Raw genomic sequence first — 280,745 nt, 5'->3', positions numbered from 1 at the left:
CATCATCTTGACCTCCATGCGAGCTAAAATAATCTCATTTGAAAACCTAACACAAAGAAATGAACAAACTTTAATACATTTTTTATCGCCAAAAGGAACACAAATGTGTGCCAAATAAAGTGTGTTGATGATAATGCAGACAAATATTCCATCTGTTTGAGTTAAAAGAAACCCTGTGAAAGTGCATATTTAGCAGTAGAGTTTATTCATTTCATTAATTTGAATTTTGAAGTAAAATTATTGACAAACCCTCTGTCTACGCCTCCAACGTAGTATGGTGTTAACACGTTCGCGTAAGCAACGTCTTACAACGTCGTATTGATATAAGTATGAAAAGGCCCAACGTCGTACGACGGCCTCTAGATTGTCATATTTATTTTGACGGACCATGTCAAACCTATGTGGTGGCGACAACGTTTATAGACGTCGGACGTGAAATAACGTTGCGCCACATAACACAGATTATAAGACTACGTATAACGGCGGCGTCTTAAGACTTGGTTTAATTTTGTGTGCGAAAAAGGTGCGCCACAGTACCAACATTTAAAAATGAGATTGCTCACGCGAACGTGTTAATCTTACTTGTATTTTCATTTTACTATAGAAAAATAAGAATATTAACTTCGATATCATGTTACAGTTATAACGGATAAAGATATCCTATATAAAAGAAGTGGGCTGACGGATGGGCAACGCGTTGAAGTGACAATAATAGGTTTAATAATAGATACATTGGCTTCATATTGACAGTCTTGTCCACCTACGTTTTAATGGTAACCATTTTTAGGTACACGCTAGTAAAATGAGTCATCATAATATCATACATTATTTTGAAAAGGAAATCTGGGAAAAGGTTTTCAAATATTTCTCAAATGAAGTATTGAAAAGAAATCTCTGAATTCTACTTCTTTTAATATGTAATATCTGTACCTAAATGTCTTTGTTTCTGACAGCGCAGACTTTCTGAGCCCTAATCTAATGATTGAATTTATGTTCACAATTTATTTTCATGAAAGTTATTACTGAAATTATACTCCATACTTTATGACGCCACTATATTACATCACATAAACAAGTCATTTTTCTACTAACCCACGCGACACTGTAAGCTGCGACAAAACATCGCAATTATACAACTAAAAATAAATTAAACCTTTTTTCTTTCATTCTGTGCCAAACCACTAATAATATTTGTATACGTTCACGTATAATTTTACGCAAAGTTTTCAATGAAAAATACTTTTAAAGTACGTTACAACCAAATTAACATTGATTACAGATACGATACACAGAAAGTAGCATTTGCTAATTTTTTTACAAATCACAGGATCTGTTAGTTTTCTAATAACCGGATAAGCCTTCACAAAAGTCTTATCGCTAAGCATATAAGTTATAGTCCATCTGACATTTTCGTATATAAGCTATAAAATAGGTTCGTATGTGAGCGAAAAATATTGCGTACTGTAAATCTGTACAAAAGGGCTCCATCCAGAAGGAAGAGAAAATTTGAGTTAACTCAGCAAAATTCTGGCACTCCCCCTGCCCAGACAGCAATTGACCTTCTAATATTTTCTCGTGTCCAAAACACACATTTTTATAATTATGTACGTTATGTTATTGCAACTATTGAAACGCTCATATTCACTTGCTAATTAGCGGATAACCCTGCCAATTAAACGTGGTATCACCAGACGGCTAGCCTTGGCAGTATGCCCGGGAAACGCAAAAATTTCAAGCGCCCTCGAAGTATGGTATCAATTTCACAGGCGAATATTTTCTTCACATTATTGGAAAAATATTGATGAGAGGAGTATCATATAATTATAACACAAGGTTATATATATCTTCTTAGCGATAGAAATATATTTCTTTTACGCAAATTCTTCGGATTTAATGATGAAGTATATTTAAATCATTTATATTTCATATTTATGAATACTACTGTTTACGCGAGCCATAAACTAGTTGTTCATTTGTTAAGAATTTCTTTCGATTAATACAGAAAGAAAGATGATTATGAAATATCGCTTAAAAGTTAGAAAGTATCACATTCATAACTTAGTAACTAAAACGAACTGTCAATTAAGCTAAGCGCTTTTATAGAACTTGAGTTTTTCGACTGAAAGTTCTGACAGTGTGACAAATCGTAATTACTTGCGGCAACGTATATTCGCAAATGTTGCGTTACTCCTAATGACTCGTACGCCCACATATCATATCAAAGATTAGGCAAAAACAAAAAGATCACGCGATCCATTCATAAAACTATTATTATAAAGACCTTACAAACTAAAGCTTTATTTCTGTTCATCAAAAACTTTTGCCAACTTGCATTATTTTTAATCCTCTCATATACTTTGTACAAACTCGTTTTAATAAAAAGTTTGATCTACTTAAAATTAACCGTGTTCTTTGACTGAACAAAGAATGGAGCATTTAAAACCAAATCCCATGGGTTATAAATCAGCTAGATATTTATAACTAGCAATCTCCAGCGATTCAGTCTGACTAATATTACGACGCAAATTGGATAGTAACGTGATTTTTTCGTAAACAATCTGATCGGTATTAAGTAGATCATCGATATCATGAAAATCGTCTATCTAGTAAATGGATTTTGAGATAATCTGGGCAATCTTTCGTACTGTTGCCGAGAGATAGGATAAATAACATAGATTCAAACATGGAGTGTGTAGGAATATCAACAATCTTCAGATTTGAATTGATGATATCAAATATTAGTCTGAATATTACTGTAGGTCTGCAAATCAGCAACCAAACTCGCGAAAACTTCAGACTGACATCGAATATACTGTACACGCACACACAAAAAAAATCCTTCCAAGATACCACAAAATGCTTTTCCTCATAAAGCCAGATTTAAAATCATTATTCACGTGGCTCATTCTTAGAATCATTACTGAATTTATAAGACAATAAACGCGCTTTCACTGTGCAATGTACATTCCGCACCCTTGCTACGAGCTACGAGGCTACGCTTACTACGACCCCCGCCTACGAAACAACGCCTACGAATAATAATATCGCGCTTTATTAAGCTTAAAATAATTATGCAGGGGTTGATAACTACATGTCTATGCAATTTCTATTTTAGGCAAACTGACCGCTTCTGCGTATAAAGATAACAAGTTATAATAGTTATTAAAATGAACTGTTGTGCTCTAATTTTAGCATCAAATAGCTAAACTGTTTTGATTATAATAGAACATTAAATATAACGAGCTTTGGCTCTCTCATCGTGGGGTATTTTGTTCAATTTTATTTATAACTTATTTGTTTTTCAATTTATAATGCGGTTTTGCCGGGTCCCGAAGGAACTAAGAAAGAAGGAAGAAATAAGATCCAACACTATAGCCCCTAAATTTTATAAATTCATTTATTTATTGTTTTAGATATAGGTACTTACAATTTAAATAAATTTGATTTACAATTGAAACACATATGAGATACTGAATTGCTTCAGATGGGTACAATTATGACATTTAACAATCATCAAATTATCTGAAAAGTTCTGTAAGTAAAGCCAATGTTTCCATCCAATTTTTATAAAAAATCAATCACCATTATACCAAGTAATTCCTGTACACACTTATAATAACAACAAAAAAGAAGGCCGCAGTCTCATAAGTGCACTTATTTGCCTATATGATTAAAGTAAACAAGTATGTGCCAATAGGGACACATAATGCGGAAAAGCCAAGAACACGAGAACACGGTATTCCGCACCAGGTATGTACGTAAGAGATTGTTTGCGTTATAAGTCGGTTCTGTAGCGGAGTGGAATATTTTTGCGGTCGAAAAAAGTGGCTGGTCTGTTTGTAGGAATAGATTTTTTTGCAAACAATGCATAGATCCAGTTCAAAGTTCTCTCTCACTCACTCTCACTCAGCTACTTCAAATACTTCTTGAAGGTGCAGGTAATATTATGAATTGTATGTTCTGTTTTTGGTCTACAAAAGTAGAACAAATAAAAAAAGGAAAAATAAACTCTTTTGCAAAAAAAACGGGCACCTATGCGAAATCTTAGTTTTAAGGACTTTACGTGCATTTCAAAGGGTTTTATTGATTGTAGTATGTTTCTAGCATCAAAAGAGTTAGTCGAGCATGCGTGAGAGTGTATTCTAAATTTGAATTTTGTACAATTGCTAAGAAATTGGTTAAACCTTGTTTTGGCCTAATTGTTAGAAGAAAGTTCGTCGGTGTTTTGAAAAGTTTTTGAAGTGATTTTCAGGAAAATGATAATGCAGTTTTAATTAATGATTAATGTACTTTTTTGTTAGATCAAAACATTTTTGAGAAAATATGCGTATTTGATAAAATTTTCACCTGCTGTAAATGGGCTATGCTGATGATTGATGACAATGTTAAGAGTTTCGGTATTTTAGTGTAAAGCGTTCTATTGTTTAGATATTGTACCCACGTGTTTTAAAATATCGCTTTTTCATAAATAAACACTATTTAGAAGAGTATCAGTACCTTTGGCTGCGACAAAACCAATTTTAAGTAAGCGGTGCCGATCACAACTCGTTTCCTATCGGACTTTGACATTTAAAAAATACCAAATTTTGTCGTAAATGTTAAAATTAACCATACGAAAAATGACGAGGGTTAAAGTTATCGAAAAAGTCAAATTATTGCCGCGTTGAAGCTCTCGATAACTCCATAGGTATCGGGTTACTAAACGGCGATTTAGCTGAAAGGGAGTCAAGAATTCAAAATTATTGGCCAAACGAAATTCTTAAGAAATGAGCAGATAGCCAATTATTGTTATGATTTAAGCAGGAAAGGGCTGTAGATGCCAGAAAATCTCATTGTAGGTAAGTTTATTTAATAAAATGTCCGTGGGATGAACACACGCTATTTGAACGCTCAGACTCATAGATCTTCAGAGGTCTACGGAGTTTCCCAAGAGACGAGGTTGTTTAAAAATCATTGATTATGAGACCTTAAGACCTCGTGATTACAGTCTATGCGCTAATTTCTGTATTTTGTAGAATTTCAAGACTTTTAAAAATGTCAAAGTCCGATAGGAGACGAGTTGTGATCGGCACCGCTTACTTTAAATTGGTTTTGTCGCAGCCCAAAGTACTGATACTCTTCTAAATAGTGTTTATTTATGAAAAAGCGATATTTTAAAACATGTGGGTACAATATCTAAACAATAGAACGCTTTACACTAAAATACCGAAACTCTTAACATTGTCATCAATCATCAGCATAGCCCATTTAGAGCAGGTGAAAATTTTATCAAATACGCGTATGTTCTCAAAAATGTTTTGATCTAACAAAGAAGTACATTAATCATTAATTAAAACTGCATTATCATTTTCCTGAAAATCACTTCAAAAACTTTTGAAAACACCGACGAACTTTCTGCTAGCAATTAGTCCAAACAAGGTTTAACCAATTTCTTAGCAATTGTACAAAATTCAAATTTAGAATACACTCTCACGCATGCTCGACTAACTCTTTTGATGCTAGAAACATACTACAATCAATAAAACCCTTTGAAATACACGTAAAGTCCTTAAAAGTAAGATTTCGCATAGGTGCCCGTTTTTTTTGCAAAAGAGTGTATATTTTTAGGAGCAACAAACCTCTCCATTATCATATCTATAGCAAACATTTACATATGAACATTGGCTGATAATAAATACATGTATTTAAAACCATGATCAACTACACAGAGAATGCTCGATGTACTAGAATAATAAAATATAAAGGTATTTCTAGATAACCACTACAAAGGAGCGACGACCGAGCGAGTGTTGGCTGAGGTTCATTTTCGCCTAACCGATAGTAAATATAATTTCATCACTGAAACCTGGGATGGTACGAGTACCTATCTATGGAAATACTCTATGTAGGTAAATGGATACCTAGATTGTATGAGACAGGACTAAGTACACTGAACACGGCCCAAATATACCTAAATCAAAAAGGATAACCTCTTTTTTACCATTATCGTTTCCGTAGCTACCGTAATTTACCTACGATTAAAGCTAAGATACATATAATAAAAGAAAATGTGTATAGATAAAATGAAAGGCAGATTTGACGAACAGCATAAAATAAATTGGTTTCTGTTTGTTACGTTTGGTTTATACGATTCCTACGAAATAAATAACTGAAATGTGTACAATTTTGTTTTATATTGTTTGTAAATTAACGATACAAAATGTACCATTGAGTTTATATAAATTTTTTCGCAAGTATTGCAATCAGGCAACGCCGCAGGCTAACAACAAAAAAGAACATGATTTTGGTTCTCTCCTGTTTTCCTTAATACAAAAGCCATTCAGTTGCCTCCTACATAGTGTTGGCCAAAGTTCATTGGCACTACTGTTTAGTATCAAGAGTCAAACTAATGCATACTCTTACCCTTTTACGTTATTAATGTCAAGAGAGACCGCGGCCATTTATATTGGCTCGATTATATTTAGCAATGATTGATACATTACTTTAGAAATTCGTGTGAAACTATTAGTGATTGATACCAATAAAAGCGAATTATGCCCATCGTGCGCATCATACAATTTATAAGATCAAATTCATACAGTTTATGTCTGTATGTGACGAGAGGCGAACACGTGACAAGGCTTTTAAATATATTTTTTATATTCAGTATTTGATTGGGTATATTGAATTTTCGTTTCAAATTCGAAAGTTCGAACTTTAAAATTGTTACCTACGTTTTACACTATGATTTTTATTTTATATTCTATGAAAAAACATTTAGCTACATACAAAAAAAACAGTTATAAAAAAATACCACGGCATTAGAAACAGCACTAGAAAATAAAATATACCTACCATCCCACCCATCGAACACAGCTATCGGTATACACATATATAAAGTATCCAAAATACTTCACTTTTGACATCTACTTAATAAAATTAAAGCAATTGAACTACATAAAATAGTGCGTAAATCACTCATCACGCAACATTTCCAAAGTAGAATTTATTGCTTGATCTATTGAAAGTGGTATCAAATCGGAGACGCCATATATTTATTGCTTATGAATGATGACGGCTAAAATAAAAGTATATCTGAACACATAAATATCACACACTTCATAAAATCAAACTGGGTGTCAGGTCGGTTATAGAACAGAAAAATCTAGAGCTTTCAGATAAAACTGGAAGGATTTATAGCCCAATGTTTTTCTTTTCCACTAGATTTTTGCTATAAGTACAATATTTTATCATCAAGCCAGATTTCGTTCGCGCATCGTTGAATTGTAAATAGAGTACGTACCCGCTTTTTCTACCCTGATTTCCATTTGTTTTCCTTTTCTTCGAAGAGCCTTTATAAACAAAAAACAGATTGTTACAATAATAGGTACTGTAATTGAGGAATTCAATACAACGATAACTTTTTGTTCTCAGAAAAGAAGAATTATAAAAGCTAGGCCACCTGAATCGCCTGCACAACTGACTCGGTAGATCATGTATTAAATAGTAGGAGCGGTACTAAGAGGGATCCCACACTGGCACGTGTTGAACTCTACGAAAGTTAGTTGAACGGAAATTGAATGTAAAGAAACATTAAACTATAATATATCTACGAACTACATACCAAAGTGTGGAGCATAGTAGTATGGGATCCGCCTAAGCTAGTTGCACAAACCTATTACAGTTTATCTGTATCAGACAACCTGTAGACACATCGCATGATAAGCGTATACCCACATAATGTTAATTGGTTTGGCGGTAACTACTAATTCAATGACGACATACGCATTGATAAGCGTAAATGTACGGCCCATTGGAGGGGGCAATCGTTCGAGACATTACGTACGTACCGACAGAGGCCTAACGTTTAGAAGACGTGTACATATCTTCATGGGTCGGAACCCATCTCAAAGTTTATGAACTATAATTTCCTGGGAATTAACCGAATTGTCTTGGCAAAATAATTTATGTTGTTATATAATTTCCCAATAAACTTTTGCAGCCATCTAAATGGTTTATTTGCGAACCATAAACTGCAGCCATTTCTCTACAAAAATCTTTACCACACTTTTGCAAAAATACTATCAAATATTTCGCTAAAGTTCCTATAAATAGGCGAGGACCTCGAATGCCTAAAAACGTGTCTGACACGAAAGAAAATCCATTTTAATATAGTGTGAACGTTATAAGTGACTAGAGTATTGCTGAAACATTCGGCTGACATTTATTCGGGCGTGTGAAACGACACAAAAACATTTTATTATATTGCTATTGTGGGACGTCGGCCGACCGCATGCCTACGTATTCGAAGTGCCGCGCCTTCGTATCTTGACCGAAATACCTATATTGCGTAGAGGTGTGCTCTTTACAAATGTCATTTGTCAATTAATCATCTTTTTCAGACTGTGTTACTGTTGCGGTAAAAAAAAAATGTGGACACAAATGATTTTTCTGTAATGTTGCTGTTGACAATTGAAATTGTAATAACAGTGCTTATGAATGGTAATGGTTTGATGAAAAAGCACTTATTTACATTTGTAAAAGTGGTCGTTGCTCACGCAGCTTGTGTTGGTCGGGTAAATAACCTATCGAATAGGTAAGCTAAATGATGGTATCTGTTGGCCACACAGCTTTAACCTCAGTATTTTATTTTTGAGTAATAGGAATATAAAGCTTACCGGATACAGAACTAAACTACAATTTCCTCTTTTTAAATCGAATAAAGCAGTGATTGTATCTGCTCAAATAAATAGCGACAACATTGTTCAATTTCGATACAAAATGCTTTGGATAATAGGTTTTACTTTACCCCGGTTATATAGCAATTTAAACAGGCAGGTACCGAAATATTATTATTGCCTATATAGAGGTACTATCTAGAGTATTATACAGTCATGGACACATAATTAAAGACACCCCCCGCCTCGAAGTGAAATAAATAGTTATGGTACTGACATGAGCTTAAGCACGGTATAAACTGTAGTGTAATAATTATTAAAACAAACATTACATTGTGTTCTTTAAATTAAGGACAAAAAATATTTTCTTTCTTTAATACTTTAGATATAAAGCTCTATGGGAAATGAACACTAACTTTTGTAGCTGATACTTGGCTGGTCAGCTAATTAAAGACAGTTAAAGTCCAGTTAAGAAAAAAAAACTAAAGATACAAATAGTTGCCATACTTTTTTTTAGAAGTGAGTAAAATACTTATGAAAACTCGAATTAGGTAATAATTTAGGTTTATTTCATTAAAAAATTTCATTTTAGTCCTATCAATAAGACTAGAACAAAAATTCTGGTAAGTAAAATGTTTTAGGCTTTTTAATATTATATTTTGACATACGGATTTATTCATACCACTTGATCTATAGTAAGGACATGGTAATAAATTTATTATTAAAGATTTCTTATCGATGGCACTAAAAAAGGCATGGTTTGAGAACAACTCAAAACCGACCCCAAGGAAAACTTGTCCGCAAACAGACTTTAAGGCGGTGCTATAGGCAAATAGTGAACCATTTACATGATTCGGTACTGGTTTTTTTGGGAGTCATCTGATGCTAGAAGGACGACAGTTGTGTCTGCAGAACTTTTAGACTACAACCGGGTCTGGAAAAGCTGTAAGGCATGGGTATCAGAAGATGTTACTTTTGGAAAAGCACCGCGTGTCCATACTGTAGTTGGCTATTTCTATCAAATGTGAAAAGTGCTGTTAACAAGTGTTCAAAAATGTATTTTTTTCTCATTAAACAAAGGGATACGAATAATTCTAAAATAATGTATCGAAATTAGTCGCCTCAAAAACATGAGATGGAACCAAAATACACTAAGAAAGTTCTCAAACATAGGAGGCGAAAAAGTAATAGTGTGGGGCTTCTCTCCACTACTTGGTGTGGTGATCTTTTAGAAAGATATTATTAAAAATTGGCGAATTCAAGTAATATAATATTTTAGAAATAGCATTTTGTTATATGCTAAGCATAATTTACCGGTCTTTAGCGCTTTCCAAATTAGAAAAGTTCTGAAAAACACTGTAAGAGTAGTAAAAAGGACTCTTTGATCGAGCAACTTATGACGGTTTTGGTTTGTCCCATCGCAAATTTAATAGAAAAAAAACTGGTGATCGGCCAGAAAACACAATGGCGATAAGTCATACATGAAACATTGATCAATTTTACACAAATTTTTATGAAGCATGGAAGAAAATTCCCGTAGCGACTTAAAACAAAACTGACCGCTTGCACGCTTAGGGATGTCGTGCTGTCATTGAGGTAAAAGGAAATAAACCAAATATTAGTACTCATTAGTATGCTTAGTTACAGTGTAGGGAATGTTGTTATAGAAAAGTACCATCAATAATATTAAAAATTTGCATTTCTTCCTCTGAGCAAATGGAGTGTCTTTAATTATATGGCCAGGCCACGTTATGGTTCATACCGCTCGAGATTCGGATAAAGCGAAAAAAAACTTGTCGCGAAGGATCACTGAAGATAGTCTTTAGTTTTAATATTTCACAATGCCCTCTTAAATATTTTAAAATAGAAAATAAAGTTCCAGTAGCAATCAGAAAAAAGAAATACAGATGAAATGCGGCAGCAATTTAAGATTCCAACAGTGTCTTTAATTATGTGTCCATGACTGTATATCTGTACGTATAAAGTTAGTTACATAACATGTGTGCGATTGGATCTGCGTGGGTGAATTTGGTACCACGAGCCTCGCACGAGGGCTGCTAAGCTATGAGATCATTAAAATATTGCTGTAAATAACTACTCCTTATTATATCTTATAGACATCAATATATGAACGTTAACACATGTTTGATCATTATTAAGAAACTATGACATTTTATTGTGGTTTTAAGCTATTTTTACAATATTGTTTTTATCGAAACATTCAATAAATTTGAACAGTATTAGTCAACGCATACAAACTTAATGTACCATGTAAGTAGATAATGTTTCAGTGTTGAACAAATTCTTGTGCAATATATCATAATTTTCTGGCTATATACTCCCGTTACAGGGCAAAGGCCTCTTCTTATATAGACAAACATGATACGGAAACCATTCAGGGTTCCTCTGTATGTTTTCTTTCTTCGTTAGAGAAACGCCTGTGGCGTCCAAGACAAACAATAATAAAAAAGTATTTGTATATGGAATTTTAGATACGAATATATTTCCACTTAGGAGCTTCATTTACAACTTCATGATTTTTGTTGTTATCTATACTTCTATACTAATATTATAAAGAGGAAAACTTTGTTTGTTTGTTTGTAATGGATAAACTCAAAAACTTCTGGACCGATTTTGAATATTCTTTCACCGTTAGAAAGCTTTATTATCTGCGAGTAACATAGGCTACATTTTATCCCGGTGCGGGCAGTAGCTCCCACGGGACGCGGGTGAAAACGCGGGAAAACGGCTGGTAATAGTAATATAGTGTAAATAATTTAATTTGATTACCGAATACCAAAACATGTCTTATCCTAAAACCTATATTGGCGTTAAAATAAAGCTCTGTATGCACGTCCACGTATTCTTTGTAAATTGGAGACAATTTGCATAGTTACGGGTGCAGTTTAATGCGGGCGAATTTTGGAACTATGCCAAGAACACAGAAATAAATTGCTTCATTTTTGCAAGTGAACAAGTTAGTGCTCATGAATTCCCTTAAAAAAATATTTATTTTTCAAAATTATTGTTACTGCAACACTTTACTCTGAAGCAGGCCCGCCGCTAGCTGTTTGTTCGCCCGCGTGCAAAACTGATTATGCGGCCCTACGACTACATACGTTTTGACAAAAAATATATAAGGTAGATCCAGGGGGTCCGGACCCTCCCCGCCCATTCATATCCATCTTGCTTGTCCAACAGAAAAAAATATGTACATGCACCGCTCTGATTCAGTGGCGTAGCGTGGGGGGGGGCAGGGGGGGCAAATTCCCCGGGCGGCAGCTTTTAGGGGGCGGCAAAATTTACCCAATAAAAAAAAATTGTTCGCAACTAGTATCTGCGCCGCTACATAAAACTATCTAACAATAACAAAACATTAAACAAGAAAGTTGAAACATATTAAACTTAAAAATAATTCTTGTTAAAATTTAGTACTTAAAACACATGTGACACTACATTTTACGTAATTTTGGTTTTGAGTCTTAAATAAAAAATAATTAAAATTTCGCGCTCGCTTCGCTCGCGTAATCAGAAACTGTATGAGCTTAATTTTGCATTTGTCAACAAACAAAAAGTTAAGTACGTTTGGGCTAAATTTTACGTAATTTTTGTTTTAAGTGCGATAGAAATTTCGCGCTCGCTTCGCTCGCGTTTTCTGACACTATATTATGGCCCTTATTTTTGCATCTATCAACAAACAAAAAGTTAAGTACCTTGGGCTAAATTTTACGTAATTTTTGTTTTAAGTCCGATAAAAATTTCGCGCTCGCTTCGCTCGCGTATTCAAAAACGATATGCCCTTATTTTTGCATCTGTCAACAAACAAAAAGTTAAGTACGTTTGGGCTAAATTTTACGTAATATTTGGTTTAAGTCCGATACAAATTTCCCACTCGCTCCGCTCGCGCATTTGGAATTTTAAACCCTTCAAGAAATCAAGTAACAAAGATATAAAAGAATAGTCTACTTGAGAACCTCCCCCTTCTGCCGGGGCTGCGGGATTGTTCGAAAGAGTTACCGCGGCTCTGGAACATAAAAGGCCTTCGACGGAACACAACGTTTTTTAGTCAGTAAGAGTCTGACACTCCCTCACCGCTGCTAACCCACAGCGGGAAGGGTATTTTTCGAAGTCGGTTAAAATGACAAACGGCCAGTAACACTTGTTAAAAAAAATACACGGGAAGGGGCGGCAAAATTGACAACTTCCCCGGGCGGCAGATACCCACGCTACGCCACTGCTCTGATTGCAGAAAACCCACCTACTTCTGGATAAATAACTATTGCAATATAACATACATATGTACATTACACATAACTTTTTATTATAACTTAATAATAAATATATATACAACATACAACTAACTTATTACCTAATATATACACTTACTATAAATAAAAATATTTAAAAAATTGCATCAAAAAACTCCTCATCGCTGCCCACCGGGAGTGTACCCAAGAGGCTGGCAGCATTGCCACGTTGTATGGCAATGCTTACTTTTTGGCCAAAATAAAAACCAGCCCTTGGGTCACCTGAAGTGTCAGCAAGTCGCTTAGCGATATCCTTATATAGGAGATGAGCACTTGGACCCCACGGCCCGAGGGTTTCAACCCCAAACGGCTCAAAGGTATAGTTACCCACCAGGGTACTATATTTGCGCCGTTTGAGGTCCTCTGCAGCCGCAGCAGCGGAACCAGCACATCGCGCCGAGCTAGGAAGGTGAGATGGTGCAAGAGTATCGACACAGGTCGCGTCCCATACTAAAGACCTACCCATCTTCCACGGGAACAACGACATACCGTCTGGTCTCTTGCCATCGTCGCGTACCAGACCACTGGGTTCTAATATGGCTGGAACGCCGACGGCAACAAGAGCGCGACGGATTATGTCATTGATATTCGCATGCCGTGCAAAACGGCCGGCGCTGCGGCTACATGACAAGCCGTGGTGTCCAAGGCTGCTGACAGCTTCACCACATGGGCAGCGGTGAGGAGAGCAGCACGGAGCACCCAAACGCAAGCAAATAGCTAGCCGGAAAGTGGTGTCATCAAACAAGGTGCCTATGTTTGACGACGGAAGTGCCAGAAGCCATAAACCCGACTCCCATTCGCCCACAGCCAGAAGGCGCGCTCGCTCTGCAGAAGAAATTGACGTATTAATCAGATTATTCCGTGTAGCTCTGCAGAGCGGCTCATCCCACTGTCTCTGAGAGGATGGGTTGACGGGTAGATCAATATTCGGGCAGGTGATTTTCCAAGCCTCTACAGCCTCAGCCAGGCATGGTACCTCGCAATTGACCAGTGTGGAAGGGAGAATTTTCCTGGTCAATTTCTCAGTACCACGGACGGAGGATATAAAGGCCGGTAAACTTATACTAGAAATTTTGCGGACGCCAAGCCCTCCCATGCGAATGGGAAGAGTAGCCTGAACCCAGGCTCGGTCGTCTAGGGCCACATTTAAAATTGATGATAATGTGTGTCTGATAATTTTGTCAAGTTGTTCCAAAAGGTTTGTGTGCTTCCATAGAGTGGAAACGCGCAAATAGTATGTTAATTTTGGGCCAAAACAACAATATCTAATGATTGTAATGGCTGAGTGCATGTTAATTTGGAGCAGCCTTTCCGAAATATGATTGAAATTTTGTATTTTGTCCTGTATAAAATTCGAAAATGAATTTTCATATATTGGGGAACCAAGGAGACAAAGAGAGTCCTTATCAATTAATTTAATATCCGGGGCTATTGCATTGAATTTTGAAAGTGTGTCTTGTCTGTCAGTATTGTCCGGTACAAAAAGTTCGCATTTGGAGTAATTTAGATTTAGACCTATTTCTTGAAATTTGTTTTGGAGAAAAGAAAAATCACCAAGTACTGTATCTACTTTGCCCCCCAAGGTTCCGTCATCAAGGTACCAAACGTTGAATTCGAATTTAGCTGCCGAATTATTGGGTTTATGGCTAAACTGAAAATCACGGGCCCGAGTGGGTCACCCTGCTGACAGCCAACAGAAGATTCCAGAAGGTTGTCCTGATATAGTAATTTAGATGGATGTCTGTAGCATTGCCAAATAAAACTGTAAATTTGGGGTAACTCTTTTTTCGTTTCTGCCAGCAAGGTGTCCCTATTGACTGAATTAAAGGCATTCTTTATGTCAACCTTCATTATGACCTCTCCTTTGCCACAATTTAAATAGGTCGATAACGCGTGCACGGCAGCCTCGCAGCCCCCTCTTGAGCCGTAACCCAGCTGAAGGGGCTGAAATTTTTCCGAAACACCCTCACTACAAAATTTACAGCAAATCTTGGCTACCGTGCGACGGTAAGTAGTCCCTACGGCAATTGGACGAATGCCGCCATCCCTCTTGCGTAGGGCGCAGAGGTTCGCTCCATACAAGACGTCGATGACGGCCTCGTCCACCTTGCCGGCGAGCATAAGGTTGACCAGGGCTGTAAGCTCCTTCAAGAGCGACTCACCAGCTTCCCCGGCGCTTGGGCAGGTAAGGTCCTTAAGGTGTTGCGGACTCAAGCCGTCGAGGCCGCCTGCGGAACCGCTCCTGAAGGAGCCTATTGCCGTGCTCAATTGTCGACCTGTAATAATGAGGGTATGGGTATCCGGATCAGGGGGGTCGGGAAAAGAAAGGTCATCGGATGGGGCAGGGTGTTTGCTCTCCAAAGCGGAAAGTGTTTCTGGAGAACAAGGTGCCACCACATCACTATTACACATCACATTAATATTATTATTACTTTTTATTTACTTGAAATGTTCAGAGTAACCTAAGCAGTTCTGGGTTAGCCCATAAGCAAACTAAGCAATTGCTTAGGGCATCAATGCAGTGCAATCATTACCCAAGTGGCCCCTATGTATTGAAAGATTGTGATTAACTTAAACTAACGCACTTAAATATCTCTAACAATGTTTAAAGTCAGTAAAATTATTTGGTGGGTTTCCCGTTGAAAACTTATAAGGCACATTTCGTATGTAAGGAAGCGCGAGCGGAGCGAGCGCGAAAAGTTTTTTGTCTAAGGACACAAAACAAATAAAAACCAATGTAAATTAACAAAGCAAAGTCAAAAAGTAAGATATGCACAGAAGTGAAGTGTAAAAGCCGCGAGCGAAGCGAGCGCGATTTTTTCCTTAGAGTTTTCATGAAGTAAACATATTATCATAAAAAGCCTCAACAATTAAACAAAGATAAAATGCGATATCTAACATGGAGCCGCGAGCGCAGCGAGCGCGATTTTTTTTGGGGATGCAATGGGTGAAATAGTCAAAATTGATAGGAGACATCCAAAGCTAGGGCGGCTTTTTCTGAAAATTTTTTGGTTTAATTTTGCCGCCCCCTAAATAGCATTTGCCCCACGCTACGCCACTGGTTGATCTTAAATCGATTTTAAGAATCTTTAATTTTGAAAATGTCCTTTCAACAGATGTACCTAACTGAAACCGGCAGTGTAAGTAATATTCTTAGCGCTGTTGCTGTGTTCGGAAATATTGAAATCAAATCATTGGTAAAAATATATTGTATTTTTTAAATATTACGTGATAACTCGCTAGATTTGCTGCCCCCTAGGACGTGCCGCCCGCGTGCGGTGCACGCGCTGCACGCCCGCTTACGGCGGGCCTGCTCTCAAAAAAATCTATGAATCAAGGTGCATGAAATCATAATGCCCTAATAGTGCGGTATTCGAATTGTTAATAAGCATTTTAAGTTAATCATAATATAATTTGTGGAAAATTCGTACCACAAATTAAATGCCAATTGGAAATGTTTACCACACTTCACAACCACACGTTTCATTAAATAAGCAGCATTAAATGAGCAGAATTTGAAGTCCCCTTTTTCCTTCCGTCTGCTTCCATGCTGAGGGACTGACTCACCACGCTTTGCTAGTGTACCTAACCCTGATTTTCAAACGTAATACCAACACAGGTACAATTACGTTTAAATAAATTGCGTGATACACAGCAGTCTAAACGCACCTTTATAAAGTGACAGTCGACAACAGAATGATACAATGTTTACTGCTTCCTCACTATTGCAGCTTTATCCATCTCGATAGCCATTTAAAGTATTTTATGGCGTAGCAAAGGCCAATGGGAACGAATTCCAAATATCGGTTCCATTGAACGCGAATCTTTTATTGAATACCATCAAAAATTCACAAACAACAAATCCCATTTTCACGATGACATGGGTATCAAAGAAAATACCGTTGTATGAATATCGTACCTACCAATGTACGTACCTAATTCATTTTTATTTTTTATTATATCCGTTCTCTTTGTAAAAGCTTCTAGTAAAATTGGCCGTTTAATGGAGTACCCTGGAGGTACAGCCAAAAAGGTACGTATAATATTATGTGATTAGGTACCTACTACAAATTTAAATTGTGCGGGCTTTGCTTTTAGTACGATATAGTAACTGGAACATTTCCAACAATAAACAGTCAATTTATATTTTGTCCATCGGACAGATAGATAAATACGATACGACCTTATTAGACTCTGATATTGACAAAAGCTTTGGATTACAATCAGGAAAATATGCTACAAGTTTGACCTTGAGCATACCTATAAGTATATAGATATTGTTAGATATGAATCCTCCTTGCTACCAACCTGGACTGACCAGGCTGGTATAGTAGAAGAAGTTATGACGGATAGAAGCATGACGGACGTTGAAGATGTCACATCGTGATCTTATAATTAATTATCGATATTGTATTTGCTATTCAAAGTTGGCTTCTGCTAAATCCTTTGTAAGAAATAAACCTTACCAGGTTAAATGTTTATAGACGTGTGTTATTCATTTTCAAGTACCACTTCTGATCTGACCTCTAAGATCAGAAGTGGGATCGCCACGCGTACTTTACCCTCTGCCATCTGAATCCAATAATGATTTATTTTATTCATGAAATTTCACGTCAACTGTAAGTAAGTCTTATTTCTTACATTCGAGGGCATTCTCGTGAAAAACGACGAAACAGTTATAATCTCACGAATCGCGCCGCGACAATATGAATGCTCCTCATGCGCTGGGTACAATATCCTACAACATACTAGTACTCAGAAGCCCAGGATATGCGGATGAATTGGTCACGCAATAAGTCTTGGATAAAAATTGCGAGAAGAAAAGTGACAGCCACTGTAGCTTGTTTGTAAAACAAAAAGCGATCGGATCCTGGAAACACTGAAGACTGTCCACCAGCTGGAACTCTAGCAGAGCGATATTACGGAGATTCCTTACAATAGCAGATTAGTGCTTTAGTGTTAACATTTCGATTTCTTACACAGAATCAGCCCCGGATCTTCAATTTTTTTTAGGCGGGGCAAAAACTGAAAAATGCCGCCCCGCCTACCTACTTATGTTTATTTTCACCAACGAAAGTCACTTTTTTGGTAGGTAAAGGACTTAAAAAAATGTGTCCAAATCATTGTAGGCTCAAACAGTTGGCCAGGTTAAAGTTATGAAAGTCGAGGCAGATTAATGTACACAAAAAGTTAATAAGTTTTAAAAAGCGCTGTGAAGTAACAAGCAGTCGGAAGCGCAAACTTTTTTTGATTTTGAGGACCCCATAATTTATTTTTTATGCTACATTGGACATTACAAAAGGTATAATAAGACAGCGTGGATTTGTAAAATTGCGCGAGCGAAGCGAGCGCGAAATTTTTTGAGTCTACGACACAAAAGTACCCGATTAAGGAAGTACATTGTCAAGCAACAAGCAGCCGCGAGCGTAGCGAGCGCGAAATTTTTTAAGTTATTTTTTGGAAGACTCACAAATTAAACTGGGAATTACATACATACAAATAAAAAGAAACCGTGATAAGAGCGATGCCATTTGTGATCGTTGATTCGGTGCGTCAATAAAAACAATAAACCATCAGAAAAACAGCATTTAAATTGTGATTAAGCCACGAGCGTAGCGAGCGAGAATTTTTTCACTTGGAGGATGTTAAAAGTGAAAAATAATCAAAATGATCAATTAAACAAAGCGAAGGCGACTTTTTTAGAACCTTTGCTTGTCAGTATCGTGATACAATGGAACTTCCTTATCAAACGGGTGTAATTTCATCGAAATTTCCTGATGGTGGGGCGTCCCGCGGCGCCCCGGAGACCGAGGCGCCCGGGTTATTCGCACACCCTGTACCATAGGTTAAGACGGTCCTGTAGGTAACTATTATGGTAATCTGTGATATAGGATTTAAAATTAGGCAGCCGCATGATTTTGCCGCCCCCTGAATTTGCCGCCCGGGGCATGGGCCCCGGCTTGCCCCCCCCTAGATCCGGGGCTGCACAGAATATCGAATATCGAAGGAAGTGACCATGAACAGCCATGTTGAAGTCACAAGTTACACATTTATGACCATCTATCCGATGTTTAGATTATGAATGGTGCGCATAGTGCATCTACCTCTAAAACTCAGGAATAGATCTTGTTGTAGTATGATGTATAAATAAGCCTAGCGTTGAGAAAGAAGTGCTGTACATCATGACGCTACTTTTCATCACGTCGGCAGACAACTATATAAAAGTGAAGCCTTAGATTACCAATTGTTAAAACTATTTGAATGTTCAGGGTGATATTTGATTTGTTACACTAAAAATAATTTTGAAGAGTAATTGCACAATGAAGATTTTGTGTTCAGTTAGCTGAAAGAATAGTATCGACGTGGAGTTCTTCATTCTTCGATAAATCATAAAGAAATAGTGGAAATTGACATACATTTTAAAATAACAAGTCTTGAGCGGTTGCTATGGTGACATGTCATGTTGTATTTACATGATTGCATTATAATTAATTGACTTATTATTCTGTTTCATGTGATAATTCGTTTTGTGGCGAGAATAATACTACATGCTGGGAACACGCATCCTGTTTTTCGAATAAAACAGCTCTTCAAGCTATCGCGAGGCCGCTCATATGCTTCGTGTGGAAGGAGCAGTAGGGCCGACCACGGTCCTAGCAAATATCCACCTCATTCTCTTCGTGTCCACGAGCACTGCCAGCCGATAGCTAGCACATAGTGTGACTCCTTGATGTTATTATACGCGCAAAGGCTCAGCGCCACCAAACATGAGTCATGCATGATGTTTGTTTGCACAGATATTAACAAGAAGCATGGAGTGATAATGCCTGGTGAGATCAATCCAGTTCTTATGTATCCCATCATGACCTTTTACCATTATTTTATAAAAGATGATTAAAACTGCATACGTGTCAATTTTAACCGTTGATCACTTATGTTTGTTGGCACTTGATTAACGATGAGTAATGATGATGATGTCAAAGTTATAATTAAGTCATGGATTTATTTCTTTGAAAACTTAGATCCTTCAAATGAATGGTCAGCAGTGGCCGAGCGAAATGTGACCTCCTTGGCTTTCTTTGAGAGCTGCAAGGCAATTTGACAATGACAAGGACTTTGAGGACGTTCGAATGTACATGAGTCTTTGTGTGCGTGCCATGAAAGGGTGCATGAATATTGATGTGTTGATCTAATTGACCTACTTTCAATGACTGATTTTGACCTTGACTGTAATTTTAGCTTGGAAATGGTCTTTTCCTTGATTTTGACTTTGACATACTGATGGTGCTAGTTGTCTAGACCACTTTGAGAGAACATACGACGGTATGGGTCTCTGTTCCACGTCTTCATAGTATGCTACCTATAGCTTAAATGCGTGCCTATGCTATGAGCGTGTGTAATGACAAGCAAACTGGGAGCCTCTGTCATCGAGAACATGCGACGGCATGGGTCTCTGTTTCTGAGTGGGACTATTGTTTAGACCACTGGGAGAACATACGACGGTATGTGTCTCTGTTTCACGTCGTCATAGTATGCTACCTATAGCTTAAATGCGTGCCTATGCTATGAGCGTGTGTAATGACATGCAAACTGGGAGCCTCTGTCTCTGTTTCACGTCGTCATAGTAAGCAACCTATAGCTTAAATGCGTGCCTATGCTATGAATGCGTAAAATGACATGCAAACTGGGAGCCTCTGTCCCCTGGCGGTGTATGGCGAGTGATGGAAGTCCGGATTCTGTCATTCACGATGCACTTTTTTTTATTCGTGTTTAGTCTGAAGCTGGTTACTACCATAACACCTTTCAATATGTCTTTGCCTGTGGGCGCTTGAGTGCACACTTGCGCCCATAGTATGATTTACATACAAGTAGAAGTAAATATGGAAACTTTTTTTTGTTACCCTCCCTTTTCTCAACATATTACATGCTTCAGACTTATACACAAAAACGACTACTACGAGTAAATTACTTATACCTTGCTTAACATGTTTCAGATCATGAGCAACATGTCGGTGACTAGCTTATGGGGAGTTGACCTGATGCTGAAGAGGCGAATAATACTGCTGGCGAGGACGCCGCAGGGTCAGGAACGGCCGTGTTAGATATGAATCCTCCTTGCTACCAACCTGGACTGACCAGGCTGGTATAGTAGAAGAAGTTATGACGGATAGAAGCATGACGGACGTTGAAGATGTCACATCGTGATCTTATAATTAATTATCGATATTGTATTTGCTATTCAAAGTTGGCTTCTGCTAAATCCTTTGTAAGAAATAAACCTTACCAGGTTAAATGTTTATAGACGTGTGTTATTCATTTTCAAGTACCACTTCTGATCTGACCTCTAAGAATATAGATATGCTGATTAATTAATATCGTGATTGACAGTTATACATAATATACAATTTTGGACCAAATTAGTAACCAATAACAAACCTTCAATTCAAAACCACATTAATCCAGCTTCGGAATTATAAGCTTATATTAACGTCTGTGCCTACAATATTCCGTTGCTAATGAAGAGCTTCAAACGGTGAGTACTATTTTATATTACTAACTAGGTATTTACTAACGAAATAGATCACGTCCGTCAAACGCCAAATAAACTGTGAAGCAGTGTTGCATAGATAGCCAAGGGAACTCTGCCTGAAATTGAGATTGACAACCGACTGAACCCAAAACTTTATCTAAATATCTAACGGGCCATTTTCCAGTGCATAATACCCATGGAGAACAAAATGAACAGTGGAGGTGCTATAGTGAGGAATCTAAATGCAGGGGACCAGGAACGTTATTGTCTTCGCCCTTATACGCTTTCTTGGGTCTCGACCATTTCTTGTAATACCATAAATCGTTCACAGATATCCCAATCAAATCTTCCGCCAAAAAACCGAACGCCTCGTTAATTCACTCGTAACTGATCGTTTTGGTCACGAAGAAGGCGCTTGACCTACCTGCGTTATGGCATCTCCGGTCATCTTTCCTTCCTTACTCCGTGACAATACCTGACCAAGTCTCTGAGATTGCAACTGCAATATTGCTTAGGTAGTAATAGACTCATGTTTCCCCTTGAGAACACACCGTAAGAAGCTTTTCAACTTCACAGGGTGAATTAACTCTCTCATTACTATTGTAAAGACTCGTTCGTCTTGTGGTCTACCTTTGTGGCTTTTCATTTTTTTTTTTTTCTTAGCCCGTACTGTCCCACTGCTGGGCAAAGGCCTCCCCATTTTGCCTCCACACCTCTCGATCTTTTGAGAACTCCCACCAATCAGGGTTCATTTTATTAAACTTAGAAAAAAAGATGGATGTAACTTTTGTCTTTGTTACATTCGTAGATGTTCCAAATTCGAAAATAGTGACCATACATATACTCGCGTATATCGTTTCATTGTTTAAAACGCATCCGGATAATTGCTCACAAGTGTATGCAAAACAATGCGAAGAATTTCTCCGTCGTAATTCCATGCCAATATTCTCAGCTCGTTGATAAGACAATTAACATCCGAGAAACAGTTTACTATTGAAATTTAGTCAGCCTATTCGCATTGTTAATTCGAACATGCCAACTGGAGTGTTGTTTGTGAAAATATGTCCCATCTTGCGTCCCAGTTTGGGGCCCCCTATATTTACTGTCGTATTTCGGTCTCGCCCGTATCCATACAAATAGATCGATAAAATATTGGTCAAGTGCGCGTTCGACTAGATAAAGGCCGTGAAATTTTATTCGAGTAATTGATTTTTATTAAGCCATCCGTTGACAATAGTTGCTCGTATTTAGGTATGTACGATGTGCTTATAGTAGATAGGTACATCAAATACAACTGTGTTTTTTCACAAAAAAAATTCCGCACAGTTGGTTTTAGTTTTAAAAAAAAACAATCCATAATAACGTCTCATATCAATATGGTGATTCAGAGCTAATGTAGAATACATAAATCATAATTCAGTCTGGAGATGCCTGCCACTCGAAAGTGACTTCACAAAACTCTATGTCGGCCCATACATTCAATACTAATACGTAAAATCATACACATAAGTTTAAGGTTACATCAACATAAGTTTAAGGTCGATCCGGTCTGTCTTGACCCAGTACAACGAACCATATCTCCAAGAATTTGCTAAAGCCTTTTCACGTCAATCACGTGGTAAAAAATGTGTTTCGCTCCATCAATCAATTACCTACTTGAGGCTGCTTTTTATGTATTCAACATTACATTGTTTAAGTAAAATCATTTCAGTTCGTAATGTTATCTAGCCATACATAATATATAGAGAAAAGGAACTATATACTTGACTTATACAGAACTATAAAATAAAAAGTGTCCATATCTTACTCCGTAGGTATATTACGAAGCTACTCAATAATAGTTTATGCTGTCGTAAAAGGACTTTCGGTCAGCTGATCGCTATTGAAGATGAATACCCGAGATGCGACGGATGTTCAAATAGCTTTGCTCGTTTGGAGTTTTCATGTTATTTATACCACTCACTCATCATTTTCTATTCATTCCTTTACAGTATTGGCTGGGCGTCTAGACTTTCTTTTTTTCCATTCATCCACTCCGTTTTCGCTAAAAAGGATAGTCTGCGTCTATACGTAGCTTTATACCGATTACGAGGATAATCTGCCGTGCAGACGCATTGTCATAAAATCCAACTATTTAATTTAACTAAATAGAGAACGGCTGAAAGGATGAAAGCGAGTTTGATAATGAAAGAGTTGTTATTTTAGTATTATTTTCTCAAAGGAGTCTTTTCGTCTATGGGAACATAGATAATTAATTTAAAGTTTTGATCAGACGAGTCCGAAACATAGTCGTGTTATGCAATAGATTAGTCTGCTGAGAGCTTTTTCCATTTTAATGGGTTTTAACGGGCTCTCTCAGCAACTAAGCCCTTAAAAGGTCGTAGGAATGTTGACAATTTAGAACGAACTGCAACACGTGTCTGCGCTCTTGAAATTAATTGCATTTCCAGTGAAGCACTTGATTTTTAACTAAGTTTATAAGAAAATATGGTTACGTTATACGGTAACGTTTTCCTTATTGAGGTCGGTGCTAAAATAATAACCTATTTACAAGAAATTTTATATTTCACTGTGATAGTGTTCTAGAGTACGATACTTTTAAAATGCTTGGATATTTGTTTATCATCTATTTTTTAACGCTTGGTAATAAAATAACAATTATATCTTACCTCGAATTAATCCTCAAATCTCTACGTGGATGATAAATTGCTTAGAATAATAATAAAATAATAGTTGTAGTCTACGAAAGACACGAGGGTCATTAGAGATTAAGAAAAACTAAGAGCATGAACTAAATGTCTAACGAAATACTTTGATTAATTAAAATTACAGAAATAAATATCATTTAATGAAGAAACTTCAAGAGAAGTCTAGTGATAGTTGTCTGCTATGGATTTACGAAGAACTAAAGTATATTTGATTCACTAATGGATAGCCCAACTTAAACGGCAAAGTCACAATTAATAGAGGTCACCGTGATTGGATTCAATTAATAGTTACAACTAATTTATAACTAGGTAAATCCTATATCCAGTTTGGTTGTAATTAGAAGGCTCTACAACTTACAAAGAATATCTTTAAGAAAGTCATTATCTGTTCACTCTACTTTCACAGGGTAAAAAATAACTTAATATATTTCAGAAGTTTCGAACTCGGTCAGAACGAAGTTTTTTTTTCAACTTTGTTTTATTTTGTATTTTCAATATTGAATCCAATTACCTCATATTGTACTTCTGACGGAGGTGAATTGGAAACTATGAAAACTGTTTGCACTGAATGGCACTGTTCACTGGAAATACGCTAATTTAATAAAATTCTTTATCATGGCAAGTGATTAAAAGTTCTACCTGGTGTTGCCCGGGTAACTGGGTTGTGGAGGTGACATAAGTAGGCAGTCGCTCCTTGTAAAACACTGATACTCAGCGGCATCTGGTTATACTGGAAGTCGACCCCGACACACTCGGGAAAAGGCTAAGCCAAATGATAATGTCAAGTGATGAAAGTGTTCATTAGGAATATCGGCAAGAGTAAATTACTGTCAATATTTTTCGCAAATCTTGTTTACAGTCAGACGCACAGACTGATGAGCAAACAAGCAGAAGCCACTCGAGTCTATCGATTATACTGTTATATTGTGATATGCTAATGGTGCAACTGTCATTAGCAGCCGAAACTGGAGATAAGTTGCCGCAACTCAAGCACCATTGAGCATAGACTACAGACACCAGGAACCGTCATAAACAATACCCTTAAGTATGATTTAGGTATTGAAGCTTTGATCTTAGACTGTAGTATAGTTATCGGCACGGATAATGAGCTCTCAGCGGAAGAGTGGGGATCGCTTTGCGCACTTAAGGCAATAAACCAATAAATCACTTCTGCGCAGGTGAAGGTCAGGGCTCAATATCCTTGCCGATGATTATAGCTGAGTTTCACCAGTTTCAAATAAAAAAGAGAGTTCCTAAAAATATGAGAAAGCTACCAGTCAAATGATACCATAAAAATGATGTAACAATCCTTAGTTTATGTGTCGGAGAGGCCCAATTCCTCGGTGCTCTTTATTGTAAGAACGTGATATTTGTTAAGAATTTTCCGAAAGTATGTCATCACGCAAGTACCTACGTGTTCCATGGTAGACAGCTGGTAAAACACATTAGTTAATGTTACATTAATTAATGTGTTAAGTCCTATAATTGGCAAGTACGAGCCCCTCACTAGTATACGGAAATTCAAAATGTCGGTGTTGCCAACCAACTGTGTGTTGCCAGCCTTCAATAATATTGTTGGTTATATACTTATCAGCCCGTACAGTCCCATTAACAAAAGCTATTGTTTCCGAGAAGCCTATGAATGAATTTGTTATTTGTAACTAATGGCGTGCTTCCCACGGGCCCCCTCCTGTGTTGTTTCAACGCCTCGTTTGCTAAATTCTCTTCACCCCGTTGACGGCGCTGTCAATCGATCTTTCAGATATTCAGCGGGAACGCGTAAATGATGTTTATTTATACCCAACAAAATGTACACATTATATTATAGTAAGTACGTTTATATTGAACGCCTTAAGGTGACCGAGTGACCGGTAGTTATTTGGCCGTTATTTCTAATGTTGGGGTGACTTTTCGGAATGTTTGTATTTGTTTATTTCAAATAATTGACAGGCAAAAAACTTACCAGAAACCAAGCTACATAGCAAACTGAAGCACACGATTAGAATAGAAATGAAATAAATTCTATTGTTCAAAGTTCCATTTCACGATTTTACGTAGCACAACAGAACAAAATATAATATTTTTCTATTAAGTAAGATTCACATAACAACAATATCGTAGTCGCTATCACACAGCAAAGTACTAAAGATAACTGCTAGGTACAATAAAAAAACTCACGCGACCAAAAACAAGCTACACTTATTTTTCTATTGTGTAATTGAGATAACAGAGTTATTAACCAAGGCCGGTGTTATTTGATAATTGTTTGAGAGTACTTTGTCCGCCGCCATATGGGAGGTCTGCTCGTAGATAATAAAATCAACGAGTTATTATGGAAAGCCTTTTCCATTAAGTTCGTAAAAAAATTGCCATGTAGGCATACAGATTGGTAATGAAAGAAAATTCTCGTTGAAAATCATGAAGGATCGTGAAAAATATTTTAACACAATAACAACTAGCCTAAGTAACTACTGGTGGAAACTTACAGCGTTTGAGTGCTCTAGTTTTTCAAGCGAAGATTAAAACTGCAAAATTTTACAGCTTAGTTAAGTTAGAATTTAATATTTTTTTATTGAATGTAAAAAAGAATACGTATCAGAAAGAATCCTCAAGCATCGAGGTTACTTTTATAACACAGTGCCCTGCAAATTATTATAGGTCTCACTATATTTTTCATGTCTAGGTGCACTCTGCTATTTCTGTTATCATAAAACTTGTGCTATGTACTAAACTTGTAATATATGACACAGTTATCAAACAGAGCTAAATACTCAAAGTTAATAGCCGTCAGACACAAAAGGCTTTCAAACCATTTTTTACCCGACAGACAAAAGGAGCCTAATGCTTTTCGAGAGTATCTCTGTATGTTTTAGGTTTGAAATGAGAGGCTTTGTGAAGTAATGAGTATTAGAGCCATAGAGGGTTTCCACTGAGGTCGTAAATTATCTGATGTAACTAGAAGCCTTTTCCATGATTCCATGGCAAGAGAACATAACATGTAATAACAAATTGTGGTTAGTGTACTATTTATGACCATCACACAGAGTAATTACAGTTGTAATCTTCCCTAAAGCCTTTTTCTCAACTCGGTACCTTACTATATCAACTTTAGTAGGCACTGCGAGTAACTAAAATAACATCTTTACAGTGTCATAATATCAGAAAACCATATTCCGAGGTCCTCATCATATCTTTCATACTATAACTATTTATTATATGTACAAGTGCGTATTCAAATAGGTACCTAAAGTAAAACAGTCTTAAAAATGTGACGGTTTCTCGAAATGTAGGTCTCTCAAGCCCAGAAATATAATGTTTTATGAACATAGTATAAACTTGATGGTATACTTTTTATTTTAATAGATCTCGTTTCATAAGAAAGTACGCATTAAGTCTGTAAGTAAACTCGAACAGAGATATAACTCTTACGGTCTGTAGTTACCCTCCCTGTTTATTCATAGTTTATAGGTACTCCAGAATAAAATCCCTTTGTTATAAAGAGGTAGGTACTAATGTTTCTGCGAAATTAAGTATCCGGTTTGGTACCCACCTATTTATTCAGCTATAAAAGCATTAGAACAATAACGATATTACTGCCTATTATTTGCTTTTGTCAATTTCTAGAACTGCCTATTTTCGGCTAAGCCTTAATGTGACCTTTGTTGTGAATTTTAACGCAAAAATTAACAAGCTACAACACAGGGTCTTTAAGAATTAATTACATACTACCAAAACCAAACCGCATTTCCTTTATGCAACTTGTAAGCATGCAAGTATGACGTCACTTCCACACAATAATTCAATGTCAGGTATATCAGCTAAAACCTGTGTAAAATATTGCCCCTATTCTGCAAGCTCGCGTGCTACCCATGTACCTAACTATTCGCCTAAGTACATAAAAATGAAAGCAGAAATATTATCTAGCGAAATATTTTCCGCGATAGTACACAACGCTCCCGGGTTGTCCCAACTTTTAAAAAGCCTTTTTATGTTCTACAGCCACTAGTGACGGAACATTAAGCTTTATTAAAAGCTCTGATGGCAGCAGATTCACAGCGTAGGTATGGAGGTAGGAACTAGGTATAAAATCCACATTCAAGCAGCACATTTGCATATTAGGAAAGCGAAATTTTGCACCTGTGAAAACAGCTTACGTGAGTTTGGTCCTCGAACACATTGAACACACAAATTAAATGTGTGTTAAATATCTACACCGTAGGTACAGGTAACTGAGTTGGTATGATATAGGTATGCTAGTACATAAATGTGCCAGATCATTCCCGAAGCTAAAAATTTAAATTAAAATGAAACAATTCCGAACACGTAACGAGTTCCTTCACAAACGATCGTAGATGCGTATCAATCCTACTAAAGTGGACAGCAGCTAGAGGTCACTTCTACCAACCGACAGTAAATTGAGCATCCAAATTATATTACATAATACTTAAACGCGTCGTGGACCGCGGTTTCACCTGCCTTTGGCCCCTGACCCGCCGCATCATGTCGCGTACTTGAGATTGAAAAGGTTTTTGAAATGTTAAAGAGTCTGTAAAAAGGTTCGATGTGACAAATACAAAAACAAACAATCTCTTCATATTTCACTAGGTACTTTATATATTCATGTAGACACATGATCAAGAGATTTTCTTAATGGCATGTAAAACAGAATGCTCTTGTCTACTACAATGTGTAATGTGACGACTAATCTGCTCACAAACATGGCAAATCCCGGATTAATTGTAATGGCTGACAATAGCTATTCAAGATACAATGTTCTGTTAATAAATTAATACCAAATGAGCTACCATTTGATTCTAATTCATTTGTCCAAACAAAACACAGAAATAAAAACGCATGAACAAAGGTTCGCTTATTTTATTTGGTGAGTTCGAATTTAATGTAGATTTTGGTGAAGAGTGTAAATACTCGTAGTACCCCAGACTATAATTATTAAAATCAAAATAAATATTTGAGAAACAGATTCGATTTAATTAACGAACAAAACTTCAAACATACTTCAATATTAAATATCAAAAATAGGAATCCAATTTTCCCCAAAGAAAATCATTTACGTTTCACTTGAAAAAATGGTTTCCCCGGCAATTGGTTCCATTTCCGCCATTGTACTAATAGATAAAAAGCAGATCAATAAGCCGAAGCTGGAAGTGGTCCAGGAAACGACTATGTTCTGGATCGAGTAACAAATTAATGATCTTTGACGGTCATTATTTTAGATTTTTTATCGTAAGCAACGAAAAAAATTGCTAAATGAACAACAAACATTTGGTACAGAAATATCAGGTTAATCATGTGAATCCTGGTTATACTGCGTTGAGAGTTGCTATGAGTTACCACAATTTTGTATTGCAAATACATTTTGAATAATAAAGAAGCAAATCTACACCACATTCTATGTAAAGCAAACCAAGGTAAACCTATCTAGTTATGGCACACGTCATTAACTTTTCAATGAGTTTCTAGTTGTCTATTCCCAAACCGCCATCCGAAATGCCGCGCGAGCCGCGACAAGATATTAATATTTCATTGCAGTTGCACTGCATATGGGTTAGCGGCATGTTAGATTAATGCGTTTCTGTATTTCGAATACATATGATAAAGTGGCTAGCTTCATATGGAAGAATGTCTACGAAGAAAAATGAACACTGAGTCTCCTTGGCAATAGAACACTATCTTCAGGTTCCCACAGGGTTATTTTGCTTATGCAAGAATGAGCATCCATGCATTAGGTGTACACATGAGTATAAGATTAAAGTTAAAAGCACAAAATAAACTCTGCCAACCAAGAAATATGCGAAATTACTCTTTAATTCTCTGTTAATTGAAATTAGTTTAGTTTCAGAATATTTTAATTAAGTTTCAGTAACAAAGTTACAACAGGTATCTCATTTTATGAGGACCTTTCAAGTCTACAATATCCTTTGACAATAAATATCTAGGTATTTAAAATTAACTTAAAATGCTTATCTTAAAAGGTACTTTAGTATAATAAGGTATGTGATGGTCCAAAGCGTAGATATTACTTAACTTGTACAACATTCAATCTTGCTTTCAAATATTGAAGGTTTATTTTAAAGATTAAGCAGTATATGAATACTAATACTAACGATGGAATTTATCTCAATGGAATACAAAATAGGAAACTTCGACAATAATACCAAAAGAGCAAAATAGCGCCGATGTTCAGATTATCCTAAATCACATCAATGGGCGATGTATGAAAAGCCTACCCATTTGGCGAAATCGGTGTAATATGGAAGTAATCCCGGTGCGAAGTAGTGGCCTACCCCACGTCATGTCGCCACAGCTGTCGAACCTGACACTTTCCGAGGATTGTAATAGGTGTTAACGACCCGGGTATATCGGACCTATGTAAATCTTGCATCACACACGGTGCAAAAAGGGTCAACATTAGGTGAAATGTGTTGAGCATTTGTGTCATTGTATCCATTGGAGCGAAGTGTTGCCATTTGCCAGTATATTGCCTAATTTTAAGGGGATCGTGACCCATTTAACAGTCGCAGCCTTTTTAAATTAACTTTTAAATTCATAATGATTTCCGGCATTACTTTAATTTAGTCTATTAATGCTAGTGATGCCATTATCTCCTATACAATGTACAAATAGGTACCTACTTATGACACAAAAAATGTGACGACAAAATCCTGCTATGAATACCGTAATGTTCCAGAAAACTCAAACCCATTTTTGTGGATATCCAAAATTTCTTTATGTATATTCTGACCTCTATTTTCGGGGCTTTTTCCTTCGAAATTCAATCAACTCGGTCCCATATGGTAGTCGTAGAAACTGAAAAGTAGACATGCCTAGAACTTACGCTAGTATATCTATGATTAATTTATTTTCTTTATAGTATTTTGTCTAAAAGCCTTGTTGTTAAAACAAGAGAAAACAATGGAGGTCAACCAACTAATTACTTAGGTAGGTACCTAAATGAAAACATCTCTTAATGAAATTGTCACAAAGCTTTACAGGTGTTTACCTCCCGATCTCTATAATTTAGTTTTATTTTGTTTTGGTTTAATTAATTAAGACCCTTGTCATCTACATTATTGCGTGTGCAATATACCTCTAGACCTCCACTCTAGACTTTTAATGTTATTAACTTTAACTTATCTTCTAATTCATTTGACGTCCAATTCGCAACTTTTTATTTTGTTATTATTTTCCAACTGTTTCTTCAAGAGCGTTTCATATTAAATTCGAATTATTTTATTGCAAGTGTTTAGGACCAATAATATAATAGAATGATATTGAATTATCAATCCAAGGTTGCATGAAGATTATGAAAGTTCAAGTGGCTCAATAATTACTGCGACATTAAGTGGGGCGTGGTCATGTCGACACAAAGATGAATGAGAAATCAATAGACTTGATAATAATTGTTTGATTTTGCAATCTATCTTTCTTAATCATCACCAAAATCATTCAATCCCTACTTCGAGAGAGTTCATTAAAAAAACCATAAAAGAAAATACACATGAATAATTACCCCGTAAACGTTAGGTGGTCATAAAAAGAAACTAAACGACAGAGGTCGATTACGTTGCGCGACAAGACCCGTAATTATGTAAACAAGAACAAAAATGTTTGCGTCAATGTACCAGAACAGTTTGTTTCCGCTGAAGGCATTTAAATACTGGTGTATCCGAGGGAAGTCGTTTTTATCCCGAGTGCGCCAGCCAGGGCTATTTCCTTTGGAATTTCAAAGTACCAACAGTTTTCAATCTGCTTAACTGAGCTTTAAAGTATTTCGCTTAACCTCTTAGCCTTTACTTCATACTTTCCTTCACGGTTTAATACTTCTTAAGTTGGCAGCACACTTTACCTATACCCATTTTGTGCAGTGATTTACTATGAACTATTCAATCATGTTTAGGTAGAGTAATAATGTCTAGAGGACCTCGTGCATTCTAGTATGCTAGACCTTGAAATAAACCTTAAAGGAAAAAAGCTTACCCCCTATGTGTTCCGAATTTGTTTCTTAACGATTATATACACGAACTATAGAATTCTATTGGGAATTATATCCAGTAAAAGGTTAAATGTAGGCCCTAATTTCAGTGAACCCACAGTTCGTATTCTATAGGTACATACGCAGTTTGTCTGTAGATGTATCGCAGCACATTTCGTCCTAACTCGGGTTATCCGCAGAGATATTATGGTCGCCGGGGGCTAAACAAAATTTACATAATTTTGTTGTAATCGTTAGCATTGCTGATCCTTCTGAAGAAAGCGTTTTAGATAACCAGATTACAGTTACGAACGTGCTGGGACCGAAAAGTTGTTACGAGTTTACGCTCGTACTTTATTGTAGGTATCTGACTAAACATCCCCGGTATTAAAACAACAGCCATTTTATTTTTGCTGATAACAAACAAATAAATGTATATTTTTCATTTTAATATTTGCAAAATATGAGCCATTATTTGTTCAACAAATATTTGTATACATTTCCCCGTGATTGATGAGCAGTTGAAAAATAAAACGCATATGATACATACAATATTTATTTTTGGACGAGAAAATTCAGAGGAACCAATATACGTGCGCTTATGCTACGTATAGGTCATCAAAACACTTCCAAATTATTTGATGTTTCGTAATATACACATTAAAAAAAAATTAAGTAGGTTCAGAGCCTATTGATGCACACAAACAATTAAATCCGATCCGTATGCCATTTGTTACTCAGAAAAGAAATGTACATAACTATTTGTTTAGTCCACGTTCAAAAAGGAACGTATTAAAAAATGGGTTTTAAAACTGTGTCTATTTATCTTCACAAACTTTATCAGTCTGCAGGTACTTTAAAATGGCTTTTAATTAAATCAATAAGTATCGTAAAATACTTTTTACTGGCGTCTGATAGACTTTTTATATCTTTTTAAAATGTTCAATGATAAGCTATAATCTGGGCCTTTATATTTTGACACAGGCTCGAAAAGTTTCAAATTGCTTGTGGCTTCAATGAACAATAACTTTTGAAGAAGGTGGTTAGTAAAGAATACAGACCTATTTATCGATTACTAAGTAAGTTTCGGAAAAAGTAAGAATACACAGCAGTTGTATAATAGTATGGTTAGTGGTTCTTAAATAATTAGGCATGTTTTTGACATATTTTTCCACTATAGACAGCAACATTTTCCCAAGCTTTTGAGAGCAAGCTTGGAACCCATTTTTTGGTAGATGTATCAGACATTGTGTTTTACAATACTACGTTTTACGTTACGTTTACGTTACGTTCATTATATGAATGGCTTTGTTTGCCTATAGGTTTTTGAAAAATATATTGTACGGTAGCGGATGATAATTTCGGAAGCATTAGGTTGCTTGCTGCGTCACTGAATTTTGATTTTTCAGAATGTCTGACACACATGAGCAGACCATCAAATGAAATATGTACAAAAAGTATATTTGCAGTAGTTAAAAGGAACCAACAAATGTAAAATATTTCTGTTCATTTTTATAAAATTTTTAGAACAAACATTGCTTGCCCATATTGACTTGGAACTATTGTTGCTTATTGATTTAATTTCATGCTTTTAAATGTAATATTATGACAACACAAGTCAATTTAAAGTTGTAGTGAGTGCTATCACATTGCAAGATTCCGTCACATTCTGATATCTCTCAAATGTGCTTAACTTGTCGTTTTAAAGCAAATCTTAGAATACTTCATTAGGTTCTTATAACATAAAATAATCATTTGATTTACTTACAGACATTCACTAGGATATAGGATATATGCTCAATCATTGCATATACACTATTCTTTATACTTAAGTACATTTTAAGCAAATTAATCTATTATATTATCAACTGAAAAACAAATAAATGAGGAACTAGGTACATATACATTTAGATACGAATATGAATATAAACGTCCCCTATATCCGATGTTATAAAACGTATTTTTTTTCAAAATACTTTGTCAATCTTCCTTAAGCCTCGCGACATTGACAAAATTAAAAAGTGAAGACCATTTATAAAACATGGTTCGAGATTTATGACTTTCCATTTTTTTCCTTAATCTGAAGGCCCGAGAATTTGTCTCACCGGATATTTTTACAGAGATTGCCTATTAGTTTGAGATAACAAACTGTTATTGAATCTTTTCAGTCTGGAATTCCTGATATTCTTTGTACTTATGTATGTATCGTCACCGTCATCTTATCAGCCAATTGCCGTCGACTTATAAACGTAGGGCTCCCCCATGGAACGCAAACCATCCCTGTCATGGACTGCCATCCATCTACTGCCTATGTATTTTAGAAATTATTATATATCAATCAATCTGTCATTGAAACAAGTTAATGAAATCCAATTTTAAAATCCATCCATATTTTTTAGTATTAAAATTTCGCTTTATTTAGTTTTTTCCATCGGTCATTAACCAATTTACATAAATTATAAAGTTTTTGTACAAAATTATTCTGTTTCAAACTACGTAGACATAGTTACTGAACATTGATATTCGACGCTTCATTAAATAATGAATTAAATGACATTCAATTAATCATGGCAGAAGTTAATCGAAAAATTGTTAAGCTGGGTACATAATGCCACAAATTAATTTGAAACCCATTTATGTATTTTTATACAAGTTTGTGACCGCGAGGTTATTTCACTACTACTAGTTATGTACCTACGTATTCTTTTCTTACCACGTGTTGCGATCTACTATTGCCTACACCATATGACATAATGCCTACAAAATATACAATATGAAATCAATTTTGAATATCTCTAATTTACGGCCAATAGGCCAAAACATTTTATGTTACATAAGCTTCAATTGATGCTTCACTCGGGACGAAAATTTAGAACCACCGCTATAATCTCATAAATTACTCTTTTTATAAACAAATTGCTATTAACCCATTCATCACTTTTTTCCAATTACGTAAAGGGGCTGGGTGTTGCCATTACGAGTTATTGAAACGTCCCCTAGCATAAATATATAGGTACAGCATGGAGCAAGCCGTTGAAAGGGAAATACAGCGTCATGCTTGTTGCTGGCAAGCTAATAAATGTTAATGGGCCGTAAAATAAAGCTATTACCTAACAAAATGGCGATGGCACTAGATGGCACAGATTAGCGTTTTGTTCACACGTATGACACCCCAATACTTTGAAAAGCTCCATGGCAATTTCGTCCTAAAAATGTTTAATTGTTACATAGACCAATATTTTTTACGGGTTCTTACTACGAATAGCTACGGGCTACGATTGTAACGTAGCAGTAGGTACCTTTTGCTTATTTCTATGCGCTACGAAACGTCTCTTACGTAGCTGAAACCACCTTTTGTTACCTCCTTCCTTTCATAAGCTTTGTTCAACATTCCATTCCAACATTAAAGTCTTGATATTCAAAATGCACACAAAGTCTTTGCATTTGCGGTTCTAGGATTTTTTTCTTTTTTCTTTATCGCAATAGATTTAAACGCAACTATGGTAAGAAGGCATCATTTATTTTTGTATAATTTATTCCATTAATAGCCGTTTTGCGTAACTTGCTATATTGCCGAAAAGTAATTAACTTCACCGTTATTAATCTTCACAGTTTGTTGGGAACGCGTCACTTCAACTTTCTGACTCGACCAACTTTAGGCAGATGATTTACATTCAACAATAATTATATGCGTGTTTTCCGTGCAATTACAAGCATTTAATATTAGTTTAAATAAAATTTTATAAAATGCGAGAACCTCCACAAAGCGTGTCAATTTAAAGAGGTAGGTATAATGTCAAGGTGTGTAAACCTTCGAAGGCAATTCAACGCAGACAAAACTATTATGTAGTGTATTGTGTTATTACCTATAGATAGAGCACTTCATATTTACCACATAACATATGAAACAAACGGTTGATAATATAGACCAACATTGAGTACAATTTGCATATTCTGTAACATCTTACGTACCATTATTAAGTAAAAGATATTTCGTTTTGCAACATTATCAAAGCATCTCTGATTTGGTTGGCTGTCGTCTCGCCAAAGCTCAACGTGGCATATTCTACCTAGCCGACCGACGTGTGAGTGACAGCGATCCGACATTTTACATTCTTGCTCCTTACTTGATATTCTGAAGACGGCCCGTGAAATACAACCTGCTAATTATTTTAGAAGCCTAGGTTGAATATCTAGACATGCGTGAAAGTTTTGGTTTTGACATGAATTAGATACCCATATTACGTGCTTCACGGCGCATAAGCTGATTTCAATTTATCTCCTTTGAGTGCAGCGTATGCCATTACCTATATGAATATGTTTATGGGTATAAACAGCAAGCAAGTACCTACGGTTTCATATACCACGGCTTTATGAACTAAAATCAATCGTAGTAGCTTTGTTAATATATATTTAAAGGCACTACTTTACACATTGTAACAACCGAAAAAGTCTACCTTTGAGGAAAGGAAACACACGTCTTAGAGAGTAGAACCATCTCATTATGTTTTATACCCCTATTATATAAACTTTATTCTGTTTGAGATAAGCCAAACGCCATCGTTTATGGTACGCATAAGTTATATTTATTACACCATAAAACGATTATAAGTTATGGGAAAGTAGTAAGAGTTGATTCCTTGTGGTGAAACTGATGATTCTTTGAAACCACCACCTCGTGCCACTTTCCCCTAGCGCATACTGTAGATGGGATAACAAAGATGAATATGTAATTAAGTTTATCGTCCTATTCATATATTTTATTGATATAACGACCGAGCTATGCCCACATAACTGGTTCTAAATACTAAAGTACACTCAAACCTATATTTAGTAATAAATAAAAGGGTCCCAGCAGAAATATGAAAACGTGAATCTTTGAAGTGCCCTTATTTACAAAACATCTCAACAATACACAAAAGAGGAAGGAAACTGTCTTGTTTATTAAGTGCTTGCTTTTTATTTGTTTTATTTTACATGAATCTTTCATTCATAGCTTCATATATTGTTGCTTGGGGGAATAATGGAGAAAGCATCTATATTTATTTATCTACTCATTTTTACGATACGAAAAATGTATACTTACCTACATGTTACAATCATTTTTCTTGAAGTGACATAAATAGAGGTATAAGATCTGATTGCAAGCAAAAAATTTTGTTTTTTTAAAAAGCTACTATTTTAGTTTGTCACCAATAATTATTATTTAAGTTAACGAGGTCCATATTGATGTGAAAACTAGTAGACAATGGCGTCTCTTTTTATGAATAATTTCCCACATAATATCTACGTTAAAGCACAGGGGCCCGATTCTCCTAATTTTACTTAAGCGACATACGATTCACGTTCGACTCGGTTCGACTGAGATCCAATCCCGACTCGATTACGATTGAAGGGTATGTGGCATTCCGCTATTTATTCTTTGAAATAAACGTTTTTATCCTTTTCTGACATTCAAAAATGAATCATTTTGTCTGCAAAGGATTTAAGATTGCAAAATGATTGTACAGCAAACTACCGTATAGACCAAAATCACCACAATAGCAGACCAATCGCAAACCAATCGAATGTCATTGGAATACGATTGGTCTTATATTAGTAGCAGAATTCCCGATAAGGTTAAAACTGCTATTGCGATTCAATTTCTATTCGATTTTGACAATATTAACTTCCCCCAGATCACAAACAATCTGACCTCCGTTAAATATCGTAATTTAAATAAGTTGTCTGTATGTACAAAAATCATATAGTTATTGGTCAACATATATACCGTAGAACATACGTACAACCTCGAAATATCGTAATAACCCTGCAGATTTCATAGGGCTATGAAGATAGCACGGCAATCTCACGTATCTGCAATGAAACGAAAACACATAAAAATCGATAACCATAGGAGAAGTGGATATTGCTCGTTTGAATTAATTTAGTGCCGATTTCAAACATGAGCCGATTTCTATTATTGAACTTCATATTATTATCTCTGCCATGGGTTTGTTATAGCTTGTAAGCACTTACATACACTACAAAGCGAATATGGATATAAGCTTGTTCTATTATGAAGTTACTGAACTGGAACATAGAGAAAAAAGGAAATTAAACCTGCACTAAAAATTGTCAAAAAAAATATTGTCTCATGTTAGTTAGTATTAAAGGATAAAATGCATCTAATCTAAGTACTACCCAAAATATTCCTTTACCAGTAAAATAACTATAGAGTAAAGTAAGTATGTACTTACCAAACTATCTACATACACAAGGATTGCACCGCGTGGGTGGGAACGTGGTTATTAAAGGGTCGTTAGTGTGTTTATTTTGAGACTAGTCTACAAATAGTAGTCCTCTCAAAGGAATATAAACAGAAACATTTTTACGCTTACGTCTAGTGTAATTTAATAAGTGAGGATAATGTAGCATTTTTCTCGTAAGAGTTTATTTTGATACAGGGCTTTTATTTTTTAAGCATTTCGTATAAAAATATATTCATAAAATACATTGTTGTTGATACTTAAAATATCGATGATGTATTTAAAGAATGAATTTAAGGTTTGTTTTCAACGTATTTTACACAAACATCGAAGAGTAAAAGTTTTAAGCGAGATTACAGACAATGATTTCTGAACTTTTGTTTTATTGTCCAGTTCAAGTTTAAAATGATTTGATTGTACTTTCCCTTCACAAAAACACACTTTCCCATAAACGAGGAAAGTAAAAGTTTCGAAGCGAATATTGTCAAAGGTTTCCATTTCAGTTCGGAATAAACAAAGTTCGGATTAAAAATACTCGTAGGTACTAAAAAAGTTTTGAATTGTAAATGTTTTTGTATGTAATACTTTTATTTTTCTCTTTTATGGATTAATAAGAAAACACTGTCGTTACTTTTACTTAATTATGACACAGCTTTATATGAAGTGTCCATTATACCGCCAGAAACCAATAACTATTATAGTAATCTCTGCCAAAACCTAGAAATACAGAGCACCGCTTTTTGAAATGCAAGCCATATTTTCATGGCTACAAAACACATAAATAACAAAAGCTGCACACATTGAAGCATGGCTTTAAAATGACTGACGTTTTAGTATGCGAGCATTATCCACATGTCGAAAGTGGGTGTTATGATTACCGAGATGTAACTGAATAGCTGTGCCCTCGTCTATTCTCTGACCTTTTCAGGGCACGTGCAAGTTACACATGCTTATGCCTTTGATCCCATAAGAAACGACACATTATAAGTAGCAAGTAGGTAGGTACAATCGTAGGATAAAGGGTTTAACAGATAGAAGGAATCTGTTCAACTAAAACAGTGAGTTCAAACAATAGGAGACGGTCAGCTTTGGAACGAAGGTGTTCCTTTACAGTTTAATTCGTATTACAATTGTCTGTGTTATTGTTGTTCACTGGTCTACTTGGGTTAATACTGAAAATTAATATGTAGCATATCTCATTCGCAGAAGAATCTGTTCCTAGATGTTTTTATAAAGAATTTATCATTAAAAGCTTGGAGTTTGTGCCGATAAGATACCACATTTGTTGCCGTTTATAGTTGTTTACCTTCGAAGAAATCATGTTATCTATCTCGTGTATAGGTGGACAAAAATAACTTAGTAGATACTGTTGCCTACGATTTTCCGATTTGCTCTAATGACAGTCTGATATTTTGACGGCATGTGCTATTCTAGTACTTTATAACAACACAGAAATAGAAGTCTTTGTCTTACAAATGACCTGTTTTGCGTTGAAAGTTGTTTTACAAATCTACGAAGAAGATAGGTAGATAGGTACTTATATACTTATTAGAAATTCAATTTCCAAGCGTTCCTTTCAGAGATTTGAAGTTTGCCTTCGAATGGAATCGCACGCAAAGCAGACTGCTATTCTTTGCACACAATTCCATATTCCGATATAACTATGTATTTGTCCCCAGTTCCATTGCAATTGGAGCAACAACATGTTTATTTGAGTTACTCACCAAGTTTGTATAAGAATTGATTTGTAAACCATTTGTAAACCATTGATTACTTATTGCGTGCAGTTTGTCGAGTAGGTAATAAAATCGTTCAGTTAAAATAAATATGAATATTTTCTCACTGGATAAAATTTTCATTAACAACGCTTTTTTAAGATATAAATACACTTGGTACGTAAGTATAGCAATAATGTAATTCTCTTTGTGGTCAACAGGAATAAAGTCTTTATAATACATCATACGCGATTTTTTTTGTAATAGGTACTCTTCAGACTTTCGTCATAAGACAATGCAATACATTGTCAGTCTTATCAACTCTTTCATGTTCAATGAAATTCCTGAGAGTCGACCTCATCTTGCTATTCCCTACTTCCCAAGATTCGAATATGCCAACGACGTTCCCAAACAGTTTTATGCCGTCAATCTCTCCTGTCTCCATTTGCATGCTGCAGCATAGAGTTTGCATTTTTCAACAGTAACATGAATAACATCGAACATGAGTTATGCAACGTTTGATCAGACGGAATAGCGTGGCTGGATTGATGGAAATCTCGTAGGCACACGGGAAAAGCATTTATAAATGCAAACATTTATTGTAGATGAAAGATTTATGATAAGCTATTTTATTTCATTTTTCTAATAGGCATTTTTAGATCTTGTTGTTGACCTGCCTTTATAGAAGTTCAGTGCACAAAATCTCTGGTAATACCTACAATACCCAAATTCAAACGTTAATTTCATTTTAAGCCTCTGCTATTAAGTGCAAAGAAACAAAAGGATTTTTTATAGCAGAAAGATAAGTTGTGAAAGCGTTTTTATAAAATTGAAATGGGGAACGTCGGAGTGTTTCGTACAAAAAAGGCCGGGGGCGGCATAGTGCAGACGGCAACTACAACGATTAAAATGTTTCAACTTCCTTTCAATTTATTTTTATTGAAGAGACAGTCATATTTCGAATAAATGGAATTTTTATGAAAACGGTGGCTTTTTGTAAGTTGCTTTCCGGCCTCATATTGTATACTATAAGTAGAAGTACTGTAAAAAGAGTACCGATTATCATCAAATACTCGCATTTAAAACACCTTTTACACAACGATTTTCATCCGTTCTATAGCTCTATGATGCCAGAGACAGACTAACAGACAGACAGACACGTCAAACTTAAAACTCCCCTTTTTCCGTTGCGTCGGGGGTAAACAATTTATGATAGTACTTCTCGAAGTAAGCGACCATTTTGGTGCAGTCCCGTGCAAATAAATCAATCTACGTCTACTGAGTCATCTCAACTTTGTGTTTAAATTATAAATTAATGCATAAGTGAATCCGCTTACTCCGATTATGCAGTGAAAGGTACTGAAAACACATTAGGGACTTACAAAACTTTAGTGCAGGTCTGGCTCACATGTCACGCACACCATCCTAAGTTAGTTGGTAAGAAAGACTTAAATCTTAGTTTAAAGATTACTTGATGAATTTACAATCGTCGTGAGTGCCCGTGTATGTAGGTACAGGTATCTGTGGTAGTTGAGAAGAGAAGGGTACTTCAGAATTAAAAGTTTAAATGTGTAAGGTACCTACTTTTAATTCTGAAGTGAGATAAATCGGTATCAAGGAGTTATTGAAATCAAAGAGTAGGTTACTCAATTAGGGTTAATCAGCTCACAAACCTACTGGTTAAAATACACGTAAAAGTAAGCAGGGCCAACTATGCGGAGAGTAAACAAAGTAGTAAGTAACCTTTAGATTTATGAATATATTTGAAACTTATTTTTACCTAAACACTACCATTTATAACATTACCATTTTGCACCTGGATATTTTCGGTAGGTATCTCGGACATGAATAGACAGTGAAAATAAGACTTTTGAAGTTGATTAACTAGCAAGAATAACATTGAAACAAATAATGGCCATAAGCAATTGCAATCAAAATGGTTATGGTGGTCATCCTGAGTGCTCTACTTTCTTTGCATAATTCACATCTCCCACGTGGTAATCTTATAACTTTAGAAGTCTACACATGGCGACATCTAGTTGTCCGTAAGAGAAGATGTGAATTGAAGTTTGCGCCATCTATCGGCTATGTAGGATACTATAGTAATCGGTTAGACACTACGCTTGCATCTGAAGTGGTAATTTACTACATAATGGCACCACTTGTTGGTTTCTAGCGCTTACCTCTAGATCAAAGATATCCAAAGTTTCAAGAAAAGATAAAATATGCTGTCGACTAACTTAGTAAGTGAATAGGTGTCTGGCAGTAAGAGTTTAATAAGTTAGCAATTGGCGGATGGTATAAGTAGTGACAAAAAAAGCTATATTACCGATCAATAATGGTATAAACCTACCTGTTAGACGATGACAATAAATCTATTTATAGTCAGCTATACACCCCTAACTATTTGTTGTTGTTACGACGGACACCTGAAGAGGTTCTCGTTAGCTGCCTCGGCGTATCCAAGTCAAGAGCTTGATAAAATGTCTTCTTCTGGATAAGACAGGCACACATTGTTTGTAGCTTCCTCCTCCTAATTGCACGAGAAGACATGTTCATTGTTTACGATATGTAGGCAAAATTCAGATAAAAAGATTGGATTGTATAGTACATGCTACAAACCGTAATCAGCTTAAAGTTAATGATTTACCAAATGTCACAATTTGACGGCTGGTTTTGATTTGGTCTATGGTATATGGTGCACCCACCCTGAGCAACGATTTTTACATGCGTAAACATAAATATCCGGAAAGGTTTTTCATGCAAAGTCATAAAATGTCGTTGACTAGGCCGAAGCCGAAACATGTTCGTCGAGTTTTTACCAACTGACGACTGTGGCCATTTCGGTTTTTGTCATCGAAATAGTTCCTGCTATGCGTGCGCCAGAGGGAATAGGGGAAAACTTTCCCAGTTAGAGACTAGTTCACCAAACAAATGTTTATTTTACGACACTTTTAATGACAACTTCGCATGTTTATTCGGGATATAAAAGGTTAACAACTGCATTTACCATGCCTAAAGTTTGCTACACTAATTGAATTATCACAATCAATAAACAATCCAACATTCTAGAACTTAAAAATGGCCTTTCTCTTTGATCTTCATTATATTATAGAATTGATTTCTTTTCCAAAACAATTCTGGACATAATAATTCTAATACAGAAGACACTCAATGTTAAAATTAGAGAACTCGTTGATTAAAATAATTATTATTTTATTAAAAAAAATAGTGTGTATATCCTGTTAAATATAGCGCTGATGAAAAATAAATATAATATTAGAGGGCTTTTGTTTAATTACTCTAAATGCTGGTAGCCAGTGTAAATTGCATTTTAATTATAAACGGACATATCAACGTGTAATTATAAGTCCCTAATTTTGTTTGTAAGTCCCTACTTACTTAATCTTTTGGGACTATAATTAGCTTGACGTGCCCAAAATAACAACATACAACCTCATACGAAATACTTGTATAATTCCTTCAAGCTGGTTATTACCTATTATCAAAATTAGATGCATCACCTACGCGAGGTGGACTTAGTTACTTTAATTCCCTGTATTAATAGTATAAAGCCAAGTGAAGAGGAAAATTGTTACATGAGCCCTTGCCTTACCTCACCATATGTTTCACGTTGCCTATCTACTTCATGTATGATACGAATTATGGGAAGCCCGCTATTAATACCGCCATCCTGACTTCGTATTTATACAATAAGTACTAGCTTTCCGCTCGCGGTTTCACCCGCATCCCGAGATAACTGCATCCCGTAGCCGGATGGTGACAAAAACTATCTATGTCCTTTTCCCGGGTCTAAGCTATCTCCCCTCTAATTTTCAGCTTAAATGGTTAAGCCATTTTTGAGTTGTAAAATGTGTAACTTTCTTTTATATAAAGATTAGGTATATTTTGAAGGTTTTTTGAGCAAACAGTAAATCATTCGGAAAATAAAACTCTGTTTCCATCACGACTAGAAATCAGAGTAGGTACCTACTTTTATTGAAGACTCAATAAAAATGTTATGATTAAAATATAGGTCTAAACCTATTGCATACCTACTGAAATCGCTTTGTTCACGCTTTGTACATAAAAGTAAAAATGATGGTGGTCGTAACTTATTTTATCTTTGCATTTACAGATTATTACACACAGGGGTGTAATCTGTCCTGTCAAAAGTGATTGCTTACCCACACACTCATTACAGCTTATTATCATGCATCCTACAACCTTGTTGCGACGAAATAACCGCCTGAATTTAATCAGGGAAAGAACAAACGAACATTCTCTTTTATATTCAACCTGAAAATTTTATAATCCAGTCCAGACATATCGGTTGATCTATTTTATCGGATACATAAATTACGAACTTGAAAGATACATAAAATTGCCACATTACCGTCGTTGTCAAATGACACGAAATTAGTCCATGATTTGTATGATTTGTAGGCTTATTAGTTATTCAATAGATAGGTACTTACACGTTACGAGGATAGATTGGAAGGGGGCCGTGATTTAACATGTCAACGGGGTACCCACGTCAAATCAAACTTTAATACTGCATGATGACGTCACAATTGCTCTATTGGTAATTACTACAGAAACCCATTGAAGGTACACGCTTCAATTTCTGACACTCTATGTTAATTCCAGACGACATAAAACGATATAAAGGACATAAAAGAGAATTTCAATAAATGGAACTGCGAGTAACATGATTGTTACGACGCACGCTCTCATGTGCAAATGTAAGTATTAAGCAGTAACAGCAGTGTATACGAATGTTCGACGCGTAATCTCAATCTAGATAGAACTTTACTAAAGGTTCACTTAGGTGTATAAGCCTTGAGATAACATCGACCTCTGTTGAAATAAGAAAGGGTATTTCTGCTAACCCTTTTTGTATTCACAATAGCAAATCTCCAAGAGTCTCTGGCTTACAACGACACGTATTGTGATTTTGTAGTTTTACTTTAATTCTCTAACTTCACACTTTCTTTCGAATTTTTATTATGGACTGCTGGTATATGTCTGTACTGTAGAAATTCATTAATATCAATAGGTATTACAGTAATGCCTATAACTCAATACGTTAATGCGTCTACTCCATTAGTCGTACAATTTGCCATTTTAATTTCCGCTCTAAACAAATACGCAACAAAAACTCACTTCATTATGTAATACATTCACAGAGTTAATTTCACAAAGTGCTTTGCTTCAATCAACGCTTACATATACAGATATATTTGTGAAATTTACAAATGAGAACATTCATATAATTAATTAATAATAATCATTACTCACAATGATCGAAGTATACCTCTGTTTCAAAAGAAAAACTCGATTTAACAAAAAAAAGGTTTACAATAAACATTTTAATAGTGAGACTAAATAAATTAACCGAGCTTTAACTTTAAGTTCATCAATTGATTAAAGTAGTATTTTACTTAGAGTAAATTCACAATTCTGTAACCGTTCGCTTTTCTCTCAATTTGTAGCACTATCGCTGCTAATTGGATACAATTAATTTTCGAGTAATTTGGCAATTGTTTATTTAGTGTTCGGTACAACATAAGTAATAGGTTGGCAAACAGACCAACGCCTAGCGCCTGATTGAAATCGGTTACTGCGGGCTGGCAGACACCTGCAACACTAATGGAATCTGTCTTGCCGACATCATTAAGAAAAAATATAATTATATAGGGTATTCGTACCTGTAACGACATAAATCGAACCTAAGCGTAAACAAATAAAATAAAAACAATACTTATATATTGCAACTAGCCGTTTTCCCGCGGTTTTACCCGCATCCCGTGGTAGCTACTGCCCGTACCGGGATAAAATATAGCCTATGTTACTCGTGGATAATGTAGCTTTCGAATGGTGAAAGAATTTAAAAAAACGGTCCAGTAGTTTTTGAGCCTATTCATTACAACCAAACAAACAAAGTTTTCCCGTGTAACAAAAAGTGTAGCCCGTCAAACAAAGTGATATTCGTTTTTTTATTAACTTATGCTATACATAGGTATTCGGTTTCTTCTAGAAAATTACTCAATGGTAGATATATAGGTTAGGTAGATACTATAGGAAAAATAACAGTTGCATATATCTATGGGTGAAAAGAGTAATTATTCCATTTATTAAATCCCGTAGTAGGAGGTAGTATTACTATCAAACCCTTGAGGTTCACCAAAACATGGAGTAACTAATCACGTAGATTATCCTTTAACATTTTCTAAAAAGGGAAATTCAAGCTGTTTTCGTGGCAAAAATGTAAATGCATTTTATAAGAGACGCTTAACATTTACTTCAGAAAATATTGTTCTAGATTCAGCGTAAATAGGACATCTATTTTTATTGTGTCACTAAAGTAACTGATTTAATCTCGTCCTTCCACAATTTTTATCTTAAAAATTTCCACCCAAGGGTATCTCTACATCTCACCTTTTTATTTTAGCTAAATTAAAAAGTAAATTAAATATTCTGAACTTGTACGGTATATTCGACGGATTGTATAACGTTATCCCTTTGATTACAGATTGCTATTTATTACCCTCGGACCAATTGAAGCACCGTTGAGAAATTAATTTGGCACGATAAACAAAAGAGGGAAGGGACACAAAAATGTAATTTAACATCGATATTGTTAATTAATGGCCCAATGGTGTAAGGGGCACGAGACAAATGTTATTTCGTAATTCGCAATAAACTGCTGGTAGGTATTCGGGCACGAGGTCGGTCAGCCACAGATTATAAATAAGGGTGGGTTTTTACACGATTAAGCTGCCCTACCTTCCCCAAGGGGAATGAAAAACGGCAAACCTATGGCTTTCCTTGTTTTAGGAACCTTTATAAGTAGTTTAGTGTGCAAACCTGGGTTATTTTCTTGCCTACATACAATCGTGCCTGAAATGAAGATTTTCTTATGACGGAACTCACATGAGACTTTCACTCGTCATTCGGTATGCCAAAGCTTCACTTGACACGGACATATACAGATTCCCACCGCATGTCAGCTGAAACGTTGCTTGTTTCGTGAAAAAATATGTGGGCGAGGTTCTACGTTTGTGTCCTAATTCTAGTGAGTGTTATTTATTTCTGCGCCATAAGGGGCCAATTCCTCCCTGCTTTCATTTACATCTCGACCATATTCGTGAAAAATTCTGATACCTTTATCTGTTTTATCAGTCGTATATTTATTGAGCTCCATAATCCTGTCATGTCCAGTGTTTCTGTATATTTTATTCAACATTCCTCGCATAAAAAGTTGCAAAAAATTCAAGCCCTAATTGCCTAGGTATTTGTTATTTTATACGCAAACTTAAACTTTTCGGGAACACAGCTGTCGTTGTGAGGCTTCGGTTTCGCGTTCGAAGGGTCGAGTTTATAGATAAATCAGTTTAATAGAAATTGTCTTGATTTATAAGCTGGTGTTACTATGACGGATCGTGACTATACATCATGGGGTAAGGTGGCCCCGATTATTTCTATTTGTGGTCGCCTTGCGAACATGGATCGATAAAACGTGATTCAATTGTTTTGTCGAATTGAACTTGTTTTTTAGCATGCGAATAAAAGTTTTTCCATAACTTGGGTGTGGTGGTGATAGTAAAGAGTTGTGAGCTGGAGCATAGTACCTACAAGTACGGAATTGCAATATGACAACTGCTAATAAATCATAATTAGAAAATATTCTTCCAGTTTAATTTTTAAACATTCGTGTTTTCTTGTATTCCATAGTTGCCCTAACATTTACCGAAGATCAAGTTCCGATCTATTATGCTTGCATTCACCTAACCTGATCTGCATAAATTCGACATGTAGTAAGGTTTTCGATCACCACCTAAATCCGTTGCTCCCATCTGTAGATACCTGCGCTCGAAACACGCCAAATCTGTAATGGATCTCAGTCTAAACCCTTTTAACTCATTAATAATAAAATGAAAAGGAACCGAAAAGAGAAAATTAGGATAAAGTTATGTTAATGATTTATGAAAGGAACTGAAATAAAGGGTATTTTAATGAAGCATGCCAAATTACGCCTAAAAACCTTTTAAGTATACAATTAGGGAAGGAGTACGAAATATCAGCCTATTTGTAAATAGCCCACAGTTTTTTTTTCTTTTGTTAAAGCAAGTCAGACACTAATAGCGTCGTTAGAAGGACGAGGCCGTTTTCAATATTCGATTACGTACTTACTTTCTTTATCAACAAAAAATGGAACAGAAAGTACAATCAAGTGTTTCGACCCAAAATATATGGGTGTGTATAGAACGTCGTCTCGGTAATGTAACATTATAAGTGTCATATCATGAGCATGTTAGGTACCTATATTTTATCAGTATCAATATTATAGTGGAAACACAAGTCACGCCTAAAGGAAGCTGTAATTCGGATAGAATGTTTACCACTTACAGCTTAAAGAGTTTCTCAAGTCACATCATCAGAAGAAACATTTGATACCGTGGTATTCATATCGATTTTAAGGCTCTTACAGCAATATAAACATCAAATGGAACTCTACATGTAAGAAGAGAATTATTCGCCAACCTAAGCTATAAAATTCACAAAAAAGCTTTTATTGTACACAGAAAAAGGCTGATTCATATATGGGTTAAGTTTTACAGGGACTATTTCGGTATTCAGTAACATGAAACACATGTAAAACTAGATTGATTTATAGCGATATAACAAAGACTATCTTATACAATAAATCAACCCTAACTTTTACATGTAGTAATTCTACGACGAAAACGACAAGTCATCCCGCGCGGGCCCAATATTGGCGCCCAGTGCTGCCCATAAAATGTATCCGTATAATGTAAGTTTAGGAGCCATAAGATAGATCTTGGGGCATTTATTCCCAGTCCGGAATCCGACCACACTGACTATGTAGTTGCGGTGGTCGTCGCAACATTAACGGACACTACGTAACTACACATTAAGCTGACGTAAACGACTGCTCCCTGAAAAGACTCCTTTATTAAATTTGCTTATCAAATCAAATAAATGAAGGGTGGATATGTAGCACTGTATGTACATATAATTATGTAGATACATGCAGTAAAATTAAATCAACCTCAAAACCAAAATGCCAGGTGTCTTCAAAAAGAATTTGAGCTACTTAAATTAACCCGTCAGACAAAACAAGTACGTATAATTGATATTTTCAATATATTATGTTTATGAAAAGAACAAGTTGAGTTAGTTTAAAAATAAAAATCATTTATTTTTGAGGATTATTAAAAATAGCGGGCTTAAGTTGAATGTTAAATACTCGACGGTAGGATCCAACAAAGCTCAGTTACTGAGAATATTAATAATTCTTTGAATGCATGAAAATATCATAAAATTTTCATGAGAAAATAAACTGTATAATTTTATGGAGATGTAATATATCTACATTTACATAAGTGCACGACCACAGCAAGGGTTAACATTAAACCTCAGTATTAAGTAGGTCCAAACGTTGTCAACGTCTGCCACAAAAAAGTTAATCTGGCAACCCTTAATAAGTCCTTTAACCTTTCATAATGGACCGGATTTCAAGGGTTTGATCAACTGGAAAAGGGACCGTGCAGTTTATAAATATTTAGAACTTGTTAGGACTTTAAAAGATTCGATCATCTATTTCATTGAATGCTTGTTAAATAGATTCAGGTCCAATCACGCTCCATGTTAAGAGGAATAACAAAAATAGGAACAAAATCTTAATAGAAGTACTTATTAAGGTTTATTTTAATACTAGCTGTTGCCCGCAACTTCGTCTGCGTGGGCAATGTAGAATCGTCAAAATACTACTTATCCCATAGGTGCATTCTTTCACGTGACAGTATAATTAGGATTAGCACTTAGCAGTCGCATAGATTCAATGATCAAGGTTGTGTTGTGGATGCGACCATTTATCTAAACAAAAGAAGTAAAGTTTGTGACGTTGTGAATATCTCTGGATCTAGTCAGCCAATTTGGAAAATTATTACGTATAGTGCGTAAGTAATTTTCACTGGAAACAGCTATAATCTATGTCTATATGCTTTGAGTCTGACAAAGCTGTCATTTGTACATTTTCTGCAGCTGCTGTGACTAATCAGAAGCCAGAAAGTCTGTCAGTCTTACCATGGATAATGTCTTGTAATGTGACTGGATTGAAGAGATCAGATAGGTAGTCGCTCCAAGCAAAATATTGGTACTCGAACAGATTCGGCGACTGGAAGCCAACACCAACATAGTTGGGGAATAGCTGGATGGATGATGAAATGAGTCATCATCATCAGCAGGCGCATAGGGTAGGATAGTTTCACTTACTCACTATGGTAAGGCTGACCCCACATTAGGCGTGCGCGATCCTCGGGCGTGTGAGTAGCGCGGGCGTCGCGAGCGCGCTGCGTGAACATCGCGGCGCTCGAGTTGCGTTCTTACCCCTTCGCCCGCTATCCCCGCCGCCCGCTAAACGCCTTAGCAGTTAAACGTCAAGGAGAGCTGCGCGTGCGCGCCGCGAGCGCGCTACAAATGCCGCAGGGCAGCAAAACGCGACGCTCACGCAACGCGCTCGCGACGCACGCGCGGCGCCCGCGCTACTCACACGCCCGAGGATCGCGCACGCCTAATGTGGTGGCCTAAGCCGGGACTCCACCGAAATGTTTGCATTAGTTCACGAATAGGCAAAATGTACGTATCTGAAAGAGTCCACTTCATGTGTTCGTACTTGAAACCTGCAGTTTTGCCAAGATTTTCAAAATGTACGCTCGCAATTTGTCATTTCTTGGGGTGGAGCCAGCAAATCAAAAGAAACATAAGTGTTGTATACTGTGCGTCACTACCGCACACCGGGAAAATTTCGCTCTTGCGGAGGACGTTTATATACCATATTTTGTGTCACACGTAAACAGGACGACAGTAAGTATCCACCGAAACACTTTCAAAGATCTGATGAACGAACAAATCAGACCTGACTTGGTCACCTGGGGCCAATCAGAGCTCTATGAAGCGATAATACGCTTTGGCTCCTACTGTTATTGTGGTTTCTGAAAATTAATTCACCTCATTCAACGATGAATGTAATTCTGATGGTACTATTAAGAACACTTGCTTAGCGCAGAAGCTGACGTTGGCAGGTCAACTCTTTTGACTTCTTGAATAGGATACCATTGGTTTTTGTGCAATGCACACCTGCAATGCATTCTGGATTAGGATAGGATATAGGTGGATAGGATTTGCAACAGAGAACAATTCTGTCTTTGTAATTGAATGATATCAAACGTAGTTTTATATAAAAGGTGTTTTTTTAGACTTGGCTCGGGTCTAACTGAGACTGTTCGTAATCGTGAACAGTGTATTAATTGCGATCGGAAGTTGAAAGTAAGCATGTCTCTGGTATGCGACGCGTATTTTGTACGTTTTCAGACGCGATAAGGCAGCTCCCATTTCTTATCTGCACTTTGTATCTGGGCTGGTTTTTAAAGCTACAGAAGCCTACATTATCTCACGCTTAGCAGCGCTTGCGAGAGATAGATCCTGATTTCTTCTAGGATTAAGTTTTCATATTTTGCATCAGAAAAAATACTACTCACTCAAAGTAATTTGTTTAAGGCCACCACATTAGTGGAAGATAAGCTAAACTATGTTTATGAAAAAATCCTGATATGAACTCCATCTGTAACTTTAAATTATAATTAATTGTTCCACTAAAGTCATCATTTTTGACATAATGTTCAAAAAATAATTTAGATGGCACCGTTTTAAATTTGGCTGAGATCTATTAATTTTCCTTTCATCAAGGTAATAATTATAATTGGATTTTGATGTGGCGCGGCAAACTGACAAACACTATTGAAATGTCTATCGAAAAATTACACTACGTGTTAAAATATGGTGAATTACGGAAAATACACAACTCCATCTATTGAAATAATAGTATATAAAGAATGTAAATGGTATATTCATTGTTATTTACCACCTCGCTTCTTGATGTATTTTATTTACCACAGATGGAGCTACTTTAACCTGTACTGTTTTGTCAAACAGATTGCGTGTCGTAATATTTTACATCTTGAATTCACTAAATTAATCATATCTTTTGATAGAGTGAACCGATTTCGATGAAACAAAGCCTAAGTAATACCCCAAGTTACGTAGAACTTTTGCATATAAGCATTGTCTGCATTAAATTCGTAGATTTTACGTGAATCCCGAACAAACAATCACTTTCTACAGATTTATTATATGTATAGATTATTTTCTTGATGCCTACTACACCCACGACACCTAAAAGCAAGTTATACATCTGATGGGCGATAATGAGAATATATTTAAACGATGACATTTAAATACGTACTGTATTAAATTTATTTTTAGTGTAATAAATATCACCGAATTTCTTCATTTAATTCGGAGTAAGTGGCTTGAAATCGTGATGTACTATTTGTATATCTTATGTACATAAGATAGGTCACATTTGATATTTTGAGTTAGACGTATAAATCACCTTTTCTTTTAAAATACGTGTTTAACTTATCATAACATGAACGTACTTCAAATACATAATGGTTTCATAACCGTTTGTTCATAATTCTAATTTTACACAATCTATTTTTATTCGTAGGTCGATCTATTTTAATTAAAAAGGATAACGTTAATTTATTTTTATCAAATATAAAAAAAATCGGCTGATCCGCAAGGAGACATGGGCTTTCTAAAATAACCCTTTCAGTAAAAAAAATATTTTTTTCATTAACATCACAAGACAAGGAAAATACCCAACATTCTTTGACTGAAAAATAAGAATCCACTTCGTAGGTACTTGCTAACGATTGCTACAACATTTATATTTTTTTAATAAAATCAATACCTATAGTTGGAGAACCTTTTATGTTTGCAAAGATTTTTCCTGGAAAACTACTTAACTTCAATTATATTTTCATCAGGAAATCAGTAACAAAGAGCACTTAGTCTGAAGTCTGAAGAAAGAAACCTTGTATCATATCTAATCACTTTTTCATTATTCAATACTTCGAGCAGTCATCTCAGCTTAATTACAACGGCTTTGTGTTTGATTAATCGCTTACAACGTTATCACGTGAGCTGTAAAATCAACAAAGTAAATTATTAACTTGAGATATGATGTTAAGTCGGGGATTAACGCCTTGGATTTCGCTTCCTTTAATCTGAGTAAATATACATATCTCGGCTTGGTATGTACTGAAAGGTACATATTTACAAATAAATACGATATCAATATAGGTACGCGAATATGAATAATGATTTGGTGGCCAAAAGCCTCTTCTCGTACTGACTAGGCACGATTATAGAATAACCACAAACCTTGCTCATGATAAATGGTGAAGAAATGGTCAGAATGTATCAACATTGGCATTGGCAATGGCAATGTAGAACACATGGCAATCAGAATTTATTAAAGTGTAAATATTATTTCGCCTTCTGCACCGTTCTCAGCTAAATGTAATTTGACTGTGTGCTAGTGACATAGGTACCTTGCACACTAATAAAAATAAAACCAATTCTAAAATAATACTTAATGGCAATCTATTTTAGAATAATATATACCGACAAGGAGTTCCTAACTGATATTCCGTGTGTACCTAATTTACCCTGTATTCTAAGTAATTTGTCGTTTTGTCATTTAGTTTTTAATATTTTTTGCTATGTTTTGTAAACAATACACAAATGTAATTGTTTTGAATGACTCGACTGTCTGTTTTGTTTTCATTTGTTTCTAGTTTTAGTACATAAGCCATGCATAGAGGGAGGTACACAAGCGGCTGTGTACTGACACAAAGGTCGTGACAAAACATACAAACATGTTAAATTACGCAATATTACGCAACTGAACAAATAGCAAACAAACAAAGCTTTTATTCCAATTTCACTCTAATCTGAACTAATATTATGAAGAGGATTTTTTTGTTTATTTGTGTGCACCCTAGAGGTTCCGAAACTTCTAAACCGATTTGAAAACTTCATTCATTGTTGGAAAGCCACACCATCCCCGAGTAACATAGGGTATATTATATCCAGGTAAGGGAAGAAGTCCCCCCGGGATGCGGGCGAAACCTACACACAGGAAATTTTTGTTCGTACCCTAAAGGTTCCGAAACTCCTGAACTGAATAAAAAAACACTATTGAATCTACCCTGGTAAAAATCCCCACGTGACAAAGGCGGCTAATTTAATCTGGAAACGGGAAGTAGTTTCCACAGGACGCGGGTGCAACCGCCGAAAAGAGCTAGTTACATACAGGTATGTACCAAAATTGTTCAGTGGGTGGAAATTCCGACCACAATCCGATGTGACAAGCAAAAATAGCGTTTTGATGGCATGGCCGGTCCTACTGATTACTTAACACGGCACAGTTCATTTAATGAACGGACTATAGCTGTTGCTACCTTAGCCGCCTACTTTTCGTCCACACCTATGTCACTCCCTAAGAGATTGTAACCTCATTGACAAAGTGACGCGAATAAACAGCGGCCAACGAAATTTTAAAGGTGCAGATTTTAACTTCTATGAATAAGTTTATGAATTATACGCTTCTTTTGTTAAATGTAATAAGGGAGAGAAAGTTTCATTTTAATGTCAAAGATTTTAGCTTTAAGATTTATTGCCGCGAATATTGTCTGCACAAAAAGATCGTACTACATCGCCAGCTTGCGAAAAGTATCAAAAAACTACTTATCGCGCGCATTTTTCATGAAAAATCACATCATGTTATCATAAAGGAATTCTATAAGTTTGCTGTTGATCGAGGACCGCCCAATACACGCAATAGAAAATTGCCAAACACGATAGTTATGGCCACAAAAAAGGAAATATTCCCATTTGAATTCCGCTCGGCATTCTGTAATTCTTTAATTCAATCAATTTTGGATATTAGGACCCAATTCTGCTTGGACAGACCAATTTTGGTGACATGTTCCGAAATCGTTTCGGTTTTATTTTATTTCACTTCTAACATTTTATTTATCGGTGTTGTGGGTACATTTTATATACCAAAACGAGAGTACCAATGAACTAACTATTTCCATTTTCCAGTTTGCTATTCGCACTCTATCGAATAAAAGCGCTCTACCGGCAATCAATGAACTAAACCACATGGGTTTTATGCCGATTTTGGATTCACAGACTTATAAATAACATACTATAATAGATAGCGTCGATTTTGGTAGTTCTAAAGCTCGTCGGGTAGTAAATTACTCATAGTACATTTACTCCACAAAAAATAGAGGTAGGAATGTATTATCAGATTGTAATGTCGCACCTTCGGAAATAGCTGTCGAACCCGATATAATTGAGGAAAGCAATGTAGGAAGGAAAATATATCGAAGATAAAAATCTTTTCGATTCTCTTTCTACACACATCCTGTATCCTGTCAAAGATTTCTCAACTTGATATGTTATCGAAGGGTTTGAATTCGCTGTTAATACTCCACACATAGGTAAAACTCTTTTTATAATTCGGAGGTAAAATGTTTGAGTGTTGTATGTCTGGAAAAGCAAATAATAACATTTACTTTCCAAATGAAATTTAAAAATTTCGTCGTTGCTGTACATAAGGTCTCTGTATATGAACAACATTGTAAGCAGAAACTTATTGAGTAAGTAATACAATGCTTTCAAAGTTAATCTCAACGAAATCACTTTTCTTTCAGATTTAAAACATTGCATGAAATAGAATTGTAACGTTATTTCACATACTGCGAAAATGTGTTTAAATTGAAAATAAACGTAATACGTTCTTATTTACTTTAAGCTTCTTTTCATGTGAAAAAAATAATGCAGTATACGTTTTATTTAAGCGCTATAATAATATGGGAAATGTGGCCTTATGACGAGTATGTAACGTTAAAATGAGCCGTGTCAGGAGACGTGGTTCTTTATTGTGACGATATAGTATGACAAAATGGCGCGCCTGAATGAGGCGGTCTCACACTTCAGCTGTAAGGACACTCCACTCCAACACTTGCTGGCTTCTACACCTATATTTTCTCTAAGAAAAGATTTGGTTTTTCCATTACGATATATTTTGCAGCCACTTCAACTTGGAGTTGGACCTAAATATCGCCAATTAATATGTAGTTTTATTGAAATTGGACATGATTATTTAAAAAACATTTATCTGACCTATTTACATAGGTACGTTACATATGCAAATATTACACAAATAATTCTGATATTAAGGCTTAAATAAAACCACTTCATGCTAATTGTGGCGGCAATTTCATCGCAGTTACGATTGTTTCCATCTAAATTGGGTTAAATAAATCCCTATTTTACAAGTAAACCAGATCGCTGATACAAAAAAAAAACGAATTAATCAAATAGAACCTTTGCAGTAATTCCGTTGCTTTTTTAGGTAATGGGACGGCTTAGGAGTGCCTTTAGTTAAAGTATCGAATCAACTCAAAAACGATCGCAAATCAAATTTACGTCTTTCAGTCGGAGTAATAGGTGTAACTAGGGGCTTTATTTGAGTCAGCGATTTTTTAAATGTTAGGTTTACTTTTAATGGTGTCTTGTCAAATCTTCTCGATAAAAGATAGATACTGAACTGACACTCAAATATCGTATACATATGATATGTATCTATTGAATATTATATAAGCATATGTAGCTCACAAAGGCGTTATGATCCTCAGCGGAGTCAAAGCGTGAACTAATGCTCCCATCGCGTTTGATGAACGGTAGAAGCATTACCTGCCTTCATAGCCCATCCAAGCATTTACTAGGTTGAATCCATGCTGAACACAAACACGTTTCCTTGTATATCTATGTATTTTTGTCCTTCAGTATAATATGTAAACAACTAATAGCAATGATAGTGTCAATACAATATCTCTATCTAGGTCTTTGATTCCGTAATAAAATGTTAACATTGACAAGGTTTTTACAAATTCTCAGTAAATAAAATAGGCCTTCATAATGTCTCGCTCATTCAATAAACGAATCAGGTAACTGACTTACAATTAGAGTCGGTCCGAAACAATCTCCCTACTCTTTGTCAACGCATTTTCTCTTAACAAAGAAATAAAGAATAGCTTATTACATTTACAAACAGTGTCGAATTCAGAGAAAATAAACTGATAGGCAGTCATTTCATTTGCATTTAAAAGGTTTCATCAATTTTAAAGTGCACATTTCTGTTTATAGTTTCTATTTCCGAAGCACTGCAATATTATTATTTCTGCACTGCTGTTTGGAGAACCAAATACGAAAAGCAGTCCTGAATTATATATTAAAATGAATAAATAACGAAACGTGATTGCCTGAGCATACTCGTTAAATACCTGCATAAGCTTTAAAAATACCAAGTAAGTTTCAATTTTTTTAAACCTCTTCAAAATTAAAAAAAAATATATTGAAAATAATAAGTGTCAGTCGGTTTTTACACCCCGATTGTCACTTCCACAAACAAGTATTGTGTCACAGGCGAGGCTCAAGCAAATTCCGCGATGTAAAACAAGCATAATGTAAAAAGGCATTTACGAGCCGGCAATTTAAAACCCGGGCCTACGTAAAACAAAATCTAATGACAAGCTTTGACGCCGTTTGCGAAGGCCACCTGAATCTGATATACAAAATTATGCCTATTAAACGTAACAACTTTTCTTTTAAAATACTTATTTACGTACCTAATCTTAGTATTGTATGGGCATTATTCGCTGATGGATTGTCGTCATCAATTCTTGGTATATTAGGCTGTGTAGGTACGTAACCGCAATGTAAGCGTAGGTATGATAAGCTCAGTTGCGTCCAATTAAGTGAACACTACAGTGTAGGTGATTGATAAGCTTGTTAGTGCTTAGTAGCCGCCTGACCCTCGCCGTCGGCCGTGTATGGCAATCACGGTAATGTAGGTTAGAGGTGTATGCTCTTATTGATATCACCGCTCGTGTTCAGTGTCATCTCTGCACGACATCGGCATAATCTTTTTATATCTTACTTTTGTAGTGTCCTTATTCTTTGCTGTTGTGACTTTTCATAGGTAGTAGAATCAATTTATGATGCGCATCCGCGTCAGTCTTCATTTTTATTGCGATTGATTGCGTACAAAATACCTATGTATTATTTACTTCCAGTAAAATATTAATGATGTTTTGCCTTTGTAGCTGGATACATTTCACGTTTTAAAAGCCACAATGGTTCACGAAAAACAGCAACCACATCGCGATCCAAAGAAACTCATAAAAATTCTCTTTTGATACAAATATTTTTATGCTAAACAGTGACCGCCCCTGCCACTTGAAATTAACCAAATGCGAAAATAAAGCATTTTCATGGCGCTAATAAAAATATTCGTATTGCTTTTTTACTGTAGAATCGTCAAAATGGGAAAGTACCTATTGTTCATTATTTATTTACATTGATGCGTCTATTTACTGGCTGCTGTGAAATGGAGGCTAGATTCTTGAGACTAATGTATAATTGCAATCTTCACTCCATTTAAGCACTTGCTCGATCTATAAGACCTTATTTAGCTTCAGTGACTATATTAATGAAAACAAATAAAGCGACCCGAATATCTGAATGTTACATTACACATTTTATTACACTTCAAGCAATAAATGGTAGGTATAGAAGTATACAATAAAAAATTAAGTGTAACCTGAACGTCTCGTGAGTGCTCGGTTTTATTAATACTATTCGCAAACGGAGTTTATATAGCTATATACATACTAATAATATTTTTCTAGAACTGAATTACTTGAAGCATAACTTATTTAGCTTAATTATAACTTAGTCCTGTAATTAAACGTAGTTACCCTGAGACCGGCTACTACTTAATAATCGCAGTAATTACAACGTTTACGTGAACTTTATTTAGCCATCAAGCTATTAGTGAAAAGTGTATTCTTAACAAGAATTTTAATAAAATCATCAGAATTTATTCTCGTTAATAATTTCGCTCATTCTCAGCATATGTTCGAGACAGCCGACCGTTCTGGGAAAATATGAAAGAAGTTATACATACGTAATCCATCACCATTTCACACACTATTTTGTGCAATGTAGCTTCTGTGTAAAAACATGCAATTCAGTACTGCATGTTACCAAGCTGTCTTTTGTTGTTCTACTCTTTTGTCAGTTTTGTTTATTATTTCGCGACTGCTGTAGTCAGTATTTTTCGTTTCACAGTTGTCGTCGCTCTCTAATACGTCGTGACTTCCTCCAAAAACTTTCCGCCATAATAATCCTAAAGATTGTGGAACCAATCAATATAAAACACACCAATTAATAAAGTAATATTGAGCCGACACCTACGCGCTCGCGTTTGCCATCGCAAATATTCCCAGAACGCATAATAAACATCGTTATTTCCTAGTAATGTCAATTTAAGCTCGTAAATAATAAAGCCTTACATCAAAAATCCTATTGACCAGAAGCTTTTAAATTTCTATTTAATTTCCTTCGTAGCTTTTACTCGACTGCGCTTCAAAAGGTCGGGATTTGCGTCGCTACTGCTAAGTACTCATCATTCTATTAATAAGCAGTTCATTATAATACAGCATTTATTATTAACATTGCTAAAGGGTTGATTAAAAACAAGGCTTTGTTGAAATGTTGATTGCTTTTGTAAGTAATACGAGGTACGAGTTGGAACTGAGTTGTTTATTGGTTCAATGTTACCTTCCACAAACTTTATATTTCTTGTGAACATTTTAAGGTATGTGGTTTTATTGCTATGGTTGCCAATCTGTTTGCGGAAGACATAAAATATGCATAAATGGTAATATTTTATGAATGATTCATTTTCAATAATTGCCAACATTGCATCTGGAATTTCGCCCGAGAATAGAAATAAATATGGTCGCATTCGATTACTTTGTTATTTGGTCTGAGTTCTTGGAAAGCTTTATACACAACTAGAAAAACATGGGTAACAACATAGTACAAAATACAGGTGTTACATATCTCTGACCCTAATGTTGATGTTACAAAAGTTATTTGAAACACAATTAAAATTAAACAAATTCTATCTGCCCTTGGGTTAATTTTGTCCGGTATTTTCATCGAAGCTACAATTAAACATGTTTCAATATATTTATAGTTTTTCTTAGTGATATAAATAAACATTAGAATGCGAACCAACATCCCTTTGACGTCCACACGTTGCCCGCATAGATAAATATCGACATCGCACTTTTAACGATGGAAAAATATACAAACGCACTATTATGGTGAAGGTTCGTAGAGTACCTATATGTTTGATACATTTCAATCATTAGTTTATCAATGTACTATTCTTTTCAGGTACAATAACTGAATTTAAAAATGGGTATACATTGAAGGGATAAGTAATTGAATAGAAAATAAAGGAACCTTAGGCTGGAAATAGACGAAAAAAAATAAGAGAGACCTCGTTAGACGATTTATTTGGTTCAAAATGATAGGTACTTTAGTAGGGAAACTTTCCAATTAAGGATGTGAACATTTAATTACATAGAGTAAAAAGAAAATTAATCTTGTTCAAGAACAACGTTTTGCATGCAATTTAATTTACATTATATGTGGCGTCGATGTTGCTGTGGTGAAAAAATAAAAGCACGTTTTCCACGGCACTTAATTAAATGTGGAATTTTAATTATCGGCTTTTCCATGCCGTATACGTGGTTTTGCAATATCGAGTTGTCTCTTTATATTCACTTGTATTGTGTTGATTGTCGCATATTTGTCTCTAAATTTAATCCAATATGTTGCTATGGCATTTCGTGAACAATAACAAAAGAATAAGGACAATAAAGAAACAATTGTTTACAAATAATCTATTTTAGCAACAATCTTCCTTTCAGCAAGTTTGTTTTGAATTTCCCTAATATAACAAGCCTAATATGACAAGACATTAAACAGACGAAGAAAAATACACAATAATTTATTCCAACGAACTTCGGAAAGGTCCATTCTGTTTTCATTTGATTGAAACTTCCGCTGAATATTGTAAATGATTTAGCCTCAGTGCGGAAACCAATATCCCTGAAATAAATGAATGAAGATTTATATTTCTTCCAAATTGTGAAACAATCACTGTTATTTTTTTTAACTCCGATAGTGACATCTGTATTCCTGAGTTTTATGTGAGTAAGAAAGAGCCATAAATAAAAGGTCGCTCTGTCTCTTACAGCGCTTTCTCACTGGCGGATTTTATCGTATGTAACCAGTTTATGCGCACACGCGACACACTGACGCGGACGGCACCAAGAACCGAGTGTTGTCGCGCGAAAAAAAACTGAGCAGAAAATACGCAAGTATGAAAGCGCCCTTAGTAGTTCCAGTAAAACGATGGAGGGTGGTCTATTAGTATGGTTTCTCCGGCTTAGGCTAAACTAAACTTATGGAGCTTTCATTGGCAATTTCTGCATTCATCAGAGGGCTATTCTGTGCAATCGAATATGCAAGCTCAATCTAACTAACTACGAACTCAAACTAAGTTACCAATGCAACATGAACAGAGAAATTGATCGATATAAGCCGGTGACGAGTGATTGTTTTAAAATTACTCTCTTGTTTATTAAAGCACGCTCGACAAGCATCTGTTTTCAATTACATTTGCTACTCGATTCATCAGTTTTTGGATACGCTGCACGTCATAAATGCAGTTAAGTTGAGCTTCACGATTCGTTAAAAATAAATTGAAAACGTAAAATGAGAATACATTAAACACATAAATTATTATCCGAAAAACGTAAGATCAATGACCTGCGCACTACACCCTGAAAATGAATGAAGCGTAATTTAACCAACTTCATAATGAAAACCGTTTAACAGTAAACTAGCAGAATATAAATTTCGATCCATCAAAACACATGACTGTATACTTTTGCCTTTGTAAATAAGTTTAAACAAAATAAAGCAACAACGAAAAACATTAGCATTTCCCTTAGAACCGCGAGCCAACTTTCCGTTGAGTAGATTGATCGGGTCGAACTCGTGCGGCGGACACTTACAATATTGAAAACGAAATCTATCAAGTGATCTGAAGCCTTTATGAAATGTCACTCCGTAGAGTAACTTGCCGTAAACCTTATTCTTATGGAATTTGACGTAAGGCTTTCCACACTTTTCACTAATAGATATGTGAGAAAAGAAAGTTCAGTTTTATATTTGTGTAACGGGCAAATAGAATTGAATTTTAGGCAATATAACTTCCACCACAACTATGTAGGAACTTCAATTTCTCGGGTTTACTTTTACATTTTTACACACCTATATCAAGGTACAATAGAAGCGACATACCTACTTCATAAATCAAAAAGTTCGTTCGTTGTCATAGCTACTGTTAATATTTTGCCATTTAATAAATACGCCACCACTATTTGCACTTACAGTAATCAGTAGGTACCTATCTGTCTGTATGGGTGTCGTAAATATACTGATCTTTTGCTATGAACATACCATTCAAAGGAATGACAATATTTTCTTTCAGAAATGTTCCACTTTGGCAATAAATTGATTGTCACTTACGGTTTTTTTACGTTTACGTTATTATATCTTTCCATAAAACTTTAGTAATTGTATCTCACTACAATATGATAGACATTTGTTAGATCTTGAACAGCAAAATTCGGGGACCGTGGAAAAATCTCGTGAATTGAGCGCTCGGTGACCTTTAAACTGAACAATAATAGTGGACTTTACAGAGCAACGAAACATTCTGAGTTAAGACCAGCTTAACAGTCGAAAACCTCTGTGTAACAGATTTATTTAGTAGCGAAAGCTCCGAATTAGACGGGATCACTGGTGCAAGAAAAAGATTACAATTTCTGAGCGAAATTATTTATTTTGTACAACTCATACGAAATTGTGGACGTTTAGAAAACTATTAAAGACATTTTTGCCGAATTTAAGAACATTTATACCTCTAGAAAGTTTTTATAAATCAACAAAAGATAATAGACATTCTTAATAAGATTACGTTAGCTTTTTCTCTGTACTATTATAGCTTTAACTGTGAGACCTATCTATTAAAAGTTACTGGTCATTAGTAAGTTATCTATGTATTACATAAAGAGAAAGTTTATAAATAATTTATTTTAATATACATATATGAAGCAGACCCATTAATCATAATATTGTTTGTTGATATGATAAAATAAGATAAATGGAGTAGGATTAAAAGTGTTGCCAGTAATTCTAAATTGTTTGTATTGTGGGTATTAACATCGCACATTTTGAAACGAAGATGGACATTGGCAAAGCCTGTGGTAATCTGCAGAAATGCTCACAATTTTCATATTTTTGTGTTATGGCGAACCCCACTGGGTAATCTCTCTACTCAAGGGTAATTTGAAGCTTAATTAACTCAACGCCATAAAATGTCATTTTCTGTAAAACTTCCATGGCAGTATTTAGGTATGTAAGGACCTTTATAAATGGTACTGATGGGCGCAGACAGACAGGGTAGGAAAACTGATATTCCCCCAAAAATATCAATTATGTTTTGGTATATTTTCGGAATAATAACATAAATATTATTCAAGAAGCATTTAATGAGTTCATTTATGTCGGTGGGATATATTTCTCGTGAAAATATCTAAAAATACATTCGTTAGTTCTTATATTTGTCTCATATAACATTCAATATTACATGTATTGAATGTTTTCCTCTTTATACATATACAAGACATTTTTCTAATTTATTTCTAGAATTTTATTTTGTCTTTATGCGATGTCTGAGTTTCCAACCGGGCTAGATTTTACTCGGCCGGAATAGGTTTGAAATGTGAAATTTTCTATAACATGCAAATATTAATGTTCAGTGAAGGCAAAGAAACTGACATGCGCAACTCAAAGATAGGAAAAGATTGGATTTGGGACGAGCGTGCGTGCGGTACATTCCAATCTTCAGGTTACACTTCCGAGCTGGATTTTAAAAATTTTCTCGCTTTAGGAATTTCAGATTTTCAACTTATATTACCTACGAAATGATTTATCACGCCGTTATATTTATAATAAGTTGTAAATATGTTTTTAATATAACCTATATACTATGGTGTAAGACTGCAAGTATGTCCAAGTTTTCACTCATTTTATAATCTTTTCTTAGTCATGTTATTTGTTATATTTATAGTATGTTTAAGTTTTTATAGATATATAGTATTGTGTATATTTATATGGGCCATAATGGATAAATAAAATTATGCTTTATAATTTGTTGATTGGCATTTCAGTCACTACTGCGCTGTAGTCGATATAGATAGATTATTCTTTATTGTACACCAAGACACAACACAGGACATCACGACATTCAAAAACACAGTACAATCGGCGGTCTTATTGCTAAATAGCAATTTCTTCCAGACAACCTTTGGATGGAGTTTATCTGTAGGATACAGTGAAAAACGGGCAGTTTGGGGTGTACAGTGTACATACATATAGATTATATATAATTGACAAATACCAAAGATATATATATAAAAAAAGAAAGAATAAAAAATAAAAAATAATAGTCAATAAACGGAAAGTAAGATAGAAGAATAAAAGAAAAAAGAATAACAATACAGCGATAGTAGTCAAAGAGCCAAGTAGTGATCCTTGACCATTTTTTTAAAAACTGCAATCGACTGCGCTCGCCTTATTGCCACTGGCAGTGCATTCCACAGACGAGTGGCCTGTACAACAAACGATTTGTCATAAAATGACGTGGAATGCACTGGCATCTTAAGTTTTAGGTTTTCTGATGACCTGAGTGATCTTGAATGCGTATCACAAACAAACTGAAAACGACTCTTGAGATAAGAAGGGGACGTGGGGTGAAAAAGAATACTATATAGCAAGGAGAGAATGTGAGCGTTCCGGCGAAGTCGTATTGGAAGCCACTTGAGCTTAACACGAAATTCTGACACATGATCATATTTGCGTAAACCAAATATGAATCTTATACAAACATTCTGAAGACGCTCAAGTTTATTCAGCTGGTCCTCTCTGAGATCAAGATAGCTGGCATCGGCATAGTCAAGAATAGGAAGAAGAAGAGACTGTGCAAGCGCAATTTTTGTGGCAATGGGTAAGAAATTTCGCAGCCGTCTTAAGGATCCTGCAGAGGCAAATAATCGTCGACTGGTTTCCTGAATCTGCGGCTCCCAGGACATTCGACTATCAAAGTATACACCCAAGTTCTTGACCTTAGTACTAAAGGGTATTTGGACACCGTCATACATGACTTGAGGGAGATGAAACCAATCAATTTTGGAAACCATCCGAGAGCTACCGATGATAATCAGCTGAGTTTTTAACGGGTTGATTTGAAGCCCGTAGCACCTGCTCCACTCAGCTATTTGGGAAAGGTCATTATTAATTTTTTCGATAGCTTCGGATAGTTCCCCTAATTGGGCTTGCGAGTAAATTTGAAGGTCATCTGCATACAGGTGGTAGGAAGAAAGCAGTTTATTTGAGATGGAATTAATAAAAATAGAGAACAGTAACGGAGATAAAACGCTCGATATGTATGTGTTCAACACGTTCGTCTCGTAATTCAGTGACTATCAATTCTCAAAACTGTTCTTTGTTCTGACAACCCTATTCGTAACTAGAATGGGATTTGGTATTCTCCAAAATCTACAGCACGTTTGAAATCTAATTGCAAATTAAAACCACAAGGATATCATTGGAACTATTTGGAGCGAGTCCAATCGAAATCTTTGCCTTCAAATAGCCGCGTGGGGTAATTGCCAATATCCGAAGGAATGGAAAGTCGGTACAGTCCTCCGAACCTACTTCCAGATCTAATCTAAAAGTTTGTTGAACACCTGTTTGAAAAGGTAACCAAAAAGGTTTCCTAAAATGAGTGGTCTTTCCTGTAATACGACGAAACGGCCTATGAATATAGTGCTAACACAATTAAAAGTCTTGGAATTCTTTGTTTGCGTGCAATCACTTTTCATTAACAGAAAAACTAGCACATCAATTTCCAACAAATTCTAGTATAATTAGATTACATGTAATACGTGTAGGCAGCTACCTTATGATTCTCCCATTGTAGTAAAATTTTACGAGCAGTAAACGTCAAATATAAAGTAAGGTACAGCTCAGTCGTAATATATTAAGTTCATGTCTGACACAGCACAATAAAACGGTACATATGTTGACTGCCACGGAAGTGCGCCCTAGGGCACCGACAAAGGGCCGCCGCAAAAAGGAGAACGACCCAAATCGCACTTTTTATAAATACCTAAACTAACGGTCGATATTTTTGGAGTGGACTAGACTGTGAAAAAGTTCGAACGCTTAAAAAATATTTTTTATTTCAATTGAAGTTACGCAGAAACGTATTTTTTTTTTTGGTAATGTTCTCTCTTATTTTCTTGCTCAAGTCTCATAGGTACTTACATATTCTCGGTTTTCCATATAGGTACCTACCTACGCTTCATCTAGGACCATCAATTTCAATTCTGTGAATACAAGTGCACTCGTACATACTCGTAACGTACTCGTACTCGTAATACAGGTGCATGATGTCTTAAGTTGCCTATACATATAACTGGTGAAGATAATTAATTAGAAGAGTCTTGGCAAGATTCTAAGCTTCCGGGAATTAACAGGTACACCAGATACTTACTGGAAAAGAGCAAAGAAGCAATGACTAGACAATATATAGTTAATATAGAAAAGCTGGATACTTGCATTATAAGTACAGATTAGTTTAGAACTGTAATAGGCTAGACTCCAAAACCTTGTTAAACACATAAGACATTAGTAAGAAAGTCCCAGTAACAGAGTTATAACTTGCTAAGTTGTGAAGTATCTAATATTAAAGTCTCTCAACTTATATTAAGGTTCCTCCCACTCTCGAAAATTCTAAGCAATTTAAAGCAATATTATTATATCAATAACACATGTCTGTTTGAAATGCCTTACATCTTCAGTCCTTAAAATAAAAAAATATGAGTCAGTTTTGCATTTGGTAAATACTATTGTATTCTTAGATCATTTTTGTCCTCAATGACTGCAAAGTAAACCATGAAATAAACCGCAGTATATGCATATACATACATACATACATACATGCCTTAATCAGCGTAATAGATTGATAAATAGTGGTGATGTTGCCTGATAGACTTTTAATTGAACCTCTTCTTTTACACGTGTGAGCTTACAGTACCCACCTTAAAACGTATTTAATGGATCTACCCACGTAGGCTTAGCGTGGGCCGATGGATTATCTAAAATAGCAGAAAATAAAACTTTTACACCTATATGTTGTATCACTTATGTTAAAATACCTAGCAATTTTGCTAGGACATGACACACGAAGTATTTTGTTTACATTTCAATTCAAAAAATATCATTACGCTCAATAAAGTGTACCTACCTAAGTATATCTAGCGATTCGACGCAATCATAATAATGTCGACATATGCACATTCGCACAAACCTCAGTCTCCTGATCTCCCATAAATGTGAAGAGATTTGGCATTAATCCAAGCCCTCATCATTATCCAAGATATCTCGAGCTCTTAGCCGTCAATATGCAACGAACGTCGACCAGTGTAAGAGGCTGTTATTTCCCGCTTAGCTTCATCTCTGAGCCGTGGCGTGTCTCTGTAGCAAAGCTTAACGGACGTGCCGCAGAGCCCACGCAAGTGCTTCAGCAATGATTGATTGGTCTCCCACAGCTATAGGTATCTATCACGACCGTGTAACCGTCAGCATGAAACAGATCCGCCAGTAAACATATTTGAAACTCGACGTACTTCAATGTAACTAAAAGTATGTAATGAAAGTAGAGCTCGAAATAATATGTTCTCCGCACCGCCGCGGAATCAAAACACCGAAACTTTTTATAAAACTTTAACAGCGACAGCACTCAAAATTTAAATAAGAATCTAGTTGAGTGAAAGCTTTGTTTAAAATGGAAAATTTGTGTATTTTCCAAGCGCTATTGTACTCCAGCAAACAATGTCAACTTAAGCAATTAGTCAGAAACTAAGTGTGAACGTAATTTGATCCAAAATTGTTTACATCCAAAGTTTTGGCATCACATGGCCTCTCTCCGAACACTTTCTCAATCAATATTTTGTTTTATAAACCCAATCAGTCTGCTAATTGAAAAATTATTTTTTCTTTGTTAACTTTCCTTCTTTACCTTTGAAATGCAATTTCTGGTAAATAATAAAAACGTCATTACCTGCTTACGTAAAGACAAACTGTTGCGTACTTATAGTACATACGTAGAAAGGAACACAGGTATAAAATAGGAGTGCAACGATGACTGGAATAGAGCGTCGAGAATTCATTATAGATTGACAAGCGAATATTTTCCTCGCAGCAGTCGCCAGGCAATTTCCAGCAACACGTAGGAAATTTTAGAGACTGTAATTTAAAATCTAAAACTAAATCTCATCCAGTTTCGTATAGAAAATAGTTACCTTCGAACTTTCACGGTTGGTCTTTTAATCGAGTGAATGTAAAAATTCATAAATATATTCTGCTGCAGAAGCGATATAATAATTCTAGAAAAGTCGAACAACCTTTCGGTGAGGCGAAATTTTATGAGCTCTCGAGATATCCGACCTTTCTAAAGATTATGTTACACATCTGCTCCACAACACCTGTAAGGTAGGATTTGCCTATTGAAAATATACAAACCAATTTTTATTATAAACCAGTATCGCTGGGATTATGTTTATTTTTAAATAAGTATATACAGACAAAAATGTTAGGTAGTCTTCGAAAGGTTTTGATATTCGCCGAATCTGATTATACTTTTTAATTTTACGACAAAAACGTCACACGCCAAATTGAATTCCGTAATTAAAGCCTACGTCAGAGGCAGAGCATGAATTTGGACGCGATGTCTGGACCCTTAATAATCCAATATTATACAATGTAATTTTTCATTTTGTTACATAATATTTCTACCACTTACAAAAAATAAATTTTCCTACGTGAAAATATTAAAAGAAACACTAAAATCTGTTCTCATATAAAAATGAAATGTATGAATGTGTTCCAGGCAAAATAATATTTCGTGATCGTTACAGATGATTTTCTAATTTCAGCTTAATCGTGAAAATACGTAGACTGTGGGACCTGATAATTTAACACCTGGAAAGTAATTATTAAAATATTTACTCAATACTTTTTCATACCAAATTCTTAATAACACAAAAACGCTGCGAAGAAATTGTTATATCAACGCCATGTTTCTGCATATGTAGTAGGTACATATTTTAATAATTCCGTCGATTTTTTTTTAAGTCAAATCGAAAATAGAAGCTTTTAATATTATTATTATGAATGTGCAAGTGAGTATATTTATAAAACTTTTGGGCAAAAGCGGATTCACTAAACGTCTACCTAAATGAGTATCATCTAATGAGAAAATTCACTATAATATAACCCGAGTAGATTATTATTTTTTCATACCTATGTTCCAATTATTCAGAATTAAATAAAAGTAGAAAAAATACTATGCTTTCGCAGAACATTAATGAAGCAGAGGCCTGACAATAACATTGTTGTGCTCGAAGTCAGCTGTCGTAGAAGTCATAAGATTGAACGAAGATTGAAAGTCTGTGTTAAAAATGGTGCAAGGAACAACGTGACGGGGAAGAAAAGGCGACAAAAGGTGATGTCAAACGCGTCAATCATGTGTTTGGTAGAAATGACATTGACCAGTAGACAGGTGCAATTTAGTACATTGCATTCTACGAATCTTGATGAGGCTTTATGATTTGCACCTGTCGAGCGTATGAAAAAGGCGTTCCATTGAATCAATAAAATAGACTGCCATATCGATATGACATTTTTTGCTTAATAGATTTAAAGAATGGAGGTAAAATTCGAGAAAAACTAAGTAGCTATTTACAACATCTGATCTAAAAATACTAAAAGCTGACATTTCTACTAAAAGTATAAAAAGCCCCAAACTGTAGGGATGAAATGAATTGAGTCATTTGAAACGGAAAAGACAAATAGGGCAACTGATTTTGAAAGCCGCAAATGTTTCGTATCGGAAATATGTATTTGGATTGGGAGAATCACTCTTTACGGACTGAATACCCCTTTTGCGATTCAAATCCAAAATTCTTCAACTTTAGAACAATATCCGGTGTAACATTTCTGTACAAGTACAAAGCAGGCTATTTGACATATTTATTCCAAACTTCCGTTCTTATAAATATGTATTATCTGTGCCGTTTTGAATACATTCTTTGTTTTTAGTAGTGTATTGTGGTTACTTAGGAAGTATTTCGGTTAAGCGGAGCCCGAAGAGAATCACAACATTACTATCTCAATTGTATTTCCAATAAAACCTTATCTTTAGCATTACCGGCTACGATTCCGCCGTAATCTCCGGATTGTTATACCTTATTTTCAAACTTACCTATGTTCCTCTTATTGATTCCAATTCCAATACTCTTGCTAACAAAATAAACTCATGGAAATCTTTTCCAAAATATAACTGTTATAAGTGTGTTTAGTAGCTGTCTGTGAAGTAATAAATTGAGTATTCCAAATCAGTGGACTGCAATAATTCCAATATTTTCCTCACCACTTGGATAAATCAGCGAGAAACATTATTAGACGGCTTTTCACCAATGTTTCACCTTGTAATTTCAGAGTTTATTCACAGTTCTGAAAAGTTATGTATATTTTCATAAATAAATTAATACAATGTGTAGGCCTACGAATCTAGCCTGAGAACGTCAAGCTGTCGAATGAATTATTTTCAACGGCATAATTTTTGCTTGCATCAAGTGTATGCTTTGCTTTTTGCTGGGCTCTAGATAACTCTATTTAACCTCTTTATTGGACCTATGATCCGCTATGATCAATAAAATTTTGACAGATGTATTAATAATTTTGACAATATAACCTCTTGGAAAATAATTGCAAAATTGTAAAATTTATGTGAAATAAGTGGTAAAAATAATCTAGGCCACATGACGCAGTTTCTCTGGAGCATTGGCAAACTAGTTAATGACCCTTCAGCAGCTATATTTCATGAATTACGACAACGTTTATTCAGAACATCTCAGGAAGAAATTACTCACGCTGAAGAGGTGCCAACATCAACTTCAGTTGTCTGCAGCAACGTGAGATGTATCGAACTGGCTGATACTTCAAATTCTCCATTTTCCAGAAAACCCAAGCAACCAGATTGTTCGTCTGTAAACGTTCAAGTAGGAAGTGGAATATTCACAAACCGACACGCATCAATTCAGTGTCGAGGGACATTTTACGGTAAACAAAACAAGTACACCAGCATCTCGTCCACGCGTCGCGCTGATCGTGGCACTGGCGGTAGTTTGATGGCGGTTAAAAAGGATGCTACTACTAGGACAATGAAGTTAAAAATATGCAAACAACATCGCGATGTAATTGCAGCTCTCCAACACTGGAAGTTTCGGGAAAAAAATTATTACGACCAACCAACATGTAGCAAATTTAGTCAGTTGAGGTCTTCGTTCACACAGCTGATTAGCTCTTTGAAAGTGGAAAAAATACAGAGTGTCCCCCATTATATACCACCAGAGCAGGAAATGATAAGATTATACAAATCCGCAAGTTTAGACCTCAACGTTGACTACGAGGTAAGGTGCAGACGGAAACGTGTACCACGAATGTCGCAAACAAAGTTAAAACCATTGAAAATTGACTCTAAAGTGTGATGACATTAATTATATTCAGAAACAAGAATAACACGGCAAGTAATTGAATTTCCCCATGTCGCGTGACAATTACCGCAGCGCAAGTACACATGTTATTTAATAAAGATATAAGCCGTCATTCAGTAATGAACACGATATATTATATTCGATAAATAATGTTATAACTGCTGTGCTACATCTTATGTGCTAGAAATTTTAAAAAAATGTGTTAAGTACACATAATTTGTTTGACTATGAGTAAAGGAACTATAAACCTTCAATATTAAAAATATTGAAGCTTATTGTTATGTTAGAATCAGGGACAGGGAACTGCCGTGGATCTTATGTGCTAAAAAATATTATAAAAGAAATGTATTAAGTATGTACCAATATACAATTGTTTGATTATGAGTAGAAACTTCAGTATTGAAAATATTGAAGCTTGTGGTGTTAGGATTATGTAACTGATGTGCTAGATCGTATGTGATAGAAATTAATAAAAAATGAATTAAGTTCCTATACGTTATTGTTTGATTATGAGTAGAAAATAGAAACCTTCACTAAAATGTAGACATATAGATACCTACATATGTACATTCTTAACATCATCTAGATGGACTTAGCATTCCAGTTAATATCAAAACATTATTTATTGTTTAATCTGCTGTCTTAACTTTGATACGTACTAATTATTACAACTTTCGATGGTAAGGATATTGCAAAAGCTAGACTTTTCAAATAAGCTGCAGACAAATCTATCTACTTTATTAATATCTCGTTTGAAAATTTAAATAGTATTTTAAAGCAAAACCAAACAAAAATTTAAATCACAGTAATTTTTAAAAAAATCTTTCAGGTGACCTCTGTCGAATTAAATGCTATGATATTTTCATGATTACGTATTTGCAATTTACAACAAAGTTTAAAGTTGATGCTAGAATTTGGGTCCAACATTTTATTTTGTCTGAAACTCGTTTAATAAACGATAGATAATAAATCGCAAAGGTTTCTTTGTAATTGATATTCCTTCAATTTTATTCTCTGAAACTTGAAAGAGTTGTGCTTCATTGCTTCAAATAATTACGAAAATATTATTTGAAAATCAAAATCGTACCAACATTAATTTTACTTACGCTTAAAATGTAAGCTTCATCTAACTAAAACTTCTGACTATCATAACAAAAACTATAAAGTATGTTAATAACTAGCGGGATGGCCGCCGTAACAAAATTGAACTGAGAGTGATTTATCATGGAATCCAACTTCTCTTTGAAGTTACGCAGCAGTTTCATACAATGCGTATAGAAAGTCGTACTATTGAAGTGCTGACGTCAACACTGGCGTTGATATATCGAATATGGTGTAATAAAAACATGCTTTTTTCGAATTACTTACAGCTTCAGTGCCCTCCGACCTCCGCCGTTGGACAGCTACAAATGACCGGCGGCTCTCCCCTACCAGTGTCAGTGAAATTCAAGCTAAATTAATTTCTCTTCATTTGATCCTCCAAACTTTTATTTATTTTCAGAGTTTGAAGATTTTTCTCTCTTGTTTGATTCGAGCATGTAATAATTGGGTCAAGATAAAACGATATTGCATATACTAATATTATTTTAAATTTTACTCGATCGCAATAAAGATTTTGATCACAAAGCTTAAGTAGAATGAGGTAAGAGTGATAGACCACTTAAAGTGTACCGGTCCACTTAATTATACATAAGCTGACCTGATTGAAGTTGGAAGTTGGTCGTCCATCTTAATTTCTGTCCCGGCGTAGTCTTCGAACACTATTCAATATTTCACCACTCTGAAAGTCAGATTCATGGATTACGCGTTAGGAATTGGGAAGGTGTTAATGATGGCAGATATAAAATAAAAATCACATGAATGTTTTATTTATTCTAAGATGCTGTTTTCAATATCTAATTATCTCTCCACTCTTTGTGTTTGAAAACTACCTTCGTAATAGATACTATTACCTTATAAATATAGTGCACTGATGTGTGTGTGTTCAAATGAGGCTGTTTATAACTTCTTTTCTCCCATATTGTATAAAATTTATAAAAATAGTGGAACCGCAAAATCAATAAAAGTATACGTACTGCATGAGCCTCAGTAAATCGTGATGCAGTCGCCCTTAGCGGCAGTCACTGGCACATGACACAACATCCGTCATGTCGATTGATACAGCCTCGCCAATCAGCGGCCAGCTCCACCGCATGCTATTAAGATTTATGATTAGCTTGTATGTTGTGCTATTATCCCAATATGCAATTTAACTTTGATGCTATAGGCTGTATGTTGGTTAATTTCTCGTTAACCGCAGCTAAACAAGATTTGTCATACATAGCTAAAACGGGTAGTATGACATAGAAAATTGTTACTATCAAAATCACCTAAAAACAAGTAATGTGGCCGCATTTTGGCATTGAAAATGAATGAACATCTACCTAATTCGACTAATAGGGTTGAAAGTTGCGGCAGATAGTTGGTATTTATAATCAACTTGATAAACTTCTGAAAGGGATCAGGAAGTCGGTTAAACTCATTATCTGTCACCGAAACAGTGGCTGTGCTAAAACTTAGTAAGTAGTGTAGAGTGGCTGTTGCTAACTGTTATTTACTTATCTAATTAGTTTTTTTCTTGCGTTAGGAATCAACAGCTCCAGTAAAATTAAAGCTACCTAATGTTTTAGTAGTTGTTTAAATGTTTGATAAATGTATGATTAAAAAAACCCCCGACCCAAAAAAAGTATGCAATAATTATGACAAAAGGTTAAAAACGCTAAACCCTATAAAAAGCAAAAAATAACTTTTAACACTACGTAAACTAAATTTTGTCGTGTCGGGGGACCGCTCTAATTCATTACTTTAGATACGTGTTTTTTTAAAACGAATGTTGTAATTAGATAGGTATCATTTGATTTATGTAAGTATTTATGAAGGTAAAAAGCGGTCCCCCGACACGTCAAAATTTAGTTTACGTAGTGTTAAAAGTTATTTTTGCTTTTATAGGGTTTTAACCTTTTGTCATAATTATTCATCATTTTGGGTCGGGGTTTTTAAATTTATAATTTAATTTTATTTCATGCTTTTTAAAGGAGCTCCTTAATTTTTCCTTCTTTTATTTAATTTATTTTATCTTAAGATGGGGTCGCTATATGCGATCTCGGCCAAAGGAAGCTGTTTAACAATCCTCATGACAAACTGGCTCTGGGAGAATTGCACAGATTGAGAAACAATAAAGATTAACCGTTGGACATTCTAGATTTTCAGCAAAAATATAAATCGGTTTATCCGTTTCATTCCGGCATTCCAGGGTTTCATCCGCCACATCCCATTTGAAGCATTAGGTTCTCGTCAATCAGAAACATGAAGAGAACTCGTCAAGACAAATTCAACGAGCCCAAACTCGATGGGTTTACTAAAAGGCAGTTCAGGGTTACGTCTCCTACCTTCGTGCCCTAACAGCAGACCAGCTCAGTGGTTCCAAAAGACATTAGTGTTTCAAATTTCAGATCCCACATATGCTTGCAAGTAAACTGAGCATGTAACATTCCTATGACATCTAGCAAACGAGCTGATGACCTTGAAGACCTGAACCGATTTCCACCAAACATAGCTAAGAACACTCCCGACTGACATACCTTTTAAACAAAAAAAACCGCATTACAATCGGATCATCCGTTTGGGAGCTACGATGCCACATACACACACACACACACACACACACACACACACACACACAGACACGTCAAACTTATAACACCCCGTCGTTTTTGCGTCGGGGGTTAAAAATAGAACGATGATAAAATATTAACGATGCACAATTACCTAGTTCGCTCATTATTAAGAACATAAAAAACCATGGCTTATTTTGTTAATCCAAATCAGATGGGATCAAATACAAAACGTGGCTTTGTAATAAAGTTTGTTTTTATTCTAATTTATATTCTATAACGTGCACAGCCAAAAGTACAAAAGAACGAAGTTATCAAGAAATCTAAATTACAGTCGTAAAGTTTTACGACATAACAATCACTGAAGTATTGATTCTCGCCGATCAACAGGATAAAGAACTGCTTGGGAAACCAACTTATAAGTACGTATGGCTTTTACTTTACCTACTTCTTCCCAGTTTTATTTACTTTATGTTCTCTATATAATGTATGTTTTACCTCCTGATCAACTTATTCTCCCACGCATAGAAACCTTTCATAATAAAGTTACTGAAGAACAATATTATATGAATTGAGAAATAAGTTTGACTGAAATCTAATAGGAAGGTTGAAATTAATTGTAAGTTTGATTGACAGCAAAGCTGGTCTTCAATACGTTATTAGGTTTAGTGTTAACACCGTCAAATCTTATTTTTATATCTGTACACTACAAAAGTAGGGAACAAAGCGTAGGATCCATTAAGATCTATCAAAGATCAACTAACCGTGCGAGTTGGTGAAACTCACCGTCACATGATACCTATCTACTTAGCTTAACACTTCAGCTCTTAACCAATACTAGGTTTCAGATACTGCCACTTACCTACTTTATATCTAAAGTACAGTACAATCCACAGGGACGCTAAAAAAGAAACATTATTGAGGAAGTTCTAATATTACACCTTCTTTTTTTTAAATAGCAATATATTTTTTGTAACTAAATGGATATTTGAAAAACATAAAACTTCATCCGACATAAAACATGCGAGGATAAACCTACATTCCCTTCGTAACAACGGGTCCCATTAAATCAAAGGATAGAAGTGACATCGTAAAATAAATGTATTCCTGTTTACATTGATGTACTTGACCCGTATTCAAGCCGCTCAAACCTATTGTTCTGAAAACTTCTTAGCTTTCATTCAGAAATTTTACATGGATTGTTAAAAATTACACGATGAAGCACTTGCAGTATTCTCTATTCTAAACTACAATAATGTTAATTTTTAATTGCACTTTCACACTATCGAACTTTCGGCTCGGTTCGAATGCTCGAAAAACCGAGGCGGAAAATTTGCAAATGAGAAAAGGCTGTTATTCTACACGTGTTCGAGCCAGGCAAAAAACCTACCTTCCGATGAATTTAAAAATAAGTTATTTCATTTAATTATCAGTAAAAAATGAAGTTTCTAGATTTCTTGTGAAACTCTCGTTATTATGGTTAGTATTTTTTTATTTTATTATGAACGAACACTATTAATTTACTTTGCACAACTTAAGAAAGTAGTCGATAAGGCTTAACATTAAAACGTCAATATGGGGATAACAACATAAATCAACTGATGATAGACTGATATCATGTGTTGCTGGGGATTTTGTTGCGCCACTTCTTTATTCCTGAAAAAAACAGATGGTCGACAAAAATTGGTGAAAGGTGGTGGGTGGCTTTTGCAAATTTTACCATTCAAAAGTGCTGTATTGCACTCAGCCAAGTTTAAAGAAATGAGTTTGAGATACATAGGTGTGTGACGACCATTCTTTACGCGTTTTCTGCTGTAGGTATTCGTATTAATTCAAATATCGCAAGTTACTGTTCATGTCGTTGTTTATCATATCATCTTGAATATACATATGCAAGTTGTATTGATAAATGGGATAGCTGTCGCATAGAAGAAATATAGCCGTAACTTATGTTGAACAGTCTTGAACAATCTCGTATTTTAAGAAAGAATTTATATATTTACATCACTCTACTTAAATTGTTTATCCAATCATTTTTAACAAAGTTATTAATAAACAAAGTCAAATAAATCACTTTTGTTTTGCATGTCGATAGTATTTTTTAATAAAAATAGTAAAATCAATGCTGAAATACATATGTACACATTTGTGACTCGACAAAACAAAAAGAATAGGCAAAAAACCAATCGTTTTAAAATATCCTTACATTTTTGTGACTATTGTGTACCTGTATTTTCTGTAAATAAGTAATACAATAGATAGGAACTGAATAAAAATAAAAAACTTAACACTCAAATATTTTTCAGTAAAACTGACTGTTATATCTGCGATGTTTGACGGAGTAAAAAGAGACCCACCCAAAACAAAAATGTGAAAGACTGCCAAGTTCGATAAAATGGGAATGCTTCGCCTATAAAAGAAGTGAGATCTGAATAAGTACCAAGTTCCATACACATACCTCAGTTAAAAATAGTTACTTTTTAATGATGTTACTTGGCAAGTTTTCACACACCTTGTTATAAACCTACTAAACGCAATGAATCAAGTATTTAATTTTCTATTAAAACTTGCCAAGTAATCATCAAATGAACTAGATGAACTAAATGGACAATATTTACCAACTGACTGACATGACATGTTATCATATATTATGTCGTGGATCAAAGTTACACATTCGTTATTTTCGAAAGTGATTCACACTTGGCCGTTTTCAGATTTTTACTTTACTTTGACTAAATACAAACCTTTGTACCATTCGAAGATATATTATATAAATATAGATAAATTTAGTTCGTTTAAGTTCCTTAGGGGTATAAATTTACACCGGGTATAAAACAACTTCATTATTTTGAAACCGACTCACACTTGGCCATTTTCAGATTTTTCCCTTTACCTTGACATAAAGACCTACCTCCATGCCAAATTTCAAGTCAATACGACCATTGGAAGTGGTCTAGGTTTTTGATGAGTGAGTCAGTGAGTGTATAGTAAAAATAGCGATTTTCTGACGTCAATATCTCAAGACCTACAACAGGTATATTAATGAAATTTTGTATTTTAGATAAGTGAGGGGGTCTCAACAGATACTAGAAATTTGATATGCGTAAATAAAATAGATTTTGAGTTACAGGGGGGTCGAATTTGGCCCGAAATGGTTCGTGTAATATAACCCACGGCCGGTGCGTCGCTTTTTTTGCTCGAACTTGGCGGACACACTGCCGTGTGTCTAGATAATCCAAACTATAAAAGAAACAACAGGAAAGCTTCTGTTTTGCTACAAAGTGATTAAACTGTATCGGCTTAAATATCGTGCAAGCTGTGATACAGATAATAAATCGCGTGGATAGTCAAATTATGTGACGTCATAATAATAATTTACTGCTGTCGTCGACGGCGGCTGACAAAAGCGGACGTGACTCGACTGAAAGGCTGCGTAAAGGCTCCCGATTTGATTAGCTGACTTTTGGTACTCTACATCCCTTACAAGTCATCCTTGAAACCTTTTAAAAACATATACCCTTCCAAAGAAACCTTTGAATTGTGGAGGATGAATGGTTGAAAAAAAATATAATTTTCCATCAGAGCACTCCATTTAAATGAACATGCTCGTACGTGTATATATTTTTAAGCTACATTAATGCATGCTGAGGAGGCCTTTTTCGGTGAAAAGAAGGCCAGAAAGCTATAAAGGCCAAATTGTGACTACGGTATAAAGTCTCTGAATGTGCTGGAGATATAGCTATCTCAAAACATATTCAGATAAAAAGCTAATCAGAATTCATAATTCTATATCTGTATCCATATGCTGTAGGTACAACAAAACATTCTTGCGTATGAATCACTTCAATAGTCGTGATTTCTTAGTAAAAATATCCCCATCACCATTCCTGTAAGTCGTCGAGCATGTTTTGCACTCTAATTTCTTCGCTTACAAAGTTGTTATTGTACAATATCAAACAGTATGACTAATATTAGACACTAATACACATTAGAGCAGTTCAAGGATTGACCTTCTAATAACGTGGCGAGACGAACACTCCATTTCGTTCTAAGCGTCAAGAAATTCGTTCCAGAAAATAGAGCGAGCGTCGACCAACCATAATTACGTAGAAAAGTATAATATTGAAACTAATCGGCGAATAATTTTGGTTTTAAATTTCATCATGACACATCGTTTGACGAACTAGAAAATTAATGTTGTGTGCAAAGCAATGAAGCAAGAATAATAGCTTCTCATTAAAAATCTAATCTCGGTTGACACCCTTTGCAAATTCCCTTTGTACTGAAATATCAACGCGAAATTCGTGTACATTTTCTATGAAATTTATAGTAGGTAGTGGTCTTGTGAAGTCTCTGTCTCCTAACCTAGAGGTACATAACAGGTTCTTAAGGCTAAAGATTCAGTGATTTATAGTTGTTCCGGACGACTTAACCCTACTAATATTATAAACGCGAAAGTTTTAAGAAGGATTTCTAGCAATAAGTACTGAATTGATTTTGATGAAACTGCGAGGACATGTTAGTACACGCCTACTAAAATTCTATAGATACTCATTTCTTGTAAATGGAGGAACCCAATACAATGCCAAATATCATAGATTCTTATAGACCATCATTTCCATAATGCAAGCACCAGAAAATTCTCTTAACAATTGGTTTACAAAAGTATTAATTAACAGACTCGCGTTCTCTCATCTAAAAATACAACGTTACATACCTGCTTTTAAAGAATATTCAATCAATTTTCAGTGCGCATCAGAAATCCGTCCATTTTCCATGTTTGTCCAGTACAAGTTCATATCTGTCCGGAATCTGGAACACTATTACGTATCACAAATACAGCCCGTACTTTCATTTAAGTCCGCCCACTCTAGATTCGCAAGCAAACCTACAAAATGGGCGTTGGCGACTGAGCCTGGGATAATGCCTATGGCGGTACGAGATAGATTAATGATGATAAATTACCGCCACTTATTTTGTCTACTTATACGGGTGACGGACAAACATTAAGTAACCACAATCTTAAATCACTTATTAGAGTTAGCTTGAATTGGAAATCTTGGCGTCATGCCATTCACTAAATCGCATACCTACTTCACTTGGAATTGAGGACCTGGAAATTGAAACCAAAAACATAAGCCACAACAGTTTGCAATCTCTAAATTACTTACTTATAATCAGTACATGAAACAATTTTAAACTCCATATCAAACAAAACGTAATTTGTAAAAGATCCTTATTATCATTTCCAGAGAAATATGTGTCCATATCTCCTATGAATTCATATCTGTCACCATTGTAGATTGTACGCAATATTTCGCAGGTGACCCATCATAATGTTATTGAATCTATACATTTTAATGGAATATCAGAAGCGTGACATAAAAATATGATGACGCCTTCAACAGCGAAATATGATGGCGATGATATTGTTATGTGTCGGCGGGGAGCCTTTACGACCTAAAATCCTCATAATATGTCCGCCATTAGTGTAATAAAAATATCTCTTTCTCTTCGTCATCTCAAGACGAGCTATGCTATTTTTGATTTCTGAGTCTTGAACGTCTGTATACTCGAGGATTCCGCTTTACATATTCATTACCGTTATAAAATCTACATAAAACAACGTTTAACAATTATACGCACCCGTTGTCGTTTGATCGTCATAATGGTTGTTTTCTCGATGCCAACCCTAAATGGAAGCTCCTACACTCCCATACTTACTTATCTGTGTGAAAGGAACTGAACAAAATACTTTCCAACCATGACAATCGTAATCAAGGGTCAGATGCAAGAAAATAGTTAATCAGGTCAACAAGCCAGCTTTTTAACCCGTCTTGCTATTTATCGCAAAACGCTTATCCTGTCCTGTATATTGTAGTGTCCCTTGGGTACCGACTGTTAACTGTCAAATATTGCATCTAGCCCTTAGCACGGTAATAATTACTAAGTATCTTTAGTGTTTATAGTCCATAGATACACCATTTGAATGGTTCCTCGTTTCGAATAGCTTTTGTAGTACCAAATGCCTTAGTAACCATGTTGATTGTATAATAATGTAGAACCATTATTAACTCAGTAGTTATATCAAAACCATGCCTTAATTGAAATTCTCAACTAATATTTATCTTTCGCGATCGCTTGCACCCTCAACGCTGAAATAGAACATTTGATGTGTTATCTAAACATTACTATACACTGTTGAGTTCCTAATGTATTATTAAAATTTATCTACAAGGCAATAATTTTGAAGATAAGATCAACTCGATAAAACACAGCTGGATTTCAGACAGTAAAAGTCTGAAATTCTCTCCTACTGCGTCGCCCACAGCCAGAGGAGTCATAATTTGATGATTTTATAAATTAAACGTAAAATGTGTTAAAATTGAAAGCTTGGTATACATATAGCTTTTTTTTTTTTTAACGACGTAAAATCATCAAATGACCCCTCCCGCTGTGGGTTAGCAGCGGTGAGGGAGTGTCAGACTCTTACTGACTAAAATCGTCGTGTTCCGTCATAGGCCTTTTATGTACCAGGGCCGCGGTATCTCTTTCGAACAACCCGCAGCCCCGGCAGGCCTTGGCCCTGCTGGGCCCCGCTGGGGGGTATACATATAGCTGAGATATAAATGTCATCATTTCAATAGTTCATACGACGCCCATAAAATACCACCATAACCTTATTACTTCAGATGGCCTTAAGAATCCCTTTAATAGCAGCACATTTAAATTTTACGACGGTGAAGCCATTTGGGTCCATGATGATAACGTTATAATTACAATTTATCACATACAAAGCAGAGTGGCGCTCAAAGCTATGTGCTTTGACAGATAGTCGGGATTCCTTTCAATATCACATTTTTCTCCAACAGTTCACCCTAAACAGCTGTGCCAAAAATTATGTCGAGCACAATGCTCCCTGACGCTCGTATAATTTAATGGGCAATTGCACCCCAAATCCTATAATCCATTCAATCTTGCTGGAACTTGATTACGTTCTAAGGAAGCAGTCATCTAAGGTCAAGGTCCTGATAAAGTGCAAGAGAACATTCACAATATAACATTACTTCGTAGATTCGTGAGTAAACTGTGTTGTTTTAGTGTATCCCACACAATTTCCGTGTACCACACAGTCCATTTCATAACCAAGGATACACTTTTACTTTAGTTTTGGAGCCCTCGGGAGTAAGGGCTCATCTATTCTGGAATGAAACATTTGCCAGTTCAAAAAGTTGAATTTATGAAGGTCCCATCCGACCATACACAGATGACACGTTTATTATGATTTGAAAATAAATGTTGTTGCAAGCATTTTCGTTATACTAGTGTTACATTGGTGACAAAGCTTTGTTGCATTTGTAATATTTTTTAAGTCCTTTATTTTATAGAATTTGACAGATTTATTAGTGTCTGGCCTTAGAGATAGCAATAAATGGTGGCAGTCTGAAGTACTATCCGGAGCTGTCCAGTCGCATAAATAAGGTAAAACCCGTGATGACATATATCCAACCTAACTTTAAGCACAGGTCTTCATAAACTTGAAGGATTCTCATAAACAACGAGTAACCTCACAGTGGTATTGGATATTTAATCATTAAAGTTACCTAGAAGTTTAATAATGCCTAGACTCTCCACTCCACGACCTAGACTCCCCGAGTCCTTATAAACTATTGATTCTATTTGCTTTGAAATCAAAGTTCTTGTGTGTTTGTTCTTCTAAAGGTACCTTTAAAGTCTATAAGGTAAACTTATAGTTCACCTTCTGTTCTTTATCTTCATATACAGATCATTCATCTCCAAGCTCACAACAAATCACCATTAAAATTCTGCTTTCTTTGATTAACAACTGAGATACGATCTCACCAGGTATAGGTAGGTATGTAGATAAGTTTCAACATCCAAAACTTCACGGTCTTTAGCTAAAGTTAAAATGAGGAAAATAAACAAAAGAGGCCAATATTTTTCTTTGTTAATTGGAAAATGGACGAAAAACGCCTAAATTAGAAATAGTTTACAAAGTTCGGAAGTCCTGCTTTTAAACTGTTCTGTAATACTACGTGACAATGGTGTACTGATTTAGGTGGCGTAAGTATTTGGTGTCTGGATATTTTCGGCCATCATTTCCCAGTAGCTATATGTATGTGTCGACGGGGTGACAGTGACAAATTAAATAGCCAATCATACCATGATCCCTTGGGAATCTTACTGGCCCTGATCACTGTGGATGAAATTGTGGTCAGATTATCTATGGAGATATCAACATTATATACTCGTAGTCGAACTACTAAGTTCAAGGGATGGAAAGTAATATATGTAGTACCTAAAATTATAATAGGTTCTATGCATCCAGTAATTTTTGAGTGTATCATAGCAATACCTAATACAAAATCCTCAGCTGTAGCATTTATATTAATTGATTTTAAACCTGAATTTCTATAATGTTATTAGACCCTTAACGTTAGGACTCTGTTATAAAATTAGAATTGTCACTTTTGTACCAACAAATGTTAAGTTATTCGTTCAAGAGACGAAATCCATTGTTACAAAAGTTTTTAAATTAATTCCGCTAATCACTTCCAACTTTGACTGGGAGCAATTTAATATTTATGTTCGTTACAAAACAATTAACAGTTAACATAATAATGATGTTGGGAACATGCTGACTACGCGAATTTTCTTAACACAATAAAAGGTGACTCCTTGTTTATCTAATATAACCTGAGGATTACTTAAGTGGCTATTCAGTCAGGCTTTGCCTACTCACGTCTTTTGTTTTCTCAAGCAAAGGAGAGGCCTTACAGCAAAGGTATATCTATATTTACATAGCTTGGTGTATGTTGAATACGTCATCAAAATTGTAACAAATAAAGTTAATGTTGCTCTCAGCTTCCCCTCTACATGGCATTTTGATTGTTTATAATATTTTGTTTAGCGCTATGGTTTTCCATGAGGAATTTTATGTCGAGTCTTGAAGCTGGATTTAATTCTGCGAGAAGATCACTTTTGGGAGCTAAATCATGATGAAATGTGGATGCGTATTTTGCATAGCAGAAATATTAAATTGTGTCCAAAAAATCACTAAGCAAAGACTTCTAATTTCTCTGCTGGGTCCGAAAAAGATCCATTTAATGAATGGTGAAAAATTCATATGAATATTCGTGCAAAAATATGTGTTTGCGTGGGATATAATGAAAGGGGAATGATACCTTATTTTTTAAATGAAGCCGTGAGCCTCAATGTTGATGCAAAAGGAATATTAAAATTATGTGGAATCATATTACATAGATATAATTTGATGAGAGTCAAGCATAAAAATTACAACCTTTACAACGATATCAACCTAAAACATGAGGCGTTCTAATTATTATCCTGTTTAATTTACTCCTTCGTGATTTCAAATCTAATCGCAGATAATATTAGATTTCTTAGTAATTACACAAATGATGGAAACTTTGACAATACGAAGCCTTATAATGACTATATACATATATCTTTACCTTTATCAAACTATAGACTGCCCGGCGGTGTCCGGAACTAAGTACTTCTCGCTAGGTTACAAATTTGCTCAAAAAATTAAAAATGAAATTAATGTCTGCTCAAAGAACACACTGATGATTTTAATTCCTGTAGTATCTATGCAAAAATTACTTATTTTGATAAATTATTTTTTACTGAGAAATAGCGAGAGAAGGACATGCGACTTGTTGAAGATCGTCGAGGATAATTTCCGGATTAATCCGCACCCAGTTTAATCTCGGAGACTGCGGAAAAGAAAAAAATCTAATTGCTAGGAATTGTATCAGCTACCAGACGCTATTGTGTGACATAACTGACTGAAATATAGCAGCAATTTAATAACATTTGCACAGAAAAAGATGAAATGATTCAGAGTCAGTCATACAATTTTTAATCTCCGAATTTATGAACGTTGCAGTAAAGAAATATACATATAATTATGTTGATATTTTTTTCTTATAGCTTAAAGTTTATCTAACTGCTTTTGCATACATGAACATATTTAGTATTCATAAGTTTTGCTAATACGTATTTGTAAACATTGGTTGTGAACCCAAAATAAATATGGCGCACGCACACATGAAACTGAAATCTAATCAAACTAAAGTTTTTGTTAAGACGAATCTTTTCTTTGTAACAGAAGTCGATCAAAATAATTATACCTACAACTGTAATGAAACTCACAAACCTCCCTTTTAATGTAGTCGGGTAACATCACGGTCGATATCCCGTCGATACAACGAATCATGATTCCATGCATATGTAATGTCCCAGTTGCATGGGTATATACCGTGTATTTTAACGTAATACTTACCTAAATCCATCCAGTATTTTACCAAATCCACAAATCGATGTACGGCACATTCAACGTAATTGATGCTTTTATTAAAAGAAACGTTTTCACTTCAGAAGCGACGCCCACACATCTTATTTCGTTCCCAAGTTTATCGGGAGCCATTATAAACATTATCGGCAGAGAGCTGAACTCATCGCGTAGATTCGTGAAGTTTCCACTTCATTTTTTGCTTATCGATACCGAAATAGTAAATGTCCATAATTTCGCACAGAATGTTGTTTCTTGTGTGGAGATAAAAAATTTGGTTGTTTCTTCATCAATTCTCGCCACTTTGGCCCCACAAAGCGTCCTTAGTAGTACCTATGTAGCTGCCTCTGTTCAGATAATGATGAACAAAAAGTTCGAACGGCGACCGTTAAAACAAACAGTATTAGTCAGGTAAATATTATCTTTCCCTCAATAAAACTGATGTGCTGATGTTTAATTCAGGATTTCACCGAACTTTTTAAGACATTGTTTTCGTTGTGACTCGTCTACGCTCCAATGGGAAATGTTATTCTAAATTCTGGAATCTACTGAAACAAATGTTTATGTTCACATGACCGTTACTACCTCTATAGGAATATTAATGCAAATTCAATGGCTATTGGAACGACTGAGTCGTTATACAAGCTGTTGATTTGCATCCGTGCCATAGTCAAGGATGTAATTATACTAATGATTCTCAACCCAAATCAACAAAAAATGGGTACGAAAAATTTTTTTTTTTTCGGAAATTCGTCAACGCCACCTACCCGTTTTCAAACTCGGCGCGTGCGTTACTGGCCTCAAAACTGTGCTGCGCCCTCACACAAACGCAAACACAAAGCATACGCAACGATCACTCATGAATTTCATTTATAAAATTGGATTATTTCTGAAATACTATGACATTACAATGACATAAAAAGCAGCGCATATTAACTATTTCCCGTTAACTGTAATTCCAATCGATTATTTACGTATTTTATGTCCTCCTCCTGAAGTATGGCACAAATGCAAATCAACACCTTGTATAGGAATTGGCAATAACTGCTCAAGGTAATATCGAGCTCGTATTCGCATATAGGTAATTATTTTGTAAATAATACTGAAGATGAAGGAATAATAATTTTAAACTCTCTACAAGATATAATCCAAAAATGCAATATTTGCCTATTAAACGTCGTGGTGGCCTAGTGGGTAAAGGACCAACCTCTCAAGTACGAGGGCGCGGGTTCGATCCCAGGTCAGGCAAGTACCAATGCAACTTTTCTAAGTTTGTATGTACTTTCTAAGTATATCTTAGACACCATTGGCTGTGTTTCGGATGGCGCGTTAAACTGTAGGTCCCGGCTGTCATTGAACATCCTTGGCAGTCGTTACGGGTAGTCAGAAGCCAGTAAGTCTGACACCAGTCTAACCAAGGGGTATCGGGTTGCCCAGGCAACTGGGTTGAGGAGGTCAGATAGGCAGTCGCTTCTTGTAAAGCACTGGTACTCAGCTGAATCCGGTTAGACTGGAAGCCGACCCCAACATGATTGGGAAAAGGCTCGGAGGATGATGATGATGATGTCTATAAATGTTACAAAATTCCTTAACCCCCTTGAAAGGTGTTGTTTATCTTGACTGCGTGATTTATTTATACGAAACAAAATGGATGCTTACAAAATGGGGCTTTTCACAAACCGACATACACGTTCCAGTTTCTAAGGATTTGTGTTCCGACAGTAATAAATCTAAAAGTGAGCATTTAGTGAGGAGAACATTTTTAAAATGAGATATAATATTTTGAGTAAAACTAAAATAATGTAACTCACGAGTAAATAAAGTCACCAAAATTGATTTAAAACAACTATATTTTTTCATTAGCTATGAAGTTAGTCCAACTGCAAACAGTTTATCAAATATTTCAATTAAAAAACACACTGTTATGAGACCCGGGGAAACAATAAATAAATGAAACTATGCGAAGCCAGGAGATAGAAAAGTTGATTATGATGTATCACTGTTTTTCGAAACGCGAAATATTTTGTTGGTTACCCGCGAGAATTACACAAAATCTGACGATAGTTTTATATGCAAGTATGCACCTTATCGCCTGATGTCAAAGTCGTAAATGCATTCACTATTCAACTGAGTCACTTTTCATAACAAGTTTTTCACATATTCTGAGTAAAAAATCGTGAAAACCGAAGTAGGATTTAAATAGGTGTGTTATAAAAAATATAGTAATTGTTAAGGTAAGTATGAAACTTCGTAATAAAAGGCGAAATTAATAAAAATATTGATCATCTTTATTTACAACATCATTTGTTACACGAACATATTAACAGCTACAGTACACAATTCACAGTCATTTACACATAATTGGTTGGTACTTGGTTTCTACAATACATTTCAATTCGAGGGTCGATTTACAATGATTTACATCGTAGAATATGGCGTCGACCCTCAATATACTTACATTACGTTACGCGTCGTACCCTTACTCTGTGTAAGTACTGTGAGAGGAAATCCCAGAGGACTATCAAACCATTCAATAATAGAATCTAATAAAGTGATTCTAACCTTTTGAAATGGTTTACAGTTTACAAATACATATAGGTTTGTAGAGTTAAAATTTTAATACAATCTTGTAAAATCATTTTCTTTAATCATTTAATGTACTTGATACGTTATTATTTGGTGATATTCTACAGCATGTGCATATAATATTTATTGGTACAATTGAATACGAAGATATAATTATTTACAGACAATGTGTACACATGAGTTGAAACAGAATATTCATGATATATTCATTCAAGTATTTCGTCTAACCTTCGTGATAACGTGACATATGCGAGCCGTCCGCTTTACAACCTTAAATATGTATCATATGAAACGGAATGACAAGTACAAATGCAGGGCTGCTGGCAGGGACCCTGAATATATGAACGTCATTAAGTATTTAAACCAAAATAAACAAAAATTGTAAGTAGGTAGCAACGTTTAGGAAAGTACTTTGAAATAACTTAATTGTTTCGTTAATTATGCTCACAGCTGTTACTGTTTTCGGATGAGATCTGTTACCAACAAAGGTTGTCATTCCCATTTCGTAATAAAGTACCTATCTACTACTATACTGTACTATTACTGTCTTAAGAGACAGTATTTTTGTTTGTTTACAGGCAGAATTTGGTTTATATTTAATGGAAAATGTTGTATATTTCGTTGCTATGTACCAATTTAGATACTCATAGAACGTCATTTAAATATAAATCTAAAAAAAATCACGCCTCGATTCAAAATATTTATGACATGAATATTGACAAGTTAAGAAATCCAATTTTCTAAAAGTAATCTTCTTACGTTCTCCATCGCGATAGATACACAGAAAGCATTGATTTTGTATTACAGATTCTCAATTTTCCACCGTGCGGTTATATATCCATATACTCAAATATATTGGTACATTAAATGCGGTTGGCAAACTGTCGAAATTTGGGACGGATGCCCTGGGGGACAACAGTTAAAACTTATCGACATTCACACAAAACGGTTTTCGTCATTTTCACGTTCATGGGAGTACCTAACACATTTGATACAGTCATGTTAAAGACATACATACATAAAACATGGCTACTTAACACTTACATATTTAACAATGATAACAACTGAAAAATCTATAAATTAAACTTAATATTTACAAAGTTTGGTAGAAAAATCTTATTGACACATTTCTTTCTACTTTCTAATTAATTTCACTAATACGTCTCTTTCACAAATATAGATTATGTACAAACACTTTTTGGGATTGACTAAGAAATAGTGTACCTAAGTTCTAAGTGTAAGGTTATATTACAACAGCAGTTAAAGAAATAAACTTCACAATACAATAAGTAGGTACATAGGTATTTAGCTCTTTTTCTTTTATAGTTGCTCTTTTACCTAAGTTGGTTGGGTGAGCGTTTTCGTAAATCGCTTACGTAAATACATCCAGTCTACTATAATTTTCATTCGCAGTTATCACTGTGTTCGAAAAATTTCGTCGTCGCACAAGTTCATAAAAAAGCCAATGTACATGACTGCACTTAATTATTCAAGTTAGTATTATTTTCAGTAATAAATAAGTTCTGCGTTAGCGCGTAACTTATAGAAGAATAAGAATAGACATAAAAGTTGTCTGAAAGAAAGCCCGGAACTTTATACTTGAAGCTAAAATTAATGAAACTCCAGGAGAGTTCTGAACACCAGTCCTTTATCTTAGTTTGATCCACATTTAGTTCAGGTAACAACATTTTATGAATGCTAATTTAAAAACTGTTCTTCCATATTTCCATGTACTAAGGGAAAATACGGGATGATGTATTATTTTTTTTTTACAATGTTCTCAATAAAAATTGTGGTCTATCGCCGCAAAAAAACAGGTCATTTTTCTAGTCAATTGGGTCAACCCTTTATGTCGTACTCGATTAGATCTACTTCGAACAATGTATCGGCTAAAGTACCTTTTTGGGGTCTTCCAGTGAACTCAAACAGTAAGCCGAGCCCTTATTAATTCGTTGTGGAATCCTACCAAGAGGACGAAGGTCGAATATACCCAGCCCTCGGCTATATACATTGAAAGCCTGTCTTTGAAAAAAGTTCTTACAGTGGCTTAGATACAATATGGTAGGGCTTTACTCATTTCACAAGAACAATGTCGGTAACAATGTTATTGCTATAGAAACAAAATGTATTGCCGAGGTTTCCGGGCATTCTACATAATTTGCACGGCATAGATACGTTAACAACGAGTATGAGCATTACTCAAGTTTGTGGAGAACAATATTACTCGCAGAAATAAAAGTTCACATTGTTTTGCTGCCTCTCCCGGCGCTTCGACTCGTAACTAAATATTTCCACGAAAATGTTGTTCAGAACAAAAATACGCTGCATTTTCCTGCTTTGACTTGAGTCAGAAGAATGCTGACATGGTTTGTGTTATTTAGTCATTACTTTTAAATCCAATTTATGTTTTGTTAGCTTAATAACATAAGAATTCTGAGGTAATATGATATTAATCGCGGAAACTTTAGGGCTCTATTTCATTACAGTTTTCGAGGGGCGGGAGACGTGACCAGAAAACATGGCACGCTCTGTAATTACGTTTGCTATAGGTAATTTATTTAGCTTTACTTAGACATTTATTTATACGAGTATGATTGACGTATTAGTATTAAATTACTATCGCGTTCCTTATTTGTTTTATTTTTATATCGTACTTAATTTCTGTGTATGAATTCCGACCAAAATTATTATTCCTCTAACAAAATTTTGGTTTATTTTAAGATGATATGATAAGTAGTGATAGTAGGTAAATATAGTTTTATGGAATGCTCAAGCTTTCTTCAATAAAAATACGGAACCCTTATTCATGGCATAGTATACCTAACGGTGGCAGTATTATTTTTAACTTTCAAACTCGGCTTTTATGTTTGTACAAACTTTGGCCCAAGATTGATTGCTTGCACACATTCTTACATTTCTTGTTAAATTGTTACAATAATAGACTTTTGTTCAAAGGACTTATTTCGGTACTACTTGATAATAATTGGCGTTTACTTATATAAAATCAAATGAAATGAACTTCACGACCTTATTTAAAAAAAGAGTAAATAAAATAGTGATTTTATTACACTGAAACTAAAAACAACAAATCCCAACAATGTAACCTCACTCTAGTTCTATCCGGATCTAATAAAAAAGTTAAAGCTCGTCCATTCTAGTTAGTCCCGTAATTCAATTCCTATTCCCCAGTAAAAGTGCTTACTAAACATTGTTTATAATACCCTATTCTATTTTAGAAACCCTTTTTTCTGTCCGCCCAATGTGTTCTGATAAGTACCACCAAGTTCATTCTTGTACTTTTCAACCCCGAAGCAAAAATATGTCTGTGGTATACTACCTCTTAAACGGATGCTTTTGCCAGTGATGGTTCTTAGACTTTAGTGCTTCATCAAAACTGGGTCGCCCATTTTAAAGTTTTTATTTACTTTTTATAGATCAGTTAGGATCTCAATACCAAAATTGCTCACATGTCTTGTGAGTTCGTTCCGAAAAAAACAACACAAAAACGTCAATAAAGTGATATTACAATGTGACAGTACAGGCCATTTAACTATTATTCACATTTTAAATGTAAGTTTTTTTCCATGGATTTTTAAAGATAAACTGAATAGTCACAATAAGCCACAAGCGAAAACCTTTTCTCGCAACAATAAGGAGATTAATGGAATGAAGCAACGCTTATTCAGCCATATGTTAAAGCCAGTTCCAATGTCCTTTGAATTTGGCCCACTTTAATATTTCATACAACATGTACTGTAACTAGGTAGAAACTAATTAATAAAGGTTCCATTCTGTAGCCTTGTGCGTTTAACATAGTAGGTATAATTTGCAACGAAAGTGGATCACTAGTTTCAAAACCGGTGCTAAGAAGACAGGATACTAACAATTAACAACAATTCCAGCAACACAATATACCTCAACTTTTGTTCCAAGAAATTCTACACTTAAATGACTAGAAAGTTAAATCTCAAAAACGCTGCTCAAAACACCAGTCCCTGGGTCAGATTGACAAGTAATTACATAATTATATGCAAAGGTTTGTAAATCGAGTAGCGGGCTCGTTAAAACAGTCTCTAGGCAGGGAGCGTTCCTTCAGCGTCAGCACTGTGGAGATACACTTAATCCATTAACTCTAAGCTCTCCAACTTTGCAGTTTCTGAGAGACACGACTACCTAATTTCTGTTGAACTTTGAAATCGATTCTCCAACAATAAATGTGTTTACAGTTAGATTTAGCCCAGAACAAACTGGAATAAAACAATAAACAACTGTCTAGATACTTTCCAAACAAAGTAACAACAAAAACCCTGTAAACAAAACGTTCAACAAATAGCTAATTTAACATTACAGTACTTAGCCTGTACACTATACATTTACACTGCTAATAGATTTTAGATAGAACTTACAGATTATAAAATGTACAGAGAATACTTAAATAAAACTACCTACTTTTAAGTACTAAACAATTTGGTTCGTAGCTTAATCCCTCGCCACTAATTACTACAACATGTTGAAGAGTAAGCACCGCTTTAACTTTAACTTACAAAATTAAAAAAGTTAATTTCATTGTTTGGTGAAACTGCACTTAATTCACTTTTAATAAAGTTCAAACGCATTGTGTGCTGTTGGTTGTTGAAATTCGTGAAGACATGTAGGGACATGGTACCTTGTGGTTGATTCACAGGTTCGCGACCGAGGTGGTCGCGGTGTGGGAGCGCTACGCCTTCAGCGCGGTGACCGGCTCGGCTGGCGTGCCCAGAGGCAGCACCTTGCGCGCCAGCCGCGTGAACGTGGAACGAAACTGACGGCTCATGCTGCAGTACAGCACGAAGTTCACCGCGGACCCCACCAATGCCATCAAATCCATCACCTCACCTGCCAATAGAAATGCAACCTTGAGCTCTGTGAAATACAGTCGTTATTTCCAATAAGGATGGCGAGGAACTCTCTTGTGGTTAAACCCATATAAACTAGGACACTTTCCATTCAATAAAATACCCAAAATAAGATGTCAATTTCTAGTATAAAATATTACGTCCCACAGGCTTTGTGATAGTTTTTCAAAATACTGGGATCGAGCAGATACAGTTTTGCAATTAAAAATAATACGTTAGTAAATAGTGTGACCATACAGATGTTTTCTATTATTAAATACAATGAAGGTCCATTGAACTAGATCCTATTGATTTCCTAAGACAATTGTACACAATGAGGGGCGAATATCTCGTGATATTCTAGGTAACAGCAATTTATCAAACCAATGCCATTGACGTTATATTGACACGCCCTAACTATCCGGGTCGACATTCATAGTAAAGCTAAAGGCAGTATTGGGTGATAGATTATATAACTTTAGTATAACACTTCAAATTAGAACTTAAGACTGTATAAATAGAAAAGCCCATAGAAAATTTTGCAGTATCTGTCAGTTTAAACATTTCGATTCCTGTGGTATCTACCTAGGTACCCCAGGTAGGTGTGTATACCCTTTATTGAAATCTACTAATTAGATAAGTTCCAGGTAGACTTGTGCAAAGTTCAGAATGAATACTTAACTACTTTCCAGTTTACTTAATAAAGAAGAACTTAGAACAATAATATTGTTTAATATCTTTAGTTTGTTTTCCTGCTTACAAATCTGTGTTGCAATAACAAACTGCTTTTTGAATTTATTTATTACAATTAAGCTGAAAAGTGTCCATTTTGACGCATGCGTCTTCATCTTCTATTTTCTTATGCCTTACTTGGCAAGCGTCTCGACAAGTGCCAAGTGTCAATCATCGTGACATACCCAGCTAATTAATCTCTGCATCAATATTCACTTGAACCTATGAAGCAGCTATATTCTATCTAAGTATATTCTCCCTAATTTCATAAGCAAATCAATCTAAATCTTAATGTAATTTAGATCGTCCCTCGGTACTTGGTAAACTGCTTACGTCGCTGCCTTGTATGGATTGATTAATGTTACATTATGTGATGCGTAATAAAAACGTAATTTTCTTTCACCATAGGGACTATGACGGTGCTTGTATGGAAACCACCTGCATAAGCAAATATAAAAAGATTAAGCGAAACATGTTTTTATTTTTGCATTTCACATAAAGTAACAGTATGCTACAGTTTCAATAATATGGGATTGCAATCAAATATTCAAATATCGTGAGGTCGTAAATGATAAGTTTGTAGTTTTTAACCGTAATAGTCCTGAAATAAATTCTTTATTTGATATTTTGCGAAGATACACCTTTTTCATTTCAGTTGGTGCTATTAGATATCATTTTATTAGAAAAGTATTTACAACTGTGAGAACATCAAAATAAAATTGCGTTGGAATAAAACCACCCAGAAACACAATTTCAGGACACTGTGGAATAAAGAAGAAGTCAAATCGTATATCTGAAGTCAGCTGCCGATTTCCCCAAAGCAAAATGAATAAAAGTATGTAGCTGCTAACATTGGCAACTAGAATTCGTTTCAGAGAATTGCGAATCCACTTTGATTGTGAAAACCAGTCTGAATATTGAAATCTTCAATAAATTAAACTGTTCTTCGAGTAATTTCGAAACGTCTAACAAACTTAAAGACAGTGGAATGTTTAAATTTAGAATGAATAGACGTCATAAAATTTCTTATTTACAAACATTACTTAGAAAGATTTCAGATTAACCAAATAATGTCCAACCTCTGCACAAGGAATGAAAGGACAGTGGTGGAACTGACTTATAACATTAATAATGTATTGCAATATAGCGGCAAAGGATTTCACGTAGGTACAATCTTATTTGAAGCACAGAATTCATAAAAGCAGTCTAAAAGTAATAAAATATAAGTGAAATATAACGTCACTTCTAGTTAGGAACGAGCCTGTATCATAGGCAAGATCGTGAGTCACGCGACTCTCGTTATACGAGCACATTATTTTTAAAACGACCAATCTCGGAGATTGCATCAGACTGTACCACGTGGATTCTTGACAAATGTGTCTACAGTAACACCAAAAGGCTGACAGGATTTCTTAGTATGTTACTAACAGACATACACTCAGACCGTGTCAGACTACATTATTTACAATTACTAATGTAGTGTTCTCTTGGTAACTGTATTACGAAAATTCTTGTGGCAAGGCTACTTCGAGGTCGACTAGCTCATAATGTTATTCTTCTTTACTTTATTAAATTGCAGGGAGGCAACTATTCGTGAGTTTATATGTTGTTATGTCAGGAATAACGATAAAAAGTATTGTTATTGTGTTTCTAACTATAGCTAATAAAATACTGTCCTTGACTCTCTCCATAGCTAAAAGGATAGTACTTTCTGAAGTTTTCCAACTTGTAACATTCTTAAGTACCTACTTAGGTACTAGAGGCTTTTTTATATGCAAAGTTAGCGAGCAACTCAGTGAAAAATAGATGTACATCATACTTACTAAAATTTTATAAAGATTAGTAAATATTTTCCCTAAATCTAATTATATTTTCGTTTAATTACTGCTTAGCTGCGCCTCTAATTAACGATGCCTATTTCGTCTCACTTAATGGGTGTAATTAAGGTTCGATGATTAAGACATCTACGTACGTATCTGCACCTAATTACAATGCTACGAAGCAACTGCCATAATTGTCCTTTAATCGCATATGTGGATCATAATAATTAACGAAGTTGAACGGAGCGAGAATGGCAGACCTGACGATGTGAAAGAATTGCCTACTTGCGTCCCTACTTCTCGTATATGTTATTATAAACCACTTAAGATAACTCTTCACAGTGTGAGTAAACAGATGTGAGCACATTCGAAAAACTCTGATTTATGACGAACAAGTTCTCCAAAGCGAAAATTTCAGTAGGTAACCTCATTTCTTATTTATTACCTACATTGATAAAGTAAAAGCCTCGAAAACATTTACTGGTATGTTCTTTGCACATAAATATTAGCAGACTAAGGTAAAATAAATATAAAATTATGTGACGAAAGCCTCCAGTCAGTTAAATTCCGGCTAATGATGGTACTTAATTAATTATGTGGGGAATCACGGGAAGCATTAACACCACTTTAATTTATTAGCCACGCATACACTTAATTAATTAAGTGTAATGTTTGGAAATATAAATTTTTGCTTCTAAGAAATTAAAACACAAGATATACCTACTTATCTAACGTATGAAATTGTTTTACTCATTCCCTTTGCAACCTTCTAACCCCAATGTGATAAAGTATCACTAAAAGAAACCCACTCCACTCATCCTGTAAGCTGAGAATAACCACCCAACTGTAGGATTTTATATCGACAATAAACTCAACAGAAATTGACTTTTAGCACTAGTTAGCAAACCAGATAAACTATTCGCACTAAAATTGCTATTTATTGTCAATTAAGTTATTATTCGAATCAATGAATCGAGAAAGTTAATTGACTTTTCGGGTCAAGCGGATTAATATTCGTAACGATTTCAAATCGGGATGTTTCGTAAATGTAGATAACCCTTTAACGATTGGTTAGTTAAGTTAATCGCTGACCCATTATATTGGGATGTTCGACTTTAATTTTTAACAGCAATACGTTGCTATGAAGTAAGTATTAAAAGTTTTGTCGTCAGGCTTTTCCTCTTTGCGGTCAACCCTCGTGTAAGTTGTCAGATACTTATCGATTTTGAGTTATTTATGGTGCTGACTTGTCAACAAATCACTGATGAGCACCCTCTGTATTTTCTCTGTATTTCCTCGATAAAGTCCTGTCTAGACAAAACACTATCTTATTGTTTATCGAGTAACCAATACCTAGCTAGTGAAATACTAACGATTATATAGAAACAATTCAATAAAATACACAGAATCTGCCATTATTTTGTTTATGGAATATTTACTACATTGTTAATTTTTAGGCAATTAAGTTTACCAAGAATTCGTTTTATTGTATTTACAAATACGCTAATAATGTCAATGGAATTTATATAAATTAAGTTCTAATTCAGTGTCCAAATCTATTTTGCAGTAAACACTTTTAATACCCAAAACAGTTTACTGGTAAATAGAATTTAATCCCCAATACTTCATGAATATTCGATGGTAAAACCACAGCTTACATTTCAGTACGGAAATACAGTTTTATTCTGTTAGCCACTTAACTGATCCGCTACACGGGCACTAAAGGTGCTACCGTCGAGTCCTAATTCGTTTTATCGCATCAAGAGTTCCGTCAATTACCTTAGGATCCAAGGGAGTTTAGGTATTAAGAACAACCTTAATTGCTTAAGTACCAGTTGTTTTTCTAACGTACCTGGTATCTCGAAGCTAATGTAATCTATGTATAACGTGTATGCATTATGCATGACACCTCATATGCTAATGCCTACCTACATTAAACATGTCGGAAAAACATCGGAAAATGTATTATAATAATTATGACATCATGTTTCGGATATTTTGTGATTTTCGGTTAAAATTTCAGCGACGTCAAGATACATCACATTACTTTTAAATTTTATTCATTCCTCTACTTCATAATAGACATCCCACGAGATTTGAACTGCCATTTGTATTAAACCAGTAATAAAAGGGTTATCTAACTCTATATCCATAGACGGCAGTTCGGGTAGAGCTGATTGAGAGCTTTATGACTGTTCTATCACAAAGGGCCGTATAACTGACGCTGACCTCGCTAATCTGCCCGATGGACATTTGACCACTACCGGAGGCTATGAATACCGTACTTTGAACGTAGTCTTCGCAATGGCCGACAGGAGCTTTATGACTTATTGCGAAAATTTTAGTACAGAGATACGCCTCGATAACTCAATCCTACGAAGGTTACCTATACTTCCATGCGTGAACCACTAGGTTGTGATCTGTATCTATAGAATATATACAAATTTTACACCATCACTCAAAAAAAAAGACAGAATTCAGATTAGAAAGAAATATTTTGTCCATAGCTCAAATGAAGTCAAAGCTCAAACTGATGATATTTTATTCGATCCATTTTTCAGTGTAGGTAACTAGCCATATCCGATTAGATCATATGGATGCTTCCTATATGGACAGTGGTACTACAGCGTTCCGGAGCTTCAAAAAGCTAGCCAAAGTCGACCGTGGACCGAAGCCAACACGGTTCTCATATTTAATGATTATGGTAATGAGTTTCGTCACCAACATTTTGATTGCACACACTGTACAAGTTCTTAGTTAAATCAGCAGACAGTGCATTTCAAATAGTTGACAAACAGTCTGATGAGACTGCCCGGTGGCGGCCATGTTGCATTTATATTCGTAGAAGTTAGAATATTATGCAGAAGTCCAACAATGACAAACAACAGCACCTAACTCGGAAATATTCCTTGTCAATACGGACGAATGTATTTATATATGTAGGTACAATGTTACATTAAAACAAATCAAAATGTTTACACTATCCTATAAAATGTTAACGCATTAATGCGTTATCATAACTATTTGGTAATCAGTGACGTCCTACACATAACTCTATTTATAGAGGTAATGCTTTTACAGTAAAGCTGCTAAATCGATTGTGTTGTAATTAAGCACTCAGATAGACTGTATCTGGATAAAGATTATAATTTTATCTGATTACATATAGTGACTACGTGTTGTTATATACATTAAGTTATTATCTGTGAATGTGATATTTTTAATTGTAATAATTTTTTGTTATGCTTTTGCGGATTTATGGGAAAGAATTTGTGATAGGAAGTCTCCTGGAAACGATTATACGATATTGTCTCATCTAGACCTTAATTAGTTCCAGGGAAAAACCGCGGTAGTCAAGTAGTACAGGCACAGAAAGCAGGTCGGTAAAATTTTGTATGAATTATAAATTAGTTGGGCTCAGCTTAATCTTTTCCTTTTGAAACATTAATAACATTCAGACAAATTGTTATAAATTATATAAGGGTATACATTATACAACCTACAGCCGTGTTTGCTTTGTACAGCTTTATTACGATTTGACGTGAAGATTTGGGAATAAGTTACAAGCACTACCGCCTCTGGCCCATTAACGTAAATTATTCAACTATTAAGCGACCGCTATGGTTTGAACCTATTTCTTGACCTTACAAAAGCTACATACGGGAACTAGATAATTTCCTGTATTGTTAATATACAGAGGGACACTGAAACCTACTTCAATATTTTAGAACGCTGATATTTTAAAATAAATTAAGGGAGCCACATCTGGCTTTGTTCCTACGTATGGCCTGCAACTTTTGGGATATGTAACCTTTGACCTGCGCACATTTATTATGTTTAAAAAATATATGTTGCCTTTTTACAGAATATGCTTACAACAAATGTTTCCAGTAATAACATATGATACTGTGTTTACCAGTACACCTAATTAATGCATTAAGTTATTAAAATTAATTACTCATTAGCAATAATAGCCAACATCACAGAAAATATCGTTCCATCAACCGTAGGTAAGTATATTAAAATAGTAATTTATACATTTCGGGACAAAAGCCCTTAAAATCAAATCAATCATTTTGTATGAAGTAAAAGAGTAATAGATTCCCTTTCAAGATAAAATATAAAGAAAACGAATAAGCGATTGTATCTGGGAATTAATTACGGTAGCGTGATCCCGAACTAGGCCTTCGTTTGTAATGACTGACGGATCGTTTAGTTTTATCTCTTCCGTAAGGACGCGTGTGAACGACAATCATTATGCCAAACAATGCCCAAAGCCCAAACTACTCAGAGCTATTTCCTGCCCTAAAGCAATTAATACATTTCCATCTGCTACAAGGTACGATAAGGCCGGTCACAACTTTTGTCTTTACTTTGTCTATGACTAAATCTGCAAAACTTTGTTTTGCTTGTGCGATTCTTCGTTTTGCCTATGTTTCATTCTACGAGACGATACTTTAGCACATAAGGCGAAGTACGTAATAGCTTTTGGGTACCCAGATGCTATACTTTACGTGATTGCATAAGTACCTATGTGGATTTTCTATTCTTTGCAACTGTAACAAAGAAGAAACAGGGCTTTCTAAGTTGTAGGAAAATTCTAGCGTAAATTGTCCTTTATATTCCAATTTAATCGTTAATAATATACAATATAAGTACCTAGGGGTGGTCTGTTTTTGGCACCAGAGCCCATAAAACAAGGCGGAGATATTACAGGGTCATGTCGGGAAAGTTTATCTGTTCACAAGTAGCTAAGGGTCAACCCAACACAGACATCTGGACAGATTAGACATCGTCATGTGGCTACTTGCCAAGTAATTAACGCCAATGCTATGGACTAACGGATTAAGACAATGGACACCGTTATTAAGCAATCGTGTAAATTGTAATTATGCCGTGTAATAGGTAATTACTAGGTAATTGTGGAAATTCAGACCGTTAGAGAAGATTCTAGAACGACTTAATGAATTGATCATGAGTTCTTGGGTGATATCCACGCATAGAAATTTACCCATGCATTGTAAACTGGATGTAAACGAGATTTCTTAGTAGAATGGTACTTCAGGCTATTACATGGCAATTTAACCGTATTGTTCTAAAGATACGCTCTTTTATCTTTACTTTTCTGGCAAACAGACTACGTTATGTTAAAGGCAATGTATTCTCGAATTTTTGTATTCAAAGACTGTCAATCTTGAAATAGAGACCTCACAATGCATAGTAGTTGTATCATCAATTATACGTAACATGTTCTCCGAGTCACGATGTACTGTAGATATGCTGATGTATGTATAAACAGAGCTCAACCATTCAAACTATTGACAACACACGATAATATAATGGATGGGGATAGACAATGATTTATCTACACCCTAAATAATATGTTTATTTTAATGAATTTAATTAGATAGTTTTAATAATGTTTTACTTAATTTAAGGTAACATGTATTATTTCTGAAAATATTGAAAAGTAAATAAAAGATACCCATTAATTAAAAAATACCTATAAAATACCTTGCATGCCGCATATAGTGAAATGTTAAAAATGTATATTCTACAATTCGCTAACAATTTTTTTATATAATTATGTTTCGTTATATTTAAGAAAGACTTACCAAAAGCATAATAACAGACTTGAAAGAGGTGCGGAGCTATAGCTGTGAGTAGGCCGAAGAGGGCTTGTGGTAGTTCTGTAGCTAAGAAGAGTCCAAGTAGAGCGACCAGCATCCGAGTGGTCCGGTCTGTGCGTCCACCGCCACCTCCAGCTCGCTTGCCTCCATCATCGTTCAACCGGGCTTTCTCACCCTAGACAATAAAGATGGCGAACTTTATCTTATCAACTAATGAACATAACACGACACATTAAAACTGGTCATTTTCAGAAAAAAAAACATAGTATATGATAAAACAACACTTTGAAAAGAAATTTCTCTACTGCTCGTCAGACACGTCTTCGCTCTCATAAATATATCTAAAAGCATCGGCTGACACTGAAAGCGACAAAGAAAAACAACTTATATTTTCTACTCAGTATTGTTTCTATTCAAGAGATAGTTTGAAAGCGATCCTTTGAAAGAGCTAGTTATGTTATGTACGATATTGTACATCTCATACAAGATGATCAGGAATTATATAAAGCTAATCTTCAGGTATATTAATATCATTATATGCAGAGCTTCGTAGGGTATCGAAAATCCCTCTGTGTGTAAAAGCGCGTATAGGTACCAAGAAAATGTTAACGTACCTAACAATGTACCTACAATCGATACTTGCATGACCGGGTTGTTCTGATCGAAAACCCAACTAGACCGAATACGAATACAAAATAAAAAACTGGTCGTACCTCGTTAGTTGTGATTGCAGATTTTTTCAGTAATTTTTGTCTTCTTCTATCACTCGACTTCATTTTGAGTATTAGTAGCACACTCAGTATTGATAACACTACACAAGGTATGAGCTTTATAAACACACTGTAAATCCAAAAAATAGCTGTGAGTAACTCGTTATTATCTGTCATCACTATAGCGTACTCTCGCTCCGTGCTCACTGTTGCATTCTTAATTATATCCGTATCGTTCAATGTAACGTTTTCATGCCCATTTTTCGACGAAGAAGGAATTTCTTGAATTTTCATCGCAAAATATATGGGAAGACAAAGTATTGGACACACAGCATACGCCACTCCGATAGCGATATTGGTGTTCTTCTTGTTACACAACGTCCTATTTTTTTGTGGAAACTTTATTGCTATGAACCTCCAAACAGCAAGCGTGATCGTCAACCAAATAGATATCGTATGGAAGGTTTGACTGAATATGGAGTGAAAATAGACGTAAACAGCCCATGCATATGAATTGCGATTGAGTTCTGCGCAGATATCTGTATAAATATGTAACGCCAGTGGGATGTAGTCAATCATAACAAGCAGATCAGCGACTGCCAGCCCGGTGAGGATAGAATTTGTAGATGAGATCATCTCTTTTCGACTGAGTACGGCGATGTTGACGGAATTGGCAGCACTGCCCAGCAGGCAGATGAGTAATGCGATGTACCCGTGGATGCGGACATAGGCTCGCTGGAAAGCCTGCCCCTCTGGCACGCAATACGCCACACCGTCGCCTTGCATATTTCTATTTCGTTTTGTGCCAGCCACAGACTCTTGGAAAACTATCTACAAGCCGCGTGCATTGTCTGAAAAGAAAAAAAGGTCTTACATCATTTGTCACAACGCTTATTGCTGGGAAAAATACGGCCTATTCAGTGAGGCCAATAGAAAAACCTGAGAAACCCGACCGCTGTCACTCAAAAAAGTGTATCAACGCGAGGAATAAACAAATAAAAATATCTAGGAACAGGATTTTCCGGCTGGTTGTGTTATCCGAATGTTGTCGGTTATTTATGTGTGTGCCTGCAACGGCCGGGTAATGGAATAATCATAAATAAAGTAGCGCGCGGCACTCAGGGCTGGCGCCACTTTCTCCGATTGTTCGCAACGACTGAAGCACCTCGTATTTTCTTCCCTATCGGTAAAGTGCCACACAGTTCCGGAGAGACTTTGTAAACTACTATAAACCATAAACTTCTGCAAAATGATTATTCAAATTATGCCTTCTCGGGTAGTAGTGGTTTTTTTTATAGCTTTATTTTGTTCAGAATTTAGTTTAAAACTGTGTCGACCGCAAATCACATTATAAGTAATTTATCAATTTATGTTTAAAGTTTTTATTAGATAGAGAACTTCGGTTCGATTTTGCAGGTACCTACACTATGCTTACAATAAGCAACACATAAATATGTATGAACCCACTAACTAAACAAACCATAATCCGGATACTGGAACGGACTTACAAAGTTAGCCGACATTTATTATCCTCTGAACTTACAATAAACTAACAGTTACACTGTTTATCTCTCTTCCTACTTCAATAACAATCATTTCCATAATTTGAAAATACGCAGTTGTTTTTGTTTTGATATTTTTTATTAGCCACAAAACCTTGCGACGTAGCCCTTGACTTTCAAATTACTTTACCCGTCCATGCTCACGGTATTTTAAAAATAAGTTTACATAAGAAAAACGAGTGTGTTATGTCATTCTCAAGTTCAAAGCCATTATGGTTTAGAAATTATTTGATGACGACAATACATTATACTATTGAGAAGTTGTATTTAATCTTCCTACCATTTTTACAAGTAATTCTAGGTCATGTTCTGAACCAGATGCAGCTGATATATGTATAAATGGTTTTGTTCAGTAAGTGGGCGTAACATTTTTTGTCATAGTCTACGCAATTACTAGGCTAAGTGACAAAGTTAGTTTATTGAGTACCCTCGAGTGACCAAACTAGAGCGTGCTTTTAGCTCATGTCGAGGGCTGTTCTCAGTTGACTTGACCCTGGATCTTGACAATTAAGTGGATCTGCGGACGTGTAACACGGCAGTTACGAGCTAATTACATTACCTCGCAAGGTACCTACGTCGGACATTGATACCCCCAACCCACGTTGAAGGTAAAGTAAATAAGAATATGCTTTACCATTTTCTTATTACTATAACACGCCTTAACACGGAACACGTAATTCGCTCTAACACCGCTGTAATTTCGCTGCGAAAAGGATGATGCGTTTTACCAAAAAACATTCTACTTTAGTAACACGTTCAACCTTATCGAAATTACTATTCAAAGGAACTCAGGGGACGGCACGTCCGCATCGTACGTAAAAAGATACGGGAAAAGGTGTGTCGTTTGTTAACCAACTAACTTTACCTTTCGGCCCGTTTTAATACAATTTTCGTTTTGGTTCCCTTCAAAATATTCATGTTAAATAAAACTAGTTACTGTCTAGGTTTGGATAAAAGCCAAATAAAAAACTCAATTCAATTTGGCTCTTTCATAGTCAACAACTCAACTCAGCGCCGGAACTTGAAAAGACCTAATTAATTCATTATACTGACATTTTACATTGCCAATTAAGAGTCACAAACCTGATTTAAAATTACTCTAGTTTGAAAACAAACCATCAGACATTCTGTGAATCGTAGGTAATTTCCAAGAAGTCCCTCCCTACAGACCGTCGGGCTTCATTTATAATGAATACAATTTTATAAAACCTCGTTAGAAACCAATCCATCCAATGTTTTGTTCATACCTAAACCTTTGTATTCGCAGGTCAAGTACTTCTAATTAGTGGTACCTTCTGAGGTACACACTAACTTGACGTAGACATGCTCATTTAATAACTTACAACACCTGGTGTTCTACCCGTTTTGTGTCGAGTCTGTTACGCGTGTGTAAGACATGTCCTTCATTAATTAACCGTTCCGTGTAAACTAGATGAGAAAAACAATAGACGTAGTTAGGTATATCAATCATTTGATGTTTTGCGATCTTCGCAAGTTGTCAATTACATGTCTGCTCGCTATCAAAGAACACTTCGGAAATAGGCCATTATAATAATGGGAGTCCTTAAGAAAAATAATCCAAGCACTTTGTCTTCTCAACGGGAAACATTGTCCCTTATTTAGACGTGCGTTGGCGTAACAAATGGTTACTATTACCATCAATATAGTGAACTATCACTTGGATTTTGATGGCGGCTAATGACGCAAAACGAAACACCGATTGTTGTTAGCGGAGGATTACGTCTTGAAAATTCGTCCGGTTTCACTTTTGCTGGCTTATTCACGTACGAATACGAATGTCAATTAAACAGAATGAAAAGAGACTATTTGACTCTGATCTTGTGAAGAATTATCACACGATAATTACGAGTACGTTTCACAAATGTAATTAACGATTTTTTGACATATTACGCATCGCGTCGACCCATTAAGGTGCTGGATTTTGTTCAAATAAAATGAAAGCTGTTTTATTACCTATGCATTAAAGGATTAAAAATACATTAAGAGTCAAAGGCAAACGTTTCACCCCACTCATACGGTTCGATAGGCATCAGTAAGTACTCCTACGATTACGTAAATAAGTGTGCTCCCGATCTAAAAGCTATAAAATGCAAAGAGTTTAACGCTCTAACCGCATAAACAGCGCTCTTAAAGCACTGATTAGATAACTCAAGTTCACACTGCATCAGACTGTAGTTTGAAAAGACGCGTTTATTGAGGCGTTCTACATTGACTACTAAACGATGTTATTTTGCATCAAATTCAGTTACCCACGCACTTAATTCAATTTAATACAAAACAGAGTTATTTAATTAGTTGTTCGTAAAGGATTTATGTAAATCCTCTGAATGATTAATGCAATAAAAGTATCAAAACTTGTCATTAAAATGCTTTCATAAGTAATCAGAGGCTGCAAAGTGTAAACAAAGGGGAAGAACTTTATTAAACTCAAAAATAAATTAGGTGTCTAAAATATCATTTTGTTTGACAAACAACCGAGGTCAAGGTCAATGTGAACACTTAGTATTAACCGTCGTGAACTACACAAATGATTTTACTACCAGAGCGGTTTCCCGCAGCCGCATCCCGAGGGAATCACTTCTTCGGACAAAAGTATTTTAAGTTGTTCCCTTGGTGTATGTACCTCTAGTATATATGTTGGTTCCCATTTATTTCAGTACCAAACACGTAAATGAGTTCAGTCGAGTTAGCGCTTTAACTTTCGCATTTATGAAATTAAGTAGATACGTAACTGCTAAGTACTTATTTCCGAACTTTATCAAGACTGTTGAGACATTTGCTAGCCAATTTTCATGCATTTTTGTGCAGTTTTTTGGCACAATAAGTGATAGAAATCATATTAGCGGGTACCGCCGCCGTCTCTTTCAGTGTGAACACAACTACTTAAATATTTATATGAACTTACAATTTTAAAGTCACTTTGAGCATATTTTATTAAACATTCCGTAACTTTTATCTACAACTGTAGGATTAAGTAATCTACTTTATGTAAATGAGCAAAAAAAAGTAATGGAATAATCCCCTAAGGAAATTGATGATGTTTAATAAGCATTAAGGCATATTTATGGTTCAGGCGTTGGGATCTACATTATTAGCTTTGTCCATGAATTTATATCCATGTATTTCGTATTCATAAATATGAAAGAAAACACCGGTTTGAGGTACATTTTAAGTACGAACAAATAGCGTCCACATTTTGCTCTCTAGTTAAAAGGATATAAAGTATTCCTTGCAATTTTAATGAAAACTAAATATAAAGCTTTAAGTTAACTACATTGTTGCAATTACTGCATAGTTAATGTAAATATCTAGCCGCTGCTGGTACCGCTACAGGAAAATATATATTTTTATTGAGAAGACATTTTAATTGCGTTAGTTTTTATTGAATCTATTGCAAATTGATAACAAAATGAAATTAAGTGGGTTGTTTTCTCTGTTAAAAATAATTGATTGTTACAGAGAAAAATTCTAGATTTTATGTAGCTTGTTAGTATCGTTTCTGATAACAAACACGTAATTAACGAGAGATAAAAAGCTTCTAATGTCTAACATGTATTTTAATTAATAAAGTAAGACTAAAACTTGGAATAATTGTGTTACTTGGAAAAGTTCATGGTAAATATACCTATAAATGTTTGTAGTGTTTTATAATCCATTAAAAGCTGTTTCTCGCGACACCACCCGCTTTTTATGTGGTAAACCTTGCGCCCCCACACATCATTAAAATGATTATAAGTCCTGTATATGGGTGAATATCTATCTTCATATCTCTAACCGAGAACGCATGAGAAACACATTAGTAATTACAATATTAATTAATAAGTATATAAATGCGCAGTAATACATTATTAGATAAGTGTCCTGTCAAGTGAACTTAATCCATAAATGGAATTTTCTATGAATCTCAACAAATAAATTAAGCACATATCGATTGTTAAAGACTTTGAACTGAGAGTACAAAATCACAATTTTATTAAAAGTTTATAAACTCAGCTTAAAAGAAAATTCATGCAAGTCTTGGATTGGATCATGGGCAGTTCATGGAATGGGACAAAAAATAATGATTTCTTTAAATCAATTTTCATGAAAATCTTAAAGAATGGTTTCGTGGAATCCCGCAAACTCCGCTGACGTGATTGAAGAACATAGTTACGTTAGTTAACCTGGCCGACCACTTCTTGATTAGTGTGGCCTAAGTGGAATTCCCAATACTTAGTACTTCAACTCGAAACTTTCTTGACTTTGAGAGGATTTGAACTTAATGTATTTGTTTGAGGGTTCCTAATATAACTGTCTGCTTGTTTTTATTAAAATTAAACTTTGAATACATTTTAAGTCATCAAAAATATTTGCAGTTCAAAATATACGTCTTCAAATTTTAAAAGGATCATGTGTAATTACAATCCAATTAAACCAGGATACAAACTATACATTTATTTTAAAATATAATGAGGTAAGGTTGGAAGGTCACAGGACTTCACGCTTCACGCACATCACACAGTTTCCGGAGCGTCCAAAACCTTCCCCAAAAACCACAGCACTAATCAAAGTCGGAATAAGAACAAAATTAGTTTGTTCTTTACACATACTGGCCTCGTAATTAACAATTTGACGTCTGTGCGTACGATAAAGGCGGCGAGAGGCTAAAGTTTAATTAATCCGTATTTCACCCTTATCTATACAGGCATGTGGGCATAATCTGTCGAGAGTCGCTATATAAACAATTAACTTAGATTGAGCAACCCTGAACCCGTAGATGAGCAAATTTTGTTTTCATGCCTTTCTCACTGAGTGGGTATACGAGTATACTGTGCCCAGCATTCATTTTGGCTGTGGTACGGCGAACCACAGAGTAACGAAGCGTTATTGCCTAAACAAATACCGAACTAATGAAAAGTTGACCCACCGTTGAAAAACAACAAAAACTACTTTGATACTGACCTATTTACTTTTTTTTTGGAATTTATTCTATGTTTGTGACAGGTTGGTGGTGAAGTTAATACTTTAGTGGGAGGCACTAAAGAGGATGCAAAGTAAAACCGGAGACGTCCAGCATACTGCATATTAATGCGGAAACTTGAATTTTCCTTCGACGGCAGAGATTTTAGTCCAATTTAATTTAATTTTTCATCTACAGGTTGCATTTCTACATTTAAATGTGTTGTAAAATAATTTCAATGTGACACTTCTTTAATATAAACATTTGGATTGCTGTTATGAATAGAAGTAATTTGAAAAGGTCTCAAGTATAAATGATTTATTTTCAACAGCATTGAACCTCGACTGATTTAATTTGATTTATTCTATGAATTTAAAAGATTATCCTGTTTTCAACTAGAAGTTCAAAATTTTTATTTTATACATTGAATAATAAATTAAAAAGTGAAATAAATTGAATTGTTTGTTAAAAATAAACAAATCTAAACATAGAAAAATCTTGTTTACTCGAGAGGGACCGAAAACACTAGAAATTGTTGTTCCTACTTATAAAGTGTTGCACCTTGAAGTCTTCATGTTTCAATTTTATAATAAACGTCAACTCTGGGAAATAATTTCCAAGGGTTCTCACTGCGACGGCAAACTGTAGCAAAACAACTGGAAACTGCGCCGTAACCATCCTGTCAAAGTAAAACAAAATGATCTACTTGTGGACTATAATAAAGACATTTATTTTTCCTTATTTCACTCGTGTTCATGATATAAACTCAATTTGTAAACATTTTTGTTGCCATAAATCTGCATCACACATCATTCTTTTCTCATTTCATCCCCATAATGTATAAAATATGAAGTAAAATAAATCCCGTATCTAATATATTTCGTTGCTCTTGCACACGTGCTTAACGTTTTAAAATGTAACCATATGACAAAATAGTTCACCGATAGAATGTATGTAACTTTTATAAAAGAGATAGTCATTATGATTCTGAGAAAAATACAAGTACTAATGTAGGAACCATTTGTGTGGTACACGGGCGTGATAAATTAAATCACGTCACTAGCAAGTACTGCGATACCCCTTTTTACGAGGATACACCAAAGGCCATTATGAAAGTGGGTTTAGGTACACCTAGGTAAACATAGGTCCTTATTAAGTTTACATTACTTACTTATGTAAGTTAAGGTTCGCTAATAACATAGCTAAGTTATTATTATTACGTAATGAGTAGGTAGTAGGGCCTGATGCTATAATGTGGAATATACGCTGTCGTAATTTCGATGATTCCTAGCAGATATTTACTCAGCTGCTCAGATTGAAATAAATGTCTTTTGATGGTTATCCATAAGTAGTTCCTTGAACGATACATCATTGGAAAACAAATGGGAAACATTATGACAGACATTATGCATTACACCTGATCGTTTTTTATTTATATTTTTAACATTATTACTTAGACCACGTTATAAACTAGATAACAATGTTTATATTAAAGTTTTCATTTGAATCTATTGTCATTATTATAAGCCGAAAAGATGCCATATTGTTTTCTCAGCTCAGACTTCTATTTTAGAAAACATTTGGAGACAATGAAATTCTTGCAAATATGTGGTTTTTCCACAGCAAATGAATGAACTCTCTGGAGGTTTATAATATTTATTTTACTTGTGGCTTTTGTTGGAAAAGCCTTTGTGACAATAACGTTTTCATAAAATTTTCTGTCTGAATTACTTCTAGTTAGTGTCAATTAACTATTGCCTTTATTGCTATAGGTTAGTACATAATATACTGTCGAGAAATTAAAATATTTTTTTTATCTCAAATACTAATTGTCACTTGTTCTAAATATAAAATAAAAAAGACGTTCTGAATTCGTATAAGTAGTAATAAATCAAACACAGTAAATAGACTGACTATTTATTTGTGCTGCTAAAACGAAGCTTCATTAAAAGCTACACACAGGCAAAGAAAACGCCTTATACGTACACAGATAAAACGGCTCACTGATCAATCGACGTAAATCGCTCTTTGCCTCAGAAGTATGTGAATGATGAAGTTTAATTAAAGTGCGCGAGAACGTTAAAGGAATAGTCTCGGCAAACCTTACCGATATTAGTTAAGTACGTTAATTTAACGGATACCAGGCATTACACCCCACTGAACTTGCTAATACGTTCTGTTGATTATGTAACGCAATAAAAACTAAATAGGTGCCTGTAGGTAGCTATTTGCTGTATAATTTCATTCTTTGTTCCTATTACCTACGTGAGAAAATGCCATCTCTTACACGAGAACTAAGAAAGCCATAAACTTGATAATGTATGGCTTTGATATCGTAATATCTTAGATAAGTACAAAGTAGCTCGTCTCAGGCAATATATCTAATACCGCAAACAGTGCAGTGGTCTCTCAATTTAATCAGATGAGAATATCTCTTGTTCAATCCCATTCGCTTTATTGCAATTCAATGCTATACAATATGTTCAAAGATATCTACCAAACACAAATCTTTAAACCACAGTACAATGATGTATTATATTTTCCATTTAATTAATTCAGCCTTTATAAGAGATAAAACAATTTAACAAAGTCAGCAGCTAAGATACCTGCTTTGTTAAGCTCAATTTACGATTAAAAGTTTTATCCTCATTTGTAAAACATTAATTTCAAAATAAAGATATAATTTATTAGACCAGCATTATTTCATAAAATGGTTGAAATTTCAAAAAAATATGTAAAATTACGCTCTCAAAAAGCAATAAATTAATAAAGAATTCGTTTTGGGGTCATCTGTATAATTACCATTGAACGGCGTTCAGGCAGTGATGCAGGCATTTTTATGAATGAAAGTGTGTCCCTGGTGTCGTAGGGTAACACAAAAGCCACACCTAATGTGTGTGGCTTAATTTTACACATAGGTGGAGCCGTCTATATATTACTAAATGTGGACCGAAGTGGCGCTGCGGTTTCCCTCACAATCGCGCCACGTAACGTGTCTGTGCGGTACACAGTTCCTAAGCCCAACAAGAGCTTTGAAAGCTCTGAATTTAGCACTTTGGTAAACTTCTATTAGAAATTACCGAGTGAAAAGTAGCATTTTAATTGAAAAGTGAAGCTACCTGGTGTGGGCAACGTAAAATGTAAAGGAAATAAATTCATGACTCCTAAATAAGCTCACAAAATTAAATTCATTCATAGTATGCAAAACTGACGCTGAATCTCAGACAGCAGACGACCCGTTCATTTTATAACTAATTAAGAGAGGCTGTATCGTGGCTTGCATACTGATTCTATTAGTTCACGCATGTGTTAATAATCTCTTGCCCTTGGGATTAGTTAACACGAACGTGTGAAATCTTCGGGACAATCATTTTCATGGGTGTAATTAAAACGGCCTTTGGGTATTTTAGAAGCACCAAATTGCTCATTAGGTACCCTAAGGAATCCTTTGTGTGCATTTCTGAATTAAGTACCTATGAATATATGTATCTAGAAGATAATGTCTCTTGGCATTATATATAGGTACCTACCTACTCTTAAATCCCTGTAAAATTTTAATTTGTGAATTTCACGAAATGATAATTGTTGGTTCTTTCATATATCCTGCTGGCCACAATATTCTGAAGCCAATATTTAGATCGTTTAAAAAACCAAATTGAGCTGTCTTTATCATAATGAAGTTTCCATATTTTATCCGCTTCTTCACTTCTGTACGATTTCGATTTTACCATTGTGTTATACAAAGAACAGACGTAATGAGACACTCGGCCGCATACACCTTGAGTTCAAAGCGGTTGGCATTGAGATAAGGTACACCTTATGGGAGAGGGCTGTAAGCCGCTCACTGAATGTCGGTTGAGAGTTGAGAGCAGCTTGTTATAATACTTAGTCGACCACAGTCACTACTAGGAAGCGGGATTTTCCGATACAGGTCGCTTCTGATCTTTTTTTATGCCTTTTTAATAAGTACTGCCTACCGAATCAAAATTGTAAGAAAAATCACTCGACAAATAAAAAATGTAAGAGGTTTATTAATTGATGTATTTACATGTAAAGGTACACAAACTGGTAACAATATGAACACAGTAAAGGAAACGGCAGCTAATTAAAGTTCCGAGCGTGTGCCCTACATTTTACAGATTCAAGGACCGCGTGTAAACAAGTTCAGTCGATCGTATCCAATTGCTGTATAAACTTTAAAAGGTTATACCAATAATGTCATGATTGTTGCTAAGCCATTGTTTTGTGCCATTTTAATTGAGCATAATCTTTAAAGGTTTTGAGTACTAGCAGGTTAGATGCGATTGTTTGAGTAGAAGTATTCACCTTTAGTTAGATCGGAACCTACCACGCTATACACGAAGTCTCTAATCATCCATCCTCCGAGCCTTTTCCCAAGCTATGTTGGTTTCGGCTTCCAGTCTAACCGGATTCAGCTGAGTACCAGTGCTTTACAAGAAGCGCCTGCCTATCTGACCCCCTCAACCCAGTTACCCGGGCAACCCGATACCCCTTGGTTAGACTGGTGTTAGACTTACTGGCTTCTGAGTACCCGTAACGACTGCCAAGGATGTTCAATGAATGACAGTCGGGAGTTTAACGTGCCATCCGAAACACAGTCATTGGTGTCTAAGATATACTTACGGCCAGTTTCTTCATCAAAAGTTAAAGTTAAAGTTATGGCTAAAGTAATGTCTAAAGTAAAAGTAACGGTTAAATTAAATTTTTCGATTAGTTTTGCTGTCACTTTAGCCTTGAAAAAACGAATTTGACCGTAACTTTTACTTTAACCATAACTTTAACTTTAACTTTTGATGAAGAAACTGGCCGTTAGACACCAATCTCTCTAAGTCTCTAATATTAAAACGAAATATTTTTATGCAATATTTGAAATAATAATATGGAAACTTAAATAAAACGTAAAATACCTTATTAGATTATACAAAATCTGATTAGTACCTATAAAGATCCAGCTAAAGCCAAACTTTTATTGTTCTGCTTCTGGTAAGTGTTTTCTGATAGAATCTAAATCCGAAACTGTAGTCATTAGTAAACTGTCTACGACAAATTGTAGATAATGATATTGTAATGTTAGCTTTAGGGGAAACGAGATGAGATGAAACGAGTCAAAGACAATAATAGTTTCGTAGTTATTCTTTCTATTACATTATTTTAACCGCAATCATTGGGACGGTCATAACAGATATTCTACTTAAAGAAAGTTTTCCTCGAAATATACCCACATTTTGTCAGTTATTATAAGAGAAAGGTTAAAGTTCAATGACCTCTGAGTATTGTTTTCCCATCAAAACTATAAGTAAATATGATAAAAGTAAAATTATCATCGTCTATCATCACAGATGAGTGGATCACCATAATTTGAAAGATGAACGTGGAACAACATTCGTGATTGACGCAGATGCCGCGAGCTACGTAGATGTCATGTTGGTACATAAGGGCAGACTATCGGAAGACCCTTAATATATTCCAATCACGCGTCCCACTATCGACTAACCTACACGCCAGGCAAGATGAACCTCCGGCACAGCACTGAATAAATCAAAATCGAAAATTACATCCGTCGTTCAAACAGAATTTCGACAATTTCTTTTTCAGAGTTTGCTGGTCTACATCCATAAAACTGTAACTTTAACAGGAACAATAAGAGTGCCTTTGTTCTCTGCTACTCAAATACCATTGACATCGCGGAATTTCTTGTATCTGTGTAAAAGCTTGTCTACCCAAGTATCCTCAAAAATTTGAAATTACGACGTTGAAGCTGGTTTATGAATTTTTCACTTTGTATTACTTTGTAATGATATTCTCACAAACAAGTTTGAAGTCTTGAGATTTTTGGTGGTGCACGTTGAAAAATGCCTGACTTGTCTTTAAAACAAAGTAAAGTAACTTTCCTCTATTCTAAGCACTAAATAAGTGAACTTTTTATGTTGTAGTCAAATTCATGAATAGGTCTCTGTCTGACAACGTTCACGTACCTATAACTATACGTTGCCTTCATCTAAGTATGCAAGTGTACAATACCTACTCGGAATATAAACTATGATTATTTTTTCACCTTATTTACTATACTTGAACAACCAATATCATGCATAAGTCATGAAACAATTGTCATGTCTCGACAGTGAATTTTCACTGACAAATCCAAACGACACGCATTTTCACTCAGCAGATTTTTCCCTATTTTTCGCAGCTACATTACTTGTCAACAAACTAAGGGAACTACTTCATTTATACTCTATCGTATGCCACTTTGCTTGAGCCAAAAAATATTTACTTTTACCGCTTTCCAGATACTAAGTTTACGATATAATTGTATTCACCTTTATAACTTTTACCTGGGATGGTGTGTAAGAACTCGTTTGAAATACTTACCAATAATATCGAAATTTCAAATTAGTGGGAATACATTTCTGCCATACTTTGGTAATATTCAGAACATTTGGAGATACTAGACTTTGATAACAAAATTACACATACGTTTTACTTATCATACATACGTGTGTTTACGCCTTCCTTTGGGCACATTAGCACGCTACATTACGTCTCATACGTAATAAAGTTAAATTTTATGTTTAAAGACCATCGTAAGCATAAATTAAACGGGCATCAGTAATTAATCATTTAATTTCGACAAAAATTAAGATGTAATTTAAAGTTTAATCTCTTGGTTTCACCTAAATCACTAAGGCTCCGTAATTTATTGAAATTGTCCTGGAGACAGCCACTCGAATAAATCTTAATTCAATAACATTTATTAGAAATAAGAATATTACATTACAAAGCAATTCAGTGTTGCCTATTTTTTTAAAGTTTGCCACCCTATTCATCATACTTTTTATTTCCAAATCCTATACAAACATTCTTTGTATTCAAAGAAAATGCTGTAGGTACTTCTAAAGAAAAAGATTTAAAAAATATCTTAACTAACAGTAGGAACTTACTTATAAATATAGATCGTTATTTTTTCTCATAACACTTAAGTAATTAATATTTTATTTATAGAAATTATGAAGGCACGTTAATGGATATTAAACGCGTTGACACTTTGTTTTATTTCAACAAGTAAGAAGAATTTTATTTCAAGAACTTTGCAAAATATAAACAAAAGCGGTCCAACAATACTTATCTTTTGTTTTGATTGTCCTGAGAGTTGCTAAGAACGGGGACTCTTGAGTTTATCGCCCAAGACCTAGTCAGCCTAGTTACAGATTCCTATCAGATCACGAGTAAGTCTATCGATAAATATAGGAAGCCTTCTTTGTTCTTTATCAATCCTAACGTGACCCAGCACCAAATCATGCATTTATCCACTGGCTTATGTTTACCGTAAAATGAAATGGATATGATTAGATTTAACAATTTGTAAGGCATGTTTACCTAAACCCAATATAATCCGTGTTATAACGAGTTTTAGAAATTAGCCTGCCTCTTCGTATAAATAACTTTCAAGCTAAGAACACTTTATGAAATATAAAGCTCTTTTGATGAACGAATTTGTGTGTTTTCTTTTGGTTCGAAATCCAAAACCAGAACAGACGCTAGTTGATAGTTCAAAGATATTTTTTACAATAGTCGGTTAGAATTTGCTTCAAATCCAACGGAATGCTGAATCATAGAGAATTAGTCGCATGAATAAACTTCGCTGAGATGTTCGGTCTATTATCCATATCTCTAATATGAAAAGGTTTCGGTTCTATACCTACGAATAATGTGAATTGTTCGTGGATTAAAGCAAATTGGTCATCCGTGATCTATTACAGTCAATTTGTCAGATCTTACTTAGAAAGGACACGGTCTAAGTTTGGAACTCAAGTAATGCGATGGTACAAAATAATTCAGTGAACTAGACAACAAACAAATGTGTCGTGGACTTTTTTGTTCCCATTCTTTCACGTTAGCCCCAGGTAAGCTGTTAGGTACGAGCTAAGGCTTTTACGTAATGGTTTAAAGTAGGTACTTAGTTACTTACCTGTAAAAGTTCTTTGTTTTGTCTAGGAATACTGGGCGATCTTTTTCAAATTTTACTTTACTAATAGTGGAATATGGCACTAAATTAAAACTGCATCTAAAAAAATAAACCCCATAGTATAAGTAACGATATTGAAAAATTGAAGTGTCGAAATTGAAGCCAGTGATTTAAAGATTTCATTAAGACGCAGTTTAAAGTTAGAACACAAATTCAATCTGTCTAGTTTCCTTTAATACTGTCTTAGTTGCGAAGGATTTAAGTGCAATTACCTACCTATTTCCTCCAGGAATTGGACCACAGACACTTGGGACTGTGACTTATCTCTCCTTTAAATCACTGTATTTTAATTAATTGTGTTCAATTTTTTTAACTGGCACGTAATTTAATTATTGAAAGTATTAGTTGTTGTCTTCACTGTGACATTTTTATGTTATTCTCAAGAAAACAAGAAATTAAGTAGGTAATAATGCTAGGTTTATGAGACATGCGATGTTATATATGTAGTCAATAATTTTTTCAATATTTCGTGTGAGGTTCTTTGTAAATTTTAATGTTTCGTCGTTCCCGTCACTATTTACTCACAAAATTACATTAAATTTTAATTATCTCGTCTGCGGAACGTTAAACACTCTTATATGAGGTAAGATGCATAATGTACTCTGTGTTAAGTTCTATTTTAAAAAAAGTTAGGTATCTTAGTGATCAACTACAGAACGTTCGATGTAGTTTGCTCCGAAAGCTATCACGTGCCAAATCAAACAGTATTAGTCGCATGAGTGCACTTTAGTTAGACATATCTGATTAATGTTTGCCACGTCTATACAATGTGAAATGATTTTACCAGGAAAAGTTCTATCAAATATCAACGACGACCTTGTACGTAATTTGAAGGATAACGAAGAAAATCATTTTCCAATAAGGCGCCATACTTGCTACTCAGGTTAAACAATTGTGCGTTAAGCATTTTTAGACAGGTAACTTATTTTTCATCTCCTTGATATTTGTCTGTAAAAAGGAAATACAATATCTTTTTTACTGGGTTTTTTTTCTCCCTTTGTACCTAATAGTCAGGAATAATTATTCAAAACTAAGTGCAGAATGAGTTCTATTAAAAGTAACTTAATGTCGTCCGTATTTAACTTTAGTCTCTCTTAGAAAGTTGTTGTTCTTTAAATAATTTATTAATTAAATTAAAAGCAAGTGACCTGCAGTTTGGCGACATAACAAAAAAAACGATCTATCTTTGACCTATCATGTTCGTTAAATGAAATTGAAAATCTTCGTGATTTAATAATATTTGTGTCCAGTAATATGATGAGACAGAAGTGAAGGCAAATGGGTCGCGAAGGTTAATAACACTACAACCATTAAATAGCAACTAAAATTCTAAAATATATTTTTCATAAAGCTTCTATTTATTTTCTTCTTAATTGATTTCTTTTCCAAACAATTCTTAATTGTTCTTACATAAGTAACGAATATTTTTGATGTAGTTTTCTGTTATGACAATGCTAAATAACATTCTTCTCTGATTACGAGTTGTTATGTGCGCCTAGCAGAAAACATATTAAAGTTTTCACTGATTATGCAACTAATAAGAGGGAAATATCTTAATGACGAACAATTTTTCAGAAAAGAATATAATGTCCATAGAACCTTAGAAATTAAATAAATAATTTATTGGCTTTAATTATGAATGAACAAATAAATTATTTTTTGAAATTAAAGATTTACCACTTCTAACAGTGACTCAGTAGGGTTGGCATTTTCAGTAACTATTCAGAGCTCCTATAAACAAGTGCGTGTATTCTAAAATTAATGTTATAAAAACAACAGATAAATTCTAATGTTTACTTGAGATAAAAATACCGGATGCTATTTGTTTACACGATTAATTCTAGTTTAACGCCTACCTTGTCGGTTTGAATGCATTTGTTAGTTATTTTTCTTCCTGTAAGATATATTGCATCAAGTTATCAAAGAATGAGGAAAGTACTTTCAAAGTGCTGCTCGATGTAAAAGTTGAAATTGAATGTTCTTTTTTAAATATTTATGTTACATGCAGATTCAGATTAGGTACACTGCAGTTTTATATTTTTATCTAACAACGAAATTCTTGCAATCTACCCAATAAAAATAATAGTTTGGTTTCTTTCATCTCAAATATCAGCCTGCACTTGGAAGTTTTCCTGAAAAATAAACGTATGTAGTCGACGCGTATCGTATACGAAAATTCTGAACATTTGGGTAATTTAATACTATCGATGCATATCATTTCCCAATATTTATTTTTTTGCGAAATAAACTAGAACGAATAGCCCTTACATTTTTATTAGAAGGTAAAATATCTCTACACATTTATCAAGTTTCTGAAAAGTTGTATGCGTAAACTAATTTAAGTGATACCACCAGGCACTTAAGGAATGTTCTCTAACGGAAACATGAAACGTTGACTAAGTGTACCTACTTAAACTTATTTAAAAGATACAACAACACCAACATTTCCATTAGCAAACACCTTCTTTGCTTATAGAAATTGCATTTATAAGCGGGATAAAATGAAGTCCTTGACATTTTACAACGTCGAGAAAAATATCCGGAAAATCATAAAATTGAAAAAAATGTCCCATCTTTATCACAATACCGTCGACGTACCATAAAATAAGTTCGAAGTATTGTGATCCCCAAATAAGCAGGTATTCAATTCTCCCTATCCGTAAGGGTTATCCAACGAAATATGTGAAAAGGTGGATAGTGAAGTACTATCGGGGACCCTTAGAGAGCCATTAAGATTCTCATACAATAACCTCTATAGTGCTCGAAGCTGTATTGTTTGTTATGTTATTCAATTCTTGAATATATAACAACTTCCTACTTTTATATCAGGACCATGTTCGAGACTTAATTTGCCTCTTGGGATCATAATTCATGCAAAGGCGTCGTTATCACAGTTAATTAAATTGGTGTGATAGACACTTAAGTGCATAAGCCATTAACATAAATAAATATAACGTAGTATATAAAGGTCGATAACATTATGGATACTACTCTGATTTTATCGGTTCAAATGAAATGATTTCCTAGTTGTTTTTTATTGCGCTAGTAATTTAAACCGTTGTGCTATTATTTACGAAAAAAACTAATCAAAGTGTTCGAATTCAATATAAAACAATACTTACACGTTATTCTTCAATTGTAAACTTAAACATCACAAAATTAAATTGATCATCATCACAATGATTAAAAAAACATCATTCGATTTTTACTAAACTAAACTTCATCTCATGAAAACTTGTCTAATATATTAGTTTTGTTGATATACGATACACTGTAAGAACCTTATGTGCATGAAAATAATTCATCGTAACTTTTTACGGAGCGTTGGTTCGTGACTGTAGCGGCAAGCGTCAAGGCGAGTCGGGGACCGCGTGTTACCGCTCGGCGCGTCTCATACTGACTGGTCGGAGCGGTATACGCTAGGTTTACTGAAACCAATGTAGCGGCAACTCTCAATGCTTTCCTCTTGACACTTGCCACCCCTAACTCGAGAGTTGATGTTTTGAGATCATAAGTGATGAGGTATTCAGACAAGTGCCAAACATTTTTGTTTTTTTATCATAAATAATTTTTTGGCAGTAGGGTGGTTGAAAATACTGTAAAGTGTCAGTTATTAAAAAAGCCCAGAAAAAAATAAGTCTCATCGATCGAGTTTCGGATCCAATCGTTTCAGGTGAAAACAGTTTCTATTTTTGTAAATATCCGTAATACCTACAGTTTTTCCAAGTTTGCCTGAGATTCTATTTCCTTCTCTAGGGAATTTTAGGGAAATATAGCAAAGAGAAATCTATCAGTTCTATCTAGGTAATTGATGTATTAGTTACCCGATAATGTGTTATCCGAAACGTCACTAACATTTTCACGGATTTGGTCATTAAAATAACTTATCTATAAGCTTATGTGATACTCAAAAATATATTTATTTACACTGAAAGCTAGCTGTGAAACAGTTGAATAAACAATGATGTGTGCCGATGAATGCTATGAAAATTATGTTTACACTCTACAAGTTTTTTCTTAGTCATGAAATCATGGACTCCAGTTAAGTGACAAGCAATGATAGCCAGAGCGAGGCTTGATGACACGATTTTTCAGCTCATGAAAACAATTTTGAGAGTAAACAAAATAAAAGTTTATTTATTTTAAGAGGAATTCGAAAGTTTCTGTAGAAATCTTTCATCAAAGTACAATTTCCATTTTACATCAACAATTTTATTGGTAGATAACAATTTTCATTCGTTTAATCAGGCCGTACTTTTAAGTTTTCCGTATTACAAACGTCGGATTCCGGGAGCCGGGAATAAGAGGAATATTGTAATTAAATATTTCTTTTGAAACCTATTGTTGATATTTTTTCATTTTTGTTAATAACGTGAATCATGTAGTTGATATTTCATATTATGAACTAAAAAGACTTCTAGACAATTTACCCCACCAAAAAAACTAAACTAAACAAAATAGGTTAATATCAAACAATAAAACAGTTTAATAAGTGAAAGAAGTCCTCCACATACGTGTAGCACCTAAATGAACAAAATGGATCTACTTTCATTCTACGTAGAGCACCTTAAGGGGCATTTTTTATCCTTCCAAGCCTGGTCTAAAGCCGGCCACGTTTCCGAAGCTGTAAAACGTGAAATATACTCTTCAATATCCGTCGGCTGGAGGCGGCTGCCGACGTCGGTAGCTCCACTGGCCACCCACTCGTCTACCACATTTAATTGTTACAAGTTACTTGGTCGTTGTTTAAAACTCTCGTGTCTGCTTAACCATTACTTATGCTATAAATAGATTATAGACATTGTCCTTTTGACTTTGTTAGTTCGATTGAGATAAAATCAGATGTAAAAATATAAACCAAGAGAAGGAAATAGAAGCGCTTTAGTTATGAGTAAGTATTCCTTCAAGATGAAATTAAGAGGGCTATCACAAATTTTCGAGTTTTATACGAGTTTTGATGCGTCATTACGCTTTGGATATAGTCACAAAAAAAAAAACAAAAATAAGATTAAGAAAGTTTGATCATTTATCTTGGGGCTGTTTTCAATAAATATTTTAATTTGTCCACGTACATCAGTAAAATCTTTGTCTCTGCAAAGGATGTTTCATAAAATGTTGCTTTTGGGAATCTTTTGATGCTTCAGTACTACGAGGATATAGCAATTTAACCATTTATAAAAATGTTCAAGATACAACTATATCTTGTACTTGTGCTTGCTTACACCAATTTATTACAATTCATACAGTAATACACCAAAAATAATTCTATAAAACTGAGAGTTACTGACAATTTTCCGTACAAAACTTTATTTTTTATCTATGAAATTATAATCCAAATTCAAATAAAACATATTTAATAATTAAGGTGGTATTGTTATAAAGCTTGAAAAAAAAAATTGGTCTATTTAAAAGTAAAACAATATTTTAAAATAATTTTTGTTTGCAATGCAAAAATCAATATAAATCTTGTGACGCGCGGTGTTCAACTTTAGTCAGCATGGGGATGCAACTGAAGTACAATAATTTTCTGAGGTTTTTTTTTAGAAATGCGCCATCTAGTGACGGATGCCCCGTAACTTGGGTATTTGTACTTCGTTTTAGTCACTAGATGTCACTGCACCTTAGACCGATATTTCATCGATTTAATAACAAATCTAAAAAAAGTTTTGTGATTAGAAATATTAACAAATATTGTAATTAAATAATTTTATGATTTATTTTTAATTCTTTTTTATCTATGAGGACGTCTTAGTTAATCACAATAATCACACTACTTGAAACCACTTGAAACACTGACGATTGACATTGACAGTCGACCATACTTTTAAATTAAACCGTTTTCCGTTTTCTAACGTGTTGGTTTATTCTGAGTGTTATTTTCTGGTTTTTTTATTACGATTGTTGCGTGTTCCTGGACTCTGATACTGACTGCTTCTGTGATTGACCTGGCTTCGTATTTTGGACCTGTGATCTACTGCATTTTCATTGACCCGGCTTTGTATTTTGGAACCTCGATCGACTGCTTTTACATTGACCCGGCACCGTATTTAGGACTAGAAAATGCGTCCAGTGGATCGTCTTAGGGCGGAATGCCATCAACGTCAAGATATAAGTGCTACTTTGATTGTGACAATGACGGTAAGTTCAAAACTTTTAACTTTATAATGCACGTAATTTATCTTTTGCTGATAGGCTGCACAATATCCATTATTGTCATCCGTGCAATCTGTGGTCATCATAGTCCTTGAGTCATCAAAATCTAAGATGCACTACCACACACACTCCTGTCCTGACCCTACACAAACAATTGAAACTGCACATTAACTTTTATATCCAATCAAAAGACTCGGAATCTACGTATAAGACAAAGCCCGCTCTAGACGACCCTCTGACCAAATAACTTCATCAGGTTTTAAAACTATGATTTTACAGTGGCGTAGCATGGGATTCCGCCGCCCGGGGCGCAGGTATATTTAGCTGCCGGTCAGTGGGTAGTCTTAGGGGCGAGCCCCCTTATTTAGGTACTTATTTAAATTCAAATGACTACAATTTAATAAAATTCTAAAGATGGTTTTGGCAAGAAAGAATTATTATTGATATCGACTCATGACCAGGTGCGGTCTCAGCCCATGATTTTGGGATTCACTAGGGTGCTGGAAGGAATACTTTCAGAAATTGTTACTGGCTCTCTTTGATATGTAGTGCAGCAGTGTGAAAATTTTAGCATCCTACCTAGGATTTTGTTGATTCATACACTAATGATCTATGTATAACTTTGTCGATTCATACAGCATGCAACAATATTTTTTGCAAACTAGGATATGTTAGATTTTCCTTTAAAGCTCAAAAAACATAAAGCCTTGTGTGGACTAAGCATTTATTGTCAAATTAAACGAAAAACAAGCAGATGTAAAAATTCAAGAGCGAGTCGAAAAATTTAGTACCCTGCCTGCCTGATAGGTTAGATCTTCTTTTAGTAGACAAGAAGTTATTGGGAGGTAGGCTAGAAGTATAGATAGATATCTATCTATCTTGTTGTATTTGTTATGGTGGTGGTGGTGGTATCTATACACACTATGTACACCATAACAAATTACAATTAAAACTTAATAACTAAAAGGGTGTAACAATGGGTGGTCTTATCGCTAAAAGCGATCTTTTACAGACAACCTTTAATGTATAGTGACTCTTCTCAAGAAAATTGTATTATGGGGTGGCATAAATAGGAACTGACAATGTAAAGGCGGCAAAAAATGCCTTTGCCTCTACTGTCAACGCTATCAGCTTCTACTTGGCTTGATGCTGCAGCTAGGCGGCGGTGCCGGCCCCTAGAGTAGCGCCACCCAGGGCCATGGCCCCTCGGCACCCCATGCTATGCTACTGTGATTTTATTTACTTCAACTGTGGTGTTCCTGTTCTAGTACTGCTAGACCTCAGCTATTATTTCTAGTGTTAGATTAATATTCAAGGATGGTATCACAGTACATTACTAAAATTTTATACATATGATGATGATATCTATTACGGTATTTTAATGAGAGTGAGTTGTTCATGTATAAAAACTTCTTGATTTCAGGCCCATTGCACCGATTTCCTAAACCTGAATACCCACATTTGGAAAAGTTTAACTCGTGGAAAAAAGTACTAGATAAAGCTTTACAAGAGAAAGGCGACATCTACATTTATAACCAAATTCGATTTTGCGACAGACATTTTGAAGAGTGTTACCGTTCAGCCAGTCACCGACTTACTCCAAATGCAATACCAACTCTAGGTACCTACTATTTAGATGTCTTATGTTATTTAAATCTTAATAGAAACAAAACCACATTTCTTTGCCTTCGCTGTAATAACAAAATTGTTCCTCAAATATTAAATAAAATTTTCTACTGAATAATCTAATCCTAATTAGAAGAAAATAAAATGAATATTATATACCAAAAATAATTGATGCAACATGCTATCTTCTAAGAATTAAATGAATATTGTTCTATATTCTACATAATTATACAGTAACTATAAATAATTTCATCCTTTTGCAGATTTATCTACATTACCAGTTGGTCAAACTCTTGAAGGTCCATCGGGACATGTCGAGGCAGACATGTCGAATTTATTAAACATTTCGCAAGATAAACTTGCTGTCATTGAGCCATCCAGCTCTACCCACTATCATAGTGATGTACAGAATGCATTACAGACAGCTGAACGCCCTAAAGGTAAATATTTTTATTGACAATTGACCTTTGACTTGTAACATTAGGTTTTCTTTCCATCATCAGGATTCCAATTTGTTTCCACTGTAGGGTCATAAAACTTCTTGCAGAGAGAGAGTGGGCATTTAAGCGTACATAGGGAAATAAGGACAGAGAAAGCGACTTTGTTTTATACTATGTAGTGAAGCCTATGTGTTATTACATTTTTTATAAGCTATATTACTGTAAAGTTTCATCTAAATCCGTTTAGTAGTTTTCGCGGGAAAGAGGAACAAACATCCTCACAACATTTATAATATTAGTACTAGTATAGGATTATTTCATACTAACTGCGTCCCGCGGTTTCACCCGCGTATACCGGAATAAAAAATAGCCTATGTCTAATTCCAGGGTATAAGCTATCTACATACCAAATTTCATCCAAAGCCGTTCAGTAGTTTTTCGTGAAAGAGTAACAAACATCATCCAAACTTACAAACTTTCGCGTTTATAATTTTAGGTAGGATTATTTCCGCACTTGCAGGAATCAATAAATGTAAGACAATAACAAATCTCCGAACTTGTAAACCTGAATTAAATGGATTAATAATAATAACTTGATATAATCCTACAACTTATGTGTCATAATAATTATTCATCCAAATAGCTAGTTCTAACCATCCATACCATTTTTTTCGTTGGTAGAAAAGGCCCAAAATGTATGGAGTCTGAATGATCTTCTTTATATCCATTTTGTTTACCCATAAAATCCCCATAAAAATATTTATCAAGCTTGTATCTGCTGTTGTAGGGAAGTCTCCACTTTTGTATCTGTTCCTCGAAGCCTACCTATTCCAATCTCTGGTCATAATATAATAACAGAACAATATTATGTAACATATTTTTATCACAATTCTATTAAAACTTTGTGTAACACTATTTCTTTGATCTGAGGTGTAACATAATTTAAATTACAGGTTCTAGGAAAAGAGGGACTTGTCAATATTTAAAACGAGTCGTCACCTCCAAAGAGAAGGAGATAATAAAGTTAAAACAGAAAGTATTGAAGCTGAAAAAGAAATATAAGGAACAAAATAACAAGAAACTCTCTGCAAGGAAAATTTCCACATCAAAATCATTTTGAAAGAGTTAAATAAAATGCCTGCAACAATAAAAATATTTACTTCCTCCAAATGAAATGGAAAAAGAAACCACGAGGCAGGCGATTTACATTTAACGAAAAAATCATGGCATTGACCATTTACAAACAGAGTCAGAAAGCTTACAACCTCATGCGAAAAATGTTTGTCTTGCCATCAAAGCGCAGCCTACAAAAAATGTTGAGTAAATTTGAACTGAAACCAGGCTTCAATCCTGATATATTTAAAAATTTAAAAGCTACAGTAGCAAAATTGCCGGCAGAAAAAAAGTTGGTCAATTTACTGTTTGATGAGGTATCATTGGCTCCGGGTGTTTTTTACAACCCTGCCCTAAAACAGATAACTGGTTTTGAAGATTTTGGGCACAGACAAACAAAAAAACTCGCAGATCATGCCTTGGTCTTTATGATCAAGGGTATAAAAAGCAAAGTGAAACAACCTTTATGCTTTTCATTTTGCCAAGGTGCCACGAAAAAGGACGATTTAAAGAAGCTGATCAAAACAATAATAAAAGAAATCTCCAATACTGGATTGATAGTTATTGCCACTATATGTGACCAATCAGCCACAAATATTTCTGTGATAAAAGTCTTCAAGAAGACACAAAACGCAAATATTTACAAGAGGGTAATGAATATAGGACCCAAGCCTTCGAGTTTGAAGACCAAAAGGTCTTCCCATTATTTGATCCTCCACATCTTTTAAAGGGAATGAGAAATAATTTACTCGCCAAACATTTGAAATTTGTACAAGATGGGAAAACAAAGTATGCAAAGTGGGAACATTTGGAGATGCTGTTGAAGTTAGATGTTGGGGATGATGAAATTAGGCTTGTTAATAAATTAACAGAAAACCATGTTAATAAAGAGAAAATTCCAAAATGAAAGTGAAATATGCTGCACAAGTTTTCAGCCAAAGGGTATCATCAGCATTGAGATTCTTAGCAAGTAAGTATGCTTTTATTGTTCTCATTATTTTCTCTATATTTAAAAAATTGCTATTAATTTACTAAATTAGATTTTTATTTTTAATTTACATGTTTTTAACCATCTTCATTCTCCACAGACAAATTAGAAAGTTCATTATTTTTCTTTAAAATAATATTAGATGTCCTGGCTACATTTATAAGTTCAAAAATATTTAAAAACAAACAATTGAGATGCTATTTCTCTCGATAAAATTCAAAATAAAAATACAATTCATATCTAATAATTTATCTAAAATTGGCTATGTCAATATTTAAGATGCATAAGATATATTGTTGGAATAACATTATAAATTGAAATGAAATAATAAATTAAAATTATCATATTGAAATAAAAATTTGAGACATTATGAAACTACAAAATATAGTTTAATGTTGGTTTCTTACTAATTATATTTACACCCACAACTATTTACTGAACCAACTGATAAAGACGCACAGTAAATCGTTACTGCCACTTTAAAGTTTGTAAGTTTGTGCCTTTTCGACACAGCCGTGAGGCACACCGTTTAATTTTTAATTAAATTTTTGTATTTTTGTTTTTATTGTGTCCCCTAATCTGGGTCGAATAAATGTATTTTCTTTCTTTTTCTTTAATTTCGGTCCACAATAGCAAAAAAGATTGATATGAACTGTATTCTAGTACTTATTTAATATATTGTTTCAGAACACAACCTTCTTCCGGCGGAGTGCGAAGAAACTGCTGATTTTCTACTCATTATGGACAAACTATTTGATTCTTTCAATGGACATTCATATACAGGTGATCCAAAATTTTCAAGGGGTGTGTAATGAATAATTCTCCTCATTTTAGATTATGGACAGAGGTAGTTCCTATATTGGATTCAATGACTTTTAAAACTATAAAAAAACGGGATGGTACAGAAGAAGTAAGATATGAAAAAGTGCCATCCCTTCAAAATTGGATCCACAATATTAAAACGTTTAAAGAAATGTGGGAGTTTTAAAAATCAAATATAAAGTTACTAGCCTTTTAACCAGAAATTTCAATCAGGACCCTCTTGAAAATTTTTTGTAACATTAGAAGTAATGGGATACGAAATGTTAATCCCTCGTGCCTACAATTTATTAATGCGTTCAAAACTTTGTTACTTAATAATTTAAATTCGCCCCATTCTGTAAGTGCCAACTGTGAAAAGATGAAAATAAATCACTGCAATCTTTCAAAGATCTTCTTGCTGAAAAACAAAACAATGAAATTGAATTGGTTAGTGGTGATTTTCCTATTGATTCTTTAATTAATACAATGAACCAAATTAAATGGAATGACTCGATTTTGCATGCCGAATCAAAAAATATGTAGCAGGATACATTGTAAAAAATCGAAATGTAAAGTGTTCAAAAATGTGGAACATGTACTAATGATATATTAAGAAAGGAAATTGATTTTGAATCATTTAATTATGAAATAGATTATACGAAAAATCCTTATTTAATGCATGTGATGATTTTATAAAATTATTAAATGAAATATATTATATGATTGTTGCATGTTTACGAGATTCACCTGAAATAAAATATCTGAAAGAAAAATGAAATTTTACATCAATTGCCATTGTGATTTTAGTATAATTACTTGTATAGTTCATAAAAATAAATTAATTGATTTTATAATTAATATGTCAATTAATTTAATCATTCACAGTTGGTGCACCGGGGTTAATAGAATAATTAACGGAAAAATAACAAATTTCGATGTAAATGATGAAATTAAGTTACAAGCATTTAAATATTGTAATACACATAAAAAAAGGAAATAAAATATACTTAGCCGATAAATGTACTCTTTATCTTTTGTTTTTTTATTATCTCCCATAATATTATTGACTAGACTAGAAGTTGGAAACTGAAAACTGGAAACTGGAACTGGAAATTGAAATCACTGTTTTAAATTCAATTTACAGTAAATTGAATTTAAAACAGTGATTTCAATTTTCAAATTTAAAAACATATTTAAGAGAACTCTTGAAAAGCGCCATCTACCCTAACCATACATGAAGTAACCACGCCATCTTGTGACGGGGGCCCGTTAACTTTCACGCTAGTAAGTTGTTTTGAACGATGAGTTGCGTATCTATCTCTATATAGTGTATTATCTATGTTAGTCAGCGCCAAGCGCTTATCGAGGGAGGACGTATCGCTCGCTGTTGCGCCGCGCAAACTCGCCGGAGCTCGAAAAATATAGCGCAACCTGCGCAACGAACTCGTTTTGATACTAGTGAGTTTTTATTTTATTTATTAGTTATAATGATCTGATTGAAATGTAATATACACAAGTATTAACCCATGATATTCTAATGCGAAAATGTTATAGATTGGGTTCTCTTTTTTTGATGTTGGTTATATAGAAATATGTACGTATATGTCATCGTCGTTAGTTTCGCTGTTGCATAATAATATTATTGGATATCTTTGATTCTTGCAGGATAATGAAAGCATATTTAATTCAGATTATCAGACTCAATCGGATACCAGTACAAATAATATGGTAAGTATTTTTTGTCACTCGCAACAGACATATTTGTTTTAATAAACTATTTACATTCCTAGTTTTTATTGTTGCAGGAAAATGAAGATACAATACATGGAAGACGAATTATAGATTTTAGTTTTTTTTATAAATCAATTACTTATACCTAATTGATAAACATGGTGAAAAGTTTGGTTGTCGATTAAATAATTTAAAAATTGTAAACGATTACAGTAGAATCCGGATATAACGACCTTCAAGGGACCGACGATATTATGTCGTACTAACCGGACGACGCACAAAACGGACGGATTATTTCTTAAGTACATAACTTAACTTGTACATACATACATAACTTACGAATACATATTATTATCTTCTTCTTCTTATATATAAAAATGAATTGATGTTCGTTAGTCTCGCTAAAACTCGAGAATGGCTGGACCGATTTGGCTTATTTTGGTTTTAAAATGTTCGTAGAGGTCCAGGGAAGGTTTAAACGATACGAAGTTTGTTGGGTCAGCTAGTCTTCTTATATATCAAAATGAATTGCTGTTCGTAAGTCTGACTAAAACTCCGGAATGGCTGGACCGATTTGGCTTATTTTGGTTTTATAATGTTTGTAGAGGTCCAGGGAAGGTTTAAACGATATGAACGCGGGGGTGCGAGTGCGTAGGTAAACAAAACATTGCGCGTGTGTCGTTTAAACCGGACGTATTATAATAAATATTGGTCGCTATAAGCAGTTGGTCGCTTAAACCGGAGTCGCACTAAACGGTTATATTGTCTTAGTACCTATATACGAAACCTAACTTGAGTAAAGATTATCGTCGCTAAAACCGATTAGTTGTTATAAGCGAAGTCGTTATATATGAATTCTACTGTATTTGTTTATTGTAACTCAATCGAGCTATTCTAGGTTATAAAATTCATCGGTACAAATAATATTTCATAAACTATAAAACCAATAAACTATTTCGAAAATAAAAGTGGCAAAGTCTCAAGTTTGTTTGTGCCGCGTGGCGGTCCGCAGGTGTGCGTTGCGTATTTCACTAGACGCACACGCGCGCAAGTGCTGCCGGCTATCGTCTAATTTACCTAAACCTGAGCGATTCGATTTTGTAATAGCGCTCTTAAAACCGTGAGAAAATCCTAGCTCATGGTAATATTCCTTTGCACCTACGTCTACAAATATTTATAGAGTAACAAAAATCACAAAATCCCGCTATATTTTCTGCGTAATGTCAAACTTTAGGCTTCTCCCACCCACAAATCAGTAGGTGGATCGCCTGGAAAATGTGTTGGTAAGGTTTTTCCACTCCAGTTAAACTAAGCTAAGAAAATGGCAGTTTGAACACTATGCCACGAACAACAACTAAGCACTATTTGATATAAAAGGTATGTACCGTCAAGCTGCTCGATGTTAAGTGGCTTATAAAGTGCAGGCTTTACTTTAGTTACATAGTTACCTACTTTTTAAGAAAACTGTGGGCGCAACGCACCATTATCTACTGTAATATTCTGTGGTATTAATATTGTAAGGGAACAGATTAAGCCAATTGCGCGTATAGTATTATAAACTAATGGCGATCTACAAACTAAGGTCGGTCGCATTGTTAACCTGGTGAACTTTTAAGTCACTCCAATAGATTATGCGTCCTCGCTAAACCTTAATCCTTAAAGCACAAAACTAGTTGTTTAACTGACCTAGATGTTTTCTACCTACGTAATGAGATCCGACAAATAATAATTTATAATGTCTATGGTTCCCTTCAGATCAAATCGCAGTAAAGCCAAACTATTATAGTAATCTGTGGTAAAGCTGTTGAGCGGCAATATACGTACCAGTTACATGCGAATAGGTCTGAATGAAACCGCGCCCTAAAAAAACGTTAAAGCTGGCTTAAGTTATTTTTTGTCGTCAAGCGGCATGGCTACTGTTGGCGACAAAAGAATAAACACACAGATCCGAAGTCCAGCCCACTGTCTGGCACATTAGCCCCAAAGCTTTGTTTCCTCAACGATCAACGACACAATTAGCGTCATTTACCATCATTAATCAAGGAGCGTTGCAAATGTAACTTATAATTTGTCCGTTTTTGTGAACCCAGCAATTATAGGTAAGTTCAGCAGATTGATGGGATAGATATCCAATTGACATCTGAATAAAGTTATTTTTGGGTGCATCTTTCTAGTATATAGACTTATAGAAAGAAATTAATTGAGCATTCCCGATCCAGCAGATAAATAAATACAGCCAGAAAACTGTGAAAGAGGTGAAGCAAGCCTCAGAAGGTCCTCTCTTTGCAGAGAGTGGTCAATTTCAGAAGGATTTTTCTCAGTCAGATTTGAATCTACAGATCAACTCTTTGAATGCAATACCTACTTAGATCCTCACGTAATTATTTTTGTGACGAGTACCTAAATATTTTTTAAAATTTTATTGATACCCACTAATCAATATTACGTGCTTATGTATGATATTGGTCATATACCTATGTGTAATCGTATCTAGAACATTTACTTACCTTACTGTGTTACCATGTTAGAAGAACAATCTTTGAGGCAAGTAAGTCACGGCCTCTACATTTGCCTGAGGTTACACTCATAATTTTGCATAATGTAACGAAAATTGAACAAGTCACTTACTTTTTGCATATGATTATTACAGGTTAATGTAATTTCAATCATGCCCGTACTGTATAAGGTACTCCGAGAATGAAACAGCCATTCTGACACACGGGTACATTATGGAAAGAATTTTGAATTATTATGTACCTGTCTTGCGAAATGCACAGCTACGTTAAAATGTTACAATTGATTGCTACAGAGATAGGTCGATATATCATTTGCAATTCGACGACTTGGCAGGTCACACAGTGAATACCTGTGCAAAACAACTTGGCTGGATCTACCTTCCAGCAAAAGCCAGAATGCTATAGGAGTGGAATATCGAACACCTTTGTTGGCTCGAGTCTGACAGCGTCGCCATGTCTCCAGCGTGTGTAAGTCGATTTAACTAGATCGTATTCTCGTTGGTGTTTGTGGTGGTATTATGTAAGTTTTGGCCCAACTTCCTGTTGTGCAGTAGCTCGAGACTAATCGTGTAGGTGTTCGTATTAATACGTGCCGAATACTACCGAATTTCTTCGGTTTATTTCGACTTAGTAACATCTTTTTCAAAGTTGTTTCTTGTTACTGTTTTTAATCAAAGTAATTTTAGTCAGTATCTTCGAACTAAGCCAATATCTACCTCATTATATGGGAATGAGTATGGAGTGTACCTACAACAAATTTTAATATTTGGAAAGGGTACTTATTTAAGTTAGCACATGAGGCTGAACATACCTATATAAAGATTTCACCAAACACACAAATATTATCGCCGATAACTATTATTTTCATACAGGCAATATTGAATATGTGTTAAAAATATATAATGTGCCTAGGTAGGTACCAGTTCATTCACTTTCCTAGTTTTAGGCAGCTATCAGAAGCCAAAGAGAGTTGGACATCTATTGAATAGAACACAACACAAAAGGCTCGGATACAAACCAGAATCTCTCAACAGCACTTCAAATACTTACATACAAACAAATATAACTTGGAAACGGTTCAATTCTATCCCTTAGCTGACAGGAGACAATAGAATTGTCGATTGCAGCGAGTTTCTCGTACCTAATGCACGCGATACAAAATTCATCGAATCCATCGAGTCAGACGTTTCTGTAAGCACTTTCACTATCCTAAAATTGACAGTCTTTCAAGACTTGAACTTAGAATTCTATTTAGTTTGATGAATTTATATATGTGCAAGTATACTTATATGAGCATTTTTATAAAAAATCTCAAACACATTTACTCCAAGGGTGATATGAGTACCTACACACACATACAGTGAGTTTCACCATTTAACCATAATGATAACCAAACCATAAGCAGCCCTGAAATTTCCGCCCATTCGTTAAATTAGCGAAGTCACGACTGAAATAGTGCAACTCATGTCGTGTATAAGTAATAAACAGTTTTTTTTAATCACCATAGGTAACACCTTCATTTTTATGAATTGTTTTCACTTTCTACAATAATACATTTTTGGGCATTCATTTCCCATTTGATATTTTATTTCTGGATTTTAAAGCCCTAAAATGTTCCTAAGTGTTTCGCCTTAATGGATATCCGTTTGCCGCAGGAATTTAAAAACCTCGTTTTGTTGTGGGCAGAATGCAAATTACCCTTTATGATTTGTAGGTACCTAGACTGCTGTAGACATAGGTAAGTTGTATCTAGGTACCTAGCATCAAAAACAATTAAGTTCACAATTTTAAATGATTTCGAAAAAGGCTTTTGGTAAAATGTTTTTGGAAAATTATTTTATTTACTTACCTAGGCATTTCAAATGAATATCTTTAGAAAAAATACGGAAAGCCTCTAGTCTCCATATTTTGCACTTACCAACCTATCTTTGGCTATACACAATATGGACTATTTCATAGAACGGAATCTTAATGAGAATCCGCTGGGAAATCCGGTAGGTACTACAGAAATACGAGCAACAAAAGTGTCCGTACAACTGCCCTCGATAGCATAAATAAAAAGTCAGGGAAGACAAATAGGTTCATCTATGGCACATCGTTACAAATGTCAACTTAAATGGTGCACTGGGGAACTAACACGAACGAATACAGGAATTGATAACTGTAAGGAATATTAATTATTATAAGTAGAAGCGTAAAATATAATTAAATGTAGTTAGCATGCATGCATATTAAAAACAATGCATAGGAAATATTTATGTAGGTACCTAAGTACTTAATTAGGGGTGTCTACCTATGAGAACTGAGCGTGTACTTGTATCAAATAGGCAGTATCCCGTGACGTACAGCGGAAACAAATCCAGGATTTATTTTTATTGATGTCAGAGTTTCATGGGTCGACATAATCCCATTGTTAGATTTGGACTCTGGCCTACTTAGCGCCACGGTCGCGTCGCTTCCGACCGTAATCCGCATACTATGGTCAACTCACAAAAAGCTCTAATAATTTATCAAGCAGCCCGTCTATCCCTGGAAGCGGAAAACTCAGAATTGTTTCCTTCATATTTTTGCTCCGCCCTCACCCATGATTTTCAGTAATTAAATAACTTGCTACGAATTTCTATAACCGATTTGGTTTTTTTTGTACGATTGGAGATTGAATTTTAACATTAGCTAGTACATAAGACTAGATGTTAGATCGGTTATTCCCGAATTCCGGCTATCGCTCCCGCTTCTGCTGTCGCTGTCCACTGTAACGTGGTGTCTCTCACACAACTAGTAGATATTATGTAGCCTGTAGTGGATCCAGAGACGTTATCTGTTGACATATTGTGGCAGATTGTGATCCTCATACATTTTAACCGCAGACAGAAGTGACACAATGCATGCTCAAATGCTAGCTATCTAAATTGTTTATACATTATTACTCTAGTCCAGTTTGTATGTTTGTGCCCCAAAAGCTCCGAAACTATTGTACCGATTTGAAAAATTGATTCACTGTTGGAAAGCTATAGGTGTACCTATTCTTCCCGAGTAACATATAGGTAGACCTATATTTTGAAGCCTATTCAGGTCAAATCTGTCATCCTTATAAAATTTGTGTAGATATAACATAAAATACGCGCGCGCAATTGTATCTAATTATTTGTAGTTTTGACGACAATATTTCACTGCTTTCGTACAGTAACATTTTACCTACTACCAGTTTTCTAGAGAGCCACGTCTGTACCAAACGTATTTTAGTCTATGATTACAAAATGGCGAGTTGTGCAGATAAACAATTAATTTTAATATTAAATTATAGCTATTCAAACTAGTACTTTTATTTTTCGCTTGAATAATATTACATCAACCAATTAGATTACGCTATTTGGGTCCTGATTTACTCATACCATACCCATCCAATCTGAAGCCATGTAAAAATCTTACTACTGTCTACTCCTAAGTTGAAAGTTAAATTGAATGACACAAAATATTCCTCGGAACGTTCTGTCTATAAAGTTATGTAATCGATGTATTTCATTGAATGCAAAAATAAGGGAGTGCCATCAGGATCCATAGCGCAGAACGTCACGTCGCGCGTCGTCGCTCCGGCTCAAATGCCTTGGTTCCATAACATCAAAAATAAAAAAATCGATTTACGAGATTTGGCATGGCATGGTTTGCCGATTGCCGGCTGTTACTTACTGTGTCAATTTTCGTTTTCTAAAAGGAAAATTGTATTAAAATAATAATGTATCTATCAGTTCAGTAACATAAGCTACGTTAATAGAACTACTCTTGCTAGAGTTAATTAATACAGAACTTGAAACAGGAAAGTGGTATTATACAAAATGTGTCAGTTGATGTTTTACATCGTCGTTTCAATATTTTCTGTGTTAAAAACTGCTACTGGTTTGGGGGAAATAATTTACGCGATAAATGCTGGTGGTCCATCGCACACTGATATATATGGAATACATTACGAAAAGGATCCTTTGCAAGGAAGAATCGGTACCGCTTCTGATTATGGTAAACAACTGGTAATGATCGGTAGAGTGAACCCCAAAGATGAGATACTGTATCAAACTGAGAGATACCATCACAGCACATTCGGCTACGATATCCCAGCAAACAGAGACGGCGACTACGTGCTCGTGCTGAAGTTCAGTGAAGTGTACTTCAATGCCCCTAACATGAAAGTGTTTGATGTGGTACTAAATGGAGACCACACCATTGTTGCCGACTTAGACATTTTTGACAAAGTTAGCCGTGGTGTTGCTCATGACGAGTATGTACCTTATTCAATCAAAAATGGTAAACTGTATTACAATGAGGAAGAATCTGATATAAGAGGAGGAAAAATTAAGGTAGAATTTATTAAAGGTTACAGAGACAATCCTAAAATTAATGCTTTATATGTAATGAGAGGCACTATTGATGAAGTACCTAAGCTGCCTCCATTGGTGTGGCCAGAAAATGAAACTGAAGAACCCAGGGATGAGGTTGAAGAAAAAAGCTCCAAATCCCGACGTGCCAGTGGGCCCAAACAACCAGATCCATACTCTATGGATGAGAGCTCAGTGCTAATCCCAGTGTTCATCACTATCGGTGCTTTCATTCCACTTTTATTCTGCCTCTGTAAACTATAATCTCTGCTTGATTATAATTCTTATATTGTTTTTGTGTGATTGTATGCTGTTTAGTATATTTTTATTTATTGTGGGTAATGATATATTTTATTTGAATAAATCATATTGACATTATTTTCAAGCACTTAATCAAAGCTCAATGGTGATAGTACAAAGCCAACAAATGCAAAATGACTAGTGCCCGTCCCATGTTGAAATAATAATTAAACTTACACTATGCGCACACAACATGTGCTGATCAGATGCACTTTATGTAAATAAATAACTTGAGTTTATTTAAAATAGATCTTTTTCTTCATATTTCATTTCCACCTTCTTTATTTATGGATTACCCTAGTACCTTGTAAAAATCTCATTACACTATTAAATCCTTAAATCAAAAAAATAAAACACTGGGGGCTTCAACTATTGGTTTAGTCATTTATGCAGCTGTTTAAATAAAATTATATACTGAAATAATAATGCACTTTGAACATAATTCAAAACTTATTTATTATACAGTCTCACATACAATGTATTTATTTAAATATACCTAGCATAGCATCTTCCAGTATTTTAGCAGAAATACATTTAGTTCACCATTCTAATATTACTTCCATAATACAGGTTTTAGAGCCAGGTACCTGTAATGAGCTACACAAATTGTCTCTTTATAGGTTGATATGAAAGGGAGCTCTTACAAAAACTTCCTACAGCCTTTATGGACCTCCATACTGTCTTCCTATTTTGATTTTTTGAGCAAGCTTTACAATCCTGCGTAATCTGGAAAAAAAAACTTGCATTCAATGTTATGTTATCAATACACACAGTACCTATACCTTGTATACTAAAAAGGAACAAGAAATATAACGAGTCGTTCTATAAGCATTAACGCGATCACAGGTGCAATCTTTATTCCCGCACTCCGACGATGGCTATTCCACGCGACCAGAGGGAGTTCAGGCGTTTCCAAAACCCACAAATCCATTTTAGCCCGAACCGGGAATCGAACCCAAGAGCCGCACAGCAGCACAGCAGTCGCGCTAAGCGAAATTTTCGCATAGCGCGACTGCTGTGCAAGGGCTCTACTAGACCCCAACCAACGATTAGTGTGAAAAACAGTATTTGAAATAAAGAAACTAATACCAAAACAGGAACAAAATGGTACCCAGAAGTGGATAAACTTCTGCAAAAAAAAATTGCGACGTAGCACGGACAAAATAGCCTGCAGGTACCTACAATAATTCCAATAGGCTATCGCCAGCGCCGCACGAACACCTATAAAAACGGAAGGTTGATGTGGCATTCGCGACTTAACGGTACCTTATTTCACCATAATAAGTAGGTACAAGTACCTATATAGGGTACCTACCGATATTCTTGATAAGAATAATAATATGTCTCAACTTACGCATTCGACGTCCCATGTACTTTATATTCACATTTTCCTTCATTATTTTGGAAAAATCCTCGTCTGCATTTATTCTTTACTTGTGAAATTGCTTCGTTCGTGATATTTAAAGATTCTGGAATTATTGTCGTAGGGACAGCCACAATCGGCGGTAGCGTTGTAACAACATCGGTGTTAATAGTCTGATTCAACGCTGGTTCAGTTACCTCCATACTAACAACAGTACTATTTTTGAATTCTTCTGTAGTCCGGTCAGGTAAAGCTGTCGTCGAAGTACTCGCATTGTGTTGCGTCTCAATGTTTATTGTTGTGTTTGCTGCGTTTAACGGTTTTGGTGTTGTACCGTTCTGCGGTTTTATCGTCATTTCTGAGTAATCGTACGCGTAATCATAATCCTGTAAATTGAATACATCACCATGAAATTACTGCATTGTAAACAAGTCCTCTACAAAAATATTTGCAAAACTGTGGACAAAACAGGAGTTTGATTAAAGGTTAAGACTTAACGTCAGCTCTAAATTCTAGATTATTTTACCGTAGGGAGCCCTAATTGTGCCACAATATAGGTATATAAATAATAGGTAGGTATAATAAATTATATTTATAATGAACATAAACATACCACATATTCTTCTTTTCCACCTTTTAGTAGAGCAATGATATTAATGTTCTTCAAACCAATTTGTACATTTAGATCTCCCGTTTGTCTCTGATCAAAACTGGATGTGCAATCGGTTGTGCGCAACAAAAAAGAGCACAAAGTCAAAACAAGGACTAATAATTCACACATTTTCTGTAAGAAGTTTGCCTATGTACGATAAAGTGGGAATTGCGATCGAGTCCCGTGGTCATGCGCGACTGGCCTGAGCCACCGGTTGCCCTGCTCTCTGCTTAAGCACAAAGTTATTTCCAACAACTTAACAGTTATTTCAAGTAACTGTGGGAAGGTCGATAGCCTCAGCCGGTGCACTGCGTCTTCAGATTGCGTAATAATCGCAGATTCTGTACTTATTTGTTATTTTTAAAATTAACTAGAACATAAATTACCTACAATCAATGTGATGTCGCACGTAAAAGGTTTAGTATGGCTAGGTTTGATAGATGGGACCAAAATAGTGCCTATCTATAATTATTTTTATTTATTATCTAGATAAATAACCTGCGCGTAGGGTTGAACCTTAGCGAGCCTGTTGCACATAGACTGGTTTATGAGCTGGTAGATAAAATAATCAATTCGTTGTACTTACCTACCTGTTCCAATCGAACGACTAGATTGGTTGGGATTCGACTCGTACAAGTACAAATATGAAGTCTGGAACGAAAATCGGTACCTACAGCATAATTTCATCATTTCTTGTAGGTGTGTAATTTGTTGAACACGGATTGGACTGTATGTTACCGATACCAAATGTAATAAAATGACAATACCATTAAAATAGTAGATAACATTTGCCTGGGCAGGTACTCGTAAGTTATTTAATTACTCAACTGTTTTTTTACAAACTCATTAATTGCTTATAGGTAAGTACCTGCTTGCTGTTTCTCGCGGTTCCTTTATCCGCGTCCCGGTGGAACTACTCAAGTAGGAAGTAGATTCCTACCTATTTGAGTTTATTAATTACTAAGTTCATATAAATATTTTCTGTTTATAATTTAAGTTGTAGAAAGAGTTAGTATCCATGTATAAGACCGCATCTTAACTCTGAACCAAGGCTTGCCAAACCAGTGTTTTGAAATTAACAGGGTTCTCAGAAATATGTTCAAGATTAATATATATTTATTTCGCCGTCAAAAACTGCATAGATTTGGCCAAAAATTGTTTGAGACTAGCCAATTTGGGCATTCAGTGCCTTAATAGCAAATTGAATATGACTGCCTAACTGACTTCAACGTCATTAATTTAACAATAATTAGGTACATAAAATATCGAACAACATACCTAATTAATAATTATAGTTGACTTGCTAAATCAATCTTTGATAAGTGTCGAAATCAACTGGTTAAAAAACACCGCGGCCAACAGCCAGCAGACGATAATCCAATTATTTTTATCTTAATCACCACTCCTATTGTATACCAGACGAAATGCTAACATTAGTAACATTGTATGTATATTTTATTTGCACAGCAAACTGCGAACGCCTTTATGCTGTCGGCAACATATTCTCTTACTTATCACTTTATAACGAACTGTAATTAAAGAAGTATAAGCTATGTCGAGTAACGATAAGCGAACAATAGAGAAATTAGGTTCATAACAATAAAACGACCAACTGGATTATTCAGGTATTTATCCTTCCTTGTAAACTACTAAACGCTAACTTTATGTCATGATGTAAAATTGGTTAGGTAATAGGTACCTCACCTGAGTATAAACATTTCCGACCACAATGGCTCAAAGAGAGGAATAATACTAGGGATGGCTTCGTTGTTCTAGTAGACGTAGAGCGCGACTGCTATTCTCGGGTTCGATTCCCTGATTGTGCCGAAATCGCTTTGGTTTTGGAAACCAGCAGCCTAATTTCTGGAAGTTGTTGCATCCGAGACTTGTGTCTGCGCAAATGCTTGTGCATTATAATAATATATCCTGCACAGATCGATCTTCTTAGGTAGGTATATGAGAAAAACGGCTGGGGCGTAATTCATTATTATTATACTTCCACTACCACTTCTTCTTCCCAGCAAAAACACATAGGAAGTGGTGAAGGGCGGGCGTTTTGGGGGCTGTCTTTTGTATTGACGTTCGAAAAGTGCTGATTTTCAGCCTACTTTGAATAAATGACTTTTGATTTTGATTTTGATTTTGATTTTGATAACTAATGATGGGGAACAGTGACTCAGTGGACAGTGGGGACCCAGGCAGGTATTCAGAATGTACCAGGACTTCATAGTTCCTACCTACCACAATCTCCAGCTTATCTTGATAAACGAGCGATGCTGCCTATAACTGTAAGTAGGCAGCATCGCATCTGCTACCTACACGATTAAGTAACAGTTAGTGCAAAAAATACCCCGATGTGTTGTGACCCCTTCACAGTATAAAGGTAATCCTAGAAATTGATAATCATAAAAATATTTGTTCATACATAGCCATAGAAGATCAATGAACTTAAAAGACCATGCGCCAAGTTACCAAGGGTATAAAAAAAGCTATTGCAAATTTTCTTTTGACAGCTCTGAACTGTCGAACTGACATCAGTAATGTAAACGTAATCCACTACTACATAAACAAATTGTTTTCATTTTCTTATTATTGTTTACGCTTATGGTCATAAAACGCACTTATGAAGAGCTTACGTAGGTTACTTCTACGGTTGTTCATAGCTCCAACAGACACGTATAACGAAAGTTTTATACGAAAATGATTAAGTTTTGGAAAAGTGCAGGTAAAGTACTTGTAACGTAATGAACCTTACGTTTTTACAATACTCGTTCTATGCCATCGTAACAACCACCTAACGCAACACGATTACTACTTATTTTAGCGAAAGGTAAATCAGGCTGTCCTGTACGACCTCCAGAAGTAAAATCAGTGAGCACACCTGACATCAAAAGCCTTATAAACACACAAATATTACTTGAAGACAATGCAGGTAAGTGCATAATATAAGCGGGCATATTTACCAAGGCTCGATAAATGTTCTCAAATGTTGGTGCTATTATGTTCCAGATCCCAAGCAAATGTTTGAAAAGAGCTCAAAGCTGTCCATAAGCTTACACGATATTATTAACGAAAAGAAGGCTCTCAAATATTTTGTACAATTCATGGAAAACATAGGAAAAGATGTCCTCATTAAATGTTTGTTAGAAATTGAAGAATTTCACAAAAATGTACTAAACTCACCCAATGCTAATGACAGTGGAAATAATTCTAAAATAAATAGAACTAAAAGTTTAGACCTCCAGTGCAAGTGTGAATTAAATCAAGACAAAACTACGAAGTCACAAATATATGAGTGGAAAGGAAATAGTGATATGTTTACTAGTTCTAGAAATTCTAGATTCAGTGAATGTTCTATGAGTTCATGTGGTAACTTAACAGAACATGGAAAATGTGACATCTCAAATTCAATGAGAGAAGACAGTCAACTTAGAGATTCTTCTGAAGAAGCTGTAAAAATATTCAAGAAATATGTGGCTCTAGAAGCTCCACACCAACTCGATTTGCCCGATAGTTGCAGAAAAACTGTTATATCCAATATTTGCCAACCTGAAGGAAAAATACCTGAAAACTGTTTCAAACCAGTGCAAGATATTCTTGTTAGTCAAATAGAAGAAAATCATTATAATGATTTTATCAACAGCCCATTCTATATAAAAGCACAAATTGACATATTGACCAGTAGCTCTCTAAATCTGAAAGATATTTTACACAATGAAACAGTCTTGTTTTACTTCACAGAATTTCTCGAACAAGAATCTTGTAGGGTGTTATTAGAGTTTTTAATGGCTATCATGCACTTTAGAGACAATATGTTGAATGGTGACACAACAAGTCCTGACCAAGCTCAAGCTGATGCTATATCTATCTATGAAAAATATTTCTCTCTGCAAGCAACCCACCCAATTGGATTTCCAACAGATATAAGACTAAAAATTGAAAGTGATATATGTAGAGAAGGAGGTCCCCTTCCAATATGTTTTGACCTGCCTTACCAAATTGTGTTTAAAACACTGACTCAGTATGTTAAAGCATTTTTAGAATCAGAGTTGTATTTCAAGTACCTCTCAGAAATGATACATTCAGTAGATAATATGTGGTCATCAAATCACAAATCACATTCCGATTGCAGTAGTGAATTCAGCATTAGCACTCAAAACACTCTCCTTGCTATGGGAGATCCAGTCTTCCGTAAGAAGAAACGCAATCTCTCTGTACCTGACATGACAATAGACTCCAATCAGCTTTATAACGCTGATGCTTTATGGCAAAGAAATAGACCTGATGGTTTAAATCTTGGTAGAGTTAATAGTTTAGGCAGATTTGAATCTAAATTTGAACCAGATCCAGACAAAAAGGATAAATCTGTCTTAAAGAAAATGGTAAGCAGGTTTGTGCCAACAAACACATCTAAAGTGGAAGAAGAAATGGCTTGGCAAATAGCCCACATGATTGTTAAAGATGTAACGGATCTTACTATGGCCCCACCAGACAATGAGCATGATGATATGTGATAGTTATCATTTAATAGCATATTATATATTTTGTAAATCAATAATGTATAGATACTTGTAACTAATAAAATCATCTATTTCATATTGTAATGTTGTGTAATTTCTATTATTGCATTTAAATACTGAATGAAAGTGCATCCACATAAGTAAAAAATTGTATATTCATATAAAGAAAAAGTCTAACAAAATGCCAACAATACTGGAATTTATTTCACACTATCACAAAGTAGCGTAATTGTTAATACCCAGTGGAATGGGTGATAACTGCAGTCTAGGTGGTTCTGAACCCAACAAAGGAGACTGTTCATCATAGAAACAAAACTCTTTTCTGGTTTCATTACTAAATGTTGGCATATTTCTCCATTTATCCGTATTCCATCTTCGATAGACTAGAGCATTTAATAAAGCCTGCATAGGATTTGTTAATGCCTGGAAACAAAATAATACACATTTATAACAAAAGCATGTAAAAGGTAAACATTCACTTCACTTGTAACAATACTAACCATTATGTACCATATTGTGATAATGACTTTAACAGGAATGTTAAACCACATTGTCCACAGCAGTAAGCCATTTACGAGATTTGGCACCCAACACAAGTAGAACACTAGGTTGATCAAGAAAAACTTCAGTCTCAATGTGTCCACTACTCTTCGTTCTTTACTTGTAAACTGAAATGTAAATGTTAAACAGTATAGAAACTTACATATCATTATGTGTGATGTTCTTCACATAGTGAGCTTTCATATTATACTTGTATTATAATAATTCGAGGATGGACTATAAAAAACAAAGCAGGAAGCAATGATGCAGACTTTTTTAATAATACTGGTTTTCCTTACTAAAATTAAATATAATTTGAATGCATTTATATTGCATTTGCAAATGCCAAATGCAAGGTTGTGCTATTGGTAAATAACAATATTTGCAATATTATATTCATTGACACCACTGACCTACAATCTATACTAATATTATAATAATACAGAGGAAACATTTTTTGTTTGTTTGTACCCTAAATACTCTGAAACTATTGTACCTATCCTATTTTAAAATTCCCTCATGGGTAATGAAGACTATATTTAATTTATGCTGCTACAGAAAGTAAGTATAGTTTCTTTGAGAAAGAGATGAAAATGCGGGCAACAGTGGGTTAAAATTCTTTTCATAATACATTAAATAATATACCTGTGCCAGAGGAACTGCTACAGCCATCTCCACATCTTTACTTGACATTACATACATTATTGGGTTCACTATCATGACCATGGCGATGGGCAAATATGTGGCACAATAGTTAGGTAATATTTTGTATAAGGCACTTGTTGCAGTAGGAAGGTTGTGGCACCTGTAAATCATAAGTTGTTTTTAAAGTTGGGGCTACAATTGCATTCAATATTAAATGTTCTGTCTATCCAGTGTCTGTATAATACTCATGCCTTAATGTGTAACTATGCATCATCTGCCTGTCCTTTAAGGTTTGGCTTCTAGTCTAACTGGATGCAGATGAGCACTACTGTTCAAATGCCTAGCTGACCACCTTAGCTGATACCTGAGCAACCTTATACCCCTTGGTATCACTGGTTGACAGACTTTCTGGGTAACACTACTAACATGCTTTTTGAATCTCTGGAGGAATATTTAGTCAAATATGAATCCTTATAAAACTTGTGGGATAGAAATGTACCAAGTAGTCCTAATTTGAATGTTTTACTCACTTTGCATTAGGAATATAAAGAATGGATAGTCCAACACCAGTAGTAGCTGCAGGTAATCCCCATGCAATAGAATGATATAGTAACGTGTGTGAGTCTCGTCCCTTTATAGTGAGCCACGTGTCTATGGCATAAAACAAAGTCCAGAACCAAGTTACTGTGTAAAAATATTGAGTCCATGCCTGAAATTATTATAACAGAAGATTTTTACCAGGTAACACCAAAACAATAAGAAGGATAGAGGCATAGTAGTAATTATAGTACCTTAATAATGTGGCATACTTACTGAAATTATGCTACAAAACAAGACACTAACATCATCATCTGGTAAAGGCATAATGTTCTTATACTTGAGCCATAAGGATGACCGCACTAACACACCTGAAATAAAATATTTACACATTGAGTTAACATACATATCAGATAATTTACACTACAGTTCACATTTTCAAAGTAAGCAATCAATATTTCAAATTACAGCCTTATCAGAAGTTGATATAAGTTCTGTAATTTTACCAAATGATGCCAATAAATCTGCAACAGCCAACCAGATAATAATTCGTCGTCCACGCGTGGAACCGATACCTCTTTGTATCCGATTTACGACATCCGGTAAAATCTAAAAATATTTGTATATAAATTACTAAGCCCTTAACTGTTAAAATAAAAAATTATGAAACAAAATGATTAAAGCTAGGTTGACAGAATAGGTGGTCAAAACTAGGTCGTCGGATACAATTTCTAACCCGGTAGGCTGTAATTCTAGAAGCCATATGAACGACAGGAATAAAACTTCCAACTTTCTAATAATATTCGTATTAATTGATACATTATGATGCTACATAAATCCAAAACTATTCGTACCTGGTAAACAGACCCCAGTATTCCAACTGTAGATGAAATTAAACACACAATATTGTAAGAATCGGTGTTAAATTCGTCCATAATTCTGACTGCAAAGTCTTCTTTATTTCCAGTGTGATGGCAACAAAACGTTTGTATTGTAGGGTCCGACATCTTTGCGGTACCTTTGACTAAGTATACTACAGATTCTTTGTACGTTTAAATATAATAATCTCACATTACAACAAAATAACCCTAGTATTTGTATTGGTATTGATAAGTTTGATAACGATAACAGGCAACAGCCGTCAACGTCAACTTGAGAAATAATAATAAACGGCATAGACAAAAGACAAAGTTTTCAAAACCTGTTTTTGAACCATGAAGTTTTTTTTAAACAACCATGAAGTTGTATATATATGCCTGGAGACTGAAGCAAGGAAATGTTTGTTTTTGAAAATGTTATTGTATAGAAGGTTTCCTTTTTGGGAATTAAAAAAAAATATTCCCAAGAAAATTATAGATGGCGTTGTTACTACCACGTTTCTGGGCGTTTTGCCAAAATGCCAAAAAAAAAAAATGTCGCCGGTGGGCATAGACATAATATTAGTAAACAGGACTGCGCATATAAACCCAAAAAACGAGCCGAGTGAAACAGTTAGTACAGAGGCTGTCTGTCCCTTTCTAATAGGGTGACTATGAGATTAAGCTATGTGAGACAAATCCGAATTTGCTAAGATTATTAAACGCAGATTGGTATTGAAGTTTTAACTTACGCAGTTTGTGACCTTAAGATACTTATAAAAGCTTTTAATAATTAGCGGGAATTAGCAGTATAAAAGCAGGAATATTCGAAGTGAAGACTGTTTTTTTTGTATTTCTACTTCATATATAGACTGCTGAGCCATTTATGTCGCCTTTCTTCATATTTTGGGAAGCTATAACAATAGTACAACAGTTTTAAAATCCATCACCCATATTTTCACTCATTACAAGAATTCATGGGCACCCTAGTTTTTTGGTTTACGAAAATGTTATTATTAGCTAACCTGTGGAACGATATATTGCAACCACTATAGGATTCACTTTTACAAGTATAAACGCAACACTTTTTCACCATTTAAGTAGTTTAAATTGATTTAATACAAAAAATATAAACAAAATTTTAAAGGGTATAATTTAGGCGGTCACCAAAAATATTTTTAAGACTCTAAGCTGAGGCACCAAATAAAATAAACAACGCCAAAAAAAATAAATTGACTTTATTAAAAGGGCACTAAAGTATATAATGTTATGATCCAAAAAAAATAAAATAACATCAGAAAAATCGCAAATCTCGCACAAATATTATTTTTGGTTCCCAAAATGGATTAATGGTCACCAAATTCTATCCAACTAAAAGATTAATATTACTACCAAAAAGTTATTGACGAAAACGAATCGCTGCAAAACCGACTCCACGTAGTCTGGTCTGCCCTACCCCTAGAGTGCAATTCAAAACCGCGTAGGCGCGGAGGGGCAAGGCGGCCTGCGAGCTGAGGCGCAGGTAGTTTTAAGGCTCGCCGCCGGGGCTGAGGCTGGCCGGCGGAGCCGGCCAGCAAGCCGAAGCTGCGGTGGTGAGCGTGAAAACCATCTGCGACGATAAGCTCGCATGGGACCGCCGGAGCCCCGCAGCGCCGGAGCCGTGACAGAAGCCATGCTTGCTGCATGTTGCGTGCTTACATTTTAAACGCACTGAGTTACACCCAAATTCATATAACAATAAATAAGCGACGTACGTTTGGGAACCCTAGTATATTAATTGGTATTTGGGAAATATTCTAGCGATCGTTAGCTTTTTTAGTCTAACAAAAATGACCAAATTGGGAGTCATGGTATTACATAATTGGTAACATCTAAGTAGTGACAATATATAATATTTGGTCTGAAGTGTATTTTAAAGGCGTCCATATATTTTTTTAGTAGTCAATAATACGAAAAATGGTTTTATCTTATAATATTTTTGGAAACGTTATTTGGTGACCATTTATCCATTTTGGTAACCGTTTAGAATTTTTTTGGTAGTAAAATAGGTACTTTTTTGGGTGGTGTTTAAACACAAGCCAATTTTAAATGCTGATTACGCGCCAAGAATGTTCAGGGTTACCATTAGAAAATAAAAAAAAGCAAAATAAAAATTTATGTTGTTTATGTTTTAATAATAAATACGAATAAATTAATGCGATTGTTATTAATTTTTTGACTTACAATTGTTAAAATAAGATTCAAATTTTATGTGATTCAATTGTTTTTTGGGAAGACAAAACTTTTGATCACAACATTTTTTTATGCTGGCAAGGTGTTAGAAAGAGACAAACAGCCTCCGTTCGAACTATCCCTCTCGGCTCGGGTTTGCCTCTGTGTATTATGCAACCAATTTAGTACCTTATAGCGTTAGAATAGAGTTCATTTTCGTAAATATATATTTTGAGCGTGCGCAATCTTGTTTAGTAATATTATATCTATGCCGGTGGGGGACTGGACGCCATAGATTTCCCAGACCCCCTCCACTCAGGCGAGGTCGGAGTCTGGGCCTTTTTAGTGAGTATACCGGGAACGTCTGTACCGGGGAGCCCCACATACCCCTCTCCCGTCCCTCAACGGAAAGGGCATGCGTAATAGCATTTTTTATCCAGCGACAAAAAAAAGGTTAAAAAAAATGCACCGAGCCTTTTAAAAGCCTTTTAAACACAGATTAAAGAACTTGGACTTTTAAGTGGCTTGATTCAAGAAAGTCAGATTTTTTGACAAATTGTTTTTAAAATCTCTCGGGACATTTGGATAATACTCTGCATGAATTATTTTCTCCTTTTATTCAACTTGATTCCCTATTATCTGCCCTTTTAAATGTTGATGACTGAAGTCGAGATTTGTTAATGTAACTGATTATCTTTCGCTTGTGAACTTCGTCGCGAGTGGACGTGTTGCACATTTATTTAATATTTTAATCCTTAACTGTTGGCTTTTTTGTGAACGTATTTGCTCGAAAACTCGGTGCCTCTCTTACTATCTTGTTGAGGTGCCCATATGCTGCCGACGCCATCTTTGGATTTGTATTGCGCCATCCCGCTCATGTGACGGTGAGATATTGAACTTTTTCAAATTAGAAACATCCGAAAAATTTCGTTTGCCCTGGGGCTCGAACCTGCGCCACGTCGTGTGTCGCGGTATTGGTGCTGGAGCGTCGCGCCACTAGACCAACTGTCAGTGAGATGCTCGGTGCAAAATTGGTGACCGCTATCTACAACGGATACGTGACACACGCATAAGCTCAGTTTTTTAACTGCTTTGTTCGTTTTTCTTTCTACATATATTATTCTAGCACTGAATTATAATGCTCCGATCACCCGATAAGAGTCAGTCTAATCCAGATATTGCTGGCTCGATTGAGATTGTGGGAAACGTCACTCAGAGAAAACGTAAGCAACCCGAGTCAGAGTTTGCCGAGGCCATTAGGACATTGTCACAAGAAATTAACAAGAAGTTAGATGACTGGCGTGGTGAGCTGGAATGCGCAATATCTAAAATAACTGACAGTGTAACAATTATTAAAGCTGATCTAGCCACCGTAACCCAAGTTACTTCCGATATCAAGACCGACTTAGACAGTTTGCGTTGCGAATACACTGGCCTAGATAATAAGGTGTGTAGCCTTGACGCTAAACACAATGGGCTGGTAAAGGACGTGGAAACTCTGGGGAATTCCGTCCAGTACACCATGGACGAACAGGACGACCTTAAGAAAAAGATGGAACTCATTCGGTCTGTAAATACAGAAACTATTACTGATATGATTGGTGGCCTCGAAGCGAAGATCGATTCTCTTGAACAACAAGCCCGCCAATGTAACCTGGAGATATGCAATGTTCCGGAACTGCGTAATGAAAATTTGATTACTCTTATGGAAAACATTTGCACAAAAATACAGTTTAAATTATGTGCTAAGGATATCCTTGCTATACATAGAGTGCCACACGCGCACACAGAAAATAAAAAGCCGAAAAATATCATCGTAAAGCTGAGCTCACGCATCCTAAGGGATAATTTATTAAGCGCTTACCGATTAGGAAAAGGACTAGATACTAACCAACTGCAACTTACTGGATCTCCTAATCCCATTTATTTGCATGAACACTTAACGCTCAAAAAGAAGCTATTATTTCGACAATGTAAGGATGCCGCCGTCAAGAACAACTTCAAATATGTGTGGGTTAAGCATGCTACTATTCTCGTGCGCGAAATTGACTCTGAACCAGCAATTGCCATACGATCCGAGAAAGATATTTCTAAAATCAAGCCCAAAATGGCAAAATTCAAACCCGGTACCGATCATGTTTAGAAGTGATTTTTATATATGCTTTAGCTGTTTAGTATTTAACAACATTATAGAATCTGAGTGTTATTTTTTTGTTTATTATCTTTGCTCTGTTAAACAGCTATTCAGGCTAATATTTTGTTTCCATATTTTATTTTTACATAGTACATTTTTAAAACAATGGCATAGTAGCTTTTTTATAATCATGTTATACTTGTTGTCACCACTTTTCATAAAAATAGTAATCTTAATCTTACATATTATACATAGACTGGACTTCTGTCTCATATTGGTTGCATGCACTACTAATTTATACTTAGTATTGCTTCACTTTCACTGTGTTGGATAAGTTAACAGTATACTACCAAAATTGTAGGGGTACTCGTTCAAAACTGAATCTCTTGTACATGAACATATTGTCAAATTGCTATGACATAATTATCTTAACAGAGACCTGGCTAACCCCCGAAATATTTGACGATGAGATTGTTGATGTGCGTTACGTAATTTACAGAAATGATCGCAATCGCATTGCTACCAATAAGAAGGATGGGGGAGGTGTTCTTATAGCTGTATTAAAGACATTACATTCCACCTGTGTACCATTCGATTCCCAGGCTAGTTCCCATATTGAAGATGTTTTTATACAACTACCTTTTGCTGGACGCGAAAAATTTCTAATAAGCGCTGTATATATTCCACCCAACACGGCTAAAGAAGTCTATGTTGATTATTTTGAAACATTAGAAAATCTGATAGACAAATTTGGCTTTAATCATTTTCATATTTTCGGAGATTTCAATCTACCGCACATTGAATGGCTCCCTGCTACAAACAATAACACGACTGCACATATTAGTACTGGTTCATCACCTGTTTGTAGACATTTGAGTAATTTCTTATCTTTGCTTAGCGCTTATCAATACAATAGTTTCAATAATTATAAGGGACGTATTTTGGATCTACTAATATCCAATAGCGAGTGTGCGACTTATGCACCTTCATGTAATTTGTTACCTCCCGATAAAAATCATCCACCCTTTTGCGCCGATATAAGATATAAAACGACGATACAGACAATCAATCCTGTAAAAATTGTAAAGTACAACTACTACAAAGCTAATTACGAACTCATAAACAAAGATTTGGCAGATATAGATTGGACTAATCGTTTGCAGGGGTTGTCATCAGAGGACAGTCTAAATACTTTTTACGATGTTATTTTCAATGTTATAAGAACTTATACTCCCCTTTCTAACACACGTTCATCTAAATTCCCTGTGTGGTTCTCTAAATCACTAATTCGCATTTTCAAAAACAAGAACAGAGCCTGGGTGAAATGGAAAACGTATAATAACATTTCGGATTATGAACAATTTTCGCTTCTACGGAATAGATTTCGGGTCTTATGCAAATCAAACTACGCTGACTATCTGAATTCTGTTGAGGACAATGTTAAAAAGAATGTAAAATATCTATGGAGCTATGTCAATAATCGTAAGGGTAATGTCGGCATTCCTTCCACCATGTCTTTTAAAAACCGGACATCCAGTGATCCGGATGAGATTTGCAATATGTTCATGGACTACTTTCAATCGGTTTATGAACCCTCAAATCTAAATTTGAACGAATGGCTGCCCCCTGAGGAGAGTAGTGACAAATGTACTCTTATTACTAGCATTACGTTTGGCGAACATCAGGTCTTGAAGTCATTACAAGCTTTAGATACTACCAAAGGTCCTGGACCTGATCAACTGCCCCCTTATTTCCTTAAAAAGACTGCTAAGAGTATATACAAGCCCCTTCAAATTATATTTAATAAGTCTATATCAGAGGGCACCTTCCCTGAACAATTTAAAAAGGCTAATATAACTCCTGTATATAAATCAGGGTCTAAACAAGAGGTCGAAAATTATCGCCCCATATCTATTTTGTCTGCTTTGTCGAAGCTTTTTGAAAGGCTAGTTTATCAGGAAATTCACAAGATAATTTACAGAATTATAATAGAACAACAACACGGATTTGTCAAAAGTAAATCTACAACTACTAATCTATTAATATTTACCGATTTTCTTCTTAACAATATGGATCAACAAGTACAAGTAGACGCAGTGTACACAGACTTTCAAAAAGCGTTCGACAAAGTAGACCATAATTTGCTTCTTACCAAAATTGCATTTAACGGCATACGAGGAGATTTGCTTCGCTGGTTTGCATCATATGTTAGTAATAGATCACAAAGGGTTGTTATCAAAGGATTTCACTCGGCGACTACTGTCGTAACATCTGGCGTACCGCAGGACTCAATTTTAGGGCCTCTTTTATTCATTTTGTTCATAAATGATATTGGAAATTGTTTTAGATACTCAAAATTTTTGCTTTATGCTGACGACCTAAAAATCTTTAAAGCTATAAGAAAACCTGCAGATTGTTGTCAGTTACAAGAAGATTTAAATCGTTTCTCTGAATACTGCATTCAAAACAAACTTTACCTTAGCATTTCTAAATGCTTAACGATATCATTCACAAAAAATAAAAACGTTATAAACCATAATTATAATCTTAACAATGTAACTCTGTTAAAAGCCCCATTCGTGCGAGACCTAGGGGTACTGCTTGATAACAAACTTCACCTTGATCAACATATTGATAATATCACTAAAAAGGCTTATCGTATGTATGGGTTCATTATGAGATCAGCTACTGAATTCAAACACGCAAGCACTTATTCTCATCTCTACAAAGCATTAGTTAGATCTCAACTCGAATATGCTGTGGTAGTATGGAACCCTTTTTATAATAAGTATGTTGAGATGCTTGAAAGAGTGCAGCGCAAATTCCTCAGATCGATGCACTATAGGTGCTCCCGCAATTTCCCAACCTATAAAAACCTACTTAACACATACAATCTGATGAGCCTGAAGTCTAGGCGTTTATATCTAGAGATTATGTTTCTTTTTGACGTATGCCATAACAGGTATAACTGTTCTGAGATCACTAATAAAATATGCTACTATGTCCCAAGTACAGTGTCTCATTGCCGCACCAATGCTGGTTTTCGGGCGCCTCTACGTCGCCTGTGCAAAAACTATAATTATTCTTATTACTTCTTAATTCTATACTTTATTAAAGATTTATTCTCAGTGTCAGCAAATAGATTTCGTTCTGCATTGTTAAAGAAACTTAAGGATTCCGATGTATAGTTATTTATATAGTCTTGTAATCTTACTCGCATAGATTGTTCATTAAAGTAAATTTATATGAATTGTATATGCTGTGGATAACGGTGTGAGTTTCACATTTATATAATATCTTGTTTATATTATTTGCGCAAAAATAATGTGTTACTGTTTGTTTGTCCCAAATAAATAAATAAATAAATAAATAAATTATAATTAAATGAGACTGTGGATCAATAACTTTATTACCTATTTCCTTACCGAGATATTAGAGTTTTTTGATCTTACCCCGATTTCGTCCCTGCCTGTCATTTGAACATCTTTGGCAGTCTTTACGGGTAGTCAAAAGACAGTAAGCCTGACAACCAGTTCTACCTAGGGGTGTTTTGTTGCCCGTGTACCTAACTGGGTGGAGGAAAGTCAGATAGGCAGACGCTCCTTGTAAAATACTGGTACTCAGTTGCATCCGATCAGACTGGGCCCCGATTCTCCTAAGTTAATAATGTCAAAATCGAATAGAAATCGAATCGCAATATGATCGTAATAGCAGTTTTAACCATATCGGGCATTCTGCTACTAATAAAAGACCAATCGTATTCGATTGACATTTGATTGGTGTGCGATTGGTCTGCTATTTTGATGATTTTGGTCTATACGGTAGTTTGCTGTACAATCATTTTGCAATCGTAAATCATTTGCAGACAAAATGATTCATTATTGAATGACAGAAAAGGATAAAAACGTTTATTTCAAAGAAAAAATAGCGGAATGCCACATACGCTTCAATCGTAATCGAGTCGGGATTGGATCTCAGTCGAATCGAGTCGAACGTCAATCGAATGGCGCTTAAGTAAAATTAGGAGAATCGGGCCCCTGGATGCCGACCCTAATATCGTTAAGAAATGGCTAGGCAGATGATGCTGTAGTTTACCTCCTTGGATATATATACGTAATCATAGAATATTATCAGAATAATAGGCGAGTACCTACAGTTTTTCAATATTTAAATGAACGGTCAAATGATTTTTAATGGACAATAAAACAGACGTGTTATCGGTGCTTTTAAATTAAAATATCGTGACCGTCGAGTTGAGCATTCGACTCTCTGTACACCTACCATATTAGATATGTATTGCACCTACCTATACGTCATGTGTGTGACATTGTTAAAATCACGTTATTGATACACGTTATGTACAAGGTATCATATCACATCCTACTTAAATGAACGATACATAGATAAAATTAATGAGAGTAGCCAATAAACTGGGCACTTAAGTAGATTAAGTACCTACCTATTATTATAGATTTGCAATTCATCAAATCATCATGATTGCTATACACACTATTTGATTCAGTGTCAGCAAATTAAGTGGAACCATAACGCATCTCAATGCTATTGATAATGTATGTATGTATGATTCCCCGACTTAAAACATTTTTCGTCACTCCCGATCATGAGTTGTCTGAATTTCGCTGAGGCAGGTTGGCGAAATGTGATCGAGACTTGTGGATAAGAGTCAATCTATAAGTATGTACTAACAAAATAAAGAGGAAATATTTTTTGTTTGTTTATACGTCCCCTTAAGGCTCCGAAACTGCTGAACCGATTTGAAAAATTCTTTCACTGTCTTTCACTACAGTATGCCGGGAAACAATAAGAGGAACGTGCATAAGATCCCACGGGATGCGGGTGAAACCGCTGGCAGAAGCTAGTTGACTTAAGTACCTATACTCGTAGACAGTACGTGGGTAGGTACTTAAGTAAGTGCTAACAGCATTACCTTACTTAGATTAAATAATTGGTCGTCTGAGTAAGTGCTCCGAGACCACAAATTATATTATGCGCCATAATAACACCGATGACACAGGTTTTTTTATATCTAAGTATATCAGTTACACAGTCACAGTAAGTTCCATAGTAAGTTCCATATAACTGCCTCGTTGGTCTAGCTGTCGCAAGTGCGGCTGCTGAACACGAGGTCTCGGGTTCGATTCCCGAGTCGGGCCGAAATCGATTTGTGGGTTTTCTTAAACTTTCACAAAGCAGCCCGTAGTTTGGAACTTGGTGATTGATTCACCCGTGAGAGCACGTAAATGTCGGTCCTGCGCCTGATCTCTCTCCGGTCGTGTCGGTTTACCGTCCCATCGGGCTATGAGAGTTAAGGAATAGTGAGTGCACCTGTGTCTGCGCAAATGCTCGTGCACTATAATATGTCCTGCGTAGTTGGCTTATCTCCTTACATGAGAACAGCCGCCGTAGCCGATAATCGGCTAGGAGGACATCAAGTTCCATAGTCAGTTCCTATAGGATGATAGGATCCCATAGGAATCGAAATAGGCAACTCTCAAAAATTCACATGGAGATCGATAGACATGCAGGACTCTTTATTTTAAGGGACTATGTATGTTTGTACTTATTATGCTTGTGGTCATGAGAATATTACTTTTTACTTTCCTACATAGATTATTTAGACTGAAATTTATTACGAGTTGAAAATCGTATATTCCGTACCAAACCGACATCTGAAAACACTCACTAAAAAACTGAATACCAAAAAAGGCTCTACCGACATCACTCTAGAACTGGGCAAATCAACGTAGCAGTAACATGTTTTTAATTTTTTTGGTGATTAGGTAGGACTGCAATAGTTGACTATCCACGATGAAACTCAGTGATGGTTTTTGTTCTTACACAAAGTTACAACGTAATAAAAAGAGGTTTCTAAAAGAATATTCTAAGAACCTACAACGGTCCCAACCTTATGTCAACCTTAGTAAGTATGCATGTATCTACTAAACTTACCATTTAATTTTTTTTTTTACTTTGGAATTTGGTTTGTAGATGGGAAATGTGGTTAGCAGGGACCTACTTCGTATTTCCCTTACTATAGTTAGACCTTACATTAAAGTGGTAAGTATATTTTCCAGTATAAGTTAATAAAAAATAACTTGAACTTATTGAGATTATTTAAACTCTGGAAAACATGCGTTTGATACCTACTAATTAAGGAAAAATCCAGCACTTGGTACCTAAGTTAATTCCGTCCAATGTTATCACTTGAATCTTTTATTCGGCAAACTGATAGTTAAGATGCAATACCAGGTACTCCTAATTAAGGTCAACTTATCTAAATACGCAATCGATAAATTACTTACTGAAGGACACCCCTTGAGCGGGTCAATAACCTTCCTTTAATTATTTGAATGTCATAATTTCCTTATTGAATTACGAAATTAGTAACAAATGAAGAATTTGAGAGCAATGGGTTGTATACCGTTATAGTGTGCGTACTTGGGACACAAACCTAATTAAATCGAGATTAAGAAGCTACAGGTGCTTTGCGGTCAAGATTTACAATAAATAAAATACACATTATTTTCAATCCAAACAATATATTTTGGCTCACATTACTATAATTTATACTTAAACACCAACAGTAATGAGGTACCGAGTAGTACAATTTAAAAGTTTTATGCAAATGGTGCAATAAAAATCGGTTAGTGACATGTATCAAATTTTCACACAAACACACCAGATAAAAATTAATAATTATTATATAGGTAGGTAATTAATTATACTTTATGTATAAATCAAAACAATGGCTTAATTCGGCGATGAGTCATTTGGGTACTGCTTGCACATGTTAAAAGCCAAATTGGCTTTTCCCCTGTATCTAAACTCTGATAATATTTTCTCATAGCGATTGAGTACGGAGTGAAATGTATGTATGTATGTGTTTTTATTACAATTTCAATGCAAATGATGTAACTTTTAACTTACATGAATTGATTTACGAGATGTCACTTGATCGGACTCGATCAATGATTCAAATAAGACAATAACGTGCTATATCTGTGAGGAACACTGAACACTGAAAAACACTTTTGGACTTCTAATTGCACTTCTGGCAAATAAAGTAAACTATTATTTATTATATTTTATATTCGGATTGTTTATACGAACAGATACCTACATACGTCAATAATTAACATTTCAAATGTTCTCTTTATTATAAATTTTAACTCCACACACAAAAGAGAGTATTATATTAGACTTTCCATATCCGTAGGACTATTAATTGCCTCCTTAAAACAGATAAATACATATAATAATTATTTTGGTTCCTCTGTGGCTGGTAATGGGATAACAGTCAAGTTATGATTTACAGCGAAGCAAGGATTGATGGGGTCTCTTATTTCTCCGGAATGCGGAGTGCAGTTCAAATGCGATAACTTTGCATCATCCAAATTAATATCGTCACCAGATAGCCTGAGTGCCGTCGGTTCACTTAAAGTGGCGTTGCTGTCCATTAACGTGCCATTTTGGATGACTGCGTCATTAGTAACATTACTTATATTGGCTGATTCATCAACTACCAAAGGTGGTTCTGTAACATTATTTTCTGCAGCGGTGTTTAAAAGAATTGAACAAGGTATAGTGGTCATAAATTCTTTACCAGCTTTTGTGAGAACTGTAATAGTGCACTTTGTGTTGTCATTTTTGTTTTCGTTTATACCAGACTCTTTTACATCGGCTTCCGGTGTAAATGAAGTCGCAATAGAACAGGGTATAGCCAGCACTTCAGTTTTGTCATCATTACTTATAGTCAAACTGCAATTTACTAAATCCGCTAAAATTGAATCAGCTACCGGAGCGGTATCGTTGGACGGGGCGACAGCTACGGGCTGACCTCTGTTGTCATAAATAACGGTATGATGATGCTGCCCAGTAGACCGTGCCAAATTCCAAAGAGCCAATCCAGTCAATACAGTTCCAATACCAGCGCCTGCAATGCCAACTCCCGTAAGAGCGCTTCCTGTGCGACTCATACCACCACTACCTTTGCCATAGTTTCCATAGTTTCCAAAGTATCCTGGTGCTTGAGAGCCGTATCCTGGATTATACGCACCATGCCCACCCATACCTCCATAGCTAGAGCCGTAATTTGAATAAGGAGGAGGTGGACCTTGTGGGTGGTAATTATTTCCATAGTTATTTTGAAAATTCGGTCCGCTGTACGGGGGTGGTGCGACAGCGGATCCAGGTCCTCCACTATTGTGTTGTGGGTAGCCACTACCGGAGCCAGATTGTTGTGGGTAACCGCTACCGGAACCAGTTTGTTGTGGATAGCTATGACCAGGCTGACCACTTCCTGATAATCCTGAGCCGTGTGATTGTGGGTATCCCGCCGGTCCTGTTCCAGTATTTCCCGATACTCCAGATCCTTGTTGCTGTGGATATTTGCTAGCAGTTTGCTGAGGATATCCACTACCGCTTCCTGACAAACCATTCGATGATGGGTAAGAGTGACCTGGTTGACTGTTGGTATGTTGTTGACCAGCTAAATTATTAGAAGCACTACTTCGTTGAACACTTTCATGATTAACTTGTGGTTTAGTCTTGTCACCAGATAATCCTGTTCCACTAGAAGGGTACGAATGACTTTGCCCGCTGGACGGCTTTGATTGCCACGAAGAAAGTGTTTGGGTGTTCGATTTTTGAGCAGGGCGCTCCTGCCAGCCGAATAAAGTTGGCTTCGGAGCTGAAGCCTGGGGATTACTGAATGAAGTTGGTGCAGGTTGTGGATTGTAATTTGTCTTTTTACTTGATCCCCGACCAGAACCCGAACCACGACTTCGGCCAGACGTTTTTCTTCCTTCAGCACAAACAATTAATAAAATAGCGAATGCCGCTAAAATATATTTCCGATTCATATTTGAGTCCTTGAATTTCTAACAAAAGTTCAGTTTTTTTAACTTCACTGTTTTCACTTTTACAATTGTACGTCAACACTATACCGTCGCGTAATACACTCTGTTTCTCGAACGTTAAGTGAATCGACCGAGGAATATGGTCGAATGTTGACCGCCCACCCTACTGCGCACTACAGATGTAAGTACCTACATGCTTACAACACGTACATAGGTGCTGTGACCTACGTTAGTGCCTGGGTAAACGCTATAAATGGACCACACGCAAACAACATGAAGCCTTTCGTGGAATCAATATTCCTCCATGGAAACCCAAACAACTGAGCACCAAAACAAACCTTCATGAAATCGATAAACTATGTTGCAAACTTCGATGGTTTACAAATGGTTATGCAATCATGTTACATGGTAGGATAAAGAGATGGTACACACCTAAGTGTCATGTTAGACATTTGCCAATCTCTGATAACTTCTGAAATAACTCTTGCCTAATAGCCTAATTATCCTAGTCGCCTAAAAATTTTGATATTAAAATAGCCACATGCTATTTGGAAATAATGAACCTATCCTATCCTATCCTCCGATCCTTATTCCCAACTATGTTGGGGTCGGCTTCCAGTTTAACCGGATATGGCTGAGTATCAGCGCTTTACAGGCCCTCTTACCCGGGCAGCCCAATACCCCTTGGTTAGACTGGTGTCAGACTTACTGGCTACTGACTACCCGTAACGACTGTCAAGGATGTTTAGTGACAGCCGGGACCTATAGTTTGAAATAATAAACCATTGGATATATTTATTCACAAAAGCTATAAAGCTCACGCCCGGCAATTAGACTGATACCTAAGTGCCAAATGTCTTACACACGGACCAGTTGGCTGGATCTTTTACTTAGGTGCTTAATGACGACTACAGAAGGTCAACCAAAGCATAATGTTTAAGCGTCCTTGAAATGTATGGTAATATTTCAGGAACTTGGACTAGAAAAGGCTAAGGTAGGTAAAGTGTATTGGGTAATAGATGTCTATAACAATTTCCCACAAATGTTCAATATGGATTAAGATTATTCTCTTTCTAGAAACACAGGAACGGTGATACACAAACACGTCAGCTATTGGTTATTATTATGGTAGGTAAAGTGTATTGGGTAATAGATGTCTATAACAATTTCCCACAAATGTTCAATATGGATTAAGATTATTCTCTTTCTAGAAACACAGGAACGGTGATACACAAACACGTCAGCTATTGGTTAATAACAGGAAATTACTTATCCACACCAGCCAGCAGGGACTAGAGTCCACGACAGTGGCTCATGTCGGTGGGTAAGATGGATTTTGGACTCTAAGTTCACCTGCAAAACGTTACTATTCGCCATGATTCAACATTGGTGCATAGGATGTTTCATCCCAATGGACAAATTGACATACTAAGAATCCCTGGGAATACTAACGCAGGCATATACTGTACCCTAAGTACCCCTCAATTGATAAATTGATTGGGTTACAAAGGGAACAATTGGGAAGAAATATATATTAAAGGTAACATTGTATACATTTGTACAAGTACCTGTAAGTACCTACAAAACCCCCTTTTGTATAAATAAATCAAGAAGTGATAAGTTATCTGCTACGTCACTCGATTATCTACTCTATAAACAACGTTAAAAGTGATAAATATAATCAGAAATCAATTAAGATTCCTGTCCAATTGTTCTCATCTTGAAGTACGCATCAGGCAGCCGCTAAACAAAATAATTTCGCAATAAAGTGCAAGCAAAAAGTATAATGATTATTATCGTAACGCTTCTGTACTGCCTTGCTAGTTTTTGTAGTGCCCGACCTAACATCGATATTGGGCCGCAAAATGTGGTGACGGTTCCTTCGAACTGTCCCGAAGGACAGGCCTGGGTGAACGGAGAATGTCGTGACATTTGGAAAGTTACTGCTGCACCTACCAACGTTGTCACAGTACCAGCTAACTGTTGTCCAGGACAAGTGTATGTCAATGGACAATGCCGTGACATCTGGATCAAAGCTCTTCTAGAGCAAAATTATGCTAGGTAAGGTATTGCGTTTAATTTTTACCTACTTGTATACATCCACTGACGCTCTATTCCAACCAATTAATTTTTTCTGTCCGAGATAAAATGCACCTAAATAACCAATAAGACTGGTCGTAAACACAGTAAAGTTTTGTGTTTTCAGGCTGAAATGAAGATAAGATATATCTTATTGTGAAATTGCTTATCTCGGTTAAAAATATTTGTCCCCGATCCTTTTGGTACAAATTGTTCATGACATTTTAACGTAGCTACTAGCTACATATTAGTGGTACCTAGTAGTACCCAAGTACACGATGTTAACATTTTATGGAAATACCAAATGTCATTACCGCAGCCTACCACGTTTTTTTTTTGAAAATTAGGCTTCTGCGTAAAAATGTCGCCCCTCTGATATAACCGAACATGCTAGTTCGTTAAGTTCCTAAAGAACAACAACAAGAAACTAGTTTTAAACTTAAGGAAAACATTGCCGTTCTTTCATGTAATGTTTCGTAAATGAGAAGGGGGAAATCTTAATCTGACTGAATTAACAGAATCACCTAATTCATTGATAAACATCATAATTGTTATTGTTCATAATGCTTGTAACGTAGGTACCTAAATAAAATCAATTCATAACGATAAGACAACACGAACCTAATAAGGAAAACTTTAAAATTATTACAATGGGGGAATGCCTATACTCGGAATTAAATAAGTAGGTAGTAGGTACCTTATCATTTCTAGACACTAAATATAAAACGTGATCCCAAGAAAGTACCGGCTTTAGTACCAGGCATAAACCATGGCGTCGAACACAGTAAGATACTCTAAGCCTAGTTAATACTAAATCCGGTATTTTTAAGACCACGTTTTAAATGAGGTGATTGGTAATTTTTTTTTTTTTTTTAGTGATTGTCGATTGGAATATAGCGATAATTCACCGAAAAATGTAGTGACTGTCCCACCTAACTGTCGCCCCGGACAACAATGGATTAATGGATCCTGTCGCGATATATGGAAGAGCGCACCTAACTCGAAAAATGTTGTGACCGTTCCCCCTAACTGTCCTCCAGGACAACAGTACGTCAATGGCCAATGCCGTGATGTGTGGAAAAGGTAGGTAAGGATTCCTTATTTTTGTTAATTGAAGTATTAGCTCATGAGGACCATAATATACGAGAGAACCTTGAGTGTATAAAAAGTTTGGCTGAAATTAATCTTAAATACCAAAACGATTATGCTCCCAGACTAGGTACTTAACTTAGGAATTATGATATTATACACTAGCTGTTATCCGGGGTTTCACCCGCTTCCCGTCGAAAATACCTCCCGTACCCGGACAAAATGTCACCCGGGATACTGTAGCTTGCAACATTGGGTCTTTAAGATGGAGTCTTTACAAACAAATTAATGTTGCCCCGATATAATATTAGTAGTTCTAGAGGGCATAGTTACAACATAAAAAGGAAACCTCTGATGACATCATGAATCACAAAATATGCCGTTTAAACCCTTATACATAGATTAGTAGTTACAACACAACACATGTTGCTACAACTTACTTAATCCTCTGAAGTAATCTGTGATAAGGGAGGACAATTAAGATATTCAATTGACTCATGAAAGTCAACGTTATAGGTAAATGAAACACAATAACTATACCAACTTTTTTTTTTCAGGTTGCAAATTCAATACGAGGCCTTGTCTGATGTTAGCGATTCCCACAGAAATATTATAAGTGTTCCTAGCCAGTGTCCTTCTGGGTACAAACCTGATGCTCTTGGAAATTGCCGGCCAATCCTTGCCAATTTCTAATTTCTTAATTACCTAAATAAATATTAAGAGAACCTACCTGCCTAAAAATTAAACCGTACTTATGCCTAATAAATCCTATTGAAAGCTATGTTGATTTTTTATTATTTACACACCCCATATCTTAGATATCTACCTATCTCAGACAGAAGGAATAGTTTAATAAAGTCCTAACTTTATCTCAGTCGGCTCATTCATTCTCTATTTCTGTAAACGCAATTATTAGATAGACTTAGATAAGATTAGGAAATATTAATGAACTACTTGAAATCACAGAACATTGCCCGAAGCCCTTTTTAAAAAATAAAACTGTCTTCTAAAACGGAGATAATTCGTTTATAACATGATCATTGATCAGTTTTATTGCATTATTTTTTTATATCATAAATTCACTTTTATGCGAATGTTAGTTTAATCGCCAATCCTTCCCAGGTAAATAAATAATGTAGTATATTAGGTATACTAATTTCGTTCAATGCACGACGACGACCGGGGGCGCGATTCTACTAATTTTACTTAAGCGATATAAGATTCACATCCGACTAAGATCCAATCACGACTTAATAACGATTGAAGCATATGTGGCATTCCGCAATTTTTTTCTTTCTTTTAAATAAACGTTTTTATCAATTTCTGTGATCCAATAATGAATCATATTGTCTGCAAATTATTTACGATTTCGAATCGCAATATGGTCGCAATAGCAGTTTTAACTATATCGGGCATTCTGCTACTAATAGTATAAGACCAATCGTAATCCAACGATAGTCGATTGGTTTGCGATTGGTCTGCTACTTTGGTGATTTTGGTCTATAGGTACGGTAGTTTGCTCTATAATCATATTGCAATCGTAAAACATTTGCAGACAAAATGATTCATAATGAATGACAGAAAAGGATAAAAACGTTTATTTCAAAGAAAAAAAAGCTGAATGCCACATACGCTTCAATCGTAATCGAGTCGTGATTGGATCGCAGTTGAATGTGAATCGTATGTCGCTTAAGTAAAATTAGGAGAATCGGGCCCCTGTATAGACCAAATTAATGACAGGGGCCCGATTCTCCTAATTTTACTTGACTGAGATCCAATCCCGACTCGATTGCGATTAAAGCGTATGTGGCATTCCGCTATTTTTTCTTTCAAAAAAACGTTTTTATCCTTTTCTGTCATTCAATAATTAATCATTTTCTCTGCAAATGATTAACGATTGCAAAATGATTGTATAGCAAACTACCGTATAGACCAAAATCACAGAAAATAGCAGACCAATCGCACACCAATCAAATGTCAATCGAATACGATTGGTCTTTTATTGGTAGCAGAATGCCCGATATGGTTAAAACTGCTATTGCGATTCGATTTTAACATTATCAACTTAAGAGAATCGGGCCCCAGACCAGTCGCGAACCAATCGATGTCGTTGGGATACGATTGGTCTTTTATTAGTAGCAGATGCCCGATTTAAGTCAAAATTGCGATTCATTTTTTACATTATTAACTTAGGAGAATCGGGCCTCAGAAATTGAACGACTTCTCAAACTTCGGGACAGTTTGGCAATATGGTAGCAGAATAGCAGAAGCTGATGATTTGTCGAACAATATCGTCCATATAAGGTCATAACACAAAAATGGTGGTCCTTGTCCTTAAACCTACTTATAATAATCATTGCGCAATCTTCAATATTTACCATGGATATCAATGCACTATATTATAATGTTGAGCAATTGACAGTCTAGGGAGTGCCTTACATTAAGCAGCAAGTTCTCGATACCAAACAAGCACAAATCGACTAATTTAGTAAGACAAGTCAATTTTGTTTGACGTTTGAGTGCACTTTTACTTTTTGTGGCAAGTGCGTTACATCCCTAGCCAATGCCAAATTGCCAACTAACCACTAACTTGTAATGAATATTTTATTGAAAAATAATATTTAAATACTATTCAATGCTTAATATCTGAAAAATAAGAACAGCGTTATACACTGCAAATGTGATATTAAAGGTACATTGTTATTTTCAGTGAAAAGACTCATATGAGTCATAGATGATGAACATTTTAAAGTGGTTGAAAAGTTGCTAAAAGTTCTAATAATGTCTGAAAGAAAAGGGACTAAAGCTCTGGAGTTGTGGTGTAAGCGCTTAGTGAAAGACTGTCCTGAAGTGCAAATAGATAATATGACAACTTCCTGGAGAAATGGCATAGCATTTTGTGCATTGGTTCATCATTTTAGGCCAGATTTAATGTAAGTAAAATCTGTATTAACAATAATTTCATTGTTCTTTTAATCAGCATTGGAATAAATATAATATAATATTTTTCTATGTAAAATAAGTTTGAAATAAGTATTCCATTTTATGTATTTGTTGTGATTTGCAGTGATATATCCAAGTTGAATCCAGAAAACATTTATGAAAATAATCATTTAGCATACAGTGTGGCTGAGAAGCACCTAGGCATTCCCTCACTATTAGACCCAGAGGACATGGTTGAGAATGATGTGCCAGACAGACTATCAATTTTAACTTACCTGTCCCAGTTTTACCAACGCTTAGGTCATACAGGTCAGTTTTATACTAGTATTATTTATTAAGTCTTGAAAAACTACTTTTTATTAGTCTGTTTTTCGCCTTTTTGCTTGTCCTATGGTTAAAAGTATTATTTTGTTTGTATTTATTACAGTAAATACAAAATTATCAGAAAGTGAGTCCAAGGTATCACCTCAAACAACCACTACAGAGACATCAGTGAGTATAATAATATCATTTAATATTAAACTTTCTAAATGTCTGTGTGCAATGTTTGCATTGAAACTATTGTGTTCCTAATTTCTCTTACACTTTCTGTCTTGAATTCTAATACCTATCTTTATTACTTACTAGGCACCAATAAGGTTTGGCAAGACTGGTCTAGACAAATGTGCAGCATGTGGCCTGCCTGTGTACCTTGCCCAGCGCCTACTTGTATCGCACAAACTGTACCACAGAAGATGTTTCCGTTGCTCTAAATGCTCCGGACATCTAAACCCTAAGAATTTCGAGATAGTAGAAGGATCTGAATTTACCTGTGATAGTTGTAAAAATGAAAAGACTTTATCAAAATATCTTAATAATAATGATCATGATCAAATGGGGATGCTGGCATTCACTGATACACCGCATGAGACAAAATCAGTGTCCATAGAGGAACCCCCAACTCCTAAATACAAATCAAGACCACAATCTATTTTGGGTGAGTGCTTCATTTTACTTTTACATTGAAGACATTTAATCAAATAATTAAGCCATAAAGAATTCAATAAAACCATAAATAAAACAGTATCTTATCAAAATTAACTGATATGCTACTGTGGATTTACCAAGTATTTCCATATAAACAACTTTTAAATATTGAATTCTGATGAAGAAATATCTTGCTTAATTATGTTAAGATATGTATTTGCCAAGGATATGTGCAATCAAGAAGTTTCTACTCTGCATCATGTTCTCTCTTTGTTGACTGACTGCTTTTTTCATCAACCCTAGAATGTTTTCTTATTGCACAGTTTAGCTACTAGTGGATAAGAACTGCATTTTGACTACTTTATGGAAGACTATGCTTTTGTTATGATTGTATTATCTTCATTTGTGCCTGTTTGTTTTGCTTAACATTTATCTCTGTTAATATTGAAATCTTATCATTTTGTAGACAAAATAAACATGTTTGAGAAAAACATAGAAAAAGACAGTAGTTTAGAAAATAAAATCTCAAATATTTCATTAAAAGACACTAGTATAAGTAATCCTGAAGAAATTAGCAGTACCAGTAGTTCTCAATGTGAAATAGACTCAAAACCTAAACTAGCAAATGTGAATAAGAAAATGGAAAATGAAACAGTTTTAAGTAACAATATTCCCGAGAAAGTGTATAAAAGTAATATTGAAAAGTTCAATTTCCTGCAAACACAACTGGCTGACGACAATATAAGTGTTGGTAAGAGTTTAGAAAGTATAGATGACATTGAAACACGAAACAAAGACTGTATTAAAACAATTGAACATAATACAGATAAGTTAGAAGACAGTAATGATGTGAGCAGCAGTGTGCATTCTGAAGTCAATAATGAAACAGATGACAACAGAATAGCAAATAGTTCCTCAACAAATATTGACTATAATCCTCCACTAGAACAAGCTTTAGAGATTCAACAGGGTCCAGAAATAAGCATAAGTGTTCCTCCTAGAAGAAAAAAGCAGAATGCTTTAGAGAAAGCCTTAGCATCTGCTATGAAAAAAGAAAAAGAAATGAAGATGGAAACTAAAGAATACCCAGACCATTTAAATCCCTTTTCAGATGATGAGGAAGAGGAGGTAATGTTGACAAATATCAAGCATATTGTTTTATTGAAACACTTATAAATGTTATAATAATAACTTTCTTTTAGAATACTGTACCACCTCCTCAAAAAGTCAGCACAAATCCATTTGGTAGTAGTGATGAAGAAGATGACGACGTGCCACCCATCCAAAGCACACCGAAATCTGACAACACGCCCATGTGAGTACGCTTTAATACATACATATATTTAAGAAATTTATTTTGGTCGATAGTTGGCATCTCTGCAAAAATATCCCACCTTACGCTCACCGACACCGCGTCCTCAGAGCAATGAGTATGAGTAAATCCTCCCAGCTTTGGGGAAGGCCTTTGTCCACCAGTGGACGTTTTAGGCTGTGATGACGAAATAAAATTCCATGAGGCTGATCTCCTGATAAAAATACTACTCATCAATGTTCCATACCATTTCGCAACGTTTCCCCCTTAGCCCCTTATGTCCCGCAAAATAGATGCCGAATACGTTTAACAAAGTACTAACAAAAAAATATAATATGACGACATACAACGACTGAGTGCACAATATAACAAAGGAACAATAACTAGGTACGTGCCTACATCAAACATTACCTGGTCACCGGCGAACATTGGAGTCGTAATATACAGCTATTTATTAGCTCCAGTGAAATACACGATAACATGCACAGGTGGATTTACATACATTATGTACCTATTTGAATGATATGAAGTAGGTGCGGCCGTGCTTGTATAGATTCTCGTTAATATTATGCATTATTGACACAATAGATATACTATAGTCAGCAAATTGCCGCTATTGATATCGAAACGAATATTATTTTGCAGTTTTTCGAAAATGTTGATAATGATGAGGTGAAAGGTTTTGCATATTTTTTAATAAACTAAAGACTAAACGAATTAATAAAAATATACAAATTATAGAACTAATATCTGTTTTCGCTTTGTTAAAATATGACTTAATTAATTAATGACTTGTTTATTATATTAAAATACTTTACAATAATAAAATAACATTAAAAACCGACCTCGTGCAAGTCAGACAGGTATGTACGGTCAAAGATGTTTACTTCACTATTATCAACTCTTGAGAGCAAATGAAAACGTCGTAATAATTTAAATACATAATGGTCATATGTATGTGCATACGAATCAGTGGAAAGGATATCTAGATGTTGTCTCATGACTCATAATTTTAAATTATTACAAAATATAAGCGGTAAAGTGGGACTATTAGCGCCAGTTGTAGGTACTATTGGCTATATGTAAATTATATATATACTTCCTTATTACAGAAAAAGGCTGATAGCTGTGAATCCATTCTGGTCCGACGGAGAGGAACCCTCATCCGACGATGATGACACACACAATAAGAGGTTTTAATTATTTATCTTTCAAATAAATCGTTTTTTGGACCCTATAAAGGAATGTTCAAAAATAACTCCAGTTCGCACCAAATAACTTTGCAATTCTTTAATTAATTTTGTGTTAACCATTTGACTCCTTCCATATTTGTTCTTACAGATTTTTTCGAGAAGTATTGATTGTCCGAAGTTCACATATTAGAAAAAAAAGATCAAAAAGTACTTATATCAAATGGTTAATATCAAAATTGCGTTATTTAGCGCGACCCACACATACATAGGTACATCACAATCTTTAACGAAACTTTTTTTCAGTTCCATGTACAGATCTTCAATGGCGACCAGTACACCTAATCTTCCTGGTAGCACGCCTCGGAGGAAAAAGGCGAAAGCGCCGCCGCCCCCCACCATCGCCGTGACCGAGGCGCCTCGGCCTCACTACCCCTCGACCTCAATGGATGACGTGGCCAGCATATCCTCTTTCAGCTCCTATAACTCCACCGTCAACTCTGATCAAGTAAGTACTTTAAACTTCTTAATTTTTTATCTTGTCTTCCTTATATCTATTTACTAGCGACCCGCCCCGGCTTCGCACGGGATAGCAGTATTTCCCCACAATTTAATGCATGTTATTATACATATAAACCTTCCTCTTTAATCACTATCGATTAAAAAAACCGCATGAAAATTGGTTGCGTAGTTTTGAAGATTTGCGTAGTACAAAAGGGATATAGGGACAGAAAAAGCGACTTTGTTTTATATTATGTAGTGATTATATAGTTTCCCGTTGATCTTTGGACTAGGTACTCACACATTTCTAGTCACAATATGTATTGTTTGAATAGACGTAAAATAAATAGAATATTTACTTTAGACTTTATTTAAAAAATCTTGTGTATTTACTTACATTAACTGTTTCAGACTATGTACTCACACATTTCTAGTCACCATATGTATTGTTTGAATAGACGTAAAATAAATATAATATTTACTTCGGACTTTATTTAAAAAATCATGTGTATTTACTAGCTGTTTTCCTGCATTCCTGGGAAACTTCTCGTACCCGGAAAAGTGTAGCCTATGTTACTAGGAGATAGCTTCCCAAAAGTGAAAGAATTTCTTAAATCTGTTCAATAGTTTCGGAGCTCTTAGGGTACAAAAAAAATATGTTTCCTATTTATTATATCGGTGTAGATTAATTTTATTTATTATATTTTTATACGTTTTAGAAATCAATCGGTAAGTGCACCCCAACTCTTAAGAGGCGGCCTGCGCCCACGCCGCCCGGCAGCCTGTCCACGGCGTCAGGCGGCGGCGGCTCGCTGGAGAAAGGTATCAACACTTCTGGCATGAGAAGCATCGGCTCCGAAGGTGTGGACACAATAAGCATATTTAAGAGATTATTTAAGACCACTTATAGTTTAAGATTGTAAAAATCAAGTGAATCTGTTTGAATTAAAAAAAGAATTAGTCTATAATAAGTTAAATACCTAAACTATCCTAAACTGACCGTTTTCAATGTATTCTTCAGATAAACTCCATCCAAAGATTGTCTAGAAGAAATCGCTGTTTAGCGATAAGATCGCCAATTGTACTGTTCTTTGTGTGTTGTGTTTTCCTGTGTTGTTAATTTTCTTGGTCTGCAATAAAGAATAATCTATCAGTACACTCTACACTTTCTAGTAATTCATGGATTTCATACAATTATTATATATTTTTTATGGAAGATAAAGCTGAACAAACATTTGTCTCCAGGTGGACGTAAGGCTAAAGGTCCAGCACCAGGCCTGCCTCTCCCAGAGAGACGCGAGGTGAAGCTTCAGATGTCGCCTGAAGAGTTACAAGTGCAGCTCGATCTATTGGAGACGCAACAACTGGGCCTCGAGCGGCAGGGAGTGCTCATAGAACGAATGATTCGCGACAAGTGTGAGGGTAAACATAATCCAGCACTTTTATTTCTATCCAAGCACCCACTGTCACTTCTAAATTAATTATCGAGTTTTAGATATATTTCAGTAATAAAGATCATGATATTTTCCCTGTAATTCTTGAAAAAAATATAGCAAATTGTGATAAATCATCGTAACTAATAAATGTGTGTGTCGTTTCAGGCGACGAGGCGGACACAGTTCCACAAGAGGAAGTCGAAGATTTAGTAATTCAACTGTGCGAACTAGTGAATGAGAAAAATGACTTGTTCAGAAAACAAACTGAATTGATGTACATGTATGTATTGTTGTAACGTAATTCATTTTTCTGGAAGGGCTTTCGTACCTTGAGAAGGAATAACTTATTTGCTTTTTCGTGATATATGTAGCTAACTTTCGTAAAGGCATAACATAGTATTCCACAAAACCAATTAATAAACTATATACTCAACTTGAGTAGGTACTTTACTAAAGATCCAATCTTGATATGACTTATTAATTTAATTATTATTTTTTCAACTAAATATTTAACCGTAAATATTCAGACGACGACAACAGCGTTTGGAGCAGGAACAAGCTGACATCGAACATGAGATCCGCATAATTCAATCACGACCCGCCGTCAATCGCATTGATGCTGACAAGGTAAGAAATTATAACTAATTCAGTACTCGAACATTATGACGTAGAAGTTGAATAACGGTTCTGAGAAATAAAGTAATGAGCTCAAGTGCATTGTAAATTGTAAGTCTCGTTTGCACATAGCGGGAAAACACTTGACTGAAAATTGCAGTAATAGGTGACTCACCGTCACTCATCTTAAGACATACATTATATCAACACGTTTTTCTTCACGTTCTAGTCTTTTTCTTCCTCCTGCCCTGTTCCCAATTTTATTTGGGGTCGGCGCAATATGTCATCCTCTTCCATTTTCCCCTGTCACTCGTCATACTGACACTCACTCCCTTCAATGCTCCCTTCCTATTCATGTCATGTTCCAGACAATCCATCCATCTTTTCTTAGGTCTTCCTCTTCCTCTCCATCCATCTACATTCATAGTTAGCACACACTTTGTTGCATGTTTTGTTCTAGTAAATTATGAATTTGTATTTATAAAATTTTGCTGCTAACTATACATATTACAAATGCGAGCGTTTGTCCAGTTTTGTTTGGTATAAACTTTTATGTACAATCTTTTACTTATTGTAAGCGGTGATTTCATACCGTTTACTTTTAGTGCGAACCTAGATATGTCAGTACGATCTCCAGATAGATAGACTTAGATAGCCAGAATAGCATTCTTATTTTGGAAAAACCAAAGTATTTCGAATTTTAGAGATGGAATTTAGGCCTAGAACTACTATAACGTAATGACTGAATGTTGCAGGCCCGCGAGGAAAAGCTGGTGTTACGTCTAGTAGAAATAGTTCGTATGCGTGACGAGTTGGTGCAACAAATTGACGCAGAGCGCCGCCGGGAACGGCAGGAAGACCTGGCTATCGCCGCCTCCATCGCCAGCAAGAGAGGTAAAACATATGAATCAATACTTCTACATAAAGAGGAAATATTTTGTTTGTTTTTTGTTTTGAAATTCTACGTGAAAGTAGAATTTTCAGATCGGTTCTGTAGTGTCGGTTCGGTGTTAGGAAACTACATTCTCAGCGCGGATCATGCGGCGAAACCGCGTGGAATAGCTAGTGCCAAAAAAATCCCATACTTATCAAATTATCATTATGAATAGCTTACTAACCAGATTGTCTTATTTTTCAGCGCAAAGAAATAGTGAGTCAAATAGTTCGTCTATGAAATCAGTAGAAGTAATACCAACACCCAAGAAGAGCAAGGTGAAAGATAAAGTCAAAAAACAATTGAAGAAAGCCAAACACACACTTATTGCTAAGAAAAAGGAAGATTCCGGTGACCGTAAAGAAGAAAAAGAGAAAGAAAAAAAAGTTAAACAGTAGTTTTTTTGGTTCTGACACATAATTATTTCCTTACTGAAATCATGGCGAGTCCCATAATATCTGTATTTACATAAAATAATTAGATTCAAAGAAGGATTGAACTACATTATTTTATTTACGTATAGATGTTATGATTGTTTTACCATTGTATGGTAATTTATTGACGGTTCGTTACATATTTGTAATATCAAGCATTAATATACGCATGCGCGTCATGGCGTTATGAACGTACTTAAGTAAGACTGAAACATTCCACTAATAATTTTAACTATTTAAAGAAATGTTAATCATTTGAAGGGATATTGAACTGAAGTTGAACTGTAACAACAATTTCGTAATAATCATAAAAAGAATGTGGAAATTACGTGCCAGAATTAGACTTTAGAAAATTATTTTGATATTGATCTGTTGACTATCTCTATATTTATCTTATTTTTGTCTTAAATAACTGTGCCAGATGAAAACTGGAAATATGCATAATTATTATAAAATATTAGTAATTAACCAAACTGCACTTACATTGATCGCAATTAACACCAAAATAATTTAAGTTACTGTAACTAACAGAATAATAATTATTAACTCGAGCATAAATAATGCACTATATTACTGTAAAAGATTTGCATTAAGTTTTTTTTATGTTTAAAAAAAATATGTATGTTATTATAGCAGTCAAACAGGTAAAATGATACTATATTTTTTTATTATCGTTAAGTTTTACAATATATAATTTATATACACATTATGGTAACATCTCGTACTTAACTATTGCCTAGCAAATTCGTATATGACCTAGTACCTATAGTTCGCCGGTAAACGCAGACGGCGGGGCTGGACGTGCGGGACGGGCACATCTGACTGCAATGTCAGTCGTTTGCCATCTCTATCGACGGTAACCTATCCCACCACGTCCATTGCCGTGTCATGTTCGAATTTGCCAAGCTGTAACATATATTTATTTATTTTCATTTACAAAAATGTTAAAATAAGTTGTCAGTATTATACTTACCCACTAACTGATGATAATATTTTATTATTTAAGTCTACGAAGGACTTAATTTTGAATATCAGTAAAATACAATTATTCATGAATGTTCACTAATTTTACTAAAAAGACATTCAAACAAAATAATGTAGATTACCTCACGTTAAATACTATGCAACAATTAATCTTTGAGTTTGTACATCATCAACTTCATCACCACTAGAGGCTTAATAATAGCTTATGAACACACATTAATCAATATAAGAACTAACGGCATACTAACTCATTGTTTTATAGTCAATTCGAATACTCGTCTTCCGAATTATTTAAAATTTAATTATATTACGATTATTTCAAATAAAACATGTTTCATATGGCTACTAAAGTAGATTTTATTAATAACTAGTCTTGCACTCATATTCCTTGATCGTTTTATTTTGATACTATATATTAATGCTAACATAGGTTGTAAATATCCATCTTACTTTAACCTGCAGATTTTTCAGTTCAGACCAGTAGTTTTACTAACCTCACTTTCTGCGTTTTATAAGCATTATACATTTTCTGAGTAAGACATAATACACATGCAATAGCACAAAACAATAATAAATCAAATTATGATCAATTTTTAAGAATTTTATTTATTTCATAACATTGAATACCTTACAGTTGTAAACCTCTTCATATCATATGATAGGATGTTTTAAATCAAGAATAAGGAATCAATAAACTACCTTATTACAAAATTGTCATTGGATTTCAAGAAATACATGTCAAAGGATTTGAAGATGTAAAATCTAAGGGCAGCAGGCTTGTTCGAAAGACCGCGGCCCTGGTACACAAAAGGCTCCAAAAAGAACATTTTAGACAGTAAGGGTCAATTCCCACTGAAAGAGCAGCGGCCGTAATTGCAAGGGATTGAGCGCGAGCGCGGCGGGCCGCGCGGCGCCGCACCGCGCCGCGCTCTTACATTTTCCGTGCTCTTACGGCCGCTGCCGGCCGCTGCTCTTTCAGTGGGAATTGACCCTAAGAGACTGGCACACTGATGATTTCTCACAAAAAATAAGATCTAAAATCTTGAATTGTCCTTGGCAAGGAACCTAATCTATATAAATATATGTAAAATATAGTTTGTTACTTTTGCGAAAAGCACAGCAAACAGGTAATTCAAACCCAATTTGATATTTAAACCAAGAGCTCTTAAATTGGGATACATATTTAAATGTAATAAATCATACTTTTACCATAAAGTTATATTTTATATTACAGCAAAACATTATTATGCAGATACATTACGTAATTTTCTAATGCATGGGTGACAAAAATCTTATCTTTAGTCTCCATATTATTACATTCCTGTACTTTGCCACCCTACAATCAAAAAAGCGACATTCATGAAAAACATTTCAGTGCAAATACATTAACATATAACAAACAAAAATCGTGATAAAACATTCATGTCCCTCTTGTATTGTATATCATCTATGTGTATCATGTTGCTTAATTTAGTTTCCCACCATTACTTTCTTCATAATTATCTTGTTGACCAAATGTATAATCTTACTAATGACCAATTTAGACATTATTATTTCTAGGTAAACATTAGATTGAATGTACAATCATAGTCAAATTCATTAGGCTTTACAATAAGTCAATTTCATTACAAAACTAAAAAGTAGAATTATCCTAAATATACCTTATTTAGTTGGACTTCCACAAATAAAAAAAGAAGGTACTTTTGCAGTACTTGTTTTTAGAACATAAGAAGTCTATTAAATCAAAGCCTTAAAAATTAACTTAGAAACCTAAAAGGGTTTTTGGATCCAACTGAAAAAATATTAGCTAGAAAACTTGATAAACTGTACGTATACATACACTAAGACTTGTTATTTATTATTTGTGTCTATAATTACATGGTACATCAGGTTATATGCACAATTTACATATATTTTCACTATTTCTGTATTCAAATTCACAATGCAGCAATTCATTGGACTTAGTTTTATACATTTCATGGGAGATACAACAGAGGTGACGCTGAAACATGATTATTAATTTCAAAATACAAAGATATGCATTCTAGTTTTAAGTATTTGTTGTTATAGCGGCAACAGAAATACATTGTCTGTGAAAATTTCAACTCTCTATCACGGTTCATGAGATACAGCCTGGTGACAGACGGAAAGACTGAGGAGCGAAAACAATAGGGAACCCTAAAACCATGAAACAATATCAAACTATAGTCTCAGTGTATACATACAGTAAAGAATTATACTAGTCTTGAACATACAACTATAAATCATGAGCATAATTATTGTCAAATTCAATTCTCAAATTACTCTGTTTTGTTTTACCTAATTTTCCCCTTAAGTCATCAGATTTTTTATTTTTTCTTGATTTTAAAATTTGACGCAAGTCACTTTGGTCAGGAGTATTTATAGAATCGCTGGATTTCATATCTAATCTTGACCAAACACTGCTAGAGCTATTTACTTTGTGAACTCGACTCATAACATTACTATCAGAGTTTTCAGATAAGTCATCACTTGAAAGGCTTTCTTCAGCAGGAATTACTTTATCACCTAATCGTGATAGGATACTGTGCTTTTTCCTATGGACTTCATGCTTCTTAAATTTTTCTGATAGCTTAGTGTGTTCCTTCTGAGTATAATTGCTACGAGAATTTTCAATTTCAATTGATAGTGGTGAAAATTCATCTGGTTCTTTAGTGTATTGCATAGCCAATTTTTTCTTTTGTCTAGATTCTTCATCATCTGCATGCATCCTCATTCTAGGTGCTTTAGATTTAGTTTTCCATTCTGTGTCAGAATCGCTATCTTCAACTTCTTTTTTATTGTAATTGTCTTTATCTATATGTCTTTTACCTAATCGACTAGCTAAACTTTTATTTTTGATTTTGACAACTTTTTCTGGCTCTTCTGTTTCATCTTCGTCTCTATATCTTGGTTGCCTTTGAAAAACTTCCTGGTGATCATACACTCCCCAAGATTGACACAGCTCACCCCACGGATTTTTACTTACAGAATCCATGGTTTGATCATAATAATCATCAATATGTTTACTTTGTGGTTTTTTCTTAATAATTTTCTTGTCTCCATTTGTAGCAAATCTCATTAATATTAAGTCTTTTTTTGGATGTGGCATACCTTCTCTCCAATGATGATTAGCTTTATCAGCAAGCATTTGCTTTAAGTTTTCATCTCTTATTTCCCTTGAGTGAACTAACAATGCTAATGCAGCAGAAATGTGATCCTGGCAGACAACATTACCTGAGGAATAAAATGTTTAAGGTATAAACGTGATTTAAATAACATATAGCATTACTCGGAAAAAAATATATTAATGAAATCCTTACATGATATTTCATTGATCCATTCAAGAGACAGTGGCTTATAATCTTCTAAATATTGGAATATTTCTTTTGTAGTAAGCCCATCAACACCATTCAAATTGATAGCATCAAAGCGAAAATGCCTCTCATTTCCACTTTCTATGCCAAAATTCTGGTACAGTTCATCTATTTGTCTTTGTGTGATAACTCTATTTCCAGTAAGATTTAAACCAAATCTTTTTGCCCTTTCCTCTATTTTAGAGGCATCCACTTTCTCCAATTTTTCAATAATTAATCCAGCTTTGTCAGCTTTGTAGACCTAGTAAGTAAAAAAAATATTACTTAATAAAATAAACAGAATCTTCTGCATTGTAGAGTTATTTACAGTATGAACCAAACTTAAAGGTTTCTTGCAACCTACCAGTAGTACTAGGGGATAGTGCTGTACATGGAGCAACTGCCTGTCTGACCTTCTCAACCCAGCAGTTGCCCCGGCCCCCTTGCTATGACTGATTGTCAGGCTCTGCTTTCTGACTCGTAACAATAACTTTACAACATGTTACTTACCACTGTGCAATCTTCATTGAATGAAATTGGTTGTTTTACATCATCACAATCAACATGCATTTCGTTATCATCGCTCATTTCACCATCTTCTCTTTCCATCTTGTACTTTTACTATATTGTATCAATTTTGTTTAACCAAAGTTTTTATAACAAAGGTAACTGAGTAAATTATTACTTTGCTACCATTAACAAAACAATAATTATTAAAAGTACTTCGATTTCAGTGTTGAGTAACGCTTTGCTGTCAATCAGTCACAACCACAGATTAATTATGGAGCAAGAGCAGTGACAGTCGAATTTTGTGGCACAGATAACATATTTAATACGTGTGGCTTTAGCAGCTTTCGTTCCACTTTAGGGAGTTTTGGCGGTGCTGTATCAAAAATATCAGTGGTAAGCACACTGCCATTGACTAAAAAAAAATCTAGCGGAGGTGCCACGGAAAATTGCCTAAAGGGCTTATTACTCTTGGCAAAATTCAGTCGTCTAATTAGGTTTCTAAATGATTTAATGAAACCTAACGTCTTAAATGCGATTACATTGTCTAAATTTTGTGACTGACGGCCAGTTTCTTCATCAAAAGTAAAACTCAAAGTAATGTCTAAAGTAAAAGTAACGGTCAAATTCATTTTTTCTATTAGTTTTGCTGTCACTTTAGCCTTGAAAAAACGAATTTGACCGTTACTTTTACTTTAGACATTACTTTGGCTTTTACTTTTGATGAAGAAAGTGGCTGTTAGACGACTACTGAATTTAGTCAAGTGTAATAAGACGAATAAAGCAGCGCGCCCAAATAGGGTGAATTGCGAGGAAAGATACTCTTTTCGCCGTTGTACGCCTTCTTTGGATCCGACCATTTCTTGTAATACCAAAAATCGGTGACGGCGCCTGACCTACCCGCATTATGGCATCTCGGCTCGCCTTTCCTTACTTCGTGTACCGTCTGTAATTCGCGCGACAGATATTATCTAGTAATCTAGTAGGTCGTAAAAAACTCGTGTTTCATTTTATAGAAAAAATAGCTTTTGCCCGCAACTTCGTTCGCGTGGAATAGTGACTACCAGCAGATTTTTGATTTGACCAATAGATGGCGCTATATGTCCGGAATAATTTTATTTTTTGTAATAAAAACTATCCTATGTCCTTTCTCAAGTTTCAAACTATGTCTGTACCAAATTTCACACAAATCGGTTCAGTAGTTTAGGCGTGAAGAAAAGACAGACAGACAGACAGAAAGACAGACAGACAGACAGACAGAGTTACTTTCGCATTTATAATATTAGTTTGGAAGTTTGGATTTGGATAGTTTGGATAAAAGAGACACTATGTATGCAAAATTTGAATTTTAATTATAATCAAATAACCGACATGCTTAGCCGGCGATAGTTCCTTTACAGACAAAGGTTATTTCAGATTACAGCAATAGTTATCTATATTACAACTCGTCACACGCCACTGAGACCGGATTAAATACAACATTGAGGGCGGCATCCAATACACAGTACCTAACTAAGTATCATTTTATTCAACCATTGGTTGCGACGTATGTACACAAATGGCATGAATTCAATGTTCTTTAATCATAAAACAATCTTGAAATACCTATGCAAAAATATTATTGTATCTTGCATATGAAAACAATCCTTATGAAAACAAAAATGGATCTTAAATTTCAGAAAACGAAAATTAAAGTATATTCTAAATTATTTCTAGATCAGCCTTCAATTTTGCGAATTACAGCAATATTATTACTTACAATAATACTATGACAAGTATCTTTGAAAGTCCATCATGGCATGAACGTTTTTAGGTACTTATTCTGAAAGTGAGTATAACCAAATAATGGCTATTTCCTTTAAATTCTTATACTTGACAATACTTGAAGAACCTATAAAAGAAGGAAGAGTGTAGTTTTCCAACTGTGAAATCGGTTCAGTAGTTTCAGAATATTCACAGGTACAAACAAACAAAAAATGTTTCCCCTTTATTACTTCAGTACAGATTTTACAATTCCTGCCTAAAATGGGGATATTACATAGTATAAAGATATTGTGCAAAAACTAATCCGGCCTCTATACATAACCGTCAGAACTTATCATTGTGTATCTATAACAGGATCTTTTCCTGAAGTGCCCTTTTATTATTGAGACAGCTTATTGGTTTTTACAAATTACTGAATAACACTTTATGAAATGTAGAAATATCAGGTTCAACATTTGAATTGGTGCTGTATAATTCTGGTTTGCTACTGCTTCTGAAAAAAGTACAATTTACAATAGCAAGTAAACAATATAATATATAATTTATAATAATAAAATTATTGAACACTAGGGTGAATATTATTAAAATTAACATATTAAAATAAATTATTATTACCTGGCTACTGTGGATGGTGACCTCGGGGTTACAAGCAGACAGTTCATTGGTTGACCATCCAGCTGCCTATTGTGATATAAATCAACAGCTTTTTGAGCATCCTCTTGTGTTTTATAGATAACTTCTGCTGTACCAGTACGAACCAATCGTGACTCAACCATGCCTCCTACATCACCAAATAATTCCTGAAACAAAATAAATATACTATGACACAAAATATGTCCAAGGAATTCTTGTCTATTTATATTCCTCACTAATATGTGTTTTAAATAGGTACGCAAGTAACTCTGCCTGAGCTGCCGAAAGCTCGACAGCTTTCGCGGCGAAACTGCTGGAATTCATATAATGTGTTTAGAAGATACAAACCTCAATATCTCCTGCAGTGACAGAGCTCCGCAAGTTGCTCACTATTATTCTGTATTCCAAATGTGGCTTTTCAGTTTTTTGAGCTTTTTGGTCAGTTCTCAGAGCTGCCATGGGGCGCTTTTTTAGAATGGACGGAGGTCTTGGTGGGCTCTTCTCCTTTTCTATTACAGTGGTTCTGCAAATATTTGTTATATTAAATCAATTCCATGGGTTTTTATTAACCATTGTCCATGTTAAAATTTAAATGTTTTTCTTATTTTAGTATTAAGATATCAAGTGAAGCAGAAGTTTTAGACCAAATGTTACCTGTGGATAGATGAAAGTCTGTTCTCACGAATATCATTATTGTGGGCTATTATCTTGAGCTGTAAGCTGGCTTGCCGATTTAACAACGTCGACTTTGGTGGAATATATTCATCTCCCATTGGATCATCAATAATTTCCAAATCATTTTCAACAGTCCTGAGAATTGGTTTTGGACTTGGCTTCTGTTGAAATTCTAAAAATAGCATAGGATTTTAATTTGTAATTCAGTACTACAGTCTACAAAATGAATTTATTATAACTTATAATTTAAACAAAATTAATTGAAAACAAAATCATCAAGATATTATTTCAGCTTGTCTACTTGGCAAAAAATTAAAACAAGGTTAACTATGTGAGTAGTTTCTAAATAACTCTATTTTTTTTTTTAACTGAAATTTTTAAGTTTAGCAACCCATATAAAAATAAGACGCTTTACCAAAAAATCTTGACTTTTCAATCGACCTGCTCTCAGTAAACCGTTTAGTGTTAATTTGACGCTTCAATCCTGCTTTTGCAGTGCTTAGAGGCTGAGAGACCACTTGCCTCGATGAGTCTGTGAATACTGAAATATAAAATTATAATAAGTAGGTACTTAATAGGTAAAATAATTAATTCATAATTCTGTATTTACGGAAGCAGCCATGTCCTAGGGGGATTACGGAAAAGGTGGGACAGTTTTGATGAATTATGTTTTTTGCTTTTCTAATACATGAGCTTTTTCGAAAACTTACTGAATATTTATTGGTATCTGTAATTTAATGCTTACCCCTTTCTTTCCCTGGTGGAGCTCTTGATAATTTGCCTCGATTGTGAAATGGTGTTCTAACAGGTCCAATAATTCTTGCCTTGAAAAAAAGCTTGATAATTAGTAATCTTTATTAACGTGCCAACGTTTACTAACGTGCAGGGAACTCTTAAAATTTATTATTTTTAAGCATCTTATAATCTATAATATAATCATAAATAACAATTAATACAAATGTTGAACCTGTGTAAAATTGGAATGACAAAGAGAGGGGTAAGTAGGGAGACAAATTGTCATAGACTTGTCAAGCTTCAAAGATATGGGATGAACATAATAATTAGAATATGATTCCTTATTAATTTTGAATGAAAGATAAATCCAGCCAATCAAAGGAATTGCAACAAGAAAGGATAAAAAACAGTTTTTAGTAATAGTGTTTCTTGTGTCAAATATTGGTTAGGTTAGGTTCAGAACTATATGTAACTAGCTTTTGCCCGCGACTTCGTTCGCATGGAATAGTGACTTCCGGCATATTTTTGGTTTGACCAATAGATGGCGCTATATGTCCGGAATAAATTTTATTTCTTATTTTTATATATTTTTTTTTTGAAATAAAAACTATCCTATGTCCTTTCTCAAGTTCCAAACTATGTCTGTACCAAATTTCACACAAATCGGTTCAGTAGTTTAGGCGTGAAGAAAAGACAGACAGACAGACAGAAAGACAGACAGACAGACAGACAGACAGAGTTACTTTCACATTTATAATATTAGTTAGGATTAGGACAAATCGGTTCAGTAGTTTAGGCGTGAAGAAAAGACAGACAGACAGACAGAAAGACAGACAGACAGACAGACAGACAGACAAACAGAGTTACTTTCACATTTATAATATTAGTTAGGATTAGGATTAAATCACAATTAAGTTTTTGTATATCTTGGTTATTGCATACAGTGAGTCCTGCAGCCACACTTATTGTGCAGACTTGATGGACACATAAATTTTAAAACTCCTGTATTATGGCTCCTGTGCCTTATGCACAAATTACAACACATTTATTATTATATGAAATAGTAACATTGATATATTTTATCCAGAACTGGGGCCCAATTCTGCTAAGTTGATAATGTCGAAATTGAATCGCAAAGCAGTTTTAAACTTAGCGGGCATTCTGCTACTATGAGACCAATTGTATTCCAATGAGATTCGATTGGTTCACAATTGGTCTGCCATTTGGTCTATATGGTAGTTTGCTTAACAACCATATTGCAATCGTAAAAAAATTGCAGACAATACGATTCATTATTGAATCACAAAAGGATAAATAGTTTATTTAAAAGAAAAAAATGCAGAATGCCACATTTGCTTCAATAGTAAATGAGTCATGATAGGATCTCAGTTGGATGTGAATTGTATGTTGCTTAAGTAAAATTGGCAGAATCGTACCCCTGGGGTAGCCTGTCCAATTGAGTTTCGAGAGTTTTGTTTCTTAGTATGTGAAGTGTGTACTATAGATCTGTTTGTGTATCTGTGCTTGTGGAGTACAGTGGGGTTTAATAGCCTAACATAACATATACATAGAGAAAGTGCATAATTTAGGTTACGCAAAACTATATACTAAGTAAGAAAAATAAGGAAATGTTAATACTCTTACCCTCTCTTGGCGCAACTTTTCAAGTTTTAATCTTGCATCTTTTTGTTTTGCAAGTTGTGCCAGTTTTTCTCTAGCATCAGTAATCTGAGTTCTTTTTTTTGATATTATTTTATTTCTGGCATCGGTTATTATTGCCTTTTTAGGTAGAGGTGGAGGTTGAGCTTTGGCTTTATTTCTTTTGGATCTGTCAAAGCAAATTTATAAATGCATTAAACTAAAAAAGCGCTGCGATATAAATCAATTCAAAGATATAGTATTTACCTAGTGTTTTCTCTTTTCTTTTTAATAATATCTTCTAAACTCATATCAACGTACGATGACATTTTAAATAAAATTCTAGCAAGAATTCAAGAAAGCCGCTGTCTTTCACTATGCACGAATACGAGAAAAGCAGTTATTACAATAGCTATCGGCAAAATGATTTATGTAATTACTTAGAAAACGCTTTTATTCATTATCATCACATGAATACCGCATAAATAGTAAATTATTATATTTTTGTCTCGCTGGAGTCAGTTCGATTTTACACAGGGACCACAGAGAATTACACAATCTATTCTTTTTACTCTATGGAATTACAGATCGACCACAGAGTATTTTATTCTAAATGCCCTTCTATAGGGGACGGCACATAGGTAGGTATTTAAACGGGGTGCAGGTGATTGCAGGAGGCGCGCAGGCTTGTGTTTCGGAGTTTCGGAAAGCACGATAAACTGAAGGCTCCGACTGTAATTTGAACATCTTTGACCAAGAACTTTTTATACCTGTCTTTAGCAGTCGTTACGTTGGTCGTCAAAAGTCTGACCATCAGTCTTACCAAAGGGTTACATTTATAGGCAGTGACTCTTGTAAAACACTGGAAGCTGACCACGACGTAGTTGGAAAAAGGCTCGGGAAATGATGATTGCACAATATTACTGCAGGTCGTCTTAGTAGAACGTCTAGGGAGCGCCTAAGACAGAAACTATGCTCCATTAGACTTTTTGTTTAAAAACTCAATAAAAAAATTAAATGCGGTTAAAATTACATTATACAATTGTAAATTACATTATTTAAATCATTTTTTTTGTGTTATATATATGTATTTCATTATTGAATATATTATCATTAAGTTTCAAAGAGTGTGTTCCACTTTGGATGGACTCTATGGTTAGTTTGCAATAATAAATGCATAGAAAAAAAAAACGGCGTGGCGCGCGGCGCGGTCAGGCGCGGTGTTGAACTGAATGAATGGTTTTGTTGGTTGCATTGCAATTGGCGGCCATTGTAGCGTGGCGTGGATTATTTCTGAAACTAAGTTGTCTGTTCTACAGTAAAGTAAACCAAAGCATAGTTTTGTAACTACAGTGGTGTGAAATAGAGTTTTTGATAGCTGATTATGGGTGACCGTAAGTAGTTTTTTTTTAATTATAGGTACTCATACATAAGTTTCAAACTGTGCAGTTCACTTCATTGAAACATTTTGTTATAGCGGGTGACTACAGCGGTGGATATTCCGCTCAGTATTCAGTACCACCTCCAGCTATGGCATCTGGTGACAATAATTACTCTGGGTCCGGACAAGGCTACCAGAGTAGTTACGCTTCTGGCCAGACTCAAGATTGGAATCAACAAAATTCCGGTAAATAGAATTTACAACGCCATAGCAGCAATATCTGTAAAGAAAATAAGATATCATACACAAGTTAATTTGATCTAAATAAATCTGACCTGTCCCTGAGAATGTCGTCGCCCGCGTTTAATGATAAATCCTGAAATCTTTGCACACCCTTTGGTACGCTGACCTAGTACAAATAATGTTTCAGGAGGCAACTCTTATGGAAGTGGTCAACAAGGGAACAGTTATGGCCAAAACTACGACTCTAACTATGGTGGGAGTGGTGGCGGCTATGACCGTAACAGCAGCAGTAATTACAATGTAGGGGGCAGTGATCGTGGCAGCAGTTATTACGGCGGCGGCGATCGCGGCAGCTCTAACTATGGTGGGGACAGAGACCGTGACAGACAAGGATACTCTGGAGGCGGTGGAAATGGTGACAGAGGGGGATTCGGAGGAGGTGATCGAAGCTACAATAGAGATGGGGGGAGTAGAGATGGTGGATTCGGGTAAGTGTCAGTTCTGCTTATTTTATTTAGGGTGATGTACATTATTATTATTTGTTAATGTTTACCTGACAACCAATTTGAAATATTAGTAAGGTAATTAACATGAACCCCATTAGTTGGTACATGGACATTATATGAAGCTGAAAATAAATTGTGAGACATTTATCCTCTACTTTGAAATAGTATAATGATGTCTTATAGTAATTTCTTTTTTGGTTGTTAATTGACAATCGTCATCATCAGTCTATTAAGAATTCCAAAAGCACAGGCCTCCCCTCGCACAGAAGAACAATGCGACTTAGTCTCCACACGGTTGAATAGGCTTCCTCCTGATGTTTGAGAAGATGTTTTCCTTCACTTTTATCCAGTTATTAGTGGAATCAAACCCACACACATACTTGAGAGGTTGGGGCTTTACCCACTAGGCCACCACAACTTATCATTTCTGTTTTTTCCTCAAAGAATAAAAAGAGACTTAAGCATATAATTGCAATTTGTGTACTGAATATTTTAAAATAGGATGTTATACAAAAATATTACTGTCCAAAATACCAATGCACAATTTTTGATTTTCTGCATTTCATGTGCATCTCTACTGTTTAATTAGTTTCTAAAACAGTACAGTTCTCTACTGTTTAGTGTTTGAGTTTAATAACTTGGATGAAATAGTGGAATGGTGGACTACTGTAAACACATTTTCAAAAAGAATTGGAAAGTTAGTTCAAGGTAGTTTTAACTGTAATGTTTTTTAACATTTACTACCCATGATTTTGAATTTTCTCTTAAACATTTGTGATTAGACTACAAAAAAGTTATGCAGACATTTGACATAGGTATAAGATGTATGGGTTTTTTATGTGTCAAATGTGTGTGTACTTTCAAACTAAAATCAGTCTAGATTTAGATGTCATTTGGCATTGAGACAGGTAAATTCTTGGCCGAGGACATTTTGAGTACAAACAAGAGCAACATTTTCAAGAGTACAGATATTTTATGATCCCAAACCATCCCAGTTGATAATATATTTATTTACCTATATATATTTTAACTGTGGTCAAGCTATGGCTACACTATGACTCTGTACATGGTGCCATAATTAACATTGTAAAAGTGTTAGCACATTCAGATGACTTAAACTCGGCCGATTCTTATGGAATTAGCTGCAGGGTTTAATCCCTTAGCAGGCCCTAGTGTCGGAGTTTTCCCAAATTCGCCTCACGGCCGATGTGGTATGCACGACTGCGGCTAAATAGTTTTCGAATACAAAGTTTTCGAAGAACTTGCAAACTTAGGGATGATTTGAGAAGGTTTCTAAAACCCATCAAGTGATTTCGGTCCTACCTAGGATCGAAGGCCCCTATCACGGCAGTCCTGTATATGAATAATGCGACGAATGGCTTAGTTGACTTGAACTAGAACAAGGACATTCTTTCCAACATTTTAGCATTATTTCCCTAATAAATTGTTTGCTAATCGATGCGGAGCATTCTCTGTTCTCTCTAAAAGAATTTGACAATTAAGAAAAAGAAACTCGTGCACGTGATCAGTTGTTAGGCTATTAATCTAGACGCGGGATTTAAAAATGAACGTGTATATTTTCCACCTAACCATTTGAACACAGATATTTTGATTTTGCCATTAGATATTATACACTGGGCATGAATTCAATCTAATGATGTTATCCGAATGGACTAGAAGTAAGAATGTTGGGTCAACTTGGTTCTGCTTATATAAAAGTTCGAATATTCGTGGAAGTTGTTTTGTTCTGAACTGAGTCTCCCTCTCTGAGTCAAACCTGATAGTCGTCCAGCCACCCTTACTTTTTACTAAGAAAGGAGTACATGGATATTGCGTTGGATTCCGGATCGGATGTGGGTGTACAGTTCGAACCAAAGTTATTGGCGGCGCTTATGGACATGCTTACCTCGATTACCGCCACTGGTCCTTTATTGGAAACTTTATTCTCCGAAGTAATTTACTTGACCTCCCGCGTAGGTGCAGTAATACAAGTTGTTGACTATGTTCAAAAACGCCATTATGTTTAGTTCGCACTGTACATTGTTATTGTGCGCTTTTAGCTACTTTGGAAAATTTAATTCCATTTGCAAAGAAACCTCGTGGTATCACGTCATCGTGTGTAATTTAATTGTCAGTTATTGACAAATCTTATAATAAAATTTTAATGTATCTTTATACTTATGTAATGAAGATTAATATGATATACGCCAATCTCTACTGAAACCGAATTTTTCATTGTTTTATTGATAAAATTAGTCTTCATTACATATCTTTGCAAAAAGAATGGGAACGTTACACGTATTTATTTCTGAAGCGTGAAATGAAAAGCCCTCATGCGAATCCCATTTTTTTTATTTGTGTCCTATAAAATAATTTTGAATAAATCCCTTTTTATTTTTAAGAAACCTGCAAATTTATTCAAAGTTGTTTTATTTAATAGTTTTCAAGCTCCTGTCATAAATTTGTTCACATTGTTATATTACTGCCAGATTGCATGTATTTAAGAACTATATATTGTAATATTAACATCACCCGTAACAATGTTCTAAGATTTTCAAGGTATCAAGGTATTAAACGTTATGGTAAAGAAAAGGATGCAACACATGGACTAAGGTCACTTTAAAAGTGTACCTAGGTGTCAATGAATCTTCGCGGCCGTACAGTGTGTCCCCAGCCTGCCCAGTGTACTAAACGCTGTTCTTATTGTTTTAGTGGCGGCGGCAGGGGGGGTGGTTATAATAAAGGTAAAGCTCCTCGCGATGAGCGAGCGGTGCTGTTAACATTTTATTAATTTGTAATAATAAGGGCTGCCAAACCTGGTATTCTATTGGTTCACTGGTAAAAACGGGTTCATGCGTATACATTATTGGAATTAGTGTTTAACTATAAGAAATATTTGTATGTAAAGGTTGCGGAGCCTGGTGTATCAAAAGCTATCATCAATATACGAAAAGGTGTCCAGAGATATTATTAATCACATGAAATATCAGCTCTTGTGCTGTTGTCCAGGAGAGTTGATATTACTTGGCAGCTCAGCTGCCTGTTACCACATTCAAATAAAATAAGTAAATCAACATCTTTTGGGGGTGTCTCGACTGCGCACAATCGCTGATGGTAGTACTATGCGGTAAAAACGAGAAGGTGGTTCAACATACGACGTGGCGCATATTTTCCTTCTATAATGTGTAAGGTAAACCGTCGTCATTACTGTGTCAAAGTTCTGGTTTTAACATTTCCGCTCCTTTTTGTGGAAGGTGGTTTAATTGAAACAAGGGTGTATTGAAGAACAAAACAAATGGTGATTTTATTATGATAAGAGTTGCGTATTAGTGTAAGTCTTATAAGTATACCAGAAACATGTATATCGTTTTGGCAGCCCTAATTGAAATTTAAGTGAATGTGTTATTGGAAATTGTTTACCTCAATTCCTATGAATAGTTCTAATGGGTTCTTTTACGATAGTTATCTACTGTTCTAAATTAATATGGTACATCGATAAATTTTGACGATATTATCGTCGCTTTTTATCTAGAATGGTACGAAATTAAAAACCTGATCTTTTGAACAACTGACTTACCAAACAAAGATTCAACAAGAAGGTGAGGAGATTCTTCAATTAAACGAGCCAGAATATCAGGGTAAACCGCGAGAATTTGCTAGTCCTCAAAGATTTATGTTACATGTACTTGGACATTCCTGAAGCCTACCTAAAAAACGTAGGATCAATGCGATGATGAATAAGAATTTCTTTTATTGATGTCCCATATTAATTATAGTACGGTATTTGCTATTGTAACATGTCGGTGTATCGGCGTACTTTTTGATTTGGAAATTATAAAAAAGAACAATAGGTTTTAATAGTTATGAAAAGGTTTATTTTGGTTTTGACAAGAGTATTAGTGTGTTTGTATGGTGTAAGAAAACACTACAGAAGTGTCATAATAATACATTATTCTTCAAAAACTAAACTTCACGCTATGGTTGTGTTATTATGTCTTGGGTTACGTATGTTCGACAGTTTATAAAAATATTTCAAGCTAAATTGCATCGGTAAAAAATTAAGCACCATGTGTGTACTTTCAATAGCAGTAGCTAAATTAATATTTATCTACAGGTGGCGGCGGCGGATTCGGTGGAGATCGGGGTGGGGGTGATATGGTAACTCAAGAAGACACCATCTTTATCCAAGGGATGAATCCATCTACTACTGAAGATGAGTTATGTCAACACTTCGGGTCTATTGGAATTATCAAGGTACATATTTCAACCTACCTATACATTTTAATAACGAAATAATTTTAAATGTGTAGTGTCACGACGTTTTTTTTCTTTGCCTTATCGTGAACTTTAATTGATCTTAAATCTTCTTCAGTTATGTATAAGTACGTTTTTTTTACACAGACCGACAAGAAAACCCAAAGACCAAAGGTTTGGATGTATAAAGATAAAGTATCTGGGCAACCTAAAGGTGAAGCTACGGTTACGTATGAAGACTCCAACGCTGCATCCTCGGCCATTCAGTGGTTTGATGGAAAAGATTTTAATGGAGCTACGATTAAAGTGTCGCTTGCTCAAAGACAAAACACATGGGGCGGCAACAAAGGCGGCGGCGGCGGAGGCTTCCGTGGCGGACGCGGGGGAGGCGGCGGCGGTCGCGGCGGCGGCGGCGGCGGACCTCGCGGTGGTGGCGGCTCCTCCGGCGGCGGCGGCGGTGGCGGCGGCGGACCACCTTCTGGCAACAGAGCTGGCGATTGGAGATGTCCTAACCCAAGTTGTGGAAATACTAACTTTTCTTGGAGAAAAGCTTGCAACCGATGTAATGAAGAGAAACCAGAAGGTGCTGGAGGTGGTAGTGGTGGTCCACCATCTGGTGGTAACGGACGCGGAGGTGGCGGTGGCCCTCCAGGGCGCGGGGGTCGTGGAGGTGGCGGCCGCGGCGGCGGCGGTGGCTGGGGAGGCGGCGGCCGCGGCGACCGAGGCGGCGACCGCGGCGGTGACCGCCGCAGCTACGGCAGCGGTGGCGGCGACCGTGGCAGCGGCGGCGGCGCCATGAGGAGCGATGGCGGGTCAGTATTATCTGTAGTATTCTGTAGCTTAATGTAAAGTTCATGAAAGTAATACCCGATTTTGAAACTGGATGTTTATTGACTAGTTGGCTGCTTTAGTACCGTGACCTGAACGCCATACATTCACTTATTGAGTATATTAATAAAATAATGCATTTGTTGATTTCTGATTACCACGTAAGGCGCACCTTGCTTCCCAATAAAATGAGATTTAACATAATTGGGCATATACTAATGAATCTGTTTTTCTTTGTTTACAGTGGGAGAGACCGCCAAAGACCATATTAAGATAATATTATTATGTTATTAATATGATTTAGTTTTTTTTTTACTTGACGTAAGTTAATAGCGACAACATGTTGTGTGGTCTTGTATAAATTTATTAATTAAGACTATAATTCTGGATAAAATGTTCAAAATATCCACTCTAGAGACTGCACATACCAAGTGAGAGCATTAGTGGTTAATGTTCTTATCAACATGCTGTTTACGGGCAAAATTATGTGACACGTCATATTTGTCATTGAAGTTGCTTTAGAAATAAGAAAATATTGTTGCCCCCAAAAAAACTAATCACAGTTGTCAATGTTTACAAACCAGAAATATGAATGAGATTGGATTACTTTGTGTAAGTTAATCAAATATACCTTATCTTATGTAACTATGATTATCATGAATACTGAACATAAAATGCGCCTCATCAGCTAAATAAATTAACTGTATTTCTTAGCGAAAAACTAACTATTTTTTTATAGTTAGATTTAGAATCAAATAATTCTTTGATAAATATAATAATTTCCATCTGATTTAACGTGTTATTAAGTGTTTTTAGAAATATTATTTAAAAAGTACAATCTTGACCTTAATTTACAAATTGTTAAACTGTTATCATTCTATTTTAATTTATAATACTTGTTATGGCGAGATTCCACTAAAATAGTTTCGCGCACTAGAAAAGTTTGCACTCAATTTGATACCATTTACTAGCGCGAGTAAACCAAAAGAAACATTGGAGTGCGTGATACGTCGGTGGAAGCTCGCCTTTAGGTTTCCAAATAGGTACCTAGTCATGAGGCTGCCCGCCCACGTCTGACAATCGGTGACAGCTTTTTTGTAGGAGATAATAGAATTCCTTGTTAGCAATAGTACAACGCTAACGTCCTAAAAAAGTCGGTCAGAAAATCCTAGTCAGAACTACAAAAATCGGCCTGATTAGGTATCTGTTCTACGAAAGTCTGGCGTAGGCGGGCAGCCTTAAAAAAGCATGGAGTAGTTTCAGAAATGTGACATTAATTTTATACTTGACATATCCGATTTAGTAAATCAGGAAAAGTGTATTCGGGGCGCATTATTAGTTTCGTGACGCAGGAGATACTCTTACAAGCTCAGTCATAAGAAATAAAACATTGTATATTAGCATGCATTCAATAAATAAGTTAATATAGTAAATTAAAGTTTTATTTTTTCTCAAGAGGACAGTCACACTGGCATGTTTTTCCAAAATTGAGTATCTATATACGCAAATCAAGATTCAGTGAACACTTGTTGGCGCCTAATTTATGAGTAAACTGGGTACTGACCAACGTTATTTTCGCATCGAGCATGCGGTGTCATGTTTTTAAAATCGGTGTAACACGCTCGCAGGAAGCCTCGTAGTCTCAATCACGATGGTCGATGATGAGGTTTTATTGCAGAGAGGTTTGCGACGTGGGTAGCGGCCACAGGTATGTCACCGTAAAGCTTCCTATTTCGATTTGATTAAAAAACTAAATATTTGTTGTTGTTGCACCTGATCTGAAGGAACAACGAACTTCGCCGGGTCAGCTGTTGCTTAATAATAAAAGCTTTTTCTGCCATCTAATATTTTATTTACAAATTAATCAAAATATACTACTTTGTAATAAAAGGTTTTTCTTTGGTCTATAATTAAATAAATTTTTCAAGCACTTCAATTCAATACTATTTTTAATACATAACATATTTATGTACAATAAATAAAAGATAGCTGCAGAACCAGTTAACCTAACGTTTCTGGAAGCTAAATATCTTAATCAGGACGAGGCCCACGACAGTTGCAGCAGCGACTCCGATGCCTGCCTTCCACCAAGACGAATTGTCCCCCGTCAAGCTTGCAAAGTGCTTCAAGTGCCTAAAACGCGGATCATAATTAGGAAATAATAAATACCTGAGATCTAAATTTGATGCAAGTAACACTAACCTGTGCTTGCTGAATAAAATCCAAGCTGCTTGAAATTGACTGACAAAGACAATTAAAATAACAGTATTTAATTACAGCAATTATACAAGGACTCGTGATGGTCAAGAAATCCAATATAAGTAATTTTGTGCCAAGCCACCTTACGGCGTTTATCATCCTAGCTGCCTACCACCTACTACCATTACCTACCATTTCAAAGCTATCAGTAAAATATCGAATTTAGGAACTATTTTGGCCGACTTGTCAACATTTACCGTAGCCCTTTATTATTTAACTGCTTCCCGAAGTTTCACCTGGGATTCGAGGGAACTACTTCGAACCCGAATGAAACGTAGCCTAAATCTTCCCTCGGTAAATGAGCTATCTAAAATTAGCTAGTTTAATCGAATTAAATATTTCGTATGACTTGGTAAAGATTGAAAATGTAGGTAGGTACCTACCTACAGGGCTTAATAAAACCGGGAGCTTGGCACTAAATGTTAAATCATTTCGTTTTAGACATCACGTTTACCATGAGAAACTATAAAAATTAAATAGGCAACAATCAATAAGTGTTAACTTACGGAAATGCAGCCATCGTGGCGAGCTTGACGAATACATCGTGTTTATTTTCTCTAATGTTGAACAACTGAGGTGGCAGAAGTTGATATTTATTGCAGAAAACCTCCGGTTGCAAGATGTACTCCTGTCTTGCGATTAGCGCATCACCCTTTGTGCCCACAATTAACACAGGGATATGACTTTCTGCAAAGTATTTCTGAAACAATAATAACTGATATGTGTCACATCATTCACGGAAACTGTACTCTACTTTTACGCCCAGTTATCCAAATACTTACGATATATATCCTTGCGATATACTCGAAGGATCGACTGGCAGCAACATCATAAACGAGACAGGCAACATCACAATTGACTTCGTGGGGCTGCAGCGGGTCTGACACACGTGTTATCGGTATTTCTTTTAAAACTAAGTACTTTTCTTGACCATATACCAACACTGTGTTTATGCAACAGTTTTCCGCAGTATTGCTGTCACCTCGCTCGTTCGCATGCGGCTTTATTTTCTAAAAGGGAGAAAAAGGCGTTAACTTCCCGATTTAAAATAATTACAGTGGAAAATAATAATCCTATCAACCTCACTGTACCTTATGTGCTATGCCGAGAAAGCTTCTACAAATAGATGTCTTTCCACATGACCTGGGCCCGATGATATGACACTGGTATACATTACGACTGGACTGTTTCTTGGCGATATCAACTTTCTTTTCTCGAGTTACTGCAAAAAAAAAGTCAGTATAAAGACTTGTATAAAGTATGGTATTTATTAGGTTACATACTTAATTGTGATTATACCATAGATATAATATTACTAAACAAGATTGCGCACGCTCAAAATATATATTTACGAAAATGAACTCTGAAAAAATGAATCCGGTTAGACTGGAAGCCGACCCCAACATAGTTTGGGAAAAAAAAGGCTCGGAGGATGAACTCTATTCTAACGCAATAAGGTACTAAATTGGTTGCATAATACACAGAGGCAAATCCGAGCCGAGAGGGATAGTTCGAACGGAGGCTGTTTGTCTCTTTCTAACACCTTGCCAGCATAAAATAATGTTGTGATCAAAAGTTTTGTCTTCCCAAAAAACAATTGAATCACATAAAAATTTTATCATATTTTAACAATTGTAAATCAACAAATTAATAACAATCGCATTAATTTATTCGTATTTATTATTAAAACATAAACAACATAAATTTTTATTTTGCTTTTTTTTATTTTGTAGCGGTAACCCTGAACATTCTTGGCGCGTAATCAGCATTTAAAATTTTGTTTATATTTTTTTGTATTAAATCAATTTAAACTATTAAAATTGTGAAAAAGTGTCGCGTTTCTACTTGCAAAAGTGAATCCTATGGTGTTTGCAATATATCGTTCCACAGGTTAGCTAATAATAACATTTTCGTAAACCAAACAACTAGGGTGCCCGTGAATTCTTGTAACGAGTCAAAATATGGGTGATGGATTTTAAAACTGTTGTACTATTGTTATAGCTTCCCAAAAAATGAAGAAAGGCGACATAAATGGCTCAGCAGTCTATATATGAAGTAGAAATACAAAAAAAAACAGTCTTCACTTCGAATCTTCCTGCTTTTATACTGCTAATTTCCGCTAATTATTAAAAGCCTTTATTAGTATCTTAAGGTCACAAACTGCGTAAGTTAAAACTTCAATACTAATCTGTGTTTAATAATCTTAGCAAATTCGGATTTGTCTCACATAGCTTAATCTCATAGTCACCCTATTAGAAAGGGACAGACAGCCTCCGTACTAACTGTTTCACTCGGCTCGTTTTTTGGGTTTATATGCGCAGTCCTGTTTACTAATATTATGTCTATGGATTATACTCACTATGTATAGCTGCCTTTTGTGTTTCATTTTCAAGGAAGTTGAAGCCCAGGTAAGCTAGATAGGCACTTGTATTTTGCAAGTCCAGTAGCGTCATTAGGGTCCAGCGACACATCCAACCTTGTAAAGTTAAGTATCCCTGCAATGTCAATGAATTCAAAATTGCTTCGCTTTCATAAGTTTGTAAAAAGTTCTAAGAAATCACTGTAAGCAACTTACGAAGGGGTATTACATTTCTTAAATTATCATAAGTTAATTACGCAAGCTACATAATTGAGTAAAAAATTACAAGTGTAAAGTAGGCCGTTGTAACAGAGACAGCCTTAGGTCGAACGAAATTTTCCATGCTACGAGCGCGATTTAAATAAAAAGAAATCACATATGACTAACTTTGAGATGTAAAATATTCAATACCTTGTCATTTGTAGGCACTGTATATCGCAAGTTGTGCCATGGTATTCTAGGACAACATGAGAACACATTTTTCAGTTCAGTAGGATTTAGCATGCCATCTTTGTCACTGTCATATTTCTCAAACAACTGTGCTAGAAACTGCTGGCCTTTGTAAGAGAGTTCAGTTGTGCAGCCCACTGGAACCTTAATACTGCAAATAAAAAATGTTTTTAATGAGCTTCCTTAAATATGGCCATTATAAGCCACCAAAACCAGCAGAGATGGATAGGAAGCTATGGGGCAAGCCTTTGGCTGGCAGTGATGTGACAGTATAGGCTGATTGAAATAAAAAAGGTGCTTTCTTTGATATGAGCAACTCCTAAAAGATAAATTAAAAAGAATCTGATTGTCTAGAAATGCATCACAGAAAGTATTCCAAACATGACTGGTACATTTACTTTTGTGTTATAAAAAAAATAAGGTTGTATTGTTTTTAATTTTATAGATGTAGTCTGCTTATGTTTTAGTGCATGTTTAGATATATTATTGTGTCCTTTCTGTGGCATTCGGTTAAAATAAACATAAATTAGTGGTGTAATCAAATAAATAAATTTGCGAGCACTTACTTAGCATATAAGTAATTTTGAGTCAATTCCAGGCTTTCCTCATAGCCAAACTTGCGAAGGACCGTCCATGTTGTTTCATTTCGTCCTCTTTGTATAAATAAGCAATGTAAGAAAATAAAACCTTTTATAGTTATGCAATCATTTTCTATCCCGCCAGGAATGTTCTGGGCAATTACTGATTTTACTTCATCTAAAACCTGAAATGTGGTTTGAATAAAAATTACATTATTGTATTTTATTATTTAAATAGACTTTTAAATTAATGCAAGTTTATGGAAACACTTTGCAAGAACGTAACACTCTTGCAACTCATATATTAGTAGTGTGTGTGATAACCTTCACTTTTACCTGTAATTGCAAAGGTGAATCAAAACATTTCCTTTGAAACATTGTTACTTCATAGTCATCTAGAAGGCCATCACCGTCTAAGTCACAGATCTTGAAAATTCTTGTTAAAGCTCTTTTGCATTTTTCTGTTAACTGTAAACAAGTACATTAAAATTAATACCAGTATCAAAGGCAAATGTGTCACATAAGGTCATATTTTCATTACCTCTTGTTCTTCAATACTGTAAATAGGGTTAATAGGATGGAGGACAGCTTTTTGAGCATTGTAGAACATTTCAGATACATTTATAAGAGATTTTGCTGAGCATTCTATGCATCGGTCAACTTCTGGATATTCTTCGGCTATGTCCCAAATATTCTGCAACATTCATTTAAATGTATGTAAACATTGTAAAGCCTCATACACAAAAGTGCAGATAAATCTAATTAGAATGTTAAAAGTATTTTTAAATCTTACGTCAATAACAGAGTAGTCAATAAGATCAATCTTGTTTCCAACAAGAATAACAGGTTTTCGGTAGTCATCAGGACAGTTTTCTCTGACAAAAGGCAACCAATATGATGCTATTTTATTCAGTGTCTCTTGTCTGTCCACAGAGAATACTATGCATATTACATGAGCCCTTTCTATTTCTTCTCCCACCTGCTCAATACTTTGCTCTGCAACTAAATAATATATCTGATGAGTACCTACTTCTACACATGAGATGGTGGCAAGCATGATACAGCAGTGAAATATCAAATCAAATAAATATTTATAAACAAAATTCGTTGTGATATCAGACTTATCATTTTTGAGCATTGGTAAAGTTATGTTGTTAGTTACCTCACTGATTATAGTAATTATGCAATTTTAATCTTGCCTATTACCATTACTACTATGACGTTTCTATTTGAACAGACTTGTAAATATTTTGTTACGAATCCTACTAGCAATGATATTAAAATGAAAAAAGCAAATTATATGCATTGTATTAAAAATACATACGACAAATATCGATAATGTTGGTTGGTACTTGTTCCGGCGTAACGTCTGCGGGAATTGTAATTTCTTCAGCCTTGGGTGGCACATGTTCTGTAAACTCTTCAGTAACTAAAGAAAGTATAAGCGAGGTTTTTCCGACACCAGGTTCACCTAACAGAAGAATTCTAACTGTACGAGGTATAGATTCGTAAACCATCTTGAAGAGTGCGAAAATTTACTAAACTACGTATAAATGCATTTTTCTTTTGATAAACGCAGTTGCTAATTTTCTGTCTTGAAGTTATCTTTCACAATAAATGCAGCCGGAATTTCGAGCTTGATGGTGATGATCATAATTTTATTTTTATCAAGACCATGAAGACCAAGACAGAATCAATCAGCGACTGTCAACGTCAGAAACACTACTGTCAGAAAAAAGACAGACTATAAATCCACTCCGTAATTAACTAACGGCAGTAGGATACTCTCGATGGACCGACTGAAATACCTCCATCTACCTAGCCTTTTCACAACTATGTTGGGGTTAGCTTGCAGAGTAACCAGGCGCAGCTGAGTACCAGTGTTTTACAAGGAGCGCCTGCCCGTCTGACCTTCTCAACCCAGTTCAGTTACCCGGCCAACCCAAGAATTTTGTGAAACGGTGGACTCCATAACATTTAACGATTCTTGGTAGAAGCAAGTGACAGACCTTGACAGACTGACAGTGACAAAACTGACAAATCCAATGTCAGCTGTCATAACAAGTGCTTTCTGGCTCTCTTCATGCTTCGATTGCATTTCAGAACAATTTTGTTATACTATAACCTCCTAAACTTCCAGGAATTACAAATTATTGCTCCCAAACTAAGCTTCCAATTTCCAAAGCGTCAGGGATAGCTAGTGCTACTTTTCATAATGGATAGATCGCTTCCTGGATCAAAATCTTAATGCCTGCTTCAGTCTTCATGTGAACAACAGCTGGGCCGGTTTTAAATCTTAAAATGGGGGAGATAAATAAAAGGCAAAATGATTGGGACTCCTCTAAAGGTTCGCGAGAACCTATAAAAACTGTAGAGGTTAGTTGCTTCCTAATACTTTTCTTTGTATCTCTGTCAATATATTTGTTTGTAGAAGGCTAAGACTGCTGGACTGCCATTAAAAGATCTTTAAAAACTGTGATAGTGTATTGATTATGTTACTTTGTATTGTTGCCCTTTCACTCTAAAACTACCTACTGGATGGATTTTGATGAAACTTGAGAGTCTGCTACTGTCAAGTGGTATAATAAAATACTTTTTTTATCCATATGCGGCTAGCAGTAAACATATCCATTAAATCAACATGCTCTACTTTGTATTTTTGTTCACAGGATAAATGGAAATTAGTGCCATCTTTTCTACAAGTAAAGGGATTAGTAAAACAGCACATTGATTCCTTTAACTATTTTATAAATGTTGAAATAAAGAAAATAGTTCAAGCTAATGAAAAAGTGTTTTGTGATGCTGACCCATTATTTTACATTAAATACCTCAATGCGTATGTTGGGACGCCAGATTTAGAAGAAGGTTACAATGTTACTAAGCCCACAACTCCACACGAGTGTAGGCTTAGAGACATGACATATTCAGCACCAATAACAGTAGACATAGAGTACATTCGAGGCAACCAACGGGTCATCAAGAACAAACAGCTTATTGGCAGGTGAACATTTGTCATTCCTATTCATTTCATTTCAAACCATATTACATATACACAAGTTTTTAATTACTTTATGTTGATTTAAAATAATTCTTGAATACTTGTACTTACAGAATGCCACTGATGTTGAGGTCTTCTAATTGTGTTCTGACCAATAAGTCTGACTTTGAGCTAGCACAGCTGAATGAATGTCCACATGACCCAGGCGGTTATTTTATTATCAGAGGTATGTTTCATAACATGAGTATGTTATACCATGAGACGTCAATTGGCTAATATGTATTATGAAAAAAGCTTTTTTGGCATGTTAATATACTACACAATTATATTTAGACTTTAATTTACTTATGGACCTTTTTTTCTGTTACACAAGTTGTTAAATATATCTTTTGAATAAACCTTTTATTCTTATATATATTTTCTATTTTTGCAGGACAAGAAAAAGTGATATTGATCCAAGAACAGCTGTCCAGGAACAGGATGATTGTTGATGAATTCATGGGAGCTATACAATGCCAAGTTACCAGTTCTACTCATGAAAAGAAAACTAGAACTAATGTTATAGTGAAGAATGGCAAATATGTATTGAGACATAATGCTTTATCTGATGTAAGTTTTCAATATACATATTTTTATTTGATGTAGCATGTGTATCAATGTAGGATTATATTCACGGAGTGTTTAAAATGGCCTGTTCTTAACTTACAGGACTTATTATTAGTGTCTTACTGTTTCTACCAAATAATATCTTTGACCATTATTTTAGATTTTTGGTAACTTAGAATTTAATTATGAAATAGGTGGCAATAATATTGAGTTTCGTTTTTTCAGGATATTCCTATTGCTGTTGCCTTCAAAGCTATGGGTATCTGTAGTGACCAAGAAATTATGCAACTTATTGGCACTGATGATACTTCACTGAAGAAGATGGCTCCTTGCATTATGGATTGTCATAATTTAAAAATATTTACCCAAAATCAAGCTCTCGCCTACATTGGAAGTAAATTGAAGGTCAAAAGGTAACTTGTATTATAAATTTAAAAAAACCCCCGACCCAAAAAAGTATGCAATAATTATGACAAAAGGTTAAAAACGCTAAACCCTATAAAAAGCAAAAAATAACTTTTAACACTACGTAAACTAAATTTTGTCGTGTCGGGGGACCGCTCTAATTCATTACTTTAGATACGCGTTTTTTTTTTAAACGAATGTTGTAATATCATTTTATTTATATAAGTATTTATGAAAGTAAAAAGCGGTCCCCCGACACGTCAAAATTTAGTTTACGTAGTGTTAAAAGTTATTTTTGCTTTTATAGGGTTTAGCGTTTTAACCTTTTGTCATAATTATTGCATACTTTTTGGGTCGGGGTTTTTAAATTTATAATTTAATTTTATTTCATGCTTTTTAAAGGAGCTCCTTAATTTTTCCTTCTTTCATTTAATTTATTTTATCTTAAGATGGGGTCGCTATATGCGATCTCGGCCAAAGGAAGCTGTTTAACAATCCTCATGACAAACTGGCTCTGGGAGAATTGCACAAACTGAAAAACAATAAAGATTAACCTTTGGACATTCTAGATTTTCAGCAAAATATAAATCGGTTTATCCGTTTCATTTCAGCATTTCAGGGTTTCATCCGCCACATCCCATTTCCAGCATTAGGTTCTCGTCAATCAGAAACATGAAGAGAACTCGTCAAGACAAATTCAACGAGCCCAAACTCGATGGGTTTACTAAAAGGCAGTTCAGGGTTACGTCTCCTACCTTCGTGCCCTAACAGCAGACCAGCTCAGTGGTTCCAAAAGACATTAGTGTTTCAAATTTCAGATCCCACATACACTTGCAAGTAAACAGAGCGTGTAACATTCCTATCACATCTAGCAAACGAGCTGATGACCTTGAAGACCTGAACCGATTTCCACCAAACATAGCTAAGAACACTCCCGACTGACATACCTTTTAAACAAAAAAAACCGCATTACAATCGGATCATCCGTTTGGGAGCTACGATGCCACATACACACACACACACACACACACACACACACACACACACAGACACGTCAAACTTATAACACCCCGTCGTTTTTGCGTCGGGGGTTAAAAATATAACTTGACTGCTATGTGTACCAAATCATAAAAAGAAATGTTGATAGTTAATTTGATTGGCATAAATGATTGATTTCAGGTTTCAGTCAGGCAATGCCAAAGTCCGCACTCCTGTTGATGAAGCCAGGGATCTTCTAGCAACAACTATCCTAGCACATGTTGCTGTTGAAAACTTCAATTTCTATGTAAAAGCTATTTATCTAGCTATAATGGTAAAAAGGGTTATTGAAGCTGAAACCAATAAGGCTGCTATAGATGATCCTGATTACTATGGAAACAAGAGACTTGAGCTTGCCGGCTCTTTACTAGCTTTAATGTTTGAAGATCTGTTCAAAAGGTTCAATTGGGAATTGAAATCAATTGCAGACAAAATAATACCTAAAGTCAAAGCTGCGCCATTTGATGTTGTTAAACATATGAGACCAGATTTGATTGCTAATGGTCTGTTTGCTGCTATTTCTTCTGTAAGTTTTTAAGTACTGAATTGGCTAAGCATACATAAAAAAATCTAGTCTCTTCTAGATTTCATAGATTTTAAAATTATTTTTTTTTTCTTTCTAGGGTAACTGGACGATTAAAAGATTCAAAATGGAGAGGCATGGAGTAACTCAAGTGCTGAGTCGCCTTAGTTACATATCAGCTTTGGGTATGATGACCAGAGTGAATTCTCAATTTGAAAAGACGAGGAAGGTATCAGGGCCGCGATCTCTGCAACCTTCCCAGTGGGGCATGTTGTGTCCTTCTGATACTCCTGAAGGTGAAGCCTGCGGTCTTGTGAAGAACTTGGCACTGATGACTCACATCACTACTGAGTGTTCCGAAGAACCGATTGCGAGGCTAGCGCGTAATGCAGGCGTTGAAGACGTTAGACTATTAGGCGGCGAGGAAATTAACCACCCAGCTGTGTACATGGTGTTCCTTAATGGTGAGGCTTTACTTGACTGAAAGTTACGGAGACCTAACGTTCAGAATAAATAACGGTATGTTATAAATGTTGTTCTTTTTTTAGGTAATATTCTTGGAGTTTCAAGGCAATACAAAAGGCTTATAAAGGTTTTTAGAATGTTCCGACGACGTGGCCTCATATCGGCCTTCGTTTCAATTTACCCTAATCACAATCAGAGGACTGTCTACATTTGCAGCGACGGCGGAAGGCTCTGCCGACCATATATCATTGTAGAAAAGGGTTATCCACTAGTACAACAATTCCATATAAATGAGTTGAATAGAGGAATTAGAAAGTTCCAAGACTTTCTCAATGATGGACTGATAGAGTACTTAGACGTGAATGAGGAGAATGACAGCCACATAGCTACCGTTGAAGCAGAGATAGATCCATATGTCACCACGCATTTAGAAATTGAGCCATTCACCATCCTCGGCGTTTGTGCTGGCCTTGTCCCTTACCCGCATCACAATCAGAGTCCTAGGAATACCTACCAATGTGCTATGGGTAAACAGGCAATGGGTAAGTTCACTGGCATAGATACTTATGATCAAATTATTTACATTTTAGATCAATCATTACTGAATGTTCATATATTTTAGGTACAATTGGCTACAATCAGAAAAACAGAATAGATACGCTTATGTACAACTTAGTATACCCACAATGTCCGATGGTTAAGACGAGAACAATCGAGTTGACCAATTTTGACAAACTGCCGGCTGGGCAGAACGCCACAGTAGCCGTCATGAGTTACAGCGGCTACGATATTGAGGACGCGTTGATTCTGAACCGAGCGTCCATCGACCGCGGGTATGGCCGGTGCCTTGTCTACAAAAGCGCCAAGACCACTATGAAGAGATACAGCAATCAAACCTCCGATAGGATTTTGGGCCCTTCGAGAGACGCAACTACAGGAAAAGTTATTAGAGCACATGAAATTCTTGATACTGATGGCATAGCTGCACCCGGCGAAATGGTTGAGAATAGACAAGTTTTAATAAATAAGCAGATGCCACCAGCTACTTTAAGCACTGTTACGCAGGGGCAGCCACAACAGGTGGATTACAAGGACGTTCCTATCACCTACAAAGGTCCAGTCGAGTCTTACATAGAAAAAGTTATGGTGTCGTCAAACTCTGAAGATGCATTCCTCATTAAAATATTGTTACGTCAAACGCGTATTCCGGAGATAGGCGACAAGTTTAGTTCCCGGCACGGGCAGAAAGGTGTGACTGGTTTGATTGTGCAGCAAGAAGACATGCCATTTAATGATCGAGGCATCTGTCCTGACATGATCATGAACCCACATGGTTTCCCATCTAGAATGACTGTCGGAAAAACCATCGAACTGTTAGCAGGAAAAGCTGGCTTGATGGAAGGGAAATTTCACTATGGTATGTTTACTTTGCAACTTTGCTCTTTTATCTAGTTTTAGATTTTAGCCATTCCAACTGTGTTTGTTTTCTTCAGGCACTGCATTCGGCGGTTCTAAGGTTCGCGATGTATGTCAGGAGTTAGAAAAACACGGATACAACTATCATGGAAAGGATATATTTTACTCTGGATTAACTGGAGAGCCCTTGGAAGCTTATATTTATTCTGGTCCTGTAAGTATTAAGGTTATGTTAAGTTCAATTATCCTACTAATATTATAAACGCAAAAGTTTGTCACTTTCAAAAACTATCGGATGGATTTTGCAGTAACATAGTAATTTATGTGCGGGAAGAAGTTCCTTCGGGAAGCGAGATTTGTATATTTGCAAATGTACAAAAATATAATTATCCCTAACACTTATTATTATATCCAATACTAGCCGTTTTCCCGAGGTGTCACCCTTGTCCCGTGGGAATAACTGTATCGAGATAAAATATAACTTATGTCTTTCGCAAATGTAGTTGTAATAGTTTTTTTTCCATTACAAACAAACAAAAATACATATTTTCCTCCTTGTAATATTGCAGTAATGTCAATTTGTTGATCAGGTGTACTACCAGAAACTGAAGCACATGGTACAGGACAAGATGCACGCTCGCGCCCGCGGCCCGCGCGCCGTGCTCACGCGCCAGCCCACCGAGGGACGCTCGCGAGACGGCGGCCTGCGACTCGGGGAGATGGAGCGGGACTGTCTCATCGGATATGGCGCTAGGTAAGCATGACTCTCAATTATTGTTGTGTAGTTTAGCCACTATAATTAATCATATCCATTCATTTTTTTGAGACCATCAATCACATGCTTTTTTTTCCTTTTCAACATGCGCGATGGGTTTGGTTCTCAACTTTATTATTTGAATATAGTACTTCTTTATCTCTCTTCAACATGAACAGCTGAAAACTGCAAATCCATTTTCTTAGCAAACACATGTTGTAATTTGAAGTCAAGAGTACTAGTGAAACAAATGTCGATAAAACCGTAATAACTAGTATATCAGTAATCTGTGATAAAACGCCATCATTATAAGGGTAGGTTGACTGGAGTTGCTGACTGGACTGGATATAATACCTAATACCTGCGCCCCAACAACAGGGTAATGTATACCTAGGCTAAGGATGCATCTGTATACATTTTTTGCAATAAATAAATAATATTTATGTCCTTTCCAGTATGTTGCTAATGGAACGCCTCATGCTTGCATCGGACGCGTTCAGTGCTGACATCTGCGGCGCATGTGGTCGACTGGCGAGCCGCGCGTGGTGCCACGCCTGCCACTCGTCCGCCGCCGTCTCCAGCGTCGACATGCCCTACGCCTGCAAGCTGCTCTTCCAAGAACTAGCCTCCATGAATATCGTACCCAAGCTCACGTTGAAGAAATATTGCTAGCTTGTAAGCTACTGTTATTTTTTATGTTTGTATTTCTATGTTAATTGCTAAGTGCTAATAAAATAAGCGTTAAAATTATGCAGTCTTTTGATTGGTACTAACGACTCCGATCGAGATTGTTTACCTTTAGTTAAAAAGTTAGTTTAGTTAAAATTGTGCAAGGCTTGGCGATGTATTTGACTGTGATTTTTTTTTAATACTTTTAGATATATTTTTGGGAAATGGGCACTTAGATGATGATGATAAAAACACACAAATCCATAAAAAAATAATTTATTCAATGCAAGAATAAATCTTTTATAAAAATTGAACATTATTCCTGATTTAAATTAATCTTAACATTTTAAAACTAGCTTTAGTGAAAACAAACGTTATCCACAAAATGACTAACACAAACACGTAAAAGAAACCACTGAAGGAAAAGAGTTTCATGATGATGTAGCCGATTGTGAGCCACACGACGAAGGCATGCGAGCCGAGGCGACGCAGTGACAGGCGCGGGGGCAGCTCCTGACTCACAATGTTCTGATGATTCGTCACATCCTTCACGTAATTATGGATCGTGCATGGCGTCTGCAACACCTCACGGGCCATGAAGCCGCACAAGTCGTTTCTGTTCCAAAGTCTTGCTAAGTCATCTCCATACTGAAAAGTTAAATAGATTTTTGATATACAAATTGCATTATGTAAGCTCCTATTGGTCCATTAATTAACGTTTGAATTGATATCACAGATTTAAGCTTACCAACTCATTCAATCTTGATGCTATGTGGTACAACATCCTGACTAATATAGTGCTTTCGTAGGACGTTATTGGCATCAAGTCTGGGTCGCCCATATAGTGCACTTTGGTAGGTTTGCTGCGAAGCTGGAAACCAATAATTAAGAGATTTTAAAAATTGATCTTTCGTTTGGAGCTCGTACTACAAATGTTCTACAATTGACATGGTTTTTACACGCTTTTTATTAGCTTCACCTGTATGTTTGTATGTTTGTAGGTATGTATGTTTGTAGGTTTGTATGTTTGTTTGTAACCGACTTCTTTGGGCGCGATTTTGACCCACTTTAAACGGCCAGATTTCTTTCAAACTTTGTAGATTTATTGAGGACCGATGACAATACACTAATTTGATAAAATTATTCCATTTTAACCGACTTCCCAAAAAGGAGGAGGTTACACATACACATCGATTACTCCGAGGTTTATAGACCGATTTACGTGATTCTTTTTTTGTTCGACTCGGAATAGCTGCCAGTTGGTCCCATAGTCATCACGTCAGGATCTGATCATAGAAACCCTGAGAAATCGAGGGCAACCTTCAAAAGTTGTAGGCATGCATAGGGTAAAAACTTGACACTCAGGTGTACGCCTAAAAGCACTATTGAACTGTGAAGATTTGGAGCTGACCTGATGATGGAGACCAGAGAGGGTCGAGGGAACTCGACAACTGAATATGTAAACTACCTCGTGTTTGGGCTTAAATTATTTGTATTGACAAGACCTTTGCAACAGTGAAGGTTTGGAGCTGACCTGATGATGGAGACCAGAGAAAGTCGAGGGAACTCGACAACTGAATATGTAAACTACCTCGTTTGGACTTATATTCTTTGTATTGATGAGAACTTCCCACTTGTATGGATAGTGACAACTATTCGTATCACTGAAAAGCTTTAAATAAATAACCTTTTTACAAAAAAATTAAACCGACTTCCCAAAACACTAAAAAGCAAAAAAACTAATTTTAGGTGCATCGGCCTAGAAGTCGGTGGCAAAATTAACTTAGTAACATCCATTAGACACCGACTTCTAGGCTTTTCAATTTGCAAAATATGATTTTTGTTAATTTATATAATTTTCATCAATAGTCGATGAGGTAAGAAAATTAATTAAAATTTTCTAGAATTTTTCTCTACAGTCGATAAGGCAGGACTCGATGTTAATTTTTATTTCCAATAATTCTCTTTAGCCGTTTTCTCTAATATTGACAAATTTTTGTATACTAAAGAGAATTTTAATTCTACAAAACAAATAATAGTTTTAAAACAAACTAAAAAGTAGAAAATAAATAATAGTTTAAAAACTAAAAACACGCTTTTTATAGAAAAACGAACTAAAAAATAGAAAATAAATTTAAATGAATTTAAATTAAGAAAACAGTGTTAAAAATTTCAATGAATATAAATTAATAATAGTGTGAATACAAAAAAAATATTTAAAAAAAGCGTGGGGTGCTTTTTAAGATATTATCGAAATGAAAATCACTGTACTCATATCTGCCAATAAAATATTTATAACTATTGACACCATGCACCCCACGCTTTTTTTAAATATTTTTTTTGTATTCACACTATTATTAATTTATATTCATTGAAATTTTTAACACTGTTTTCTTAATTTAAATTCATTTAAATTTATTTTCTATTTTTTAGTTCGTTTTTCTATAAAAAGCGTGTTTTTTAGTTTTTTTAAACTATTATTTTTGAACGAAAACAACCCGTTACAAATGATTAAATAAAGAATCAAATAGCATCTTGCCTCGTGATTTTGGATACAAGATGTAAAATTTTACCTTATTGGTGATGGAAAGTGGAAAACTCGTAGTATTGACGTAAGAAGAATGTTCCATTGAGCTGTCCTCTATGACAGGTTCAGGCGCAACTAAAGTATTCTCATTTAACTGAAAAACAATAACAATTAGAGTTCAAAGGGACTTTCTCTGCAAATATAACGTCACAAAAAATTATGTCATATTTTTACCCCAAATATATGTGAAAAGTGGTGAAAGGCACTAGTCAGATAATTTGGCACTTTCTTAGATTCTTCCAATATGGCGACATCTTCATCACTGTCTTCTATCATCAAGAAAATTTTGATAGCGCCCCATATACCTAAAAAAATTAAGTTAGAAACGTATTTTTTAGATAAACATATTATTAGATAGTGATAGTTTTTTTTTAAATAAAACCATACCTTTGTGGCGTATGCTAAGTATCTTATTATACTCTTCAATGTTATTCTCAGCTGTATTTTTCGCAGCAACAATTCTCTTTACCAATTGCGAAGCGAATGTTCGCATGTTATCGCCCCAAATTGGTTGATATTCAAAATTGGCAGACAAATTAAATTCTGATATAGCTTGCTTAGCGATTGTAACATATTTGTGTAAAGACACGCCATTGTACGTATAACTGTAACAAAATTACGTAGAACATGTATGTTTAAATATAAAACAAATAAAATTAAAATTAAAGGAAGTCTCCTATACAGAATTCTGTGTGTGCAAGTATGACTGACACTTGACTGTTTTTATGGAATTTACCTTTGTTCCATGCCAGAATTATTGTAACTTGTATCTGGACTTGGATTCAATGACCCACTGTCCGTTATTGCTTGTTCTAAATTCCACAAAATAGGGCACAAATGCTGTTGTGAAAATACCTGAAAAGGATTAAATAAAATTAGAGACTGCCACCACCATAAAACTTTGCAAACATGATGAATTAGCGAATGGAAGACATACCTTGCCTAATCTGAACAACATTACAGCATTTTTGTAGGCACTTAAGTCCAGTCTCATGAACCGCGGCAGTATAAGTTGGAAGATGCAGGTGTACGATGGGAAGTTTTCTGCGATGAATTGTGTAAAACTTGAATCTAGAGTATTAGTGAATTCTTCTTGGTTGTTATTGGAATTTTGAGCTCTGCAAGGAAAGCACATAGTAGCTATTATCAAGATACAATTTTTTATTTATACAGACGTTTAAGTTTAATATTCAAGTTTTTATTAAGAGACACCTTTTACAGAAGGTTTCTGAGCATCATTTATTTTCACTCAAAAGTGAATACATAAAACACCAATAATGCTCAGAAACCTTCCATAGGGTATTTACACAAAGTTACCTGTCTTGCGTAATGTTGTTGTTAACATATCTCCAAGGTTGGATAAGGCTCAGCCACAGTTCCATCACCAGTCTGAACGACGCGTCCAACGGCCAGGTTGTTACCAAATGTTTAATATAATGGTAAGCGCGAACACACATTATCTGACGAGCGTATTTCCTTAAAGCTGACGATCGGACAGCAGGGTCTGACATATATTTGGCAGAGAAAGAGTGCAAATGTTTTACGAGAACGCGGACAGTTCTAACACGTTCTGGACTTGAAGATATTGAACAATAATTTCTTTGGAACATCTGAAAATCATAAGAAGACTTGTTAAATAATAGCAATTTAACTATTAAAGCAATTAATAATTTCCTTCAGACATGAATATTGAAATATTTTCAATATTTTTATGGGATCTTACCTCAACATTTCTGGGACTAAACTGCTCTACACTCATCCATATATCTATGAAGACCTGCAGCACTGTTTCGGAGCGCCACACTTCATTACGTGACTGATTCTGTGATGTAGCATGTTGATTGCTCATGCTTGAACCTGACAGGTCAGGTATAAGTAGCAGTGATGGGGAATACAAGGGCCTAAAAAGATATGTTGTAATTTAAAAAAAAAATGGTTATATATAAAAAATATGTTGTATATGTATAAAAGATATATAATATACATAATTTATATAAGAAATATAGAGAATCCGTACTAATATTATAAACGCGAAAGTAACTCTGTCTGTCTGTCTGTTACGCTTTCACGTCTAAACCACTGAACTGATTTTAATAAAAAAATTACAGAGAGTTGACCTTGAGAAAGAACATAGGATAGTTTTCATCCCGGAATTTCGAAGAATTCTCTTGGAAACGCGATATAACCGAACACTATGCGGGCGAAGCCGCGGGCGGAAGCTAGTAAATAATAAGATAGGTATTAAAGATAAAGCTTCAGAATACCTATTAGCTGTTTGCAGAGGTGCCGCCATGGGTACTTTGCCTGTATAGTTGGGTATGTGTGGCAAGACAGATTTATTTGGATCAGCAGGCAGGAAATGCATGAGGTAGTCACATGCCAAGGCAAAGTATGCACTACTCCAATTCTCCCAGGAACTTGTTTGGTGGCTGTTGTTAACCAGGTGAAGAGCAAAGTTTATGATGTAGTAGTCAAATGGATCTGATTTCATAAAGTTAAGGAAATAATATTCAAGCCATTTTTATTTGAATTATTATATTTTACTAAAGAAATATCATAGTGATCGAGTCCAGAACAAGAAGGAAGAAATGAACAAGTAGAACTGATTGTAGTCAGTGATACGATTATACCAAAGAAAGTCTGAAACACTTATAAGTAGGTGTAGACTATTTTTTAAAGGATACTGAGAGCCAGGGCAATCACATTGAGAGTTTGTGGGTCTGTCACAAGCATGTCTGAGTAGAACTGTGGGCATCTACCCCTTTCCAGGGTTATCTGCAAGTCCATCTAAAAGAAAAAATGTGTTGTACATCATTCCACAATTTACTTTTCAACTTCTATTCCCACACAACACCTAATAAGGTAATGACATTATGCCACAATGACATTCCCTAGACATAACAATTTTTAAAGCTATAAAAATCCCCACAGTTTGAGTGTGTCATGAGTTTCTCCATTGCTTATGATAAATAATAATTTAAAGGTGATAATTACTGTTAATGTAACTGGATATAAAAGTTTTATGAATAGAAAGCTAATTTAATAACATGATGTTTACACTTACAGGCAATGCAGTCAAAGGTAGGTTATATTTCAACTGCGGATCTGATAACAGTTTGTAGCACAACCGGAACATTGGACCAAGGGGTTCAAAGAAAACAATTAACGCTTCAAACGCTTGCTTTTTAGCATCACAAGTAACTGTACGCAATCCCCAACCATTGTTGAATGTAACTGAGAATATGTTACTTATCAACTGAGGAAATAATGACTGAAGATCTTTGTTTGGAGTTGACTGATCTATAATCCTTGTCAGTTCTTCCACTTTTTCTTGTAAAGGTAAATTTAGACTGGCATAAAACTGACTCTGAAACAGAATAAATGGAGACAAACATCAGTACACAACGTAGTAACGTAGGTCCATGAAAGGATATTGTTTGTTGATAATATTTACCATTATATCGTGTGCCATTTCTTTAACTTTTTTTGTTCCTTTTTTTACTTCGAAGAATAAGCTTGACGACTAAAGAATGTGTTAACAATTATCGCAAGGCTCACTTAGAATTTCAAAGTTAAATAGATACTTGACTTATAACTTAGCGTTTTCACTCATTATTAACGTGTTTCGAGTAAGAAAAGAGAGAATACTTTAACAGCAACAGATTTACTTTACATCACAAGCCAATAGATAAAATGTATGAATTTGTGAAAACAATTAAAACGAGGCCAGACACCGGTTACAAATAGTGAGTGACAATGACAGACACTGTCTGCTGTCATTTTGCAGGCCAAGCCACAGAGCATAATATGCTTCAACGGTTGTGTTGTGGAGGTTGCGGATGTGGAGTTGGGTACGGAGTCGAGTGAATAAAGCACTACTTATTTTTATTAACTCAACTCACTTTGTAGTCATCACCTGCCTGGCTTTTTCCCAACTACATATGTTGGGGTCGACTGCCAGTCTAACTAACTAAATAGTTATACGTTCTAACCGGAGCAGCTGAGTATTATACGCGTTTCTGAACTAGTAATATTGTCAATGTCAAGTAACTGTCATAATACCATATCATATCAACACTGCTCTTCACGTGTTAAAAAATGTGAATTTGTTCGATTTTTAACATAATTGTTAATTATTTGACTTCAATAATCAATTTTCATTCCACGAAACGTATGTGTATATGGGGGCACATATTTATTTGGTATAATTTTTGCGGGAATTGTTTGAACTAAAAGTTGCCTATCTTAAGAGATGGCTTATGACTGGTTTGAATCCATAGGGCGGCCAAAATTTGTAGTCGCACCTATGGTAGATGCCAGTGAGCTGGCTTGGCGACTTTTATCCCGAAGACACGGTGCTACATTGTGTTATACTCCCATGTTCCACAGTAATGTGTTTACTAAAGACCCTAAGTATAGGAAAGATAACATGGTTACTTGCGAAGAGGACCGTCCGCTTATCGTCCAGGTATTTCGTCTACGTACTTCATGCAAATATTTCGAGTCATTATTTTGGATTATCATTCACTAATAAGTAATCCATATTTCAGTTTTGTGGCAATAACCCTGAAACAATGGCAGCTGCTGCAAAACTAGTTGAACATCAATGTGATGCCATTGACGTTAATCTTGGCTGCCCCCAATCCATAGCAAAGAGAGGCAGATATGGATCATTCTTACAAGACGATTGGGAACTCCTAAAGAAAATTGGTAATCGTCTCTTCCATGTACATGTGTTTTTTGTCTATGTCTAAGTAAACTTTAAATAAAAGAAAAGAATACTTGTTTCTACAAGAATTGAACTATGTGGTATATTGCATGTGTGTGATATGATAAAGTTATTATCTTTTCCCCGTGTGGCATTCCATGATAAGAGTTGTCATTTTTGCTGCAGGTTTAAAAAAAATGCAGAGAGAGCTATTAAGAAGTATTTATTAATGATGCTCTTATTTTTGGAAATTCATATTACATCATTCTACTGCAAAATGCTCATAGTGCACTAGAGTTAAATTACTGAAATCATAATGGCATATCTTCTCCAAGTTTATTGATATGGTTATAACTTTTACTTATTATATTACATAAGCTTAATTATTGCAGTCAAAGCGATGTCAGAAGCAGTGTCAATACCCATAACATGTAAGGTGAGGATATTTGAAAGTATTGACAAATCTGTAGAATACGCACTCATGTTACAAAATGCTGGATGTCAAATGCTCACAGTTCATGGGAGGACAAGAGAACAGAAAGGCCCACTAACTGGTATTGCTAGTTGGAAACATATAAAGGCTGTAAGGTAGGTTTGATACAGTTCCTTTTGTAACATTAATAGCTCTGTAATTTAAAAAGGTTAATTTTATATAAAGAAAACGAATGGCTTTTATCTCATATGACACGGCCAAGAAGTAAAATTTTCTTATTATTATGTAATGTGGCTTTATATTGATAAAGAAATAATCAGCTTTTTTCTTCAGGGAAGCCATATCAATACCCATGCTGGCAAATGGAAATATTCAATGTTTAGAGGATGTATACAGATGCTTAGAGTACACAAAAGTAGATGGCATTATGAGTGCAGAAGGTAATCTGACAAACCCAGCAATATTTGCAGGAATTAATCCATTGACATGGGAAATGGTTGAAGAATATCTAGACCTTGTTGACAAATATCCTTGTCCATCTTCTTATATAAGAGGCCATTTATTCAAAATATTCCATAAAATGTGAGTATTTTTTTTTTGTAAAACACTATTTGAGTACCCACTTAAATAAAGCCTTACTGGGTTTGCTGACTCTCTTTGAGGACTGCGTGAAACACCGCGGCCACCCAATTCCATGTCCACCGCGCACTGGGATCAGAGGAGCGAAATGTCAATCACTGCGCTACCTCCATCGATTGCACGATTCACCTGATCATTCAGTATGTCACGCGAGAGGTGAGGGCGCCATGACTCCTCCCGAGCTATTCCTCAAAGAGGGGACTAACCATCTCTATTGCTGCCCTAGTTAAGAGCCTACTCAAATGGAGTTTTTTCGGATACTACTACTATTGTCGATAGATCAATAATAAGTTTGATTAAATTATAGATTTTCATTTGAAGAAAACAATGAGGATAGACAAATTCTGGCAACAGCTCAAAACTTGGATGACTTTAGAAGAGTATGCATAAATGTTAAAGATAAGTATTTGCCTTATCATGAAGGAAAATTGCAATTTGACAATGATGAAAATATAACTAGGATTGGATACAATATAATTTTGCCTCCATGGATATGCCAACCTTATGTGAGGATGTCACCTGCAGAGCACACAGAGAAAATGGAGAAATTGAATACAGTACAGGTAAAACAATTCAAGACATTTATATTTGGCGTAACATTTTTAATAATTACTAAATTAGTTCTTCTTTGTAGAAAAATGTTGCTGAGAAAAGAAATTGTGAGGAGATTGACGGTGTACCTTTGTCTAGAAAGAAAATGAAAAAATTAAGACGTATAATGAGAAGACCAGAGAAACAGGACGCGCAACAAAACAATAGTAGAAGTGGACAAATTTGTGTCAACACAAGTTGTCCCAATCCATTGGTGAGAAATTTTATATTTTGCTATTAACTGTTCTCCGCGGCTTTACCCCAACCCGGGAGAACTACTCTCGGCAAACTGATAAAAAGTTGCCTATTCCTTTCTCAGGCTCTTAGAAGTCTAGACTATCTTTGTATAATTTCAGTTAAATCAGTTATTTTATTTTATTTTATTTATTTGGGACAAAAAACAGTTACATGCTTAGCTTAATACAAACAGATCCTTATGTTTACATATTATTCTACAAAAATACACATAATTGCATGCAAAGCAGTGTTATTATACATGTAACCCACACTATTGTCCACGAATTAATAAGTTAATAGTTCAGTACTTTCTGCATGAAAGCGCAACAGACAGAGTTACTTGTCAAAAGTAACATAAATGGTCAGTTTCTGAATCCGCAAAGAAACTACGATTTTTAAGTATTTTACCATCAACACTCAAGGGCATCCAGCGCTCATTATGCAGTTCATTCAACAAATGCGGCTTTATGACGATACGATACTCTCCGTGATATCGTATAATTGTATAAACTCATATGTAATTTCAGGGAGGGAAATGCCTGTATCAACTGTGTAAGAAATGCTGCAGAAATAAATGTTACGAAGAGGATTTAGACTGTAAGGGCCATGGGATACTGGTACATACAAGGCGCGAGACGGCCAAAAAGTTTTCTAGTAATGGTGAAAATAACCCGAAAATTATAGTACATTAATTTGTGTAAATAGTGTGTTAATACAAACTCGTGAAACATATGTAAATATGTGCATAGTTACCTATATTTTTTAATACATGGTTCATGTACCTTATTTATACCCAAAATGATTTTTACTTATCAGAATACATATACAATTTCAGTTAAATTAATCAGTATATTGTTTATGTTTTGCACCATCCTATTTACACTATGTAACTTTCCGAAACTTGATTCATTTTAGTTACTTGTTTGTTACCATAGCAACTATACCAAATTGTTCAGTTGTTGTAGGTAAATTGCGTTTAAGGACAATAATTAAAGAACCGATAGTTAATGCAGAATACCTATGTGAATCATTAATTATTGCGTGTGAAAGATGAGGTCAACCTAGAAGTGGAAAATTGATAATAATGTGAAATTGATACCAAAGTGGAAACGATGCGCGCGCATTACACAGGCTTGACCAGCAATTAAGTAACAACACAAGGTTAATGCTTGCTATTGTTTTCGATTTTTGTTATGGAAAAATGTAGTTTGCCTGGACCAGTCGTTTTGGTTTTGTGTGAAATATTTAGCTGTTCAGACCAAACACGTGACAATAACAACTACCTAGCATAGTAACATTAAGTGGAAACATTATAAAGTAAACAATACCAATGGACAAATGCTGTGCCTCACACCAATCTCCCAGACCACAAAGAAGATTGAACGGATTTCAATTACCACTAAACCACCAACAAATAATCGGATGGATTGTATTCATCGCAACGGGATCGTTAAATTATTTTATTCTGATTAAAATACAATTTGATGAGTTGAGGACTATAGCTCTAGTGGTATTTACGGTGCTGTACGTGTCTCACGTTTCATCGCATCTTTGTGCGTCGCTATTAGACCCCAGTGAGACCGAATTAAGAAAATTAGAAGTTTATAATGTTCCTGAATTCAACCGAGAAATCCACGCACACGTTATTGAGAATGGAAGATGTCATCTGTGTAATATACATACTAGCGGCAGAAGAACCAAGCATTGCAGTATATGCAACAAATGTGTGGAGAACTTCGACCACCACTGCAAGTGGCTCAACAACTGCATTGGCCGCAGGAACTACGTGGCGTTCATTTCTTGCGTCACTACAGCGTTCATGATATCAGCGTTTACGTCATCGCTGTGTGCAGCAGATATTGTGATATTTTTTACAAATCCAAAATATTTTAGTATTGAAGCACAAACTTTTACTAACTGCAGTGCATTATACAACACAACGTCGGTAACGCCGAGTTTTTGTAGAAATTCAGTATCTCTCTTCACGTTTTTAGTCATATTTTGTGTAGTATCAACAGCAATAGGATGTGCCTTATTACATTTGTGCTGTTTTCACATTTATATCTCTCTGCTGGGAGTAACGACATATGAATATGTGGTTAGAAGTGGGGACTCAGAAGTTCCTCCTTACAAATATGTTAGGAACTGTAAATGTTGCAGGTGGCGCATGTCACGGGAATTGTATGCCATAAGAAAATCCAATGGGAATATACAAAATCAACAAAACCCTGACACAAGTAAATGGAATGTTTCACGTACTACACATTTAGAGAATGGGGAAGCCAATGTTCTAAATTTTATTAGCATATTAATTAACAACGAGTTGGGCAAAGCTAGGAAAATATTTTTATATGATAAGAATAAAGTACACCCACAAGATGAAAATAGTAGTGGTAGATAACGTATATTTGTACCTCTTTCTAATTTTTACACGACTTTTAAAAATCCTAAGCAGTACTTAGTTCTGTTTTAATAATAAGCAAATGTTTTACATTTTAATAACTACATAAATATGTATTTTATTTTAAACAAAAACCCACACGCGTGAAAAATATAAACTAACAAAGTGTAAGAGCAGAAACGGGAGTCCTCTCTTTTCTCTATCTAGTTCAAGCAGTGCTTTGTATGAGCACTATGTATAATGGGCCTTATTTTACTTACTAAGATCTATGTAAGCTACAAATTCATTATTGGCGGTCGTATGTTCATATGGCTTAGTTTTTTAACTGACCCCTAATCTGAACTATCCTCGTTCTTTTTATATGCTTAGTACAGTCTGCCAAAAATGTGCTATGATGCAAACAGTAGTTATTACCAATAACGAATATTTAGGTAAGTAAATATTCGTTATTGGTATTAGTAAGTAATTATAAACAGAAGACAAGTCGGAACATTAACTATAAAATTGAAGTAACGGGACAAAATAGTTCGTCATAAAATTAATATATTACCTAATTAAAACGTACGAATTTAGTGCTTTCTCCTTTTTGGGAGCTTGGTTTCATTTATTCGATGTTTTGATATAACTCACAGATAGCAACTGTAGTCATTGCATAGGTAGATAACCATTTTTTGATTTGGCCTTCTACAAGAGCCCTGCGAATGATCAAGAATTAATTTTACGTCATTGCTAATTATCAAACGCACGCTTTTGATGTTTCAAATAATATGTACCGTAAAAACTTTTGTATGATGCAGATAATACAATTTTACTATGAAGTAAGAATTTTTATTACCTAGTAATAAGATGTATCCCATTTGAAGTGACATATGCATTTTTTAAGGTTTTCGAGAATATCTACAGCCATCCTTTGCTATTTAGGTGTATAAATAAACACATGGATTCCAATCGGTTCCAATGTATCCTTTATTAAACTTGTAAATTTCTTAAATATCTTATGGTTAACAAAATAGTAAATAAAAACAGTATTTAAAGGATTCTTCCCAAAGTTATGAGCAGATTATCCTTGCCTTCGCGAAACTTAACTGCTTTGTTGCATCAGTTAACAGATGACTCATTTGAGCAACCTACACGTAGGTGTACATGAGTACGTCATAGTAACCTCACGTCACACTGGTTAAGTCTTGCGTAAATAAGGAATTTGCGTCGTAAAGTTGTTTAATCACGTTTGCGGCGGCGGTTCTGTTCTTCCTGAGAAAAAAAAGTCATTTTTATGAATTTCATGGTAATATTAATTAAATAACATTTACCTGGTTGAATTAAAAACAAAGCTAACCTTCTGTGACAAGATGATGAGCAGTCTTCTGAACATTCCAATGAAATCAATGAACAGCTCCAGAGCATGTTGCACAAAGTCCTTGCTGCCCATTCTGCGTTTCTCAATTATGAGTTGTGTGTCAAATAGTACAAATCCACACATCAGCATAAGTCCAAGGTAAAGGTGAGCCTGAAAAATATGGATAAGGAAGTATCAGAACAATTGTCAATACTTACATCATTAGATGTTTATAGTTCAGTGGGAATTCATAGATGTGTTTATAGTAGTTGATGAATGTTTTATAAATCATTAGTTAGAGTATCATAGGCACACTAATGTGAGTATGTGTGTTGTGTATGTATGTATTATAAGATGAATAAATAAATCGATATCGTTAAATATAAGATGGGCAAGTATAAAGATATCATCTCATTTGGAGGATTTGCCTGTAATGTTACATGGAAGCTAGAAATTATACAAGTGTTGTGTCAGAATGACTCCCCATTTATCAAGGTCTTATTCATTATTGCTTCTGAACGAGCAATGAACGTTAATATGTATAATAATTATCTCTATAAGTAAACATATTGAAATAGGACTCTTCAGACTTACTTGATAAAGGAAGTGGGACTGCATGAAGATATTGACTAAGGTCATGAGTGACATGGATGTAAGCAGAGTCATCAGGGTTCCTCCCAGGAACAACCAGCTGCCGCGGTCAGCCAGCATGGCAGCAATGGAGAAGCAAACAAACACCAGTGTGCTGCCCAACAGAGCTGTCACTATGATGGATGGATCGACGAAGCTGACATACTCCAGGAGAGGTCCCAGGCTCATTCCTAAAACCATTGATGAATTATTGTCATCTCCATATCAGGACCTCTTAATACATCAAGGATAGTACTCTACTTGTCTGATATGCCATTATTGCAGTAAACACAAATCTGTTATCATGACTGTAGTGTAGATAAGAGATTTCACATCCAATAATAATAATAGAATGGGTTGATACTCTATGTAAATTATGTAATTTGTATTGTTGAAAACATATGAGAAGACTACTATCCTCATGTAAAATCTGAGAAGTTTAGTATATTAAGTAGTTTTATACCTGAAGTAAGACCGAAACCCAAGAGATATCCCAGACGGAGGTTGGTATTTTTGCCATTGTCAGGTGTTGCAATCAACATCAACATGAGGCCAGCTCCAACAATAGCAGATAAGATGCCAGCTTGGAACCAGGTGTACATATCAACGTATACCCCACCCAGAGCGGCACCACATGTCATCATCAAGGTTCCATAGACATTTTTCAAATGCTGGCGAACCGGTGGTTCTCTGTAAAATATAAAAACAAACATTTCATAAGGTTTATTCAATGCTTGTCTAGTAATTGATAAGGGCAGGTCCTAAGTAATTATGAGATAATAGTTTAAATTACTCTAGTCATTACATCATAAGATAGCTCAGTTTTAGAAAATACATTACAATAATACTATAACATCTACCTATAATAATCGTTACCACATCAATGTTTTTCGGAAACAACAACAATTTAATAAATGTATGTCACAGAATGTACCTTGTACTACAATGTTCTAGAACGATGCAGTCATTATTTGAAATTTGCCTTGATATATTTATGTAAATGATTCGTAATTGTAATGGCAGCACAAAAATGGAAGAAATCTAAACAACATACGTGTAGATAAAAGAAGAGAGTAGCAAATACCATACTCACAGTCGATTTTGAAAGCTGTTGACGAATGTTTGGAGATTAGGAGTCATGATGACGGTAGATCAAACTTATTCGGATCTAAGTAATTCACTTTGAAATGTGGTTTGAAATTCCTTGTGGAGCAAGACAGTTACAAGCTATTTTCACGATGCTTAACTATTGAACTGATTATTTTTAGATTGCGCACAAACTACTAACTCATCGACACGAAACAATGGTGATTTTGATGAAATTCCGATTGCCACCGTGAAAAAATATAGAACAACGTCATTGTTTGTCTTGTAGTGTTGCCATTTTTTTTATCTCTAGTTTTTGGAGAAAGTCGAAAAAGTTTTTCCCATGACTGAGATTAACTCAACAAGTCAAATAATACAATGATTTTTAAATAAAACTTAATTCTATACTTGTATAATTCATGTTGGACAGGTTTTGTGAGATCGAATACCAGAGATATTGAATGTGTTCTGAAACATAACTCAGTATACTCGCCAATTCTCATGACGTCATGAATTTGACGCCATACTGTACTCGTGTATGGATGGACCAAACAAAATATTTTACTGGTGAGACAAGTGTGGCATGTGTGGCATATTGTTAGTGCGGCTATACGAACAAAACAAATACAAACACTAGTCTCAATATGACGTCAATGCACTACTATTGTAGTCTGCATATTTTGGAAAGATGTAACAGTATGGCGCGATTCATGACATCACGAGAACTAGACAAACACACTTATATTTCGGAACACATGCATGCATGTCAGGAATGTATATTTGACATCTGGCTATAACCTCCAAAAACTCGATTGAAATCGCAATAAACACGTTGTTTTTGTTGAAGTTATTAATGAAAACCCTTAAAAAATGGGGAAGAAGACGAAAGTAGGAAAACAGCGGAAAGACAAATATTATCAACTTGCCAAAGAGACAGGTACTGTTTTAATTTTAAAAGTAATATCTCACAACTTTAAAGTGGTTATGTGAATAGTATTAAATTATTGCTTTTTGTGGTTTAGGTTTTCGTTCCAGAGCTGCATTCAAGTTGATACAATTGAATCGTAAATTCGGGTTTTTACAAAAGTCACGAGTATGCATCGATTTATGTGCTGCGCCTGGAGGATGGATGCAGGTGGCGCATCAGAACATGCCTGTATCAAGTGTTGTCATCGGTGTGGATTTGTTTCCTATCAAACCAGTTCCTGGCTGTATAGCTCTTACTGAAGATATTACTACAGAAAAATGTAAAACTGCAATAAAAAAGGAAATCAAAACATGGAAAGCCGATGTTGTTCTCAATGATGGTGCTCCAAATGTTGGTTTGAACTGGATTCACGATGCCTACCAGCAAGCCTGTCTTACTCTCAGTGCACTCAAGTTAGCTACAAATTTCTTGAGGGAAGGAGGATGGTTTGTCACTAAAGTATTCAGATCTAAAGATTATCATGCACTTCTGTGGGTGTTGAAACAATTTTTCAAAAAAGTCCATGCAACAAAGCCCCAGGCTTCTCGTAATGAATCATCTGAAATATTTGTAGTTTGTCAGGGCTATATTGCACCTGATACAATTGACCCAAAATTTCTGGATCCTAAACATGTATTTGAAGATTTGGATATTGTTAAAAAACAGCATTTGAATATATTACACCCAGAAAAGCAAAAGAAAGCTAAAGCTGAGGGATATTTGGAAAATGACTATACCACACATCACAAAGTACTACTTTCTCAGTTTTTGAGTCAAGATTCAGACCCAATCGATTTGTTGCAGGGATGCTCAGAGGTACACTTTTAATTCATTTATCATAGTAGTATAATAAAGTTATACTTTTTTTAATTACATGCTGCTATAATTTCTGTATTATTTTTTGCAGATTGTGTTTGATGATAAATCGGTAGAGGAGCATCCAAAAACCACAGCAGAGATTAAAGAATGCTGTAAAGATATTAAAGTTCTCGGGAGAAAAGACCTCAAGGCATTACTCAGTTGGTTCAAACAAATGAAAGAATTTAAAGCCTCACAGGTAATATAATAAACTTATAACAACTTACAGTTAGGTTTTCTATTTGTATGTATTTGACTTCTTTATCCACATCAAGCTTTAGTTATGATGAATATTATATCTTAAACAAATAAATCAATGTTGCGAATAAAAAAGGATTAGGTACTTTGAAAATACTGTATGTAATATACCTTTTTGATTCAATTTTTCAGGAAGTCAAAGCAGATGATAAGGAAGATGGTGATGAGGAAACAAAGGTGGAGACAACTGAGGACAATGATGAAGAAGATGATGTTGATGCTGAGATTGCTGGACTGCAGGTACACACATTTCTTTTATAAAATATAGTTTTAGCTTTTGAATTCAACGCCATATCTGTGTGTTATGTATCAGTTACATAGATGTGATGCAAATGTCATCTGTATGACAACAATATGCAGATGGACATTTGCATATTGGAGCTACAGAGCTCCTCCCATGTTATCTTATATCTAGTAAATATTATTAATCCTTGTTATTCCAGGATGAAGAAAGACGTACCTCTAAACGGAAAAGGAAACAACTCAATAAGCAAAGGCAAAAGTTGGCAGAGAAAATGAATCTGAAAATGGTACTCAAAGGTGATGGTGGACCTATTTTGGAGAGTAATGATATGTTCAAATTATCAGATATCAAGAATGCTGAGGTAAGGAGAAATTCAAAAGCAGATAAATTACCGAATAAATACCGATAATTACAGAACTAAAACATAAGTTATTTCACCCACGTTTTATATCAAAAGATATTTACTAATTTTATTGTATATTTTAGGAATTAGCGCGCATGGTGGACCAGCAGCCTGATATAGTGGTAGATGGTGACGATGATTCCGATGATGAGTTCAAAGTGAAGAAGAAGTTTGTCAAATATGATACTGAGTCTTCTAAACTGGACTCTTCAGGCCTTTACTATAAAGATTCAGACAGTGAACTTGAAATGGAATCTGACTCTGATACTGAACAAGACAAGGAGACTTTAGGTAGCACTTTTTATTTAATTAAAGTTGAAATTACTGCAAAATATTTTGTTAGTAGTCATTTAGATAAACAATGTTTTTGTTTGTTTCACAGCATTTTCAGATTCAGACACAGAAAATAAAAAAATGGCAAAACTAACAAAATTAAACACATTAAAAAATAGCAAAGTGGCCAAAACAGATGTTATACCGAAAAATCATCCTTTGTTGACTGATTTGGACAACACTGACCCAATCTCAAGGCGCTCCATGAAGGCTGAGCTATGGTTTCAGAAAGATAGTTTTAAGGACATTGATGAAGATGACGATGAGGGTGTTGATTTAGATAAGTTGGCTGAAACCCTCAAGGAAAAAGGCAAGAAAGTAGCAGAAGATGGCATGATGGAAAAAGCTAATGGTTTAAAAAGAAAACTGCAAGAGGAGAGTTCTGATGATGACTCATCTGATAGTGACTATGATGTTGAGGATACTGTTGCTCCCACATCAGGAAAAGCTGGTGCGAAAGGTGCCCAAAAAGATGGATTTGAAGTTGTTTCACAAGATCCAGGTATGTTTCATAATAATTTTGTAATCCTGAACCTGCTTTGATAATCCAATTTTGTTCTTTGTGTTTTCCTACCATTCATTTGCCATCACATCTATTTTTATATAGCCTGGATGTTCATCCATGTTAATATAAAAAGTTTTGATATATTTTTCTGAATGCATTTGTAGTGCTTTATCAGGTTTGTGTTCAGAGGAAATTGGAATAATTATTTACAGTGCATAGTTATTATCTAGCTATGTGTGATTTACTTTGTTTCTTTATCTGGTGACACTCCACTAGTCGAGATTAAGCAGTCAGCTCTCATATTGTGCAAAATGGAACATAGGCACCTAGTTGCACATTCTTTTTGTTACTTTTAGACTTAATAGAAGATTAAAAGTACCTGTGTTTTACTCATATGGCGCTTCAAACTTGGCCGCAGTGTTATGCGCCCATACAATGCGCCTAATCTGTAGGCGCCCATAGTTGTTGGCAGTCGTATAGAAAATCTAAATAGCTGGCTAATCTAATATGCTGAACGTACTAAACTAAAGGTTTCATTTTGTTTTAACTGTTAATTTATTGAAATAAAATTATTGATAAATTAATCATTTTTAGATTTAAAGCGGTTGAAGAAAAACCTCAAGATGGATGCCGAGACCCTCGCGCTAGGAACGATGATAGCAACGTCGAAAAAATTCAAAAGAGATCTTATTGATGACGGGTGGAACCGCTACGCTTTCAATGATAAAAATTTACCAGATTGGTTTGTAGATGATGAAAAGAAGCATATGAAAAAAACAATCATTGTTCCTGAGGTAATTTCAAAATTTGTTACTATTGCTGCTTTTAATTCAATTATGTTGAATTTTTTTACATTCAATCGTTTATTCACGTTAATATATCATGATTGTGTTACTATTTAACAGGAATACACTGAAGAGTATAAAAACCGATTACAAGACATAAACGCACGGCCGATAAAGAAAGTAATAGAAGCCAAAGCACGGAAGAAGAAGCGTATGATCAAGAAGATGGAACGTGCTAAAAAGAAGGTCGAAGCCGTCATGGAAAATGCTGATATGTCAGAGAGGGAAAAAGCTCAACAAATAAAAACTTTGTATAAAAAGGCGCAGACTGATGGAAAGAAGAAAGTAACTTATGTGGTAGCTAAAAAACACACTACCGCCAAAAGGATGAAGCGTCCTCAAGGAGTCAAAGGACATTACAAGGTGGTCGACCCACGCATGAAGAAAGACTTGCGCGCGCAAAAGGCTAAGGAGAAAACTAAAGGTCGCGGAAAAAAGGTCAGACCTTCCAAGAACAGTAAAAGTACGCCGCCTAAAAAGAAAGGCAAGAAAGCTAAAGCTAAGTAATCAGGTGTAACAAATATATACAGATAGAAAAGAAGGTACTGCAGCTTTTGAAAGCATCATCAGTGTTTAACAGTAGACAGCAAATTGATAATGCTGTTTATAACTTTCGAGGAGTTTATTAAAAAATACTTTGAAACTAGGCAGTCTAGGTAACATTATGTTTTTAAAATGATGTGCCAACTTTTTTGTCTAACAGCGCTATAGTTTATATTTTCATATTAATTAAATATATGAGAAACATATTATTTTTTATTTATTTTGATTGGCTCTTAGAGCATGTCTATGTTACATTTACTGTCAATTTCATTGATAGAAATTAGTGTTGGGTAGAAAGTAAATATCCATTAGCCAGCACACAAAGATTATTTTTACGACTAAGGTCAGGGTGATATTTGAATCAACGTGCGTCATTCGCCGAGTTCAGGGACAGACACGCCATATAAATGATATCACTTCGCTTGGTGGCCTTGGTGTCTAATTCTGATTCGTTCTAACTACGCCGTCTGCCTACTAAGTACTATTGAGCGACTTTATGCACAGCTTGCGGAATAAATATCTGCGCCGCACTGTTTTGTTGTCCAAACTATTAGCGGCGTCACAGGAAAACCAATAATAAAATTAATATCGGCAACGGTTATCTATACCAAATCTCGGGAGTCTGAAAAATTAAAGGGTAAGTTCTACCTGCCTACTTAGGTACCTACTCAACATGTGTTGGTCTATATTTAGGTAGGCTCCGACCTTCACCTTCACAGCATTCACCTCCTTGCCGTGTCGCTTAGATTGTGACGAGCTATGTAAGTAAAGTATTTACTAATTAATACTCGTTGTTTACTGGCCAAAAGGCCGCACGCAACCTTGCACCTTGTAAGTCGGAATTAAGTAAAGCGAGTAATCTATAAGAATTTCGGAAGGAAATAGAATATGGTGTGAGTAAAATGTAGGGGGAGACGATGGTACGTGGGAGGTTGGAGGCAGGCGGCAGGCGGGGCGCTCGGCCGGGCTATATCGAGCGCGCGATCACGGCCAAGGCCGCGCACCGCCGTCATCGCTCCCGACTCCGTTCCGATCGTAGGTACGTCCGTGCCCGCCCTGGAGCCTCGCGATCTCGGAGTCCTTAAATATCTAAGCCTAATAGCTACGCATTGATATCCTTAACAACTGTTTATCCAGGAGTGTTGGGAAATTGAGGGGTCGTGAGCGTTTGTTGCAAGTCAAAGCCTATAAAGTACCTTCCGCCCGCCTCCACCGTATGTTTAGGTAGTACCTATATATATACTTATCTTTCTACGTAGCCCTCTTTAAACTAGTGCAATATTATGTTTCTTCTATGGTTGTGCCTACGCCTACATAAAATCAACGAACGGAGGTTTCCTTTTAGTGGCACTTAAGTTACACAATATTGTGTATTCGCAGTTGGCGGTGACGTCCGCAGAGGCAGGTAGAAGCAGTCGAGGTGGTATAGGGCCCGGGCGGGGGGTGGTGTGACCTCGCCATGACAAGGTCGCTGGTTCCATTCCACTTGGCCACGCCACTCATCCCTCCCTATAGTAATCTTCCATAATGATTCCCGCCTCCCGATACCTACATTATCATGATAATAAAATGTTTATTTCTTTAATTTGTGCACTATCGTGTCATATATTTAACTAGATATTGACATGGATATCTACTTAATTTTAACTCTGTTTAAATGCCCCTATTTTTTATCCTAACTTTATGTAAAGACGCGCAATAACGAAAAAGTGAGCTATTTTAACGGCTTCAAGAAAAGGAGGAGTTTCAGGTTTTTTTCAATATACCTAAATGTCATCTGTTCAGGGTTCCTTCACACTGCGTTGTTAAGACTGGGTTAGAAATTGAGATTAATCTTAAGTTTTTGAAGTCATCCCATATTAAATAGGGTACCCAATTATTTGTATGAGTTATAAGTACAGACCTATTCACGAGGAGCTACTTTGCTGCTTTTCCAACCTCTGTGCAGCGTCCACGTTGCGCAATTTCTAGTGGCAAGCATCAACGCAACATTAACATCTCGCACATTTTTCTGTTGCCAAAATATGCGTTAACATCGCATCGCTCTGCGCAACGTTGGCGCTTTACCGCAAAAAATCGCGGAGTCTACTCCAACGTCGCAACTAGATCGGTCCATAGGTATGTAGGTACCAGAAGTTGCTCGAAGATAAATTTCGAATGGCAAATTCAAGTAATAAGGGTTTAATAATAAATGGTGAACCTTCTTTTTTTGATATTGTGCTGAAGAAAATAGGTCTTCGTTCAAGGTTGGGAATACTTGTCCAGTGTATAAGATATTTTGCAGCCACAATTCCCTGCGCCGGTCAACGTGTTTACATTGTAGAGGTATAGAAGACTTACTGGCTACCGTACTGTGTCGAAAAGTTAATTAAATTTCGAAACTTTTTGACTCGAATGGAAGTCGTACAATTTTTTGGAATCAAAATTATGAAGACTTTTTATTTTCTTGGTATATTTTTATGATTTATTTCTGCATTTGTGCTTTATTAAATACTTATTGAGAAAAAATATCCTAAAACTTGCTTTGAGTTCCTGCGTACACCAACCTTCCACGAGCCGACAACTTCATCTGCGCAATAGTGCATCCTATCGGCGATAGATGGCGGGCGTACGTTATATTCAAGCTTTTGCTAGCCCATAGAACATAACATGGAATCTACGCCGGACTACTACTTCATCATATGAATTAGTTCAGATCCTGGAGACGAGGATTATTTAAAATCTCGATACCAGTATGTACAGATTGAAGGTATAAAAAAAACATTAAAAAGTAAAGATTTTTTTTATTAGGAATTTGGCGAATTTTATAGAACCCAAATGCAAGTTTTTTTTTCAAAATTTCTTAAGTGTTAATTTTATTATAATTAAAAAGAAAACGGTACAGACCTAATTGGGTATCTATGCTAAAACACTTATGCCAGCTTTCCAGTTACTTTTTCAGGTCACCATATTCAAAAATATAGGTACCCAAGAAAATAATAGTCGATATAAGACGCAAACCAGTGACTCGGTACCTACTCCCGTTACATTTATATTGGTGACAAGATGCATCGAAACGGGCTGTGGATGGATTGTCTGTTCGAGGCGACGTTACACAAATCTTCCGGACAGGTGGTCGCCCCCGCCCTATAAAATTCGCAAGTTTAGTGCGCGTGGAGCGGGTGATCGACCATGTTCATGGCCAGAGTCGCGGAACCACCTACCGCACATCGGCAAACAAAGCCGAAGTGCCACCGCGCCGACAGTTGCCCGCAGGTGAACCGCGATTAACCTCTCGCCAGACGGTCGTTAGCTGAAATGGCTATACTTAAATAGGTCCTCATCCACAAGGTGATGCCATTCTGGTTACAAATACGATTCAGACATTTTACGGTAACGGCGCGACAATAAAACCTGTGACGAACTGCAGACATGTCATGTCCTCGCTACCTTCAATTCACTATGTGCGCTTTATGCGTGATTTAATTTAGCAAATCCCTTTTACCTCCCTACACAACTTATTTATAAAGCAATAAGAACGGCTTGTTGGTGGTGACTGTTGTTTGTATTATTATTTGCCTCAAATTCAAACGATATCTACTTTTAAATGTGTAGGGAGGGATAACGTGAAAATATTATAAGGACACCGGAAATACATTTTCATACATACATCATTTTGCAAGATATATCATTATAAAAAGCTGTATCTAACAACTACCTACTTCTATTTCAAAACCACGTTAATGGCGTTAAGTATCTACGCTGATTAGTAGCACTTAAAGAAACTTTACACTTTTTTTTCAGTGTTTTTAATTCACATTAAATGCTAGGTACCCAAAATTATAAGATCCCAAAAGGCCGAAGTATGGCGATTCATGACACCCGACGTGAATCATCTTATTTAAAGGAAAAAGAGCTAAAACTATGCTAAAACGTAACGTTTGTAAAGAGTTTTAGTTTATTAAACTTGAAATTCGTTAATCTACAACGTTACTACTCAAAGAAATTGTTCCTAGGTATTGATTGGATAATTGCATTTAAGTGGTTATTAATTCGTAGCAATACAGGTTGTTGAGTCAGTTACTGTGTGAGCATTATGGTCGCGCGGGTTCGTCGACCAGCCGTGGCCGGCCGCCACTCGCACGCATTACACGCCACGTATTTGACCGATTACCAACCTATTGCAACTCCAACATTCAATGAAAACTTACAATTCATACTCGTACGCGCGTGTTAGTAAACACACGCACTGCGCTCTTAGATAAAACATTATCACGACGAGGATCTTGTGTCTTAATGTGCAATATAGCTCAATTATTGGTGGCTTAGATAAGATCATACTTATCAACTAAGTAGTACTAAGTATAACATATGTATATTTAATTATATAAACACATTTAATTTTGAGCCGAATACCAATGTTTTAAATTGTTTAAGTATTTCTTAGTCGATTCAATTATTTTTATATTTTAAGTAGTAACGTTAACGTATTTACAGCATTACAACCGTCTTAAGCATTTTACAGCTACGTTGGGAAAATTAAAATAGCTACCTAAATCTGAATATCTCAAGATTGTTCTCTAAACTATGAATATTTTAAAACATAGAAATACAGTTACTAAATGATATTTAGTCTTAAATTTAATGAATTGTAAAGCGGCCTGCCAATTTTGTGTGTGTATTGTAGTGGAGGAAAAGGGGCCGCAGGCCGCGTGCGGTCGTCGACCGAGGCCCTTGACTCGCGCGCGGTTCAGCGACACCGCCTGACACCGCGCCGCGCCGCTGCCCGCTAGCGCCACGAGCGCGGCTTCATACACGCTACGACAAACGACAGTTTTACCCGACTGCTAACAAGGGTTATTTTGTTTTTAATGTATATGTTTAAAATATTATGTATGTGAAATATTTTCGTCATTATTTAAGTATATCGAGATAATAAAATGCTCTTACGAAAGGCCTAGGCGGAAGGCTAATTAGATTTGATTGAAATGTACTTCTACAAAAATATTATGTAAGTAAAATATATTATAGTGAAATTCTTTCATTGACAACTTAATCAAAAGACAAAAAAATTAAAACTTTTTATTTTGAAAAAAAATAACGCTGAAGCAAGTTTAACAAAAGTCCCATAAATGCGCTTGTTTAGTTTAGTTAGTTGAGATTTTTCATGTAACATGTTATGTTTTTTCATAAACTATTATGCGCTTGATGTGTGTACTTGATACATGTATGTAAGCTGTAAGTAAATAATAAGCCATTACACAAATATGTTTGGCAAGTGTTCTCTCTCAATGTAGTAAAAGCCAAAAGAAAGCGTTGATCTATAAAATAGTACAGAAGGAGAAATTGTTAACCTTTCACCACTATATTAATTTATTGCTTCTTTATTAACCGTACCGCCTTATCTGTCAATTAAATAATTAAGAATGCCTGCTAACTTTTTCCAGGTATTCCTAACGAGTAGTAATTTTGAACCAGCCTGTGCGGGTTCTTATGAAAAGTCACAACAACAACAACAAAAGCTACAAAAACTTATTTTTAAAGTTGGTGAAAGTCTGTTGCAAATAAGTTTCTAGACTAACTGAAAGTCAACTGAAACTTTTTTGTAATGTAACCTACTTAACGTTCTGTGTCAGATAGGCTTCTCCAAAAATTGTGACAAATTTTTCATGTCTTGTTTTCGCGTTATAAAGGTTGCTGTGATTGATCAATACTGAAGACACTTTTTGCATTCTAGAAAATTCTTCTAAAAAAGTTCAGGAAAGATGTCAAAATTTTTCTACTTCTACATAACTTTTATTGGCCCAGACTATTATTCAAAAATATTAGTTTTTGTTATAGGTAGAATATTTACAATAGAAGTTTGAGTTTACTAATAACTACTTAATTGTAAAAAAGAAATCAAAGTCTCTTTTAATAAGTAGGAACAACAAATGAGTCCTGTAATATTTCTCCTTTTAAAAAAGAACTTTTATAGGGATTAATCATTTTGAAAATTCAATGTTTAGGTAAATCCGAGAAAGTGTGAGAACATGACAGTTTCCTCGTGCGAGCGAGAGTAATCAATCATAAGCCGCAAGGGGCTTCGAGATTAAAAGCCACTTAGCATACATAATACATCATCTCCAATGTCAAGCCTAAAGGTGTCAATATTTCGTAACCGTGAAAGTACTTTCTTATACGAAATGTAAATACGTCCGCTATGTGAGTGTGAACTGTCCGCGGCTCGGCGCGGCGCCGCGCGGCACAGGGCACGAGAGGCGTCGCTGCGCCCGCGCACCGCACCAGTGAAAGTGGGTTGAATGCAGCGCCATTACTTTCAGTTTCTCTTGCGCGCGCCCGATCGTGGGCTCGTTACAATAAACATCACATCCCGTCGATTTCTCGCTCTGCTAAATTTCACCTTTTCCACTCTAGTATCGCGTTGTAGTTTGACCTGTTGCGATTTGGCGGTAGAAAGCTATATCGGCTCTACTGAAATTAGGTTAGTGGAACTCATTAGAATAGAGAATAAACGGACTTTGCTGACATACTATTGTTTCAGATAAGCTTTATGAAAAAGCGACCAGTTTTTGGCTTGTTGTTGTCGTTTGTTTATAAATTGTATGTTAATCCGGTTAGTTTGTATGGATCACATAACAAACAAAAACAGTGAAAGTTTGGGCTTCTTAACAATACTTTTAATTTATATGATAATATGGTACATATACTTACCTAGGTGTAACCTATAGCCTACCTAGAATCCTAACCTACAATCTCGTATATTGCAAGACTTACGAATGTTTAAAATACGAAAGTGTTTTTAATTTTGACTAATCGAAATTATTCAAGCTTTTACTATTCGATAGTTTTATACTTGAACATATTAGAAAATTCTTCTATTATTAAAAAGCGTGATTAGCGTGACGGTAGATAGTGGCCTAGAAAGTGCTTACTTTCGACAGCTGCGCCCGCGCCGTTCCGTCACCATACGCTGATCTTATGACTCCAATAAATCCGGTTCACATTTAACTATTGAGGAAATGGTCCTGTTTTTATGGATTAAATCATCCATTACAGCATTTTACATTATGGTCTTTTTATGGGACCTTTTTAACTACACTTTGCAGTAAACTTTTCAATTTTTTCCAGTAATAAGAGAAATCATTGTGCTTTTAAATATGTCGCGTCTGAACATATTGACAGTTCTCAAACATACAACGACCACGAAATGAGAAAAAGTAAACAGGATAATTGACTTTGAATGTGCTTACCTGGGTTTTAATTTATTAAGTAAAATAAGTACAAGATTGGCACCAAGCTCCACTAATAAGTGTGCAAGGAAAGGAGGTAATGGATACGTGCTAAGCAGCACGGCAAATGTTTGCCGCGTTGCATCCGAAAAGAAATGAACGAAAATGAAAGTGGCCTACTTCCCCGTTCCCTCACCCCGCTCGCTTTCTCGCTCTTTTTTCTATCTAATCTATTAGTTACAGTTGTTTGTTACTTTGCGTATATCCGGAAGCATTTCTCGTAGTACATTATTTACTATAGAAATAAGAAAGAGTGACATGCATATTTCATTTATTATCACGTTCTCTCAATAGCATAGCCACATTTACAAGTTTCGAGATCCATCTTAAGACACATTACATACATCACTTCTAACTTAATCTAACTGGTTCAAAATTACTAATTAACATCTTACTATGACAACATTAAGAATTAACTATTCAAAAAGTGCCATACTTACGATGATCTTGTTCTAGATATTAGTTTTGCATTAATTAATTCGCGTATCCGTAATACATATTTTAGCCGTACTAGATCCGTTTAAGAAATAACTCTGCTCTTCTCTACACCTAATTAGGTACAACCCAGGTCGAGTACAAGTAAGTGTTATGTACTCTTGTATTAGGCTTAGCTTTGACCACCTGGCATAAACAGGTCAATACTTAATTAAATTAGTTCTTTCAGACTCTCGTTTCATCTACCTTCTAGGATTCTAAACCTTGTTTTTTGTTTTAGCTTTAGAGACTATATACTTACTTAAAGTCTAGTAAGATTTGAATTTTATAAAGTTTTCTAGTGTTTTATTTATGTTTATTGGGCTAGTAAGAGTGCTGTGCAGTAGAAAGTTGATAGTGCGGTGCCGTGCCGTGCTGCGCCCGCGCTCTCAGCCTCTGCCACTGTCACTCGCGAGAAAGTTACCTTCTTTTCGTTTCAAAAACCATACTTATTGACCTTATTCTCTATTTTTGTTCTTTTAAGGACGGTAAATAACATAGAATTAAGTTTTCTTAGTTGAAGTTACAGTACGTATTCACATTGTTTAAAAAATTGTTGTAAAATTATGAATATGGTTTCGAGGCCATGGTGCTAATTTGACTATTTCTAATCAATAAATTCTTGTTGTTGGTTTTGTACCGCTGAAAATAACAGTTAGTACATGCTAGAAAGTTCTGGGCTTTACGCTCGGGAATAGGGATTACTGTCCGATAAGCGTCGATAAGTCGTGCCATTATCAAACATCTACGTACCTATTTATATCCCTATTGTGGGGATTGCAGGCGTGTTGTGCAAATATTGATTTACGTTCAGTTAGCGAAGGGTGATAAGCAGGTGAGCGTGTGCTAAAAATACATAGAAGCATCTGCCTAGCCTTTTCTCAACAAGGTTTGGGTCTATTCCTGGTATAACTAGATACCAGGTACCTTATGTATGGACACTTTACACTGGGAATCACCGTACCTTTTTTTAATTCTGAAGCACCTCTAAAAAACAGGCTATAGTAATTGCTCATTATAGTCATTATCGTCTATTAATTAGCAGTAATTGATTGATTTGGTACCGACTAACGAGTACCTATTATTCAATGAAATAGTAAAAGAGATATAACAAACGAGAAATTGATAAATAGTCAGTCATGGGCCTTCATTGTACGAAGTAAGGCTACGTTTAACAATAACTAGCTACAGTCGTTCTTACTACATCGCGATCGCAAGTTTTTTGACGAAAACAAATGGGTCTAAGCTAATGGTCTCTTCAGCAAGAGCTTTAATTGATTATCACGTTTCAAAGAGTCGCAGAATTTACGAGTAACTTAATGTAGAAGGCTTATCTATTAGTTGCAACCGAAATTGATCAATTAAAAAATATATAGCTGAGTGTATTTACATCGATCAACATCTGGAACCAGCCAACCATTAAATCTATTAAGAAATATTTAACATCTAAATAAAAAGACGCACCAGTCGCATCATAACGCCTACACTATGTGGAAGAACATAAAGCTGATGAATGAAATGAACCGTATTATTTCCCGTTTTGAACACAGTAGGCACGTACCTTCATTTCAACCTTTGAGAGATACAAAGAACAGTGTAGAACCAGGTCGACAACCTCGAGTAAGTTACACGACACGGTTCTTGACATGAAAACATACGAAAGGTAAGACTATTCTTAAAAGAAAAGATCTTGCCCAATACCATCATTTATCATTTTAAATGTATTTTCGGCGATTTACCTACTCTAAAGCAACTCAATTGTTTCAGAACTTTGTGGATTAGCAACAAACATAGAAGTTCGGATATCTGCAGGAGGTAGAATAAGAAGCGTTCCGGGCGAATTCTTGTAAGGCAATTAATTTGCCGATGACGCAGATGTTTAGTGCGGCTAGTCAATTGCATTTAGCAGTTTAGTGATGCATCACATGTGTATGGTGTGTATGCGTAATTATGCGCGTGCGACTAGCGGCCGCGCTAGAGATAGCCGCAGGTCAGCGACCGCCGCGAGGCCGACGCCCGCTGACGTAACGTTACGCGAATTCCGACGCCCCCCGCACCGCCCGCACCCGCCCGCCACTCGCATCGACCCAATTCCTTCGAAGCCACTTCATTTGTGCATCGCTAATTATATAAAACGTCGTTGCACCGCACTGCCAAACACGTTCTATTTCTAATTTAATCGAAGACTTATTTGCGGACAACTATTTAAAATACATAATTGAGAGGTTAATTATATACGGCGTGAACTGCGCCGGTACTGAAAGGATACTGTAACAGTTTTTGCAAGTCACACAATATCTTTAAATAAATAAAATCTTAACGGATATTCGAATTTACTCTACATATACTTCAACTACATTGGAATCCTGGTTGTCTCTGAAATTTGATAATTTTTAACCCCGAGAGAAAAAGATGCGTGTTACGGCCCTTTCACACGGCAGTCCAGTTTTTTGCAGGATACCGTTTTTTGCAGGATCCCGTTTCATCGCAAAAGATATTATATGCTAGTGTTCACACGAGCAAACCGCATGCAGGATCCTGCAAAATGCTGTTTCCGTCTTAATATCTTTTGCGATCAAACGGGATCCTGCAAAAAACGGTATCCTGCAAAAAACTGGACTGCCGTGTGAAAGGGCCGTTATAAGTTTGACCGCCATGTGTGTCTATTTGTGACACTGTAGCTCTGACAGGACCGAACAGATTTGGATGCAGTTATTTGGGATGAAAGCAGGTCTTTCAGCGATGGTGTTTAGATAGATGTTATCAAAGTCGGCTCAGCCGTTGTAAAGCTATTAGATATTTTGTCAACAGACTGATAGGGATCACAGATACAAAAATGGCATATATGTCGTGTTTAGATTCGTTCCGATCGTATTTAAAAAATATTAAATTGGTAATAGAGAAAACTAAGTCTAGCAATCTCTCAACACATTTATATCGTAGCAGTACCCAAATGACACTGTTTAGCGATGGGCCATTTTTTAAATTCTTTGTATTGTTAAAACAGGACGAAAAAAAGAGTTATGAGCTTTTTATTATATCTTGATAATGGTATAGTAAAAAAACCCTTATTTTGCTAGTTTTAGAACTCAAAGAGATAAATATGCAGCCTAGGCGTATGTGACTGAATGTGCAAGAGAAGCAAGTGCAAATTATTATTTTCATGCAACATTAAACTGGATAAGCCGATGTGAGTGAGTGACTGATTAAACCCAGCACAAATATTAAATGCGTCAACATGTTTTCCCAATGTATTGACATAAATATTCGCACGTAAACTTCTATGACTAAGCTTGCTATAAATATATAGCCTTTTTATTGTACTTCAAAATTAAATTGTAGCCAATAAAACAACGTAAATATGGAAATTGTTTACTAAAATTCATGGATTAGCTAAGGAACACTGGTTGACGTAAATAACACCGCTTTATATTTTACAGCTAAATGGTAACTTAATGGTCCCTACTCGTTATGTGTTATTTCTTTGTTGTGTATAGGTAGCACCTGACTGAAATCGATCTTATTTATGTGCCAAATATAGAGATTTTGCATAAGTACCTTTTCATGGAATAGGTAAATCTGCTTGAACCTCACTAAAAGCAATATGTACTATATTTAATACGTACACATTTTGTAAATAAAAGAAACCTTTTTACAATAAAATAAAACCGACTTTTGTGACTAAAATTTTCTCCTTAGTCTTAAAAATTGGTGAAAACCGTGAAAACAACGAATATACATATTACATTCAACCAGACAACCATTCAAATTGGAAACCTCCTTTTTTGAAGTCGGTTAAAAAGTAGTAACTTTCTTTGTAACAGCAGTGAATATCGAGTGTTTGTCTGACGCAAGTGGGCACTAACCGCAGTATTATTTAGGCGTGAGTCAGGCGAATGTGCGTATGACGAACACCACACTGACCAATTGTCATTGCATGGTTACAATTACACGGATAGCCACGATAAGAATGTACGTCATGACTCTTTTTTTCCTTTTGAACAAAGAGTCCCAAAACCTTGAAATAATTATAAGTGTCAAGGAGTCATACGAAGTAACTTACTTCTAACACGTGAATTACTTGTACGGGAATCGGGGTTCAAATTAAAATTCCTTGAAAAACAAAACGTCTTTAATTTGTGTCTTTTTGTGTCTTCAAAATCATTAATTTTAATCATTTTAAAGTAATTAGATGCGACGCTATCGTTGACCGGAAGAATAAGATTTGTATCGTTGATTTTCAGAACTTCAGTTAATCATCGCCTTCTTCAATTTAAGAGCGTCATTTCAACTTGTCGGTGCAGCTCCTTCCATTTACGCCTATCTAGCGCCAATTCCTGAACTTCCTTATACGTCACAACATTCACCTTCTCTTTAATTTGCTTGATATAGCTGTACCTCGGATGACCCCTTCCCCTCTTTCCTTCGACTTTCCCTTCCACGATGTTTTTTTATAAAATCGTCGTGACGTATAAGGTGTCCTATCATTTTTCCTCTCCTGTTCTCTATGCTGTGCAATAGTTGTCTTCTACTCCCTATTCTACTTAGTACTTCTTCATTGCTAATTCTTTCCGTCCAACTAATTATCGCCATCCTCCTCCAGCACTACATCTCAAACATCGCCATCAAAATAATATTGGTGTTAAACAGACGTTTCACAGTGGTTTTTTTATACAAAATCAAATCATATAAGTTTTTAAACTTCACGTTTAAGGGTGCTTTCACACAAGCAGATGTCGCAAGCACAAGCAAGTCGACGCACAGAATGTTCGATGTCATCGCTCGAACCGACACAGCTCGGCTTTTTGGATTCACAGCTGTAGCGCGACAATTTAATGCCGCTCTGAAAAACAGCTAGTTTGAAAGCTTTCTAACCAGAACCATAATTAATATAATCACAGTGTATAAATACTGAATTTGACATACACACACTAATAAAAACTCGAGTGTACATTTTATTAAGTTAATTATGTATTTCGCTGAATTTGAAACAAATATGAACAATCAGACACCTGAAAATTCTTCCAAGTGGGTAGATCTGTGGATTAGCGTCAACAAAAATGAGTACAAAAAGAACATCTTTGAGTTCACCCCTAGCGAAACTGCGCGTATTAATTCGTCCCCGCAATGTTTTCCTTCTGTACCGCATCGAATCCGTCTCAATAATACAAGTACAAGGTCACTTTGATAACTGCTGGTGTCATTTGGTTTTGTTTTTCTGGTCAAACATTAAAAGTACGTACGTATTACGTATGTACATATTTTACATGTTTACTTACTTTGTTTAGTTTTCGATGTAAGTAGGTACCTTATCGTTTACGTTTTCTTTTTCGTGTTTGTGGTCTATAATTCATTATAAATATATAAAAGATAGCCTTTTTGAAATCCTTTGTGATCTGTTTCTTATGAACGTCGTTTAAAACATACAAAAGAATACAGTAGAGGGAACGCCAAACATGTCAAACACATATACGAGTACCTACGCCAATAACGAAAATGATGATTTGTTTTCAGTACGAAGCCTCTTGGTAAAAAATTGGCAATAGAAAAATATAATTTCTTATGTACTTTTAAGTGCTACGCCATCTCTTTACCTAAACAATGCAAAATATCGAAACTCCCAATAATTGATAATTTCTATGTAGGAGCGGCGCTAGCTATTGGCGTAGCACTTTCGTAGCAGTGGCTACGAATAAAAATATTTTGAAATAGTTTTTTAGAGTGCAGATTATTGTAGGCTCGCATTATATGATGACTACGAAACAATGAAAATGAATGGCTTAGAGTTGACATGGTGATAGAAATGATGAAACTCCTCTAAGGTATACAACAACTATCTTGTGTTTCAGCTACTATTTTTCGTATTAGGATTAACTGTCGTGGCAGGTACCATAGAGACCAAGTATAGTTCAGGGAACTTCTTAACGAATGACAACCTGATCATGTTTGTGCGTATTCTATACGTGTTTACGAGAATTTTCGACTACAATGAGTTATGATAGCCATTGCAAGTACGGACTGTATGACTATCATGGTAAGACTATACATGAACTAAGACTTTTGGACCTGGATAAAGAAAAACAAGACATAAAATACTTTTGATTACTAAAGTTAAACACGGCAATATCAACGATGAAACTAAATTTTTTTTAGATTTTGTAAGGTTAGTTAATATTATTATTTAGTTTCTTTAAACTGCTGTTTATATTTATTACAAGTACTTATGTATTTAACTGTAGATACAATACAGTGACTGTTTCTTCTGATCCACCACAACAGTTGATTACAATTATTTCTTGGTGATGGCATATTAATAATTATTAGTAATGTTGACGTAATAAGTATAACAAAAGTTACTATTACCTATTTAATTAATTTTAAAGAAAAAATACTTAAATCAAAGCCTAACAAAGAATGGATAAAGCACCCACAAACAAGCCATAGTTAAAACTCAGTCATGTGGCTAATAAATAAAAATATACTCAACAATACAATTAAAGGCGACCTTGTAGTAACAGACGTTTTGCGTCACCGTATCATCAAATAGTTGTATAAAAACGCTGCGGTCACACAAAGTCACCCCCCATCCGGCAAGTCGCGGCGTCCGCGACACAGCCGCCGGTCACATTCAACATAACAAAACGTCAATTGACACGTCGACCTACCTGCCCCGACCTTTACAAATGATCTTAAGTTAAACTACTACATAATAGGTACGTTAAATCATAATCTGTTGAGCTTCTTGAAACCAGAACTATTTATTGTTGCCTAGATCTACACTAACGTTGTTCTCGTGCCCACAAAAAATCTACGAAGCACACTTATGCGGTTTAGTGTGTTGAAAACGTCTGCTGAAAGAGTTTTATCAACATCACTTAATTATATTAGATTGTGTGATCGAGAACAATTCATATTGTATTAAAAACATAAAAAATGACAAGAAAACATATACGACAGCATAATAAAAACAATGATAAATTATTTTTTGGAAATTCACTGTTGGACATCAAGATTTGATTAGGTAACTTTTGTGTAAATACCTACATATCGATGATTTTATTAGAAATAAAAAGTATTGAGGTCTATTGTAATAATTTGAAGCCGCAGTGAATGGTTTGATACCGAGTTTGACCACTTTACAACTGAGAATAAATTAAAAAGTGGTAATATTGATATTTTTAATATGTATAAAAATGACGTTTAGTATGCGTTTCAGGGATTTTCCGAGGACCTACGAGTACCAGCCAGCGTGTCGCATACGCACGTAGGTACAAATGCACAGATTACGCCAGTGCGTCAAACTAAGCTATACTACGTATGCAAATACTAAATGTTAACACATGTGTGTTTCATTGAGAACGAACTAATGCCTCTATAGACCAGCTTACTGAGCAAGATTTGATCAGCTTCGATTTTTACAATTACAGCATCCAATTCAATGTCGCCTGATATATCTAAGCATTGCTACGATCATAGAAAAACTCAGAAGCTAGTTATTTATAATGAGGTCAAGCTTGTGAAATTGAGAGTATCTAGTGAAACATTTTCCTAATACGTATAGTTCCTTAGGGACACTGATGAAGCCGCGTGTCACAGATAGTAATGCATCAATGTAGTAAGTAGTACAGTTGCACTGTTTCATAGTGTGTACTGTAGAGCATTGTTTTATTTTTGTTACAATGTTATTAGCTCTTCAGTTTCCCTGTCTGCGCATGTACTGATAAGATCAAACTCTGGAGTGGGCGGTTTCAGATAATAAAGATGTTGACGATGACGAAACCCCGTCATAGTCATAGTCATAGCCGCACCACTTTGCACATGTTCTATTCAGAACGATGAATAATAATTGGTCACATCCGGCGTTTAAATATTTAAGTCTAGCCGAAGTCTAGCCGAGACTTTGTGCTAATAAATATTTCGGACTCATTCCAAAAGCAGTGGGGTGGATGTGTAAATAATGAACTTCAATTATGTAACAAATGTAGAGTGCATGCTTGGTTGTTATTTTTATGAAATGCACTTAAATTATAACAGATTGTTGTATATGGTGATGTGTTATAAACACGTGTAAGTTTATTGCGGAGCAGGGTGCACGCGCGACCTTGCAGCATGCGCTCGCGCAGCGCCGGGGCCGGGGCGCGGAGTGCGGGCCGCGAGAAATGTGCGGCCGCAGCGGTGACGTGCCGCCTCCTTATCAGCGGATGCCGCTTATCGCAAGGTTGCAGCGTCCACGTGTTGCTGACCATTTTGTACGTTGCGCCTTCTTTTTAGCTACCTTAACTACGTTGTAACTTAACAACGCATGTACCTCGGCGGACGAGGAAAATCTGTACATAACCATTTTTCATGACTTCATTAAAAGTACTAAATTGTTAAAAAGGAAGAAATTGTTCTCAACTTTATCTGATTAAGTGCATGTACGTTATCAGGGTACGACTCGTTGTTATACAAAGTTGTTAGGGGATGACCCTCGCACTTAATGAGCAACCACTTTAACACATTAAAGGTCGGAAACGAAATAATATAGTTTATTTTCTGCCAACGGTAAACCTAAACAACAAATAGTTCTCAGATATCTTCGGGTGTTAAGATTTACAGCAGGTGTATTTTCTCGTGTGACCAATCTTGCATATTGAAGCTTTGGGTAAGTCTTCCTGAAGTTCCATGCGAGATATATTATCTCCTAAATTACTTAAATTTCGTATAAACCTATAGGCATGACTAACCAAAAAGCTCGACCGAATGAACTTACAAAGGGGGTAATTACGAAAGCGCTCGTTGTCGTTCTTCGAGAGCGGCTGCATGCAGGGCTTACGGAGTCAAAACTAATTCTGAAGCCTAACAAACCCGGCGTAGGTATACATATGAAGTTATTTATTTTCAATAAAAAAAAAATGGTATGTTCATTGTTTTTTCATGACAATGGGTCCAACATTTTTGTATCAAGGATTCCACTGAATGATTGCAACACGTGTAACAGTTTTATTAACATAATGCGCATTTTGTACATACGTGGACAATACCTTAGCAATAAAAACAATTTTATTATTATAATAATCGTGAGTTCTGTCTCTGGCCCTAACCACCGGTAGCTTGGACCCTGCGTCCTATATCGGTGGCCTTCTATTAATGCTATTTTTATTATATTTTTATTATTTCATATTTAAATAAGATAATAAATACATAAATGACGGTAATAAAACAGTAATAATTTTGTAGCTTGATATAAACTGAATTATGATTCCATAATTACAATAATAGTAGTTATATTATTGTAATTAAAATTGCGTTTTGAAAATGATTATGAAAATTAAAATATCTACCACTGCGTTTATTTAAGAATGCAGTAAGAGTGCACGTTTGCCATGAAAATTTTAAGCCAGCAACAGCCAATAGTTTCAAATGCCTTGTTAACGTCCCTGGATGTCAAAGACAAATGTTTTTATTTCAAATGGGCCTTTGCAGGCTCCCATGAAACGTCACACTAGTTGCACGGTTCCAAAACGTTGGTCTCATGGAGAAGAGTCGGCAAGAAATCCCATAGACTCTTTTTAAAATGTGCTTTGGATTTAAAAAATAGCTTTTTTAAGATTATATAAAAGTTCGCGTGTTCAATAAGCAATAAGTAACGGCTCAGCTCTATACTTTTTACGCGACATCGTGAGTTTAAAATAATATGTCCTTATTAGTCTACTGACCTTGCGGAATGAAACTACCAGACGATTTGTCATTAATTGATTGAATATTATGAATATATTCCTGCTACCGTGTGACTATTCATGCGTATACATATGAACTTATTTATATAAAGGAATATTCAATATGCACTTGGTGTTAAAGCCCATGACGCAAGTGAAGTGAAATAAATGCAAGTAAAATGTGGACGCATTTCACTAAGTATACATACATACATACATATGTATAGTGTACTGTAGTAATGGTGTAAATATATGTATTTAATAACATGTTTATTTAGTCTTATCAAGCTCTTATGTGAAAGTAAACATGTAGGTAGAAATCATAACAAATAAATGAAATACAATGTTGTAAAAAAAGGAGATTCCTACATTGAAATATTCTAAAATAATATTTAGAGCCCTCGCATACTACAACTTTTACTCGACCGATAGATTGTCCAGGCTCATAAATCAGAATGGAGATGAATGGAATTGCGTAAATTGCAACGATCAACTGTCGGCTGGCTGCACTCTGCGGGAACTCTTAAATAGGTATGATTTTAATATTTTTATGCCTTCGGAAATAATAAGTATTCTCAAAGCCTTAAAAAATATATTAAAACAAACGTATTGGTTTGTCAAATAACACTGAATGAATCACAAGATAATTTTGACATCTAGAAGAAAGAATTGCAGCAATTCTACGAACAACGTGTGGTGTTTATTGTGATTCATGTGAAGCTGTTTTTGTATTTGTCATTTCCACTTGTAATTAGTAATGTTAATAATGGCTTATTGTGTTGATTATGTTAGCAACCGGAGCGGTAGGAGCCGTTCAAGTGTCGTGTCGTTAGTTCGCATAGCGGCGAGGGCGGGCGCTGCCGCGGTCGTCTCAAGATCAAGGTCGCGCGGCAGACGTGCGGCAAGGTCACCTGCCCCGCCCCGCCGCCCCGCCACCCTGCCCCGCGTTCGCCTCCCGTGCCTCTCACGCGCGCAAATATTTGCGACCGTCTGTCCTCCGCGACCGATACGCCGAGGTCAGCCCGTCAACAGACCTTGAAGTAATATTATCCGACCTCTCCAGCTTGAAAGACGAGATCGTATTTTTATCGGTCACTTTAATAAACCCATACATTATTCCGTGTGAGGTATGTGTTCTTATTGCCTTTACATTCTGGGAAAATTAATTTTCGTATTCGAAATGAAATGGGTATCATCCAATCCTACTGTCCTTTATGAATGTTTATTTCTTCCTCCTTCAAGAAACCAAACCTACTGGATGCTTTTGATGAAGCTAGGCAGCGTTAATAAGCTTAGATAAACTTTTCAGTAAATCAGAATAACTTTTATCCTGGTACGACACATATTTCCCTCAGGAAGAGGGTGAAACCGCTGGCTGAAACTAATACACATATCAATTATCTGGAATTTCTAATATATTCTTCACTCCCCGATATATGGTAGTCGATAGTCTTCTTCTCAGATTTTTTTATTATTATATTATGGTATCCCTGAATACTATGTATGTGTGATGATGCAGAAGATGTCTACGTCGTATACCTATGCAAAGATTTTTACATAAACACTGTATGTGTTTTATTATCAGCTTCAGATGTCCCTTTGTATGCCAGTTAAGTGGTGGGGACAGTATTGGACAACAAAGAAAGAAAAATATGAATGAACTGAATAAATTAAGCAATGATTCGTCCGATGGCCTTATACAGCGACACAGCAACTGGTTATTAATTAATAAGTGCAATTTTAAAGTTGTTCCTTTTTGTTCGGTTTAAATCAGCTTGGGTCGAATGACGCGGATGTGTGTGTGGCCGTCTGCTCTCTGACTCATGCCTAAATTCGACGAATTTTATTTCCAGCCAATAAAGCACTAGACGACAAATATTGTCATCTTATTAAAATTTGCACATCTTTTAAACAATTGTAACGTTAATACAACGAGAATAATATTTACCTGGTAAACTGCCAAAAACAAAACGCGTCATGTTTTTTAACTTGTTTGTGCAATGATTGCATGTTTTGCCTATGTGTAACGCTTTTCATATGGTATCAGGTTTATAATTAGTTGTGAACAACAGTCCCATTCCGAGTGATCTAGATGAAAACAGGCTTAAGACGTAGCGGAGCAATCCACGTGGAGCAATCGATGTCATTAATCTCCTCGCACTCGCAAAGCGAAGCGCAGAAGTTACACTGACTGAAACAATGAAAATTAAAAGCTAATTAAAGTACAATAAAATAAAGTGTCGATAGGAACTAAATAAGGAACGGTTTTTCAGTTTCTTAACTACAGTCCACAGAGCCTTGAAAATGTATTTTAAATTCAGATTTGTTTGCACAAATGTATACTTTTAAGGACACCTTTCATTATTCACAAGGATTTTAAAGAAAAAAAGATAATGAATGTCCATAGGCAAAGGTCGCGTTTAAGAATATTGAGTACATTCGCTTAAGTTCACCTTGATCTACGTAAGATTTAGGTAGACACATTGTTTGTTTTCTCGCTAATATCATTTGCATAATTAGTATATAATTTTTACTATATATTTTTTAAAGGCTTATACAAAAAATATTCCTATACGCATATTGCGTAATGAAAATACATTTTATTAACTTCTATTTATATAAAAGGAACTTCGTAAGCTCGCAGGCAAGCGGGGTTTTGATTTAATCTATATTGAATTATCTGCTAGATAGTACGAGTAACTACGTATTAAGTAATACGGTTGATGATGCGTGTCGGTGGCAGTCGTAACTTTTTCATGATTGGTCTGGTCGCGCAGACCTGATGAGGCTCGCATACGCAGCATTGGGGCCAAGGTTCCTATGAATTATGTAGTATATGGTATTATTCGGCCGGGATGTGTGTCAGTGCTCCGATTTCGCGGTCATAACGTTAATAATAGCAGCTGAAGGTTCCATTCGACAAGAGAAGGTCACTTCTTCTGTGCCTGTTTCCGGATTATTCATTGTTATTCTAATTTAGCTTACACTGGCGGAATTGTTTTTAACTGCTGATAACTGTTTGTCCAGTGTCACTTATAGTTTGAAGGATTATTCCATAGCCAACTGTTATTACTTGATAGTGGAGGACAAGACTAGTTGAAAGATTGTTACCATAGAAAAAGTTCTGTGGTTTATGATATTCAGAACTTCAACTGGACTGATACTGCTTAATAAAGTTTATTTTCTTGGTGCAGTTCACTATTTCTTTTTCTAATTTAACATTATTTTTTTATTATATAATACCTATTACTTTTCATATTTACTTATTACTTTCATATTTTATTTTCTATTGAAAAAATCATGTCAACCAATATTTATCCAATTAGTTTATTCTTACAAAAAATAAATTGCAAATTAATTAAAATGGTGAATACAAAGCAGCATGCATCTAACGTGTTGTCTTCGGAATGTTAACAAAGAACAGTAATTGTAGAACAGTGGCAAACTAGGACATAATATTTATATGAAAGGCGGCGAGCGCGGCGAACAGTGTCGGCAGTCGGCTGTCGGTTCCCAAATGAGGTCAGTGGAACACGAGGCATTACACTTGACCTCTTTCTGTCGAGTCCTTACCTCCGCCAGACCTTCACACTTTTTAAAACGCTTTTACGAGCTAGGTCGGGCCAATTAAGTTTCGTCGAATGGTCGCATTTAACAATGACGCCCCCGTTCCGACAGCATTGGGGCAGATGCAATGAGCGGCCACGCGGCCCGCGACCCTACGCGCTTCGCTCGTACACACTTGACACACATTCGCATTTCAATGACTATTGATATTTGTTTTTTGTTGACTCTCATATGCATATGAACAGTCTTCAGTTAGTTCATGAATTATAAAACATGGCTTCTACTATGACACAGACTTATTTCTTCTTTACGTACAAGATTATGAAATGACGCAATTTTATTGCTAATATAGGTACGTTCGTAGATAATATGAAAACTTCCGCGATATTACGACGTATTTGCTAACGTTATACCATGTTTAATAAAAATATGATATGTCATAAGGTAAACGCGGGTGAAGTCGTCATGCCCCAATAGTCGTCAATTAATCTTAAAACTTTTATTATTATTTTCTACTGAACTTAAAATGGGCCGGTTTATATATCAACATATTCTTGATAATATATTGCACAATTGAAATAACAATACGGGGTTTTAACAGTCACGGCTTCTAAGATATGTTATTTGAAACGTGTGTGCCCTAACAAAATCGTTTTTTCGTGAAGTTCAGCTGTCAAAAGTGAAACTCAGCACGTGGTTTTGTGTTTTGATTTACATAACTCCAGTGGGGTCTCTGGTATGTTTCTTTGTTTAATTGGATAGTTAAGTTTATTTGCTAGCGATGTAATATGCAATTTGGAATACTTTTAACATAGAAGATATTTTTTTTAATGTGACATCTATTGGTACTTCAAAACTCCCATTTGTCCCAAAACCCGTCAATTTTACAATTATTATGACGACTACTGGGACATGCTCAAAAGTTGCACCTAAACTCGTCATAATGAGGATATTTTGTGTTTTACAGTACAAAATGCGAATAAATAGCTAATATCGGGACTCTTACAAAATTGTTAACTGTCTAGAACAAACATATTTAAGGTTTAGACTACATTTGTTCATAAAACTGTGTTTCTTTTAAGCTTTTTGTTAGGGGTAAATTTTACTCTGCTGGTTCTAGATGCACGTATACAATCATGTTATTCGATTCAATTTATATGTTTCTTAACGGTAAAATCCCCTGTTTTCTATAAGTATGCACATTATACGAGTGTTTTTTTAGGTATATATTGGCCGCTGTAGGCATCCGCCATTCGATTAAGCTCTACCGCTTTGGGTACACGTAGGTCAAGTACTAGCCTTTGTTTCTACTACGCTTGGATTACAATTTGCGGCAAGCAAAAATTTACTGTTCTTACACTATGCTTTTTGTTCGAAATAACTGCATGTCCTCACGCGTATTGTACCGCGTCTCCCTAACGTGCCTTAATAGCGCCTGAATAAAAATTATTTCATTCAACTAGTTTTGACGCAAAAAATATTAAAATCAGTTTTAAATCTAAAATAACATAGCTTCCAACGTTGTCACTTCTTTGATTGTCGTATTCGATATTGATGGGTAAGGAGTAACATTTTTTATTTAAAATTGTCTGTATTTAGTGATTCCATGATCCATGATGATGCAAGAGGGCCTTTTAAAAATCATAAAAGCTGTAAATCAAGGGCCCACACACAACATCAGATGCAGCAAGAAAATTTAAAACGCCCTTTTGAGACAACTTTAATGAAATGGTGACACAAAACCGACGATTATCCCTGTATATGTATACTATAGAAATGAACCCAAGGACAATCTCCGGTTCTGTGCTAAAGTATTGCTAACTATGGAGGAAAACTACTTGGGCTATTGCGTTGGGATGTTAGTGGATTAGGATATAGGAAACTATAGGAACTATGGCACCTGGAAAAAAAGTCGTGGTGGCCTGGTGGGCCAAGAATCAACCTCTCAAGTATGAGGGCGCGGGTTCGATTCCAGGTCAGGCAAGTACCAATGCAACTTTTCTAAGTTTGTATGTACTTTCTAAGTATATCCTGCAATGACACCAATGACTGTGTTTCGGATGGCACGTTAAACTGTAGGTCCCGGCTATCCTTGAACATCCTTGGCAGTCGTTACGGGTAGTCAAAAGCCAGTAAGTCTCACACCAGTCTAACCAAGGGGTATTGGGTTGCCTGGGTAACTGGGTTGAGGAGGTCAGATAGGCAGTCGCTTCTTGTAAAGTACTGGTACTCAGCTGAATCCGGTTAGACTGGAAGCCGACCCCAACATAGTTGGGAAAAAAGGCTCGGAGGATGATGATGATGAGGAACTATGGCACCTGCCGATGACAATGTATAAATGGCAGGTGGAGACTCGCCACCTCACTTATTTGGCCCCCGGAAATCAGTCGCTAAATCGCAACAAGAGGGCAACAGGTACATGAGCGGCTGAAGGGTGAGGATACCTCGGCGGACTTTAAACGCTGATCACGCGCTCCCTGTGGGTCCTGCATCACCGGCCTACTCGCCACTTACCACGACCCACCTACCCTCCGAGCAGGGCTGCTAACCCTGCTCTAGCGACTCCACTCTGGTCGGCCAATGAAGGCAAGCCAAGAGGCGGGAGACCTTCACTCCGGCAGGCCGGAGATGGGGGACAGTATACTCTTCTCGGAGCACTCGGATATATAGCCCCGCGGGGTCGCTACTCCCCGTCATCCGCCTCAGATGCCCTGTGGGGCTTATTATATATTATTATTATTGGGTTTGAACGGTTAGCTGTACCTAATCATATTTTATTTTTTGATTGATGCCTTTAAGACAGTAGACAGTTTGAACTGTCTATAGAGATTTTTGCTAATGGTAGCATGCGCTAAGCAGTTCAGAAGTTTTGATGAATGACAACCTTACCTACATATCTATGAATGTTAGTAATTATTTCGCGGAAAGCTATATAAATGAATGTGGCTTTTATTTTTTGTGAATACTAATTATTTTATTTTACAATTTAAATATTTTAAAAGTAATTATTTTACTCGTGCTACATACGCTCATGACTGCATGGTTATTATGATTAAGAAATATAACATATATTTTATAGACTGATTTTGTGATTCCAAGCGTTTGATAGATAGGAATATAAATTAAAATGCAACCATGTGTCTATTTTATTGAATACCTGCTCTTATAACAGATTATGACCTGCTATTCTAAATAGGAATTTGGTTTTTAAGCTATTGCATAGCTTCTATCGCAGGCCTTGAGCGCGGGGACCAAATCCAGAAATTCCGTAACGAAAAAACCTCACGCTCCCCACTCCGACGGGCACGGAGGTGTGGCTTGAAGGTCGTGCATCGTCTAACGTCGTGTCGTGCGATTAGACGTATTGTACGACTTTACGGAACTCGCCCGAATCGGGACGAGCTGCTCCGAAATCGGACGAATACATAATGAGCTGTTTGTGAGAAAGTATATAGGTGTATAAGTATTTATCTACAACAGTGAACGGCTGTACTTGTAAAATAAAAAAATAAAAAATAAATAATTATAATTGCATAAGTTGATACAGAATGCTATGCAATAGCTTTACCGCGGCAGTCCCCGAGTGCCACACGTATTTTTTATCTATCTACCTACCTAATGTTTCAAAAGCACAAGTATGCTTAAAAAATTCAAGCACAAAAAAAATGTACATAACTTGAACCTTATGTTCAAGAGCAGAGAGTTTACATTAGCACTGAAAGTTGACGAGTACTGGGAATATTTGACGAGTATCCGTACAAATCAGACGACTATTGGTACAAATCGCCCTTTTTTTACTTTTGCCTTAATAAGTATATAAACCCATCAAAATCATTAAAAAAACATTAGTTACTTAGAATAATGAATAAATACTCTATCACGTCATGCAAAAATTTTCATTTTCTATTGAGTATTTAACACACAGTAGCGCTTCAAAGTCAGTGATTTCCGAAATCCGACGACTATTGGTACGTTTACCTTACTCTATATGAGTCCTGTTCTAAGGTACCTGTATAATAATTGCAAACAGCCAGCCACGTGCGACTTGGCCGGCTTGCCTGGTATTGTTTACACTTCTAAACTTAACGAGTATACCCGGTGACGTCTGAGAACAAAATATATGTAAGCAAGGTCATTACAGCCTTGAGTTAATGCGTATTTTTATTATTTTTGCAATAACAGAATTACAAACACAAACAAGGAAGAAGTCGGGCGATCAACGTCACGATTACTATGAGGTAGATATGTAGATTGTAGCATATTTACTCATTTGTTCATAATCTATATGTCTTCAGGGCCGACAGTGTCACTTTGTTATACACATAACTTCATACTTACCATTTTAAGTAGGTATTATTTTGAAATGGTTTGTAAAACAACTGCGCAGGCGCATTTTTTAGTACGACTATTACTACATATATGCAGACAGTGTTAATTTCTTTAGAATTTGACTTAATGTTGAGTTAATGGTTCCTTCCTAAGTAGATTAGAAAGTGTGAAACTATTGTCATAGATATAACACCACTGATAGTAAGATGCAAACATTGTATTTTTGGCACTGTTATTGCCAACTGACATTTTTATGTTATTTTTTTAAGTACACAAACAACCTTTATCTATCAAATAAGGTTTTTGATATGGTTATCTATATAGGTAGTGCGAATTTCAGATTCACAGAAAATAACTGGGCCAGTGCTGCACCTGATAAATAATATAAATAAATATGTGGAAAACTTGTGACAAAGAACTCGTACAATATCTTCCTAGAACAACACTTTGTTTGTACATGACACAAAAAGCTCTTTCATAGATACAGCCAGTGGGCGTCGCGTCGGTTGGCGACACATATTATCGCTTAAACAAATATTTTTATTATTTTCTGAGTAATATGGTGTTAACATTGTATTGAATTGGAGGAAAAGAGTTTAGTTTCCTAAATTACAAACGGTTAGAATTTAAGTATTATAATATTATTTATAAGCTTTAATAGCAGACATAAGTGCACCTCATGCATCTCGCCAGCCAAGGAAAATGTCCATCCTTGTCATGAAGGCTATGTGTATTCAAGAGTCAGTTGCAACGGTTTACATGAACATAGAATTTCTTATCAGCAATTAAAAATGCCTATATGAAATCGATTCGATTGAGATTCGATTGATCATATCCTATCATTCCACTGCTGGGCACAGGCCTCTCACATAGACAATGATTGGCATTTAATCACCACGCTTGCTCAGTGAGGGTTAGTGATTACAGACTTTATAGAAGAGATTTCCTCGAGATGTTTTCCTTCACCTTTAATCAGTCATTGGTGTTCATTTACTTAGGTATCTATACTAGGACCTGGGATCGAGACCACACACTCATACCTACTGGAGAGGTTGGACCTTTACCCACCAGGCCACCACGACTTCGACTATATCCTACATCAATTGATGAACACTCCATATTAATGCGAAGGCGTTATACAAGGTGAAGTGTCAACCCTGATTCAGAAGGGTAAAGTGTCGGCGAAAGTCAACAAGCATTAGATAAGGCGAGTGGACGGCGTAGCGATGCCGGGGCAGTGTCCACAGCCGCGGTCGCTCTATCGTTCAAGATTAAGGTCGTTTCATCCACTGTCGCCACCTCTGCTCTGCGGCTATCACTGTCTACTGTTTACACTAGGATTTTAACGAGTCATGTTTGTTTCGCTTTAAGTGCAACTAGCCTGATACAATAATAAACAATTGGAACATTCTAATTGCGCAACAATAATTCATGCAGTAAAATCCCTTCTCAAATCAATATCAAAGTAATTTTAATTCGTTTAAAGGCTTGGTATTACTGTAAGTTGTATTAAATTAGACTTATAGGTAAGCAGTAAATCAGCAAATGGTTATTGCTTCCCTAAGGTTAAATATTATTACTCCTTATTTAACATGAGTTGGCGCGCTGTCAATAAACACCTTCTGAACGGTCGCGAGTACGCGGAGTGTACACTCGTTTGAGCCTGTTTATGTAGTAAAAGAAAACAATTGAGAGCTACCTTGCGAATGTTTAACAAACGATGTTGCGCAACAAAAGGCGAACAATGGTAGTAGGGGTGAAATATTGCCATAATATCGAACCACAATCGAGATCGGCTGGCAGCGCTCTCACATGGCCTGCACTTGCGTAAATAATTACCGCAGCTTGATTAGATCACGCCGTCGTCATTTGCCTATCGACCTTACCTACGGAGCTCATAAGTCATGAAATTATTTACGATTACATCCTTAATTACATGAAAAAAAAACTGAGCCAGAAATGTAGACTGGTTACAAACCCAAATGAATACATAGGTTGAGAACACATAACTAGTTTGCGTCGCAAGCTCTGACACAAGATGACCAGTTCTCAAAATTACTACAGGTAGCAAATAGACCCATTCTGAGAAAGAAACATGATTTCATAAAGTGTAATTTCGTTACATGTCCCGGACTCAAACGGTCCTTCCTCAAACAAGCATATTAATTTCTTTAATCAGGAGTACAACTGATCCTGACCTCCTCCTGATGGCTGTGTGCTTGAGGCCCGATAAGAATACTTTCATCAAAATGGAAAAAAATAAATTCTTCCTTTCTGAACTTAGGTTCTCTCAGTTTCACCGGCTATGGCTTCTCTATGGCTTTTTCAAATTTGACGATATTTCCTGATAGTAGCACGTTCAAGCAAACAAACAAACTCTTCAGATTTTAAGTATGTAGATAAAAAGATTCTAGCCTTCCACTCATTTTGTGCGATTACCTGGTTATATATTTTTTTTCCTATATTTGGTTACAAATTAATGAGCGGTTTTCGTGTAGGCGTCACCTCTTTGGCTTATATTGTTCTTGGTATTTCATTAATAAATTCATGGAGTGCTACTTCCTGGATATCAGAGTGGCGAGTTTCAAGTGTTCTCAGTTAGAGCATGCCAGTGTAATACTCAGAAACTATTCGAGTGCTATCGTCATGTCTTGATTAAAGTAATGAAGTGTTTGTCTGTCTGTCCCCGATGAGTCAAGGGATCACGTGGGACACATCCTAATACGACTCTGACAAGTTATAATATAACATGATGAATTTATTGTTTTATTTCGTCATATATTTCCGCGTCTGATATTTTAGTTAAACACATACGAGTGTCGTAAATTAAACCGTCGTTTATACCAGTATACGCCACAAACATCTGCATATGGCCTTCAATCTTTTCCGCAATTCGTAATCTTGTTGTGAAGATGTTCTGGTTGTTTGCTAAGTATGTTTCATAAAATCTTGTTGTTATTGTTAATACCAGAAATCGTAGTTCCTCAAATTATATAACGTAACCTTTTTGTTACTGATTCTGAGTAATGTACATGAAAAGGCGGGCAGCACATCGACCGGACCGCGAGAGGGGGACCAGTGGGAGAAGTGTGTGTGTGTGCGTGGCTGTCGAATAATATTTTTTCGCACACACAAGGTCGAGGTCGGACTGCTTGACTTCCTAGCTAGGCAGCGACCGACCTCGCGCGCACAGCCGCACTCGCCACGCGCCGCCTTCCGCCACCCGGCTATCGCTCCTCCGCCCGCCCTTACCTCTAAGGATAATCTCATTTTTCACATTAAAATCCCACTTTATTCTAGTTTTTTTCTATTGTTGGATGAATAAATTAGATTTAATTAACATATTGCGACGTTCCAATTTCATAACTATATGTTCCTACTAAGACGTCACTACGTTGTATCCTTCAACAAATATTTCGATTCGACAAATGTACATATTACGTAAAATCGTTTATCTTTATTTTTTTATCTGATAGGTTTATATGATTTGGCAGTTCCTCATCACGTAGCTCCATGTCTACACAACACTCGCGAAATGTGTATGCGGATAAAAATATCCAGGGTCAGGCTCAAGGTCTCGCTGCTTTACTGATTAGACGATAAGAAAAAACAATGTCACTGCGATTTGGAACTTTTGTGTTAGTCAATACGTTACAATTTAGTTTACGCAAATAATATCTAAATAAAAAAAAACAATAACGGTATTTACTGATATTTTTTCTTGTACAAGGTTATACCTAAAGCTTAGGTACCTACATGTATGAAAAAAATTGTATATGTAAGTATGCTATCTGCCTTGTGACAAAGTTTTATTACAGATTATGAAATCGTAACAATTTCAACCTTCAAATTTTTTACATAGTGGTTCAATAACTAGCAGCTATTTCTACCTGTTCTACTAGAGTAGACACTAAATATGTACTTATTGTTAAATGTCCGCGTTGTGTTACAAGGAACTGCAGTAAATCATATTACAATGTCGAGATTGGCAGCGCGGCAGAGCGACAAGGATGAGGTCAATGTAGCTCGTCGGAGAGATAGCGCCCGGCGCACACCTTGGGACCAAGGAAATCCCAGGAGACAGGCCGTCTTTCTACACTAGTAATTGGAACTTCTTATAACTTGGTTAGACGACAACGAGGTTGGTGTTTGGCACGTTAGCCAGGCGAGGCCCATGTGGCTAGGCTGGACAGCGGGTGACGACACAGGCCAATGTCAGGCGACCTTGTCATATGACATTGGCGCGACACGGACGCTTCCTGTTATCTCATTTACGATACTTCGCCACTCGCGACCGGCATTAATCATTATTGGAACAAAGAATGACCACTCACGGTAATTGTAATTAACACGCGTTGACCTTGACGGACTCATTATCTCGGCCACCTCGGTCACCATACTGTCTACGTCACAAAGGACTTTATTAACTATGTCCCTACGTAAACAGGAATGTTTTCCTCGATCATTGTTTTTACTATGTAGGTATCTTGAAGTTGAAGTCAGACAACTAGGAAGTTATTTTTATTCATTAAAGGCAGCCATATAAATATATAGTCACATAATAAGAGATCATTGCTGATTGTTGTGACAGAATACAAACATTTATTATTTAGCGCATTGTTAATACAGCTTCATTCACTTATTGCGAAAATCTAACTTTTCTTCTCATTATGAAACCCGCATTAAATAAAAATATTCTGAATACATAACTCAAAAATTAAACATTTATCTTAACATTGTTTCACCATTATTGTCTGATTCTAAATTGAATTTATTTGACAAGATAATAAATTAGAAGAGATTTATATGAGCATTCAATATACATTACGATGTAGCCTTGAACGATGGTATGTCGTACAGCACCATAAACGTTAGTCTCGGTTGAACTGAAGGCCAGATAGAAATCCAATTGGAGTGCCACGTGCCCGAAGGTAACGGAATAAACCGGGGAATAAAACAAATGCAGTATAGGGCAAGATGACACGTCACAGCAATAAAGAGTGCGCAGTGAGCACTGCGCAAACATGTTTACCGGCGCGTTCTCAAAGTTCAAGGCCCTGCTAATGACCAATGAGAAACATTGTACTTTCATGTGAAGGTTTCTTCGAGGACAACAATCACTTTTTTTAATTATTCTCATTGCGTTAAAGATTGGGCAATCTGGGCGTAAAGTACGGTACCTACCTATCTAAACATGCCGTAGAGCTATATCATATGAAATATTTTATTTAAACGGAAATAAACATGAACAAACGGACAGCGAAGTCTTATTAATTTGGATCCCTTTTGCCCTTTGTTTGCGGAATCCTAAAAAGAAAACCAAATTTTCATCAAAACTATAAATGAAAATGATATTATTTTAAGATGCTTTACCAAAAGAATATGAAAGCGGACTTTAATTTGGGCTATTCAACTACCCAATTGTACATACACTTACAATGCAAAAGCACTACTTTCTGAACAAAACAGTTGCGTGAAATCCGCAGGTGCGGTTTGCACCAGCTGGAGCCGACTTTCAACTGTAGCTCGTTACGGAGAACTCTGATAAACGACTTCCAGGTGTATGGCGAATCTGAAACGCCAGCTTATTATATCATGTGCGCAATCACGTGGTCAGCTTGCCGACTGAACAACTGTTCAACGTTTCACTTGCTTGCCTATTTAGATCACGTGATGTACGAATTAAATGCTTCCACGATTTGCCAAATGACACTAGCTAAACACGTTGCTGGTTTCCAATTCATGTACGAAACAAGAGAATAGTATTTACTTACCGTTTAGACGTTACTGCCGAGTGGTGCTGCTGAAGCGGGCACGTGTGGAAGTTAGGTTATATAGTTGTGCTGAATTATAATATGATTTTTCCCATAAGTTTTTATTTACATAGATATTTACAATACATATTTACAATAAAAATCAAAAACTATCCTAGTAAAACAAACAACTAAAAAGCGTCAAAAAATTCGTCCCCATCGCTGTCAACTGGGAGCGTGCCCAAGAGGCTGGCAGCATTACCTCGTTATTATAATATAGATGTGTAAAATAAAAGATATATTTTGCATTTTCGTTTTATGTATCTACTTACTTTCTTCCAAAAGCTCTATGTGGGATGTCATGCAGTACGAAGTTATGACGTATAAATTGAATGTTAAAAATGTTCTTGACGTGTTCGCATAAAGAGGTTCACAATATTGAAGTAAAAAATCCTTTAGCAACCGAATGTTTTCCGCTAGTCCATCCTTATTGTGTATTTCTAAAATGAATTCGTGAAAAAAATTGAAGGTCAAATGAACATTAACACTGGCCTTGGTTTCATTTCAAAGTCTAGAGGTGATCTCAGACTCGACTTACAACAGCTTATTTAAATTACAATGGGTTTATGTTCTAAAACATCTACATGTGAATAAATACGAAATATTATCCCAATAACGAATGTAATGTAACGAGGTAATGCTGCCAGCCTCTTGGGCACGCTCCCAGTTGACAGCGATGGGGACGAATTTTTTGACGCTTTTTAGTTGTTTGTTTTACTAGGATAGTTTTTGATTTTTATTGTAAATATATATTGTAAATATCTGTGTAAATAAATTCTCGTAAATGATAAAATTCATAATCATAACGAATTATAGAGTAGATAAATAATGTAAAATAAGTAAATACAGCTTGAAAATATAAAATCAGGTAATTAATTAACTAACAGATTTTCTTGTGTCAATAGAAAGAAACATTAATCACTTAAAGCGAACTTCAATTTCAATACTTCTGTATAAGCATTAGCTTTAAATTTCAAGTCACATTATAAGCATCAACTAATGCATTTGGTCAACTTTGAAATTAATACACAACCTTAAGCACATGGTTAAAATATTGAATGTAATTGAGCTCCTGACATTGTATGGGCTTCCTGTCTATTTACATCACTATAGGTTACCTTCACACAAGCGGGTTGAGGTCAGAAGAACTCACCGCAGCTACAAGAACGCAGTCGTCGCTGTATTGACGTATTTTGTGAATTGATTTATGAAAAATAATATCGTAGTGCTACGACGCTTACGTTTGTACCGAGACAATGGGCAGTTATGTTAAATAGTTCACATTTATAGATATAAACCATTACGTCGGTAAGTGAACGTAAGGGCGAAGATATCGTCCCCACCGAGGGGGTCCCCACGTTGTCGTCGTGGTGGGGCTTGTGTGCCTCAATGATCCTGAAGCTCTGCCGGTAGAGATACTCATGCCGGAAAGGTTCAGGGGAGAGGCCAGACAAAGAGGGACCCAGGGAGGGGCCGCTCCTGACCAGTCGACGCTTGTGGACATGGCAAGGATGCGGCCATACCCGCGGAGGTGCAGGAGCACTAAAGCGGTGCTCGTTTGCTCTTCGGACAACGAAGAGCAAACCTTTCGGCGGGTTTGCTGAGCCAGGATGGCTGGACAGCAGACGGAGGCATGCCTAATGCCGCCGCCGAGGGCTTGGCTTAATCGCCCGGCCCAGAGGAAGGACACCTCTTAGATAAAAAACCACCCAATCCCAAGTTTTGGGAGCGCGGCGAGGGGATGAATGGCCGTGGGGGACACGGTCGTTAGCGCTCCCCCCTGTTGGGGCCAGCCGCCCCAACAGTATGTAGGTTTGCCCGGTATGAGGCCACTGCCGGGGTCGACGTTTAGTGCTCTCATAATCGTGGGAACTGTATGGATACCTTAACAAAAAATAATAAAAACAAAGATGATGAAAGGGAGTGGGACGAGGACTCGGACTCCGAGTCCGCGTCCAGCGATGGAATGGCGGGAGACCTTAGGGTCCCCCAAAGTAAGAAGGACCACCGAGCCGATGCCTTCCTAAAGAGGAAGAAGGACGACTTGGGGTCTTCCTCCTGCGGCCGCGGGGCCCCGGCCAAAAAGGCCGACCGGAGGCCGGAGAAGGGGAGGGTCGCTGAGGCGCCCAAAGACAAGGAAGGAGCAGCTCAACAGAGCTCCTCAGAGGAGGACTCGGCGGCCGTCGGCTCTGACCAGGAGCGGAGGGCCAATTTCGCCAAGACGGTAGCGGCCGCGTTCAAGGGCGTGTCCCAAAAGCGTCTCGGGACCAGCAAGCGGAAGGCGATTGACTCGGCCTCCGCCACAATCATTGCGGCAGCCGAAGCAAGCTTCGGCCAGGCTCCAAAGAGCGATCTGGCCAAGCTGCAAGAAGAAGTGGCTCGTCTCACGTCCGCCCTGAACTCGCTCCTGGAGGAGAACAGGAGTCTCCGGGCGGACCTTAGAAAGATGAGAGAGCAGGAGGCCGAACGCAGCGGGACCACTTCACAGCGGCCGCAGTCATCCCCGGTGGAGAGCCAGGTCCTAGCCCTGGTTCGGCAGGAGATGGCGGCCTTCCAGGCCCGCTTCTCCGTCCTGGAGGGCAGGGTCCTACGGCCTCCCCTCGCGGCGCCGAAGCCCCCAGCGGCCCAAAGGGCCTCTTATGCGGCTGCGGTTGCAGCGGCACCCCCACCCAGAAGGGGACCGCCGAGCAAGCCCCCTGTCGCGGCGCCGAACGGAGCGACCAGGAGGGCGCCCGCTCAGCAAAGCCCAAGACCGCAAGGGCGGTCCAGGCGCAGAGGCCCCCGGTGCCAACGTCAGCACCTGCTCCGTCGTCGGCACCAGTGGCGAAACGCCCTCCAAAGCCGACACCGTCTGCGGCCCCTACCTCTTCTGCCACTGAGTCTGAGTGGCAGGTGGTGGGGAAAAGAAAAGAGGCGGAGGGCGGCCAAAGCGGCCAAAGAAGGCCCAGAAACAGCGGCGCAGGGAGCGAGCCGCCGCGGCGAAACTCCGCGCCCCCAAAACCGCGGCTGTAGTAGTCACACTACAGCCGGACGCGGTCAAAAGGGGCGTGTCGTACCGCGACGTGCTCGCCCAAGCAAAGGAGGCGGTGAACCTGCAGGAGCTGGGTATCGCCTCCGGCCTCCGGCTCAGGGTGACCGCAACGGGCGCCCGTATGCTGGAGGTCCCAGGAGCGGCCAGTGGGCCCGCCGCAGACGCTCTAGCCGAGAGGCTTAGGGCGTCCATAAGTGCGGACGATGCCCGAGTCTCCAGGCCCCACAAGTGTGCGGATCTGCGCATCATGGGCCTGGACGACTCAGTTACTGCGGAGGAGGTGGTGGCCGCCGTCGCTAGGACGGGTGGGTGCTCTGCCGACGAAGTGAAGGCGGGCACCATACGTCCCGACTTCAGGGGCACGTGCACCATCACGGTGAGCTGCCCCGTGACGGCGGCCAAGCGCATCGTAGACGGCCGAAGATTGCTGGTTGGCTGGGTGTCGGCGCAGGTCAAGCTGCTTGACCCCCGACCGCTGAGGTGCTTCCGATGCCACGTCGGGCATCATGTGGGTGTTCGTTGCACCTCGGAGGTCGACCGCAGCGCCCTCTGCTTCCGCTGCGGTCAGCCCGGACACAAGGCCGTGGCTTGTAGCGCCGCGCCGCACTGCACTGCGTGCGCGGCGGCTGGCAAGCCGGCCGAACACCGGGCGGGGAGCAAGTCCTGTGCCCCACCCGCCAAGACCAAGAGTAAGGGCAAGGGCCGGCCGTCCGTCGCCGCCACCACCACCACCTCCGCAGTGGCCACAACCGCAGCTCCCGGCCGCCGCCGCCTCCAACGCTGCCGCCGCTGTCAACGCCGTCGCCACTGCTGCTGTCGCGGCGCCCGTGTCTGCGTCTCAAGAGGAGGAAGACGTGATGGAGTGCTAGTCTGGCTCCATTGCGCTTCCTCCAGGCGAACATCAACCACTGCGCCCGTGCCCAGGATCTGCTGCTCCAAAGCATGGTGCAGTGGTCGATCAACATCGCCGTGGTCGCTGAGCCGTACTTTGTCCTTCCCAGGGATGACTGGGTTAAGGACCTTAGCGGCTCAGTGACCATCATATCGTCGGCCGCCGCTGGTACTCCTTCCCTCGAAGGGGTGAAGAGTGGAAGGGGTTGCGTCGCAGCACGGTTCGGGGAGATAGTCGCCGTGGGGGTGTACTTCTCCCCGAGCCGAACTCTCGCCGAGTTCCACAACTCCCTCCTGGAGTTGTCCGTCGTCGTCGGAAGTTATTCCCTCCCTGTGCTAGTGTTAGGGGACTTCAACGCCAAGAATTTGGCCTGGGGTTCCCGACGCACAGATGCACGGGGTAGGATGGTGGAGGACTGGGCGCTGGAAGCAGGCCTGGTCGTCCTCAATCGGGGTTCTGTCCCCACGTGTGTACGGATGCGGGGCGAGTCAGTGGTGGATATCTCGTTCGCCAGCCCCGCTCTGCTACCGCGTGTCTTTGACTGGCGCGTGGAGGAGGGGGTGGAGACCTACTCCGATCACCGGTACATCCGGTTTGACGTCTCCGCCCAGAACCCTAGCGCGCCGGTCCTGCAGACTCCGAGTGGTCCACGTTGGGCGCTGAGGCACCTTGACCGGGAGCTTCTCCTGGAAGCCTCAGTCGTGCAGGCCTGGGTGTCATCACCGGACAGGCCCGCCGACATCAACGACGAGGCGGAGTGGTTCCGGGAGACCATGTCCGAGATTTGTGACGTGGCCATGCCCCGAGTCCCGCCAGGACGCGCCCGACGCCAGGTGTACTGGTGGTCTCGCGAGATCGCCGCCCTTCGAGAGGCGTGCGTCGCTGCGAGGCACCTGTACACCAGACACCGCAGGCTGCGCATCCGCCCTCCGGATGCAGAAGCCAGGGAAGCAGAGCTGTACGAGGGTTACAGAGCTGCGAAGACCGCCCTCCAATTGGCCATCGTCCAGGCCAAGGAGGTGGCCAATGCGGAGCTGCTGGGGTCTCTGGACAGGGACCCGTGGGGGCGCCCGTACAAAATGGTGCGGGGCAAGCTCCGCCCATGGGCCCCCCCGCTGACCCAGAGCCTTCGGCCTCAGCTGGTGGAGGAGGTGGTGAGCGCTCTGTTCCCTTCGCGCGGGGAACACTCTCCCCCGCCCATGTCTCTGCAACCCGCGGTGTCAAGTACGGACCACACTTCCGACGGCGACGATGTCCCCGAGGTGACTGGGGTGGACCTGAGAGTGGCGGTGGCTAGGCTGAAAGCCAAAAACACCGCCCCAGGGCCTGATGGCCTGCCTGGCAAGGCCTGGGTCCTGGCCCTTGAGGCTCTCGGGCCTCGACTTAGGGGGCTTCTCAGCGCATGTTTGGAGAGGGGCCAGTTCCCACTTCGTTGGAAGACAGGGAAACTGGTCCTCATACGGAAGCCGGGGCGCCCTGCGGACTCTCCGTCCGCATACCGGCCTATCGTGTTGCTCGACGAGGTGGGCAAGCTCTTTGAGCGAGTTGTCGCACACCGCCTCGTCGCGCACCTTGGGGGGATAGGGCCGGACCTTGCGGACCACCAGTTCGGTTTCCGCAAGGGCGCTCAACGGTGGACGCCATCATGCGCGTGAGAGCTCTCACGACGGGGGATGCTGTGTCCCGGGGGGGGGTCGTCTTGGCGGTGTCTCTTGACATCGCCAACGCCTTCAACACCCTTCCCTGGAGTTGCATCAGGGAGGCACTCCGGTATCACCGGGTGCCGACCTACCTTCGTCGCGTGGTCGAGGCCTATCTGTCGGATAGGTCCATCATTTACCCTGGTCACAACGGGGAATGGAACCGGCGAGATGTCGTGCGGTGTTCCGCAGGGGTCGGTACTGGGGCCGCTCTTGTGGAACATCGGCTACGACTGGGTGCTGCGCGCCGACCTCCCTAGCGGCGTCAGCGTGGTCTGCTACGCTGACGACACGCTGGTTCTGGCACAAGGGAGGTCGCACCAGGAGGCGGCCGACATAATGACGCGCGGGTTGCGATAGTCATCGAGAGGATCCAGCTGCTGGGACTGGAGGTGGCCTTGCACAAATCCGAGGCCATGTGCTTTCATGGGCTTCGGAACGCGCCACCTTCAGGCTCCCAAGTCACGGTGGGGGCTACCATCGGCGTCGAGAGGGCGATGAAGTACCTGGGACTCGTCCTCGACGGCCGGTGGAGCTTCGTCGAGCACTTCCGACGTTTGGGCCCCAAACTGGAGAAGGCAGGTGCTGCATTCAAGCGGCTCCTGCCCAACCTGGGAGGCCCAAACGCCCCCTGCCGTAAACTCTACGCGGGGGTCATGCGGTCCATGGCCCTTACGGGGCCCCGGTATGGGCACGTTCGGCACGGCCGCGGGCTGTGCACTACCTGAACGTGCCCCAAAGGGTGATAGCCATTAGGCTAATCCGGGGGTACCGCACGATCTCCCGCGAAGCAGCTGGCCTACTCGCTGGACTGCCACCGTGGGATCTGGAGGCGAGGGTCTTCTTGCGCCTGTACGACTGGCGCGAGGAGGCTCAGCGCCGGGGAGAAACCCCGTTGCCGCGGCAAGTTGTCGCGCAGCGGGCGGAGCTCCGGCGCGATCTCATGGTGGCCTGGAGGGGCGACTATCGCAACCCAGTGCAGGGCACGCCACCATCGTGGCGGTAAGTCCCTCTTTGAGGAGTGGCTCGGGGGAGTCACGGCGCCCTCACGTACCGCATGACGCAGGTCCTCACCGGACACGGTTGTTTCGGGAGGTACCTGCACCGCATCGGTCGTGAGGAGGCGCCCGGGTGTCACCATTGTGCGGACAGCCCCGAGGACACGGTGGACCACACAGTCCAGGTGTGCCCGCATGGAAGGGCACCGCCGGGTCCTCGTCGAGGCTCTGGGCGGCGGCGACCTCTCGCGTCCGGCCCTGGTTCAGGCCATGGTCCGGGGCGAGGGAATGGGATGCCGTCGCCTCCTTCTGCGAAGCGGTCATGCTCGAGAAGGAGGAGGCGGAACGCCAGAGAGTTCGCACCTCTCATCCCGGCCGCCGCGCTGGACCAGGTAGACACCATGGGCGCCGGGTGTCGCGAGATGACTCCCGGCCACCGTAGGCGTGGGTCTGTGGGCGGTGAGTTCGGGTGGCTCATCGTCCCTCTGTCTTCCTAGACGACAGACCCGTGTCGACGGCGCGCGTTGTTCCACGCGCTCCTCAAAGAGACGTCAGCAACCCCAGCGGGGCCCAGCAGGGCCAAGGCCTGCCGGGGCTGCGGGTTGTTCGAAAGAGATACCGCGGCCCTGGTACATAAAAGGCCTATGACGGAACACGACGATTTTAGTCAGTAAGAGTCTGACACTCCTCACCGCTGCTAACCCACAGCGGGAGGGTCATTGATGATTTTACGTCGATAAAAAAAAAGGGCGAAGATATCGTAGGTTTTTACCCTGTCGAAGAACGGTAATTGTTGAATAGGAATTGTAGGTTATCAAAAAATTGGAGGGTAGCTGTCGCATTACGTTACGGAAACCCGATACCGTGGCGTCCCGCACGAGGTGCGCGGGCGCGGGTGACGGGCGCCGCTGACCCTGACTCTTGAAATAGTCTTCCGCATTAACGCCGAGAGCAAAAATATCGCATGATGCTGCTTCCAAGGTTGCCAATACGCCAACACCCCCGCCGCGCCTTACAAGGATTTAAAACTACCATATAAAGCAAAGAAGTCGACAACGTAGGCAGGTGAGGTTATTGTCACAATCGGATCGTATTAAAATATATTCATATCCACTATATCATTCATTAAAAGCTTCCTATTGCTGTTCTAAATACTGCAAGGTCTATGCAAATAATGCAGCAGAACAAACAAGTGAATGTCGGCTTCAATCCGCAGATTTGCACGGACCGTAGCGCTAGTTTAATTTAGATATCCGAAGCTAATTGAATTGATTATGGTTTCGTTGTAAAGATTCAACAAACTGTCGATGAATAGTCTACACACACTCACACATACGCTTGGTTGTGACGTTATATTGGATAAATACTGTGTTGAGCGACGAGTTATGTACATATGTATGTATATTTGCCTTATTACGAGCAGGGTGAAAAACTCGATTAAAAGAAAAAAAAAACATTTACAAAGATTTTTTGCACGGTTTAGAAGATACAATTTAAATACTCTTGATCAAATTTGCAAATAGGTGTACAACTCTGTCGTACAATGTAACGGCAAGGGATATGAATATTTACCTTATTTACGCTAACAATATTGACTTACTCTATCATCAACTTTTATAATGATAAATGATAGTGTTAAGCAGTACAAACTGCGAATGCCACGTTAAGACCTTCATGTGACTCTGACTAAACCTTCGTGGGACCTTTCTAAATAAATCTACGAACAGTGCGACGTTTATCGTTATATCGGGCGGCATTTATTTTCAACGACTAATTTATATTTAACAATCAATTAGTTACGTGTATTGAAGGTTACAGTTCCGTTACCTGAAAGCCGTAGGTACAATTGAATGTATAGTATCTAATAATAACCTTTTTGCCGATAGCTCTGAAATAGTTATCGCATTAGCTAATTAGTTGTTAATGTACGTTAACATTTCCAACGAAATACGTCAAGACCTTGTGTTCTATTACATACAATGCTGCGTATGTTCAGTTGTAAATCACTTGTAGATCGCAGCTGTAAACAGACTGCCCACTCGTTGCAAAAACCAAATGTTCCTAAAAAGTGCGCCTTGAAAAAATAATGACCTTGTCGAAAAATAACTTTGTAAAACTTTTCAGTGCCAAAACCAAGATCAAATACCGACGTCTCTCCGATAATGGACAGTTCGTTAAAGCATCCCGGAAATAAAACATTTGATAGTTTATCTCAATTTATCACTACTCAGTAACATCCAAATCAGAATTATATTTACGGAACTGTTAAGGTCTTACATAATATAAGAAGAGCGGCATGCTTTTTTGAAGACACTATATTAAAATTTTAAATCATAACAATGATAATTTAAGAGCGTAAAATAGTTATTTTAAATAATGAAACATAGAGTGCACATGTGTCAGTTAAACTGCTTGTGCACTATAATATGTCCTGAGCTGCTTTAGAGTGGACAATCGGTCTGGACTCCAATACATATTTACAATGAATAAAATTATCGCATTTTTTAAACTTATACTTCATGTTCAAGTTTTTCATTGGTGATGGTACAAAAATACCATATCACAAATATTACATTGTAACACTAACCGTGTGCTTAACACATGATGTCATGTGAAGGTTGAATATTAGCACCGAACTAAGTAATGTTATCAAAATGATGATTTTTTGTCTAACGCAGAATCTTTCACGGTCAGTGTAACCAGACCGATAGCATTATCACTTCACGTTAGTGAAATCGTGACATCTTATCTGTGTTATAGAGGGTCTGGGTCGTTTTTTTGCAGAATCATGTATTAAATTCCTATATACACATAAGTGTTTGTCATAATTAGAAAAAAACATTGGAAAATACGGATTTCATGCTGCATGTTCTGCTACCCAAATTACAAACGAGACCCTTCATATGTGAATTATTGAAATTAAACTAGTGCTAGGCGATCTTAAATTTAACATTAAGAACAATTTCAGCGGGACACATAACTAAGTGAACTAGCAGAAACTTTAACCCACGCGTTAATCTATTTAACAGAGTGGCGACGAGTAATACGGATGCAATTTCGGAGGTCATGGCGATGAGTACTGTAACTCCGCTAATTATTTTTCTCTTTTGTTACAAAGACAATCGTCGTAAGAATTTGCTGAAAAACCGTTAGTTTTTCCTGGTCAAACCTGCATTTTTAATGATAATTTAGGATGGGTAATCTAATAATTTAAAAGCTTAACCATTAAGTTGCAGAAGTGATTATCTTTAATTACGCTTTTGGTAAAACTGGTGAACCGTCTAATAAAGTTGTGATGTGGAACAAATGCATCTTAACGCACTTAAAATACTTCGTTTCTTCAAGAAGATCTCTAGGAAGACATCAGTTGTAGGTGTTCTCAGAAGATAGGGCTGAAACTTTACGAAATAGTACATTCTGTCATTTCTAATTCATTTTACTTTCCGTTTTGTGTCACTTTTAACAGGTTGTATTCGCTAGTTGACTAAAATATACATCATAGTGGAGCATAACCTTAAAAGTATATGCAGACACGCAAGTACAATAATAAATATGTAAATACAATAATTGATTTACACGCAATTTACACCAATTTCCAATTCAGGATAAGATAAACAATTATTATTTTTGGCAACTTGTTTAGTGTCGTGTCAGCCGCATTATTATCTCTCGTGTGAAGATAATGAAATGTAATATGGTTTGTAGAGTTTGAAAAAGATGGGAATGGGGCTTTTCTTTTCTTATGTTAGGAATTTTTCATTACATATTTTACCTATTCGTGGAGTGGATCTCATGATTGCAACGATCACGTTGCGGCGACATGGCGGGCGCACGCAGATCGCCACGTGTTCCTGCGATAACCGTTTCTGCGACGCAATCAACACGCTTCGTTTACAAACTATGTCTTTACCCTTTGCAAAGTGCTCAATTACGTAAATATGTTTATTATTTAGACTAAGCTAAAACATTGTTATTTGACCTACGCTGACCGAACGATGTCTACAAACTTTTACAAACACAAACGTTCGTTTTTCAAATTTCTTGAAAAGTATGCTTCACTGTGGAACACAAAGCGTAACAAACAAAATGTGCGTGAAGCCCTAAAAATACGTTTGCATCATTATACTGAAATAAAAAACTTTTGTTTTTCTAACAGGATGCTGAAATCTTGAGAAATGTCGACGTTAAAGACGACAGGGCTTACATTTTCAGGAGAATGTTTTAATTTATTATTTAGCGGGATATAAATTATCTGCTGAAATATAAGCCCAAGTTTTTAATCGTTCTGTTTAAAAATACAATTCACATTTCTAAATACTGACGTAGGAAAATGGGGTCGTTGCGCCCGCGCTTGTTTCAGATCGAATTTGCCTTTTGTTGTAAAAATAATATAAAAGTGACGAGTAAAGTAAGGCAATAAATTGTAAAGATTCGAGTGTCGTGTACAAGCGTGAAATGCGGGTCGCCGACCGCGAAAAAACACCTCACTGAGTTTCATATTGCGCTGAAACGTTACAAACTGTAGTTTTGATACACGAGCACCAGAAATGGGGTCATAGAATTATTCATCATAGAATCGGTCATACAAATCAACGAAACAAAAAACTTTTCACATAATGTAGGTTCATGAAAAGTTTTAGGCTATTTTTATTTAGGTAAGTATGACCTTAATATAAAATCATTATAAAATGGGTTTAATTCGAAACGTGACCATTTAAAAAAAGAATCAATGTGGCGAAGTTACGGATAAACCTTACAATATGTTTTCATTCAACAGTAGATATTTGACGTGTGCCAATAAGACTGGAATTTCCGCTCAGTGTAGGTGCTTCGAATGACATTTTAGTGTTTTTGCTGACGCTGCAGAATGAGTTTTCACGAAAATGTTTGGCAGGCAGGTCAACTGCGGATTTCAATAACCGATCTATCTGTTGTTTTGCGATCAGAGATTGAAATTTGGCAAATGTTGAATTATTTACGAGTGCTTATAGCGTACCTACGCACGTATTAAATACTCAGGGGTGAAAGTAGAATATTGGTACAATATTGGTTTAATTGATTCTGTGCAGCACTATTACAAAACTGAGTAGGTACTAAATCAACAGTACGAATATCTTAAAATAATAACAATCACTAAAAAAAAACTAGACTAATTGTTGTCGCAAAATATGTGTTATTAATTACTATACAGGAACCTGAATACTTTCAGGCTGGAGAAACTAATTTCCAATTAAGCGACACTTTATGAGCGCTAAACGCGTGAGCGGCGATGCGTGGCCGCGCGGCCCACTGGCCTGCTCTACATTTGTGATGATTGTATGTAGATTTTGTAAGTCATAAGTCAAGCCGCGAGAGTACGATGACAGCATCCATCCGTTTTCTCCGCCCATTGTACGACGGCGCGGGCGCACGCGGACTTGCCGCGCCCTGCCACGCGCCGCACTCAGAGAAATTGAGGCGATATCACTTATAATACGACCACATGTACTTTCTGTCCTAGTGGCCAACAAAGATGGTAACTACAAACCCGTTTACCGACTCTCTGCCGTTTATTGATATCATATTTGAAATTATTATCATTTCGGTTTTCACATAATCAGGAAGGGATGCAGGTTTTCTTATCACAATTAAGTTATAATTACAAACTGAAAGAATATAGACGTATCGAGGTTATTTTATTACATTAAAAAACTGTATGAAGGTTAAAAATTCTTCATTCATATTTATATTCCTACACTCATTCAGATTATCACAAAATGTGTGTCCTTAGTTTTCCAAATTTTGGAATTTAGCATAAATACTTAAGTCAGTCAGTATATAATTTAGTACAATTTTATTAAAAAGGAAGAGGTCCTTTCTCTTGGTATCAGTTCGGCCCCAGCGTGAGACGCGGCCGTGTTTGGCTGCTAGAAAGATTTCTCTCGCGTGCCCGTATTTGGATTCAGGTCATGTTAACTCACCCAAACCATAGAACTCTTGTTCTATGTTCAATTCTCAGTTTATTTAACGTAAACGATTTTAAACTTTCAGTGTAATTTAGGAAAATGAGCTTGAGAAAATAGATTTCACAGTTTATTTAAAACGATATTGCGTGGGCGTGAAAAACTATTAGAATGTAAACGATTACTGGATTAGAACAAAGAAAATTATCAAAGTAAGCACTTTATTAATTAATTCAGAGTATAGTTCTTTTACGTAGTAAGTATGCTAACTTTGCAAATATATGTACGAGTAGTGCATATTTTTTGCCTACTTTTAGTACAAAAGCACGTGTTCGAACATGAAGCGGGCACGGTTTTTAGTTTTGTTATCAAATAAACCTTACTGCCACGCTGTACTAACTTTCTCGCGCTATAGAAGTAAACTATGTTTTCGTTAAGCATCAACTAAAGAAATAAATATATATATTTTTGTAAGTGAAGTACTATTAAGTAGGTACTTCTATGTGGATTCTTTAGACATTGGAACCCTCTTTGGATTTTTCAGTGTGGGAAATTATCCATTAATAAAATTCTTTCATATCCTACTAAGAACAATTATAAAGACGCATGTCTGATATGTAGAGCCCAAAGCATGAGTGCTGATTAAACGTAATAAGAATAACATTAACATTTCAGATTGAAGACTATTTACGTCTCTGGCAAACATGGTGTTTACAAAGTATAAAGGTACTTACACTATCGTACATATACGTATGTATATTCATACATTAAATTAGCGCGTGACCTCGGGACGTGAGGCGTGGTTAATGCTAACCGCTGCTTCCTGGTTAGCAACTCAAAGATCGGGAAATCGTTAGAATGTCAAGTTGATATTTTTGCACGACCATGAACACACAAGGTCGCCACAATATTTTTGCGGACGGCAACGATAATCGCGTAGAAAGTGATTCCGATCGACCGACACTTTTTTGGCTTTATTCCAAACTAGCATACATACGTCGCAAGCTGAGAAATCCCTATGTTCGTAGTCCATATTTTTTTCTTGATTACTGGAAGACTATACTTTCGCAACGTGAAATTAAAGTAATTTAAAATTAATTAAATTCAACACTTTGACACTATTTTCTTCCCTAGTTCATATCATATCATATCATATCATTTATTGCATTCCATAATGTACATTTGGTGGAAAATATAAAATAATAGAGGTAGTCACAATTATGGACCCTGATGGGCACAGCAAAGAGTTAGAAGAGAGGAAGGCGTTTAATGTAATGTAATGTTAGTTATTTTCCCTTTCCAAAAGAACGATAGCTAAAGCGCTGTCCGACTGTCACCAGTTTGAATCTCATGAGACCTAATCGAACTTGGCCTGAAAATCTATGTTATTGTGTAAAAATTTGGTGTTTTTAATAAGCCTTATCCACACAGATCTACAGTGCTTCCAAACCTTTGAAATCATCGCTGCTTACTTATCGCTTACTCTTTATCAAAGCAAAATTTATTAAACAAAAATGTCAAAGTTAGAGGGTACTGTTGCAAGAACGTGAAGGCACGATGGTCAGTCACATGGTGGTCGCAGTAAGGTACGCGGAAGTATCGTACCGGTGGCATGGCGGCGGCGCGGCGTGTGCGCTCGCGACTCGCCGCTATCGGTCGCTACCGGTATCTGGCCGCGTTATCTCGCGGGCACCTCCGTGGAGGTCACTCGCTAACGTCACGCTGATAACGATTTGCGCGGTGACCTTGTCGCGCGCGCCGAATCTCAAGGTCGCTGCTATTTGTACAGTCAGATAGACGAGCACCGCCCGCGCCCGCGCCGCTTGCCGCGCTCGACCATCTGCGCCACCCGGACTTGCCACTTTATTGACTATTATTTGCGGATTGCAGAGGCCACCCGGTCGGTTCTTCGTTCTTTAACTACATTTGTTACTTTTGACATTTTCGTAATGTCTGTTTCATGCCTTTAGGTAAAAAAGTGCCCACACGTCTAAATAAACAGATAGCTTCAATTAACTAATATTGATTAATGGACTTGCTCTTGACACTAATATTTTTAATAGTCAATGTCGCCCCTGCCTTGACATCTTTGTCAAATTTATTTGCTCGCATTTCTGGGACGTCGACACGTGTTTACGCATATTAGTGTTTTTTATTTAGGTATTGTATTTTATTGACGACGGAAACCTCTAGTGCCCCGCGTGTAGACTAGGTAGTAATAAATATAAATATTATTAATACAATATAGAAGGGTGACCTCGTGACACGTCGCGGAAGCGTCCACTTGCAAATTAGTATACACTCAAGGACTACACGGACATCAATGAGATCCAATTAACGATTGTTATAGGTGACGCGGCGCATAATCATAAGTAACACATTGTGGTTTCGTCCTGTACCAGGAAAATGTTGCAATATGGTTTGGATTGGGTATCAGAATGTGGATTAGTCATTGTCATGAAAAAGTCACACACACATGACGTAAAATATAGATAGGAATATCATAAGACACCAACTATATCTATTGATTATGTCAACAAGGGAAAATGTTTTGTTGTGCCTACTTATCTTTACCATAAGCCTATTTCCTGGTTGAGTTTTTGTTTGTGCTAAATACGTGAATATTTCATGATGTTTAATTCGGCGGGGCGCGGGCGAGCGAGGGCGACCGCGGCCGATCGCGACCACTCGCCGGAGCCCTGGCGGCGGCCAATGTCAATGTCATTGTCGAAATCACGCCACGTGCTGTTGTGACTTGTCAACAACACCCAATTCTGATTGCATTGCATCATTCTACTTTTACTTTTAATAGCCTGCACGTTTATACGAGAACGATTTCACTGACTGATAGAAGTAGTCATTCAAACCTATTCTCCCCTAAACTTTGTTTGCAAAAATGCGTGTGTTTTTGTTGTTTTTCCCAATTATTTGGGTACATACATACTACTTTTGCTGAAATATAAAAATTAAGTCATATTTTTTGCGCCTTGTTAACAGGGTTGGATTTTTGAAAAAGTATGTTTAAAGCCTGTTGATCGAAGTTTAAAGCACATTTTCAAGAACCGGGATATTGCAGAGTTTGCCTACTTATTGCGTTTAATTCGAATAGTGGAAACATAGCGTGTCAGACGTAGGTACCAAGTCGGTATCTACATTAATATATTTTTAGTATTGATTTAACCTTGTGCGTGAAAGCGCTTGGAAGCGTGCGTGTAATTATTGCGTAACACTTAAATTTATCTAGAAAAGATAAAGTATATTGGTTTATTCGCGTCGGTAGAAGTGAACTCGCCGCTCGAACTTGCGGTGTGGTTACGCAACTCGTGCGCCGCCGCGTGAAGTGTGAAGTTCAATGTCACACCCGCACACAGGCACACACGGCTCGTGTACATTACGCGAACTAGATATATATATACCCGCACTAGTGTGAGTGCCGTAATATGTGAATAACAACATCCAACCCGTTACTCGCCTCTATCAGCACTTCCCGGAATAATTCGCGAAAATACGATTTTCCTTAGCGCTGTATGCAACATTGATATCGATAAATATAGCTTTGTGCAAGGTTATGGCAAAGTCATACTGCTATTTTCACTTGTTATTCTTTGACAATCGTCACAGTTCCAAACTCTTTGCAGCTATCTGCATTCCTGAAACTGGCAGTCTATAGATTGTATCATTACACATTGAACTATTGTTATAACAAAAACACAGCTAGCATTAATTGTATTTCATCCATCTAAATATATAAAACTCAAAGGTGACTGACTGACTGACTGACTGACATAGTGATCTATCAACGCACAGCTGAAACCACTGGACGGATCGGGCTGAAATTTGGCATGCAGGTAGATGTTATGACGTAGGCATCCGCTAAGAAAGGATTTTGATCAATTCTACCCCCAAGGGGATAAAATAGGGGATGAAAGTTTGTATGAAACTTTGTCAATTTTAAACCGATCGGACTGAGACTTTGCATGCATAAAGCTACTATGGCGTAGGCAACTCTTAAGAAAGGATTTTGATAAATTCCATCCCTAAGGGGATAAAATAGGGGATGAAAGTTTGTATACATCTTCTTAGATTTTATGAAGAAGTCCTGATGACGAATCAGAATTTTATGATGACGTTCGCTTAAATACGATTTTGATTAATTCAACCCCCACGGGTGATAAAATAAGGGATGATGAAGGATGTAAAATGTATTAGTTTGTAAGTTCACCCAATAACTTAATAGTTTTAGCGCCTAATGACAGATTAGTAAAGAATATTGTGTACAAAGAAGTTTTGTAGGCCCTAATTTTTTACACACGCTAAACAAAAGTAAAGCCGCAAAAAACAAATCTAATTAATAATAATACTTCTTAACGCGAGCGAAGCCGCGGGCAAAAGCTAGTGAATTATAAAATAAATTCCTGCAGTTAAATAAAGAGTATCCATGTAATAAAAACAGATACACATGCTATAATATTTCTTCAAAAGTACACAATAATTTCAGATCAATAAAATCATATTATAGTACTTACTTACTTTCATAAACAAAAGAGTCCCTAGTTCCTAAGCTATGAAGGTTAAAATTCTTGTAAATCAAAAACCAGCCAACCAGTCATAGCGTTCACCAGCCTATGTCAATATTGTATGTATCATAGCGAAGATTGCAACCGTGCACAAGTTTTCTAACCTAAAATGTGTATGCACACGTGTTTATCCAGATAATTGACGCAAGAAAATACTACGAAAGAAAGTATGCTCTGTACATAAACGAAACATTAAAATGTAAAGGCTCGGAAACTACTGAACCGATGTGAAAAGTTCTGTAACTATTGGAAAGCTACTCCCGAGTTAAATCCCAAGAGACGAGGTAAACAGCTATAATTAAACACATAAACCGACCCAAAATAACCGTTTCAAACAGAAATCTTAATTCTTATTCTGTATGTACAGATATATGGAGTGTAAATCGGTGAGGGAAAATGTCACAATTAAAGAGCACCGCGGTAAACTGACTGCGGTTACACTTGGATCGAAATAATTAATTTAATAACTCAACACAAATGAAGACCCGTGACCTTCCTACTCATTGCTTTAACCTACACCTAGTTAGTAACATCAAACCGCAAGAAATTTAAATATCGAGTAAAATTTATGGTGATTTTTCCTTCATTTAAAACTAATTGGGGAAATCATGACTGGGACACTGAAAGGCCCCATTATTTTAAAATGCCATTTTCCGGTTTTGTTCCACTCCATGTAGAAAACATAGACATTGTTTACAGTTACATGGCAACGAAAATACATGACTAGGCTCGAAAAGGCCGTGCCTAACGATATTTGGCAGAGCGGCGCAGAGGGCGACATGAAGGGCGCCTAGGTCAAGGGCGATGGGTCTCACTGACCTACATCCTCGCTAATATGCCCTTACAAGGTCACTCCGCCCAACAGGCCTACATGCCTAGTCAACCGATTTAATTTTACTACTTTCAACAAAGGGAACTTTATTAGAGTGATGTACAAGTGGGCTTAATCTACTTACTATATTATACCGTGTTACGTGTAAACAAAGGGCACCTCGTTGTGCCTTCAGGACTTTAGGTTATATGCTGAACGCTGGTTAATAAGTAACAATATGTGTTCATAATGTTCTTTTACGCATAGATTTCATTTAAACGCTAAATAATAGAACAATTTATGTGTTTTACTGTTTTCCTGATGAAATAATGCGTATTTCCCCATTTATGGAACATATATTAAGCGTTAATATGATAAATAGTGGTATAATTGACTATACAAAATAACAATACATTTTTAGCAATATTTAATGCTTTACTTTCGACATTTGTGCGTAGACTACTCATTACACACGATAAACCCGAAGCAATTTATTAAATAGTTTCCATTTCAAGTTTAGTATTACCGTGATTTAATGGTTTCTCACAAAGCCAGTAGTGTGTTGCTCTATTATAAGATATTGCGACATTCAATGTTTACAAACAAACCATAAATCATCCGTTTGACATGTGTTCGCAACATTGTCGTGCCGTCAACGTGGATGACTCTCTAAATACGAGTCTGTATGTATACTCGTCGTACACGCGGAAGAGAAAAGCTTAACATTGTTAATATCTCGGAAATTGCAGATGTTACTCCTAACTTATTGAAACAAAATATGTTTGAAACTTTGCACTTACTTGCTTGTTCCTCATGAGATGTTAGCCCACGCTTCCTTGACTGACGTATCTGTTTTACTTAGTACACCTCATTTTTTTTAAAAACAAGAAACTACTAAATGACTGATTATTAAAGGTCCTTTCGCTAGAGTGGAGTGATTTGTATAGAAATGGTCTAATTTAATACAGGTTTAACTGCAAATGCTTTTTCATTTAACATTTATGATTACTTAAAATAGAGGAAGCACAAAAGGATCAATAAGATTAAAATACTTTCTATAGTCAACTATTTCTAATATTAGTCAAACAGAACCTCGTTCCAAACGTAGGTTTAAATTAGACGTGACGTCACCCCAGTCACGGCAAATCGTCGAAACGGTGTAGAAAATGAGTCTCGCTTCGTAACACTACGTAGAAAACGAACGCGCGGTGCATCAATGACCAAATTGATTACGTGACTTGTACGTCACTGTTGCGTTTCACTTGCTAACAATATACGTATTTTATGCACTTATGCATTGAAATAATCGTAGATTCCACACGGCTACTCTAAGAGCAGCTAATGTTGATTGATGACATACTCGCGATTTATTGACATACGTAACACGTTCGATAAATCAAATCAATCATGTTTCGTGATGAAATTAATTCATTAAGCACAGTATAAACGAGATGATTTTGGATGCTTCTAAAATGAATGACTTCTTTCCGACCTAAGTAATTGGTTTATCTCAATCAAAGTGTATAGAGAGGAGATTCAACTTTTTCATTCACTCTTTTACATTTATGAGTAATTTTTACGATAACTCTTACAGCCCAAATTACGTTAAAAAAGACGTTTAAAACTTAAAATTACAAGAACCATAAAATACTTAAAGGGACTCACCGATGTAACGTGCCCGCCATGTCTAACTAGGCTGTTACTCAGCCTTCTCCGACTTCAAGAGTCCTACAATATACTTAGAGATTTAGTCTAGAGCACACACAGATATTGGTTTTGATGTTTAATCAATATTGAACTAGAAGTTTGAGGTATTGCGTAATGCCTAACATTTGAATCGCGTAGGCAGTTTTTATTACAATATTATGTTTGCAGACAATGCTGGTCGACCCCGCGGTGACCTTGCCGCGACCTTACCCCCGCCGCCTCCCCACCCCGCGGCACCCCCGTCACCCTCCCAGGACACCGTGTTAGCTACGCAACCTTGGGACAATCAGGGAAGCTTCTTGAATAGATTTAATTTCAAATTCGCGACTCACTTTACAATACGCACTTTAGCCGGAGTTGGAGGATGTAGGCACCCTGAAATCTATGGGGAAATATACTTTGTATCCCATCTTTTAAGGAAGCGTGTGTTATGTAAACATTGTTATGACCAGAAAAAAAATGACGTACATGAACGGTGAAGATGGGCTGCTACTTAGCTGAGTATTGTTTTGTTTTAGATCTCAATTTTACTTATACATATACAGTGTACATTGTACATACATTAACCTTATTCGTTCATAAATTAATCGTCAATTTACTTATTTTCGTGTCACTCTGTACAAACTCATGTCTAATATAATAATATAATGAAAGTTCTTCACATGCGTGTCACAAATGTTCGTCGTTGCCTTTAGCTCGCCCTCGATTCATTGCCTCCATACGACCTAAATTCCCGACTGAATTATTATCTAAACATCAAGGCTGTTGGGGCCGGATAGGCTTTTAAGGACTCAGACAAAGGATTGATTTTTGCTATTCGAGGTCACCTCAATATTCGTTTTGGTTCACAAAACGACAATCTTGTAAGTAGTCGGAATCCAACACGGACATCACGCCATTTTATTTATCTCTTTTTCTAACAAACTTACCTACCTCAAAATATTTGAACGTTAGTGTACTTACAATCTTAATTGTCGTAACAATTTACATAAGTGTAACGAACTGAAATGGTGTTTGAACTATCTTTCATTGACTGTCGTATCAGTAATCGGACGGTATAAATTCCGTTATTTTTTAAGATTAACTTGTACATCAAGTTTCATCAGTTTGATACAAGTAGATAATGGCAAGGATTTATGAACATTTCCTGGGAAGTAGAACAACAAGGGCTTGTATTCATCTTTGTTGCGGTTAACAGATAGGTCGAGCCTGTCAGATAATTATTTCCTTGTAATATTTATCTAATCTTTATCAAGAACAGGAAATACAGGAACATAATTGTTGCACATTTCTCAGTATTAAACTCTGTACATTTTTTGTGAAAAATTGTAACTTGTTTGCGAACAAAGCAAATACGTTTGATGCGAAAGTGACTACGCGTCTACGCGCCTACGAAGTGCTACGCACAACTAGCGCCGCTACGAGTCACTTGTTGTGCGTAGCAAGGGTACAGGGAAAGTTTTTGAACGAAGTGCGTTGCTTCGAATTTCATGAAGTGTGATCTTCTTTTGTAACATACCAGTTTTTACTACTTCTGGAAATAATTTAACCAGAATATAATTTGTCCGGCCGATAAATTTTACGGCATTGTTGACATGATATGTGTGTTTGTATTAAATGTAACTTACATGACAAGGTACATACCATATTCAGACAGACTAAGTGCCTTTCAGTTTATATATTTCCTAAATATATGGTCAGTAAATGAATACGACAAAATGCAACTTTTACATTTCATATGATAATTGCAGAATATATGGTTCTATTAACATTAATACATAATATATTCTTTTGGATTTGCATACAATAGTATTTTATTTCAAGGATTGCTCGTATTCCAATAATACCCGACATGTGACAGCCGGTTTAATTACGTCTTGGTTAAATTATACAATTGACGGCGACGGTACCTACTGCTACAACGTCGTGATTAAATACTGAGCAGCCCAAAATTTACCAAGAACTAGATTTTGCTCTTGATTTCAGCCGCGGCCGCGTACCGAGGGAACAACATTTTTCAAACTCTGAATAAATTAAAATGTAGCATCTTACATCATACATTTTCCACCTGGAAATTCACAGAACAAGGAGGTCCACTTTTTGTGTCAGTTACTGGAATTCATTAAAAGCCTTTTTCCGCTGGGAGCGCAATAAGAGGAAGTTTCAGTTTTCATGGTCGCTAAAAGCCATCCACGTTCCTTCATGTTGACTATTTAAGATAACCCCGCACCTCTTCCAAGAAGAAGGTTTATATAACTATGCTAACACGAACAACTCCTGAAACTAACTTATACGATTTAAAAAACGCTAGTTTGGAAAGTTTGTATACTAAAAGTCACCTTCATAGGTTCTGAGTCCATCACGATGCTGATTTGCATGCAATATAGTTGCATAGATAGTTTGCAGGTGGACAGTATTACGATTTTCCCTGCGAAACTATCTGTACGACATTTGCCCTTTGGTTCACTCTCTGCCCACCCACGGACTCTATAAATGGCATGAAAGCTTATGTTCGTGAGAGATGTGAACTTTACCGGGGAAATTCATTTTCTAGTTAACATAGTACCTATTAGTGTTTGTTCAACCTTCTCACCTGCATTAAGATAAAAAGTAGGCAAGCATAATATTATTTATTAATCAAAAAGAACTTCGAAATTGAACAACACATAGTTTTCGGTCATTTTACTGACATACCTAGAAAATATAATTGCTGGATAAATATAATTTTGTTTTACGAATTTAGAACATAATAGAATTTTGTAATTATCAGGGCCTAAGCGTATAAAACCTACATCGAAAAATAAAAACGATTTCACATCAGGACACATTGGCCACTGGCCACCATAACTTAGGATCTGATTGTTATACCAACAAGATAATGTATATAAATGTAGCTGGGTATAGTTGCTCTTTACGGATTACAAAAGTATTGAAACAACAAACACGAGTGAAGGAGGATTTTCATTAAAGGTCCAGTAGCATCATCTCCCCATTACGTCATAAACTCCTGCTGCGAGCTACCAGCAAATATATCCTACCTATCGGAGCAAAAGGGGGGAAGCTAACCTATGTTCAACAGTTGACATTTACGCATTACGGCCTGTTACGTAGCTAGCTGTGCTAACCTGTGCCTTTATTGTTGTGTAACTCTTATCACTCAACCTTTGAAAAATCAGAACTTACATACGACGTAGGTATTTATTGCGTACGTATGTATACATAACCGAAAAAAAGCATTAAGTATTTATACAATTATTTCTCCGGAACGTGGATAAAGGTCACGTCCCACGCAAATCTAGGGTGTTATCGGGTGTGAGGGACGAGGCGCGGGCGGTCGGGCACGCGCGGGCACGCCGACCTTGCCCGGCTGTGACTCTGCGACCTTGGAGCCGACCGCCCCTCCCCGCGCGCCCCTCCCGCCCGCCGGGGGTGGCAGCGCCCACCCGCTCGCCCACGCTCACCCCTCGCCCCTATCTCCTGGCCGCCCACGCTCTACACCTCGTGCAAAATTTAATACCTACCTATATATCACTGCAAGGGCTCATGTAATATGCGCGGAAATAATAATCATCATACAAGTGACAATCACCGTTCGAGGCTCTCGAAGCCTGACGAGATCAGTTTTTCCAGAAATTATTTATTTGTTTATCATAGCCAATGTACGGTACATGGACTATAATAAAGAGTTAAATAGTTATTAGCTATGCAGATTGCTAAAAATTCTAGACAATATGTATAATCCTAATATTATTTATACGTTATTATTTATGTAAGTGTCCTGTTTCCGCGTGAACCGAGGCCCAGCCCGGGTTCGACCTCGCCGCTACAAGGTCGCGGGCAGCCTTATTCGGGGTTTTCCGTATACCTAACGCCCCAAGGTCTCTGTCATTGACTATTTACGGTTCAACAAATATACTTTGTATAACAATGTAAAAGGAACAACGAGCTCATTTATTTGTGTCATTCAATCTAACAGATAATAAAAGTAAGTAAAAATTATGTAACTGACTGACATACAGCACACACATAGAGATGTGTGCTGTGAGATCGACACAGAGATGTACCTTTACGCATAGAAAAATGAATTCAGAATTGATATATGATACTTCAATTTCATAGAATGAATTATAAAAATGCTGGAACAGAATTTTCCATCGCTACAAAATCGATAGTTGGAAACAGGTAGAAGCCTGCATGGAAATTTCTGGTGCAATAATTTCCAGGAACAAGATGGCGGTAAAAGGATTATATAGATAGGTGTTGTAGTGGAGGCTGCGATGCTGGGCGCGGCGTGGACGGGGTGGTCGGAGTGTGAGGCAGGGCCGGGGTTACGCGTGGCAGAGCACGGGCGGACGTTGCATCCAACCCGCGCGAGTCAAGTGCACGGCCGCGCATTGCGCCGCTGCACCCGCGCCAAATGTCATGCGCCCGCCGACCACCCGCCGGTCAATAACATCGAACGCCCCGATATCCCGCTACATGTTATGTCGTTCAACGAATCCAGAACTATCTATCTATTGAAAATTTTAATTTATTGTTACTACTTTATACGTTACTATGACACATCATGAGTATTTAGGGGAATTTACTCGGTTTTTATCGACTTCCATGAGATATATGAGATGCCTGAAAGGGATGGCATCTTATTACAAAATACATAGATACATACAAGTACGAGTTAAGGATTTCCCTCATCATAACGAATTGACAATAGTTTACAATAACTTCGGCACAATAATGAATATCACTGCAGATTACATACTTACATATTTTGAAATAAGTATCAGCATTTCATGATGAAAGAATATACCTATTTAATGCTTCGTAAAATGTAATTGGACGTCTCATGTTATTTACAATTGATGTGTGTCTAATGATGACGCCGTATTTATCGATGTATTTATAGAACGATATCTTTAGCTTCATAAACTTTCTTAGATCATACCATAATATATTTTATTTAAAGTAATAAGCAGTTTATTAGATGATTATAATGACTGTTTACCCTGTTTAAAAACTGTTACGTGTTTGTTTAATTAAACGAGCACCAGGAACTTGATTCGGCGTGAACGCAGAATTAGTGTACAGTAGCAGAATAACTTAATATATCAGTATAGGAAGATTATTTGTAGTTTTCACAAGTAGCTTTTAAAAATTGTATTTTATTAGTTTCAACATTTTCGTATGCAAGAATCTCAAACTATCGCTTAACTCGGAGAACAGGTAATTTCACGAACATATAAAGAAAAGAATGTGACTATTTATGTAGATTCAATCTACTAGTGATCTTGAATACTTTAGGTAAGCGGAACTACGATCTAGGTCGTTTTATGGTTCCGCGTGTAAAAAGGAAATCATAGACAGCCCGAGCAATCGGGTTCATCTGAACTAACTCGATCAAGAACCGGCGCCTCTAAGTGGAATATTTTCCATATTAATTTAGATATTAATGTCAGAAGAGTGGATTTATGAGGTTGTTACCTTGAGTTCGCTGTTGTTTGATAAGGTTGTAACCTCAACAGAAGTGGAAGCGGTAGTGGCGTCCGGAAGAGCCGCGGTGGGTCGACGACCGCCCTTCCTCGTTGTGACGAATCATTGCTATGTTAAGTACTGCCATTATGTTTACATGGCCTTCGTGTACCAAAAATAAGCGAAACGTGCATGTTTGTATAGTGATAACTTAGATGATCTTGATGATCTAACTCTTTACATCTCAAG

At 36.3% G+C, this 280,745-nt stretch overlaps 20 protein-coding genes and 1 long non-coding RNA gene across 25 annotated transcripts; 12 read left to right on the top strand and 9 right to left on the bottom strand.

The window, feature by feature from the left end:
• Positions 1-91,929: 91,929 nt before the first annotated feature.
• Positions 91,930-120,095, bottom strand: LOC110369979 (G-protein coupled receptor dmsr-1). Its single transcript, XM_021325657.3, has 4 exons — positions 119,822-120,095; positions 102,134-102,981; positions 101,406-101,595; positions 91,930-93,239 (listed from the first exon to the last, which is right to left on the bottom strand). The coding sequence occupies exons 2-4, from the start codon at positions 102,914-102,916 to the stop codon at positions 93,082-93,084; spliced, it is 1,131 nt and encodes a 376-aa protein (XP_021181332.1). The 5' UTR covers positions 102,917-102,981; positions 119,822-120,095; the 3' UTR covers positions 91,930-93,081.
• Positions 120,096-122,787: 2,692 nt separating this feature from the next.
• LOC135117302 (uncharacterized) lies at positions 122,788-127,760 on the top strand. The gene is made up of 5 exons (XM_064036236.1): positions 122,788-122,837; positions 124,276-124,473; positions 124,742-124,918; positions 125,872-127,001; positions 127,707-127,760. The coding sequence occupies exons 1-4, from the start codon at positions 122,789-122,791 to the stop codon at positions 126,036-126,038; spliced, it is 591 nt and encodes a 196-aa protein (XP_063892306.1). The 5' UTR covers position 122,788; the 3' UTR covers positions 126,039-127,001; positions 127,707-127,760.
• An 811-nt stretch (positions 127,761-128,571) lies between these two features.
• Positions 128,572-129,755, top strand: LOC135117335 (uncharacterized). Its single transcript, XR_010276815.1, has 3 exons — positions 128,572-129,278; positions 129,486-129,548; positions 129,626-129,755. It is a non-coding gene; the product is annotated as an uncharacterized LOC135117335 (long non-coding RNA).
• Positions 129,756-135,698: 5,943 nt separating this feature from the next.
• Positions 135,699-136,980, top strand: LOC135117283 (malectin-B). Its single transcript, XM_064036143.1, has one exon. It carries the CDS (start codon positions 135,901-135,903, stop codon positions 136,696-136,698), a length of 798 nt encoding a protein of 265 aa, XP_063892213.1. The 5' UTR covers positions 135,699-135,900; the 3' UTR covers positions 136,699-136,980.
• A 185-nt stretch (positions 136,981-137,165) lies between these two features.
• LOC135117284 (uncharacterized) lies at positions 137,166-139,063 on the bottom strand. The gene is made up of 3 exons (XM_064036144.1): positions 138,711-139,063; positions 138,089-138,483; positions 137,166-137,460 (listed from the first exon to the last, which is right to left on the bottom strand). Exons 1-3 carry the CDS (start codon positions 138,876-138,878, stop codon positions 137,397-137,399), a joined length of 627 nt encoding a protein of 208 aa, XP_063892214.1. The 5' UTR covers positions 138,879-139,063; the 3' UTR covers positions 137,166-137,396.
• A 2,193-nt stretch (positions 139,064-141,256) lies between these two features.
• On the top strand, positions 141,257-143,353 carry LOC110369936 (A-kinase anchor protein 10, mitochondrial). Its single transcript, XM_021325577.3, has 3 exons — positions 141,257-141,474; positions 141,574-141,681; positions 141,759-143,353. Exons 1-3 carry the CDS (start codon positions 141,450-141,452, stop codon positions 143,261-143,263), a joined length of 1,638 nt encoding a protein of 545 aa, XP_021181252.3. The 5' UTR covers positions 141,257-141,449; the 3' UTR covers positions 143,264-143,353.
• A 53-nt stretch (positions 143,354-143,406) lies between these two features.
• On the bottom strand, positions 143,407-146,154 carry LOC110369937 (G-protein coupled receptor 143). The gene is made up of 7 exons (XM_021325578.3): positions 145,846-146,154; positions 145,498-145,600; positions 145,268-145,362; positions 144,985-145,163; positions 144,455-144,614; positions 143,770-143,937; positions 143,407-143,692 (listed from the first exon to the last, which is right to left on the bottom strand). The coding sequence occupies exons 1-7, from the start codon at positions 145,996-145,998 to the stop codon at positions 143,483-143,485; spliced, it is 1,068 nt and encodes a 355-aa protein (XP_021181253.3). The 5' UTR covers positions 145,999-146,154; the 3' UTR covers positions 143,407-143,482.
• Positions 146,155-148,731: 2,577 nt separating this feature from the next.
• LOC135117345 (uncharacterized) lies at positions 148,732-153,534 on the top strand. The gene has a single exon (XM_064036410.1). It carries the CDS (start codon positions 149,198-149,200, stop codon positions 150,200-150,202), a length of 1,005 nt encoding a protein of 334 aa, XP_063892480.1. The 5' UTR covers positions 148,732-149,197; the 3' UTR covers positions 150,203-153,534.
• A 3,587-nt stretch (positions 153,535-157,121) lies between these two features.
• On the bottom strand, positions 157,122-159,302 carry LOC110369994 (hornerin). The gene has a single exon (XM_021325679.3). It carries the CDS (start codon positions 159,073-159,075, stop codon positions 157,474-157,476), a length of 1,602 nt encoding a protein of 533 aa, XP_021181354.3. The 5' UTR covers positions 159,076-159,302; the 3' UTR covers positions 157,122-157,473.
• Positions 159,303-160,748: 1,446 nt separating this feature from the next.
• LOC110370009 (uncharacterized) lies at positions 160,749-163,021 on the top strand. 2 transcript variants are annotated; one of them, XR_010276784.1, is made up of 3 exons: positions 160,749-161,133; positions 162,028-162,238; positions 162,798-163,021. XR_010276784.1 is itself a non-coding variant. In XM_021325694.3 (3 exons), exons 1-3 carry the CDS (start codon positions 160,859-160,861, stop codon positions 162,931-162,933), a joined length of 618 nt encoding a protein of 205 aa, XP_021181369.3. In that variant the 5' UTR covers positions 160,749-160,858; the 3' UTR covers positions 162,934-163,021. The 2 variants fall into 2 exon arrangements, 1 of the variants encoding a protein (XP_021181369.3); XM_021325694.3 differs by having other exon boundaries at positions 162,028-162,234.
• Positions 163,022-164,692: 1,671 nt separating this feature from the next.
• LOC110369911 (MICAL-like protein 1) lies at positions 164,693-174,146 on the top strand. 3 transcript variants are annotated; one of them, XM_021325541.3, is made up of 15 exons: positions 164,693-164,832; positions 164,951-165,173; positions 165,308-165,492; positions 165,611-165,675; positions 165,811-166,159; positions 166,616-167,277; positions 167,352-167,464; positions 168,574-168,654; positions 168,958-169,159; positions 169,872-170,013; positions 170,398-170,574; positions 170,754-170,868; positions 171,116-171,215; positions 171,959-172,097; positions 172,342-174,146. In XM_021325541.3, the coding sequence occupies exons 2-15, from the start codon at positions 165,022-165,024 to the stop codon at positions 172,533-172,535; spliced, it is 2,676 nt and encodes an 891-aa protein (XP_021181216.3). In that variant the 5' UTR covers positions 164,693-164,832; positions 164,951-165,021; the 3' UTR covers positions 172,536-174,146. The 3 variants fall into 3 exon arrangements, with proteins under 3 accessions (XP_021181216.3, XP_021181217.3, XP_063892173.1); XM_021325542.3 differs by having other exon boundaries at positions 164,775-165,173; positions 170,398-170,568; XM_064036103.1 differs by having other exon boundaries at positions 164,776-165,173.
• Positions 174,147-174,548: 402 nt separating this feature from the next.
• LOC110369991 (nuclear cap-binding protein subunit 3) lies at positions 174,549-177,704 on the bottom strand. Its single transcript, XM_021325675.3, has 3 exons — positions 177,440-177,704; positions 176,897-177,191; positions 174,549-176,810 (listed from the first exon to the last, which is right to left on the bottom strand). Exons 1-3 carry the CDS (start codon positions 177,536-177,538, stop codon positions 175,813-175,815), a joined length of 1,392 nt encoding a protein of 463 aa, XP_021181350.1. The 5' UTR covers positions 177,539-177,704; the 3' UTR covers positions 174,549-175,812.
• Positions 177,705-178,767: 1,063 nt separating this feature from the next.
• Positions 178,768-183,450, bottom strand: LOC110369987 (polymerase delta-interacting protein 3). The gene is made up of 8 exons (XM_021325672.3): positions 183,149-183,450; positions 182,888-183,071; positions 181,254-181,332; positions 180,924-181,049; positions 180,488-180,680; positions 180,182-180,356; positions 179,816-180,000; positions 178,768-179,693 (listed from the first exon to the last, which is right to left on the bottom strand). Exons 1-8 carry the CDS (start codon positions 183,208-183,210, stop codon positions 179,603-179,605), a joined length of 1,095 nt encoding a protein of 364 aa, XP_021181347.3. The 5' UTR covers positions 183,211-183,450; the 3' UTR covers positions 178,768-179,602.
• Positions 183,451-184,064: 614 nt separating this feature from the next.
• Positions 184,065-191,531, top strand: LOC110369902 (RNA-binding protein cabeza). The gene is made up of 7 exons (XM_021325523.3): positions 184,065-184,275; positions 184,359-184,508; positions 184,693-184,993; positions 187,724-187,755; positions 189,126-189,265; positions 189,413-190,077; positions 190,338-191,531. The coding sequence occupies exons 1-7, from the start codon at positions 184,266-184,268 to the stop codon at positions 190,363-190,365; spliced, it is 1,326 nt and encodes a 441-aa protein (XP_021181198.1). The 5' UTR covers positions 184,065-184,265; the 3' UTR covers positions 190,366-191,531.
• A 493-nt stretch (positions 191,532-192,024) lies between these two features.
• On the bottom strand, positions 192,025-197,464 carry LOC110369968 (mitochondrial Rho GTPase). Of its 2 annotated transcripts, XM_021325635.3 has the most exons (12): positions 197,064-197,464; positions 196,533-196,741; positions 196,281-196,433; positions 196,076-196,207; positions 195,728-195,924; positions 195,123-195,312; positions 194,712-194,847; positions 193,444-193,574; positions 193,135-193,362; positions 192,859-193,052; positions 192,296-192,334; positions 192,025-192,226 (listed from the first exon to the last, which is right to left on the bottom strand). In XM_021325635.3, exons 1-12 carry the CDS (start codon positions 197,254-197,256, stop codon positions 192,100-192,102), a joined length of 1,929 nt encoding a protein of 642 aa, XP_021181310.1. In that variant the 5' UTR covers positions 197,257-197,464; the 3' UTR covers positions 192,025-192,099. The 2 variants fall into 2 exon arrangements, with proteins under 2 accessions (XP_021181310.1, XP_021181311.1); XM_021325636.3 differs by lacking the exon at positions 192,296-192,334 and having other exon boundaries at positions 197,064-197,463.
• A 333-nt stretch (positions 197,465-197,797) lies between these two features.
• On the top strand, positions 197,798-204,694 carry LOC110369948 (DNA-directed RNA polymerase III subunit RPC2). The gene is made up of 12 exons (XM_021325606.3): positions 197,798-198,115; positions 198,409-198,740; positions 198,851-198,963; positions 199,171-199,346; positions 199,569-199,756; positions 200,928-201,312; positions 201,410-201,773; positions 201,858-202,316; positions 202,397-203,191; positions 203,268-203,404; positions 203,781-203,944; positions 204,400-204,694. Exons 1-12 carry the CDS (start codon positions 198,041-198,043, stop codon positions 204,614-204,616), a joined length of 3,405 nt encoding a protein of 1,134 aa, XP_021181281.1. The 5' UTR covers positions 197,798-198,040; the 3' UTR covers positions 204,617-204,694.
• A 179-nt stretch (positions 204,695-204,873) lies between these two features.
• LOC110370037 (sphingomyelin phosphodiesterase 4) lies at positions 204,874-210,969 on the bottom strand. The gene is made up of 13 exons (XM_021325729.3): positions 210,655-210,969; positions 210,265-210,567; positions 209,885-209,987; positions 209,465-209,681; positions 208,924-209,101; positions 208,518-208,810; positions 208,138-208,318; positions 207,937-208,055; positions 207,588-207,805; positions 207,375-207,505; positions 207,187-207,294; positions 205,362-205,484; positions 204,874-205,261 (listed from the first exon to the last, which is right to left on the bottom strand). The coding sequence occupies exons 1-13, from the start codon at positions 210,670-210,672 to the stop codon at positions 204,941-204,943; spliced, it is 2,313 nt and encodes a 770-aa protein (XP_021181404.3). The 5' UTR covers positions 210,673-210,969; the 3' UTR covers positions 204,874-204,940.
• A 313-nt stretch (positions 210,970-211,282) lies between these two features.
• Positions 211,283-214,656, top strand: LOC110370038 (tRNA-dihydrouridine(16/17) synthase [NAD(P)(+)]-like). Its single transcript, XM_021325730.3, has 7 exons — positions 211,283-211,668; positions 211,751-211,910; positions 212,301-212,496; positions 212,675-212,923; positions 213,288-213,543; positions 213,615-213,785; positions 214,336-214,656. Exons 1-7 carry the CDS (start codon positions 211,453-211,455, stop codon positions 214,498-214,500), a joined length of 1,413 nt encoding a protein of 470 aa, XP_021181405.3. The 5' UTR covers positions 211,283-211,452; the 3' UTR covers positions 214,501-214,656.
• Positions 214,657-214,805: 149 nt separating this feature from the next.
• On the top strand, positions 214,806-217,027 carry LOC110370039 (palmitoyltransferase ZDHHC11). The gene has a single exon (XM_021325731.3). It carries the CDS (start codon positions 215,139-215,141, stop codon positions 216,207-216,209), a length of 1,071 nt encoding a protein of 356 aa, XP_021181406.3. The 5' UTR covers positions 214,806-215,138; the 3' UTR covers positions 216,210-217,027.
• A 124-nt stretch (positions 217,028-217,151) lies between these two features.
• On the bottom strand, positions 217,152-219,515 carry LOC110370040 (bax inhibitor 1). Its single transcript, XM_021325732.3, has 5 exons — positions 219,269-219,515; positions 218,639-218,865; positions 218,140-218,366; positions 217,546-217,716; positions 217,152-217,460 (listed from the first exon to the last, which is right to left on the bottom strand). The coding sequence occupies exons 1-5, from the start codon at positions 219,313-219,315 to the stop codon at positions 217,428-217,430; spliced, it is 705 nt and encodes a 234-aa protein (XP_021181407.1). The 5' UTR covers positions 219,316-219,515; the 3' UTR covers positions 217,152-217,427.
• A 515-nt stretch (positions 219,516-220,030) lies between these two features.
• On the top strand, positions 220,031-224,423 carry LOC110369926 (pre-rRNA 2'-O-ribose RNA methyltransferase FTSJ3). Its single transcript, XM_021325565.3, has 9 exons — positions 220,031-220,198; positions 220,284-221,044; positions 221,136-221,285; positions 221,477-221,584; positions 221,788-221,949; positions 222,075-222,282; positions 222,374-222,826; positions 223,424-223,623; positions 223,735-224,423. The coding sequence occupies exons 1-9, from the start codon at positions 220,132-220,134 to the stop codon at positions 224,179-224,181; spliced, it is 2,556 nt and encodes an 851-aa protein (XP_021181240.3). The 5' UTR covers positions 220,031-220,131; the 3' UTR covers positions 224,182-224,423.
• Positions 224,424-280,745: the final 56,322 nt, after the last annotated feature.

The sequence above is a fragment of the Helicoverpa armigera genome, chromosome 9 (genome assembly GCF_030705265.1).
Source record: "Helicoverpa armigera isolate CAAS_96S chromosome 9, ASM3070526v1, whole genome shotgun sequence".
Lineage (NCBI taxonomy): Eukaryota > Metazoa > Arthropoda > Insecta > Lepidoptera > Noctuidae > Helicoverpa > Helicoverpa armigera.
This window is presented reverse-complemented; position numbering and strand designations above follow the sequence as displayed.

Excerpts from the sequence above, each read along its gene's own strand:
- LOC110370038 (XM_021325730.3), top strand. The coding sequence starts at position 211,453 with ATGGCTTATGACTGGTTTGAATCCATAGGGCGGCCAAAATTTGTAGTC. Across the intron at positions 211,911-212,300 it reads GGAACTCCTAAAGAAAATTG|TCAAAGCGATGTCAGAAGCA; the intron begins GTAATCGTCTCT and ends TAATTATTGCAG. Across the intron at positions 213,544-213,614 it reads AGAAATTGAATACAGTACAG|AAAAATGTTGCTGAGAAAAG; the intron begins GTAAAACAATTC and ends TCTTCTTTGTAG.
- LOC135117302 (XM_064036236.1), top strand. The coding sequence starts at position 122,789 with ATGCCATCAACGTCAAGATATAAGTGCTACTTTGATTGTGACAATGAC. Across the intron at positions 124,474-124,741 it reads AAATGCAATACCAACTCTAG|ATTTATCTACATTACCAGTT; the intron begins GTACCTACTATT and ends ATCCTTTTGCAG. Across the intron at positions 124,919-125,871 it reads GACAGCTGAACGCCCTAAAG|GTTCTAGGAAAAGAGGGACT; the intron begins GTAAATATTTTT and ends TTTAAATTACAG.
- LOC110370009 (XM_021325694.3), top strand. The coding sequence starts at position 160,859 with ATGATTATTATCGTAACGCTTCTGTACTGCCTTGCTAGTTTTTGTAGT. Across the intron at positions 161,134-162,027 it reads CTAGAGCAAAATTATGCTAG|TGATTGTCGATTGGAATATA; the intron begins GTAAGGTATTGC and ends TTTTTTTTTTAG. Across the intron at positions 162,235-162,797 it reads TGCCGTGATGTGTGGAAAAG|GTTGCAAATTCAATACGAGG; the intron begins GTAGGTAAGGAT and ends TTTTTTTTTCAG.
- LOC110369911 (XM_021325541.3), top strand. The coding sequence starts at position 165,022 with ATGTCTGAAAGAAAAGGGACTAAAGCTCTGGAGTTGTGGTGTAAGCGC. Across the intron at positions 170,575-170,753 it reads GATTCGCGACAAGTGTGAGG|GCGACGAGGCGGACACAGTT; the intron begins GTAAACATAATC and ends GTGTCGTTTCAG. Across the intron at positions 171,216-171,958 it reads ATCGCATTGATGCTGACAAG|GCCCGCGAGGAAAAGCTGGT; the intron begins GTAAGAAATTAT and ends TGAATGTTGCAG.
- LOC110370040 (XM_021325732.3), bottom strand. The coding sequence starts at position 219,315 with ATGACTCCTAATCTCCAAACATTCGTCAACAGCTTTCAAAATCGACT. Across the intron at positions 218,367-218,638 it reads GGGTTTCGGTCTTACTTCAG|GAATGAGCCTGGGACCTCTC; the intron begins GTATAAAACTAC and ends CAATGGTTTTAG. Across the intron at positions 217,717-218,139 it reads AGTCCCACTTCCTTTATCAA|GCTCACCTTTACCTTGGACT; the intron begins GTAAGTCTGAAG and ends CATATTTTTCAG.
- LOC110369987 (XM_021325672.3), bottom strand. The coding sequence starts at position 183,210 with ATGTCATCGTACGTTGATATGAGTTTAGAAGATATTATTAAAAAGAAA. Across the intron at positions 181,050-181,253 it reads TCCACCAGGGAAAGAAAGGG|TATTCACAGACTCATCGAGG; the intron begins GTAAGCATTAAA and ends TTTATATTTCAG. Across the intron at positions 179,694-179,815 it reads TCACCATCCACAGTAGCCAG|AAGCAGTAGCAAACCAGAAT; the intron begins GTAATAATAATT and ends TACTTTTTTCAG.
- LOC110369937 (XM_021325578.3), bottom strand. The coding sequence starts at position 145,998 with ATGTCGGACCCTACAATACAAACGTTTTGTTGCCATCACACTGGAAAT. Across the intron at positions 145,601-145,845 it reads TACTGGGGTCTGTTTACCAG|ATTTTACCGGATGTCGTAAA; the intron begins GTACGAATAGTT and ends AAATATTTTTAG. Across the intron at positions 143,693-143,769 it reads TCACAATATGGTACATAATG|GCATTAACAAATCCTATGCA; the intron begins GTTAGTATTGTT and ends TTTTGTTTCCAG.
- LOC110369991 (XM_021325675.3), bottom strand. The coding sequence starts at position 177,538 with ATGGAAAGAGAAGATGGTGAAATGAGCGATGATAACGAAATGCATGTT. Across the intron at positions 177,192-177,439 it reads TCAATGAAGATTGCACAGTG|GTCTACAAAGCTGACAAAGC; the intron begins GTAAGTAACATG and ends TTTACTTACTAG. Across the intron at positions 176,811-176,896 it reads ATGGATCAATGAAATATCAT|GTAATGTTGTCTGCCAGGAT; the intron begins GTAAGGATTTCA and ends TTTATTCCTCAG.
- LOC110370037 (XM_021325729.3), bottom strand. Across the intron at positions 208,811-208,923 it reads TTAGTCCCAGAAATGTTGAG|ATGTTCCAAAGAAATTATTG; the intron begins GTAAGATCCCAT and ends TATGATTTTCAG. Across the intron at positions 208,056-208,137 it reads TGTTGTTCAGATTAGGCAAG|GTATTTTCACAACAGCATTT; the intron begins GTATGTCTTCCA and ends AATCCTTTTCAG.
- LOC110369948 (XM_021325606.3), top strand. The coding sequence starts at position 198,041 with ATGGGGGAGATAAATAAAAGGCAAAATGATTGGGACTCCTCTAAAGGT. Across the intron at positions 201,774-201,857 it reads GTACATGGTGTTCCTTAATG|GTAATATTCTTGGAGTTTCA; the intron begins GTGAGGCTTTAC and ends TTCTTTTTTTAG. Across the intron at positions 203,192-203,267 it reads GGAAGGGAAATTTCACTATG|GCACTGCATTCGGCGGTTCT; the intron begins GTATGTTTACTT and ends TGTTTTCTTCAG.
- LOC135117284 (XM_064036144.1), bottom strand. The coding sequence starts at position 138,878 with ATGTGTGAATTATTAGTCCTTGTTTTGACTTTGTGCTCTTTTTTGTTG. Across the intron at positions 138,484-138,710 it reads GTGGAAAAGAAGAATATGTG|GATTATGATTACGCGTACGA; the intron begins GTATGTTTATGT and ends TTCAATTTACAG. Across the intron at positions 137,461-138,088 it reads GTACATGGGACGTCGAATGC|ATTACGCAGGATTGTAAAGC; the intron begins GTAAGTTGAGAC and ends TTTTTTTTCCAG.
- LOC110369968 (XM_021325635.3), bottom strand. The coding sequence starts at position 197,256 with ATGGTTTACGAATCTATACCTCGTACAGTTAGAATTCTTCTGTTAGGT. Across the intron at positions 196,434-196,532 it reads TTGACTACTCTGTTATTGAC|AATATTTGGGACATAGCCGA; the intron begins GTAAGATTTAAA and ends TGAATGTTGCAG. Across the intron at positions 193,053-193,134 it reads ATATCGCAAGGATATATATC|AAATACTTTGCAGAAAGTCA; the intron begins GTAAGTATTTGG and ends TTATTGTTTCAG.
- LOC135117283 (XM_064036143.1), top strand. The coding sequence starts at position 135,901 with ATGTGTCAGTTGATGTTTTACATCGTCGTTTCAATATTTTCTGTGTTA.
- LOC110369902 (XM_021325523.3), top strand. Across the intron at positions 187,756-189,125 it reads GGGGGGTGGTTATAATAAAG|GTGGCGGCGGCGGATTCGGT; the intron begins GTAAAGCTCCTC and ends ATTTATCTACAG. Across the intron at positions 189,266-189,412 it reads GGTCTATTGGAATTATCAAG|ACCGACAAGAAAACCCAAAG; the intron begins GTACATATTTCA and ends TTTTTTACACAG.
- LOC135117345 (XM_064036410.1), top strand. The coding sequence starts at position 149,198 with ATGCTCCGATCACCCGATAAGAGTCAGTCTAATCCAGATATTGCTGGC.
- LOC110369994 (XM_021325679.3), bottom strand. The coding sequence starts at position 159,075 with ATGAATCGGAAATATATTTTAGCGGCATTCGCTATTTTATTAATTGTT.
- LOC110369979 (XM_021325657.3), bottom strand. The coding sequence starts at position 102,916 with ATGCAAGGCGACGGTGTGGCGTATTGCGTGCCAGAGGGGCAGGCTTTC. Across the intron at positions 101,596-102,133 it reads CTGCAATCACAACTAACGAG|GGTGAGAAAGCCCGGTTGAA; the intron begins GTACGACCAGTT and ends TTTATTGTCTAG. Across the intron at positions 93,240-101,405 it reads AGTCTGTTATTATGCTTTTG|GTGAGGTGATGGATTTGATG; the intron begins GTAAGTCTTTCT and ends TTCTATTGGCAG.
- LOC110370039 (XM_021325731.3), top strand. The coding sequence starts at position 215,139 with ATGGACAAATGCTGTGCCTCACACCAATCTCCCAGACCACAAAGAAGA.
- LOC110369936 (XM_021325577.3), top strand. The coding sequence starts at position 141,450 with ATGATTAAGTTTTGGAAAAGTGCAG. Across the intron at positions 141,475-141,573 it reads TAAGTTTTGGAAAAGTGCAG|CGAAAGGTAAATCAGGCTGT; the intron begins GTAAAGTACTTG and ends TACTTATTTTAG. Across the intron at positions 141,682-141,758 it reads ATTACTTGAAGACAATGCAG|ATCCCAAGCAAATGTTTGAA; the intron begins GTAAGTGCATAA and ends ATTATGTTCCAG.
- LOC110369926 (XM_021325565.3), top strand. The coding sequence starts at position 220,132 with ATGGGGAAGAAGACGAAAGTAGGAAAACAGCGGAAAGACAAATATTAT. Across the intron at positions 221,950-222,074 it reads CAGATATCAAGAATGCTGAG|GAATTAGCGCGCATGGTGGA; the intron begins GTAAGGAGAAAT and ends TGTATATTTTAG. Across the intron at positions 222,283-222,373 it reads ACAAGACAAGGAGACTTTAG|CATTTTCAGATTCAGACACA; the intron begins GTAGCACTTTTT and ends TTTGTTTCACAG.